At 45.9% G+C, this 249,944-nt stretch overlaps 13 protein-coding genes across 28 annotated transcripts; 3 read left to right on the top strand and 10 right to left on the bottom strand.

Moving 5' to 3' along the window:
• The first annotated feature begins 4,071 nt into the window (after window positions 1-4,071).
• LOC101940416 (histone H2B 8) lies at window positions 4,072-4,819 on the top strand. Its single transcript, XM_042859746.2, has one exon. The coding sequence runs from the start codon at window positions 4,384-4,386 to the stop codon at window positions 4,762-4,764; it is 381 nt and encodes a 126-aa protein (XP_042715680.1). The 5' UTR covers window positions 4,072-4,383; the 3' UTR covers window positions 4,765-4,819.
• A 1,817-nt stretch (window positions 4,820-6,636) lies between these two features.
• Window positions 6,637-7,398, bottom strand: LOC101940697 (histone H1). Its single transcript, XM_005308950.4, has one exon. It carries the CDS (start codon window positions 7,358-7,360, stop codon window positions 6,707-6,709), a length of 654 nt encoding a protein of 217 aa, XP_005309007.1. The 5' UTR covers window positions 7,361-7,398; the 3' UTR covers window positions 6,637-6,706.
• Window positions 7,324-10,253, bottom strand: LOC101940972 (histone H2A.J). The gene is made up of 2 exons (XM_005308951.4): window positions 9,756-10,253; window positions 7,324-7,583 (listed from the first exon to the last, which is right to left on the bottom strand). The coding sequence occupies exon 1, from the start codon at window positions 10,158-10,160 to the stop codon at window positions 9,771-9,773; it is 390 nt and encodes a 129-aa protein (XP_005309008.1). The 5' UTR covers window positions 10,161-10,253; the 3' UTR covers window positions 7,324-7,583; window positions 9,756-9,770.
• A 5,351-nt stretch (window positions 10,254-15,604) lies between these two features.
• Window positions 15,605-27,414, bottom strand: LOC101931431 (butyrophilin subfamily 1 member A1-like). 8 transcript variants are annotated; one of them, XM_065561772.1, is made up of 8 exons: window positions 27,122-27,414; window positions 25,924-26,001; window positions 23,138-23,485; window positions 22,470-22,748; window positions 21,202-21,321; window positions 20,772-20,792; window positions 18,794-18,820; window positions 15,605-17,569 (listed from the first exon to the last, which is right to left on the bottom strand). In XM_065561772.1, the coding sequence occupies exons 1-8, from the start codon at window positions 27,306-27,308 to the stop codon at window positions 16,818-16,820; spliced, it is 1,812 nt and encodes a 603-aa protein (XP_065417844.1). In that variant the 5' UTR covers window positions 27,309-27,414; the 3' UTR covers window positions 15,605-16,817. The 8 variants fall into 8 exon arrangements, with proteins under 8 accessions (XP_065417844.1, XP_065417840.1, XP_065417833.1 ...); XM_065561768.1 differs by having other exon boundaries at window positions 22,422-22,748; window positions 27,122-27,323; XM_065561761.1 differs by having other exon boundaries at window positions 22,422-22,748; window positions 27,074-27,309.
• Window positions 27,415-37,086: 9,672 nt separating this feature from the next.
• WBP11 (WW domain binding protein 11) lies at window positions 37,087-53,851 on the bottom strand. 2 transcript variants are annotated; one of them, XM_005305286.5, is made up of 12 exons: window positions 53,428-53,851; window positions 50,646-50,760; window positions 49,948-49,979; window positions 48,765-48,858; window positions 48,037-48,233; window positions 46,403-46,536; window positions 44,794-44,993; window positions 43,143-43,334; window positions 42,346-42,447; window positions 41,281-41,589; window positions 39,097-39,279; window positions 37,087-38,232 (listed from the first exon to the last, which is right to left on the bottom strand). In XM_005305286.5, the coding sequence occupies exons 2-12, from the start codon at window positions 50,707-50,709 to the stop codon at window positions 37,814-37,816; spliced, it is 1,926 nt and encodes a 641-aa protein (XP_005305343.1). In that variant the 5' UTR covers window positions 50,710-50,760; window positions 53,428-53,851; the 3' UTR covers window positions 37,087-37,813. The 2 variants fall into 2 exon arrangements, with proteins under 2 accessions (XP_005305343.1, XP_065417826.1); XM_065561754.1 differs by having other exon boundaries at window positions 53,353-53,553.
• A 538-nt stretch (window positions 53,852-54,389) lies between these two features.
• Window positions 54,390-62,614, top strand: LOC135974329 (protein NYNRIN-like). Of its 2 annotated transcripts, none has more exons than XR_010591569.1 (2): window positions 54,390-54,774; window positions 60,155-62,614. XR_010591569.1 is itself a non-coding variant. In XM_065561737.1 (2 exons), the coding sequence occupies exon 2, from the start codon at window positions 56,891-56,893 to the stop codon at window positions 60,521-60,523; it is 3,633 nt and encodes a 1,210-aa protein (XP_065417809.1). In that variant the 5' UTR covers window positions 54,405-54,774; window positions 55,620-56,890; the 3' UTR covers window positions 60,524-62,614. The 2 variants fall into 2 exon arrangements, 1 of the variants encoding a protein (XP_065417809.1); XM_065561737.1 differs by having other exon boundaries at window positions 54,405-54,774; window positions 55,620-62,614.
• A 9,275-nt stretch (window positions 62,615-71,889) lies between these two features.
• Window positions 71,890-80,430, bottom strand: SMCO3 (single-pass membrane protein with coiled-coil domains 3). Its single transcript, XM_005305285.4, has 2 exons — window positions 77,467-80,430; window positions 71,890-73,696 (listed from the first exon to the last, which is right to left on the bottom strand). Exon 2 carries the CDS (start codon window positions 73,693-73,695, stop codon window positions 73,018-73,020), a length of 678 nt encoding a protein of 225 aa, XP_005305342.2. The 5' UTR covers window position 73,696; window positions 77,467-80,430; the 3' UTR covers window positions 71,890-73,017.
• Window positions 80,431-82,936: 2,506 nt separating this feature from the next.
• On the bottom strand, window positions 82,937-93,893 carry ART4 (ADP-ribosyltransferase 4 (inactive) (Dombrock blood group)). Of its 2 annotated transcripts, none has more exons than XM_065561717.1 (3): window positions 93,756-93,893; window positions 86,746-87,463; window positions 82,937-85,175 (listed from the first exon to the last, which is right to left on the bottom strand). In XM_065561717.1, exons 2-3 carry the CDS (start codon window positions 87,443-87,445, stop codon window positions 85,084-85,086), a joined length of 792 nt encoding a protein of 263 aa, XP_065417789.1. In that variant the 5' UTR covers window positions 87,446-87,463; window positions 93,756-93,893; the 3' UTR covers window positions 82,937-85,083. The 2 variants fall into 2 exon arrangements, with proteins under 2 accessions (XP_065417789.1, XP_005305355.2); XM_005305298.3 differs by having other exon boundaries at window positions 93,748-93,879.
• Window positions 93,894-96,959: 3,066 nt separating this feature from the next.
• On the bottom strand, window positions 96,960-107,928 carry LOC101954035 (osteocalcin-like). The gene is made up of 6 exons (XM_005305284.4): window positions 107,844-107,928; window positions 106,349-106,445; window positions 105,647-105,986; window positions 102,131-102,166; window positions 99,400-99,472; window positions 96,960-98,283 (listed from the first exon to the last, which is right to left on the bottom strand). Exons 3-6 carry the CDS (start codon window positions 105,711-105,713, stop codon window positions 98,154-98,156), a joined length of 306 nt encoding a protein of 101 aa, XP_005305341.1. The 5' UTR covers window positions 105,714-105,986; window positions 106,349-106,445; window positions 107,844-107,928; the 3' UTR covers window positions 96,960-98,153.
• On the top strand, window positions 107,510-217,564 carry PDE6H (phosphodiesterase 6H). 5 transcript variants are annotated; one of them, XM_008178784.4, is made up of 5 exons: window positions 107,510-108,138; window positions 206,889-207,094; window positions 212,732-212,913; window positions 213,514-213,554; window positions 214,669-217,564. In XM_008178784.4, the coding sequence occupies exons 3-5, from the start codon at window positions 212,780-212,782 to the stop codon at window positions 214,743-214,745; spliced, it is 252 nt and encodes an 83-aa protein (XP_008177006.1). In that variant the 5' UTR covers window positions 107,510-108,138; window positions 206,889-207,094; window positions 212,732-212,779; the 3' UTR covers window positions 214,746-217,564. The 5 variants fall into 5 exon arrangements, with proteins under 5 accessions (XP_008177006.1, XP_008177005.1, XP_005305336.1 ...); XM_008178783.4 differs by lacking the exon at window positions 107,510-108,138 and adding an exon at window positions 192,317-192,431; XM_005305279.4 differs by lacking the exon at window positions 107,510-108,138 and adding an exon at window positions 204,833-205,005 and having other exon boundaries at window positions 206,889-207,058.
• On the bottom strand, window positions 116,870-124,521 carry MGP (matrix Gla protein). Its single transcript, XM_005305275.4, has 5 exons — window positions 124,388-124,521; window positions 121,443-121,587; window positions 120,359-120,394; window positions 118,572-118,647; window positions 116,870-117,250 (listed from the first exon to the last, which is right to left on the bottom strand). The coding sequence occupies exons 2-5, from the start codon at window positions 121,501-121,503 to the stop codon at window positions 117,106-117,108; spliced, it is 318 nt and encodes a 105-aa protein (XP_005305332.2). The 5' UTR covers window positions 121,504-121,587; window positions 124,388-124,521; the 3' UTR covers window positions 116,870-117,105.
• Window positions 160,013-182,823, bottom strand: ERP27 (endoplasmic reticulum protein 27). Its single transcript, XM_005305276.4, has 7 exons — window positions 181,915-182,823; window positions 181,507-181,607; window positions 176,758-176,895; window positions 173,134-173,250; window positions 170,393-170,518; window positions 161,401-161,598; window positions 160,013-160,624 (listed from the first exon to the last, which is right to left on the bottom strand). The coding sequence occupies exons 1-7, from the start codon at window positions 182,030-182,032 to the stop codon at window positions 160,586-160,588; spliced, it is 837 nt and encodes a 278-aa protein (XP_005305333.1). The 5' UTR covers window positions 182,033-182,823; the 3' UTR covers window positions 160,013-160,585.
• On the bottom strand, window positions 182,962-192,351 carry ARHGDIB (Rho GDP dissociation inhibitor beta). Of its 2 annotated transcripts, none has more exons than XM_005305277.3 (6): window positions 192,204-192,351; window positions 187,913-188,101; window positions 187,186-187,269; window positions 186,032-186,108; window positions 184,325-184,388; window positions 182,962-183,742 (listed from the first exon to the last, which is right to left on the bottom strand). In XM_005305277.3, the coding sequence occupies exons 1-6, from the start codon at window positions 192,349-192,351 to the stop codon at window positions 183,543-183,545; spliced, it is 762 nt and encodes a 253-aa protein (XP_005305334.2). In that variant the 3' UTR covers window positions 182,962-183,542. The 2 variants fall into 2 exon arrangements, with proteins under 2 accessions (XP_005305334.2, XP_023955387.1); XM_024099619.3 differs by lacking the exon at window positions 192,204-192,351 and adding an exon at window positions 188,901-191,124.
• Window positions 217,565-249,944: the final 32,380 nt, after the last annotated feature.

Raw genomic sequence — 249,944 nt, 5'->3', positions numbered from 1 at the left:
GGCCTGCAAAGCTGAAGGCTGCACCTTATCATGCTTTGGAGACATGGCTTAGTGTCTCATGAGCACAGAGAGACAGAGGATATCAGGAGCTACCATATTTCCAGCATGACAGAGATGCTAATATAGAGGTGGCTCCTTACTGGAGAGCAAGTCACTTTAGCTCTGTAAGCAAGGAGAAGTCTCTCTGGAGACATTACATCAGAGGACGTAAACTAAAAACCAGAGTTCTGCACAGCCTCACATACAAACCCCTTCCCGCATCTCATACCTGTGTCTGCTTAGTGTACAGTTTTCACAGGGTTTTTTCAAGCACCTTTCACTAGATGATCTATTCATACCCGCATTGTCTTGGCTTTCCTTGGGAAGTATGGAGTTCAGACAGGTGTGGGAATAGTCATTTGCCTTCTAGTAGCAGATTATTGTCTTCCCCTAGCTTGTATTGTACATTAGAATGTAAAAGGCTGCATTGTCATGGACAAAGACTCCTCCCCCTGTGCTCCAGTTAGGGGTTTGCCCTAATATAGCTATAAATGTGCAAACCACTATCTAAAGTTTATAAGGCTGAAGCAGGGCTTCAACCCATTAAACTGCTGTAGGAAAGGACCCTGAGTGAATATTATATTTAGAGGGGGACACTCCTCAATAGATTTCTCATTATATTAGACCACATATCAGAGGGATAAAGTTACCAGCAGCATCAACACTAGACATACCACCTATTGCCAGTGATTGAAGGTTTCCATTTTCACTTCCAAAAATGTCAGTTGCTATATTGTGCATAGTCAGGCTGCAAGAATGTTTAGCTGGACCCTATCCCCTGAGCCCTAAACACACCAAACCTAGCTGAATCCCGCCATGTGAGGGTCACCCCATCCCCATTACCCAGCCCGCTTACTTATACCCATGACTGTCTCCACTTCCCGTATGGGTGTTAGACCCTCACCGCTTATCAACTGTTTCCTGATCCCGCCCACCGGTTACCCACCCCTCATTGGGGACATTGCAGTCTGTATATACTATGTGTGCTGCCCAGCCCCAAAACACCAACATACCCCCATACTCTGTATGTTACCCCCAATGACCAATAACTAACGCTTCAAATTTTCTGTATTGTTTATTTTTTTTAAATATCCCAGAGGAGATGAGGGAGAGATCACAACCATAGGGGAATAGAAGGGGACTCTGTACTAGAAGCAAGAACCAAGCTAAGGAGTGTCAGACCGAGCTCCAGATCAGGGTGATCAGTCCAGCCACCACACTGCCCTGCTGGAGCAATGATGGGCCCAGGGCATGAACCAACTAGTTTGGCACAGCAAGGCAGTCACACAAGGTAAAACCCACCCCACAGGTGAGGGGGGTGGCAAACTGGGCCCACTCCCAGAGTAGCATTTGGCTGCTGATCACCATAAATCACAGATAATGATTTTCTTAAAATCAGTCATGAAATATACAGCACTTTTACTTTTCTTTATCTCTGCTTTTTTGTTGTTGTTGTTGTTGATTCCCCCTCCCCCATTTGTTCTTTTCCAGTTGCAACAATGTGACCTAGAAGAGTAATTTAAAAAAAAGTGGAGTAGAAAGAGTTGGGGAGGGGATTTATTGCCTTATTATTATATAGTATTGGTTATATAAAGAGCCCAGGGACGTTTGTTTGCTTGCTTGCTTGGTTTTCGTGTTGGTTTTCTTTGTTAAATTGCACTTGTCTTTCATCTTTGAAAATAGTGATTTCATTAAAAAATGTATTTAATATTTACAGATCATCAAAATAGTGATGGATTATTTATATAATTCCTAAGAGTTTACAGTATAAACATAGAAGTAAATATAACCAGAGGTGGAGATGGGTGTCCCATAAATTTGTTTTTTAAAATAAAATATATTTGTCATATAATTTGTTAGCATCACATTTTCTTTGTGCATTTTCTAATTTTTAATCTTGTTGTTCCGGTTTTCCTTGCATCAGCAGAAAACTTTCACAGAAGCTTTCTCAGCCCTTAATTTAAGAGGCAGAAGTTATGTTTCTCAGCATTTCTTACAATTTTGGGTGGTATCACCACATAATGCCTTCCTCAGACACATTTATGATATATCTTTAAATTCTCTTTCAAAACAAGGCACTAAACAAAAAGCTTTATGAAGTAAATGGTATTATTTATATGAAAATTAAACACAAATGTTTTCAGGATGAAGTTCTAGAAAATCCTAATAGATGTTGTAAACTATATAAATTTAAAAAAAGAAAGGTGATGGAAATAGTAACCTCAGTTTGTAAATAGATTTTTCACTCCATATTGGTTTGATAACATCACTTAAGGATTTTAGGGTGGGATTTTCCTCAGAAGCACTGAGGTGTGGCCTAACTGCAGTAACTGGTAATAAAAATCCCTTTCTAATCAGTTCAGCTGGAAATGAGTTAGGCTATAGGTGAGTGATTTTGACAAACCCCTGCTTCCTTTAAATGACTGCATCATGAACATGCTTCCCGGCTCTTTGAGCTCTGGTCAAGTGAAAAATGATCTCTAGGCAATGAGCATTTACTGTGGTTAAGGAAAAAACAGTTTTCTAGAAAACTTGGGTGGAAGAAACGAAAATTTGCATAGTCCAGTAATAATGTTAGATCACTGCAGTTTCTGTTTGCTAAATGTAAACAAATGAACCAAACAGCAGTGGGTTTTATTAAGCAATTTAAGCATAATTCATAATGTAGAGAAAGTCGATAAAATAGACTAACCTATTGCTACAGCACTTGACTGAAAATTGGAATAGCTCTAACCTTTGGATTTGAAAGTGTAGGATAACAACACCCAACTAGACCCAACTGGTTTAGAATGACTCATTAAAGAATATATATTTGTATAAAATCAACTCCCCACAATTCCATAATAAAAATATAGATGTCCTCTTTGAAGATACTTTGATTATTGTATTAAATCATTACATTTTCTTATTCATAATAATATTATTATTCAATGTTGAATTTACACGTTATTTTTATTATCACAGCTACCCTGGTTAGATGTCAATAAATACATTTACATTTTGATTAGTAATATATAGAGGTCCTGAAATTAACTTTGTTTTATGTGACACACACAGTTCATGTAAAACAAAAGAAAATACCAAGTGTGAGCTAACTAAGCCAGTATCCTGAAAGCACATGGGATATATTTAATTTCAATCACAAGAAGTCAATAGGAAAGCATATCATTAAGCATTTTGTCTTTGCAGGATGAGAGGTGAAATTCTGGCCCCATTGAAGTCAAAGCCAAAAACTCATTGACTTCAATAGAGCCAGATATTCCCTGGCTTGTTGGTCCTGCAATGAGTTGCACACAGGCAGACCCCTGTGGTCCTCATTATGGTATCATTTTGTAATTTTAACCTTCACCTATTGTTCTTATACAGGATGTCCATATTTATTGCATCTCAAATATTTCCACATCAGATTTGTTCAATTTACAATTTTTTTAAGCCAACTGCCACTACTTTAAATTCATCATTCATTCTGAAAAACTGTTTTTATAGTTTTGTTTTTTCTTCTCAACGATCATCAACAATAATGAATACGGCACAGTCCAAATTATTTCCTTAATTGCTCTTGTGCTACCTCATCTCCAAATTCTGATCACAGTTATAACTGTGTGATTTCATGAGCCTACAAGGGGGATGTGCAGCTACAACTGAAGCCACAGATTTGGCCTGTAAGAACATATAATTACTAATGATGACAAACAAGGAAAGAATCAAGGTGAATTTTGGATCCCACTAGCAAGTATTAAGGATAGAGTGGGGGAGGAGAGATGGAAACATAATTTTAAAAAGTAATCTGTAGACTGCATTAATTTAACCTCGAGAATATTGATAAATATATATGGAACTTTATAATGACTTTTCACTATTTAGGGTGCACTTATATGATTTGTACCTTTAATAGATAAAGATCCTGATATTTTTTTTAGTTTAATTACAATTTAGGAGTAGACTCCAATGATCCTAGGGGCCTGAGAGTAGCGTCTACAGGGATTTGTGTCCCCCCCATAATATAAACAGCTATAAGCCATTACTGAATTCGACTTTGGCTATAGCTTTACAGTTTTAAAAGCTATTTGGGATTGCACCTAGAGTGAAACATTTGCAAGTACTGCTTCCAACTATTGTTGGTAAATTGCTTTTTGATTGGCTGAAAAAAACCCAACAACCAATGGTGACATGGTATCTGAAGCTGACCAATGTGCCGGTGCTGACACCATTTGTTTCTTGTATCAAATAGGAAGTCAGACAGCAAAAGCTACTCATTTGCATACGCTCCCTATAAATACTAGGGCAGCTGTGCTATCAGTATGTTATTGTTCTTGAGTTATACTGCGAACGCAAACTGCTACCATGCCAGAGCCGGCAAAATCTGCCCCTGCCCCTAAAAAGGGGTCTAAGAAAGCTGTGACCAAGACTCAGAAGAAAGGGGATAAGAAAAGGAGAAAGACGAGGAAGGAGAGTTACTCTATCTACGTGTACAAGGTATTGAAGCAAGTTCATCCTGACACCGGTATCTCCTCTAAAGCCATGGGGATCATGAACTCCTTTGTAAACGACATCTTCGAACGTATCGCTGGGGAAGCGTCTCGCCTGGCGCATTACAACAAGCGCTCAACCATCACTTCTCGGGAGATCCAGACCGCTGTGCGCCTGCTTTTGCCGGGGGAGCTGGCCAAACATGCGGTGTCTGAGGGCACCAAGGCTGTCACCAAGTACACTAGTTCCAAGTAAACTTTCAAAACTTTTTTTTCAGCTATAACCCAAAGGCTCTTTTAAGAGCCACCCACCTTCTCAATGAAGGAGCTGTATTACTATTTTATTTCTATCTACACATAATAGCTAGTGTATAGGAAAAATAGGAGTTCCTTTTCAGACAAACCCTAAATAGAACTTCACTACAAACTAAAGCTTTATTTGCTCTACTTCAGTTACTAATTTTCTTTGGTGGTTAAAATAGGATGGTTTAAATGTATTGCTTTAAAGAGTACTCCAACTTCCCTTCTAAAAGTCACCCCCATCCCTCGCCAAGGAGCACGAAGTCTAGCGCTATAGGTTTGTGTTTGATCTGAGTCTCTAGTGTGTATCGTAGTGGAAATACTGTAGAGCAGGTAAGTAAGGATAAGAATAAGGTATTTGAAGTCTAAACTGACTTGACTTACTACATTTCATTTTCCTACAGTTCCTGATATGAGGAACTCCCCAGAGCCTTGTGAGCAGGTTAAAAAAAATCAGGATACTTTTAATCTCTATAGCTTTGATTAGAGCTCCTAATATAGATTTAACTTAGAGAATGTTTCACTTGATACTATGTATGCCCAACAAAACATTCTATTGTCCTCCGTTTCATAACTTTCTGAAAGTTATAGCTAATGCACAGAGACTGTTTTCGCCATCTTTGAGCGTTAGAAAAATTTGGGGGGAGCTGTTCTCACTACTACTGAAAAGAATATCCTTGCAAGGCACGCTAAACAGTTGTAAATCCCGACTGAGGAAACGTGTCTAGAGTATCACAGTGAAAAGCATATGCCGTGCAGTAAATGTGTACTGTTCCCGAAAGGACGCCTGCATTGCACGTATTAGGGATTTCATCATCTGTGTGGTGGATGTGACCTTCGATTGAGTCAGTTGTGCAGTGATACGTAATTTCTGTGTTGAAAACCTTGGTATTCTAAGGTTCTTTACCCGACATGTCCTCTTAATAAATAATTTAAATTAATAAATAGCAGGATGGTTCACTACATCAATATCGGTTTTGATCTTCTAATATTAACTAGACGGGCATAGGTATTGAGCGGGAGAAGGTATAGCTAACGCACTAGGGCGGTTATTGGTAGCGAGAGCGAATAATAAAAGATAAAGGCTAACCACGCTGTATATTAGTCAACGGTGAAAACAGAACTACGGAAGACTCACATGCACCCTCCGCCCATCAAGATACGTGTTCAGATTTTAAACGTGTATGTCAGCGCAGGATGCCCGGCTTTAAATCCGGGCGGGAGACGGACCAATCCTTGCACAGCGCGGGCTTTTCAAACCCTCCACCAATTTAGTTCTGCTTCCCGCAGCCAGTCAGGTAATTGTTTCTAAGCCAAACATTTACTCTTTGTCCCCACACTAGATCTCGTCCCCCTCTGTATGTAGGCAGAACAAAGAATGACCTGAGCACCACTTAAAGCGTACCAGGGGAGGGGGGAAAGTATTCCCAAGAGGAACTATTAGAAACAGTATCCACAAAAACAACAAGGAGGCTGGAGGCACCTTAAACACTAACAGATTTATTTGGGCATAAGCTTTCGTGGGTAAAAAACCTCACTTCAGATGCATAGGAAGTGAGGTTTTTACCCACGAAAGCTTATGCCCAAATAAATCTGTTAGTCTTTAAGGTGCCACCAGACTCCTTGTTGCTTTTGTAGATACAGACTAACACGGCTACCCCCTGATACTTAGTATCCACAAAATATTTCCTCTTAGCTTCCCTCAAAACGACAAAATAACTTTTTAAAAGTTACTTTGTAATCTTTCACCATTTCGTCACAAAGGGGAAAGGATTTGTTACTGCTGTTACGGTGAATGCACGAGTGTTTCAGCTTCTTTTGGAAAAGGTGGGTGGCTCTTAAAAGAGCCGTTGGGTTTGTTTGCACGAGTTAGACTCTATTTTCCTTTTCAAGCCGCTTTACTTCTTTTTGGGCGCTGCCTTCTTAGCCTTTCCTGCTTTAGGTTTGGTTGGTTTGGGCTTGGCAGCCTTGGGCTTCACCGCCTTGGCCTTAGCCGGGCTCTTAGCTGCCTTTTTAGGCTTGGCGGGTTTGGCCTTTTTCGGGCTCTTGGCCGCTTTCTTAGCCGCGGAAGCCGCTGGTTTCTTGGCTTTCTTCGGGCTCTTTTTCACCGCCGCAGCTTTTTTGGGTTTCTTGGCGGCGCTGGCGGGCTTCTTAGCAACTGGTTTCTTAGGCTTTGCCGCTGGCTTTTTCTTAGGTACCTTTTCCTTGATCTCGCCAGGCTTCTTGTTGAGTTTGAAGGAACCAGAAGCACCAGTACCTTTGGTCTGTACCAAGGTGCCTTTGCTCACCAGGCTCTTCAGTCCTAACTTGATGCGGCTGTTGTTCTTCTCCACATCGTACCCTCCGGCGGCCAGAGCCTTCTTAAGAGCGGCCAAGGAGAGCCCTTTGCGCTCCTTGGAAGCGGACACCGCCTTGGTGATCAGCTCGGTCACGCTGGGACCCGAAGCCTTGCGGGCTTTTGAGCCTCCTGCCGCCTTCTTCGGCTTTTTAGCAGAGGTTTTTGCCCCAGGAGCGGACACAGCAGGAGTGGCAACAGGCGCCGTTTCCGACATTCTAGCAGACGTTCCCTACGAATCAGAAGAAAACAATTGGGCTAGAGTAGGTCAGATGCCTGGTATTTATAGAGAACAGCTACTCTGTGATTGGTGCGTTAAAGAGCCCGCCCAGCTGCAAGCCAGAAAGTACTCTTCTTCCCGTTCAGTTTGTGTTTCTTGGAAGTCAAAAAAGTGTGTTTTTTGCAGTATATCCGCCACCAAATCACCCCCACTTTATAGCCTGTGGAAGGGGAAAGAGGGTATTTTCATTCAGTAGAGTTTCCCGTTGGAGAAACAAAAGGTGAGTTTTAAAAGAATCAATAAACCGCGAGTCCTGGACCTGGAGAGACCTCGGGAGAGAGAAACTTTTGTTTTTCCTTCTAAATAAAAACTGCACCGTGTACAATGAAATTTCCAAAGTAATGAAATGTTATTCTTTAAAGGGTCTTCTCCCAATCAAGGCTCAAAGCCAGAAATTTGAATCAATGTTTTCATAGTAAATTGATTTCAAAGAGAAGGAAGTAACACAAACTCGTCCCTGAGCGTTGAATATGGATTAGAAATTAGCTTCTTTGACCAAAATCTTTTACCCTCCTTAAAACATGAAATGTTAAATTAGCAAACCATGGAACAATGCGAGGAGCAGATTGAAGTCCCGTGAGGGACTGTTTGTGCCCCAAAAGTGGATGACTTGTTAAAGCAGAGCAGTTCGTAGTGTGCTGCCCTGTGTACAATACAGAGCTGCTAGTTCTCTTATTCCTGTGTTACAGGAACATTCATTATCCTAATAGACAAGGTCATAGTAACTTCAGGTGGAAGAATTATTGGCGAGGTTTTATTAGATTATGAAGAAAATATTAACATTCATTAACTCAACACTGCGTTTCTGAACTGATCCAGTAACCAATTTTTGAAATCCTAATCCATTGTCTAAAGGGCATGGCTATTGCTAAAGTCTTTTCATTCTTGTACATTACAAACTTGGGCAAATTGTCACTGACCTTTATCTTTGCTCTAGGTCATAGGGGTTCTCAAACTGGGGGTCGGGACCCCTCAGGGGGTCACGAGATTAGTACATGGGGGGTCGTGAGCTGTCAGCCTCCACCCCAAACCCTGCTTTGCCCCCAGCATTTATAATGGTGTTAAATATATTAAAAAGTGTTTTTAATGTATAAGGGGGGGGGGGGTCGCACTCAGAGGCTGTGTGAAAGGGGTCACCAGTACAAAAGTGTAAGAACCACTGCTTTAGGACTAGAACATTGCATATTACACATTATTGTTCAATTAGTGATGGGTTTATATTAATGAGAAACAATTTAAAATAGAAATAATCACACAAATCTCTCTTACAAGATAGAAAGGCTTGATGCAAATTTTGAGAACAAAATTATAGAATAACGCTAACACACACAGGGAAAGAAACAGAAGAAAACATTCCCTTATTATTAAATCAAATGCAGAGCTCTCCCATAATTGGCAAGGGCGCATCCCTTTAATAAATCACAGGTTTTACCTTGTGTTGTTACAAGTGATTCCTAATGGTACTATATATTAGGTTAGAGTTTAAATCAAGAGTAGCCATTTTAAAAAGTATTTTTCCTGTTACTTTTTCCTTCCATTTGTGACATTTTTGAACCGACAGACCAGTTTCATATGCAACATCTAATCATAAATGGGGACGAAATCTCTTTTGTTATATCAAATTAACCAATCAGTACCTGGCAATATCCTCAATCTCCCACAAACCTTAATGTATCCAAACTACAGAGGAAATGGGGTTAGACAGTATGTGTTATATATATTCGAAATTAAACGTGTTAAAAACTGTTCTATGTAACTAAGGAATTTGAAACCCCCTTTTAAAGGAATTAGGGTTTCACTATTATTTTGGGTTCAAATGGACCAATCAGTATTTGGGAGACAGTTCTTTAAATATGAGCATAAAAAAACCAAGGCAGATGAGATAACTTGGATAAAATTGTTATTTGTCACAGCAACATTAAAAAAAATTATATAGTCAAACAGGATGGATTCAACATAGAATTCACCATAATCACTTATTTCTATTGAATTAGTATTTATTTTTCTCGTTGGTTTACTATATAATCTGTTTTGCCCCATCGAGATTTATGGAACCTGGAAAAACAAAGGCTTGATGCCTGGTTTCCCCTCCCCCGAAGGGGCTTCCATTACTCATGAAAAGTAATGGAGGAGAGGGGGAGAAGAGAATCACTAATAAATGTTTTTTTTTTTTTTTTTTTTTTTTTTTTTTTTGACGACCCATACTAAATGGGGAGTTTTCTATTTAACAAACAGGGCTGCTCCTTCTGTTTGAGGACATGCAACTCTTTTCATGAGACAGTAGGTGGCTCTGAAAAGAGCCTTTGGTTAGTACTGAAGTTGAAGTGTTCACCTTTCTTGGTCAGTTTCATTTGCTTTTGGCTTTATGACTTTCGGTTTTCTTGGGCAACAGCACAGCCTGGATATTAGGCAAAACACCCCCTTGAGCGATCGTGACTTTCCCAAGCAGTTTGTTGAGCTCCTCGTCGTTACGGATGGCGAGCTGCAGGTGACGGGGGATGATCCTGGTTTTCTTGTTATCGCGAGCAGCGTTGCCAGCTAGCTCCAGAATTTCAGCGGTCAGATACTCCAGCACCGCGGCCATATAGACCGGGGCTCCGGCACCCACCCGCTCAGCGTAATTGCCTTTGCGGAGCAGGCGGTGCACACGGCCCACCGGGAACTGCAGCCCAGCCCGCGAAGAACGAGACTTTGCCTTAGCTCGCACCTTACCGCCCTGCTTTCCTCGGCCTGACATCGTAATCCGCTCTCTAGTAACAACTACCAAACGCACAATGTTATAAAGCTACCCAGGCCGCGTAATAGCGCCCCAATTTCTGTCCTTTTATCCTGTCCGTATGACTGCTAATGTAATTTGTGATTGGCTAAAAAATTAACATGGTCTGTTCAACCAATGGTGATGCGGATCTGAATCTGACCAATGGCTAGGCAGTAGTGCCTCTAGTTTCACCTTTCCTCCCTCCACGCCCCCTTCCCTTCCTGCATTTCCCAGAGGCTGTCTTGCTCCATCCACATTTCCCTCAGTAGTGACAATTGATTAACCTGTCTTTGTAAACGTGAGGATCTTCTTTTACAGCGTGTACTTTGAATATGTATCTCCTAGAATATTTTAATGCTTTTCTGGCTGCAGAAGTAATAACTGGTCCTTCCACATCGGTGTGGTGGGATATTTAGTTAATTATAAAATTGATTCAAGCATGATTAAAAGAACAGAGTAGAATGTTTTTTCTCCCCTGCATGAATCTTGCCATAAATGAGATACTTGTATTTAGTTTGTTGCTTACACCCACGTGAATAAAAAGGGGATAATTAATGTCTTTTTAACATCTTACCAAAAGATCCAAGTATAATTTCACACTTAGCATGTATTTTATTTTATTGGCTGAAAATATCTCTATCTAAAACTTATACAGTCAAAATACCATTGTTGTGAGGAAAGCTCAGTAGCCATTCTTTGGTAGCAAATTGTACAGCTATTTAGAAGAAGTGTAAACAATTTGTCGTCAATAGCAATCATGTATATCTTTTTAGGAATGTTTTTTTTTTAAATAAATAACCAAATAAGAGTATGTTACTCTGGAAACAAATCATCCAGGTTAAGTTTTACACTGGTCAAGGCTAGACAATATTATCCCTTTGTATGTTCTGGAACCTAATACGGTCTACAGGACCGGCTCTAGCGTTTTTGCCGCCCCAAGCAGGAAGGGAAAAAAAAAAGCCATGATTGTGATCGGCGGCAATTCGGCAGCAGCTCTACCGCCGCTTCGTTCTTCGGCAGCTAGTCCTTTGCTCCGAGAGGGAGTGAGGGACCTGCCGCCGAATTGCTGCGGAAGAGTTGGACGTGCCGCCCCTTGCTGTTGGCCGCCCCAAGCACCTGCTTGCTGCATTGGCCTGGAGCAGGCCCTTATGGTCTATCTGTCTGAGGAACACTTTGTGATACCATTAGACAAAATGAAAAATATCTAACTATACAAGTCCAATTGACTTCAGTAGGACTTGTCCAGGTGTAAGGCTATCAAAATCTGACCCTAAAAGAGAATCATTAAACAGGTGCAGCACCTCAAGTTGGAGCAAACAGAGACCCTAACCTCAGCCCAGTTGTAATGATCTGCCCATGATAAAGATGTCATCACTGTTACCCCCTGTATTCAATATTTCCAGTCCCACCATGAATATTAGCCATCAACCAAATCTGAGTCAGAAACCACCTGGGAGAGGATCTTCATTGTTATGGAAGCTACCATATGTGGTTTAAGAGCAACATATAAAAGTTAGCAGCAGCACAGATAGTGAAATTACTGAGCACAGTAATGGTCTTTGAGAAAGAGACTGTCATTTCTGATATGTTTATCACAATGGGGACATGGCCTGACTGAGGTGTTTAGATGCTACCACACAATGCATTTTAAATAATGATTAATAATTTGCAACTTCCTCGGGCCTGTAAACAACTCAATTAGATTTGATTGAAATCCTGAGGGTCAGAAGGGGATAGTATGTAATTCTTAAATTAAATTTGTCCTGAAACTCTCAAAGTACTCTCAAACACCTCAATGAATCCACCTTCAGAGTGAAACACCCCTAATCCCAAGGTCTAATTCAAATAGTAAAGCCATTCCCCTTCCCTGGCCCTTCAGCAAATTAATTTGAAGTGACTATGCTGTTGGACAGAGCTATGCCAAATCACTATTTGTTTCAGCCAGCCAGATCTCAGTAACACAAACAAGGGTGAGCATCCCATCCTATATTTGAGGTGGAAACTGATGGTTTTATTAGTAACTTTCATGAATTAAACAGTACATTGACGTCACTGCCCATTTCCCTATATGCCCAAGAAAACCATTGTTAGATGTCCAGCCACATTAAGATGACCAAATAGTGGCAGTGGCCAGGAAGTTTTGGTTTGAGGTGATTTTGGCTGGTTGGTTGGCTGTTCTATTTTGTTTTCCTATCTGAATCTAGTCCATGGGTTGTTACTAGAACAGAAAATCCCATTCTCATACAGCTCTAGTTGTGACCTTTTACATGCAGACCTCCCTTCCATAACCCATGCTTTGGGCACCTTTTAGATGGACTTTTCCAATGCACTCTCCATAGGGCTACACCTTAAATCCATTTGTGAACTGAAACTTGTGCAGATTGTGGTAACTCAATTGTTAAGCAGGTTAATTCACAATGCGCACATGACACCAGTGTTCCAGTTTTGCACTGGTGGCCTATACACCTTGACGTGAAGTTTCTGTTTGTTGTAATGAAGCCTTAAAAGGACAGGCACCTCCCTTTATGAGGGATCATTTCTCTCTGATGTCATGTTACTGCAACTGAGAACAGAGGAGGCATTCAAGCTGGAGATCTGTTGGTCTATAAGATAAGGAGTTTGGGAGGACATTCTCCATAAGTACTCCTCAGCTTTGTAATGCATTCCTTCCCCCCTTACATAGCTCTAAAATGCTGACTATTTAGGAAGATAGCAAATACTTTTTTTTTTTTAAACAGGGACTTGGGATACACTAAAGGAGATATGGGGGAGGAGGAAATGTGATGAGTGGGAGATTTTGACTTGTAATATATTAAATAACTGGTAAATAGCATAGCTGGTAGAGAAAGGAGACATGCTACTGAGGAACCTCCTTCACTGCTCCCATACCAAGGAGTGCCTGCACCTCCTGGATAAGGAGTTGCTCGTGAGAGGGGTCCCTGAAGAGGGAGAGTAGGAGCAGAACTGGAAAGAATATCCCACTGCCACCATACGGAGGACCCAGCAGTCCAAAGTTATTTGGGACCAAGCATGGTAGAAGTGGAACAAATGATTCAAAAAGGACGGGGAAGGATGCGGAAGTGAGGCTGGTGCACCGTCCTCGGGCACCCCTTCAAAGGGCCTGTTTGGAACCCGACGATGGTTTAGTTGAGCCCTGGTTCAGACAGGGGGTTAGAAGGGCCAGGCCATTCCTACCCTTTCTCCTATAAAAATCCTGCCTCACCCAAGGAGGATAGGATTGCTGCTGAGGCCTGAAATGTTTGCGTTGGGTTACCGGGCTGTGCATACCCAAGGATTTCATGGTAGCCCTGGAGTCCTTTAGGCTGTGGAGCCTAGTGTCAGTCTTCTCTGCGAACAGACCTGCCCCATCAAAAGGTAGGCCTGCATTGTCTGTTGAACCTCAGGCAGGAGTCCTGAGGCTGCAGCCATGAGCTATGCCTCATGGCGATACTGGAGGACAAGGTGGGCACCACTGAGTCTGCAGCATCCAGTGAGGCCTGTAAAAGGGCCTGTGCCACTGCCTTGTCCTCCTCCACTATAGCTCCAGTTGGAACCAGCACCTTAAATTCGAGCATCGAGTTCCAGGAGTTGAAGCTGTATCTACTCAGAGTTGCCTGCTGGTTGGCAATCCTGAGTTGCACCCCCCCTTAGAGTACACTTTGACCCCAAATAAGTCCAGGCGCTTGGTGTCCTTGGACTTAGGTGCTGGGGCTTGTTGCCCTTCCTTTTCTTCTCGTTCACTGCAGCCACCACCCCCGAGTAAGGCTGTGGGTGTGTGAAGAGGTATCCTTACCGCTTAGATGGGATGAAATACTTCTCTCCACGCCCTTCACAGTGGGAGGGATGGAGGCCAGGGTCTACCAAATGGTCTTAGCATTAGCCTGTATAGTCTTAATGAGGGGTAGAACCACCCTCAATTGGCTTTCCAGAGCCAGGATGTTGACCACTCCACCACCTCCTCGGCCTGCAGGCCCATGTTTTGCACCACCCTGCGAAGGAGATCCTGGGGGTGTGGCTGTCTATGGGGGACAGTCCCGAGACAGAGCTGCTGGCAACCGCCACATCCGGGGAGGAAGACAAGGAGGCCAATGGGGGAATAGGGTCCTCCTGACCCTCTTGCTCTCTAGGGAGCTCCCATCCTGTCTCGCTGACTGGGCCAGGCAAACCTGGATCAGGCTCAGGAACTGGGGTTGGTTCTGTGGGGGGTGAGAAACAGTACCTCCTTGGCACCCCTAGGGATGGGGCGACTAGCTAAAGCCTCCTGCACATGCTGTTCAGAGGTTGCCAAGCGGGAACCTTTAGGGTCCATGGGGTCCAAAATGGCCACTGCACTGGTCTCCGCCACTGCGCCGGCCACAGCCCGGCTCCCACCTCAGGCCTTCCCCGGCCCAACCAGTGCCAGCCCCATTCCGAGTATCTAGACCTTGTTTCCAAGCCTGAAGACAGGGACCAAGACCACGATGGCCAGGGTGGTGCCAAGCAGAGCTGGCCTGGTGAGCGGTGCCGTGAGGGTGGGGAGCGGTGCCACACTCTGGATCTGTGGGGGGTTACTAATCAGTGCCGGGATGACCAGTGTCGGGAGCAGGACCTGCTACCCAATGGGGATCGGAGTCATGAGCGGGAGCACTGGTGCAACCTGGAGCGGTGCTGCAAGTTCAACGGGTGCCGTGATTGTGATCAGCGCCGGGACTCCGAGTGGTGCTGGGACACCATCAGCCGAGGGATGGAGCATCACCAGTTTGCCTTGAGACGGTGCCATGTGATGCGGTAACAGAGGCTTGGCCCAAAGGGTGGGCGACCTCAGCGCTGTCATGGCAATGAGGTCCCTCATGGCCTCAAAGGTGTCTGGAATGGATGGCAATTCCACCTCCTTGATGACCTGGGCCATGGAGTCCAACAGCACCGGACTCAACAGTCCCCCCTGTGAGGCCGAAGTCGACAGTGCCGTCTCCAACCACTTGGACACTGGATGCTCCTCTGTGGGACACGCCCCACTGGCCGGTGGTGTGATGGGTTTGGTCACAGACACCCCCTTGGGACTGCCACCTGATGTGCTGAAACTACCTCTGAGCCTATTTTCTCTGGTGACTTGGGACTCCAGAACCCTGTCTTGTTGAGCCAGACAGGGTAGCCTGCTCCACTACAGACCCAGCGTCTGAACCACCCCCCCAAAGCTGCAGACTTAACTGAAAACAGCTCAGCAAGTACTTGTGTTTCTAGCACCCAAACACCTAGCTCCCAGTGGGCTCCAAACCCCCAATAAATTCATTTTACTCTGTATAAAGCTTATACAGGGTAAACTCAAATTGTCCACCCTCTACATCACTGATAGAAAGATATGCACAGCTGTTTGCTTCCCCAGGTATTAATCACTTACTCTGGGTTAATTAATAAACAAAAGTGATGTTATTAAGTATCAAAAGTAGGATTTAAGTGGTTTAAAGTAGTAACAGATAGAAAAAAGTAAGTTACCAAGCAAAATAAAACAAAGCAGGCAAGTCTAAACCTAATACATTAAGAAACTGAATACACCTAAATCTCACCCTTAGAGATGTTCCAATAAGCTTCTTTCACAGACCAGACTCCTTTCTAGTTTGGGCCTAATCCTTTCCCTTCGTTAGTTCCAGCTCAGGTGGTAACTAGGGGATTTCTCATGACTAGCAGCCCCCTTTGTTCCATTTCACCCCCTTTTCTAGCTTTGGCACAAGGCATGAATCTTTTCATCTCTCTAGATCCCCACCCCTCCTTCTAAATGGAAAAGCACCAGGTTTAAGATCGATTCTGGTTCAGGTGACATGATCACATGTCACTATAAGACCTCCTTCTTCATTACCTAGTAGCTTGAAGATGCACATAGGAAGGCTTGCAGGTAAACAAACCCCTTCACAGTTCATTGATTCTGAAGCACCCTTAATAGCTTCCACTTAACATGTTTACATCAGTAATACAAGTTTATAGTTTATTCTCTTAACTCCAGACATAGACATAATACATCCAAAAAAATAGGATGAACACACCAAGTAGATCGTAAGCTTTGTAATGATACTTACAAGAGACCTTGTGCATAAAGCATATTCCAGTTACATCATATTTACATTCAAGCATATTTCCATAAAACATATGGCATGCAACATCACAGGTGGGTCTCTGGGACAGAGATCCACCCCTCCCTTGCTTCCGGTGCTGCTTCTGGGCCAAGGAGTAGGAGCAGTGCTGGGTCAATCCCGCTGGCTTTGGCACTGGGGAGCGGCGGTGCCGGGGGCCTCTGCCAGCGTCCTTCCACGGTGCTGCTTCCACCACTGCCACCGGGGCACTGTGCACCAATGAGGTCAGTCCCAGGTCTTGCCACGCCGCTGGAGGTTGTGGTCTGAATGCAGCCTCCACAAAGGAGCTGCTTGAGGTGAAAATCTTGCTCCTTTTTTGTTCTGGGGCAAAACCCCTTACAAATCCTGCACTTGTCTGCTTGGTAAGCCTCCCCCCAACACTTTAAACAAGCATCGGGGGTGTCGCCCATTGGCATGGGCTTGTTGCAGGATTTGCAGGGCTTAAACCCCTGGGACTTGGGCATGTAAATTCCCCCAAGGAAATGCAGTCGGGATAAACCCCACAGTCCAAAACTAAGAACTAACTCAGAACCTATCCACATTTGTGCATATTGCCATATAGAGGGGTTGGCTCCTGCTTCTGTACGAAAGGAGCCTGGGGTAGAAATGGAAGGGTGGCAGCAGCATCGTTGTTGAGGCTGGAGTGTTCTGCAGCCACATCCTTTCCATTATTGCCACCCAAGAGCTCCAATGTGGGGGTAGGAGATGAAGGAATGGAAGTTGAAGACATGAGGTCACAGAAGCCATGAGAGGGAAAGCAAAGTTGGAGAGGGTCTTTGTTTTTCCCATTTTTGTTCAGACCAGGACAGAAATAGGGGTATACATCCAGAGAGGAATTCAGGGTAAAAGTGTAGATGTGAGACATTTCTGAAACATCATAGAAATTTAACCTCTGAGCCTTACCATCCAAGAGAACCCCAACTACTTTAGACTGTTTACCAAGTCTTAGTTTAACTGGAGGATCCACTAAGGCTATATAATCAGTATTGTTAAAAAATCGTATCCCCCAGTACCCATTCTCTGGCTTCAAATCTTGCCAGCCTTTCCTATTAGCCTTCCCGTTTGTTACCCCAAGATCCCAGTCTGTCTTATTTCCCACATACACTTCCCAGTAATATTCTCTCTCAGCTCTGAGGGTTTCAGATCCTAGCACGCAGGCCCATCCATCAAATCTCTCCGGAGTATCTGTCACCTCTTGCTTCTGGTCAGTGTGGTTTACACGTAGGCAATCCGATGAAATATGAAGGTTGGGATGGGCTGTTTTAGGATCCAATCTGATTTGCACTGTACAGTTAAATGGAGACACATGGGGGTAAAAAAAAAAAAAACCCACACACACATGGGTGATCTTTCACTTCCTACATCACCCAATTCATAGAAGCATCCCCTACATTCACTACCTGTCTTCCTGATTCCCTGAGGTCCCTCTATAGCCTTAAATAATTTTCAGAGTAGAAACATATTATAGTAAACATTGTTTCTTCTTACTCACCAGAGCTGTGCCCTGAGTGTATCCAAAATTATATCTGCTTACTTTACTGACTAAAATACTGCTTCTTGCTCCTGTGAGTAAAGCTCTGCGCACATACAAAATTTGTATCTGCATCTGTGATCCGCAAACGTGGTTGGCGGATATAAAGCGGATAACTGCAGATTTGCAGAGTTTTACCTGTGAGTGCCACACAGATAACTCTCTTATCTAGATTCCATTCCTTCTTGTAGTTTATTAACAGAAGTCTTCATTAAATCTCAGTTACACCTGGCCAAATGCACTGAATGGGGGTTGCACAGGTGTCAGTGATGGCTTAAATTTGGAGACACTCAGGTTGCAGGAAAGACCCTAGCTGGACTTTCAGAGCCCAGATTGTGTTTTATAACTGGTGGCTGAAAAGGTATCTTTTTATTTGTAAATTAAGCAAATTTCCTGTGGAAATTCTTGACAGACAATAACTATGGAATCCCACTGGACTGTTTTTACAAACACAATTTTCAGGGGGGGAGGGGGCGGGGAAGAAAAAAAAAAAAAAAAAAATCACACTTTGATTGGCCGAGACTCCCTTTAGGTCACTCTGGGAGGTACTGTCCAATTTCACACACAAACTCTGCTCTCAGTGACACCAATGTAAATTAGAGTAACTCCAATGATTTCGCATAACTACTAACTTTCATGTGGATTTATCCCCCTGCAATGAGGTCTAGTCAGGTCCCCAAGAAACCCAATAATAAGAAAAAGGAATTTGACGCAGTGGTGACAGACTATGACTGAGCTACAGCTTTCAGGAAGGCTCACCAGTTCCTCTCCTTTTTATAGTTCCCTCCCACCCATTCTTTGAATAATCATTCCTCTCCAGCAAGAGGGCAAGACACTGGATTTAGCTTGTCCACCTCCATTACTGAGGTAAGTTCTTCAAGTACACGGAGCAGAGGACAGACCTTCAGAATGTGATGCTGGACTAAAAAGGAGGTAATTTCACTGAGATCCTGAAGTAACTTTTTTTGGTTACTCACCAACTGAGTTTCGGGCCTTCAATAGCTCTGAAATGTGAAACAAGGGAAGTTAGGAAAGAATACCAAAGTTAACGGAGTTTGCACTATAAACCAGATTGGGACACTCCTCTTACAATCCACAGAAAAAGAACTAGCAGTCTCAAAACTGGTAAGTTAGGTATGTCACTGAGATAGAATTCTTCTGCCAGATTTGAAATGAACCAGACAAGGAGTTCATTGGTTGTGACACCTTTTAAAAAAAAAAAAAAAAAAAAAAAAAGAGGGCCAACTCCAAAAGTTCATACTTACACTTAGACTCCACCTATATACACACTGAAATACCTAAAATAAATTACCTGACTTTCTAAAGTATCAGAGGGGTAGCCGTGTTAGTCTGGATCTGTAAAAAGCAGAGAGAGTCCTGTGGCACCTTTAAGGCTAACAGAAGTATTGGAGCATAAGCTTTCGTGGGTAAATACCCACTCTGTCAGATGCATGTCTGACGAAGTGGGTATTCACCCACGAAAGCTTATGCTCCAATACTTCTGTTAGTCTTAAAGGTGCCACAGGACTCTGACTTTCTAAAGTGATTTATACCCAGCAGCTTCAGTGAAATCAATGGGAGCTGCTGGGTGGTCAGTACTTTTGAAAAATTGGGCCTCTTAGTTTGCTATTTAAATATGAGCTTAGAAACTTAACTTTAAATACTCACTTAAAAAAAAATGTCCATAGGTGCTTAGAGTTTAATATAGACAGATATCTATACCTGTGTATTATCTAGCAAGAAAACAGAACAAGGCAGGAAGATAAAACATAGTTTACTGAATTCAGTTAGTTGAGATCTAGTGCACAGGACCAAAGATTACTTTAATTTGATATTTTAAATAAGTTCTCCAGAATGGAATGTTCACATCTGTCAAGCTGATAGGAAGTTCTGGAGACCAAACCAGGGAGCAGCAGGAAGCAACCAGAGAAGGAGTCCTTCACTCCCCATGTCTCTTCCATGGAACTCAGGTAGCAGGTTGGAAGAAATGCCTTTTTCAGCATGCTGCCATTTCCCCTGCCGTCAAAGTCCTCCCCCTCCCTTTATCCAGCATGCACTTTGCCCACTATTACCGAGCACTTTGACATATGCCAGAAGGAGGCCCCCCATTTTTGGGGAACTCCTATGGAGGAGTATTTAGGAGCACGAAGAACAGAGAAGTCAAGAAAGCATGGGGAGAAGTACATATCCTCCCCTTGCACATGCACCCCCCTGAGTGGACTTTCTAAGGTCTGATAGAGGTCACTAAAAACTAGAGAATAAGAAATCTGCTGTTTCTAGATCACAGTGAGATACATAAAGTTAGATTTTTCAAAAATTAGAACACCAGTCATCACTCAAATCAAAGTCTCAGATTCCCCAAACTGCCTTCTCAGATTAACCTCAAACTTTCAAAATTATAAATAAAAAACACCTCTTCATGCTATGAGATCACACATGCCAAATTTCAAGAAGAAAGTAAGTTTGGGTTTTGTTTGCTTTAAGGAAATTATAGACAAAGGTCAAAAATTGGCTTATAATGACAACTGTCTTGGAACCTTAACTATGGAGTCACTAAAGCAGGTCCAAAAATCTAACATCAGAAAGACAGGATCATAGAAATCCAGTCACAGCCAGCAATACCCAGGATACCTGTGTGTTCCATGTGTGGTTGGGGCGTGTGCCAGCAGGGCATGTGTAAAACATTAGTGAACTTGAACATGTTATAAGTTATAACAGTTATCCCACACTGAAAAGGAGAATCACCAACTGTCTCACTCAACAACCCAAGAGGGGGGTGCACACCCATCAGTGAAGAGACAGAATTATCCTTCTGAACAAATCCTCAGGCTCCTGAGAGAGAAACACAGACGAACATGATAGAACAGCAGGGACTGGGAGAGACAAACAGTAATGAAAAGAGGAAGATGCAGAGAGAGATCAAAGGAGTCCATTCTAGAAAAACAAATTACATACCTTTTGCAATCTGAAGCTTTCCTGAGGGAAGAAAAGAGAAGAGAGGAATGTGCAAAGAAGAGACCATCAACTGGTATTATACCTACATCAATGTGTCCATCCTGAGCCAACCTACGCAATACCCTCATCCTGAGTTGACGCTACATTCCCATGATCAAAGGGTCTCCTTCCCACAGAGATCTACTTCAGCAAAATAGGATAAAATGTTGGTAAAAATAAGAGCCCGGGAAAGCTAAATGTAACAGAGGAAATTCTCAGGGCCAAGAGGCAGAACCAATCAGTCACAGGAGTTGAAAATAGTAACATTTGTATCTTATTGATGTTTCTGTCCCATCACACATTCCCTACCTATTTATTGCTTTTAATCTCTATCTCAGGATGCATTTCTCTATGGAGAATATTCTACACTGGGAAAGGACCAGGAACGTACCTTTGGATTCTCTCTCTGTTTTGAATATGAAGCCTGTAACCACACCCAATATAACGAGCGATAGACATAATATTACTGTGGTGACTACATATGGATGTTTATCATATGGGAATAAATCACCTGAAATGAAAGGAGTGGGTTGTTAGTTCAGGAAGAAAATAACTTTAAAATTGGAAGGAGTCTCAGGGTGTCTCACTGATATTCTTCATGCCATGTGTCCACATTTAAGACACTCCATTCCAGAGGTGGGCAAACTATGGCCCAGGAGCCACATCTTGCTCACGGGACCGTCCTGCCCGGCCCTTGAGCTCCCAGCCAGGGAGGCTAGCCCCCGGCCCCTCCCCCGCTGTCTCCCCTCACCCGCAGCCACACCGCCGCGCAGGCAGAGCTCTGGGCGAGGGGTTGCACGCTCCTGCTGAGCAGAGCTGCAGCGTGTTTGGCTCCGGCCGGGAGGCGAGGCTGCCAGACATGCTTATCTGAGCGTCATGGTAAGGTGGTCGGGGGGTTGGATAAGGGGCAGGGATCCCAGGGGGCAGTCAGGGGACATGGAGCAGTTGGATGGGGCGAGATTCTGGGGGGGCAGTCAGGGGACGGGGTGTGTGGATAGGGGTCAGGGGATGGGGAACAGTGGGGGTTGGATAGGCGTGCGGTCCCGGGGGGCCTGTCAAGGAGCAGGGGTGTGGATAGGGGTCGGGGCAGTCAGGGGAGAGGTAGCAGGGGGGGCTGGATGGGGTGGGGTCCTGGGTGCGGTTAGGGGACAAGGAGCAGGGTGGGGTTAGGATGGGTCAGGGGTTCTGAGGGGGACAGTCAGGGGGCGGGAAGTGGGAGGCTTCGGATGGGGGCGAGGGCCAGGTTGTTTGGGGGAGGCACAGCCTTTCCTACCCGGCCCTCCATATACTTTTGCAACCCCAATGTGGCCCTCGGGCCAAAAAGTTTGCCCACCCCTGCTCCACAAGCAGCTCTAAAGCCCCCATCCTCCATGAATCCTACTGGGATCCTCCAAACTACAAGCATCTCATCTAGATTCCCTCATCCACCATAAGCCCCAGCTACAACATACGATACTATGCATTTTTAAATGCTATATAGAAAATAAAGAGGAGGAGATGTTCAGAGGGACTAGAAATTCCAAGAAGGCACACTGTAAAGCTCCTGCTTTCTGTGGTTCTGTCCTGCCCTAACCATTTATGTCCAACCATTTATGTCCGGCAAACCATTACCCAGTCTTCTACTGCCCAGACAAACTCTTTGGAACAGGATAGCCTTACTGGAAAGTTGCAGCGCCGACTGTCTTGTCTGGTCCCAGAAGTTGCTTTGGAGCTGACACACCAAGACCTGGTTCTTGTTATCTTTCACATCCACGTGACTGTGAATATTGTGTAGACCTTGAACATCTTTTACAGATGACATAGTTGAGTTCTGTCTTTGACCATGCCTGTCGGTCCAAAGTATTGCTGGTTCCGGATACCACTCTTCTGAACTGCAAGTGAGTGTCACTGCCTGGTCCTGGGAACGGTGCACAGAGATTGTGGGGCCTGTGCCAACAGCTGTGTCAAAGCAAACAAAGCAATATTAGCTTACTCGACATGGAAACACCATTACTTTGTTCCCATTGGGAGGGAAAGGATTCATCATGTTGGTATCATTAACATGTGCATTGATGCTCTATGATAATGTGTATCCATCAGAGGAACATCATGGCCCTCTGTAGCCACAGCCAGTCACCAAGGCCTCTCAGTAACTGCTGCCAGCTGCCATGGCATCTGGGTGACTAGAGGTGGATAATAACTGCTTAGGTATCTGGCAGAGATTTGAAATGAAACAAAAGAATGCCAGAGGAAAATGTGTGTGTGTTTGCGGGGGATACATGTAAGTGAAGGACATGTCACCTGCTAAAACAGAAAAGCAATTCATTGACAACAAGAGCCTACTTTACCTCCAACCTTTAACTCCACAAGGCCTTCCAAATAATTCAATTTGTTGCCAACAAAGCAGACATAGCTGCCTCCATCTGCCACCTGAACCTTCTTTAACAGTAGAGAGACATTGCCATTGGGAAGCTCCTCCTTGAACAGCTCTGTCCTTCCCCGGTAGTGTGAGTTCTGCTTCTGCGGGGCATCCTGCCCATTTACATAATGATGTGTTAGGCCAGGAATCTCACTGCTATGCCATCTCACTTCCATCTGTTTGGCATCGGTCCTAGCTGAAAGTTGGCATGGAAGGATGACATCTGTGCCAACTGTGGCAATCACTGGAGAATCTGATCCTTTCAGGGTAAAGCTTTCTGAAAGGGATATCATGAAAGGTATTAATTACACCAGCACCTTATTGTCTATTCAGTTCCAACATCGCCAAACCCCACCTACACCACATTCTGGATTATAACCATCTGCATTCCCATCACTGTAGTTCTCCTCGCTATTACTACCAACCATCTTCATCACCAAAAACCTAAACTCCAACAGAGTGACAAAGGAGACTATGACCATCAGTACACAGGGGGAAATCATGCAGAGGAGCATCCTGGGCAACCCAAGCATCCAGCAGGTAGAGTGGGAGCTACTCCTTTTAAATCTGATAGCACTGGGAAAGAACATGGCATAATAACCTGAAAATACTAGAATTGCTTACCACCAGCCCTACCCAGCATCACTGTCAACAGCCCATACATCACCACTCACAACTCTCACCATCTGTTACCACTACCATGGTCCAGGCAGATTTCCTGCTCACTAACGTGTCTCTCCAACCCAGCCACATTAACCAGTATGCCCCAATCCTAAAATGGGGAGCCAAGAGCACTGGACAATCCCCCAGCAAGTGCACATAGCACTTCTCAGGATCGAGCCCTGTATCTGCAAACATTTCCTAGAGACTCCATTCAGCACCTGTCTTGATTTAAGAGACTCACAATGACAGGTGAACAGGGAAATGTCCTCTCTGTCCCATTTAGGAGATACATGGAGTAAAATTATTGGGTGATCCTCTGTCAAATTCACTCCCACCTCATCATCCCAATTTGGAACTAATGTCCTAGGAGTAAAAGGCTCCATAGCCCAAATCCAACAATACTATAAGCCATGTGATTCCTGAGCCAGGTGTGTTTATGATCTATGTCCAGGTGCGAGGTGAATGGGCGATTGGTAAAGAATTAAGGTTCTTGATAAAGATGGAGAAATATTGAGAAAATTCATTCACTACTGATTTTCAGGAATAAAAGCACAGAGTTTGGGCCATTTATATTCATGGGGTAAAATTCAGTCAATCACGAGTACTCAAACAAGTGCCAGGCATTTGCGAAAATGTTTGTGAAGCCTGAAGTGTCATGAATTTTAACATAAGTGAGCACTCATCGGAAAATTCACAGTAGAGGTGTGTTACTGGTTATTTACCAGCCATTTATTATTCTCCCATGCAAAGAGTTCATTCGCAACATCAGTAGGCAATAACAATAGCATGTGAGTTAAGCGACCAATCACACAACAAATTGTCAAAAGTTTGTTTGCATGTACGTTATTTGCTTCAACCTTACTACAGAACAGGATTGATGCATGGATCTGATCAGAAAGGGACCTACATTAGGGACAAACAGTTTGATCAGCTTTAGTTCTTGATATCTTACACCACCACTTGATACGCCTAACATAGTACACCTATCCCAATATAACGCTGTCCTCGGGAGCCAAAAAAAAAAAAAAAATCTTACTGCGTTATAGGTGAAACCGCGTTATATTGAACTTGCTTTGATCCGCCGGAGCACGCAGCCCCACCCCCCAGAGCACTGCTTTACTGCATTATATCCAAATTCATGTTATATCGGGTCACGTTATATCAGGGTAGAAGTGTATATTGTTTTATGTTTTTGTGGGTTTTGTTTGCTTGTTTGTTTCACCTAAATAAATATATGCAAGGAAAATTATCCCTTCCACTCCCATTCTGGTAGAAATACATTTAAAAAAAAATCACCTCCCACCCCCCGGATCGCTTGTTTACAACCTCTCTTTCTCCTACAGCTCCTTTCTTCTTTGCTCTCCATAGCCCTAAGAAACCTTCCTTCTATTTCACCAACCAAGAAATAATGGAGATATCCCATCTCCTAGAACTGGAAAGGACCTTGAAAGGTCATCGAGTCCAGCCCCCTGCCTTCACTAGGACGACCAAGTACTGATTTTTGCCCCAGATCCCTAAGTGGCCCCCTCAAAGACTGAACTCACAACCCTGGGTTTAGCAGGCCAATGCTCAAACCACTGAGCTATCCCTACTTCATCTCCTTTTTCCCCTTTGTCTCTAAATTGCCTGAGCAAGTGGCCTTGATTTCCTATCCTCCAGGACTCTTTAATCGCTTCAATCCCACCCCAAAAATTTTACTATTAGCCTCCTCCTTAACCCAAAGGGCCTGTGCTCTATAATTATTCACTTCCATTCTTCTACTGCCCTTCATGATGTGGATCAAATTATTTTCCTCTTTTCCTTTCTTCCCTGGACTTCTGCTCTTATGCAGTGCTGCCATTCAAACCGTACAGCAGTGCAAGAGCCGTCTCATGAACAACCCCTATTTCTATGTGAATTCACTCCTCGTTCCCTCCCACCTGCCTTGGTGGCGCTGTTGTGATTCTGTTCACATGGTTCGTGGGTAGAAGTGGCCCCTTCTCCCACCACGTGGCTAAGGTAAAGATCAGAGAGAAGGTTGTGACTTGGGATTCAGGTCAAGATCCTGCTTACCTGAGGAGACCAGGATTCCTACATGGCAGAAGAAGGCAAAGGCCCAGAGCCCACTCCTGGCAGACAGTTCCATAACCCCTAAAACACAAAACAGAAGAGTTCACACCAATGTTCAGAAAATTCCGGGGGATGGGTCTGGAGAACATTCACAAATCAAACCACACTTTCTGCCAGGTGAAAATAATGAGGTTCAAACTACATTTTTCAGGCTATGGTGGGAGAATTAGGAGTTTATAGTCTAGTCCAGGGATGGGCAAACTTTTTGGCCTGAGGGCCACATTGGGGTTGCAAAACTGTATGGAGGACCGGGTAGGGAAGGCTGTGCCTCCCCAAACAGCCTGGCCCTCACCCCCTATTTGCCCCCTCCCACTTCCCATCCCAGAACCCCTGACCCATCCAACCGCCCCATCCCAGGACCCCCTACCCCTTATCCACCACCCAGGACCTACCCCTTATCCACACCCCCACTCCCAGTCCCCTGACAGTCCCCCAACCCCTATACACACCCTCACCCCCAACAGGTCCTGCAGGACCCCACCCCATCCAACACCCCTGCTCCCAGTCCTGTGACTACCCCCCTGACCTCTATCCACACCACTTGACAGGCTGTGGTGTTCTGTCCCATCTACTGGCACCAAGACCACTTAGAGAAAGATGAAATGAGTTTTCACTACAGCCTTAGCTAAGAGCCACTGGCTGTTAGCTAAGGCTGTAGAGCAAACTCATTCATCTCTCTCCATGTAACTAGATGGGACAGAACACAGCCAGGAGCTGAGCGCGTTACACCAGCACCCCCACTATACAAACTGTCCCAGCACCCCTGGCTCCTGGCCCATGATGGGATTTCTAACAAGTAATAGTCACCTACAAAGGCCAGGTGCTGCCTGCAGTGACGCTGAAGTGCCTTACCACAGGCGCACAGCAGAAGGCCCAGCGGGATGGGAGGGAGCAGGGCACCCCCAGCGCTTACAGACCTGAGCTCACCGCTGCCATGTCCAGGAAGGAGCCACCGGCCCGATGACTCCCGGTCCCGCCCCTCTTCAGCTCACCCCGCAGCGCGCTCCCCATTCCCTCCCACCCTCCGCGCTGCGCTCCCGGGGCTGCAACCCCGCCCTTCTCCGAGCCGGCCCCGCCCCGTCCCCTTCCTTGCTGCGGTGGTGTCCGCTGCAGGGAGCCGCCCCGCGAAGCCCCCTCGCACCTGCAGTTCCTCTTCCAAGCCCAGCCAAGTCTGCGTGGGCCGCGGCTGCAGCGCCCCGCTTCTCCCCTCGCTCCGGGGGCCGAGGCGCCCCACACCATGGAGGAGGGAAGCAGGAGTGAAAGCAAGTCAGGACACTAGGCGGGGCCTCGGGCGGAAGGGGCGGGGTGGGGCTGGAGGGGCTCAGCATCCCACATCCAGCCCTTCCGAGCCGCCCAGGGCTCCCGTGTTGATATAAAGGGCCTGGGGCTCCGGACGCTGCTGCTGCGCTAGCCCTTTTAAATCACAGGTGTAGTGTATTAAACTGCTCCGCGTAGGAATGTGCTACCGATACGTAATGGAGTGTAAGAAACTGCCATTGTAGTAAACTGCTACCCGATGTAGCAAAGGCCTACAGCCAGGTAGCAGTTTCTTGCACTATAATATATGTGGAATTGCTACATGTAGAAATGTGCTATATGTAGCCGTTATTTATACGTATAGATTGTAAGAAACAGCTTTTGTAAAAGGATGCTACTTCCCTCATAGGTCATGTTTTCTAGACCTTACTTTTTTTTTTCTTTTCTCTGGACTCTCTCCAGTTTGTCCACATCTTTCCTGAAATGTGATGCCCATAACTGGACACAATACTCCAGTTGAGGCCTAATCAGCGCAGAGTAGAGCGGATATCCCAGAGTGATGTTCTGTTTTTTTGCATAGATCCCTTTTCAGAGTACTCGTATTCAGCTTGTGGTCCAGATCCCTTTCTGCAGTACTCCTTCCTAGGAAGTCGTTTCCCATTTTGTGTGCATGCAGCTTGTTATCATTCACAAACTTTATAATTGTACTCTGTATGCCATTATCTCAATCATTGATTAAGATTTGGAATAGAAACTTATCCAGAACTGATCCCTGGAGAATCCCACTCATTATGCCCTTTCAACCTGGTGAATCACTGATAACTACTGTTGGAACTGTTTTCCAACTAGTTTTGCACCCATCTTATTTTAGCTCCATCTAGGTTGTATTTCCATAGTTTGTTTATGAGAAAGTCATAGGAGACAGTATCAAAAGCCTTACTAAAGGCAAGATAGACCAGTCCTACAGATAGCATTTTCACACATACACGTGTAAGAAACTGCAATCTGTAGGGATATGCTACCTGTAACTGCCATATATGTGATGAAGCTAATTCCTACAGATAGCAGTTTCTCACACTGTAGGTATGTGAGACTGCTATCTGCTTGAATTAGCTACATCAGATGGCCTTTTTTAGCAAAGTAGGACCTGTCGCTGCTGCAGGTAGCACAGTCCTAAAGATAGCGGTTTCTGACACATACATGTAAGAAACTGCAATTTGTATGGATGTGCTACCTGTAACATTGCTATATATGTGATGAAGCGAATTCCTACAGATAGCATTCTCTCACACTATAGGCATGTGAGACTGCTATCTGTAGCAATTTGCAACCTGTAGCAGATAAGGTGCCACCAGACTCCTTGTTGTTTTTGTGGATACAGATTAACACGGCTACCCTCTGATACTTGACATAGTAACCGTAGTGCCTCTATGCTGACATAACTTGAGTTAACCCACACTTAAAGTGTAGATATGGCCTTAGGTATATTAAATGTTTGGGAGTATGAGGGTAGACTAAGATTCATTCAGGTGTTTAGGCTCAAGGCATTGGAACTGGCCTTACTGCACCTTACAGGCTCAGGAACAAAGAGGCACATAAAACAAAGATATCATTTATTTATTAAAATTTCTTGATTCAAGGGTGTATAACTCATGATTTTAGAATTCTTGTGGTTGTAAAGATATCTTGGGGTTGTAGATGTGTGTTCATTATACACCACTACCTCGATATAACGTGACCCGATATAACACGAATTCAGATACAACGCGGTAAAGCAGTGCTCCAGGGGGGGCGGGGCTGCGCACACCGGTGGATCAAAGCAAGTTTGAACGTGGTTTCACCTATAACACGGTAAGATTTTTTGGCTCCCGAGGACAGCGTTATATTGAGGTAGAGGTGTATTTTGAAAGGCAAAACTATGAAAGGGTTGAACAAAGAATTAGATCAGTCCCTTAGGATAACTACATTGACTATTAGCCAAGATAATCAGGGATGCAGGCCCATGCTCTGCATGTCCCTAAACTGTCCTTTGACTGCCAGATGCTGGGAGTGGACAATGGGATGGTTCGCTCAGTGCCAGTGCAAGGAAGTTTCGCGCCCTAGGCAAAACTTCCACCTTGCGCCCCCCTCAGCCCTGCGGCAGCTCCCCGCCCCCCCGCCTTGAGCCCCCTCCCGCAGCAGCTCCCCCCCCCGCCCTGAGGCGTTTCCCCCCCCCCGCGGCAGCTCCGCCCCCCCGGCTCGGGGAGCCGTGCGGCAGCTCCCCACCCCAGCTCACTTCTGCTACGCCCCCTCCCCAAGCACGCCGTTGCTGCTCCACTTCTCCTGCCTCCCAGGCTTGCGGCACCAATCAGCTGTTTGGCGCCGCAAGCCTGGGAGGGGAGGAGAATTAGAGTGGGGGCGGCGTGCTCGGGGAGGAGGCAGAGCAGAGGTGAGCTGGGGTGGGGAGCTGCCGTGGGGGGGGAATTGGGGGCACTGGTTTTTGGCGCCCCCAAATCTTGGCACCCTAGGCAACCACCTAGTTCGCCTTAATGGTAGCACCGGCCCTGGGTTCACTGAGTCATTGCCTGGTCTGATCATTCCTTTAGAAGCACCTGGCATTGACCACTGTCACAAGACAGGATACTAGATTAGGCAGACTACTGGTCTGACCCATGATAGCAGTTTTTGTCTGGAACACCGAATTAAGACTCAGTGCTTCAATTCAGGTGGTTATTTGTATAGAAATAACCACCTTGCAAATGACCACCTGAATTGAAGCACTGAGTCTTAATTCGGTGTCCCAGACAAAAACTAAGATGTAGTTAAGTTTAAAAATGTTGTCTATTAAAAAAGTATATATGTATCCACACCAGCTGGAAAGCTCAAGGGGATAAGTAGTAGCCCTTTGAATCTGACCCAGCCAGTGTGAGTTTAAGGCCTACCTTGAGCAGAAATCTGGAAAAAATTGGGAGGTATATTTAAAAGAATAGAAAACTTGCCTTATGGTGATACTTAGTTAACTAAGCGAAGCTTAAAGGATGACTTGAACTCCTCCGTAGCCCATCCCAAGCCTGTTTGAAAAAGACAGAAGGATGGTGTCAGGGTAGCAGCTGACCCTAAAACTTTGCCAAAGTCATCCATAACATGAGTCCTGTGAGCTAATTCAATATAGATGGGACGAAGGCAAGGAGGAGGAGAAAGGGTGATTTGATTACAATCTGTAGGTAACTACATGGCAAACAAATATTCAATAATGGACTGTTCAACCTAGCAGAGAAAGGTATAACAGTCCAATAGCTGGAAGTTGAAGTTAGACAAATTCAAACTGGAATGACAAAATTTTAACATTGAAAGTAATTGACCATTAAAACAATTTATGAAGGGTCATGGTGGATTCACCACCACTGAATTTTTAAATCCAGATTGGATTTTTTTTCTAAAAGATCTGCTCTGGGAATTAAGAGGTTAGACTAGATGATCATAATGGTCTCTTCTGGCCTATCAACTATATCATAGTTAACACCAAATACTAGAAAGTCAAGGAAGTCAGAATTAAGTCCCAATCTCAATGCTGCCCAGATCTCTACTCAACCTCCCCCTACTGACTGAAAAAACACCTAGTTGTCAGGTGAAATTTCAGTTTCCCCAACTAAATTATACAATTTAGTATGGATTTTAGTTTTATGATTAGCTCACAACCTTCCTACCTATACCAGAGAGAGGGAGTCTGTCTACAGATGAGGAAAATGTAAGCACAAGTTAAGGGCAGATTTTCGTAACCTCAGGATCAAAGCTCAAAAAGCCTCAGTAGAGGTCCCATGACAGCTGAGTGCTAGTGTCTTATAGATTGTGCAGCATAGAACATAGAGAATGGACTGTTGCGGATTGTGGGGGAGTTAGGGCCCTGCACCCCTCTTCCCGAGATTCACTGCGACTCTCAACCAGCCAGTAAAGCAGAAGGTTTATTTAAGGACAGGAACACAGTCTCAAGCAGAGCGTGTAGGTACGACCAGACCCCCTCAATTAGGTCCCTCTGGGAGGTTCAGGGAGCTTAGACCCCAGCTTGGGGTTCCCTGCGTTGCACCACCCAGCCCAAACCGAAACTAAACTCCCAGCCCCTCCGCTGCTCCTCTCCTTTGTTCAGTCTCCCGGGCAGAAGGTGTTAATTCTCCCCACCCCCGTTCCTGGCTCAGGTTACAGCTCAGGTAGCTTCCTTCAAGGGAAGTCCCACATCCCCACTGCAATCCCCCTGCAACATTCCCAGGTCAAATCTGCCCTGCTCCCAGCTCCGTCACATGGACAAACAGGAAAACACTGCATTTTTCCACCTCTTCTCTTCATATTACTTGACTTGGGTATTGCCCTGAGGGAAGAGGAACAGGCAGTAACCAGCAGGAAGCATAAGGAGGTAGACCCCCAAGCATATATACTAGCTCCCCTTTCCCTCAGTTTGTATGAGAGATACTGGTCTCTACACCAGATACTTAGAAGAGAAGGAGTCTCCAACCTATTGCTAAAGAGCAGGTGTCTGAATAATATCAGGAAGATGAGTGGGTTTAGTACAGTGCGATATCCAATCCATATTAAAAGGGTGGATAAGGTGAACTGGATCCAATGCAATGGTACACTGTCTTTGGACCAAAGGTTGTGGTGGATTCTCTGTCACTGGAAATTTTTAAATCAAGATTGGACTTTTTTGGGGGGGGGGGAACTATAAAATTCACACACACTGCAGTTTGACCACAGGTATTGGATTTGAAATAGGATTTAATTCAGGCAAGTCCAATGGTCTGTATTATGCAGGTCACCCTAGATCACTGATACTCAAACCTGTGTTTCAAGAGCCAAATTAGTGATCGTTACCTAAAAGAGCCACAGTAGTGTGAATTTATTGTTTCATTTACTATTTTTATATATATATTATTCTCACAGTGAAATGACTGACCAAGTATTATTTTATCAACTACAATTGGTTAATAACATAGTAAAAGCATCCTGATTAATAATTACATCACACAGTGTTTTAATATCATGTGCTGCAAAGAGCCACAGGAGACACATTAAAGACACATTAAAGAGCCACTTGCAGCTTATGAGCCTCAGCCTGAGTATCACTGCCCTAGATGATCACAGCTGGTCTTCTGGCCTTAAAATCAATGAGGGTATGTCCACACTACGGGATTAATTAAAGTCGTAGTGTAGACCAGGCCTGAGATACTGTGGGGTTTAGTCCCCATTTGGTCCAGAGAAATTAAGGTACTGTTATCTCTTGAACACGAGCAGGTGGACTAAAGGAGCAGGAGGTTTGTGTTCTACATGTGGTGAGTGTGTAACAATACATATAGTTAGTATGTAGATGTGTGCTAGTGGTAGTCAGTAGTTCACACTGGAAAAGGAGATGGAGGAGTATGGTGAATGGAACTAGCAGGGTTTTATGGCGTATAGCTGGAAGGAGAGTTGGCTTATGAAGAAAGGTTAAATTTAGAATCTCAATTTGTTAAAAAGTGAGGAAACACTAATGTTTAACTAACATTTTTAGTGCAATATTCTCAATTTTTACATAATTTAACAGAATTTTTGCATAGAAGTTTCCTTGTCAGTGAAACTATTATTTATAATCTTAAATTTGTAAGGGTATGTCTACACTACAAAATTAGGTTGATTTTATAGAAGTTGACTTTTAGAAATTGATTTTACACAGTCGATTGTGTATGTCCACACTAAGCGCATTAAGCTGGCGGAGTGTGTCCTCACTACCGTGGCTAGCATCAACTTACGGAGTGGTGCACAGTGGGTAGCTATCCCACAGTTCCCGCAGTCTCCGCCACCCATTTGAATTCTGGGGTAAGCTCCCAATGCCTGATGGGGCAAAAACATTGTTGAGGGTGGTTTTGGGTACATGTTGTCAGTCAACCCTCCGTCTGTGAAAGCAACGCAGACAATCATTTCGCGCCTTTTTCCCATGCAGATGCCATACCACGACAAGCATGGAGCCCGCTCAGCTCAGCTCACAGTCACCGCTGCTGTTGTGTCCTGGGTGCTGCTGTCAGCAGACGGTGCAGTAGGACTGCTAACCGTAATCATCCACAGCTTCCACTGCAACTCTGCTCTTGTAAATGAGCTGAGTCTCAATAGCAAATTTCTACAAGTTGTCAGAAATCTGTGCGGTACTAACCGTTGTCATCCACCGCTTCCGCTGCAAGTCTGCTCTCCTGCAGACGCCATAGCACGGCAAGCATGGAGCCCGCTCAGCTCACAGTCACTGCTGCTGTTGCGAGCATTGTAAACACCTCGCGCATTATCCTTGAGTATATGCAGAACGGGGCTAAGAAACACCAGCACGAGGAAGATTTTGATGAGGACATGGACACAGACATTCCTGAAAGCACTGGCTGTGGCAATTGGGACATCATGGTGGCACTGGGGCTGGTTGGTACAGTGGAATGCCAATTCTGGGTCAGGCAAACAAGCACAGACTGGTGGGACCACATAGTGTTGCAGGTATGGGATGATTCACAGTGGCTGCAAAACTTTCGCATGCGTAAGGCCACTTTCCTGGAACTCTGTGAGTTGCTTTCCCCCACCCTGAAGCGCCAGAATACCAAGGGGAGAGCTGCCCTGACAGTTGGGAAGCGAGTAGCAATAGCTCTGTGGAAGCTTGCAAGGCCTGACTGCTACCGTATCAATTTGGAGTGGCCAAGTCTACTGTGGGGGCTGCTGTGATCCAAGTAGCCAATGCAATCGTTGACGTTCTGTTATCAAGGGTAGTGACTCTGGGAAATGTGCAGGTCATAGTGGATGGCTTTGCTGCAATGGGGTTCCCTAACTGTGGTGAGGCAATAGACGGAACACATATCCCTATCTTGGCACCGGACCACCTGCCAACCAGTACATAAACTGCAAGGGGTACTTCTCAATGGTGCTGCAAGCACTGGTGGATCACAAGGGACGTTTCACCGACATCAACGTGGGATGGCTGGGAAACGTGCATGACGCTCGCATCTTAGGAACTCCAGGCTGTTCGAGCAGCTGCAAGAAGGGACTTACCTCCCAGACCAGAAAATTACCATTGGGGATGTTGAAATGCCAATAGTTATCCTTGGGGACCCAGCCTACCCTTTGCTCCCATGGCTCATGAAACCTTACACAGGCAGCCCGGACAGTAGAGAGGAGCAGTTCAACTATAGGCTGAGCAAGTGCAGAATGGTGGTAGAATGTGCCTTTGAACATTTAAAAGCTCACTGGCGCTGTTTGATGACTAGGTCAGACCTCAGCACAACCAACATTCCCATTGTTATTACTGCTTGCTGTGTGCTCCATAATATCTGAGAGAGTAAGGAGGAGACGTTTATAGCGGGGTGGGAGGTTGAGGCAAATCGCGTGGCATCCGATTATGAGCAGCCAGACACCAGGGAGATTAGAAGAGCACAGCTAGGCGTGCGGTGCATCAGAGAGGCTTTGAAAACCAGTTTCATGACTGGACAGGCTTCAGTGTGACAGTTGTGTGTGTTTCTCCTGTAAGCCAACCACCCTCCCCCCTTCGAAATAAAGTAGCTATTGTTTTGAAACCATGCATTCTTTAATAATTAAAAAAAAAATTAGATAATGGACAAGGTAACCCAGGTGGGGTGGGGGAGGAGAGAAGGGCAAGGCTACATTGTTTATTGCAGCCACACTACAAATCCACCTGCTTGAATGACAGCCTTCTGTTACTTGGGACATCCTCTGGAGTGGAGTGGCTGGGTGCCCGGAGCCTCCCTCCCCGAGTTCTTGGGTATCTGGGTGAGGAGGCTATGGAACATGGAGAGAAGGGTAGGTGGTTATACAGCGGATGCAGCGGGGGTCTGTGCTCTTCTTGGCTTTCCTGCAGCTCCAACAGCCGCTTCAGCATGTCCGTTTGCTCCCTCAACAGCCGCTTCAGCATGTCCGTTTGCTCCCCCATTAGCCTCAGCATTGCGTCCTGCCTCCGCTCTTCGCGCTCCCTCAATTCTTTCCTGGCCTCTGCCACTGAATGCCTCCATGCATTGAGCTGTGTCCTATCAGTGCAGGAGGCCTGCATCAGCTCGAAAAACATGTCATCGCAAGTGCATTTTTTTTGCCTTCTAATCTGCGATAACAGGAGACGGAGATGATAGGAGGAGCATAGAAACATTTGCACCTGTGGGGAGATAAAAAGGGAAAGTAAAATTGGGTTGGCTTCTTATGCCTTCATAACATTTGGGAATGTTTTCAAACTGCAGCGCCCCCCCTTTCCCAGAGCAAGCAATGGGTTGGGTTTCACATTTAGGAGGGGCTGCAGTATTCAGGTAAATGTGCAGCACACACCTACCCCCACCCCACCACGTGGCTATTCTCTGGGATGATCCCTTCCCCCCTCCTCCTGCCACGTGGCTATTCCCCGGGATGATCCCTTTTAGCCAAACGCAAACAGCCCAGCATGAACAGGGTCCTTTTACTGTTCCTTTACAAAAATTCCCCTAATTCAACCAGGTGACCATGAACACTATTGCTTTTAAATTCTGTACTGTAGTTACATATGTGCACTCACCAGAGGTGCCTTTCCCAGGCTTCAGGGTCGGCGATCCTGCCTTGGGAGGGTATTGGCTCCAGGGTGATGAAAAGTTCTTGGCTGCCAGGGAGAACGGATTCACCGCTTGCCTGCTGTGCATTCTCCTCCTCTTCCTCATCCACAAAATCCTCCTCCGTGTTCCGTGAGACTCCCCCATTGCAGGTGTCCACAGACAGTGGTGGGATAGTGGTAGGGTCCCCCTCTAGAATGGCATGCAGCTGTTCATAGAAGCGGCATGTGTGGGGGCTCTGATCCAGAGCGACCATTTGCCTCCTTTGTCTTTTTGTAGGCTTGCCTGAGCTCCTTAACTTTCACGCGGCACCGCTGTGTGTCCCTGGTGTAGCCTCTATCCAACATGCCCTGTGAGATTTTGGCAAATATATTTGCATTTCTTCTTTTGGATTGGAGTTCTGCCTGCACAGATTCTTCTCCCCATACAGCAATCAGATCCAGTGTCTCCCTTTCAGTCCATGCTGGAGCTCGTTTGCGATTCTGGGACTGCATGGTCACCTGTGCTGCTGAGCTCGCCACGCTGACCAAACAGGAAATGAAATTCAAAAGTTCCCGGGGCTTTTCCTGTGTACCTCGCTAGTGCAGCGGAGTTCAAAGTGCTGTCCAGAAAGGTCACAATGGAGCACTCTGGGTCAGCTCCCGAAGGCCAATACCATCAATTTGCATCCGCACTACCCCAAATTCGACCCAGCAAGGTCGATTTTAGCACTACTCCCCTCGACGGGGAGGAGTATATAAGTCAATTTTAAGAGCCCTTTAGGTTGACGGAACAGGGTTGGTTGTGTGGACGCGGTCATTTTTAAAATCGACCTAACACTGCTAAATTCGACCCTAACCCCGTAGTGTAGACCAGGCCTAAGTTGTTTCTACTTCTAACTTGATATGCTTTCTCATCAGTCCAAGGGACATCCAGTGTAATCAAGTATTTTAGGCTTGATGTAAGTTAAAGCTTTGCCTGCATAAACAGAGGAGCTTGTTAACTGTTGCGAGCTCCACATTTCAGGTCTCAAAATGACATGGTCCACCAGCAAAGGTTGGTGGGCAAAGGGGGATTATAAATTACAAGTGAGGGTTATGAATGATGCAGCAAAGTACAGGTGTTCTGACACACAGTTTCAGTAGGTTTGCTCACAACTTCATAAAGCATTTTTTAAAAGATTGTACTTAATTCAAAATCTAGCCAGGTAGTTCTTCCATGAGGTTCAGTGCAATAGTCCCTTCCCAGGAGCTACGCACAGCCTTTCCCCTAACTGCATTAATACAAATACCAGATCACAAAAAGACAGGTGTTTTACTACATCAAACATTTATTGTTTTCATGAGACACATTGAAGTTTTCCCTGTCAGCAGGAACCCAACAAGTTGACTCTGGAGGGGACAGAGTGCAAAACTCCCATAAAGTATATGCAGCAAAATACCTTTTTGATAACCCCTTTGCAGGGAATGATCGATCAATCTCACTGCAACTAAAAACACAGTATTACAAAATATTTACAAAAGACAACCAAAATGGAACATAAAAACTTAATGACCAGGTGTGTGTATGAAATGTTGCCAACGTATTTCCAGTACCTCAGGAGTTTATTCTAGCACCCGACCCAAAGCATTTGGGGGGTGAAAAGGTTCCAGTGGGAGTGCCAGACATACTCGTCTTTCAGTACTAGTGTCCCGCAAAATAGAAGAAAGACCCAAGAAAGGTTCCATCATAGTGTCACTTCTGGATTTTAGTCTCCTCCCGCAAAAGAGACAGAAGTGGCAATTCTGGCTCTGAAAGGAAGGCCCCCACCAGAACCTGTCTGCAATGGTCTCTATTCTGAAGCCTGTTGGTAAGTTAACCTGTGGGTAGGTGGAATATACCATCACGCAACCCCCCCTCCCCACACACACTGAAAATGGGGCACGGGTGGTCTCCTTCAGTGACTGGGTCTATTACAGGAAATACACCTCCCCCCCTCCCCAAAACAGTAGTCTGATTTGATCTGAGCAGGTAGGAGGGTTGACCGGGATGAGGGTACGTCACAGTAGCCCCTCCATTTCCTTCATGAAGGCTTCATACACATCATCCTTAGTCTGCACAGAGACAGGGGCAGAGGAGCCAACCTTAGGAGTTGCTTTGGTTAATTGGAGAGCTGGTTCATCATCATGTTTTCTCTGGGAGACAGCAGAAGCCCCCTTATTCTCACGTCGCACTCGCAGGGCAGTGGGTACAAAGCGGGTGATCTCTGCTTTGGGGTTGGTAATTTGCGGCTTGGCACTGATTGTGGCTGTGGCTTTCTTCTCAATGGTAGCTCCACTGGTGTCATCCGCTTTGGGGCGCTGGATCAGACTGGGTGGGGCACTCAGCACCCCTGGGTTTGGAATGGGAGCCGGCGGGAAAAGGCCTGGTGGAGGTCCCAGAGGTGGACGCAACATGCCCGGACGAGGAGGAGGGATACCTGTGGACAGGGGGACAGAAAGTTTGAGCAAGTGGAAACAGCACTTGGAAACAATCCAGAGAAAGCTCGTAAATTGGAGGCAGGGCCCCCGAGTTAGAGTAGGGCAGTAGGTAATCTTACAAATTGTTTTCAGGCCCCTCAGCATCAGATTGTTCTCCATCAGGAAGAACGTGCACACACATTTAGGAAATTCTAGATATTGGCCTTGTATGGAGGTTAAGGCCCCAGTGTATTCCCCTCCCTTGAATTCCTATACACACACACACACACACACACACACACACACACATATATATATCTCCAGTGCTAGAACACAAGGAACAACCTCCCATCATGTGTATGAGAATTTCAGAACTATCAGCAGCATTGACCAGTGGGGTGTAAATAGTCCCTGCTTCAGGAGTGGACAGCTGCAGGGACTGTCCTTTTGTTCTGTTTGTACAGTGTCTAGCACAATGGCTCCTAGGCCCCAAGAAAATACAAATAATAATGTGAATTCTAACAGGGAAGTCAATGAAGAGGCAATCTGGACCAGTTCTGTGATATAGTACAATAAAAACAAACTTTGACATAACGGGAATTCAGACCTCCAGGTACAAGTCTGCACAGAACAGCAGGGACTTAGCCATTGATATTAAATGGAAAGTAACAACTCCAAGAGACCTGCAATGGAGGGGAACTGGTTACACCACCCAATGCCGTGCTTGTAGTAATGTAGCCTGAATGTAGGCACATAAGTAGCATGGGATTGTCCGAGGCCAGAGCACTGGGAAAGAACGTTTCCCCATACCACATGTACTAACTCAGGCACCAGTGGGAAGGTTTAAAATGAAATACACATAATAAGGAAGTAGAAAGATTTACCTGGTGGTGCTGGAGGTGGCAAACGAGGTGGAGGTCCACGTGGGGGAGGGCCAGGTGGCAGTCCTGGAGGTGGGCCCGGTGGAGGGCCAGGGGGCCGGCCAGGTGGAGGCCCTGGTGGTAAGAGTCGTGGTAAAGGCCCACGCAGACCTGGCAATCCTGGAGGTCTCAGGAATGGAGGAGCCCCTGAAAATATACACACACAAAACAAAAGCTACTGAACTCATGGCCATAAAAACATGGCATCATGTAATATCAAACAGCACCAATATCAGCCAACCCTCTACATAACTGATCTTCTAGTCTTATGGTTTCTTAACCCCTTAGACAAAGGCTATGTCTATGCTGTGTGTACAGATATTCATGCTTGCTCACATTGAGCTAGTGAAAGTATAAACAGTAGTGCAGCCAGGGTAGCATGAGTAGGAGAGGCATGTCTGAGCCATGCTGAGTACATATCTACCAGTTTCAGGCAGGTTTATACTCAGCACAGTTCACCCCTGCCTCCACTGCCACTACCTACCTTTCCATAGGTACGCTATTTTCTACTAGCTCGATGAGCGCTAGCACAAATACATATTCATGAGCAAGAGAATCACACCCCTATCTTGTAGTGTAGGCACAGACCCAGAAAATGTGGTGTCTTGGCTGGTCAAACCAAGTCAGTTCTCTCTCTTCTCACCACAATTGTCCCTTCTGTTATCTTATAGCAGAGGCTCCAGTGTTGAGCTGTATTCCCAAGAACACAACATTCTGATGTGATCCTTCCAGTGGGCAGGTATTTGAAAGAATCACTTTGACAAGCTGGTCCCTGAACTAGAGTCAGAGATTTCCCATTTGAAAAATATGTCAAGATTACATTAAAGCCTATAATCCTGTCATAATGACATTACCAGATTTTACCAATGTTGTATCCATTCTGGTAGTGCCTCTTTGGCAACTGTGAAAGCCAGTTACTTGTGGGGATTTTATGCTTTCTTCTTGATGTAGCTGACTGTGCAGTACATTATGATGGAGGGTATTTTCTTCCTGATCCCAAGTGGTCACCAGCTTTTGGCTTGAAGCATAAGAACTAAACCTGGGCAGCCCCATGAATTTTAGGGACTGTCACTGAAGAGATCACTGCTCATATAAAATAAATAACTTTTGGGAAATTTAATGAGTTAATATACCGCAGTATCAAATTCCACAGTTGCGTAAAAAAAGTGTCCTTTCCTCTATTGTGGCAACATCACAGATTGGCAAAAGGGGAAATCCTATTTCTCCTATACAGACAGCTTTTACAGAGACATTCAAGTGCTCCATATCACACCACATTCCCAAGACATTGTATTCTAGTACCAGCACTTCCGTTTCTTGAGGAATCGGCAGTCCCACCTAGTAGCTGTCTGGGAGACTCTCTCCCCACCATGTACTGCAGTGACTCATTAGCTGTTCTCTCAAATGTCAACAATGCCTGAATTTAAATAACTGAAGATAAGGACTTCAATGTAAGACCTTTCACTCTGGAATCTGCTTCCCCCACTGTCCTGGTAAAGTCAGACTTTGTTGATTTCATGGAAACAGTAAAGGTGGAGGGTTGTTGTGGGTTTGGGGTTTTTTTGTTTTGTTTTAGGGAGGGTGAGAGGAGCAGAACTGAAGGACATGCCTTATGTTTACTTATTAAAATCATGTTTGTTATTCATTGTATGTGTGCACAGGAATAGCACTGGACTCATGTTATATATTGTTCTAGATGTCCTAACTCTATCAAAGCTAATATTCTATTTAATGAAATTAGATGGCTAGAGAACGGGTTACAGAGATTTTCATTTTAGGCTAATTTCTGCAATCTAGTTCAGATAGGTAGTGACCAAATCACTCCCCATTGAGCTATGTGAAATAAGTTGCTGTCTCCCTCCAGTTCCTGGTAAAATAGGTGCTTACATTGCAAAACCACCATCAGAACAGGCACCAATTGGCCATCTGGCTCACTAGGGAGGCCCTCTACTGAATAAGAATGGTATTAAATTTCCATCACCTAAGTATGTTTCCCCTTCCTGGGAAGGGTTGAAAACACATTCACAAGACAGTTTAAGAGAAGCCTGCACTGCTACTATAGCTGGTCGGGGAATAGGACTGGGATTGGAACCTAACGCCTTTCAGCAGCAGCAAGTTAATTTAAACAAAAATAAGCTAAGTGTTCACCTGGTGGAGGTCCAGGAGGAAGACCAGTAGGTGGTCCCGGAGGCCTCAGGGGAGGGGCAGGAGGTGGTCCCAGAGGGGGAGGCCCAGGCATGGGCGGTGCCTGTATCTGAGTTGGAGGAACAGGCTGTGGTGGGGGTTGCTGCTGTTGCTGTGGCTGAGAGGGTGTAGTAGATGACCCAGTCTCTGTACGCGACTCCTCCTTGTGTTGCTGCTGTGGTGTCTCTTCAGACTCAGAATCATCTTCATCCTCCTCTTCCTCCTCTTCTGAATATTCCTCCACTTCTCGCCCCTCCTCAGGGATTTCCTGACCTGAAGACACAGAAGAGAAGATACATTTATAAGCACTACAGAAAAACCTGAGATGGAGGATCATCTCCGCCCCCACAAAATGGTGATGGGGAGGAGAGAAGAAACTGGCCTCAGTTAGCTATTATACAAAATAGGTAACAGGAAAACAGTACAGCTCTCGCTGGTAGCACTACCATGGAGCATGGAAGGCTGTCTCATTATAACCCCATATTTTCAGGAGTTAACAATTCCTTTTGGGCTGAAATGTCTCTTGCATAACTTCACATAGCTACGGTTTGGGGATTTGGGGGGGAAACACGTGGAAAATTGATTTAGCCCTTTGAATTATACAAAAGTAAAAAACTTTCACTTTTTTTTTAAAAAGGTGATTTTATATGAGCAGAGAAGTGAAACAGCTGACACTTCCAAGTGGACACAAGTGCAGTTCTGAATGAGGAAGGAAAAATGAACTAAAGTTTGGAGAAAGACAGTATCGATGAAGTTATGAGGTTGCCTTTATACATCTTTTATGGGCATCTTAATCCTGAAAGGCTTTAGAATATTGAGAACATAGTAAAGTTGCCTCAAGAGATAAATTACTTAAACAGCAACTCAGTTTTAAGTTCTCCCCAGCTCTTTCCTCCTCTTAAAAACAGAAATATTAATGTTTCATTAGTCTAAATTATCTTCATTAGGGTTGAGAAATGAAACAAGCAACAATATTTTTTTTAAAAAGCTAAATATTTTGTTCACCAGCTAGGGAACCTATGTTCTCACCTGCCATTCGCAACATCATGGCCTGAAGTGGAGTCAGTTCCTTCATGTTCTTTTTCTTTTTCCGTGACTTCCCAGGCATGTCAGCAAACCGCACACTAAGCCCTGCAGAGATAAGCACAGGGAAAAGAGAGAGATTAAATATATACAAGTTATCATTTGATGTGGATAGCAAATTAAATATCTCGTGACTCTTTTCAAAATAGTAAGAATGTTAACATCGGTGTTATTTGCCTTATTACATCCTGCTGACCTAAAATTTCCATCAGTTTCAAATAAATACATTGTTCCTGACTATCACTTATATAGTTGAATGGATGGTTGATGCTCTTCTACACTGAGTGAAGTAGTCTCTGTATAGGACTAGCCTGAAATTCAATTATGTATCTTGTACAGTTCTTTTGAAAAGTCTCAAGTCATTAAAGTGTGGTTCTACTCTGACATGGAACTAAAAATTGCATTGTGGAGATCCTTGTTTCTGACTCAATACTCCAGGTCAAGTGTGTATATATTTTAACAAGACAGCTAAATTTGAATACTAATGTTGCAACCTCAGCCTGGGATCTCAAATTTCAGCTGGGTGCTTTCTGACTCATTTATCAGCAGTAATGAAAATTCTGTAATAGGATCTTAGGTAATAATTTAGTTAGTTGAGCCACAACAGAATTCAGTTTGCTCTTCTTTCAGCCTCATGACTACAGAACAAACAGAAATAAGAGTGTCACTTTTCAGGCTATAATGCAGTTCTATTTTCAGTCACTTTTCAGACTATAATGAAGTGGAGTTCCCACCGCACAAACCTGATTTCTTGTCTTCACCCTCCCTTTCATTGTCATTGTCACGATGCAGGAATTCATCGCCTTCACTGTCTGCATCCGATCTGTCACTATCACTGTCATCACTACTGTCATCATGCCTGTCTTGATCCATGTCCTCAGGATACCCTTCATCTTCACTGGTACTGGAGGCATCATCATCATGCCCTCGCTGACCTGAGAATGAGAGAGGAGAATATCAGGAAGCAAAGCACACCAACATGGAAGAATGAGAATATACGTCGTCTTAGGTTTATTTCTATAGTTACAGAACCCCCATCTCAGACAAACTCCATTCCAGTGAGGAAAGGACATACATTGTCTAGCATTTATCCTTTCAGCTCCCTCTCCAAGTGGAGAGTTAATCAGTTCTATTTCTAAAAGAAGACAGTAATTTCATTTCACTATCTAGGAATGGGGAGAGGGGAACAAAAGGGGGGTTAAAAAAACCCTCTAGGATGGGGATCTTATTTGAGGTTGTTTTGTTACTAATCCAATCAGCTATCACCATTGCTTGTTTTTTGGCTACTGAACAATATCTGCACCCTAAAATTCACCAGTTCATTTCTATTTATCCATTTCTACGTTTCTGAATTTCTCTGGTCACTCTACTTTGTGCCTTTTCTAGTCCCCCAAGTCCTAATGTTATGTCTACATAGCACTCCATTATGTGCATAAGCTGATAAACTTAGTTTCACTATGCAATATATGGAGGTCCTGCAGGAATTAAATGAAATAGGAGGGTCTAATTAGTTTCCCTTTTGGTGCTACTAATCCTACAGGTGCTAATGAGAATCGCTTTGGGTGGGAATGAAAGAATATGCACAACTTTTCTGAATGATGCCAGCTGGGGAGATTTTAAAATGCGGGATCCCACAATCTTGTAGCCATGAACCCTGGGGGGAGATTTCTCTCCCATTCAACAACGTACTGGTGTAAAACCAAGTATTTGAAAGTTATAACTTGAAGCTTTGACATTTGATAAGTAAATGTAATTAATATTAAATTAACTGACTTTAAATTACGCAGCATACCAGCACCTCCCAAGCGGTTTAGGAGCGTAACTATTTAAATGAAGGACGCTATCTCCAAAACTAAAGAGGCGTGCAGCTGAGACTTTTGCTCACAGAAGTCTGAAATGGAAAATTATCTGTCTCCCAGTAGGATAGTTTTTCAGATGGTTTTGTTCAATCAAATGATAGGGTTTTCTACCATTTCCCTTAGTTAAATCTCATAGACTAGAGAATAATTTCCTATTAGCAGCAAAGGCTTATTGATATCCAGTCTCGTTTCCCCCCTTTATTCAATTTCATTCCATTCCACTTAACTATAACCATCTAGACAGGTTCTTCATCTCAGAGGATTCAACACCCTTCAAACACTTGCAAATGTATCTTATCTTAGTTATCATTTGACCAAGCTATGTAGTTATTTCAATCTTTCATATAGTAAAAAAATTCTCTGTGAACCTACAGAAACCAGTCTGCACATTCCCTCCCAGTTAAGTCATAATGGCAATGCCAGTGCACACCTCATTCACTGTAGCACAATCAGTGGAAGAGCAGACAGAAGTCAAGGTAAATCTCCAGTACAAGGATAACATGAGGTCTGGGACAAAGGAGGAACAACTTATTACCTATGTCAGGACTGTAAGAAATCTCTTCCTCTCGCCTCCAAGGGGCCATCTCTAAAGTGAAGCCTACTTTACGGCCATACATCTGTAGGACTTGAGGTGGAGGAGGCCCTGGAGGAGGCCCAGGGGGCTTCCGACCTGGGGGTAACCGTGGAACACCAAGTCCAGGAGGTGGAAGTACAGAAATGGGCCGGACTGGAGGGCTGGAAATTAACAAAAAAATCATAAAGGGGATACACACGAAAATCTGTCCCAATTCCTCACAATCACCTTCACAGCAACCATTTAGACAATGATCCAGCTGTCCCTGTACTAAATGTTATGAAAATACATTAGAAATGTACAAAAACAGAGTAAGGCATTATCCTTGCCCAACGAATTTATGAACTGACTCAAAAAAAGAGGTCATCAATTAAACGTGGGAGGGTTTGGAGACACTGCTGATGGATATTAGAGATAAAGCTTTATGGAAGAAACAGGCTTAAAGGAAGACAGAAGGAGAAGAGTAAGGACACATGGGAACTGGTGCAAACATAGGGAGCAAAATGAAGACACCATGAAGCTGACAGAAATAAAAGGATGCTAAGTAATCAGTAAGAGGAAAGGGAGAGCAGGAGGATGTGAGAGAGAGGCCAGATTTAGGCTTGGTCTACACTAAACCCCCAAATCGAACTAAGGTACGCAACTTCAGCTACGTGAATAACGTAGCTGAAGTTCGAAGTACCTTAGTTCGAACTTACCTCGGTCCACACGCGGCAGGCAGGCTCCCCCGTCGACTCAGCGGTACTCCTCTCGCCGAGCTGGAGTACCGCAGTCGACGGCGAGCACTTCCGGGTTCGACTTATCGTGTCCAGACAAGACGCGGTAAGTTGAACCCAGAAGTTCGATTGCCAGCCGCCGAACTAGCGGCTGGGTATAGACGTACCCTAAGGGTATGTCTACACTACGGGATTATTCCGAATTTACAGAATTCAATTTTTGGCAACAGATTGTATAAAGTCAAGTGCATGCGGCCACACTAAGCATATTAATTCGGCGGTGTGCATCCATGTATCCAGGCTAGCTTCGACTTCCTGAGTGTTGCACTCTGGCTAGCTATCCCATAGCTCCCGCAATCTCCCCCGCCCATTGGAATTCTGGGTTGAGATCCCAATGCCTGATGGGGCAAAAAACATTGTCGCTGGTGGTTCTGGGTACAGCCTCCCCCATCCCTCCGTGAAAGCAACGGTAGACAACCGTGAAATAGAAGCTTGAATTTAACACAGCAGCAGACAAGAAGCCTATGAAAGTATTTAAGGCAAAAAATATCACAGTGAGAACAGTGGGAGAAGAACTCTAGCAATGGAGCTTAAGGTGGACTAATGTGCAAAACAAGATATGCAGGAAGACCAGAGACACTTATCAGAGTCAGTATGAGAGATGACCAAGGCACAAAGAAGGATTTTAACTGCAAAAACAGAGGGGAAATACATATAGAACTTAGGATTCATCACTCCGTCAGGACTTCCAATTCCCCTCTCCCAAACATCACTTCTATCAACAACCTCTTACACCCACCTGCAACACATGGGTGTTCAGCATTTATTACCCCTCCATGACACTTCCCTCTTACCCATAGGCTGATGTTTTCTTGAGGATAGAAGGTGGTTGAGCCCCCGGTAGGGGGATGTCCTGTATAAGGATGTTGGAGGGGGCATGAGGCATGTCTGGCAGGGGTATACTCTCCACTTCAACATGTTGTGCATTCTGCAAGAAATACAAAAAGCAAGCAGGTTAATCTCTTAGGAGGCAAAGGGAAGAGGATCATGTGCACACTCCTCACTTTATAGAATACAGAGGGTAGCGAGTCAGTTCTTTCCCTCATAAAAATGGTTATTCAGAAGGTTGCCTGTCCAACTGGTATGTCACTCTCTGTGTTAGACCCCTGAATGAACATTTGGAGAAACAGATCACGAGCATAAAATAATTAAGGCCTCTTTGGTCAACGGTAACACACAGAGCTCAGCTAGCTGAAAACATTTCCCCATTCAAATAATCAAAACCTGATCAGGCTTATATTCCTCTTAAGATACTTAGCCCCGGTCTACACAACAGTTAGGTCAACATAAGGCAGCTTATGTCGACCTATGTCAGTGTACACACTACCATCTTGCTCCCTCCGATGTAAGTGCCCTACTACACAGACAACTCCACCGCCACGAGAAGCATAAGGCTTATACAGGAGCAGTTAGGGCAAGCAGTGTCCTCCTAGATACTGTCTTATTTACATCAGCTGTTGGCTGTCATTCTTGTCAATTTCTGGCGCCATGCTGGAGCCATGAAATTGACAAAATAGTCATCCCTGCTCCCAGCCCAGGAGGGGGCTCCCCGCTTGGAGTTGGGCTGCTGCCAGGGTCCAGGCTCCCCCATCCCAGCTGAGCTGCTACCCAGGCTCCCTGCCAGGCTGCTCCCGGGGTCCTGACTCCCCGCTCGGAGCCCAGGCAGCCACCCCGCTTCCAGCGGGGAGCTGATGGCTGAGAGCCAGGGGTAGCCAGGCTCCCAGCAGGGAACGTAGAGGCAGGGAGGGGAGCCTGTGGGGCAGCCAGGCACCTGGTGGGGAGCCACAAGTGGAGCTCAAAGCCCAGCTCTGCCTTAGGTTGGTGGAAGCGCTCCTGGTGAAGACGCACACCACTGACTGAAGGAGGGGACAGTGGACATGAACCACCACAGTAATTACGACCTTAATAGAGGTCGACTTAAGTTTTTAGTGTAGACATGCCCTTAGTTCCCAAACAAAGATATACTGCAGGCAAGAACACCATGTCCTTCAGAGTATCTGGGAAGCACCCATTATAGGAAGGATTTATAGTTGAGTGGGACAGAGCTTAGGGACTCAGATACTACAGCAGAACAACAGAAACACTTGTAAATAAATGCTGAGACACACTCATTACATGCGTACACACTTAGGAGGGTTTTAAAACAAAATTAGCTTAATTCCCGTTACAAAAGACGTATCTCACAAGCCAGGGTATGCAAGATAGTTAGGGCTTCCATTGTAAAACCATTCCAAAACCATCCTTCCCTGTAACCTTCCAAGAAATAAAATATAGTACATCACAGAAACACTGAGGACATACTGATGGTTCATCATGTTGTCCCTGCTAAAGTACTATGACTGAGGAGGTGGCCAACGTGCACGGTGCACAGCTTGGTGAAAATACTCAATGTGGCAGGGACTGAGGACCAAGTCTGGAACAATGTTACCTTGACAGCATCGAAGTATTGGCTGAGCTGCGATCTCTTCTGCTCATACTCCACTTCCAGCTTGCGCAGTTCTTTGTAGATGTCAGGATTCTCCTTCTCGTACAGCCGCAGAATTCGCTCAAAGGTCTCACGCAGCTTCTTGCGCTTGTCCTTCAGCACCTTCTCATTAAGTTGTGGCTGCTGTACTGGGTTAAACTCTGATCCGGGAGAGTAGGACCAAGGCAACAAACAATTCCAAAAAGAAAATTATAGGGGAGACTTGCAACAGAAGCCATGATTACCCAATTGCATATACTGCACACATGTTCAATATAGCAACCTCCAGAGACAATGACATGACTATCTGGAGACCTGATGGAAAGCTGATTCAGACCCTTAAGGGGGTTGTCTCCTTTTACACAGCCATTAGAGACAATATGCACCACTCCTATCCTTTTGTCTTCCATAGGAACGTCTAGTCATCCAAAATTCTCCAATATCCAATTACCTTGAAAAAGTTCACCATCTATTCCCATTCCACGAACCATTTACCCCCTTTTCTTCTCCAATCCTTCTAACAAGCAAAACCCAGTACTTGGCAAAGTTTCCACAGTACAACCCACATAGTCACTCCATTAACCCCTAAACCCATCTTGTCCCATCTCTCAATTCTCACCTCCCATCTTATCTGATCCTTCCATCTCCCCTCTCACCCTAAATGCAAGTCCCTCCAGATGGTACCCACTCACCCATCTCATCCAATTTTTCCATGTCCCGAATGATCTGTTTGGGATCTTTCATCTTAAGTACAGCTGCTCGGACCATCATCCGCTGCTTCTTGTTCTGAGAAGGTCAGAGAATAAAAAAATCAGGAACAGTGCTGTTGTTCTAGGATAAATAGGGGAACAGATATAATCTATGACATCACATTTCTCTTTGTAATTCAGCTTTCCGGGACTTCTAAATGTGCTCAAAGAACTCCCTCAGGAAAGAGAAATAAATTCATCCATTCTTTTCAAAGTGCTTTACGAATGTTAATCACTCAACACCACCCTGTAAGGTCCATTTTAAAAGTGAGTTAAGCAGTGGCTCTGAACCTTTCCAGACTACTGTATCCCTTTCTGATTTGTCTTGCGTACCCCCAAGTTTCACCTCACTTAAAACTACTTGCTTAGAAAATCAGACATAAAAATACAAGTATCACAGCACACTATTACTGAAAAATTGCTTACTTTCCCATTTTTACCATATAATTATAAATCAATTGGAATATAAATACTGTAATTACGTTTCAATGTATAGTATACAGAGCAATATAAACAAGTCATTGTCTGTTATGAAATTTTAGTTTGTACTGACTTTGCTAGTACTTTTTCTGTAGCCTGTTGTAAAACTAAGCAAATATCTAGATGAGTTGCTGTACCCCCAGAAGACCTCTGTGTACCCCCAGGGGTATGTATACCCCTGGTTGAGAACCACTGAGTTAAAGTACTTTCAGGTATTCCATATACACTGTGTCCCTGAACTGCCAATTGTTGTAATATTAGTCTTTTTCCGCCTCACATTTAAAAATGTTTCTCCCGCCCCAGTTGCTTTGGAAAAGACCCACACAAACAACAGGGGAACACAAAGTGCTATAAAATGAACAAAGTAAACAGAGAAAAAAAATCTCTTTTTTTTTTTTCTTCTATTTTAGGTATTACAAGTAGAAGTTGTAGGTTAATAAAATTCAGACAAATGTGACTTAAGTTGACAACATTCCTTTAAATTACTTGGTCAGACAACATTTTCCACAGAAAGAAAGTGACTCCTGAGAAGCCAACCAGAAAGGCTGGATTCTACCTATTGTCTCAAGCCCATAACAGTTGGGAATGTGATGCATATTAGAAAGGTGCTGGCCAGGTGTTCTTAGGGATGGTAATAGTGTCTTACCTTCTTCAGCTCCCTCTTCCGGGCCTCCTTTCCTGCAGAAGAGAGAAATGACTAATTGAAAAAGAAGCAAATATAGTCGTAACTCTTCCCTTGTGACTACTGAAGTTCTGTTTCTTAACAGCTTGTGATTTAAAAGCCAAATTTTATCCACCCCCACTTTCACAGTCTCAGATATTTTATTAGAAACAATCATATTTCATACCCATTATAGAAGAAGGAAGGCGATAGATGGCCATACTAGCAACCCCACTCCTCCAAAAGCAGAGATATTTCTATATACACCCACCTAATTGATGTAACAAGTTCTGGAGTAAGGAGTCTTTTTGAAACAAGACTATATGAATTTAATGCTAATTAAATGATTAACACCCTAGAAACTGAAATATTCTATGCTTAGAATAGAAAAAACTTTTTTTTAAAATCTACATTTTGGACAAACTTAAAACATTGCTAATCATGACCATCTGAATTATTTGATAGTGAGAGTTGATCTTTGTGCTTGTTTCTAGATGCTTATTTGACCATCAGAATCTTAGCAGTTACACTAATGCAGGAGGAATAGATGTGTGTAGTCTTGTTTCCTCCTCTAACTACACAATGCTTGTGGAATCTCACCTGACTCCCAACCAGCTTTCATTCCCATTTTTATCTCAGATGAATTAACCATTCTTACAACAAGAAATTTAGTGACTACTTACGGGCCTGGTCTGTAGGGTTCATGAACTTCCCACTCTTGGTGGAGGATGTTGATCTCCGCCCCATTTTGACCAATTTTTTTTTACTGCTTCAATAAAATGGGGGAAAAAAAGACACCTGAAAAAGAAAAAGCCACGTCACATGCTGTATGTAGTAGTCAGAATACTCCAGTTCCTCCTCTTTCCCCCGCCCCCCACATTAGTGCTTGTTTTCCCAGAAACTCAAATGTCTGTCACCTCCCTAAATCCCAGCTCTCAAGAATGTGCAGAATGCCACTGCAGACTCAGGCAAACATACAAAGCCGCACAACCACACCATTTCGTCAGCAAATGACTATTGCATCTCATTCATTTCAATAATCAAATGAAAAGTATCATGTTTGTATTTACTAGGGTTTTGCACACTTTGTTGCTTCTGAAATTAGAGTAGAGCCCTGCTACTCAACCTAAGCCCAACTACAAGTGTCGGGCCCGGGTCGGGTGTGAAAACAACCAGACCCTCTTGGGCTCATGTCGGCTTGGCGATGGGGTCAGCACCGCAACGGCTGCATGCTCTGCTCCTGGTGGCCACCACCATCTTGCTGCGCTGCGTGAGCTGCAGAGTGATCATGCTGAAGAGTTCAAGTACCTCTCACTCTACAGTTCACACAGCGCAGCAGGAGTTGCTGGACAGCAGGAGCATGGCCCACAGCTGCTGCAATTCCAACAGCAGGGGCAGGAGGAGAACAGCAGCGCTGATTCAGGTTTGGGGACAAATGTCAGGGTTGGGTTGGAAAATGACTCAATCCTCTAGGGTTGGTCAGCTGGGTTTAGGTCTGGTTCAGGCATTAGGCCTGAGCTGACTTGTAGGGCAGAGCTCCTTGCATTCCTCCCTCTCCCCCTGCAACAACTCCCTGTATGCCATCATCTCATCCCTCTCTCTTTCTGGGACTCCCTGAAACACTCTCAACCTCATGACAGGATTTCTGAGTGCCATCCAATCCTCCCACTGCAGGGTCCTCCATTCTCCCCCTCACCTGGGGTTCAGTGTGATCTCCCATTTCACTCCCATGCCAGGGGTTGTCCCACATTCCCCCTTCCCTCATAACAGGGTTCCCCCTGCTTTCCACACTTCTCCACTAGCATACATGCCATGGCTCTGTGTCCCCCTACTCTCCCCCCTTTATTACTTCTCTTCTTTCTGTCTGGGAGATAAACCATTCAGGATGTGAACATCACACTATTGGGAGGATGGACAGAGAAGAGACAGTATTGCTATGTTGCAAGGTGTTGGCTTCATCAACGAGTTATTTAATCTGTAAACAACTACAGAGGTACTTGAAGATGTGGGCAGCTCTACTAAATCAATGGCAGGAGCTCTGCATGTCCCCCACTTTCCCCTTCTCAACTTCCTCAAAATCAATAGTGTTCTTCTGCCCACTGATATCTAGAACATTCTTTGAAATTTTAGAATTAATCCAATGCAGTGTTCAAAAGTTAGTGTGTTCCATTAAACCACCATCCAAATGGAAACATGACATCCAGTTGAATTTAAGGCTGCACAAGATCTGTGGTCCTGCTGCAGCCTACAATGTATACCTCTCTGTACACTGTTTCCATACATCCCATACCAATCACCTCTCTATCACAGGGATACCAGTTTATCATCTGCCCTCCTTTATGTGAAGAGTCTCAAAAATGTGCATTGTTGAACATCTGGATTTAGAATTTTTCTTCATAAATTGTGTCTCTAGTATAAACTGTGAAGATCTGTCACCACACTAACCTTTCCTCTTTTTATGCAAGTGCTCTAATTTCATTATCTGGAGTTAGAAAGTTTGGATATGAAGACAGGCTAGTTTATGTGTAATTAAACTTTTAATCTTCTGCCACATAATGAGCATTATAATCACATGATTACCTTTAAGATACTGAGCATTGCACTAAGATGGCATTAGGTGCCCTCAGTATGTGAGTAGACTGGGCCCTTACTGAAGAGCTAGAAATGATTGTATTCAATATACGGTTTAATTCAGCATTTGTAAAATGCTTTTATCTGTACTGTCTGGTTATAAAGCATCATAACAGCCATGCGTACAACAAAAGCAGTCTAGCTTTTGAGTTCACTGATAAAATAAGCCATCTCTTATGGATAGTTAAGGCAACACAAGTTTGATTTCTCAGATCATTATTTCTCTAGCCAGGAATACTATGGGGTGGGGAGTTAACAGATTTATACCTCTCACATAAGGGTCCCAAACTCTGCATTTTTCGGGTATGTAATACTGAGGTCACCTCCCGCACCATCCCGCTCCGAACACCCTGAGGACACCAGACCCTCGGGTCATTAACGTGTTCGCAGCCTTAACTTCACCTTGTCTCTGTGCAGGACAGTTAGGTACAAGCCCCCTCCCTGTACAGACTCCAGGCCTGCAGGACACGAGGTCCGAGGCAACAGTGAGCCCGAGACACAGATACGGTTGGGAACAAGCCCTTGCTCTGCTGACCACAACCGGCCTGATACCGATACCTGCCCCCCGTTACCCCGCCCCCTGAGAACTTCCCCGGCATCGCGGCTCCTTCCCCGCAGAGCCGCCGGCCTGGGCGCGCCGGCAGGCGGGGGGAGAAGTGGCCTGGCAGGGGGGAGAACCCCCCTCCCTCTCCTGCAGTTCCGTGATACCCCCCACCCCCGGGGGCCCTGCAGGTCCCTGGGCTGCTCCACTCCCCCTACCGGGGAGGGGGGAGGAGACGCGCAGGAGCACAGCGAGCGGTCGGTCTGTCTCCCAGCCTGCTCTGCTCCTCTCACCCCTCTGAAGGGCGGGAGCCGAGCTCCTCTGTCTCGCTGCGGAGCGGCGGTTTCTACGCTGTCCCCTCGGCTCCTCGCCTCCTCGGCCTCGCCGCCATCTTCAATGGTCGCGGGCGGGACGCGCGCGCCACTTCCGCCCCGGAACCTCCAGTTGGGCCCGAGAGCCTTAGAGGTGCCGGAAATTGGCAGCCAGAGCGTCGCCCGCCTCGGGCCGGTCTGAAACAGACCTCCTCGGGCTCTATGGTGCGGCGGCGGGAGGGAAGCGGGCTCTGCCGACCATTAGCCCAGTCACCCGAGAGGAGGCCACGTGACGCTGCAGCGGGCGGGGCGGTAACAGCGGAGAGGGGGCGTGTCCCGGCTCTGTCGACGCCGCGATGCTGCGCGGGCCGAGAGGGTCCGACGGGCTGGGGGCGGGACTGCCCATGGCCCCTCCCGCTCCCGGGGTCACCAAGCTACGTCACCCTCTCTAAGCTCCCCTCACCCTCAGCCACCTGCCCCGCCCCTCATGACGTCACCCGCCCGGCTCCCAGCCTCGGCTCTCGCGCGGCTTCTGCCCCCGGGCTGTGCTCGGTGCCCCTGGAGCCCTGCTGGGAGCCTTTTCCCTGCACCGCCCCCGTTTTCCCAGCCGGTGATGGAAAAGGCCTAGAGATCTAAATAAAATTAAGGATGTGTATCTAACCATGCATTTAACCATGTCAGCTATTTGCTAATTGGCTCATTTGGCTCACAAGTATATGCAGCTGCTTCTCCATATCTCCCCAAGGTATTTAGTGCAAAGGGTCAAGGGATGTACCTTGTTCTCTCTTCAATATGATAAATGTATCCGCAACAGATGTTTCTTGTATCCCCTTCCCCAAAATAATATATGTATTCTGTGTAACCTATTATCTATAGGTCAGTGTAATGACGCAAAAGAATCAAGGCTAAGTTGTTTGTTACTGGTTATAAAAAAGGGCCTGCTTGGCCCTGTAAGATGTGTCTCTCCTCTGGCATGAGCCAATGGGAGCACCCTCTCAGCTGACTGACAAATAAAGGACCTGGTACCCGTCTTCTTGTCTCTCCGTGCCTCCTTGGTGTAATTAGGTAAGCTCCGGGGGGAAACGGGCCCTATTTGGCCAACAAATTGGCGACTCCGCCGGGACTTCTCTCCCTGTGGAGGGCACTGACCGATGACCGAAGGCGATTCCGAGGAGTGGCCACCTCGAGCTGTTGGTTTGCTCGGGCCTCGGGTCGTCACAATCGGTCGGGGCGGCTGTGTCCTCTCTAAAGAGAACTCCTAACGACACGGAGATAAGACGGTACCAGAAGAGGGGAAGGTCCAACAGCCGGACGCGGCCACTCCGGGCGGTAAGTGCGTTTACCTCTTGGGTTTGAGGGATAACGCCCCCCGCAGTGTAGGTTGGACCCTTTAGGTAACCCCTGTGTGGGAAGGTATTGTAGGTGGATAAATCTTTTGTGGTCATGGTAACTGAACCAGGCAGCGGCTAATGAATAATTTCACTAACTTCACTAGTCCGTGGGCTGTACTGGACAATTATTGGGACGTAGAAAAGTCCCAGGGCCTGCTTTTATTCTTGGCAGGGATATTGTTCTTTTTCATATTAATGATATGTTGGAAGCCAAAATTGTGATAACCAGGTCTAGGACTTAAACCGACTCTAGCCGCACCGAGACTCCTGCGAGGGGAAACCCCGTGACTAGGATATCTTGATCGCAAGGGGGGTCGGTCGAACCCGTGACCAGGTTTAATTGAATACAAGCATAATGGGGTCCGGACAAAGCACATACGCTGGGACACCCTTGGAATGTATGTTAAATAATTGGAAGGCGTTTAGACGCCAGGCTGATTATGTAATGGTATTATGTAAAGATGATCTGATAAAATTCTGTACTGTGGAATGGACGACATTTGGGGTGGAATGGCCCATTGGGGGAACACTTAAATTAAAAACTGTGCAAGCTGTGCATGGCATTGTAACTGGGGATGGACATTGGGACCAGTTTCCCTATATAGATATTTGGCAGGATCTTGCAGCCAATCCCACCCCCCCGGCTGCGAAAATGTAAAGCACAGGCCATTGGGGCCTTAATGGCCCGTGCCCCTGTTAGGCACCCTGGTCGTCCCCCTGTTAAGAAACTCTGTCCACCAGTTGTGATTCCTTCTGCCCCTGATCCTATGCCCCCTCCTCCAGTGTATCCTGGCCCTCCGGTCTTGCCAGAACAGTCTCCTTCCCCTGAAAGTGATACCCCGACGAAAAGATCAGGAGAAAGTATTAGAGAGGATCTCAGTGATCAGGACTCCTCTGCTCCAGAGCCCTCTACGAGCTCCACAGGCTCCGCGGTGTCTGACCGCACTAGGAGCAAAACTGGCTCCGGGACGGCTGAGGGGGAATGGAAATTAACAGATAAGTACAACCCTGGGGACACACGGTTCACTTTTATTAAGAGCCCTGTAACGGCAAAGGTAGCCCCGGTGCACCAACTGCCCCTAAGGGAAACTGTAGCCCCCGGAGGTGCGCTCACTATGATATATGTCCCCTTTACTACAAGTGACCTATATAACTGGAAGCACCAGAACCCCCCGTTTACAGAGGACCCCGCTCCACTAACAGCAGTCTTTGAAACTTTGGTCTCGGCCCATAATCCTACTTGGGGCGATATGAGAATTGCTCTAAATACCCTACTGACTGCGGAGGAGAGGCGCTTGGTCATCTCAAAAGCCCGTGAGGGGCTAGCAGGAGGGGGAGCGAGCGCAGCTGATTTAGCCAACCAGCTCCCTGAGACCGTGCCCAATTGGGCCCATAATACTGAGGAGGGTCGAGACCTCCATCGCAGATATGCTGTAGCTATAGTACAGGGGATGAAACGCTGTATTAGAAAGACTCCAAATTGGGCCAAGTTGTATAATATTCGACAGGAAAGGAATGAGAATCCAGCCGCCTTTTATGAGCGCCTGTGTAACACCTGTAAAAGATACACAGACCTCAATCCGGAGGATGCCAATGGGAAGCGGGTGTTAATTCCCCTCTTTATTGGGCAGTCCTATGAGGATATTAGGAAAAAGTTGCAGAAATTGGACGGGGCATCGGGTAAAAATATAGAGGAGCTCTTAGAGATTGCATTAAAGGTCTATGATCGCAGAGACAATGAGGAACAGAAAAAGGGGGCCCGCATGTTAGCGATGGCCCTGAGGGAGGGAAGTGAGAAAAAGGGGGGCAAGGGGCAAACAGGACCACAGGGGAAGGGAAAGGGCCGCCGTTTGGGACTAAATCAATGTGCTATCTGTAAAGAGGAGGGCCACTGGAAGAACGAATGCCCCCAGCGACACACCATGGGGGAAGGATATAGAAACAAAGTCCCACCCGCGCCCATCTTCTACAACGGCGCGGAAGAGTCGTTTGTATAGGGAGGCCGGGGGACCCAGCGGCCCCTTCTGGCGGCACAGCCCGCCAGCCTGGATCCCATGGTAACAATTAAGGTAGGGGGCCGCCCAATTGAAGCCCTTATTGATACAGGGGCTACCCTTAGTTTGCTTCCCCTCGCAGAGGCTCCTCAAGCAAGGGCTCAAGGGTGTGCTATAGTTCAAGGGATAGAGGGACAAAACATAAAATTGGAAAAAACTCTTCCCCTCTTAGTGAGAGTAGGGGACCATCATATTTCCCACCAATTCGTTTGTAGCCCTTCCTGTCCCATTGCGCTGCTAGGACGAGATGTGCTTACTAAATTACAGGCAGAAATCTCGTTCAATAATAATGGGACTATGGAAGTTAGGCTTCCTAAACAACAAACTTCTAATTATCAAATGGCCCTTCTGAGTGCTGAAAATCCTCCCACGGCGCAGCCGGAGAGTGAGAGGGACCAGCTGCCGGGGGTTAACTCTAAAGTCTGGGCTGAGGAGGGAGGCTTTGCTCGGGCTCGAAACGCTCCACCAGTGCATATTTCCCTTAAGGAAGGAAGCCGCCCAGTCCGAATTCGACAATACCCCCTTAAATTAACCACTCGGATCGGATTGAAGCCTCTAATTCAAAAGTTTTTACAGTACAGCTGGCTAAGGGAAGGCACTTCCCCGTACAATACTCCGATAATGGGAGTGCCTAAGCCTAATGGGCAGTATCGATTGGTCCAGGACCTAAGACAGGTTAATAAGTTAATAGAGGCCCCTTATCCAGTTGTCCCAAACCCTCATACTATCTTGGGCCAAGTCCCCAAGAGCCACAGCTGGTTCTCTGTAATAGATTTAAAAGATGCTTTCTTCTCTATACCCCTTGATCAGGAGTCTCAGAAATTGTTTGCCTTTGAATGGGAGGACCCAGATACTCATTACAAGGCTCAGTATCTCTGGACTGTTGTCCCTCAGGGACTTACCTGTGCACCCGAGATCTTCGGCAGCCAGCTAAAAAGAGATCTTGCCCCGTTCCTGGCTAGACACCCCTCGTGCAACATAGTTCAGTATTGTGATGATCTGCTCTTAAGTGCTGAGAGGGAGACAGCTTGTAAAGAGCAGACTATAGAACTCCTTAATTTTCTTGGAGCTCAGGGGTACAAGGTTTCCAGGGAAAAAGCCCAATTGGTTAAACAGCAGGTCACTTTTCTCGGGTATCATCTTTGTCAGGGACGTCGTAGCTTGGGTAAAGATAGGATCCAAGTTATACTCGAGAGCCCTCGACCCCGAAACCCCAGAGAGTTGAGGGCTTTCCTGGGACTAACCGGTTTTTGCTGGCTTTGGATCCCTGACTACGGAGGGAAGGCCAGACCACTATACGAGTCCCTTACTAAAGAGGGTCTGCTCCACTGGACATGGACCAAGGAAAAAGAAAAAGCATTTCAAGAGCTTAAAAAGGCTTTAGTTCAGCCTCCCGCTTTAGCTCTCCCGGATTCCCGGAAGCCGTTCACCCTATACGTTCACGAGAGGGGAGGGGTGGCATCTGGAGTCCTGTGCCAAAGGTCGGGACCGACCTGGCGACCCATAGGTTATTACTCAAAGGTATTGGACCCGGTTGCCAAAGGCTGGCCGGCTTGTTTACGAGCCGTGGCTGCGACCGCTCTCCTTGTACAGGAGGCTGAAAAATTAACCCTGGGTGGGGACACTGAGGTTGTGGTGCCCCATGGGATACCCCAGATACTGGGAACAGGAGCCGGGGAAAAGCATCTAAATCCTAGTCGGCATACTAGATATGAGGTAGGGCTTTTGTTGGCCCCTAACCTGACTTTCAAGACAGTTAGTTCCCTCAACCCGGCTACCTTGCTGCCTGATCCCCAGGTTCCCTGTAGGGCCCGCCCCACTCATGATTGTATTGAAGTCTTGCAACAAGAGACTAAACCTCGCCCTGATCTCTCAGATTTGCCCTGGCCCAATCCCGATATCGAAGGATATGTTGATGGATCTAGTTATGTAGAAGATGGGAAGCGATTTACAGGAGCAGCCGTCATAGTTAAAAGTGGAGAGGTGTACAAGTTTAAGCTTAGCCCCAATTTATCTGCCCAGGGGGCGGAGCTGGTGGCTCTTATTGAGGCTCTCCGGTTGGGAACTGGGAAAACTATTAATTTATATACCGACAGTCGTTACGCGTATATGGTGGTGCATGCCCACGGAACCATGTGGAAAGAAAGGGGCTTCATTACGGCTTCAGGCCAAAGAATAGCCCATGGGACCCTTATTAAGTCATTACTTGAGGCCCTGATGCTCCCCCTCCGGGTCGCCGTGATACACGTGCGTGCACATGGGAGGGCCCCTGAAACCGAACAGCGTAAATACAATCGATTGGCTGATCAGGCCGCGAAAGAAGCCGCACAAGGAGGAGCCACATGGCTTCTCTGGGCCCAAAATACAGGAGTCAAAACCCCTGCTCCCCACTATACAACAGAGGAAGTGTCTCACGCGCAAGCCACAGGGGCCCAACAAATTCCCTCTGGGTGGTGGAAGTTGCCAGGGGGGGAGATTTTTGTACCTAGACCAGTACTCCAGGAAATTCTCCAATCCTTACATAAGGAGGGACATTTGGGATCAGGAGCTATGGTCGATTTGGCTACCCGGTCCCTTAGGGGATTGGGTATGCATATGGAAGCCCAAAGAATTGTTAATAACTGTTCTATTTGCCAACAAACAAACCAAAAGGGGTGCGGCCCCCCCGCCCCAATGGGAGGCCGGCCCTGGGCTGCCTATCCTTTTCAAAGGTGGCAGGTGGACTTTGCTGAAGTCCCCCCTTGTAGGGGCTATAAGTATTTGCTTGTTTTTATTGACCAACTTACTGGGTGGGTAGAGTGTTACCCTACACGGCATTGTCAAGCACGGGCAGTCACTAAAGCCCTGTTACATGAAATACTTCCCCGCTTCCATCTCCCTGAAGTAATTGAGTCGGACCGGGGAAGCCATTTTATCTCTCAGGTGGTTCAGCAGGTGTTGCGGGCCCTCGGTATCCAATGGAAATTGCATACACCTTGGAGACCGCAGAGCTCGGGCCAAGTGGAGAGAATGAATAGAACTCTCAAAGATACTCTCACTAAACTGTGTATGGAGTCCGGTTTAAAATGGCCTGATGCTCTGCCACTCGCCCTTACCCGCATTCGGAGGGCCCCGTGTAAGGGTCTGAAACTTTCACCCTTTGAACTGGTCTTTGGGTTCCCTCCCCGAGTACTCATCCCGGGGTACCGAGAGGATGTGAACTGGGAAGTAGGGAATGACACCTTGTGGAAACAGGTTTCTGCGCTACAATCTGTTTTGTTACAGCTACATCGATACGCGGCGTCTTTCCAGACCCTTCCCTTGGATCAACCCGTGCATTCCTTCCAGATTGGTGATCAAGTCCTTATCAAAAAGTGGAAGCGCGATCCCCTCACGCCACGGTGGGACGGTCCGCACACTGTATCGCTCATCAGCCAGGCCGCCGTTAAGGTCCTCGGGAGCGACAAGTGGACACATCATACACGAGTAAAGCGGTTTCTGAATCCAAACCCGGAGAGCAACACAACCGAAGAGGACAACAGCCCTCTGTCCACTCCGGCTCTGGAAGCCCGGGATGGCACAGGTGAAGACTCCATCTGGGAGTACCAAGGACTAGAGGGACTAAAGGGACTGTTTAGAAGAAAGGGACAATGAAGCTATCCCTTGTAATTCTGTTATGTATATTCAGTGATTCATATGGTTGGAAAAATAGGTTTTTGCAATTAGGGGAAATAATAGCAGATTCCTTTAACCTTACCAATTGTTGGGTATGTGGCGGTCCAGGAGAATTAAATGAGTGGCCCTGGGTAGCCCAGCCAGTGCAGCCCAAATGGTGGCTAAGCAACTTAAGCATAGTGCATAATGGAATGGGACGGTGGACTGAGGATAGTGACCCTTGGCGGCTCTATTTTACTGGAATGGGTGTCTTTTGCCTTAATCGAACAAAGCGCGAAGGAAAGTATGTGGGAGAAAGTACGTGCAACTGGACTTTATCTCTCGGATTTGATTGCTGGGATCCCTACTGTCGCCCGTATGACTGTTTTAAGTATCAGGGACGCTGGAACCATACCCATGTAAAGCTGACTAATAATAGCTGGGTAAGATGTTCCTACTGGAATCATACGGGTGATGGTTGTAAGGCAGTAGGATTGGATGGGTACTTTGATGCCCTCTTTTTAAGTTGCCAGCGAGATAACACCACTAGTAAGGACCACGTGGTACGATGGTATCAGTGGGCATGGCAGCACCCTAATGGAACCCGAGTGACACATTTTAAACAATTTTGGTCTAGTACCAATAGCCCAAGATTTGGTTGCAACTGTGTCTGGAAGGCGAGGGCTGGGGCATGGAAATGTGATTACTGTAATCCGGACGTAGATAATTTTCTCGGGGGGCCCATAGAATCAGGTAACGCTTTGTATTATGAGGAGCCGGGCCCTGCAGACAACCCCGAGACCTGGGATGGCCCCTTTGCTAATGGAATCTGGGCCTTGAAAGGTCATTATTGGATCTGTGGATCCTATGCTTATCGCAGATTGCCTCCAAACTGGTCAGGAATATGTTATGTAGGATATATTAGGCCTCTATTCTTTTTACTACCTCAAAACCAAGGAAATAGGTTGGGAATTAAAGTTTATGATGATTTAATTAGAGAAAAATGGTTTGTGGACTCCACTTTGACTGCCGGGAGTTCCCAAACTTGGGGAGCTCAGGAATGGCCCCCTGAAAGGATCATCAAACATTATGGACCGGCCACCTGGAACCCTAGTGAGCTAGTAACAGGAGCCAGGGAACCAATCTATAATCTCAACCGAATCATTAGGCTGCAGGCTATCTTGGAAATATTAACCAACCAAACAGCCGCGGTACTGGACCTTTTGGCCGATCAATCAACTCAAATGAGACATGCAATTCTTCAACACCACATAGTTCTTGACTACTTGCTAGCAGAGGAAGGAGGACTCTGTGCAAAACTAAATGAGTCTAACTGCTGCTTACAAATAGATAATGGTCAGGCAGTAAAACAGTTAACAAAGGAAATGAGAAAGATAGCCCATGTCCCAGTACAGACCTGGGGTGGGTGGGACACAGATTGGTTTACCTCCTGGCTGCCACAATTGGGATGGCTACGAAAAGGTTTTCTCCTTTTTATATTCTTTGTAACCACCCTATTAACTCTCGCTTGCTTTACCCCTTGCTTGGTTGCGGTAGTCCGAAGATTGGCTAGTCAGGTTACATATCAACAAATGATGATATTGTACAAACCAGTAGAAACTGAGGAACAAGGGCTATAAGACTCTTAAAATGCTTTTAAGGGGGGAGATCTGATGGAAAAGGCCTAGAGATCTAAATAAAATTAAGGACGTGTATCTAACCATGCATTTAACCATGTCAGCTATTTGCTAATTGGCTCATTTGGCTCACAAGTATATGCAGCTGCTTCTCCATATCTCCCCAAGGTATTTAGTGCAAAGGGTCAAGGGATGTACCTTGTTCTCCCTTCAATATGATAAATGTATCCGCAACAGATGTTTCTTGTATCCCCTTCCCCAAAATAATATATGTATTCTGTGTAACCTATTATCTATAGGTCAGTGTAATGACGCAAAAGAATCAAGGCTAAGTTGTTTGTTACTGGTTATAAAAAAGGGCCTGCTTGGCCCTGTAAGGTGTCTCTCCCCTCTGGCATGAGCCGATGGGAGCACCCTCTCAGCTGACTGACAAATAAAGGACCTGGTACCCGTCTTCTTGTCTCTCCGTGCCTCCTTGGTGTAATTAGGTAAGCTCCGGGGGGAAACGGGCCCTATTTGGCCAACACCGGCGTTCCCGGGCTTAGCTGAGCCACTGGTTCTTGGGCCCTTCGCCCCAGGGGAAGGTGTTTTTGGTTTGATCCATCCAGGCCCGAGGGGCAGCTATGGCAGGGCTTGTGCACACCTGAAAGGCTACAGCACGTCGCTGCACCGTGGCGGTGTAGTCACGGCCTGCGCCGATAGGAGGCGTTCTCCTGCCAGCGTAGTTAATCCACCTCGTGTCCCTAGGCGCCAGGTCTACGGAAGAATTCTTCCATCGGCCTAGCACTGTCTACACTGGGCGGTGGATTTTCACTCCCCCAAGTCACGCAGCTGGGTAAACCTAACTTTTTCGTGCAGACCAGGCCTAAATTGCAGGCACCAAATAGGCCTCCTGCACTTTCAATCTCTCTCTTCTCTGCTCCTACTGCCTAATATGTCCTGCCCATTTCAGACCAGCACTTCCAGCGTCTACATGTGCTGGTTTTCCTCTCTTGTACCTGGTCCAGGCTAAATGTAGCTACATGTAATATTACCAACTCCACACAGTCAAGAATCATGAGTCAGTTCTCCCCCACCCCCAAAAAAATCTTGAGATTGGTTTAAAATATAAAATCTTAGGTTCTTTTTATTTGCATTATAATTTTTTAACTTTATTCTGCACTTAAATAACTTTTTCATCCTTTCCTCCAAAGTCATGAGCACTAGAGCCTTCTTTGTTTTAAAGCTGAAATTCTTACATAATTACACATTTAAGGAGCTGGAACTTTAAGAAAAACACCAAATGTTACAAGTCTTGGCAGTACTGTTATATGGCAGGGTGCTTTAAATACCAGTAGCCACTTGTACCCAGATCTGCACGAGGGTTCTCATCTTTGCTGCCAATAGGGAAGCTGAACTAGTAGCAACGTGGGGAAATTTTTTACCAAAAAATAAAGTTCCTAGTGGTTACAACTGTAATCTCTATCCTTTTTTTTTTTTTTAAGTCCTCCCTCAGGTACTTCTAATCTCTGCCATACGCCCTTTCACTCCTTCATTCTCTCCGAATGACTTTTCATTCCTTCCTTCCTCTCCATCCAGGATTAGGTTGACCTAACTACTGTGATCAGTGCACAAATTTTTTCACAGCCCTGAGCATCATAGCTAAATTAATCTCAATTTTTAAGTGTAGACCAGGCCTAAAAGGTGACTTGATTATGGTGAATTAGAACCTTCATGGGGAGAAAATACCAGGTACCAATGCTCTTTAATCTAGCAGAGAAAAGGATAACAGGAACCAATGGCTGGAAGTTAAAACCAGAGAAATTCAAATTAGAAATAAGATGCATGTTTTAAACAATGAGGCTGATAAATTATTGGAAGAACCTACCAAGGGAACTGGTGGATTCTCCATCTCTTTATGTCTTCTGATCAAGACTGGATGCAAACACAAGTATTAGGACTCTATGCAGGTGAAACTATGTGAAATTCTATAGCCTGTGTTATACAGGAATGCAAATGATGATTTAATTGTCCCTTCTAGCCTTGAAATCTGTGAATACATTAATCAAACTTCTGGTTAAGCATCTACAAGTCTATAAACTTTTTCCAAGCTCTTTGGTCTGGGGTTGTTATGAAAACAGAAATTCTAATTTCAATTAAGTTGGACAATAAGTATAGCATTTTCTCTCAGTTATTTTGATATTTCAGGTCTCTGGAAGTCACTTAAGTGCATAGGTAGGTGACAATTATAGATACACGGAAAATATTAATCAAGATTTCTCCACTTCTTCCCTGAACCTCAGGAAATATTTCGGAGGGATTGCGTTATTTTGGAGTGAAGTTTCAGGTCTTGTACATTATCAGAACCAGTCTGACCTATAACCTAATCAAATATATATTTAGCTAAAATGAAGCTGTGTGGTCAGAAGTGACAAAGTCTGCTGGCTGTTTAGTTGCCTGTGTGAAATGAGGTGGTGATCACTCAGTCACATTCCTGCTGCACAGGTGCCCACGTCACAAAAGTTGCCATACATTTGGGGCACTAACTGACCCTTGGCAGTTTCACCAGGCAAGCTAAGGACTAAATGAGCCCTGTGAACAAACACCTCTATAACCCTTAGAAGTGGTCCTGGTGGTCTTGTGACACTTCCCCTTGGCAGATGATGACCCACTAAGTAGCCAGAAGAACACATAGATTCATAGATTCATAGATTATAGGACTGGAAGGGACCTCGAGAGGTCATCGAGTCCAGTACCCTGCCCGCATGGCAGGACCAAATACTGTCTAGACCATCCCTGATAGACATTTATCTAACCTACTCTTAAATATCTCCAGAGACGGAGATTCCACAACCTCCCTAGGCAATTTGTTCCAGTGTTTAACCACCCTGACAGTTAGGAACTTTTTCCTAATGTCCAACCTAGACCTCCCTTGCTGCAGTTTAAACCCATTGTTTCTGGTTCTATCCTTAGAGGCTAAGGTGAACAAGTTCTCTCCCTCCTCCTTATGACACCCTTTTAGATACCTGAAAACTGCTATCATGTCCCCTCTCAGTCTTCTCTTTTCCAAACTAAACAAACCCAATTCTTTCAGCCTTCCTTCATAGGTCATGTTCTCAAGACCTTTAATCATTCTTGTTGCTCTTCTTTGGACCCTTTCCAATTTCTCCACATCTTTTTTAAAGTGCGGCGCCCAGAACTGGACACAATACTCCAGCTGAGGCCTAACCAGAGCAGAGTAGAGCGGAAGAATGACTTCTCGCGTCTTGCTCACAACACACCTGTTAATACATCCCAGAATCATGTTTGCTTTTTTTGCAACAGCATCACACTGTTGACTCATATTTAGCTTGTGGTCTACTATAACCCCTAGATCCTTTTCTGCCGTACTCCTACCTAGACAGTCTTTTCCCATTCTGTATGTGTGAAATTGATTTTTCCTTCCTAAGTGGAGCACTTTGCATTTGTCTTTGTTAAACTTCATCCTGTTTAACTCAGACCATTTCTCCAATTTGTCCAGGTCATTTTGAATTATGACCCTGTCCTCCAAAGTAGTTGCAATCCCTCCCAGTTTGGTATCATCCGCAAACTTAATAAGCGTACTTTCTATGCCAATATCTAAGTCGTTGATGAAGATATTGAACAGAGCCAGTCCCAAAACAGACCCCTGCGGTACCCCACTCGTTACGCCTTTCCAGCAGGATTGGGAACCATTAATAACAACTCTCTGAGTACAGTTATCCAGCCAGTTATGCACCCACCTTATAGTAGCCCCATCTAAATTGTATTTGCCTAGTTTATCGATAAGAATATCATGCGAGACCGTATCAAATGCCTTACTAAAGTCTAGGTATACCACATCCACCGCTTCACCCTTATCCACAAGGCTCGTTATCCTATCAAAGAAAGCTATTAGATTGGTTTGACATGATTTGTTCTTCACAAATCCATGCTGGCTGTTCCCTATCACCTTACCACCTTCCAAGTGTTTGCAGATGATTTCCTTAATTACTTGCTCCATTATCTTCCCTGGCACAGAAGTTAAACTAACTGGTCTGTAGTTTCCTGGGTTGTTTTTATTTCCCTTTTTATAGATGGGCACTATATTTGCCCTTTTCCAGTCTTCTGGAATCTCTTCCGTCTCCCATGACTTTCCAAAGATAATAGCTAGAGGCTCAGATACCTCCTCTATTAGCTTCTTGAGTATTCTAGGATGCATTTCATCAGGCCCGGGTGACTTGCAGGCATCTAACTTTTCTAAGTGATTTTTAACTTGTTCTTTTTTTATTTTATCCGCTAAACCTACCCCCTTCCCATTAGTATTCACTATGTTAGGCATTCCTTCAGACTTCTCGGTGAAGACCGAAACAAAGAAGTCATTAAGCATCTCTGCCATGTCCAAGTTTCCTGTTACTGTTTCTCCCTCTTCACTAAGCAGTGGGCCTACCCTGTCTTTGGTCTTCCTCTTGCTTCTAATGTATTGATAAAAAGTCTTCTTGTTTCCTTTTATTCCCGTAGCTAGTTTGAGCTCCTTTTGTGCCTTTGCCTTTCTAATCTTGCCCCTGCATTCCTGTGTTGTTTGCCTATATTCATCCTTTGTAATCTGTCCTAGTTTCCATTTTTTATATGACTCCTTTTTATTTTTTAGATCATGCAAGATCTCGTGGTTAAGCCAAGGTGGTCTTTTGCCACATTTTCTATCTTTCCTAACCAGCGGAATAGCTTGCTTTTGGGCCCTTAATAGTGTCCCTTTGAAAAACTGCCAACTCTCCTCAGTTGTTTTTCCCCTCAGTCTTGATTCCCATGGGACCTTACCTATCAGCTCTCTGAGCTTCCCAAAATCTGCCTTCCTGAAATCCATTGTCTCTATTTTGCTGTTCTCCCTTCTACCCTTCCTTAGAATTGCAAACTCTATGATTTAATGATCACTTTCACCCAGGCTGCCTTCTACTTTCACATTCTCAACGAGTTCCTCCCTATTTGTTAAAATCAAGTCTAGAACAGCTTCCCCCCTAGTAGCTTTTTCAACCTTCTGAAATAAAAAGTTGTCTCCAATGCAGTCCAAGAATTTGTTGGATAGTCTGTGCCCCGCTGTGTTATTTTCCCAACATATATCCGGATAGTTGAAGTCCCCCATCACCACCAAATCTTGGGCTTTGGATGATTTTGTTAGTTGCTTGAAAAAAGCCTCATCCACCTCTTCCACCTGGTTAGGTGGCCTGTAGTAGACTCCTAGCATGACATCTCCCTTGTTTTTTGCCCCTTTTAGCCTAACCCAGAGACTCTCAACACTTCCGTCTCCTATGTCCATCTCTACCTCAGTCCAAGTGTGTACATTTTTAATATATAAGGCAACACCTCCTCCCTTTTTCCCCTGTCTATCCTTCCTGAGCAAGCTGTACCCATCCACACCAACATTCCAATCATGTGTATTATCCCACCAAGTTTCAGTGATGCCAACAATGTCATAGTTGTATTTATTTATTAGCACTTCCAGTTCTTCCTGCTTGTTCCCCATACTTCTCGCATTTGTATATAGGCATCTAAGATACTGGTTTGATCTTTTCTCCCAGTTTTGTCCTGACTCTCCTTTCTCTCTGCCAATATAGCCCACACTCCCTCTCGTTTCCGACCCATCTCCCCGGTCTCCATGTTCCCCACTTACCTGTGGGCTTTGCTCACCTGTCCCCATCGAACCTAGTTTAAAGCCCTCCTCATGGTACTGGCAAGAGGACTAGGGAAAGCAGATATTCTTTCCTATTTCAAGAAACATTGTTTCACTTGCAGATGACACTTAGAAGGAGAAACAGCTAGGCTGCTTCTACTCTGCCTTCTCTTTATTGACTCTGATGATTTGCAGTGCATTTTTTTTAAATAAATAAAAACATAACTGTAAATAATATGTAAGTGGGGGATTGGTCCCACTATTGTGAGGAACTTTCCTGGCTTATACATTACCTCAGTGGCATTGGCTAGTGAAAGGCTGAGTCCTCGTTCCCACTCCCTTTACCCAGAGGCCCGCCTGAGCTTGAGGACTCCCCTGCCACTCTCCTGTGTGGCAGAGTCCTTGTAACCGCAATAAGGTTGGGCCCAGGATTCCTGGGGGGCTTAACCCCCAATCTTGTCATAGTCACTTAGGACAGGGGCTAGGGTGTCCCCACTCCAGGGTGCTCTCTCTCCGCTGGATGCTTTCCTGACCCACTGATCATTACATATAGTTCAAGCAAATACAATGTATTAAACAGAAATCAATTTAAAAAATAAGGAAAAATGGGCAGGGTTAAAGGAAAACACATAACCTCGCTCTGTGGCACAGGGACATCACAAACAGCAGTCTCTAGAATATAAGGGAAGTTCACAGTCTGTTCCTCACATGTGCCAGGCCTCCTGGCCAGGCGCTGGCTGTGCTGCAGGGATGCTATGGGTCAGACACTTGCTCTGGCGGTGACCACATGCCCTCAGGCTCTAAATGGCAGGCCCTTTCTTCCCAGCATCGCCCCTCCCCCATGCCTTCGGAGTTATGATCCCCCTCCAAGTCTGGCCTGTCTCCAGCTCCCTGGGCTGCTTTTCTGGCCCCTCTGGTTCTGGTTGCTGCAGCTCTCCTCCCAGCACAGGTTAGGGTTGCCAGGCATCCGGTTTTGGATCGGAACGCCCGGTCGAAAAGGGACCCTGGTGGCTCCAGTCGGCGGTGTTAAAAGTCCAGTAGGCAGCGCAGTGGAGGCCTAGGGCTAAGGGAGGCTCCCTGCCTGCCCTAGCTCCACACAGTTCTCAGAAGTGGCTGCCAGGTCCCTGCAGCCCCTAGACCAGTTGTTCTCACACTTTTTTTTCCGCAGACCACTTGAAAATTGCTTAGAGTCTCGGCAGATCACTTAATGATCTTTCCAAATGTTGTTTGTACTGTTAGCTAACTATTGAAAAGCACTTTGGATAAAAACGCTATATAAAAATAACCTTAATAATAATAAACATTTTTTGTTCTACAAATAAAAGCACACAACTCATATTTTAATATCAATAGTCTTACCTTTCTAATGCGATGGATGTGCCCTCTCTCCTCGACTGCAACAGCCCCCGAGCTGAGGCTGGGAAGGAGGGGACTCTCTCCACAGCAGCCGTAGCCCTAGAGCTGGGAAAAGTTATCTCTTTCTCTGCACCACAGCCCTGCACGTCCCAAATTCCCCCCACACCCTCTTCTAACCCCACTGCCCCCTCCCACCTACTCCCTATTTCCCCAAGACCACCACCTCACCTTACATGTGCATCTTCTCCATGGTCCAGGCACCTAATTAGTGGAGCCACGCTTGCGCGGCTCCACTAATTAGGTAGGTGGCCCTTCATTCTCTCGTGTGCAGCCGCCCAGGCGCGCACCTTAGAACTATCTGCCAACCACAGTTTGAGAACCTCTGCCCTAGACACATGGGCGGCCAGGGAGGCTCCGTGGTGCACTGCCCCCGCCCCAAGGACGGGCTCCACAGCTCCCATTGGCTGGGAACCACAACCATTGGAAGCTGCGGGGGTGGCACCTGTGGCTGCAGAGCCTCCCCGGCCACCCATGCATCTAGGGGCTGCAGGGAACGGGACCCTGCACCTGAACCCCCTCCCGCACCCCAACCCCATCCCAGAGTCCCCTCCTGCACCCCAAACCCTTCATCCTTGGTCCCACCCCAGAGCCCACATCCCCAGCCACCTGCCCCAGCCCGGAGCACCCTCTTGCATCCCAAACCCCTCATCCCTGGCCCCACCCCAGAGCCTGCACCCCCAGCCGGATTCCTCACCTCCCCCCCCCACTCCCTAACCCCCTGCCTCAGCCTGGAGCCCTCTCCCACACCCTGAACCCCTCATTTCTGGCCCTACTTGGAGCCCGCTCCCCCAGCCCAGAGCCCATACTCCCCCCGCACCCCAACCATCTGCCCCAGCCCAGAGCCCTCTCCTGCACCCCAACCTCTCATCCCCAGCCCCATCCCAGAGCCCGCATCCCCAGCTGGAGCCCTCACCCTCTTCCCGCAACCCAACCTCCTGCCCCAGCCTGGTGAAAGTGAGTGAGGGCGGGGGAGAGCAAGTGGGGCCTTGGAGAAGGGGAGGAGATGGGGCAGGCACCTCGGGGGAGGTGTTGGGGCAGGGGTGTTCAGTTTTGTGCCATTAGAAACTTGACAACCCTAGGACAGGTCTTCTCCTTGGACTGCTTTTCTGGTTTTCTTTGGCTCTGGCCAGCACAGCTAGGCTCCCCAGGTCCTGCTCTCTCCTTAGCTCAGCTCCACTGTGGCCCAGGGGCAGTTCCAGCTCACACAGAGGATGGGATCCCCCTGCCTCCTGACTCCCTCATTAGCCTGCCCTTGCTGTCAATCACTCTGATCTGGAGCACTGACCTCTCCCCATTGCCCCTGAGGACTGTCAGTCTCCTGATTTCCCCATTGACCCTTCCCCTTTCTTTTGGTACTGGAAGCTAGTTAATCAAAAAAAAAAAAAAAACCCACTAAGTTTTAGTAAGGAGCCAACAGTCCACTTACAAATAAAAATAACCACCCAAATTATACTTTTAGAAAGAAGAATTTGGTAAATGTCTGGGCTAATTTACAGTTGACTTTAGCCTGTTTCAAGGTAAAGCACAAGGTTCCTCCTGTCTGGTTTATCTGCATATACCTCTCTGTGAGGTAGCTGCCTCCTCTGGATCATGCAGGACTGCTGACCTGCCACAAGCCTCTGTGAGGTCACTGCCCCCATGCTCTGTATTCTGTGGGACAGCTTGCCTCTGATAGGAGCAGTTCACAGAGATGAGCACCCTCTTCTCCCTTCTCTTTCCCCAGTGGATTTGTCTTTCCTTCTTTCCCACCGTTGTCAAGGAAATGTAGAAAGGTGAATGAAAATTTTTTGTCTTTACATGTTAATAATTTTTACTGGGGATTTCCTAATGGTTTATGGTGGTTTGTCCCCTCCGGATATAGATTGCTAGGTGTGTGTCTGTAGGTCCTCCCAATGCCCTTTTGCTGAATGGATCAGACAAACTGAAGTGTACACAACTGCATTGTCTTCTAGTGCTGCAGCCTACAGAGACCTAGGAAAGGGAAGGACAAGGGGGAAAGGGGAAGAGGGATATAAAGAGAAGGAGGGGAGATAGAAGGAGAAGAAAAGATTAAAAAATGGAAAAAGAGAATGGGAAGGGGATGAAAAGAGGAGAAGGAGCTACTCTGTTATCTCCCCAATATAGTAGTTTTTCACAGATATGGGGTAGTTATTACTATTATAGAAAACCACTGCTAAGTATTAATGAATATTTCTGAATTGTTTAGTCACAATATCATATTTGTGGAATATGAAAAGATGGACCTGTGTACAGCCCTGGAATCTTCTTCTTAGCATATGCACAATGTGCCTCAGGTGGCATGTGACCAGATTTCATCACCAAATTTGGTCTGCTGTTTGGATCATTAACTTCCCTGGCCCAAGCCAGGTAATGATGGGGAGCATGAGATGAACACTGATCTATGAATGATAATCTATATATGCAGAGTAATTTATATATGGCATCCTATAATAGAAATTGTAATCTTTCTTTTAGTAAGCACTGTGAATTATATAAATCTGGTTTGATTTTTGAGATGGAAGGAACACATACATACGGACTAAATCAGCCACACACAGGGAGGAGAACTCTCAAAACCTATAATGTATATTTCTAATTCATTTTAAATTACAATTTTTCTGCAAAAAACAAAGCAGAGAATCAAATCACAGCATGTCAGAGAGAGAGAGAGAGAGAGAGAGAGAGAGAGAGAGAGAGAGAGAATACAAATCAATTTTTTTACTCTAGCCTTTTGTTTACAAAGTATGCGAGTTAAGGACATTTAATTTTGTGCTATTCCTATAATGATGTATGAAACTCAGAATTGTATTGAACAAGCCCTCTGTATGCTCACATCTCTAGCACTTTAAAGGAAAATAAAATAAAATAGCATAACAAGTCCTATGATTTATAGGCCAACAATCCTGCAAACACTTTTGCATGTAGTCCCAATGACCCTAATGGGACTACATATGTACACAAGGTTAATTACATGTGTGTTTATAGGAGCAGGGCCATAATGAGGATACAAAAAGTTATTAAGAGATACTGTAAATAAAGCCCCTGAATACTAGAGACAACTTTTCTTAACTATAGTGTTTAGGGAATTTTCCAAACCACAAATCTGTCAGGATTAGAATTTATTTTAAGATGGGCACTGGATGGTTCCACCAATCTGGTACAATAGTTACAGGAAATAGCAGTTAAATATTCCTTGATCTTCCCCTATAAAGGTTACTGAAATAAGATGCATCTACATTAGAAAAGATTTGCCAATATAGTTACAGCAGCAAACCCTCCTACTGTAGATGCATCTTATTTCAGCAAAAACATTTATTTTATTTTATTTTATTTTATTTTATTGCCAGTATAACTACATCTCCACTAGGGTTCTTGTGGTATAGAAATGTCATTTAAAAATCATGTCCCTAACTGACATTACTAATCCAGCAAAAGTGTCTAATGTAAACCTGGCCTTTTTCCAAACTGTAGAAATTATTGATAGTTATGATGGTGATTTTTGTACTTCGAGCATTTGGAAGTGGATTGGAAATAACCAACTTGGTTCACATAAGCTACCAGACCTCTGGAGCAGGTACTGTCATACACTACCTACTTGGAGTGGGCTTGAACCAATTACCTATTGGTATATTTCTGTGCTAATCTCCTGAGCCATCAAGGCCCCCATTTCCATGGCTATCTTATGTGCTGCTAAAAAAGAAGTAAGAGCGCTCACTCTACCATAAAGAATCAGAAAAGTTAGTATAAGCATAATTAGTGTGGTCATTGTGACAGCCAGAGAGAACATTAAAAGCCATTCATTTAATTTTACATTTCACCATAGAAGTTACTTCAGTTATGGCATGCTGATATTTTTCTGAGGCTGCCTTAAATTCGGCCAGATGCTCCTCATAACTTTTAACAATTACCAGAAGTTGATCCCTCTCGACTGCTCCCAGGATGGCCTGGAGGATCACGTCAATACCCAGCCCAAGAATGGCAATGCCAATACCTCCAAGAACAGAAGCACCAATCTGGGCTAGCAGAGTGACCAGCTTGTTAACAGCAACAATTATAACATTTGAGCCGACTAGTTTTACAGCTACCATACCAGCAATGGAAGTAGCTTCTCCTAGAACAATCGAAAAAACTTTGTGTGCTATTGCAATTTTCTCCACCTCTGGCTCTTTGATATCATAAAGCTTTTGGTACAGCATTGGCTCCAGCATTTCCTTCATTTCTTTGTCAATCTTCCATACTTCCCGTTGGATCTCACTCATGGCTTGGATGATAATGTCACAGTTTTCCTTGATGGTGCCACCCTTTTCCATCTTAATCTGGGCAATTGTGCACCCCAAGTGTGCATTCAGTACTGCAATCAGTTCATCTGTGGCATGGAAATTAACCAACATGCAGTCCAGCAGCTCCTGGTGCAAACGGATCACTTCTTGACGTCTCTTCGGGTTATCTGGGTAGAGGAGGTCACTCAGAGCCATTCTTCAGAGAAGAGCAGCAGAGAGAGGAAAAATAAGGTTTGTTACCCATCTTTAAAACCCAGAACACTGAAAGGGGACTGGATTGCATTGGGAACTGGGATACAGAGCCTCTAGGTCAGTGATTCACTTTAGACCCAACAAGTCAAATCCAGAGGTGTGACTCAGTATGTCTTGAAGTAGTCTTAAGACGACATCATTTGCAACTTCTGTATCTGTCCAACATATACATTACACCAGCATAGACTTCCTAAAACTTGTACCTGCTTAGCATTGTGAACTGACATCACCCTTGAATTTAGTCCAATAAATGAATCTGAGTGACTGCAAGGGATTTCGAGTAGGTATAAATCATTCTACCAATGGTCTAGAAGAGAGGGGAGTAGCAAGAAAAGCAGCTCACAGATCAGTGTTGGCACATGTTTAAGGTAAAATAGACTAGTCCCTCCTGTAGCATATACCTTCTTCTGGTTCTTTGGTCCATAAATTAAACTGACTTGACCCCCTTACACTTACTCACATATTAGCAAGTTGGTATAAAATAAGTCTAAGGGAATCTGAGAAAGTCAAAGTCAAAAACATGTTCTACACACAGTTTTTGTAACAATATAATAATTTCACATTACCAAAATATTATGACAGTAAAACCACTAGTGTGGACATAATTATACCAGTATAGTTAGGCTTGGCAGGATTGGATAACAATGAATAGATGGGTGCTAAACATTTATTTCAGCTGACACACTGAAATCAACAAAAAAATAGCCATTGGTAACAGCACAAGTGCAGCCTTCCCTCCCCCCACCCTATGGCCCCAGGGATCAGGTGTGATTGGCTCTGTGGCAGTGAAGAGAGCCCTCTGCAGTCCCACTGTCACGGCCCTGCTGTCACACCAGCTGGAAGTACTGGGTCTGGGGGTCTCTTCTCTGTCCCAACAGGCCTGCAGCCTTTCCTGCACCTAGCCTTTCCAGGATTCGGGTGTCACGGGTCCTGTAGCAGCAAAGGGAGCCCTCTGCAGCCCTGCTATCAGGGTTCCCTGCATGGCTTCGGGGCAGGTGTCAGTAACACCCAATCCATGCAGTCACACAGTGTGAAGAAGACTGCGGTTCTGGCGGGACAGAGCAGAGAGTCCCAGCCAGACCTACAAGGAGGAGGAGGAGGAGTTGCCCCCCAAGTTCCCATCCCATGCAGGAGCCATTCAGCGGCAGGTGGCCTCCCCCACACAGCTGAGAGCTCATCCTCCTCTTTGCGGCCCTGGCCAATGGTCTCTGCTCTGCCCTGCCAGGACTACAGCCTTCCCCGCACTTTGCGCCTACAGCGATCAGGTGTCACCGGCCTCACAGCCGGTCATAGAGGGAGCACTCTGCAGCCCTGCTGTCATGGCCCCACTCACTCACCAGCCAGGAGTGCAGAGGTTATCCGGGCAGGAACTGTCCTGCAGCACCCTGTGGCTTGGGCCTTGTCCTCCTTGCAGGGCCAGGAATCTCTGCTCTGGCTGGCCAGGACCACAGCATCCCCCACACCATATGCACAGGTGTATTGGGCCCCTCAACTGCGCAGGGAGCCCCCTGCTGTCAGCACTGCCCTCATCCCAACCCTATCCCCCCTTAATTCCTGTAACTAAGAATAAACATTTTTTGGAAAAATAAAAGTTATTGTTGAAATTGAAAAAAAAATTGAATTTTGCAGAGCCTAAGTATTCCTGTTCCCATAGGGGAATAAGTAATCCTGGAATAAGCATCTTTATACCAGTATTAGCCACAGTAGGGGGATGTATGGCTTTAACTATACCAGAATATTTAATATGGTGTGTGTAGCCAAGGCCTAACTTATACCACCTTACACATCACCTAATATATCTCACTGTATTTTTGTCCTGATATTTAACCTAAATGTTCACTTTCTTAATTTGATCTCAGTATTCCTGTTTATTTCCCTATCACCACAGAAATTTTCTCCATACATCATATATCTGAAGATGATTATCTTGTCCCAAATTTATAGTTAGCGCATGCCATTTAGGCACTGTCCATATTAAGGGGTGATGCTTAACTGCACTGCCCTAGTTGGAGCACCAGGAGGCATCCTGCCTCAGAGATAAAATCTCTCTCTGAACAACCCTGGGCACACAGAGAGAACACATCCACTTCCACACCCTTTTGTGGTAGTGACCTTGTCCCTATTGTGTGTCAGTCCTGCTCCAGTGCAATTGGTGGGAAGACTATAGCCCCATCTCCTCTCACACTTCTTTTGGGAATGCTGTGTGCCTGGGAAAGTAGGAACTGAGCAGACACTGCTCCCCTGACTGCAAGGTCTGCAATTCTACCTGAGTGCACAGGCTGCTTACATTGGCCTAACCACTGTAAAGGCTAGGCAGAATCTGGCTCTTAGTTATCACTTAACCAAGCTGTAATATATCATTTTAGCTCTTTCAATCTTTCCCTACAGGCTCCCCCCTAATAATTTGTGTTGTTCTTGTCTAAACAGTCTCCGGTTTGTCACTATTTTTCTAGCACTGAAGCATGGAGAAGGGAGTATTATTCCCCTGCTCCAGGACATGTTGCCTTTTTATATGCAGCCTAACATTTCTTGGCCTTTTTTGCTTCTGTGTTACATTAACAAATCATCCCTAGTGTGCTATTCACCTTCATCCCTGGGTGTAGAGGTTTTCTGGTTTGTGTGTTTGTATTATCCTCCTTCTCATTGACAATCTGGGTTTGGGGTTATTTTTGTGTACTAGCCTGCCTTTTTCCAAGATAAGTCTCATTTTGTTATTGGTGCTTAGGTAATACAACGATAGGCACCTCAGAAATATCTAAGATATGGTAGATCAGATAGCTATTTCTACTACTAGGATCCTTCATATCATTTGTCTGTCCTTACTAGTTTTTGCAACACTTGCCAATTTAGAATCAGCTATCACCTACCTGGTGGTAATCCACTAGACACCACTCCCTTCCACAGCAGATGCATTGCTATATATAATTTTTTGAGTCGTCCTTCAACCAGCCTTCAATCCAAGTGACCGTGCTCAGCCACAAGCCAATTGGAATTTATATAATTAGTAACATTGTGTGGAAAATGTACATTGATTTATGAAAATCCAAATATATTACATCTACTGCATTTCCTTCACATGCTTCTTTTGAAGTTCTCAAAAAAAAAAAAAATAGGGCAATCACTTCAACTCATGCTTCTTTTTCCTTTCAGGATGGAGGAGGTATTGTTCATGTACACTAAGAGTTTATGATTTTGATGAAAAGCCGTGAACTGAACTGAAACAAAGCCTTGTGAAAGCAGGTATGATTCCTTATCAATTCTACCTAAGGAAAATAGAGAGCAGGCTTCTTTCTGACTCAGAGTGGTATTTGGGTCCTTTCCCTCTAATGAGTTCTCTGTTAAATGTTGTTGGTTAGTACTGTATTGTGGAAATTTAGAGAGGATGAAATGTGCTAAATGGAGTGCAACTTTTGTGAATGTCATTAGTATAATAGAAATGTAAGAGATGGAAGAGGCCTATTAGTTCATATTCTTTATCGCTGGCCAATCTAGGATTATTTCAGTTTATCCTATTATACCTCTTCTGAACATCATAAGCCTCTCTCTCTTTGGCATTGACACTTTTCAGATGATGTTATATTACTTCTATAGTCAAATAGCCAAGCTGTCCATATATATTTATTTAAATCTTTGTGCATACTGTAAGTCAGCCTCTGCGGCCCAACAGAAATATTTTTAAGGGATTCTACACAGTAAATCATAAAGGCTACCTACCTGCTTTTTAGTCAGAGCTCTGTAATCAGCTGTAGGTGTGCAGGACAGTGAATTCTCTTTTCACTGGATTTCTCTGGCTGTTTCTGATGGAATGTGATGACCTAGGTCTGCAGGGATTGTTGCTTCAGTTGGGTCCTGTTGCCTGCCTGGTTTGTAGATTATTTTAGTGTAACGCTGCTCTCTGGACTCTATACCCAGCCTCAGCTCATTGTTTCTCCATCCCCCTTTCAATTTTAAAATTGTTTAGTTTATTTCATGTTGGTAAAATAATTTGATTCACAACCCTAGAACCTGTAGCCTTCTGTTTATGGAAGGAACAGGTACAGTACAAATCCATATGCGTCTAATACTTGTTCCATCAAAAATATTTCTAAAAATATATACTTCATAAACTTGAGTGCCCGCCAAACATAATCACAAACAGCTAAATGTTGCTATAGCTGTACATTTGTGAATTCCAAAAGAAAAGTCATGGGCAGTCCAACACAAATAGAAGAGTATATACCACAACATATCTGCTTGGTAGTACAAGCTTCTGTCACAGCAGGGCAACACTAATCCCATTTAAACTCCATGCTGGGAGTCACACAAAAAGAAAGACTCAGTCCCGTGCATCACACTTGGGGTAGGGGGACCTCTGGCATGTCAGATGCAATCACCAGGGCCACACCAACTGATAGACCCTTCCTCAAATCAAGATGGATACATTCTGAGAATGACAGGAAAAGCTCTGTTCTACTGCCAGGTGGGGAAAGGTTAATCCATAATTTCCAGTTTGGTTTTCTTCTGAATGATGAGACATTGGTTCAATACAGAATCAGGGCACAAAATTCCTCTTGACTTTAGAGTTTTGGGGGTGCAAGAAATGGGCACAGAGAGAAAATTCTAACAACATAAGCACTAATTTTGTGCAACATTCTGATTTTTGTTTTATTTTAAAATCTCCCCTTCAAGTACTGACCAGGGTCATCTAGTTTAGATTGCAAGACCCTAGTGGATAGGGGTGCAGGAATGTGCTTTTTGTCTCTCACTGATATGGAGCTATCATCACCTAAGCTTTGTTCCCTTTAAGCATTCATTCAGTTTGTGCAGGGCTTTCTGCCAGATTCAACTCCTTGATACTACATCCATAAGGCTTCTGGTCAGTGCTAATCCTTTTGTTCTGGAGTCTTCATGTTCATAGAATCACAGAATATCAGGGTTGGAAGGGACCTCAGGAGGTCATCTAGTCCAACCCTTTGCTCAAAGCAGGATCAATCCCCAGACAGATTTTTGCCCTAGATCCCTAAATGGCCTCCTCAAGGATTGAACTCACAACCCTGCATTTAGCAGGCCAATGCTCAAACCATTGAGCTGTCCTTCCCCCCTGTTATAGGTTAGAATGTGATTGGCAATCATTTAACAAGAAATGAACAGTTATTCCTCCATGTACACTAGGAAATACCATATTTGTAAATATTTTAAAAATTGTTTAATATTTTAAAATATTTTCTTTCTTATAAATCCCACATGCCAGCCACTGATGCAGTGCTTGGAATTCTTCTTGGTTTCCATTTTATTACCATTAGTTCTTTAGTCATTATTAGAACTTATATTATCTTACAGAAGTACATAACACATTTCAGGCCTGATTCTGCTCCTACTGAAGTCAAAGGGAAATTTGCAACTGATTTAAAAGGAAGCAGAGTTGAGCCCTTCTTGAGCAGGAAATACACATCCAACAATCCTTCTGGCCTTTTGAGATAGATCAAAATTAGTGCTGGAGAAACCTCATAAAATTGTCATTTCTTTTCAATTTAGATGCTTATCTGAACTGTATTAGTCTAAAAATCAGACTGGGAATGTGAAGAGAACACAGAGTTTCTTGGGAGATAACTGGTGGTTTCTACTGGGATACAGATCACACAAATTGTCTTTCTCATGGTTTTTCAGAACTTCCACTTACAGCCCAAACCAGGAAATTCAGGGATGCCTGACTTTTTTGTTTAAAGAATGTTAATCACAACTCTTTCAGAGCACTTGAGTTTGGGGGAAAGATTTAGTCTGGCTTGCCCATCACTAATCTTTTTTGTTGACATCTCAGTGCACCAGAGGAGGGGGATCTAGCACTTGAAAAGGAGCTAACAGTGGTAGAGAAACTCTTACTCTTCACCACCCCTGTGCAAGAAGTAGGGCAGAGTTTCTCCCTAGCAGTCAAAAGAATGATAAAATGAAAGCCCAATCAGTGAGTTTGCTTGTGCCTCAACCTACCAAGAGCTGTGGAATGCTGGCTAAGCGATGTGTATATAACCTTAGTTGGATATCAGGATTACAGCATTCAGCAACACGTGCATGCTGAGAAGATGCTCACTGCTCCAGAATAAGGAAGAAATAGTGTACCTGACTCCCAGTCCTGAGTCATTCTGGCCTGTAACTGAAGAATGGCCCTTATGGACCGAGTACCCTTCTGCTTCCTCCACAGAGGACCGTGCTTTAATTTTGTGTGGCACACACAGTATATACATACGGGAAAAAATATTAGATTTAGCCAAAACAATTACATCTAGTAAGGGTGAAGACAGGTATATTAGTTCCCAAAGACTAATAGTAAATCTAACAATAAATAGCTAAGCTGTCCTTCCTCAAGAGGAATGTTCTCATTCCTACTCTTAATTCCACTGTTCTGCTTACACTTAAAGGGTCAGATTCATTCCAAGTGTAAGCACCAAAATCAGTGGCGTTGCACCTGCTTACATCAGTTCTACATTTGACCCAGAAAATAAGACACATGAACTGTAGAGGCTAATGGAGGATACACTATTTAGGAGGAGTTGTACTATAGTTCTGGTTTGAAAAAAAAAACTGTATGGTATTATTACTGGAGATTTACAGCTCAGGATACAAGTACTGTACCTCTTAGATTCCTCACCTGTGTCTTTTGATTTGTTTTTCAGTGTCAAATCTCTTCTCTGGAAATGTTGTCCGTCTTTGGTGCAGAGAGAGATAAACAAAGGGTGCTCGCAGCCAGCCAGACTCTGTATGATTTCATATACATATATGTCTCTTCCACCAATACAATATTTCGAATCCTCAATCAGCACCTTGGCACCAGCTTCCCCATCATTACCGTGAAGGAAAACCTCAGCATTAAGGAGAACCTTCAGCTCCTGATCAGTACTCTGAAAGAGATGCAGGCTGTTGTGGAAATGAAAGACAAAGATGTGCAGCAGAGCATCAGCCAGCGTTTATATGCTAAGATTGCTGGGCCCATCACTTCTCTGCAAGAGAAGATTACTGTTGTGAAGGACCTTTATGAAAATTATAAGGGAATCCTAGGAAGTATCAGTGGTCCAATCGCTGCTGTGCTACTGAAACACAGCAATCTCCCTGAGTCTGTAGAGTCTGCTATTCATCATCTAGTGACTTCCCCTGCCCTGTCCCTCCAAGTGGCTGACCTTCTCATGGGCCACAATGAAATTGTCAAAATATTCCCAACTGTCACTGAGAACAGCCCTTCAGGGAGTAGGATTCAAGAAGCTAGACCTCGCAGTCCATCAATTGCCTTCTCAATTTCCAATTTCTTGCAGGCTGTCCTTTGGGGACAGGCTTCTACAAACACCCTGAAAATAGCTGCAGACTATCTCGAGGAGGCTGTCAGAGTGCTGAGACCATCTTGTGAATCTTTCCAGTGCATTGTTAAACTAGCTGAGGTCTATATCTCACTGATAACAGACAAGTTGCAATGATCAATACGGCAATTGTTCGTGTGTTAGAAATATGCTTCTGTTCCTTCTTTTCTTACAACAAGGGAAGTTGCACAAAGGAACAAGAGAAGGTTGCGGCTAATTGCTGATTCCACAATAACTTCTGCAATCACTTTTAGTGTCTAGATTTGAGCATTGCACTAAGGCGGCAAGGTGAAGTCTTCTCGCTTTGTTAATTTAAAAACTTGATAAATAAAAATCAACAGGAAACTAATGTAAACAGGAAAAAAGTCTAAGAATCAAAATGCTGAAACAGTATCTGTTTTAATAAGTGTGTTTAAACTTTCTGGGCAAGCTTTTTAGATTATTCTGATAGCAACAATTCATTTTGACAGGTCAGGTTATAGTGGCTAGCTAACAGGAATTAGCTTATTCAAAATAAGCTATGATAGTATTGGTCATTGGGAGGTTAACCATCATGGTTGGATTTTCATCTGATTGACCAACTGGGAATAGTAAATCACTGTGATTTGAGATGAGAAGTAACTAGATAATCTGTAGTAGAGTGAAAGATAATCTTGTACTCTGCCAGAGGCTTTGTGTGCAACTTTTGGGCAATTCGCTTAATCTCTCTTTGCTTCAGGTTCTTTGTGAAATTGGCATATTTTCTCCCTATCATAAAGAAGCATTGTGAGGCTACATTCATGAATGAATGTTTACCACTCTGAGATTCTTGCATGGAAGGTGCTGTATAAGTGCAAGTATTATGGGGACTAAACCTTTGTGATGGGGCAAGTAAACCAGAGAAACATAATTGATGAAAGGGGGTTGTGGAAGCTCTTCCATATTTCATGCCTACGTATGACCTCAGCAACTAATTTGTTTTCTGTAACTCTCTTCTAAAGTCAAAATAAAACCTAAAAGAGACTTTGCTGCCTTTGAAGTGTGTAATGCCTGGGCTGGAGGAATAACGTGGTGGCCAGGTTTAGGAAGAGTCTAGTAAAGCAGACCTGATGAGGAGTTAGTTCATTGAGCAAACTGAAGGAGGAACCTGGTGAGGTGATTTGGGGATAGATTCAACAGGGTGAGCTAAAGAAGGGGTACAGCTGATGGTCTGGAGGAAAGGCATATTGAGCAGGTTCCTGGAAGAACACATCACCTGAGATGCACAAGGAAAATTTAAAGGAAGAGAAAAGGTGATGCACAGCTGTTAGAATGGAGGAAGGGTATAGCAAGTGAGCTGAAACAGAAGTGAATCACCTAGACAGTTTGGGGAGAATCCCAGCTGCTGTGCTGGGGAAGATCTGTGATAGGAAAGGACACTGCAGGGTAGACTGGAGGAGGGATTTGAATGCATAGTCTAGGAACAAAAATAATTAGTGGTTCAGTTGAACAGGAGATAGAGTGAGGTAGGCTGGGGGAGGATTTACTTGCTGAACTGCTGAAAGACCCAACATGTTGGGCTAGAAAAGGAGCAAAGTTACTAGACTGGGTATGAGCATAGTGGTGTGGACTGGAGAAGGGCACTAGATGTGGGGGCCTGCATGAAAACTTCTAAGCTTAACTACCAGCTTAGATCTGGTTCACTACCACCACTCCCAATGTGCTAATTCCCTTCCCTTGGTAGCCTTGAGAGACTCTTCACCAATTCCCTGGTGAATACAGATCCAAACCCCTTGGATCTTAAAACAAGGAGAAATTAACCATCCCTGCTCCTTTCTCTCACCAACTCCTGGTGGATCAAGATCCAACCCCCTTGGATCTAAAAACAAGGAAAATCAATCAGGTTCTTAAAAAGAAGGCTTTTAATTAAAGAAAAAGGTAAAAATCATCTCTGTAAAATCAGGATGGAAAATAACTTTACAGGGTAATCAAACTTAAAGAGCCCAGAGGACCCCCCTCTAGCCTTAGGTTCAAAGTTATAGCAAACAGAGGTAAACACCCTAGTAAAAGGTACATTTACAAGTTGAGAAAACAAAGATAAAACTAACACGCCTTGCCTGGCTGTTTACTTAAAAGTTTGAAATATGAGAGACTTGTTCAGAAAGATTTGGAGAGCCTGGATTGATGTCTGGTCCCTCTCAGTCCCAAGAGCGAACTCCCCCCAAAAACAAAGAGCACAAACAAAAGCCTTCCCCCCACCAAGATTTGAAAGTATCTTGTCCCTTTATTGGTCCTTTGGATCAGGTGTCAGCAAGGTTACCTGAGCTTCTTAACTCTTTACAGGTAAAAGGATTTTGGAGTCTCTGGCCAGGAGGGATTTTATAGTATTGTACACAGGAGGGCTGTTACCCTTCCCTTTATAGTTATGACAGCTCTTTTAAGTTCAAGTCTATAATATAGACAACTAGCTCTGTGCATACTGAATAGGTCAGGGGGGATGGCGCATAGAATATGGAACTTCTTGCCTTTTGATCACCAGTTCCATGCCAGCTTAGGTTGATAGTTACTGGCTGAAAATTGTTGCCACCTGATGGCTATTTGTAGCCTATCTAGAATGTGTTAGTGAATCTCAATTCAGTACTTGGTGGTCAGATGTCTACATTACAAAACTAAATTATCATAATTTATCATCTGGTTGGTAGTCTGAGCTCAGTCCAAGGACAAAATGGGACAGAAGCTAAAAAACAATCTCATCTCCAAGATGTGGTCCCTCCAGGCATATTGGAGGGAGGCAGTATGAGAGGAAAATTTGCATTAACATGCTACAGCTGTTGTGGGATTAGAAGATTTCAGAATTATTGCCTTGGTGCCTTGCAGGAATGTTAAATTAACCTTTAAAAGTTATGAAAGAACATAGTTAAACTGGGAAGGAGAATTCAGTATGGGGTGTGAATTCTATCACTGATATTACAAATTAAAAAACAGAGCAATATAAATATATATGTATTTAATAACATCAACCTCTCTTTAAAATGGACACAGCCCAATAGGCTCTACAATTTCTAATTAACCTTCGTAAGAATTTGCTGGTGTTTTCTTATTGGCCACCAGAGGGTGCTATTACTACTAACTCAAGAGAACCTACTGAGACCTGCAAAAAAAATGCTAATACAAATAGTGGTTCAAGAGTTCCTACTGTATGGTTGTATCCAAAGCCTTGCAGACTAGGTACCTAAATTGACTGGAGTCTCTGCCGTGCTCTTCAGTAAGCACACAGACCCATTATCTTCCTACTTTGAATTAGGGATGTAAAAGTTTAACTGGTTAACCGATAAGTACAGTCTTATTGGTTTCAGTTAACGATTAAACTCTTCTGCCCTCCATGCCTAGGTTCCCGGCTCCCGGCAATGTGCCCAGGGTCCTGGGATCCCAGGCACGGAGCCAGCAGCTGGGACCCTGGGCATGGGGAGGCAGCGGAGTATCAGGCATGGGGCAGCAGCTGGGACCCCAGGTGCTGGGCAGGCGGCAACGGCATGCTGGTCCCGAGGCCGGCATGCCGGCAGCCAGGATGCTGGGCCCAGGGAGGCGGCCAGGACCCCAGGCCTGGGGCCAGGACCCTGGGCACGGGGAGGCAGCAGAGCTCCGCGCCCAGGCCTGCAGCCAGGATCCCGGGTGCAGTCGGCAGTGGAGCCCCGCATAAAACGTGGGGGTGCTGCAGCACTCTCAACCCCACCCCTAGTTCCCTGCCTATATGAACTGCTTAATGGTTAACAGTTTAACCAATAGAATTTTAATAGATTAAACTATTACTATTTTTAAACCCTATTTACATCCCTATTTTGAATGTACACCTAGGGGCCTGATTTTGCTAGGGATTAAACACCTCCTTTGAAATTCTGAGCACCCTTAACTCATTGAAGTCAGGGGGAGTTAGAGGTAAAATCACAGGAGGTGTTCAGCACCTCTGTGGCTGGTTAGCTGTAAATCCCTTGCACCCGTCACTCATTCCTTTTTACGCAGCACATGAATCCTTCTGTGATCAGGGAAAGAGTCATTGCCTGGTGGAGTAGAAGAAAGCACTGATCACACAAGAAAGAAAGGCAGTGACTGGAGGACTGTGGATACAGTTCTTGCTGCTTGAAGCTGCAAAAGAATCAAAGAGATGTTCTTTAGAAATTCAGCCTAGAACTTCAATGCACAACTTATTCCTTCCTCAGGTTTGACTGTATTGGTAGTTGGAATAATAGCACAACATAAACCTCAGCTCAGACTTGGCTGTTTCTAAGGTTTCCCTGCAGAGACCTCTCTGTCCAAGACTCTAATTCTGTCCAGAGAATCTCTTCCACCTCCTTTATATCCTGGTGGAATTAAACCTCACCTGACACAATGAGTAAGTAGATTTTACTCATCAGATTTATGCAGGTTTCTAACACAGTTAATAAAAATCTGCCACCTTGTTACAGAGCCATATTAAAGTAAAAAAATCTCAAAACCCACTTAATCCGCATTTCCAGAATATTTTCTAATTGACATTAAGATTTAGCCCTAAAATGTGAAAGATTTTTGGTTTTGTTGGCGTTTCAATGGGAATCAAAATCAGACTTACAATGGCACTGTGAATGCAACTTTAACTACTGAGAAACCTTCGCCTTGCCATTCTACACTACATGTACCTGCTGAGCTGGGACTAAAATTCTGGTCCCATACCTCCAAAAACACAGGCCTTTATCATTGCAGCTAAACAATGACTGGTTTTACATGCCAATTACAGAAGGCAACATACATACAGGGCCCAGAATATATAGAATGGAAGCTGATTGCAACTTGAACTATGAAAAGGTCACTCTCTCTGTGGATTGCTGCCTTTTTTGGTGTCTGTCCTACCACAGTCCTGAAAGGACTTAGCAAGGAATGTTTAGGTCCCTTCTTATTGACTGAGATCTGCACTGGAGCAGCAACTTGCTACTGTGCTGTCAACTTCATGAACAGAATCAGTCCATGCTTCAAGTCTACCTACTATTTTGTCTTAGTACTAGGCAGTTGCTTTCATTTTCTGAATGGCGTTCTGTGCTTAAAGGTTGCATTGACCATTATTGTCCTGGGACAAAAACTAAGAGCCCCGTGTCCGTGATGTGCAACGTACTTATTCCTTCTCTCCAATAAGGTAGGGAACCACAGCCTGCTCCAGCCAGGACTTCTGATCCACATGCAAGTTTTCTGGCTGTTTGTCAATTAAATGTCGTACAGACTGTAATTCTTACAACCCCCCCAAAACCTCTGACTGTTGCTAACTCTGTTTAATCTGCACCACTGTTAGCAACATTTGGGACCCTTGTTGTAGGTGGCTCTGCAGCTCTGGCAGCTATTTCCAGCATCATGCTGGGATTTTGCAAAGGGAATGTAGGTGGGAGTAATGGAAGCATGGAAGGAATGGCACCTGGCTAGACCCAGGTTCCTTTGCCAGCAGTCTGTGTTAGAACTTTAACCTATACACAACAAAATGTCTACTTTCTCCCCTGCCCTCCCCCAACACCTTTCATAGCAGCCAGAAAACACATGACAGTGCACACTCAGTCAAAGGACACTCCTGGCTTCCTCTGCCCCAGGGAAGATATTAGGCCTGAAACATGAGATGCGGTGCAGCAGGGTGAGCTCTCGGGGTGCCTGTCAAGACACCCTGGGTCTCCATTATGAGAGTTCCTATATACAGTACCTTTCAGGAGCTGGCAGTTGTATTGGCTGTAATTTCCCACGGAGAGCAGATACAGCCAGTTACCACTTGGTGTTCGGCTGAAGTTTCTGACCTGAAATATCTCATAGGGTGGGATGAGGACCTCCCTCTCGGAGAGGTAGTGGGAGAAGCGTTGCACAACTGCCCCTAAGCAAGTCTTCAGGGTGAATATTGTTTCATTCCCAAATCTCCGGGCTTCCTTCCGGAGGAGTGAAGTGGAGGTGAAGCGGCCAAACCGCACTTTGGTGCCCAACTCAGCCTCAAAATATAGGCCTTTTACCCCCCGGTGCACCTGGTAGCACTTTTTTCTTGTGGTGCCACTCTTCCATCTCCTCACCAGTTGAATGGCTGTAGTCAGGTAGAAGTGGAGGTATTTGAAGGGGAAGCTGTGTCTGTAGTGCTCTGGGGATGTCCCAGCTCTGGACACAGCCCAGTTCAAATCAGAGTGCAGCGAGGTGTTCATGGTGTAAGCCAGGAGGGCTACAGCGTGATTCTCCTGCATCTCCCTTAGCAGAGCCACTGGCTTTTTTGACCAGACCAGCTTTGCTTTCTCCCAGATGCTGGAATAGTTCTTATTATTACCCAATTCCTTTTGGAAATAGTCTCCTCGGTCCAGTTCTTCCATTACCTGCTCACGGCAACCCTGGTACTGGTCATCAAAGGAATCTGGTGCCATATCCATGAGAATGTGGGACACAGCCTGCAACATAAAGAATGGGACCCTATTAGTTTGTGTGTATGTGTATGTCAATAAATCAGATTGTCTCTACTGTTTTTGTCCTGCTACAGAGATCCTAGAGTGCACGGTGGAGCATTAGAAGCTCACAGCACAGTGTGTGGCAGACAAATATTGCAGTCATTTTGAGCTTGTCAACAGCACATATGTAACCTTGCACATTTTTGTACCAGTTTCCCTGTGAGTTCATATTGACCAGGATTCTACCATTATTTCACTTCATGAAGCTCAGTATTGGAGCCTGAGGAGAGTTATTAGGTAGGCTGGGAATACAATAGCCAGAGGAGATGAGGTTAGGACACATTAACAGGCTGGAGAAAGGAACATTCACTTGGTCTCCTATAGATTTGGGGTCTGGGATGTGGTAGAACACTCCACCTAGGTTCTAGACAGACTCAGAAACTTGAAGTGAGGGGCTAGTCAGCTCAGAGCTATGGCTCTGAGGTTGCCTTTGACATTGTGTTCTCTGCATTGGGTGCAGTGAGGACATTACTTGTGAGGCTTTCTGCATGTTGCCAGTTCAAATGCACAAAGACCCATGTGCAGCAATTCATCTCAGGTCTGACAAGTGGAAGAAGCCCCCTTAATGAATGGACGTAGTATATCTCCAGTGTCTCCACTCCCTTTTAATGAGAAAGTAGGTAGGTGGACCGAGGTGGTCAGGTGGACCATTGGTAGCCTAACTCTGCCTGGCAAGTGCTTCAGCGGCAAGTGAAGGAACCCATAATGCACTATGTTAATTGTGCAATGCTGTGGGAGTGCACTAGAGAACAGGGCCGGCTCCAGGTTTTTTGCCGCCCCAAGCGGAAAAAAAAAAATCCAGAGTGCCGCCGCTGAAGCAAAAAAACAAAAACAAAAAGGGCCGGAGTGCCACCGCTTGAAAAGTGCTGCCCCAAGCACATGCTTGGGACGCTGGTGCCTAGAGCTGGCCCTGCTAGAGAAGTGAATTTCTTCCTGGTGCCCTGCTTACAGCTAGCTACACTTTTTTTTTTTGGTCCAGTTGTCTATTGGAAAATGCCCTTTCACCAAAACTGACATTTTTCAGAAACTCATATTGATTTCAATGACATTTTGTTGAGGGGAAAAACTGGGGGGAAAAGTATTGAAAATATCAAAATGGAACATTTTGACATTTTCAGAATGATACGTTTTGATTTTTCATTTCAAAATTTACTTTATTTTGAATTTTAAATGTTAAAAAGGGTTGAAATTGAACCAAAATGCTTTGATTGAATTGAAATAATTTTTTTTCTTTGTTTTGGAATTGCATGATGCGAAAAATGTTGAAATTTTGCCTTTTTGTCCTGATTCAGGACAAAAAAAAAGTATCAAAATTTCATGATTTTTCATAGCATGGAAAATCAAATTTTCAGCCAGCTCTAGCCCTGTTGAATCAAAGTAGATGTTCTATCTGCAAGGTTTTTTACATAATGTGGGATAAAAACAGTCCCATAGCAAATTATTAACAAAATATCTTCCAGATCTGACAAATCCTAAATCACATGAATAGTCTGTACTCATATCATTCATCCTAATGGAGTCCGTTGGACTAATCATGCAAGCTAACACTTGGCAATGGTTAGGTTGCTGGTGTGCTGAGATCACTGTCTATCATGCTGATCAATATTAGAATCATAGAATCATAGATGATTAGGGTTGGAAAAGACCTCAGGAGGTCATCTAGTCCAACCCCCTGCTCAAAGCAGGACCAACCCCCACTAAATCATTCCAGCCAGGGCTTTGTCAAGCCAGTCCTTAAAAACCTCTAAGGATGGAGATTCCACCACCTCCCTAGGTAACCCATTCCAGTGCTTCACCACCCTCCTAGTGAAATAGTTTTTCCTAATATCCAACCGAGACTTCTTCCACTGCAACTTGAGACCATTGCTCCTTGTTCTGTCATCTGCCACCACTGAGAACAGCCGAGCTCCATCCTCTTTGGAACCCCCCTTCAGGGAGTTGAAGGCTGCTGTCAAATCCCCCCTCACTCTTCTCTTCTGCAGATTCAATAAGCCCAGTTCCCTCAGCCTCTCCTCATAAGTCATGTGCCCCAGCCCCCTAATCATTTTGGTTGCCTTCTGCTGGACTCTCTCCAATTTGTCCACATCCTTTCTGTAGTGGGGGGGCCCAAAACTGGACGCAATACTCCAGATGTGGCCTCATCAGTGTTGAATAAAGAGGAATAATCACTTCCCTCAATCTGCTGGCAATACGCCTACTAATACAGCCCTATATGCCGTTAGCCTTCTTGGCAAGAAGGACACACTGTTGAATCATATCCAGCTTCTTGTCCACTGTAATCCCCAGGTCCTTTTCTGCAGAGCTGCCACTTAGCCAATCGGTCCCCAGCCTGTAGCAGTACATGGGATTCTTCTGTCCTAAGTGCAGGACTCTGCACTTGTCCTTGTTCAACCGCATCTGATTTCTTTTGGCCCAATCCTCCAATTTATCTAGGTCACTCTGTAGCCTATCCTTACCCTCCAGAGTATCTATCTCTCCCCCCAGTTTAGTGTCATCCGTGAACTTGCTGAGGGTGCAATCCATCCCATCATCCAGAACATTAATGAAGAAGTTGAACAAAACAGGCCCCAGGACCAACCCCTGGGGCACAACGCTTGATACCGGCTGTCAACTAGACATTGAGCCGTTGATCACTACCCATTGAGCCCGACGATCTAGCCAGCTTTCTATCCACCTTATAGTCCATTCATCCAGCCCATATTTCTTTAACTTGCTGGCAAGAATACTGTGGGAGACCGTATCAAAAGCTTTGCTAAAGTCAAGGAATAACACGTCCACTGCTTTCCCCTCATCCACAGAGCCAGTTATCTCATCATAGAAGGCAATTGGGTTAGTCAGGCATGACTTGCCCTTGGTGAATCCATGTTGACTGTTCCTATCACCTTCCTCTCCTCCAAATGCTTCAAAATGGTTTCCTTGAGGACCTACTCCATTATTTTTCCAGGGACTGAGGTGAGGCTGACTAGTCTGTAGTTCCCCAGATTCTCCTTCTTCCCTTTTTTAAAGATGGGCACTATATTTGCCTTTTTACAATCATCCAGGACCTCCTCCAATCACCATGAGTTTTCAAAGATAATGGCCAATGGCTCTGCAATCATATCAGCCAAGTCCCTCAGTACCCTTGGATGCATTGTATCTGGCCCCATGGACTTGTGCATGTGCAGCTTTTCTAAATAGTCCTTAAGTCTTTCACCACTGAGGGCTACTCATCTCCTTCCCATACTGTGCTGCCCAGTGCAGCAGTCTGGGAGCTGACCTTGTCTGTGAAGACCGAGGCAAAAAAGCATTGAGTTCTTCAGCTTTTTCCACATCATCTGTCACTAGGTTGCCTCCCCCATTCAGTAAGGCGCCCACACTTTCTCTGACCTTCTTCTTGTTGCTAACATACCTGAAGAAACCCTTCTTGTTACCCTTCACATCCCCTGCTAGCTTCAACTCCAATTGTGCTTTGGCCTTCATGATTACACCCCTGCATGCTCAAGCAATATTTTTATACTCCTCCCTAGTCATCTGTCCAAGTTTCCACTTCTTGTAAGCTTCCTTTTTGTGTTTAAGCTCACTGAAGATTTCTCTGTTAAGCTGGTCACCTGCCATATTTTGCTATTCTTTTTGCACATTGAGATGGTTTGTTCCTGTACCCTCAATAAGGCTGCTTTAAAATACAGCCAGCTCTCCTGGACTCCTTTCCCCCTCATATTAACCTCCCAGGGGATTCTGCCCACCAGTTCCCTGAGGGAGTCAAAGTCTGCTTTTCTGAAGTCCAGGGTCCGTATTCTGCTGCTCTCCTTTCTTTCTTTTGTCAGGATCTGAACTTGACCATCTCATGGTTTCTGCTGCTCAGGTTGCCACCCACTTTTACTTCCCCTACCAATTCTTCCCTGCTTGTGAGCAGCAGGTCAAGAGGAGCATGGCCCCTAGTTGGTTCCTCTAGCACTTGCACTAGGAAGTTGTCCCCAACACTCTCCAAAAACTTCCTGGATTGTCTGTGAACTTCTGTATTGCTCTCCCAGCAGATGTCAGGGTGATTGAAGTCCCCCATGAGAGCCAGGGTCTGTGATCTGGAAACTTCTATTAGTTGTCTGAAGAAAGCCTCATCCACCTCATCCTTCTGGTCTGGTGGTTCATAGCAGACACCCACCACGACATCACCCTTGTTGCTCTCACCTCTAAACTTAACCCAAAGACTCTCAACAGGCTTTTCTGCAGTTTCATACTGGAGCTCTGAGCAATCATGCTGCTCTCTTACATACAGTGCAACTCCTACACGTTTTCTCCCCTGCCTGTCCTTCCTGAACAGTTTATAACCATCCATGACAGTGCTCCAGTCATGTGAGTTACCCCACCGAGTCTCTGTTATTCCAATCACATCATAATTCCTTGACTGTGCCAGGACTTCCAATTCTTCCTGCTTTTTTCCCAGGCTTCTTGCGTTCATGTACAGGCACCTCAGATAACTAGTGGATTGCCCTGCTTTCTCAGTAGGAATCAGGAGGCCTCCCCTGCTGCATCCTTCTCCTTGTGTTTCCTCCTGGTATCCCACTTCCCCAGTTCAGACAGCATCTAGCACAATGGGGTCTTGGTCTGTGGCTGGGGCGCCTAGGCTCTACGATATACAATATACTATATACAATATAACTGGGCCCTATAACAGGAAAATAATATCTAGTGTATTCTGTTTGTGTGGTTGTGCAGCTGATTAACTGTTGATAATGTTTCTTATCCCTGAAAACCTTCTGTAATCAAACATCAATATAATGCATGTGATAATATCATTGATTGCTCTTTTCACTGTTTGGTTTTTAAGTGGGCTTTGGCCAAACACTATATCCAGTTATTTGATATTTGGCTGACTACAAGTAGACATTCAGTTCACCATGAACATTTATCCTCACCCCTCACTTGGAAAAGGGCCCCTAAGTTAATGTACTGACTGGGCCCATGGAATTAATAGCATGGACCTCACTGTTTTGGGACACAACTTCTCTACCAATAGTATCTTAAACATTTTTTGGGAGAATCCCAAACACAGTCACATGGAATGGAGAAATTACCAAGAACATCTCTGTACCATCTAAGAAAGATTGTACTGATTGGTTTCAGAGTGGTAGCCTTGTTAGTCTGTATCAGCAAAAAGAATGAGGAGTACTTTTTGGTACTCATAAGTGGCGCCTTAGAGACTAACAAATTTTATTTGGGCATAAGCTTTCATGGGCTAAAACCCACTTCATCAGATGCATGGAGTAGAAAATACAGTAGGAATATATATATATATATATATATATATAAAGAGAGAGAGAGAGAGAGAGAGAGAGAGAGAGAGAGAGAGAACATGAAAAGATGGGGGTTGCCATACCAACTCTAATGAGACTAATCAATTAAGGTGGGCTATTATCAGCAGGAGAAAAAAAACTTTATTAGTGATAATCAGGATGGCCCATTTCAAACAGTTGACAAGAAGGTGTGAGTAACAGTAGGGGGGGAAATTAGCATGGGGAAATAGTTTTTAGTTTGTGTAATGACCCATCCACTCGCAGTCTTTATTCAAGCCTAATTTAATGGTGTCCAGTTTGCAAATTAATTCCAGTTCTGCAGTTTCTCGTTGGAGTCTGTTTTTGAACTTTTTTTGTTGAAGAATTGCGACTTTTAGGTCTGTTATTGAGTGTCCAGGGAGGTTGAAGTGTTTTCCGACTGTTTTTTTAATGTTATAGTTCTTGACGTCTGATTTGTGTCCATTTATTCTTTTGTGTAGTGACTGATAATAGCCCACCTTAATTGATTAATCTAATTAGAGTTGGTATGGCAATCCCCATCTTTTCATGTTCTCTGTATCTATATAGATATAGATATCTTCCCACTGTATTTTCTACTCCACGCATCTGATGAAGTGGGTTTTAGCCCATGAAAGCTTATGCCCAAATAAATTTGTTAGTCTCTAAGGTGCTGCAAATACTCCTCGTTCTTTGTACTGATTGGGGCATTTCCTTGATGCCCAACCACAAACATTCTCTGGGAAAACATGTGACTTGAAAATGGAGTGCATTTCTAACAATGCAATCAGAAGGGTTAGAGAAGGTGAGAAATGGAACAAAGCAAGTGAAAGCAAAGTAGTTCTCATGCTAAGCTTGATTCAAAGCCCATTGAAGAGAATGGAAATACAGCCATCATCCTCAATGGGCTTTGGAGCAGCCACACTCTGAGCAACTTCAGAGTTTCAAATAAAGCACAACCTTGTCACCTCTCATCAGCCTCAGCAGGGAGAAGAGCAGCAACAGCAGGAAGCTCAGTAGATCAGCTGTCATCCCAGAGTCCACCAGGAGATCTGCTACAGGATGTTGAACTCCCACAGAACCAGAAGATGGGGCTACCCTCTCTTTCTTATGGATGTTTTGCTCTTTTCTCTTTTAGTGTCATAAATTGAATTCCAACAAATCTGCTGTGTGAAATTTACACTCGGATATGAGTCAGTTGGGATCACTCATCGGACACAGGCTGCAGTTTGGAGGACAGTAATTTAGAACCAAGGCGAGGACATATCGGAAGTAATAGCTCCGATGTCCAAAAGATGTCCAAAAGAAATGGTCTGGGTCCTTTAAATGACAGTTTCTCCTCCACTCCAGTCCCAGTTGCTATGCATTCACCTGGTCTTTATCAGTTCACTTAATGTTGAGATTTCCTATGGTCTTTTCTCTTTTCTTTCTGGGTCATGAAGGTTCCTTATGCCAGGCCCTGTTCAAATCCTGTTGTCAGTCTCAAGTGAGAGGAGACTCAGACCTTTGAGGCACCCAAGACAGCTCTCTTCTGTGGATTTACATGACAAGATGAGGTTGAGTGAAGCAAACTATCTCCAGCCAAAAGTTTAATGAACAACATTAAAGGAATGTAGGGTTCTGATAAAGGCAGAACTGAGATGCCTCTCTGGTTCAGAACCCATCTGGCACGACAGATAACACAGCTGCCTATTCCCTTCTTGCCCCACCCTGTCCTAGCCTCTCAAACAACACTGCTGCCCATCCCACTCTAGTCCTTTTTTATATATTTTTAAATGAATATATTGCTTGTGAAATGTGCCTGACTCAGCCACGCAACCAAGTTCGGCTTGCCAGCTGCTCCTCACCAAACAAAAGACCACCATTCTTGACCTCCCTGGATGAGACTGCCAACAAAGGAGCCAAACAGTGGCCAAAGTTGCAGGTGATATGGGCATTTGTCTCATAAATGCACTACACTGAGACCCACCAGCTAGTTTTACACATCACAGAACAGGGACAGAAGGTAGCAACTTTCAGTCCCTACTGACTGGCTGTATTCCAATTAGTGCCTTGCTTGTGAGAGGCTATATGTCCTGTTCCTATTTAGGGCTTCCACATGAGCTCATTTTGAGGCGCAGTCCTGGTTTGGGGGAGAGAGGCTGCCCCATGCCCTGTAAGAAGCAGCTTGCATAACACTGAAACAGACCTGAACAGGGATGGCCCTAAGTTTTTGAGAGCCCTTTGCAAAGTTGCATATGCTGGGCCCCATTCAGCAATCTACACTAATCCTCCCCATCAGCAGCTTCCCACCTCTTTGTGACCTCCCACCCATTAGGCTGTGGTGAGCTCTCCCATTCGGTTACCATGCTTTGTGGGCTTTCATGATTGCTCTACATAGAACAAGAGCCAAAGAACAGTTCTCTCTGTGTGTTGCAGGGGAAGGGAGACAGGAGACTCAATCACTAGTACAGTTTGATAGCACTGGGGTCAGATGGGAAAGTCAAGGATGATGCTCTGACTAGCAGGTCAGGTTTGTGGTTTGGTTCATCTGAAAGAACAGGTCCCTATGCCACCATGTAGATGACATAGGCATCATTGATGCTGAAATATAATCAGGGGCTGGCATAAAATCCTTATAGCCTCAGAATGTTATAACACTGGGTCATGACATGTCAGTGATGTAAAGGCATTTGCACCCTTGTGCTGATGTCACTTTGTGCCATGGGGGCAAGGTAATAAAGGCAGCCAACCTCCTTCTAATTCTTTGAACCGTCCAGTCTCAGCCTTCGGATCATGTCCCCTTTGGAGGGATCACAAGCATATGTCAAGGCCCTGGCCCTTCCCAAATTGCTAATTAGATTAGATTAACTAATCCTGACTAGATCCCAGCTAGAATGAAAAGAGTCCTGGTATAAAAACGGTTGAGAACCACTGTTGTCGGGTATTTGAATTTTGGCAGAGCTAGCCCATTTGGGGGATGTAAGCAGGAATATTTTTGCCCCCTCCCATACACAACGCATACAGTTCACAAATCTGACTGTGCATATCATGCCCACTAGCCATTTATCCCTTCCCACTGAACCCTTAGGCCTTTGCTTCTATGTATATTTTAGTGTGACGATAATGGGAGATTAGCCTGCGTTTGGAATGCAGGGTTCATGCAGAGCTCTGAAAATGTAAAATGCTTTAGTGGTGCCACATGCTCTTTCACTGAGTGAAATGAAATGTCCGTTAGGTGGCAGCAGAGGATATGGAATGATGAGACAGGGCTGCAAAACTATACGCAGCTTGTGCCACTGTGAGTCCCCTCTGTGCAGACTTTACCCTCCACACTCAACAATGCATTCCTGCCCTAAACAAAGCCCATCCCAAACCATACAAGCGCCACAAGGTTCACACTGTCTCTATGAGCCCGCTAGGATGCCCATATCAGCAGTACGTCATTATTTCAGTTTGTTACAGGTGTATCCCACAAACACCCGCTGTCCCAAAGTGGGGTGGGGCTCCACTTGTAGAGGGAACAATTGGCCTGTGTCTTTGAAGGAGCTCCAGTCACCCAGCTCAGATATATACCTATACTGTGCAGACTGAAAGGCCTAGTACCTTCTGACCCACATGGTATGGTACAAGGTAGTTATCTGGGCCTAGAAATTCCTGTAGCCCTTCTCTCCACTGCAGAGCCAAGAGGGGCAGGCATTTCATTCAGACCCACATCTCTTTCTCTTTACAGCTGGAGTGAGACTCTCGTAGAAGGAAAAACGTTCCTTTCTCGGCCCAAAAGAGGACATTCCTCCAGGGGCTCCAGAGTTGGGATTCCCATTCGAGTCAGTGGGAACTAAGTCTATTTCTACATGACCATGGAGACTGGGTTCACCTCTTATCCCAGTACGAAGAAGGTCTCTCCAGGGGAAGGAAGAATTCAACTGATGGTGGAGTAGGATCCACCTCTCACTTACACAGTCTTATGCAGGTATCACTTCATTGATTTCAATGTAATTACTCCTGATTAACACTGGGATAAGGGAGAGGAAAATCAGGCCAATGTTGTCGTTTCCTGTTCAGTATCCATCTTAGCGACTGGGAGAGAGAGCTTTATCGTCCAGACCTCTCTTTCCCCCAGTTGAATCTCACCACCTCTCACTCCCCACTAGATGCTGGACACATGAACAGAGAGAAGCAAAACACACACCTGCTTTACATAACCAGCATTTATTATAGCCAACAGCTGGGGATGATTTCACCAGCCAACATGCAAATTTTGCTGCTGAGCAGACACCTGCCCCTCTGGAGAACCTGACATCTCCCTTACAGAACAGAATATATGATGGCACAGGTGAAATTTCAGAAAGTTGCTAATGCATAACACTCATAAAAAGATACCTGCATGAATTTGCAAAGAGGGAAGATACATATTGAGGATAGGCAAACCAATTTGGATAAACCTGGCATTGACCCAACTTCAACCCAACCCAATCCTGAACTGACCACCCTCTTTTTTTTTTTGAAGATTCATAAAAGTTCAATTAACTTTTTGTTTTATTTTACAGTTGCCTCTGCATTTTTTGTTTGTTTGTTTCAGCCAGGACCAGAAACATAAGTGCCAAAATAATTATGAGGAAGAGCTTTTTGTTCAGGTATTTTCAGCCTGACCAGAAACAGGGTGTATCAGAAGCATCAGAGATTTCCACCCCAATTTTGCAGGTCCAAGAAGCTCAGTGAAGTATATGAAATCAAGGTGCTTAGTTGAATGGACCCACCAAACCTTTAGGGGCTCATGCATTGTCACTAACATACACTTGGGCTGATCACCCCACACTGGAACCTGGTGGTGGCAATTTGCTGAACCTTCCCCAACAGGAAGCAACAGGACCCCTCCCTTTCCAGTGCATGCATGAGGATCACTGCTCTCCACAGCACACACACACACACACACACACACTGTTGCATTTCTCATATTAGTCACCCCTCACCTAGTACTTTTTTGGGAGGGGAGGGAGCACAAAAGATCTTGCTGCCTCCCTTTGTCATATTTTGAGTTTCTTCAGAAGAATCTCTTCTTCCTATACTTGCTCTGGAACTTCCATGGCAAGCAGATAAGACGGATTCTCCTCACCTTCCTTTCTCTGAAGAAACTCAAAATACTATGGGAGGCCACAGGTGGGAATGCCTCTGGTAGAAGGATCACAACTAGTGTTCAGCTGTCTTGGACTGGAAAATGGATACATGGGGTAAATTTTGCCATTGTGCTCTCATCAGTGCTGAGCAGAATTGAAGTGGGCCCAATCTACCTCTCCCTTTTCCTTCCTTCCCTTCCTCACACTACTCCAGTCTTTATGGAGGACAGACTGGACCCTAGCCAGGTGAGGGAAGGGACAGTCTCTTCCTCAGAACCTCCCAAAGTAACGCTGATATGCAGCATGAAACCCCACGTGATCGGACAGGTAGTCACAGGGGGCGTAGTTTTCACACTGTTCCTTCCTCAGCTCCATTGGGGACTTGTACATTTCATAGTACCTGCAGTAGACAAAGAGAAAGATGCCACTCATGACTCATCAGGCTCCTATGCCACCTGCTGAACTCAGGGAGAGTGATTACCAGCATTCCCTAGAGATGGACTCCCTTATAGTGAATACAATATTTACCTACAAAGGGTTAGAACCTAGCCCCTTTGATTAATGTCCAGGGGTGGGAGGGAGCTCTATCAGTTAGGGATTGAAGCCAGTTCCCCATCTCATTCACAAGGCTCTAACAGCTAAAGATAGAACCCAGGCTCCCTGGTTATTGTTCCTGGGGAGTGGGTCAGGTCTATCAGCTGGGACTTTACCCAGGAACCTTAGTTATCCTTTCAGAAGCTTTACTAACTGGGGATTAAACCCAGGCCTTTAACTACTGTCCAAGGATGCTCAACTAGAAATGTCTTATCCCTCAGGGCCTCTGTGAGATGCAGCTTGGTGACCTCTCCCAGGAGGTATGTGAAGCATGTTCTTGTGTCAATCTGTCAGCTGAAGTTCTCTGAGTCCCTGTCTCCAGGAGTGTTGTAAAAAAAGTTCTGCTTGCTGTAAGTGTCTGGGCATAGTCAGAATGAAGAGCCTGTCTGATCTGACCTCATCCCTGCTGCAGAGCTGAGCTCAGTGCAGGAACTGAAGGCAAAGATGAAACCTCCTCACTGTACCCTGTGCAGCGGGTTGCTTCGGTCCCTGGTGCAGGCTAGCGCAGCCTCTAACTTGCACCCCACTCTCCCTGGCCCCTAAGGGCAGTTCAAGTAGCCAGAAGTACCAGCAACCTAGGAATGCTGGCCAAGTACCCCCCTTCCTGAAATACTCCCAGCAATGCATCTGGCATGCCCCTGTGCTGGGGGCTCTTACAGGAGGTGATGTAAAGCTGACTATGGTCACTCTATGTCTATCAAAGACTCCTCAGGGGATATTTATGGCCCTTTAAGGAAGAACAGGCCACTTGTCTCCAGTAAGTATCTCCGGCATCCTCTTTTATCTACTTCTGTGTGTGAGGATGTTATCCCAGACATTAATCAAATTCCTTGCCACATCCCACTGCCTTCCTATCCCCCTCTGAAATAATCAGTACAGAGTTCAGTCCTGAGCCCAACTGGTGAAGCAGGGAAGATTTTACCTTTCATAATAGGGGTAGGACCTCTTCTGCCTCCTCACAAAGGCATTGGCCGTTTCTCTTTTTACCTTAACACCTGCCATGGGAGAATAGAAGAGTAGGTTAGAGCTTTGGGGCTGGCCTCCTATAGTCCAAATACTGGAGTGTCCTCTGGAGATGGAACATCTGCTATCCCTTATCACAGTCCCTCCCCACCTTACTTCCCAATGCATATCTACCCACCCCAGCCTCCACAGTTCTGCCTCCTTATCTCCCACAGCTTCAGGGACCTATCTCCCCGTCCACTCCAACCTGCTTGGTCTCAGGGGCCAAGTACCCCCTTGGTCATGAACTCCAGGAGCATGATTCTCTTGTCACTTATCCTGATGTAAATCTGGAACAAAGCTACTGCAGTTAGTGGAGTCACAGCAGTAGGAGAAGAGACTCAAGCCTCAAATCTGCAGGGACATGGTTCCCTCTCTCTCCAGTCCTGATGACCTTAGAGTCTTGCCTTCTGACCCAACCTAATATGGACTGTCGCACTGGCCATTGCACAGTGAAGCCTTGGTACCAATGTCCGCAGAACACCCCAAGGTGACTGAAGGAAATGGAGGTTGGGTCATTGACTGTTGCCTGCTGAGACACTGGTGTCCATACAGCCAGAATACCTTTAAGGGACCGTAAGAAGGCTGTGCTTAAGAATATTGGTGCCCATGTGTGCAGAGTGCTAGGAAAGATTTAAAAGGGGTAGTCGTGTTAGTCTGTATCAGCAAAAACAACGAGGAGTCTTTATGGCACCTTAGAGACTAACACATTTATTTGGGCATAAACTTTCATGGGCTATAACTCACTTCATCAGATGCATGGAATGAAAAAAAGTAGGCAGGTATAAATATACAGCACATGAAAAGATGGGAGTTGCCTTACCAAGTGGGGGGGTCAGTGCTAACGAAGCTAATTCAATTAAGGTGAATGTGGCCCATTCCCAACAGTTGACAAGAAGGTGTGAGTATCAACAGAGGGAAAATTATTTTTTGTAGAGACCCAGCCACTCCCAGTCTTTATTCAGACCTAATTTGATGGTGTCAAGTTTGCAAATTAATTCCAGTTCTGCAGTTTCTCATTGAAGTCTGTTTTTGAAGGTTTTTTGGTGAAGAATGACCACTTTTAAGTCTGTTATTGAGTGTCCAGGGAGATTGAAGTGCTCTCCTACTGGTTTTTGAATGTTACAATTCTTGATGTCTGATTTGTGTGCATTTATTCTTTTGCGTAGAGACTATCCGGTTTGGTCAATGTACATGGCAGAGGGGCATTGCTGGCACACGATGGCATATATTACATTGAGAGTATTGCCAATGGGGAAATACACCAGTAATCTCTTCACAGAGAGATCCTGGTGCTCATGTGTGGAGAGTCTTGAGAGGGCAGAGGACCCTGCACCCCTTGCCCCAGCACACTGAGCACTGCATGGAGAGTTTTGGATACCTGTGTTTGTGGAATGCTATGAGAGGGCTGCCAAGCTCTTCCCGCATAGAGGTTGTACCATTCCCAGTTCATCTCATCTCCCTAACCCAGACTTTCAACTGCCAGCAAAATGTTCTTTCCAATGCCAGATTAGTTGGCCAGTGAGAGAGCCCAGCTGTTTATCTCACGGGGAGGGAAGGTGTTATCTCTGGGGACCAACTGGCAAGCTGAGCTCAGGTCATGTCTGAAATACCACCTACAAATAAACCTTCACTGTAAGAAGTGCCAGCAATTACAACCTCCCTTGTAAAGATGTTTCTCTCTCTCTCTCTCTCTCTCTCCACAACCCCCTGTGTTTTGATTGGTTCTCTGGGAAATTCCAGCTTTAATGATCCCCAGCGGCAATTTATCCCTTGACCTATGGGACAAGAGAGGGGATAGAGGGGTCCAAGAGAGCCAGGGGATAGTTTTCCTAATGGATTTCTGTGAGCCAGGCTGCAGAGCCGAGTGAGAGACAGGGGAACATTTCAGACCCTAAACTCAGGTCCCACCCCAAACTGAACAGAATATGCACAGTCAGTACATAGTCTAAACTTACCCTTTCCTGCTAGTTGAAATTGCAGTAATGCAACATAAAGCTCAGCCTAAACTTTTTCCCAACACTTGGCTGTTCTTAGGTTTTCCCTGAAGGGACCTCTCTGTCCCAAACCCTAGCTCTCTTTGTCACTCCACCTCCCTTATATCCTAGTGGAGCTAATAAGCCTCTCTTGCCCCAGCAAGTCAGCAGAACTACCAACTGAGCAGCTCGGTGCAGGTTTCTAACTCCTGCTGTGATGAGCCAATAGAGGAGCCCTGACGTTCTGTGACACCCATTATGGGTATCTGTCCGTTCTGCTACTACTTCAGCTAGCTCACACCCTAATCCCCATGTAGCTCCCAGAGCAACTCTATTGTTGACTGGGCCTGCCTCATGTCCTGGTTTATCTAACAATTGAAAACCTCAGCCTGCTCATGTCACTGCTGCCTGTTTCCTACTGTTTGCAGGGTTCCACCGGTTCCACCAGGTCATGTGAAAATTGGACCTTTAGTTGTCACGGGTGCTCTGCTGAGACGAGAGGACTCATGATGACACCTGCTGTAGATCTCAGTGTTGGTCAAGGAAGGAGAAACAAATTAGAGGATTCTGTAAGCATCTCACTCATTCCCTAATCCTGATAAAGGGAAAGATGGAGGCAGATGCAGGACTTGAGACATGTGCAGAGATGTGGGAAAGTCATAGCAAGATACTCACCTTCAACACCGTGTGATTCCAAGGTGTCCTTTGAATCTGGAAAACAAAGAATAGGAGTCAGGGGATACCACACAGGAACCAAGCATGTGACTCCAGTCCTTGGCCCCCGTTGGATGACTGTATCTCCTTCCCTTATTGGGCAACACCATTTCCCTTCCTGCATCAGGAATTTTTATCTCTCTGCCCCCACTAGGGCCTTGTCTGCATTAGAAGTTTGGGGCAAAAATTTCCCACCATTGCTAATAGTGGTTCAGTTCTATCAATGTCACCAGAGTCTATAGGATATCTCTACATTGGAGCTGGAAGGTGCAAATTCCAGCTCACAAAGATATACTTGAACTAACTCTGATTGAGCCAGTGCACTAAAAACAGAAGTATGGCTGCAGCAGTGTGAGCAGCTGGAGGGGCTATACATCCAAGTATGAGCCTATCCAAGACCATAGGTACATACTCAGGATGGCTAGCCACTCCTGCCAATCAGTGTTAGCACAGGTATGTCCACCGGTACTGGAATCATATCTCCAGCTCTAGTGTAGACATACACATAGTGTCATTTCAGCTTGCTTGGAGCAAGATGACATAGTGATAAAAATACCAAGATGGGAAGCCTGTCTACATTAGGGCTACTATCAAAAGCGATGCAGTGGTGGTAGAAATAATGGGAAATTTTGCTCAAAATGCCTAGTGTAGACACAGCCTGGATGGCACCATCTCTCCTCCTTCTCCACTGGAAAGATGTGTTCTAACCTTCGATGGTCCCTGCAATCACCCCAGGGGAATTCCCTCTGATTTTACTGGGGGCTCATGGGACCCATACTCTGCTTGCCACTCCAAACCACCCAGGCTCTTCTCTAGTTCTTCACCTATCGCTTTTTCACCCATGGCAAATCCCATCTGCTATTGTCTTAGAAGTGTATTTAAGGGGACAAAGAAGATTTAGGAAAATAAATGTGTTGATTAATTGCTAGATTGTAAACTCTTTGAGGGAAGGGTTGTGGTTTTTTGTTGTTGTTTTTTCCAAAGCACCGTGTGAATTTACATCAGCAAGACACATTTGTTGTCTGATCAGACCCTGCAGACTATTTGTGGGGAAAGGTGCTATTCAGCATGAGTCTGGGTATCCGAGTTTGACCCTAAGTCACTTAGGTTCAGCTTGTGACTCTCAGGCTCATGTTAAATACACCTTACTTAAGTAGTACCATTGACTTCAATGGGTCTGATTTGCAGAGTAAGGTCTTACTCAGCTTGAGCAAGGGCATCAGAATCTGGCCTTTACCTAGCAGCTTCTGAGAGCTAAACGGCCGTTTTGCTGTGTCACATTCACCACAGTGAAGAGAAAGGGGAAACTGATAGATGTCTCATTCACTATGTTCCAAGTGAACTCTACCCCCAAGCAGGCCCCAGTTCCTGTTCTCGGCTATGCAAACAACCTGCCACCAGAGGCAGGAGGGGGAAGCTAGCATGGCCGATTTTCTTCTGCCCCATCCCCTTCCCTCTGCCCCTAGAGAAGATGAGCAGTCTTCACATCCACCCCGTGAACCACCACCCCAATCTTTAATCAGAGATCCCCAGGCAGCCTCTTCACTGTCATCCTGCCCCAGTACTCCCCATTCACCTGTCCCCCAGTGCTGCTGCTCATTTGAAGTTCATGTCCTCTAGAGCGCTGTCTGCCACACTGCATTGAATCCCCCAGCTCTTAGCCATAGAGAACCCAGCAGAGCAGCAACCCTCATCAGAGTCTTAGTAATAATGTGATTAATAATAGTTCCAGTGTTTTTCATCTGAGGATCTCCAGGTGATCTCCAAACACTAACTAGTTAATTCTCCCCATGACCTTGTGACTTAGGAAAGCACTATAATCCCCATATTACAGCTGGAAAAACTGAGGCACAGAGCAGTAAGTGATTTGCTTAAGGTAACACAGCAGAAAATAGACACTAGGACATTTGACCCCCAGCCTCCTGTCCTGGACACTGCCAGCAGATGAGGCAGGCAGATTAAGGATTGTAGTAAGGGAGGTAAAAAGTAGCGACCAAGTTGATACCCCCTTCACCTTCTCCTCTGAGGAGAAGGCTGCAGATGAGAGGGAATGGGGAGTCTTTAACTTAATGCTTTTTAACCTTAGAAAGATTCAGTGTGCTTTGGCAAAGGCACTGGCCAGTTCCTGTTTTATCCAAACTGTGCCACCTATGCCAGGAGACAATGGCTCCTTACGAAATGTCAGAGGGCAACATGCTGTCTGCTGTAGAATGGAGCCTTCTGGAAATCTCTAGGCTTGAGGAGCCAATCTGCATTTTGCACTCCACATGGAAACTGATAAAGGATTAGACCAAGACTAATGAACAGACTGGAATACAATAGCTTTTAGAGCAGACTGACCAGGAATGAAGGAGAGAAGCTCTCTGAGGGGAAAACAATCAAAGATTAAAAACTGTATTGCAAAATATTAACTGATTTCTCACCAATCTGATGCCCGTGAGAGTGTATTTAATTTACAGGGTCATCTTTAACACTAAGGAATTTAACGCTGACAAGAACTGGCGTAGTACAGGCAAGTACAGGGCAAGCTTTCTACCCTTCCTGTCTCAGCATCCCTGTCCATTCTGCCAAAGCAGAGAGAGGTTGAACACCTGCTATTTCAGATCTAGATCTCCCACCCCTTTCCAGCTGTGCAGCTCACTCCTCTATGGCTATTTCTTATTTAAGAGGGCTCTGGAGCTGGCCTCCCAGCTGCAGTTTATATCCTATGACCATATTTTTTTAACAGTATCACTGCCATTTTTTTCATTGTGCCTTCAAAAACTCTCCCAGTCCAACATATTTCAATGGAATTAAAAGGTGTAGCATTATTTTTCTCCTCAGATGTCTCCGGGTACTGTACAACTTTCCAGTGTTGGCAGATATAACATAGCCTTCCCCACAGTCCATGTAGTTTAGTTAATTCCCCTCAATTCTGACCTGCAGCGCAGTCCATTTGTCCAAAACTGGGCTTTGCTAATTCACCTAAATCCTAAACTGGATTCCTGAGATTGCCAGTCATGCCCATTTGTGCAATAGTTTGTGTCCTAGTGGAGGCAAATGTCTATTAGGGATTAGGCTGGAGACCCCCAAACCCATTCTTATTTGTGACCTATATAATATAACACCTTGCCAGTGCAATAGCCCATACAGGGCCGGTTCCAGGCACCTGCCTGGCAAGCAGGTGCTTGGGACGGCCGCTCCGGACAGGGGAGGCACATCCAGCTATTCGGCGGCAATTCGGCGGATGGTCCCTCACTCCCGCTCGGAGCGAAGGACCTCCCGCCGAATTGCCACCGCAGATCACGATCGCGGCTTTTTTTTTTTTTTTTTTGGCTGCTTGGGGCGGCCAAAATCCTGGAGCCAGCCCCGAGCCCATAGTATACTGCCTAGCCTCAAAGCAGGTCTTCTCCTGAGCAAGCAGTCTTCTCAGGTTTTAAGTGTTCAATAATACACTCAGTGAACACTCCAGGTGAGATTAATGCTGTGTCCCCTTACCTCTTTCACAATAGCAGAAGGCTGCCAGGGCCAGGGTCAGGAGTAGCAGCACCAGAAGTTTCCTCATCTCCTCCTTTTTGTCTAATGCAATTTTGCAGCCTCAGAGCTTCTCTAGGAGGGTTCTGGGGCTTGCCTCCCAGCTGCACTTTATATCCTGTGACCATCTGGAGAGATCAGGACTCTGGCCAGAGTCTCTCAAACTTTGACATTCCTGTGTCCCGGCTCCAACACAAAGCTTCGCATTTAGGCCAATAGATATCCGGTCCTGGCAGCCATGTGCACATCCATCTCAGTCCAAAGGCTCATGGCACTTCCAGATGACTTCATGGAGCTCCAAATGCTACTTTTAAAGGGGGGAAAAAAAAAAAAAAAAAGCTTAATTACAAACATAGTTTAGTGTTGAGTGAGAAAGTGATTCCAGCTGCATGGAGGAGAGACAATGGGAGAGAACCATCATGTCATGATGTGGTGCAGCCAATGAAGGCGGTTTCATATGACCCATTTTTGCTAATGAAACAATCTTACACCTCTGACAATCTGAGTTTAATCAAATCCTGCCTCGGCTCAAATAAGATGATCTCAGTCTAGTATCTGGCATGCTGAGGTGCCCACAGAGGCAGTTTTCTTTCTTCGAGAGAAGTGAAAAATGGTAAAACTGGATATGGCAAGCTCAGCACATTGGCTTGCGTGGAAGGAACTCACCACATCACTCTTCACCTAGTCCTCTGACCCGCTCAGGAACTCCTTCCGGACCAAATCATATGGAAGGATCCACTGTGCAATGCTGGGCAAGGGGGAGCTAAGCAGAGAAGACAGAAGGGGGAAATGAAGGTTAGTAATCTGAGCTGTTCCAATCTCAAAACTAAGCAGCACTGTGCCCAGTTGTTTCAGGATATGGTCTTGGTGACACATTAGGGGATTGCTTTCATCCAAATCAAGATTGATTTGAACTAATGCTCCAGAATGAAGCTAGGGGCACATTGCTGCAGGAGGTGGCATCATTCAGATAAGGTATAAAACCAAAGCTAAATTTCTGGGGTCAGACAGTGCAGCTAGGCCTATATATACCACTTGAATATCCCACAATGCTTTTTGAAAGAGAATTAGCCCCAGTATCCTTGCCAAATTGCAATTTGGGCAGTTACATTCTGTCTGCCTAAATTCCCCCTGTAGTGTCAAGTAGATACGAAATTTGATAGTTCCTGTCCCAAGATGTTGTTTGTACACTATTAAATGCCTGCCAAAGAGACCGCTGCATGGCAAGGGGAAGAGGAAGTGATCCCTCCAGAGCCCAGTTTTCAAAAATGGGCACTTCACTCTGTGTTTGGTGATTTTAGACGCCCCAAAGCATGCGTATGCATAGAAAATGGGGAGGATGTGGCAGCAACAGGGGGCAGAAGGAACAGTGAGTTGAAGATTAGGAAGAAGGAACAAGGGGCAACTACATAGGTTTGGGCTGAAACCCAGTAGGATAAAAAAAGAGATGCACAGCATTGAAGGATGAAAGGGAAATGCACAAACGATGAGGTAATATCTTTTATTAGACCAACAGAATCCGGTATCCTGGGTTATCTAATATCCTGGGACTGACACAGCTACAACAATACTTCATATGAAAGATGACCCTGTAAGACAAGGCGGTGAGGTAATTGGACCAACTTCCAGGAAAAGATATTACCTCACCCACCTTGTCTCTCTAACGTCCTGGGGCTGACATGGCTACAACACTGCAAATGACCCTGTAAGAGTCAGAAGAGTATCTAAGATGGAGTCCTGCCCCTCTAGGGAGTCTAGGTGAAACAAAAATGCTTTAAAGAGGGGTCTGGAGCTCTGGGTAGAATGACAGTTGGGTGGTCAGCTGAGCTTGGGCTGAGGTAGAGAAAGGTACTGAATGTAAGGGAGGGAAAGAAGGAGAAGGAGAAACAAAGAGAGATGAAGAAAAACAGAAGAAAGACTGAGAAACAGGTGAAGGACAGAAGCAGAAGTGATTTCACTGGAGTAGAGGAAGGCATAAGACAGGAAATAGAGTGCACAGATTTAGTTTAAGGATAGTAGTTAAATAAAACACAGAGGAGGAGAGAAGATGGAAATCTGCCTATAGGATAAACCCTGTGATTTATTGAGGTTAAATTAAGATTAAAGTTAAGTAAGGAGAATTCTAGGCCGTACAGTAATACAAATAAATAATAATAATAACCATTATTTCCTGGAAACACAGCAGCAGCCACCCATCAGCAATGAAAACTGCCATCTGGTTTCATCAGGCAGCACTGGATATGTTCAGTTTGCTTTGGGAGGTTTTTAACATTCATTCCCCTGAACTTTTGGATTTTGGACCCTCTTGTGGTAGAGAACGGCACTGTATATTATCTTGGCAGCCAGAAGGTGTGTTCAGGACCAGAGGCAAAAAAGAACAAACCAGTTTTGAATTCCTCTGGGCATAAGCTGCATGGCGACATCAAATCCCAGGGCTCCCTGCAGCAAATCTAGAGGTAAGAGGATATTAACTAGTTCCTAGAAACTGACTCTGTTAGTGCTGTCAGTTGTAAATAATGGTTGTTAAGCTTTATGGAGATGGAGTCTTGTCTGGTCCTGGCCTCTCCCACCCTTAGTTAATTTTTCCGTGTGTGTTAATGGTGGGATTGGCATACATCTCTATCATTCCCCTAGCTCTTACTGCACTATCCAAGGGTCCATTATATATCTGTGTGTGTTTGTGTGCTATACAGCTAGCTCTCTGTGTATGGGTATGAGAAAGTACAGTGCATATGTGTGGAAAACATTTATTAAATCTTAACTCTGCCAAATCAAATGTGATTTTCACAAGACCAATCAAAGACACATCTGCAACGTAGGGGCCATGTTTCTGCCAAATGTTAAGATTCCATCAGCTCTGAAGCTGTTCAAAGAAAGGGCATAACATTTTTCTTAGCAGAATAACTGCAGTTTTCACCCTTTCATACTTGAAAATGGCTCACTTGATTTGGAAGGACTGTTAGAAAAAATGCATTCCTTGACTGAGAGCAAACATATCAAATTTCAGCTGAAAATAAAAAAGCATTGAAAAAACAACGGAAAAATGTCCTTTAAAATGGAAACCCTTAGGCAGCCTTAAGTATAGATCTTGCTATGATTCCTATCTATAATATCTATGTGTGTAAGTGTTTAATAATAGATTTACTTGGAGAGCATTATTCAGCCACTAGATTCCTCTGGGCTCTGTACAGATTTTCAGAAAGCATATGCTTCCTGGTAAATAAAGGAGACATAGTTGAAACTCAAGCTGTGTGGAAGTCTGCTTATTTGTGTCTATATTTATTTAGTTTAATAAGTGCTTCCAGCTTAAGATGGAATGCGATCCCATGTATCGTGGCAATGTTTATGTATGGAATACATGAAGATGAGGGGTGCTATAAAGGATTTAAAACATGAGTTTTAGATGGCTGCATTGCTCATAATTGGTGCAGCCATGAGTAAATTATGCAGGTGCTCTCAAATGAGCACTGCTAAAACCTTTATATCATACCACATTATGCTTTATTCTCTACATGCCATGTATTGTACATGGGAAAAAAGATTTTACAAACATATCAGAACTCTTTTTTTATTGCATTGTGACTGTTTCTTATATCTCTACACATGTAACTCTATGTGCCTTAATTGGCATTTGTTCATCTGTTCAGAGCTCAAACATAAAAATGTTACAACTTTAAGATCTGATATCTTGGGATTTTCACGATCTATAAGTAAATTCTGCTTTGAGCCCCATTGGAAAGTTGGGAATTTCTCCTTTCAAGTTGTGAAGCGAACCCATTTCTAAGCTTGCTGCATAATGAGATCAGACCAAATATTGCCTGTCCTACAGTCTCAAACTTGGGTAAATTTGTGATCAGGGTGTTTTTAAGCATCTGTTTAGAATGTTAGAATCAGTCTCAGAGGACATGGACTATCTGGCAGAATTCAGATGAGGGTCAATAAAACCTCAGCAACGTGCACTCCCCCTTCCCTCCCACAGATGTTACCAGAACTCCCTATGGGCTCATTTCAATGCTTCCCATTTAAAAAAAATAAAAATCTACTATTAAATTTTTTTCAACTTCTAAAAACCTGTTTCACCTTTTGAAAATAGCTCACTTTCCCCAGGCTGCACTGCTGACTTGGCTGGAAGTCCTCCTGAGTAATGTAAATGAGAGAAGAACTAACCCAAGAAGATTAAACTAAACTGGGCCAGATTCTCAACTGATATAAATCAATTTTAGCTGATAAAGTTTGGCTGTGCCACTTCCCACCAGCTGGGAATCTGGCTGTCTCTAGGATGTTTGCTTTCTGTATGATTTTGTATGTACTTGTGGTTGATAGATGTGGTTTATATTTCTTTTGTTTGTTTCCCTGACTGCTTGAACCAGATAGTGAGAAGATTTGTTCCTTCCTTCTCTGCACATTTTCCCCTATATTATTTCCATGCTTTTGTGTGAGTTAGTAAGTTTAAGGAAACAATAGACCATTGATTAAGGCACAAAAGGCTCCTGAATTCTCAAAACAACTTTCTGCAGCTTTAAAATAACCACTCTTTGTCAGGGCCAGTGATCATCTGTTGTTTACAACACACAATTCAGCATTTCTGATGCTAAGTATATAGTGATGTGCTCCCTGCAGTTTAGTGAGGCAGATTCTGCTTGCCCAGGGTTAAGTCTTTATTTTGGAGCTGTGGTAGAGTCTCCAAAGATAAGATTGAAGCCTGATTATGAACTTGACACTGTCCTGCTGAAATAAACCAACCAACCCATCTGAAATGCTTCCTGTGTGAAGTGATTGCAGAACAGACTTTTGTTGGTGAAAGTGTAAGGCAATTTATACAAGGCACTGTGGAGTGATGAATGTTTTAAAGAAATTAGATATTTTTTTGCTTCCTGGGAAGTTTCCTAATTTTTATTTATTTATTTATTTTGCTTGTCATATCTCAAAAAGACTTGAACTATAGATTCTACATTCATTTCATCCTGTTGGGCTCAATAACTATTAGTTCCTTTGGCTAGTTTAGAAGAGTTAAGAATTTAGGGTCAGTTGGTGACTGAGCAGAGGTGAAAATAAGCCAGTACACCCCAGTATGCCTCTTGGCCACTGCTGCCACCCAGGGCCCTTTAAACTGCTGCCGGAGCCCTCAGCTACTGCTGCTACCCCAGGGCTCTGGCAGCAGGGCTCTGGGGGTTATTTAAAGGGTCCGGGGCTCTCCTGCCTCTACCCCCCCGGGCCCTTTAAATAGCCGCTGGAGCCTGCCAGAGCGGCGGCGGGGCTCCGGCGGCTATTTAAAGGGCCGGGGCCGTAGAGGCAGCGGGAGCCCCGGGCCCTTTAAACTGCTGCCGGAGCCCCCAGCTGCCGCTGCTACCTTGGCAGGGGAGGGGGAGGGCACTTACCGGTACAGGGCGGGCCAGGGCTGGCTCTGACCCCCCCATCCCCTGCCCTTCTGCCCGAGGCCCCGCCCCTTCCAGGGGCCAGAGCCGGCCCCGACCCAGCCCCGTACTGGTAAGTCCCTATTTCTACTTTCACCCCTGTGGCTGAGCCATATACATGTGCCGAGGGAGGGAGGGAGGGAGGGAGGGATGAAAGGAGCTATATCCCCTCTTATACAGGCCACAAGAGGCCCAGGTACAATTACAGTCTCTGTGCTCCCTTTGCGTTCCCTAAAGAGAGTGGCAGGGAGCTGGGGCCAGGCACGTGGAGGAGAGTAGGCCTCACTCCTAGTAGAGGCGCTCTCTGTCTGCACTCCCCCAGGCAGGGGGCAGATCCACAGCACCCCCAACACTGGGCTGTTACAACTGGTTGAAAAAAACAGTTTAAAAATACAACGCTTTCTGTAAGATTTTTGAAATGTTTTCCAAGTTCAAGGAAATGTTTAGAAAGTCTAACCATCTCGGTCAGCCTCGAAAGGCACAATTGAGCCCTCAGTTATTCCATGCAGTTTTGATAATGTTTGAGCTTCCTGCGATTGCATGTCGGACACTGTAACCCTCGCCTGATGCAATGCAGATACTCCAGTGCCTGCATGGTCTTTTGTTGGCAGATCATGGTCCTCTTGATCTGCAGGCTTCATGTTTCCTAAAGCTCAGATCAGAACAGCTTCTCCATATACTAGGGGAGGTTGGAGGGCACAGGCGTCCGAGAGCCACTTGTGGGAAGGAGGGGGAATCTGAGGGCAGTGGGGAGAGAAACAATTTAGGATGGAGGAAGTGGGCGCATGTGACCATTGCTGTAGAGCCTCAAAGACCTGTAAGGACCAGGAAACAGTGCACAGGAAGTGTCTGTGTAGTAGGGGCAGCAGAATTTCCATGCGGACTTTCTATGCCTCATATAGAGGCTTGATGTGGGAATATTCACTGCCCAGGGTTTCTGTCACAGATCCATTCTTAGAAACATTGACTTTTAATTTAAGAAAATAAAAATAAAAAGTCATTGAGCAAAGATTGAAAACGCATATAACTTCAGGGAAAAGTGCCGTTAAAGAACAATGATAAATAAGAAAAGATTGAAAGCATATAAACGCAAAATTCAGGGCACCCGAACAACCTGAAATCAGTTCCACCCTTTGCCACCCTTTGTGATTATCATATAATCTAAGAAATAAATACTGATGTCATGTGCAGTGAGCTAAATCCAGAGTAACTCCACTGAAGTCTATGCAGCTACTCTGGATTTACACCTGTGAAACTGAGATTGGCATTTGACCAGGAGGATGCTAAATCATGCATAGCTGCACTGTGGCATAGCTGGCTAGTAATCTTGGGCTACTTCTGCACTGCAATAAAAAACCCACAGCACCAAATCTCAGAGCCCATGTCAACTGACTTGGGCTTGGGCTGCAGGGCTAAAAATTATGGTATAGGCCAGGGATCGGCAACCTCTGGCATGCGGCTCACCAGGGTAAGCCCCCTGGCAGGCCGGGCCGTTTTTTTTACCTGCCGTGTCCGCAGGTTCAGCTGATCGCGGCTCCCACTGGCCGCGGTTCGCCGCTCCAGGCCAATGGAGGTGGCGGGAGGTAGCAGCCAGCACATCCCTCGGCCCGCGCCGCTTCCCGCAGCCCCCATTGGCCTGGAGCGGCGAACCGCGGCCAGTGGGAGCTGCGATCAGCCAAACCTGCAGATGCAGCACGTAAACAAACCAGCCTGGCCCGCCAGGGGGCTTACCCTGGCAAGCTGCATGCCAAAGGTTGCAGATTCCTGGTGTAGGCATTCAGGAAGCCTGGACTCTGACTCCCTCCCCACTCTCAGGACCTCAGATCCTGGGTTCCAGCCTGAGCCCAAATATCTACACTGCAATTTTTAGCCCTGCAGCCCAAGCCCCACGAGTCCAAGTCAGCTGAGTCGGACCAGCTGCAGCCATGCCACAGGTCTTTTATTGCAACATGCACGTGCCCTTAGAAATGTTTTGATTAGGGTTTCATATATAGAAGAATTTTAAATGTTTCTGTGGTGTGTATGTCCCAAGTTTGCCTGTTAATTTGACAAAGGCTGAAGTTTGTTTATGGGAAGATCTGTGTTTATAATATGTAAAGTAGATGAGGGTCTATGCTTAATTTCACAGTATATCAACAAATTGGCATCTTATACCTCATAGCGCTTGGTGGTTTTCCACTTCTATATTTGGGTATTTGCATATGAATCTGAGGAAGCCTGGAGCCTTGAATACTGAAGCAAGGTATATTTAGCAGATAGAGAAGACTTTATGTGTTTTAAGATCCCCATAGCTGCAGATATCCAAACAGCTCTGGTTGCTAATGGACTGGGGGTATTTACATGCTTGTGTATGGCAGCACTGGGGTCTATTGACAATGTCAGAAGGGCTTTGCCCACCTCTTTGGTGTTGATATAAGTTACAGTGTCTCAGATGTTTGTGTTCTTCTCTTGTGACTGAGACGTGACTCCTTGGGTGGTCTGGGCATGGTGTTCAGAGATCAAGCTGCATCTTGATTTCCGATGAGGTGTGGGCAGAGATGGGGACAAAGTTAAATCTGTTTGGGTGAATTTAGCTGTGCACTTCCAAACATTGGTGGTTTTAAGTATAACCTTAACTTTGAATTTCCAGGCTTTCTAAAGATTGGGGTTATTTATTTATTTTTAGCTGCCATGCTCTTTTAAGACATTCTCCCCAGCAGTCACCAACTTTCAATCTTAACACATTATTTTAACTTAAAATTAATATACAAGCTCCTTGTCAGACTATATAATGGATTTTCAGCCAAAGATACACATAGACTCCGTGACACAAGGTGTACCAGGTACATATCTACCGTTGAAATAATTTCTGAGGACACACAGATTACAGAAAGCCCTTCCCTGCTGTCCTGTGTTCCCTCTAAGCTGTGCAGCCGCATGGCCACCCAAGAGCTAATCAAATGCCGTGCACTTGATTAGCAGATCAGCGCATATCCCGCAACATGTGTTCAGGTGCTTCTCCCCATGGGTGGCAGGTGAACAAGTTGTTGGGGGAAGCTAGCCCCCAACTCCTCCCCCTCTGCCCGAGGCCCCGCCCCTTCCTTTCCCCATCGGAGCCCGGAGCGCACACACACCCCACAGCCCCACCATGCACCCGCAACCCCAGAGCACTGGGTGGGCGGCGTGGTCCTAGCACCAGGCAGGCGGATGGATGGGCAGCACGACGTGGCCCCAGCACCACCAGCCCTGGGCCTTGTGTGCACCAGCCCCAGCCTGCCTGCCCCAGCCTCTTGGTCACAGAAGAGCAGGAAGGGAACTGGAAGCAGGCAGGTCGGGGTGTGGGGGCAGAGTGTGGGCAGGGCCATGCAAGGCTGTTTGGGGAGGTACAGCCTTCCCCTGCCTATGCTACCTGCTGCCCATGCTCCTCCCCCTGCTGCTCTGCAGCTGCATTGCTCCTGCCCTCTGCCTTGGAGCCCCTGGCCAGCTGCTCCTGGGACCCTCCTGCTTGCTATGCAGAGCAGGGGGAAGGGGGGAAGTTGATGTCAGGGTGTCCCCCTCCCCCCGCCTCCCCCCGCCCATGTACCCATCTCTGCAGAGCAGGGGAGGGAGGACAGAGCTCAGGAGCAAGATGGAGATGCTGGTGGCTGCTGCTGTCTGAATGAGCCTACTGGTGAATGCCGCTGTGCTTAAAGAGACAGTGCACGGTCTCTCATAGACTTCCCCAGCAGTCAGCACACACACACACACACTCTGTGTCTGTCTCTCTCACACAAACATATACACACACTCTGTCTGTTTCACACACATATATACAAACACTGTCCCTGTGTGTGTGTGTGTCTCTCTCTCTCTCACTCACACACACACACACACACACACTCTGTCTCTTTCACACTCACCTCCCAATACATACCTGTGTTGTTATTGTTCTTGGTAGTTCTTGGTACTTCTTGCAATGCACATATAGCCTCTGTAATTTTATTCTTTCAAAGTGCGGTTGTTTCAGTTTTTTGACTGGTCTATGCCTTTCATAATTTTATTTCTCACTTATGCTTAAATTTAATTCTTTGTGTAGTGAGTTCTAAAAAGCCTAACCTGTCCTGGCTGGAGTAATTATCCCTATGGTAACTTTTAAAAAATACAGTATACATTATATCTAGGTTTTTTGTTTCTACTGGTGGCACACATCTGCACATTACCTCGATATTGGTGCACATAACAAAATTCATTCTGCACATGGATGGAAATAATTAGAGGGACATTGCTGCTGTCCCCTAAAACAGTGGCTCTCAACCTTTCCAGACTACTGTATCCCTTTCAGGAGTCTGATTGGTTTTGCATACCCCAAATTTCACCTCATTTAAAAACTACTTGCTTACAAAATCAGATATAATAATACAAAAGTATCTCAGCACATTATTACTGGAAAATTGCTGACTTTCTCATTTTTATCATATAGTTATTATTATTTATAATTATAAAATAAACCGACTGGAATATAAATATTGTACTTACATTTCAGTGTATAGTGTAGACCGCAGTATAAACAACTCATTGTCTGTATGAAATTTTAGTTTGTACTAGCTTCGCTAGTGCTTTTTATGTAGCCTGTTGTCAAACTAGGCAAATATCTAGATGAGTCAATGTACCCCATGGAAGACCTCTGAGTACCCCCAGGGGTATGCGTACCTCTGATTGAGAACCACTTCCCTAAAAGGTACAGTGAAGAATACAGTATGTTTACTCCTAAGCATCTACCACAATATACCTGCACATATATGCAAAATGTGTACACTGTGCCCTGATGCTCAGGTCTTTTTCTATCTCCTGGGGCCTACAGATTCCAGAGGAGGCAACAAGAGAAAGGAGGGATATATTATATGGGTGGTATTTTGCCCTGTGAGCTCTGTCTGATTTCCCAGCACAGCAAGAAAGAGGAGCAGAGCAAGAAAGAACAGGGTCTGTTTCATACAATAGTGTCTCATTTTATCATTTCAGAGAAAAGGTGAGATGATTAAGTACAATGGAAGTGGTGGAAGTTCCATCACTTGAGAATAAACTTTGGGCTGTAGATCGCTTCTCGGCTCTCTGTGAGCTGAGGGGTGAAAACATTATTCTGTAGCATACAGAACAGACCTTCATCATCACAAATGGGGAAGTTGTATGGACATGGTGTTATTCAGCAGGTCTTTTTCATCATTAACTTCTCTGCCTACATTTTCACAAGTGATTAGTAACTTTGGGTCCCACTTGAGACACCTTGAAGGGGCTTGATTTTCAGAAAGTATTGAGAACCCATTCACTGAAAATCAGGCCTCTTAAAGATGTCTCAAGTTAGGCACCCAAAATCACTAGTCACTTGTGAAAATTTAAGCCGATTTCAGATCCCAGAGCAGTGGTGGACAACCTGTGGCCCGTGGGCTGCACATAGCCCTTCAGGGTAATCCGCTGGCGGGCTGCCAGACAGTTTGTTTACATTTGCATGACTGCCTGCAGCTCCCCGTGGTCGCGGTTCGCCATTCCCAGCCAATGTTCGTTGCGGGCAGCCATGCAAATGTAAACAAACTGTCTGGCGGCCCACCAGCGGATTACCCTGACGGGCCACAGGTTGCCCACCACTGCCCCAGAGAATAGAGGTCAGAGTCCTGATTGTGTTACAGCCTTTAAAACACATCTGATTCATAGATGTTCAAATTTACCACAATACTGTTGTTGAGTATAGAGAGAAAAACTAACCCTCCCCTGTAGAAGATCCCCAAAGAAAAACACAAGGAAATACAGAGTCATAAAGAAATAGTATCAAACCAGCAGTTTATTTTCTAATAAACACCCACATCCTGGCTCCTGTCCAACCTCCTCTATAGCGGCATTGGGCTAATTAACACAAAATCTAGGAATCCCTGGTTACCGGGGAGTGAAGCAGAGGGCAGGCAGGATAACATACAGTTAACAAGCAACTTAGTAGATTTCAGAGACGTCGCTCTTTCTAGGTACAGAACCCAGGCTCCAGGCACCGGGGATGAGAACTTGTTACTCGAACTTGCCCCTCTGCTGCCCAAAGTAGCGCTTATAGGCAGCGATGTAGCCATGGCGCATGGCATAGCGCTCACAGGGGTTGTAGTCCTCGCAGATCTCTCGCTGGCGTTCCTGGGGGGTCTTATTGCGTTCTCTGATCCTGCATATGCAAGGGAGGGGAAGGGGAGGAGAGAGCAAGTTGTCATTTTAAACTTTGCTGTTTGTGGCCAGGTCCTCCTGCCCCACTTTCCCACACATGCCTCTACAGTTTTTTCAGCTCTCCTTGGCTCTGCCAATGCAACAACCCTGCACTGAGCCCTTTCCCAAGTGCCATTCACAGCAGATGGGGCCTGTAGAGGCTTATGTTGGCGGAGGAGTGGGTCTCACTTCCCCAGTAGCTCAAACCTGCTGCCATAAGCTCTTCAGATCTTTCCTGTTGCCAGGGATAGGGAAGGGAGCTGGAACATCCCATGAAGGGACCATCTAGCCCTCTCATAGGGGGTCATGTGAACTCATCGCCTTCTTTAGAAGAGTACGTTCACAGGGCTAACCTAATTACAGTGAACTTTTTCTCTTATTCATTTGACATAGCCACATGGAAATCTCATAACAAGGGCGCCTTCTTCCTGTCCGATACAGGGGCAGATACACCCAGAGTCAGGGAGGCCATTCCCTTTCTGGTGCCAACACAAACTATTAGAGAAGAGTTTTGTCTTGGGAAAATGCTGTACGTACAACCTGGACCTGATTCTGATCTCTGTTCACCTCTGTGTTCCAGAGTAGCTACACTGAAATCAGTGGAGTTATTCTAGGTTGACAGCAGTGTAAGAGATCAGCAGTGTAAGAGATCGGAGCTGCCTTTGAGTCCCTCTTACAAAGAACTGTTCATTTCAGCTCTGGTTCCTCTCTTCTTCTCTTTCAGGCCTCATCCCCAATCCCTGTTTCTGTCTATTTTAGGGATTCGTATGGCCCCCAGCACAGCACTGTAGTATCTGAACACCTCCTAATCTGTAAAGTGTTTATCCTCTCCACGCTCCTGAGAGGTAGGGCAGTTCTGTTATGGGGAACTGAAGCACACAGAGACTAATTGACTTGACCCAAAGGAAGTCTGTGGTAGAGCAGGGAACTAACTCGGGTCTCCCCAAGGCCTAGACTGGTGTCTAACTGTTGGACCATCCTTCCTCTCAGGATTTATACCAGTGATTTCCCCACCCTCCTCTAGCGCTTTCTTCAGACTGATTAGTTAATGCCCTATGGGCACTGAGAAGAGTTCTCATACTCAATAACACTCCAAGTTAATCTCCCTCTATCTTCAATTAGTTTTGGGTTCCCCAGTGGGACCCCCAGGCTGAGTGGGAAATTCTGTCTCCAAGCTAATAGCACTGACCTTCCTCAATGGCAACAACTTAAACTTGCTTAGGAGAGATCTTCATCTCCCCAAGCCCCCTCTATCCATGTCCTAAGACCCTATGAAAACATACCTCTCCTGCACTATGAAGTTTCGTCTTGGCTGAGCTCTCATGAAGTCATTGGCATTTCGTCTGTTAATGAAGGGATCTGATGAGGTGAGAGAATATTTATTTTTAATCAATGTATAGTTGAAGTGAAGATCATCAGCTACTTACAACAAATCCTGCTCCGACAACGTCCCATTCTCACCTGTCCTCCCATTCACAATGGATTCCTGGACCCCATCAACCTTCTATTTTCATTAGCCTCTGGTACTCCAAAGTCCTGTAAACTACCAGCCTCTCATTGTCATGGGCACCCCATGTTCCTCTAGCCTGCCATTCTCACCAGCCTCCTATTCTTCATGACTTCATGTTCGCTACCAACCTGCTACTCTTATTCCATAAATTAATGATGGAAAGAGTCCACTGGATCACCCTGTTCATCCAGCCTCAGCTGCTTGTTTCTTAGAGTGCATTCTCCAGATCAGTTTTAAATACCCAATCAATGGGTCTTCCCTCATTTCTCTAGGGAGATTATTCCACACTCTAATAGATCACATAACTTGATCTTTTTCCTTAAAATTCAGCCTAAATTGTCTATTGTCTAGTATCATCTCTTTGAACCACACTAAACAGGTTCTTCTCATCTCCCTTTATGGGGTTTACATTTGTCAAATACTTATCCATGATTATCCTGTTTCCCTTGGCTGTCATTTGGCCAAGGTACCCAGATCTAGTTCTGGTAGGGAACTCACCGTCCACTGCCTTCCCCTTGTCACTACAAGGAGCAGCTAAGATTGGCAGGCATGAGAGCATGGAGCTATTACTCATCTGGAAAAAGGAGTAAGCAGCATGTTGATTCAATTTGAAGAGGATAATAAATTTGGGGAAGGACCAATAATAGAGAGCAACCTAAGCAAGTTTAGAATATAGATGGGTTGATGCCTTTATAGATACAGCCCAAAGTCATAGTGGCGCGCTCTTTTTTTTGCTGCCACTTCATATTACAGGATTATGCCCAGTTTTTTGATCACTGTGGACCTAAGATCTCCTTTGTAATTTACTGCTTTCCACGCATCCCCCTGCCACTGAAGATCTATAATTTGAATTATTTTCCCCTAAATGTACTAACTTGCATTTGTCCAAGTTAAATCCCTTACAAAAATAAAAAATAAAAATTCTACTCATCTATAGTCTAAACTTGCTTAGGTTGCTCTCTATTATTGGTCCTTCCCCAAATTTATCATCCTCTTCAAATTGAATCAACATGCTGCTTACTCCTTTTTCCAGATGAGTAATAGCTCCATGCTCTCATGCCTGCCAATCTTAGCTGTTCCTTGTAGTGACAAGGGGAAGGCAGTGAGGGGTGAGTTCTCTTACCGCATCTAATTAATGGTTTAATATCAGATGTGGCATTGATCTCTGCTGCACCTCTTAGGCAGCTCTTCCCAAACTCAGTACATTGCTATTTAGCAATAGCATTTTTTAAGACCCTTTTCAGGGAATATGTCAGTGGTCAAAGCTAATTCCAGTTCGTTTTCAGGTAAGATTTTGTAAGACATTATGTCACATGCTTTCCTGGATTCAACATGTATTTTATCTTTTTTGTTCCCCCTTCCATTCATCCGGAAATTCTGTCACCAAAGAAATCCAATTTGTCTGGAGTGATTTATTCTCCCCTTTCTAATTTCCACCAGTCCCCCACTCTCATGCCTGCCAGGCTCAGCTGAACTTCTAGCAGAGTGGTGAAGACAGTGGAGTACGGGAGTCCCTTAGTTCCCCCCTAATTTAAACAAAGTAGTAAAATTGTCTCTTACTGACAAACTCATGGGATTCCATACTCTCGTGGGACTCTGGAGAAAGAAGAGAAAAACATTCAGTGAGGCACTGTAGTTATGGAACACAGAATTTTTCACTCACCATTAATAAACCGAAGGGAAGAGAGACTGAGAAGTCTCATTCACTGATTAAAAGGAAAAGCAAGGAAAGGAATAAGGCAACCTAGTGGTCAGAACAGAGGACTGAACCACTGGGTTCTATCCATGGCTGTGCCACTGATTTACTATGTTATCCTTGGGAGCATCACTGACCCTCTGTTCCTTTATGTATCCCTCTATATAACAGGTATGACACCTATTTACTTCACAGTGGGGGCAGGCTGCTTAATTAATGAATTCATATTTGTAAAGCCCTTTGAGATCTTTAGATGGAAAATGCTATAGAAATACAAATCACCACTAAATATGCATATTTCAGTGCAAGGTCAGATCGGTCCATTAATATGCAAGTGTATGCATTTTAGAGAAAATGGGAAAGACATTCAAAAGGAGAAAGGGAAGGTGGGTGGAAAAATCTCGCTCGCCATTAACAAAGGAAAGGCAAGCAGCTGAGGATGCAACAGAATGGCAAACCAGGGACAGTTCAGAGAGTCACCTTCTTATAGGAAATAGGGCCTGGGATCTATATAAGGAATTTCCCTTAGCAGACCCTGCATCACTTTGATATGTAAACAGCACCTGGGATCTCCCCTCCAGTGCATCCACAAGTTGTGTTGACTAAGGAAGGACTAATTTAGGTTTCTTCCATCTCCTCTTTCTATGATCCACACAGATTGGGATTGTCGAGGATGTGGGGATAGTTTGCAGTGGTGACAGAATGGTCTGTGGTAAAGAGGAAGGGTCTGAAGGGCAGGCGGCTCTAGACTGGAGGCAAAAGTATCTAGGTGATTGAGCTCTGGAGTAGAGGCAGAGTGGTCTGACACAGTGGTAAAGGGGGTGGATGGGCAAGAGGACAGCAACAGATAAGGGGAGATAAACATCAAAGCAAAATATCTGAACAGACCAAGAGGTGCCTGTGACTGGCTGCCACTCCAAACAAGCTCTAATAAAAGAGGTCACCTACCATAGCAGAAAGCTGCCACCATCAAAACAGCCAGGAGCGTGAGGAGGATGAGGGTCCGCATTGTGTGGGAGTCACTCTCTCTTGCACTCTGTCGCTCTCTGTCTTGCTCTCTTTCCACTGAGGGCAGCGGGAAATTCTGGACAGGCTGCAAAGTTAGCAGTGGAGTGTTTATTATGAAAGCAGCAGCTGGGAGGGGAGGAATCAGATGAAGGAGCCAGGGGAAGGTAGGGCCTGGCTGGCACTCACCTTCTATGGGACTGTTACAAAATACCCTCTATAAACAGGTCTAATCAGGCTTTGGTGGTGGGGTAGGCACACTCCCTTCCCTGCCCTTGCTGCAGGGGGAGGTTGCCAGAGTTCAAAAGGAGGTGAGCTGTTAACACTGCATGTCCAGAAATGTTGAACTATATGAGTGTAATTCCAGAAACCGAGGAGGACCACATGCTTGCTTCCCTAATTCCTTCTCTGATCTCCCCTCCTTGCCGTTACCACCCTTGGTCCAGACACACAGAGCCCGCACTGTCTGTCAGCTCCACGGCTGGAAGGAATGGGACCAACCCCCTGCTTCCTGGAGAGATGGGGAAATTTGATCTCAAATGTTCCATCCTTGGTTTCCCCTCAGACTGGTCCCTAATGTACCCCAGTACTGCTCTGGTTGAACTCCATCTACCAGGGGAAAGATAGAAGTTCAATCCTGTTGTTTTCCCCCATACACACCCTACTGTGCCCTTCATGGTACTCAAATCCTGATAGGATCCCCGTCGTCTGCTGGGATTATTGTTAGTTCACATGTATATTGCAGTAGCCCCTAGAAACCTATCTCTACATTTATTCTCTGGGGTCCCACACAAACACTGCTCCCTAAGTAGAATGGGGCCACCTCTTCTTTGGGTGAAGGATGGATCCTTCGCTCTGAGCTGCTGACTCCTGGAACATGATTTGGTGCTAACACCCTTCCCTGCCATACAGGGGACCCAAGTTCAAACCAAATCTATTGCTCTGCAGGCTAGCAGGAGCCAGAAGTACTTCATAGTCTGCTCCAGTGGTTCAGCAAACGACCTCTGACTTGCTATGTGGGAAACTCTAGTCCAGTTTCCAGCACCAGGCTAGCTGGCCCTGAAGGGGAATGTGCGCTGCCATCTGTAGCCTCATGGCTGCCAACTCAAAGAGAAGAGAGATGGGATCAGTGGTTTCACTTAAACCACATGTGAAGCCACGGCCAGAGCAGCGTGTGTGAGGACAGGGTGCACTGGGCAATGGCTGCAGCTGAGCTGGGCAGTGGTAAGAGGCCACTGCAACTAAATGGAGCTCACTGAGGAGCTCTGACGTAGCTCCCCTTGCACCAGGCCAGCCTGTGGGATTGCATGCAGTTTTCCAGGAGTCTGGAGCTGTCACACAGCCTGGGCAGTGGGCACAAATCCAGCTCAGTTCATTCCCCGAGGCCACTGAGACAGTTGCTCAGTTGTCGCTGTTACTCCTTGCCATTGGGGTTACATGTGTCCAGTCCTCTCCTGGAGGATTCACACTCTGCATGTGCCTGCATGGAACAGGGACCCTATAATGCACCAGAATTTTGCCAGGAACCAAATGATTCCCTACTGGGCTGAGCCTTGGACCTGTGAAAGGACCGGATTACTCTGGGCTTTGCCAATCACCCTACCAATGCCAAGAAACAGTTAACTCCAAACTCACAACTCTTGTCCAGATCCTCTGATCCTCAGTGGGAGAAAAGGACTTGAAATCAGTAGCGCTTGTAACCAGGGGCCCCCAGTGAGAATAAGGTGCTTTTCTTCCTCCTTTTGCCCAACACAGGAGAGGATGACCACACATTGCGCCTTCCCCCTTTCTACCACCAGCCCCATTCCACTCACACCCATGCACCGATTCCTCATATACAGTGTTCAACCTGAGATGATGAGGAGCCCCCAGTTACTCTGTGGTAAAGAGCAGAAATGGGGTCTGATATGCCCTGCTCCTGTTTCCCTCTGATCCCTTTTCCCCAGCTCCCTTTCCTCTCCCTGCACCCCAGCACCTCCTGGATTTGAGAGCAGTGGTCGCTCCTTTTTAAGGGAGCCTCTGGGCCTGGGTAAGGATTTGTTGCATTCCATGCGGTTCAGGGTTTTTTACAGAGTGTGGGCTTAAATCATGGCCAATCCTGCAGCCTGTGGGAAGGCTGAAGTGAAAGGGATAAGGAGTGAGCCTGGAGAGACAGTGACTGGCACACAGAGAGGGAGATGCTGGAAGGACATGCAGAGAGAGGTGATGGTGATGAGGTCGCACAGTGATAAATGCCATAACCAACCTCACCCCATGTACCTGTCCTGTCCTTCAGTGCTGAGTCCTCAGGGTCACTGCCCCAGCCTCTGCTTTCTTCCCGAGTCACTCAGCGCTCCCAGAATGCCTGTGGCATCACACACACCGCCACCACAGAAGTGAGGGCATGTCATAAACGGGCGTTAGCCCAAACACTTTGCTTTTATCCACAAACAGACTTTATTGGAAGTCAAATTAACCACCCTTCGGCGCTGTCCCAGGGTGAGCACCTCCGTTGTTGCTGTGGGAACTGCATTCACTTGGCTCCTTACACACACAGATCCCTCCCCAGGGGCTACACCTCCTACCTCACCAGGTGAAGCCACAAATGCTCACACCCCATGGTGGAACACACCCAGCCCAACATCCGACTCCTAGCCCTTGCTATCTAACAGCATCCTCTGGTGTGCAGTAGTCACAGAACAGAAGCTAATATTAACTGCCTGCAAACTTTGTGGAAATTTCTGCAGTCCCTTGGTAAGGGGTAGCGCTGCAAAGGCAGCCCTGGAGCCCTTGTCATGGTGGATGAGATAATAATACATTCCATAGCATTTCTCTAACATTTTCCTGCTGCAAAGCACTGCACAGACATTAATAACTAACTAACTACAGGGAGGTCTCTGTATACTCACTCTGGACTTGCTTCCTCTTCAGTCTGCAGCTCTTGTCTAAGGGGGAGTTCTCCCAGCGTCCTGTAGCATTAACTGGATAAGAGGGGGCCTTTTTATTTATTATCAGTGATCAGTGACTCCTCCTCTTCTGTCTCCCCCGCTGGATCCACCCTCCACCCCCAGGCTCCCACCTTCTCTGCCAAAAACACCTTCTGCCCTCACTCAGGAAACCAGAAACCTCAGGAAATTGAGCCAGGAGAGAGGGGGGAGTCAGAGCGGATGCCAGTGGCTAATGGGGTCGAGGCCGCGTCTAGAGCAAGCTATCTGGGTCCAAGCCATTAACCAGCAGTGTGGGCAGAGGCTCCCTAAATGGAGGTCTAGTCTCTTTCCTTGATGACTGAATTTACCTCCTCCTCACTAACTCTTCCAATAATCATGCACTGAGTCAGAACCACTCTAGGCAGAGCTGGTCAGCAGGAACACCTGCAATACACTGTGGGATAAGGTCAGAGGCTGCCCCCTCCCTCATCCCGTCCCCTCACACCTCCCTCACTGTTGGTTGGAGTCCCTTCTTAATGGCACAGTAAAGTAGGAGAGAAAAGCTCAGGTGATGTGAGCTCTCTGCCTTGGAGGGGCCTCCAACAATGATTTTCTTTTCCCTCCATTAACAAATAGATGCCTCAGATGAAGTGAGAAGTACCACACTGACAGAGTGAGTTCAGAGAAGTTGGAACGGGGTGGGAGCTTGTCAGGGTGGCAGCTTCTAAATGAGCTGTTAGTGAGATTAAAGTAAAGAAAATCTATTACACGCACTAAGCAAACAACTAAAAATCTTAGCTTCCCATTTACAAAGAAAGATCAAACTTAGTCCAATTTAGTCACAGAATAAAAACTGCAGGGTAACTATTGACTTAGAGGACCAGCAATAGATTAATTTATATGGGGGCGCCCCAGTTTATTGTAGAACCTATGACTACTTGCTGGCTAGCCAAGTGGCATGACCCACTGCTCAGTGTGTGTTCCATGTCTCCCCTGCCCAGTACACAGAGGAGGTGAGACAGTTACAACCCGTTACAAAGACTGGCTCGTTAGCTCAAGGTGTAGTGAATGACTCGTGCTTTTAGCTTGGGAGGCCTCCGGTGTGTTGGCCAAGATAGCAGCTCTCGCACATGTTCCTGGTGCAAGCACCTTCATGGCCCTCACAGCCCAGGCACAGCATCTTGAGGCCAGAATTTCCAAGCTGGAGAATGAGGGGATGATGCAGTTATTCACAGAGCCAGCTTGGGGCTGGAGCAAGGACCCAGGATCTGGCCCACTTATTCTTCTAGGGCTGTTCCTTGCATAAAAGAGCTGAATGATGTGCTCCCCTCCCCCCACCCCAGTGCACTGTGACTGGCCCCATTCCACAGGCCAACGCAGAAGGAAGGAGGGCATGGCCTCACCTGCTCCCTGGGGTCGGGATCGAGGGGCAGAGCCTCACCTTCTCCAATGCCATTTATCAGATAGTAATTTTCTGTGTTATTCTGAGGCTTTAGAACAGGGCGCAGTTCATAGACTCCACTTTTTGTGCTAGTGGATGGTGGAGGACTTCCTCCTGTCCATAGACAAGAAAAACACATCCATAGTCATCCTGCTGGGTGCCTCTTTGGGGCATAGATCGCGAAACACGCCTGTTCCAACTCCAAGAAGCTGCGAAGGTGAAATGAAACATCCTGAGATGGCTCAACTTTTCCTCTTTGACCAAACCTAATGGATGGTTATGGGCAACTGTTCCTCCAGATGCAGAGTCTCCTGCCATGTTCGGTCCACTCCCCATGTTAGTCAACATCAAAAGGAAACGAGGAACAGCTAGTGGGATGACCGAACTACCCGGACAGCTCCCAGCTCAGCATCTCCTCTACATGAAACATAAACAGCGCCATCTCCCTTGAAGTCAAACTGAAATCAGCACCTGGGTGAAGACCAACTGGCTAAAGCTGAAACCAGGGTAAGACCAAGTGATGCTGGTAGGATGAGGAAAGTGCTCTGAGGAACTGCCTTCAGTTCATTAAGTTGTTCTGCAGCCATGGGATTCGTTTGGACTACTCCCTGCTGTTGGATGCCCAAATAGCATGTGGTTGGTACCAAACACAGCAGTCATCTTGTTTAGTAATACAGGTCATCAGGAACACATTACCCCATTGTTTCGTTCCTGCACCATCTCTCCATTGAATACAGAGGCCAGTTTATGCTTTTTATCTTAATATTAAAAGCTCTCCATGAGATTGGCCCTAGCTACATGATAGATGAACTCTCTGTCTATTACCATGACTTCCCACAACAGCTTCGTTAAATTGAAACAATAAAGCTGTTACCAATGGCGGGGGGAGGGGGGAGAGGGTCGTGAGCAGAGGAAACAGACCTTTCACAAGAGCTGGACCTAGGTTGGGGAGCTCACTCCATAAACTGATATGAATGCCCATGGGCCTCAACATATTCAGAACTAAGTGCAAACTTCATCTCTGTACTTGGCTTTCCCTCAATGAGCTCTTCACCACACACACCCAGGCAAACTGATCAAGCTATTTCTCCTTCAGCTTGGGAAGGAAGGAAGGAAGAGAAGATTGCTAATGTTATTTTTGTTTTACTAATTGGCTGGAGCTCACACACTATGGCATAGGCATCCCTATGAGTAACTGGACTGAACTTGTACATCAAGCAACACATAAAAATTAAGTTAAAAAAAACAAAATCAAGACTCTCACTGTAAAAACACAGGATGCTGCTGAGCTGAGCTCCTGTGGGATGGCAAAACAGAATTCCTCCCTCCTCTGCACTTTCCTTCCCACCTCCTGCCCCTCAAGTTGCGCAATGTCATGATCTGACGCATTCTCTGGAGCCAGATGAGTTTAATCCAGCCTAGTTTCCTGTCCAGACTTGCAGAGAGATAAGAAAGTGATTGTGACCTCACTCTGTTCAAAGCCAGCATCTTTCATTCATCTGCTGGATAAAGAGAATCATACTGGTTGTTTTGGACCAAAGAACCTAGATAGGTTTTTAGATCCAAAATCTGCAGTTGTTTTGAGATGCAAAATTGGATTGAATCTATTATTATAAGAAACACCCTATTTTGTCCATCTGGAATGGAAATACCAGAGCCTATACATGCTTTTTACCCTCAAGGTCTGAGGTGCAGGACCGACTCAGGTCTATGCTACCTCTGAAAAGCCCTCACCCTAGATTTCCTCTTTCATAAGGAAATGAAATTTGCTGTATCAGATCAGACCAAGTCTGTTTTTTATCTGTTTGCAGCCAGTGCCTTCAGGGGAAGCTGTGGGCGAAGAGGGGAGGCATAATATACCCATCCTATTGTGCAATGCTCTGGGGGGAGTAGGAAAAAAAATCGCTATGTCCTGAAGCATGAGATTGGATTACTCTTATCTTCATATGCATAACTAGACATGGTATTAATGCCCATAACATCAAGTTCCAGCAAAAGTATTTGACCTGATGACCTCCGATGATAGTGAATTCCACAGGCTAACTACATGCTCTTTGAAGAAGTATTTTCATCATTATTATTATTATTATTATTTGTAGTAAATTTACCAGCTGTTAATTTTTATCAAGAGATTCCTTGTTCTCGTAAAATGGGAGAGGATGAAAAAAGATGAGGGTCTGATCAGTTTTCCCTATACTGCTATGAACTATTTCTCCCTCCTGCCTTGGGACTGGGGCCCAGCGCTAAATATGCCACAGTCCTGATTTTGTTTGAATAGGAAACAGAAAGGCTGCCAATGGTTTAATTTTACTCCAAGCCCCTGGTGTATAATAATCCTCATCCCAAAACTAGCTCACACAGTTCTGCAGAGTTTGTAGTTGCTCATGTAGTGGGAAAATTCTTTAATCTTGGAGACCAAGCTCTGTCCGGCTTTAGCTTGGAGTCCATTGGTAGGACATGGAGAGAAAACCCATGAGAGAATAAGCATGGAGAGTGGAGGAATGGGTGCTGCTTTATGTGCAGAGATTGGTGACACTCTCAGGACTCTCTGGTTTTGGGGTACATGGATGACTGGTAGGGTTGCCATACGTCCAGATTTTCCTGGACATGTCCGGCTTTTTGGTCCTCAAATCCCCGTCCGGGAGGAATTTCCAAAAAGCAGGACATGTCCAGGAAAATAGGGAGACATGCTAAGGGGACCGCCTCCTCCCTGGGCTCCAACTTTCCCGGCTCCCACTGCTCTCCACTGCGGCGGGGGCCGAAGCAACTTCCCCGCAGGGGCCAGGCGGTGACTGTTTGTTCTCCCCACCTGGGCAGCCGGACTCGGGAGCAGCTGCTGCTGCAGCTCCCACTGCCGCGGGGGGAAGCGGCCAAGCATGTGGCGCTCGGAGGCTGCGGTTCTGGCGCCCGGGGCGTGAACCCCCTGAGCCCGGGCCTGCTGCGGGGACCCAGCTGGTGCAATCCTGCGGGCGGCCCCGGAGTGGGGGCAGCAGGCCCCAGCCCCCCCCATCCCACTCGGGTCCCGCAGGGGAACAAACGGGGCTGCCGAGTCCTCCGCCCCGGGGCCGCCCGCGGGATTTCACCAGCTGGGCAGCGAGCCCAGACCCGACTGGCCAGGGGCGAGGCGCAGTGTGTGCACTGCTGGGTCCCCGCAGAAGGCCCAGGCTCGGAGGGTTCGGGCCCAGGCACCAGAGCCGCAGCCGCCAAGCGCCACGTGCTTGGCCGCTTCCTCCCCCCGCGGCAGTGGGAGCTGCAGCAACGGCTGCTCCCGAGTCCAGCTGCCCAGGTGGAGAGAACAGCCGCCGCCTGGCCCCGCGGGCTGCCCCCTACTCTCCCTCCAGGTACCGCGCCCAAGTCCTGCCTGCACTTGAGGCCAGGCCGGACTTACTCACCCTGGCCCCGCGCTCCCCCTGTGACTCCTGGGCCTCCCTCCAGCGCTTGCGGAGGGAGGAGGAATAGGGAGGGGGGGGATTGTTGGTTTTTTTGGGCTCTGACACCGTTTTTTTTTTTTTTTGCTCTGCCCCCCTGTGTCCCGATATTTGACCTGGGTGATCTGGTCACCCTAGGGGGCGGAGTTGGGGCGGGGACTGTGGGGAAGGGGTGGAGTTGGGGTGGGGCCGGGCCGGAAGGGGCGGGGCTGGGGCCCCGTGGAGTGTCCTCTTTTTGCAGTATTGAAATATGGTAACCCTACTGTCTGGAATCCATAAGGCTGCAATACTTATCTTCTCATTCTCATATATACTTATCAACCACCTAAGGCCATGTCTACACTGGGAAAGTGTGCTGGGTTAGAAAAATGTGTTAGCTAACTCGCTGCTAAACAGGATTATATTTATAGCATTTTACTACTCTTTTTAAAGCACATCTATACCCCCCAGAGTCTTTTATCTTCTGCTTGTTGCCTGGTGTATTTTCTGTCTCACTTAGGCTAGGTCTACACTACCCGCCTGAATCGGCGGGTAGAAATCAACCTCTCGGGGATCGATTTATCGCGTCCCGTCGGGACGCGACAATCGATCCCCAAATCGACGCTCTTACTCCACCAGCGGAGGTGGGAGTAAGCGCCGTCGACAGAAAGCCGCAGAAGTCGATTTTGCCGCCGTCCTCACAGCGGGGTAAGTCGGCTGCGATACGTCGAATTCAGCTACGCTATTCACGTAGCTGTATTTGCATATCTTAAATCGACTCCCCCCTGTAGTGTAGATGTACCAGACTGTAAACTCCTTGAGACAGCTGTCATTTGAGGCATTCTGTGTGGTGTTCATTGTTGAACCTGCTCAAGGCATTCCGTAAATAATAAATAAGTCATATTTATTAGATTTTTACAAGGCACCCATCAGGCAGTCACTGAGCATGTCTGCCTTGGATACAGTGCCTATAGATCCCACACTTACCCTGCTCATGGGAAGAGCTGCCTAAAACATCCACAGACTCTGTTGGTCCAACAGGAGAACATGTTCCAGAGTCAAGGGACCTCCAATGAGGTATCTGAGTTGTATACGTAATGATGTCTGAACTCTATGAATCTTTAGGATGGAGTCTGTGGATCTTTAGGGCTAGAGTCTGTGACTGACACTGTCTGGAAGCCTAGAGGCTCTGGGTTCAAGTTATTGTATAGGTGACACTTGAAATCTCTGAGACCTTTTCAAAGCACTGACACTATTCTGAGTTAAGGCCCCAAGCCTAGTGAAGGCTTTGTTTTGGTGGCTCCTGGGATGGGAGAACAGGACAGGCCCAGTCCTATGAAATTTCCAGACCCCACAGGACCGACTTCCGTGGTAGGCTTGAGGTCTCACAAGATTTGGCCTGTAATTTGGAGCTATAAGACCCATGTGCTCAGAGCCACTTCCTGTTTGTTGGTTTCCAGTAGTCAACCTCCCCCACCCCTCCCTTATCTTGGTCGCTGCGGGCTGTGCTAGTTGCTACTTTGGGGCTGGGAAGGAATTTTTTCCTATGCCACCAAATTGGCCAAGGCTAGTTGGTTTTTTTCACCCTCTTCATGGTGAAACATAGGGGTTGGATTTTGGGCGACCAGAGGACTGGAATTCTCCCCCTCCCAGAGGTGACAGTTTGGACCTACATGAGAGTCATTTAGTTGCCACAACTTTTGGCTGGTGCCCAGATCCAAAAAGGTAACATAATAGGCAACCCAAGGGCATCTCCTTACAAGGCGGGGGCATCGTGTCTAACCCCCTAGGGACAAATGCAAAGCTGGGGCTGGGGCACTACCCCAGAGGGACCACCAGACTAATGCGCTTGATGGCAGTGCTGGCTGGGGGTCAAGGTCCCCTCTCATCTCAACCCCCAAAAGGGTGAGGGATGCTAGTGTGTGAGTGGAGGAGCCCAGAGACTCTCCTAATGTCATGACTGGATTCCTCTGCAGTGGGAGCCCCTAAGAATTGGCAAAGAATCCACAGGCACCAACTTTTCAAACAGCCTCAGTAAATAGTCTGCACTAGTGTTGCACCCACTGGGAGCTGCACCCATACTATAGTAACAATGGGAGATTTTACAAAAGGCTCAGAGAAGACACAGCAAAATTAGAAGAGAGAAGGGAGTGACTCACACAGACAGAGAAACAGCTAGGAGGTCTACTTCAGCTCCTTCTCACCTAACTGAAAATAAACACCAGTGTTTGCGTTATTGCCTTTATCACTCTTCTGTCTCCTCCTTGGCACATTCAACCCTGGGGTATGAAATTGACTTTAAACCACTCCTGACATACATGTCCCAGCCGGCCTTGGGATTGATGCCATTTCCCATCTCGTACTGCCTGGCTGATTGCACACCCTCATTCCTGGATCCCCCTGTGATTGTTGGTGCCTCTGAGAATGCCCCAGGGCTGAGCCAGCATTCCTCCTGTACTGCCTAATAGAGGCGTTGGCTGCTTCTCTTGAGACATGCAACAACAACATATGGGGCTGTTCTCATTGATCCCAGCAGAGATAAGAGGCTTTATGCTGCTCAGGACTAGGAGGGAAGAGAATTCAACAGGCTCTCAAGACAGGCTGGCAGCTTGGGGCAATCAAAACAAGAGATCTAATTTCCTAGGTAGCTAAGAAAAGGGATCCATTCCAGCTAGCTTCAAACCCCTACAGGGCCACCCAGAGGACTCAGGGGGCCTGGGGCAAAGCAGGGGAGCTGCGGCGCTTGTACTCACCCGGCAGCGGTCCGGGTCTTCGGCAGCATTTTGGCGGTGGGGGGCCCTTCAGTCGCTCCGCATCTTCGGCAGCACTGAAGGACCCGCCGCCAAAGACCCGGAGCGACTGAAGGGCCCCCCCGCCACCGAAATGCCGCCGAAGACCCGGACTGCCACCAGGCCAGGGCTCGCAGGGCCCCTGCGGGGCCCGGGGCAAATTGCCCCACTTGCCCCCCCATCTGGGCGACCCTGAACCCTATATTAAAGGTCCCAACTAAGGCTGTGTCTACACTGCCACTTTCAGCGCTAAAACTTCATTCATTCACCCCTCCCCCCCGAGCAACAAAAGTTTTAGCGCTGAAAAGCGTCAGTATAGACAGCGCTTTATCGCCGGGAACCGCGCTCCCAGCGATAAAGCTTACCACCCCTCGTTCAGGGTGTGTTTTTTTTAATCGCTGGGAGAGCTCTTCACTGCCCATGTCTATACTGCCCATGTCACAGCGCTGCCGCAGCCACGCTGTAAGGTGGGCAGTGTAGACATACCCTAAGGCTATGTCTACACAACAGCTTATGTCGACAAAACTGATATCACTCAGGCGGGTAAATAAACCACCCCCTGAGGGCGAGTCTACACTACCCGCCTGGATCGGCGGGTAGAAATCGATCTCTCGGGGATCGATTTATCGCATCTCATCTAGATGGATAAATCGATCCCCGAATTGACGCGCGTACTCCCACCTCGTCAGGAGGAGTAAGCACCGTCGATGGGGGAGCCGTGGCGGTCGATTTGCCGCCGTCCTCACAGCGGGGTAAGTCGAACAGGGTACGTCAAATTCAGCTACGCTATTCACGTAGCTGAATTTGCGTATCTTAAATCAATTCCCCCCCCCCCCCCCCAGTGTAGACCTAGCCTGAGTGACATATGTTACACTGACATAAGCACCAGGGTGGACAGCACTCTGTTGGTGGGAAACCTTCTCCCTCTCACATAGCTACCGCGTCTGGTGGAGGTGGTTTTATGATGCCGGCAGGAGAGCTCTCTCCCGTTGGCATAGACTGAACGTCTTCACCACACGCGCTGCATCGGTGCAGCTGTGCTGCTGTATGTGTAGACAAGCCCTTAGGGGGAAAGACACTGAAGTAAAAGTCCTGTTGCTGTGCGTCTGCTCTGCTATATGACTATCCCAGGCAGAGGTGTCGACTCCTGTTTCCTATTCAAATGTTGCCATTAATCCTTATTTTGTCTCATTGCTATTGTTTGAACATTCCCGACAGGGCTGGTGCTACCATTTAGGCAAACTAGGCGGTTGCCTAGGGCACCAAGATTTGGGAGCGCCAAAAAGCAGTGCCCCCAATTTTTTTTTTACAGCGTTCCTACGCCCCCTCCCTGACAATGCAGTCACCACTCCACTTCTCCCACCTCCCAGGCTTGCAGTGCCAATCAGCTGTTTGGTGCCGCAAACTTGGGAGGGGAGGAGAATTAGACCGGGGGGGGCGTGCTCGGGGAGGAGGCAGAGCAGAGGTGAGCTGGGGTGGGGAGCTGCCGCACGGCTCCCTGGGCCGGGGGGGGGTGGGGAGCTGCCGCGGGGGTGCCTCAGGGCGGGGTGGGGGGAAGCTGCCGCAGGGCTCCCCACCCCAGATCACCTCTGCTACGTCCCCTCCCCAAGCACGCCGTTGCTGTTCCACTTTTCCCACCTCCCAGGCTTGCGGCGCCAATCAGCTGCTTGGCGCCGCAAGCCTGGGAGGGGAGGAGAATTAGAGCAGGGGCAGCGTGCTCGGGGAGAAGGCGGAGCAGAAGTGAGCTGGGGTGGGGAGCTGCTGCACGGCTCCCGGGGGGGGAGCTGCTGCAGGGTGGGGGGGCGCCTCAGGGCGGGGTGGGGGTGGGGGGAAGCTGCCACAGGGCTGGGGGAGAGGGACGCAAGGTGGAAATTCGCCTAGGGCGTGAAACTTCCTTGCAGCGGCCCTGATTCCCGATCGACTAAATGTTAGAGTCTTTCATTACTGCATGTCCCATTCATCAACGACTCACTGCCTCTTGTGAGCTGGGCAGGGGGTTGAGTGGGACTCCCTCCCTCCTAAGCAGCTAAGAGCAGGGGAATGAGGGATGTATACCTGGAAGCAACTGGGGCCCATTCTCCATGATAATGTTAATCTGGCTGTGTACTCTTTGGAGGGAGGCGAAGGCTGGCAGCCAGTTCATGTTTACATGGAATAAAAAACAAGTTGAATGTCTGGTTTGGCAGCACCCTGGACGACAGCAGGAACACTAATATCAGTCACGGGGAGAAGTGGCTCAAAAACCCAATCTGTCCCATCTGACATGTGTATTTTGGATGGCAGGTCTTGGCTTGCCGTCAGACAGAAGAGAGACAAGGACCCTTCCCCTCCTCATTGCTTTCCCTGCCTCCTCCACCTCTTTCCACTCACAAACGCAGTCTGTTTTGGTACACAGCTAAACAAATCTTTCCAGCTTGCCTTAGTGACTATATTTTATTTTGATGGTTAGTTTCCTTTAGCCACTGTGCCCCTCCCCCTTACCCCCTGCCACATCCCTCTTAACACACCACTCCCTTCTTCCTGCCAGTCTGGGGTTAGATTGAGTGGCTACTTGGTGATAGGCCATACCAGCACTCTTCTGGAGCCCTCATCCATTTCTGCAGACTGAACATTTCACTTGACAAAGCTGGCATATCTCAACATAACCCCACTGAAGTCAAGGCAGCTATGCTGATTTACACTAGCTGAGGATCTAGCCCAGGGATCGGCAACCTTTGACACGCGGCTCGCCAGGGTAAGCACCCTGGTGGGCTGGGCTGGTTTGCTTACCTGCCGTGTCTGCAGATTTGGTCAATGCGGCTCCCATTGGCCTGGAGCAGCGAATCGCGGCCAGTGGGAGCCGTGTTGGCCGAACCTGCGGACGCGGCGGGTAAACAAACGGGCCCGGCCCGCCAGGGGGCTTACCCTGGCGAGCCGCATGCCAAAGGTTGCCAATCTCTGCTCTAGCCTCAAGTTCCTAGCCCTTTCAGTTGTGGAGAAGCCCTGCTGAATTTGACTCGATGCAGCAATGTCTGCAAACAGCCTGAAACAATAGCTCTATAAGCGGTATGAATCTCTCAGGTGTTGACGCTGAGCCCCAACGATGACCATTCACATGTCAATAACAGTTTCACCACTGATCATTTTAGCAAAATCATCTAATTTAGGATTGGTGTCTGTTCTTGAGCAAAGTACCATCGTGTTTGCCTCTTAATCTGACCTTTCCTAACTCATCCCTCCCTTCCAATCCCCTCAAACTGCCCTGCAGACACTAAAGCAGCCAGATTAGGGCTCCTTTGCCCACAACAGGAGTGGATTAAAGGTTAAATGTGTTCTAGATCAATCAAAAATGCAGGATCCAATGTTCTCTGGACAGCAGGGAGCAAAACAAAATTCACAAGCAGGGAAGAGGGATCACCTAGAAGAAATAGTTTGTAGATGGCAGCTCCCTGCAGCAAGGAAAGGTTGGAGCATGAGAGAGGCGGCAGGACACTACATTGTCAAAAATAACAGTGCAGACGTGGGAAGCACTGCCTGGGCATGTAGAGAGCCATGTGGGGCACATTCCCATAGGTTCTGGAATGTCTTTACTCGCCTAAGCAGTGCCTCACCATCTACACCACTATTTATACCCGTGCTGGAGGTGGGGGTGGGGTGCATAGTATATATACTTGACACCTGGATGAAAGTGTAGACATAGCCCCAGAGTCTTTCCCCACTGCAGGGAAAGACTCCAGCAGCAGAGAAAGGTTCTGGTGGGGGGAGGCAATGGGGAAAGGCTCCGGCAGCACCTTTCCCCACTGCCTCTCCCTGCCAGAGCCTTTCGCTGCTGCATGTAGCTGCACACCACAGCGTGGACACAGCCTGCTTTTCATTGTGGAGTATAGCTACATCTATCCTACATGCCACTGCAAGTGTATGCAAAGCCTTAGCGTGAGAGTCCTGAATGTGATCAGTCATCAGTCCACTGCTGCTCCTCCCCCGGCTGGTTCACTGGGAAGAGTTTCCATATTATGTCATCCCCTTGTTTTCTGCATCTAACTACCAAAAAATACCCACTTTGTAAAAAACCCCATGTTAGTTTCTTCCTGTCCCTTAATCTGCTGTGGTTTCCTCTTCCATCCCAGCCTCCCTTGGCTTCCTCACATTCCCTATGTCCCTTGTTTTCAAGACTGCCAACTCTCACGATTTCATCACGAGAAACATGATTCTGGCGCCTGCTGGAGCCAGTCTCACAATGCTGCGGGGAGCTTCAGCTGGCAGGCATGTAATTTCTAAGCCCAGCCTTCACGCCTCCTGGGAAAGATTCAGCCAAGCAGGGCTGCAGCAGAAGCCAGGCAGAGAATTGAGATGAGGGCTTGGGGGCGCATAATTAATTACTAAGGTGGGGTACGGGCCCATGTGGGGCAGAGAAGGGCACAGAATTAATTAATTAGAATTTAGGGAAAGCTGGAAGCTCCATGCTATCAGGCAGCCAGCGAGAGCTCCAGCAGTGGGGCCAGAATCACCTTCTTCTTCAAGAGATGTCCCTGTGGGTGCTCCACTCCAGGTGTTGGTGCGTCCCTGCACCTTCGCTCGGAGATTTTTGTAGCAGTACTCGTACTGGCCACGCATGCGCAGAGGCTGCCCCCCTCCACTCCCCCCCGCTGTGAGTCTAGCTTAATAGTACGCATGCGTGGCTGGACTCCTCAGTTCCTTCTCTACCGTCCCCGGCCTGAGACGGCGCTCAGCAGACTCGTTAGGAAATTCCTTTCTCTTGTTACAATTACCCTTCTAGTTAGTTAGTTTGTTGTTAGTTATAGTTAATTACCATTTTTATCTAAAAGAAAAAAAAATAAAAGATCCTGTCAGCTGCAGCCTCTTCAGACATGCCTGGCTCCACAGGCTTTAAACGCTGCTCAAACTGCAAGGAAGCCATCCCGCTGTCAGATGGCCACTCACACTGTATAAAATGTCTGGGGGAGACCCACATTCCTCAAAAATGTGCCCACTGCAGAAAACTCAGTTCCAGGGCACGGAAGGACAGGGAGCTTAGATTGAAACTGCTCCTCCTCCAGAAATCCCCAGGAGCGGCTTCAGACCCAGGTGCTGATTCCGGCTCCACTGCCCACCACAGCCCCCCCGCCTCAAACAAACACAAGAAAGCGGCTAAGAAAGGGCACCATTTGTCGTCTTCAAAGGAAACCCTGAGACACAAGCCCTCCCCGGGCAGATCTACCACTTCCCTGCCTGTGCTCCCCCGCTTGAGCACATTTGACAAGCCGGGCTCCTCCGGCACTGCGCGAAAACCGCCTGAGGCTGCGGCGGCGGCACGAAGCTCCGGTGCCGAGGCTTCAGGCTTTCAGCTGCCTGCCTCTCTTCTGGCACCATTCGGCACCGCGACGGACGCGGTGCCGACATTCCGCACCCTGCAGGCTGATGCTGCCCTCCCGGCACCAACCACGGCACTGGCACCCGTGGAACTGATTGGCAGTGAGCCAAGAAACAAAACCCCGGCTCAGAGGCATGTTCCCTCATTGCAACTCCCTCCTGCACAGCCTTCACCTCATGCAGGAGCCTCACCACTTCAATTTACTCAGGCAAGAGATCTGCTGGTGTCACCTATCCTGCAGTCTCCCCTGCTGAATGCCTGTTTCTCTTCCATGGCAGAGTCAGGGTCTGAACAGCCTTCCTCCAGTGAGGACGAAACTGGAACACAGGAGGGTTCCTCCCATCCCCAGAGCCCTGTCAACAGAGGTTTTAGGAAAATTACCTCAGCCTATTCTCAGGATCCTGCCCCCTGGGGGGTGAACCCCTGGATGGCACCACCTATGCCCTACCCACCACCATGGCAATATTGGGCACCGTGGGCATCGTACCCTCGAGAACACACGCGCTACGCCGCCTCAACCAGGCGCAACACCGGTCTAGCACCACCACCTGACGAATCTGCCAATGACACCAGACACCAGGCAGCACCATCACACTTGCAGGATCCACCAAGTCCTGATCCTATTCCAGTAGAGCCGGAAGTAACGCCTGAAGAAGCCTTACTTCCCCCTACTCCAACACCGTCAGATGACTACGCAAAATTCCAAGACCTTTTTAAAAGAGTTGCCAGTGATTTGAGAATTAACTTGGAGGAAGTCTCTGAACAACAACATGAGTTAACGGACATCCTACAGCCCTCTTCTTCCTCTAGGGTTGCATTACCAATCAACGTAGCCCTTTTAGAACCTGCTAAGTCCATCTGGCAGACTCCAGCTACATGCCTACCGACCTGTAAACAAGCGGACCGGAAGTACTTTATCCCTTCTAAAGGCTCTGAATTTCTTTTTACCCATCCGGCACCAAACTCCTTAGTAGTAGACGCAGCGAACCAAAGGGCCAAACAACAGTATTCCCGCTCCATCCCAGCCATCAAGGAAAGTAAACGCTTGGACCTCTTTGGTCGTAAAGTATATGCATCCTCCACGCTACAATTTCGTATAGCTAATTATACTGCAGTTCTTGCAAAATATGACCACAGAAACTACAATAAGTTCATGGACTTTATTGATGACATCCCAGAACAGAAAAAACAACAATTCACAGTTCTGGTTTCCGAGGGACAAATCATATCACGTACCGCTCTTCAAGCGGCCCTTGATGTAGCCAACACTGCAGCACGATTGACCGTCACAGCAGTGGTCATGCGTCGAGGTTCATGGTTCTCATCCTCTTTATTTTCTCGAGAGGTCCAGAGCACCATTGAAGATCTTCCCTTTGATGGTGAAAAACTTTTTGCTTCCGCCACGAACGACGTGCTTCACTCAATGAAGGGCTCAAGGGCAACCCTCCAGTCCTTAGGTCTCCAGACACCTATGACCAGAAGACGGCAATATAGATACCAACCTTACCAACGTCAATGCTATCCCACATTTACACAACACTCCCATAGACCACAGGAGCAACAACAACAACGCCAGAGACCAAGATTCCAGCGTCGCCGTCCCAACTCTGCGGGGGCGCCTCAACCCCCTCCAACTAATAGGCAGATTTGAAGCCTTGGTCGAGGGTTTCGAAAACAGCATTCCCACTTCAGTCAGCACACATATCTTTGGACACCGCCTACGACCATTCTCCCACCAATGGCAGAACATTACCTCCGACAAGTGGGTTATAGAGGTGGTTACAATTGGATATGCCATCCCCTTCCTCTCCTTGCCTCTCACCCACCCACCCTCCCCGTCCCTCTTCAGGGACCCTTCTCACAAGCGACTACTCCTCCAAGAAGTGCAACATCTCCTTCAACCGGGAGCAATAGAAATTGTGCCAGAACAACACAAAGGGAAGGGTTTTTACTCCCATTATTTCTTAACAGAAAAGAAAACTGGGGGATAGCGATCAATCCTCGACCTCAGGCGGCTCAACAAATTTGTCAAAAAGCAAAAGTTCAAGATGGTTACTCTCACCACCATAATCCCAGTCCTGGAGCAGGGCGATTGGTTTTAAGCCATCGACCTACAGGACGCCTATTTTCATGTGATTATACACCCAGCCCACAGACGCTTCCTACGTTTTACTCTTGGCTCAACACATTTTCAATACAGGGTTCTTCCCTTTGGACTGTCCCCGGCCCCCCATGTTTTTTCCAAGATTCTAACCATAGTTACTGCCTACCTCAGAAAACAAGGGGTCGTAATATTTCCTTACCTCGACGATTGCCTCCTCAAAGCCTCAACGTTCGACGAAGCTCTCCGATCCACGTGGCTTACCGTTGATTGTTTCCTATCTCTAGGCCTGCAAATAAACAAAAACAAATCCACATTATGCCCCACCCAACATCTGGAGTTCATAGGGGCATACCTCGACTCCCGGACGGGATTGGCATCTCTTCCACTCGACCGCTTCAACTCCATAAGCCGACTGGTCACAAAAATTCACAACAGTCCCCAGGTGACTGTCCGAGACTGTCTACAAATTCTAGGTCACATGGCCTCGTGCACTTTCATCATCCGAAATGCACGCCTCTACATGAGGTGTTTCCAAGCGTGGTTGGCCACGGTTTACAGACCAAATGTGCACTCTCTAAACAAGACTCTTTCCATACCTTTCCAAGTCAAAGATTCTCTACTGTGGTGGACAGTTCACTCCAACCTCTGTTCTGGGGTCCCCTTTCTTCAGGAGGCTCCATCCCTCATACTGACTACCGATGCATCTCTGACAGGCTGGGGTGCACACATGTCTCACCACACAGTCCAGGGGCTATGGTCTTCAACCAAGACCTCTCTGCACATAAATGTCCTAGAACTTCGAGTCATTCGCAATGCGTGCCGTCACTTTCTGCCATAATCAGGAATTACCATGTATGCATAATGACAGATAACATTGCATGCATGTTCTATGTAAACAGGCAGGGAGGAGCTCGATCCCACTCGCTTTGCACAGAGGCTATGAAGCTCTGGAATTGGTGCATTGCGAACAACATCCAGGTATCAGTTGCCTATCTTCCTGGAGTGATGAACACCACAGCGGACGAACTAAGCAGACGCTTTCCCTGGGATCATGAATGGGAGATAGACGAGAAAACCATTCACAACATATTCCGCATTTGGGGTCACCCAACCATAGACCTTTTTGCAACTGCAAAAAAACAAAAAATGTTCCGACTTTTGCTCCAGAGTGGGCCTGGGCAAACATTCCCTGGGAGACGCATTCATGATCCCATGGCACCGAAACTTACTCTATGCATTTCCTCCGATACCGGTTCTCAACAGGGTCCTGATAAAAATACGAACAGACTGTGCCAAGGTGATCCTAATTGCCCCGTTGTGGCCCAGACAACCATGGTTTCTGTTCCTCACCAGAATGTCGATTCGACCACCAATCTCGTTGCCTCTCCTCCCGAACCTCCTATCACAACAACACGGCCGATTTCTTCACCCCAACCTGTCCATGCTTCACCTCAAAGCCTGGTTCCTACATGGTTCTCCCAAAGCGAACTAGATTGCTCTGAACAAGTTCAAAGAGTGCTCCTACATAGCAGAACACAATCTACTCGCACCACCTATCTACGAAAGTGGAAACGATTCACACATTGGTGTTCAGCTAAACAACTTTGTCCCACGTCGGTATCTCTCTCGCTCATACTTGATTATCTATTGGACCTTAAGCGATCTGGCCTTTCTTTCAGCTCCATCAGAGTCCACTTAGCTGCTATTACAACTTTTCATGACAAAATTGATGATACCTCTGTTTTTGCTCATCCAATCACCAAGCATTTCCTCAAGGGACTCCAAGCCCTATACCCAGACATTAAACCACCTACCACCCCGTGGGACCTTCATTTAGTACTATCTTGCCTAACTCAACAACCATTTGAACCCCTAGCCACGTGCTCCCTTTTACACCTTTCGATGAAAACATCATTTTTAGTGGAAATTACTTCCGCCAGACGGGCAGGAGAAATAGCAGCTCTTATGGCAGACCCACCATATACGCTATTTTTCAAAGACAAGGTTACCCTCAGATTACACCCCAAATTTCTTCCTAAGGTGCATTCGCCATTCCACATTAATGAGCCGATACACCTACCAACCTTTTTTCTGAAACCACATGCGAACTCGTTCGAAGCTACAATGCATACCTTAGATGTACGCAGGGCCCTGTCCTTCTATTTGGATAGAACCAAACCTTTTAGAAACTCTTCTAGACTTTTTGTCTCCATGGCGGAACGTTCCAAAGGTTCTCCTATTTCTGCCCAGAGACTTTCAAACTGGATTTCTCAGTGCATCCGGTTGTGCTATCAGATGAAGAAGGTTACACCTCCAGACGGCATCAGAACGCACTCCACTAGATCTCTGGCTGCCTCTGTAGCATTCTTACGCAAAGTTCTCCTGGCTGATATCTGTAAAGCAGCCACTTGGTCCTCTGAACACACATTTGTTAAACACTATGCCCTTACTCAAGGCCCCCTTTCTGATATACGTTTGGGCAGGGCTGTACTATCTAGGGCATTCCTATCAGATCCGAAGTCCCTACCTCCTTGAGACACACTGCTTTTAAGTCACCTGGAGTGGAGCACCCACAGGAACATCTCTCTCGAAGAAGAGGAGGTTACTCACCCTGTGCAGTAACTGATGTTCTTCGAGATGAGTGTCCCTGTGGGTGCTCCACTACCCACCCTCCTCCCCTCTACTTCGGAGTTGGGGTAGCCTCCGTTGTAGAGAAGGAACTGAGGAGACTGGCCACACGCATGCGTACTATTAAGCTAGACTCACAGCGGGGGGAAGAGGGGGGCAGCCTCTGCGCATGCGTGGCTGGTACGAGTACTGCTACAAAAATCTCCGAGCGAAGGCGCAGGTACGCACCAACACCTGGAGTGGAGCACCCACAGGGACACTCATCTTGAAGAACGTCAGTTACTGCACAGGGTGAGTAACCTCCTCTTCCTCTCTCCATCTGGGAGAGTTGGCAATACTGTAAACTGCCCCCCTCCCCCCTCCCCCATGCACTGCAAATGGGTTCCAAAATCAAAAGGCAGACTAAAAACACAATCTAATCTTTTTAAAAAATCATGATTTGAGGATCAATTTCATGATTTTGGGAGAGGGTCTGATTTGTGATTTTTTGGGGGTTGGCAATGCTGTGGTTTCTCTTCTTACCTCCTCCCCCAACCCCCTTTGCTGCTTCAAAGCGACTGCTTGCACCTTGTGTCAGTAACGAGGCTCCTTTGGGGGTTTTTAGGAAGGGAGTGGGGGTGGGTGTTTATCATGAAATAAAGCCTCTTCCCCCCCACACACACCTTCCCAAACATAATATAAATGGTCTGGAACTTGTTTGCCAGTTGCAGACAAATTCTTACAGACAAATTTAATTTATTAAACAAAAATAAACTGGAGGCTGAGTCAACTAGAAATAGAACGAGCCACTTCAGGGGTTGGATTTTGGATGCCCTGATTTGTCATGCAGGGATGGACTGAAGCCAAGTTAAGTTAAACACCCACTCATATATGTCCAGGGAAGAGTTGCAAAAGAGGGGGACTCCTTCAGTGCACAGGTCTTGAAACAACTGGTTCATTTGCTCTGGGTTTTATTTTCTTTCAAAGTTTGCCTTAGAGTATTTTCTGGGTAAAGGGTTCTAATGAGGAGTAGTGAGTGTACTGAACAGGAACACAGTATCCATGGCAATAGACCATCCAGACATCATGTGCAACTGCTCACCCTGTATAGATCCAACCTCTGAAACAGCCCCAGATGTCTGTCTAGTCTTTCTTTTTATGCCTCAGTTTCCCCCGCTGCTGAATGAGAATAATACTTCACTACAACAAAGGTTGTGTCATGTGTCTTTAGTTAATGTTGGCAAAGTGATCTTTAAGTGCCAATTAGTATGATTATTTTTTATTATTAAAAGAGTAGTCAAGCATCTAGGTTTCTCTGCTTCCTGGGGCTCACAGGACAGGGCCCACTGACAATAGCCCTACTCAAATATCAGAGCCACGTGTCAGTAGATTTTGCAGATTTTGCTTAAATCTATTTACCTTCCTGTTCTTCCTTTGGTGACCCCTAGTGAGAATGTTTGGCCCTTGTCCTCTCTATAACATCCCTTCCTATAGACACACAGAATTATCATGCCTCCCCCAACTCTCTGCCACAGTTGACTCAACATACCCAGTTCTTTCAAGTTTTCTTTTTTGGTCCTATTCTCCAGAACTTTTCTGCTTTTCATTGCCCTCCTCTCAACTCTTTCCCTGTCTTTTCTGAAATGTGATCTCCAGAACTAAACTCAATCCTGCAGAACCAAGTAGAATGGAATAGTTACCTCATTTGTTTTGAAGATGATACATAAAATTATAGAAGTGCAGGACTGGAAGGGGCCTCAATAGGTCATCTAGTCCAGACCCCGGCACTCAAGGCAGGACTAAATAATAAGTAGACTATTCCTGACAGGTGTTTGTCTAACGTTCTCTTAAAACCTCCAGTGATGGAGTTTCGACAACCTCCCTAGACAATTTGTATCAGTGCTTTACGACCCTGACAGTTAGGAAGTTTTTCCTAATGTCCAACCTAAACCTCCCTTGCTGCAATTTAAGCCCATTACTTCTTGTCCTATAATAGGTTAACGAGAACAATTTTTTATCCTCCTCTTTATAACAACCTTTTATGTACTTGAAAATTGTTATCACGTCCCTGCTCAGTCTCTTATTCTCCAGACTAAACAAACCCAGTTTTTCCAGTCTTTCCTCTTATGTCATGTTTTCTAAACATTTAATCCTTTTTGTTTCTCCTGTGGACTTTCTCCAATTTGTTCACATCTTTCCTGAAATGCAGGGCCCAGAATGGAACACAATACTCCAGCTGAAACCTATCAGAACAATTACTTCTCGTGTCTTGCTTACAACACTGCTAATACATCCCAGAATGATAGTTGCTTTTTTGCAACAGTGTTACACTGTTCACTCATCTTTAACTTGTGATCCACTATAACTCCCAATCACTTTGAACAGTACTCCTTCCTAGGCAGTCATTTCCCATGTTGTATGTGTGCCATTGACTCTTCCTCCTAAGTGCAGTACTTTGCATTTGTCCATGTTTACTTTCATCCAATTTACTTCTGACCATTTCTCCAGTTTGTCCAGATCATTTTGAATTTTAATCCTATCCTCCAAAGGACTTGCAACCCCCTACCACCAGCTGGGTATTGTCCACAAACTTTATAAGAATACTCCCTATGCCATTATCTAAATTGTTTTTTGAAAATATTGAACAGAACTGGACCAAGAATTGATCCCCGTGGCACCCCGCTCAATATACCCTTCCAGCTTGTGAACTACTACTTGCTGGGAATAGTTTTCCAACCAAGTTATGCAACTACCATATAGTAGCTTCATATAGGCCAGTGGTTCTCAAACTTTTTGTATTGGTGACACCTTTCACACAGCAAGCCTCTGAGTGCAACCCCTCTATAATTTACAAACATTTTAAAATATTTAACACTATTTTAAATGCTGGAGGCAAAGTGGGGTTGAGAGAGGAGCTGGGCTGTCAGCCCAAGCCCCAGCCGCTCAGAGCTCACAGCCCAAGCCCTGCCATGCACGGGGCTGGCAGCTCACAACTCCCATGTAATAACCTCACAACCCCCAGTTTGAGAAGACCTGATCTAGGCTATATTTCCCTAGTTTGTTTATGAGAAAGTCATGCAAGACAGTATCAAAAGCCTTACTAAAGTCAAGATATACCACATCTACCCCTTGCCCCCTATCCACAAGGCTTGTTACCTTTCAAAGAAAGATATGGGGTTGGTTTGACATGATTTGTTCTTGACAAATCCATGTTGACTGTTACTTATCACCTTATTATCTTCTAGGTGTTTGCAAATTGATTGCTTGATTATTTGCTCCATTATTTTTCTGGGTTCTGAAGTTAAGCTGACTGGTCTGTAATTCTCAGGGTTGACCTTATTTCCCTTTTTATAGATTGGCACTATATTTGGCCTCTTCCCGTCCTCTGGAATCTCTCCCTCTTCCGTGAGTTTTCAAAGATAATTGCTAATGGCTCAGATATCTTCTCAGTCGGCTCCTTGAGTATTCCAGAATGTATTTCATCTGGTCCTGCTGTATTGAAAACATCTAACTTGTCTAAATATTTTGTAATTTGATCTTTCTCTATTTTAGCTTCAGATCCTGCCTCATTTTTCACTGGTGTTCGCTATGTCAGACATGTGATCGCTACTAACCTTTTTGGTAAAAACTGAAACAAAAAAGTCATTTAGCACTTCTGCCATTTCCACATTTTCTGTCATTGTCTCTCCTTCCTCACTGAGTAATGGGTCTACCCTGTCCTTGGTCTTCCTCTTGCTTCTAATGTATTTGTGGAATATTTTCTTTTTACCCTTTTTGTTTCTCGCTAGTTTAATCTCATTTTGTGAATTGGCCTTTCTAATTTTGTCCCTACTTCCTTGTGCTGTTTGTTTATATTAATCCTTCATAATTTGACCTAGTTTCCACTTTTTGTAGGACTCTTTTTTGAGTTTCAGATAATTGAAGATCTCCGGGTTAAGCCAGGGTGGTCTCTTGCCATACTCCCTATCTTTCTTATGCAGTGGGATAGTTTGCTCTTGTGCCCTTAATATGTCTCCTTGCCAACTCTTAAACTGTTTTTCCCCTTAGACTTGCTTCCCATGGGATCTTACCTACCAACTTCCTGAGTTTGCTAAAGTCTGCCTTCTTGAAATCTATTGTCTTTGTTCTGCTGTTTTCCCTCGACCTCTCCTTAGAATCATGAGCTCTACCATTTCATGATCACTTTCACCCAAGCTGCCTTCCACTTTCAAATTCTCAAACAGTTCCTCCTTATTTGTCAAAATCAAATCTGGAACAGCCTTTCCCCTAGTTGCTTTCTCCACCTTTTGAAATAAAAAATAGTCTCCAAAGCATTCCAAGAACTTGATGGATAATTTGTGCCTTGCGGTACTAACATCTGTTAGTACAACCCAACATGTCATTGACATGGCTTTTTTGCAACAGCATTGCATTGTTGATTCAATTGGGCAGGGCCAGCTTTTATATTCTGAGGGCATCCCTGACAAGGTTAGTCTTAGGGAGTCCAGATCCAGACAACAGCTATATGGGATGTTTGTGTCTTTGCACCATGCCCTTGCATCACTGCATGACCAGGTTGCACCATCACATTGTGATTAACTCAGCTTGAACACGTTAGTTCAGTACCACCATACCTCAAGGCCTGAAATGAATTTGAGACTCGTCAGATGTGATATTACCAAGGATTACAAACGACAGGATGCACCTGTGAAAATAAGATTGTCACATTCATTTCAAAATGGTCGAATCACTGTCCTATTAAATCACTCTCTCTGTCATTGCCCTAAAACTTTAAACCCAAAATTTTGGTCCATCTAGCTATATTGTTCAGTGGTGAAAAATTCACACTCCGGACAGATGTAGTTAAGCCAAGCTGAGGACCAGTATAGATACTGCTAGGTCGATGGAAGAATTCTTCTGTCAACCTAGCTACTGCCTCTCCAGGGAGTAGGTTTAGTACAGCGAGGGGAAAAAGCCCTGCCGCTGCTGTAACAAATGTGTACACTACAGCGATGTCGCTGCAGTGCCACAGCTGTGCCGCTGTAGTGTGGACATACCTTTTGTATATTTATCAACCACTTTGGTGCTCTCCAAATTTCTTTGCTGTACTGCTTCCTCAACAAAGGCTTTACTGTATCAAGCCATGGCTGATTTATGTGTTCCTTTGACTTCTCATAGATTTTATCTCCTAACTTGCAATCGAAATATTTTCTCTCCTGCCAAAATCTCTGATTAGAGAAGGATTGAGTAATTGCCACAAGGCAGGTTGGAAATCCGAGCTTCCCAGAAACCCGGGAGAGCACTAGAGTTATTACCTGAGAAACCCTAAATGGGAAAGTAATATGATGGAGGCATATGTTCCCCTCCAGGACTCAAGAGAACAAAATTGTTACTTGTAAAGGAATGTTCCCGTTGGCAGGGGAGCAGCGAAGTCCAGTGAGGCTAGCCTGGTTAACTTGATTGTCTCCAAACCCAATCTATTAGGCAGGCATCCCTTTTGCAGATTTGATCCAGGGTGAAATTTTGCAAATGGCTTGTGGCAGCACAATGAAGGGCAGAGATTTTGCAGGTTAAAGAGGAAGGATGGTCATGTGGCTAAGGTCCTGACCTAGCACTCAGGAGATCTGGCTTCCATTCACAGCTTTGCCCCAGACTTCCTGTGTAGCCTGGGACAAATCAATTAACCTCTCTATGCCTCATGCCACCAGCTGTAAAATGATGGCTGAGCAGAGCACGGTCCTACACTCAACTTGATGGTGTTTCTGTGTTTGGATGTAATGCAATAATATTTGAATGCCACACCCAAGCAATTCCAAAATTTCAGGGAATGTTCTAGGCTTCAGTGGACAGGAAACCCTTTTGATCTTGGTGAAAATTGGAAAAGCTGGAAGGGATAAATGGGGGACACATGGAGCTCCTGGAATCTGGCTATATCTGTAATTGGCTATAGATCAAAGAACTGGTTGATGACAGCCATTTACACCTTCCAGTATAACAATACCCCACCCCCCATCTCAGCTCTGTCCAATAAAGTTTAACATGTTGACACCCTGAAAGACTTATATCCCAAACAAAAAGAAAAGAAATAATGGTGGGGAGAATGGGGGGGCACATAGAACCCCTGGCAAAGGGAACAACATACAGAGGTACTGGCATGGCAAGGAAGGGTGGGGGGTGACACATAGAGCTTCTGGCATGGGGAGAGAAAATGGGGGACAGTGATATGGGAGTAGTGAGACATGAGGGGAGAATAGCGGACCCTGGTATGGGGGGAGGGCAAATGAGGGCACATAGAATCCCTAGGATGGGAAGAAGGCGGAATGGGGCAACCAGAGCCCCTGGCATGGGACAAAGGGGAAATATCGGTCAAAAAGTATCTCTGGCATGGGGGAAAGAATGAGAGACCCTAGTTTGGGGGTAGGGAGACATGGGGGACACACAGACCTTGCTATGTGGGGGACAATGAAGGATCCTAGTATGGGGGATGGAGGAATGGGGGCCACACAGACTCTGGCATGCAGGTAAAAATAGGGGGGCATAGAAGGAAGGGAGGAATGGGGAGGCAAACAGACCCCTCTGGCATGGGGGGCGGGGGAGATTGTGAGCCACTGGTATAGGGGAAATGGGGGACACACAGAACTCTGGCATAAGGGTGTGGGTGAGGGAGTTGCAAAAAGAGGGGGATGGGAGGGTGGTATACAGGTAGCTTCTGGGGGGGAGAATAGAAGAATGCAAGGAACCCCTGGTGAGAGCAGCATTCAGAAGCAACAAAGTGAGCACTCCTCCAGTGTTACTTCCTGTCTCCAGTGAGTCCTTTCTTGTCTTGGCTGGTTAGATTGTAAGCCCATCAGGATAGGGATTGCCATTTACTATGAGCTAAGTACTGCACAAGAAGAACTGATCTCTGTTGGGGCCTTTAGGTGCTATTACAATATTAGTTCTGGTGCCCACATTCCAGAAGGATGTTGATAAATTTGAGAGGGTTCAGAGAAGACCCCATGAGAATGATTAAAGGGTTAGAAAACCTGTACCATGGTGATCAGCTCAAGGAACTCAATTTATTTAGGTTAACAAAGAAAAGGTTATGGGGTGACTTGATTACAGTCTGTATGGGGTGAGCAAATATTTGGTAATATGACCTTCAGTCTAGCAGAGAAAAAGTAAAACATGATCCAATGGCCAGAAGCTGAGGCTAGGCAAATTCAGACTGGAAATAAGGGGTACATTTTTAACAGTGAGAGTTATTAACAATTGGGTGGCGGGAGGGATGGGGGCGGGAAGCAAGGGATCACTGTTCACGTTGCATTCCCAGTCAGTACCCACCCTGGGCCAGGGAAGCTAATGATCCAACCAGAGGACCAAATTTGGCAATGAATCCTGGTCACATGCCATCTGACTGTGACTCTAATGTATTGCCATCCTTCTACTTTTGAGCCATTGGACCGGCATTTTGAATTCTTCAGCTTAATGTTGAGGGTCTGTCAGCAGCCAAGCACGGTGTCATTGTGCCTTAGCCACTCGTCACAGTATCCAGTGGTGAGCTGGAGCCGGTTCGCGCTGGTTCGCACCGGTTTGCGGGAACTGGGTGTTAAATTTAGAAGCTGGTTTAGAACCGGTTGTAAAGGGTGAGCAAACTGTGGCCTGCGGGACCGTCCTGTGCGGCCCGCCTGAGCTCCCGGCTGGGGAGGCTCCCCTGGCCCCTCCCCCGCCTTCCCCCATCTCGCAGAGCCTCAGCCTGCCTCCTGCCACTTTGAGTGGCATGGTAAGGGGGTGGGGCTGCGAGCTCCAGTGGGCCGCGCGGCATCTATACACGCTGCCCTGAGCAGCATGGTAAGGGGGCCGGGCCGGGGCTGGGAGGAGGGGTTGGATAAGGGGCAGGGAGCGGTTGGAGGGGGCAGAGGTTCGGGGGGGGGCGTTCAGGGGATGGGGAACGGGGGGGGTTGGGTAGGTGTGGGAGTTCCGGGGGTCTGTCGGGGTGGTGGTGGATGGGGTCGGGGCAGTCAGGGGACAGGGAGCAGGGCAAGTTGGGTAGGGGTTGGGGCAGTCAGGGGCAGGACATGGGTGGGGGTCAGATGCGGGGGGAGAGGCATGTGGGGCTTGTACTCACCGGACGGTTCCCTACCGGGTCTTTCAGTGGCAGGTCCTTCACTCTGGGTCTGAAGGACCTGCTGCCGAAGTGCCGCTGAAAACCCGGAGCGAAGACACACACACACACCCCGCCGCCGCCGAAGTGCCGCTGCGGACCCGGTAGGGAACTGGCTATTAGGATTTGGGGAGCTCATCACTGATAGTATCAACGTAATCTATGTGCAAGAAACTCATGTTGCTATCACCGTAGCAGGACATTATGGTATTGATGGCTTTGACCTCATCTCACACTCCCCAGATGTTAAACATGGCCCTGCCACATACATGCATTCCAACATATCTGATGCTATTCCACTCTCTTCCTCCAGTTTTTACAATGTGATCCAGGTTGGCGGCTTTAGGATTTCCAATGTATATAAGCCGGCAAGTGTGCACTGGGATCAGAATATCCTCCCAACACTTGATCATCCAGCAATCTTTGTTGGAGATTCCAACAGCCATCACTTTGAGTGGGGGATTCGGATGATGATGGTGAGTGGTTGATGGACTGGGCAATTAAAAACAACTTTGTGTTGATTCACAATGCAAAACAACGTGGCACATTTCTCTCAGCTAGATGATCGAAAGAGTATTCACCCGATCTGTGTTGGGTGAGTTCACTAAATGGCCATCCACAACCAGTGAGTTGTAGAGTACTACTTAACTTCTCTCAAAGACAACATAGACCATTACTCATCCACATTGGGCTCCAGCTATCCATCATTCAAAGTTCAATCAAGCGTCAGTGGAATTTTCATAAGGCAGATTGGGAAAAGTTCTGCAATGCTCTGGAACATAGTGTCGTTACCATCCTGTCTCATTGTATCCCAGTCAATGAAGCCTACTGCTGATTTCTAGGAGCCACTTACAAAGCTGCATGTTCAGCTATACCACAGGGATGTCGACCAGTTTACACTCCCTGCCTGAGTGCTGATTACCAAGTCTTGCTCCAGACATTTGAATTATCTGGCGACTCGGACATTTCAGACCATCTGATTGAGTCTCTGGATGCTGCTAGATTCACTCAGTGAAAGGAATTTATGGAGAAACTTGACTTCATTTATTCCAGCCAGAAATGCAGGAATCTGATCCGCCGGCTGTTGCTGCCCAACGACCTCAAGGCCAAAATCTCCCACTGGTTAAGCCCAGTGAGGTTGCACGCCATCAACTGAGGGTAGCCAAGGTTCAGCTGGAGAAGCAATGTAAAGCAAAGTATATGATGAATGGTGTCATCTTCAACATCAGAATGTGGGCAGGAGTCAACCAGAGTCATTCACGGTCAGTGAGCTAGATAAGGCCTTTACCTCCATCAAAACAGGCACAGCAGCAGGGTATGATAACATCTTGCCAGAATTCCTTAAGCACCTTTGACCAAAGGTGTCACAGTGCCTCACTAATTTCTACATACAGGTCATTAATGAGAAGCTACCATATTTTTGACGTCAAGCAAAGATTATTGCCATTCTAAAGCTGGGCAAGGACACCCGCAACATGGTTACTGTCCAATATTCTTGTTGTCAGTGTGTTTTAAGGTGTTTGAGTGCTTGATCCTCCAGTGAATCTCTCCAGAGGTGGATGATATCTTGCAGGTTGAACAGGCAGGATTCAGGAAAGGACGTAGCACCTGTGATCAAGTCTTGGCCTTGACCACCTTTATTGTAAATGGTTTTCAACAAAATCTAAAGACAGAAGCCAACTTCCTGGATGTGACAGCTGCTTATGACACAGTTTGGCACAGAGACCTTCTGTGTAAACTCTCTCGAGTTGCTGTGCATTGGGTGGTCGACGTAATAGAGTTCTTCCTCCAAAATAAGTGGTTCAGAGTACACATGAGTGACCGTTGCAGTTCCTGGATGTGTCAGATTAACGGTCTTCCTCAAGGTTCTGTTCTTTCACCAATACAGTTCAATGTGTACATCAACGACTTGCCAGCAACACTCTTGTACAAGTTTATTTACGCCGATGACATCTGCTGCAGCTATCAATCTCAGTCCTTCTCAGAAATTGACACGGTCCTGTATGATATGAAGCTTATGGCAGACTACTGTAGTCAATGGCGCTTGCAATGAGCTTTTCCAAGACAGTTTCTAGTGTATTTCATCTGCATAAGGCAAGCACAAGCCACAAGTTAAATATTTTCTTAAATGGCCAATGCCTGCAGAATGACCCAAAGCTGGTTTACCTTCTTGTGACATTGGATAGGTGATTGACATACCGCAACCACTTGAAGAAGACAGCAGCCAAAGTTAGCACTATTTCATTTACCCAGATTATTGATATTGTGCCAAGTACCATAGTATCTAGGCTCCATATACAGGTTTTTTTAAAGCTTCCATATTGTCCTGGTTGGGCCTATGTCTCTGCTCCACCTTTGGGGGTTGTAGATTCATTATAGGTGCGGCAGGTAACACTCCCTATTATTAAGATTGTCCAGAAGCTTAGTACTGTTAAGCTAGCGAACAGGAGCAGCAAATAGGGGAGTTTTGTGGGAGAGTTCTCCAGTTACTCATACAAAATGATGGGGGTCTAAATTAGCTGTTACCACTTAAGACATAGATCTTGGGAGTCAGGGGATGGATCATTCAATAATTGCCCTGTTCTGTTTATTCCCTCTGAAGCATCTGGCACCAGCCACTGTCAGAAGACAGGATACTGGGCTAGATGGACCATTGGTCTGATACAGTATGGATGTTCTTATGTTCTTAACATTTCCCATTATAATAAGGGATTTTTTATGTTTGTACGTGTGTCCGTCCAATTCTACTGAGAAAAAGAGTAATCCAGAGGCAACGCTTACTTTATATTTTTGAACAGAGCTAGAAATCCAGCCTTGAAAGTCCAATTGTTTATATGCAGTATTTATGAGGACCTGACATGGCTTATCCAAGACCTCACGTGACACTGAAAATATGGGCATGAAGAAGGCACAAGCTTTTGCTTAGTGCTCCCGCTGCAGCTACATGAATCAAACCCAGATCTCTTGACTCCCAGGCCAGTGCCTTAATCACAAGACCTTCCTTCCTCTCTAGTACACACTCTGGTATATGTACAGTGGGACTCTTCACATCTTCCAATTGGTCTGAGGAACAATTGTCAATGATTTGAAGTGTTCTATCACTTTGTTTACTGATTTACAGCCTATAGTCTATCTATTTAGATTGCAGGATCCTGGGGGAAGGGACTGTGACTTCCTTTCTGTCTGTACAGGACTGAGAATACAGTTGGCACTTATAATATATAATAAATAATAATGATATTCCCACGGTGAATTCTTTATGCACTCCCAGATGAGTTTCCTCTGCCTTGGCTACCTGAACTAAGAAGTGAATTGAGGCTGGTTGGGTCCTTATTCAGCAAGGTACTGTAACACTTGGCTAACTTTAAGAACAGGAATAGTCCTTCTGAAGTCAGTGGTTCTACTCAGTTACTTAAAGTTAGGTATGTGCTTACGTGTTTTGCTGACTCAGGCACAATGCTCCAGAAATGTCCTACTGCCCATTCTCTTCTGTATTTCAACTCTCATAATGGTACTTACCCTCTCAACTGCCCATCACCTTCCACTACTGTTCCAATGTTACTGACTGATTGAGCCCAAACCCTCTAGCTACAGCCCAGAGATTGGGAGCAGGGTATTAAACGCTAACTGAAGTTATTGTTCAGGTATTATAGCTCCTGAGAAGTGAGTCTGCCTCTCTCCTGTTCATGTCTATGAGGTCACAATCACAGTAGCTAGAAGCCTTGGGCCCATACCTCAAAGCTGCATGTCAGAGGCTTTTGAGGAAAAGGATCGAAGACAGACCCCTTCGTTCAGCAGCACCACCACAACCCAATGCCCCTAGTCCAGGGTCTGTTGCGGGCAGCACACTGTGGCTTTCTGTATTGTCACAGTATTGGACTAGGGCAAGGTCGGGGAGGAATGGGAAGCAGCCTTGCCTGCATTGTGGTTCAAGGATTTGTAAGTTTACATTTAGCCCTCCGGAAGACACAGAAGGAATTAAACTCACCAGTGTACATAACAAGGCTCTTTAAAAATTGTCCCTATAATTAGCTGTGTACACTGATGGGACAGTCACTGGGGAGGCTTCTTCTGCTCAGGAACATGTTTCCATAAACACAGCTCCATCTCACTTCCTGTTTTGTTTTTCTCCAGCCAGTGTGGCTGAGGAGTAGTCACGTTACACTGTGAAAGGCACAGCAGTGCAGCTGCTCTCCCCCCACTAACAGCAGTGGTCTAGCCTCCTCTGCAGTGTTCTTGCTGGGCCACTTCCCCATTTATTATTATTTATGCAGTACCACAGGTGTGTGTGACATTTATAGCATATACCAAGACAAGGCCCCTGCCATGAAGAGTTTACAATCTAAGGCCCTGATCTTGCCATGAGCTCTGCCCTGCAATGAGCCCCTGCAATGAACAGAACCTTGCACCCATGTGGAGCTCAATCGAAGTAAACGAGTCCCCGCACATGGGACAAGCTGCAGAATCAGAGTCTAGAGTGTTAGATAGCACATAATTAAAATAGCACCTCATGTAAAGAGAGGGAATAGAGAGAAGAGAGGTGCAGTGGATCTCTCTGCTTGCTGTGAGTTACTCTGCCTTTCCTTGCACCATGACTTTCACAGTGTTCTTACAAGATGCTGGCTTCGGTCTCTGAGCTGGGGAACTGTGTTTACCGCACGAAGGAGAACAAACCATGCTTTCTATTCCAGTTCTTCCCTCTGGGCCAATCTCTGAGGAGGGTCTGTGGTTTCTCAGCTCTGCAGTACTTAGGCACTTCTCTTCAAAGCCACGTCCCATCTTGAGAAATAATGTAGCGACTGTTTGATGGGAGCAGGAGCATTTCAGGCCAAGAATGCTGAGCCAATTGCAAGGCAAGCTTGCTGCGTAGATGTGAAGGAGCAAAGCAATGAGAAGGATTATAGAATCACAGAAATGTAGGGCTAGAACGGATCTCAAAAGGTCATCAAGTCCAGTCCTGTGCAGAGGCAGGACCAAGTAAACCTAGACCATTCCTGACGGGTGTTTGTCCAACTTGTTCTTAAAAACCTCCAGTGATGGTAATTCCACAGCCTCCCTTGGAAGCCTATTCCAGAGCTTAACTACCCTTATAGTCAGAAAGCTTTTCCTAATACCTACCCTCAATTTCCCTTGCTGCAGACTAAGTCCATTACTTCTAGACTTACCTTTATTGGACATGGAGAAGAATCGATCACAGTCCTCTTTATAACAGCTCTTAATTGGATTTGAAGGCTGTTGTTAGGGCCCCCGATCACCCTTCTTTTCTCAAGACTAAAGATGCCCATTTTTTTTAACCTGACCTTATAGGTCATCGATTTCACCTGCAGAATCCCCTACTATTCTAGTCTTGGGACTCAGCACACTTTAAGAACATAAGAATGGCCATACCTGGTCAGACCAATGGTCCATCTAGCCCAGTATCCTGTCCTCCCACAGTGGCCAGTGCCAGATTCTTCAAAGGCAATTAACAGAACAGGGCAATTATTGAATGATCCATCTCCTATCCTCCAGTCCCAGCTCCTGGCAATCAGTGGTTCAGAGACACCCAGAGCGTAGGGTTGCATCCCTGACCATCTTGGCTAATAGCCATTGATGACCTATCTTCACAAAGTTATCTAATTCTTTTTTGAACCCAGTTATACTTTTAGCCTTCACAACATCCCCTGGCAACAAGTTCCACAGGTTGACTGGGCATAATGTGAAGAAGTACTTCCTTATGCTAGTATTAAATCTACTGCCTATTAATTTAATGGGGTGACCCCTGGCTCCTGTGTCAAATGAAGGGGTAAATAACACTTCCTTATTCACTTTCTCGAAATCACTCATGATTTTATAGACCTCTATCAGATCTCCCCCCCCCCCCCAGTCATCTCTTTTCTAAGCTGAACAGTCCCAGTCTTTAAACTCGTCTCATATGGAAGCTGTTCCATGCCTTTAATCATTTTTGTTACCCTTCTCTGTACCTTTTCCAATTCTAATATAACTTTTTTGAGATGGGGCAACCAGAACTGTATGTGGGCATACCATGTATTTATATGGTGGCATTATATTTTCTGTCTTATTATGTATCCCTTTCTTAATGGTTCCTAACATTCTGTTAGCTTTTTTGACTACTGCTACATATTGAGCAGATATTTTCAGAGAACTACCCATGATGACTAACTTTTTGTCTACATTGCCATTAAAAACCTGCAGCTGGCCCATGCCAGCTGACTTGAGCTTGCAGGGCTCAGACTAAAGGGCTGTTTAATTGTGGTGCAGACATTCAGGCTCGGGCTGGAGTCTGGGCTCTAGGCTTGTGAGGATCCCAGAAGTGGGGCTTCATCCCAAGCCTGAACATCTAAACCACAATTAAACAGAACTGCAATAGGTGGCTTAGAGGGCTGGGCTGCCTAGTGGTTAGAGCACATGGCTCTCAGCCCCCCCGCTCCCCCTCCCTCTTCATCTGGCCCCAGCCCAGGGCCATTTGTACGTCAACCCCTGAACGGGGCAGGGGGTCTCCCAGCAAGGAGTCAAAATCTAGTGCCCCTGGCTACTTCCCACCAATCTGTTCAGTTTGGGATGTGGCCCCTTTAGTCCAATTTGCTGGGCAATTTGCCTCCTGTAGGGTCCTCTCTTGGGTGGCATCTTGACAGGGTCCTAGGCTCCTTCAGGTGAGGCAGCTGCAATTTAGTGAGTGCGAATCCCACAATTTTTCTGCAATTCGCTCACTCAGTTACCTAAGGTGCTAGAGGCTCCTAGGTCCCCTTTGCAGTCTCCCCAAGCTGGGAAGACAGTGCTTCCTCCCTGTTGGCTGCCGTGGCTGGCAGGCTAGCGCTCCTTCCCCTCAGGGAGGGAGACAGCTAGCTCCTGCCTCTTTTCCAGTCAGCCCCAAACTGAGCCAGGCTCTCTCCTTTTCTCCCCCCTCCAGGCCTGGCATTGGCTGCAGGTATAAGGAGGCTGGGCTAGCTGGGCCCAAAGGCTCCCTTTACCCTCTGCCATGCTGGCTAGCAGTTCCTCTGCTTCATCATAAAAAAAACTTAGCCCAAGCTCTGAGAACCTGAGTCAGCTGGCAAGGACAAGCCATGCTTGTCTAATCTGCAGTGTAGGCATACCCTGTGATCTCTTTCTTGAGTGGTAACAGCTAATTCAGACCCTATCATTGTGTATGTATAGTTTGGATCATGTTTTCCACTGTGCCTTACTTCGCATTTATCAACATTTAATTTCACCTGCCATTTTGTTGCCCAGCCACCCAACTTGGAGTGATCCCTTTGTAAATTTTTGCAGTAAGCTTTGGACTTAACTATATCGAGTACCGTAATTTTGTATCACCTGCAAATTTTACCACCTCATTGTTCACCTCCTTTTCCAGATCATTTATGAATATGTTGAACAGCACTGGTCCCAGTACAGATTCCTGGGGAAAGAATTATTCCTGTTCTTAAAGTTAGCTGTGTGCTTCAGTACCTTGCTGAATCAGGACTCAACCAGACTCAATTCATTTCTTAGTTCAGGTAGCCAGGGCAGAGGAAACTCATCTGGGAGTGCATAAAGAATTCACCGTGGGAACATCATTATTATTTATTATATATTATAAGTGCCAACTGTATTCTCAGTCCTGTACAGACAGAAAGGAAGTCACAGTCCCTTCCCCCAGGATCCTGCAATCTAAATAGATAGACAACGGGCTGTAAATCAGTAAGCAGAGCAATAGAACACTTCAAATCATTAACAATTCTGTGACACATCTCCTTCATATAGGTGCACATAAAAAATTCATGTGGTGGGGGTGGAGCCAAGGGGTTCGGAGTGTGGGGCTCAGGGCTGGGGCAGAGGGTTGAGGTGTATAGGTGTGAGGGCTCTGGCTGGGGGTGGAAGCTCTGGGGTAGGGCTAGGGATGAGGGGCTTAGGGTTGGGGCATGGGGTGGGAAAGGGTTGTGGCTGGGGGTGCAGGCTCTGGGGTGGGGCAAGGATGAGGGGTTTGCAGTGCAGGAGGGTGCTCCGGGTATACGGCGGAGAGAGAAGACTCCCCCCAGCTCTCTCTCCCTGCATCAGCACCTGGGCTGGTGGGGAGAGGCACCTCTCCCCACCGCTGTAGGTCCGGGGCTGGGTTCGAGCCGGGGGAGGAGCACCCCAGCCACAGCAAGTCTGGCCCGGGGGAAGGGCACCCCAGCCACGGCAGGTTCGGGGCTGAGTTGGGGCTGGAGGAGGGGCACCCCCACCACGGCCACAGCAGATCCAGGCCAGGGCTGGGTCTGGGCCACCCCTCCCCCAGCTGCGGCAGGTCCGGGCTGGGTTTGGGCCACCTCTCCCCAAGCCATGGCTGGTCCGGGCCTGGGTTCAGGCTGGGGAAGGAGGGCCTTGGCCACGGCAGGTCCGGGGTTGAGTTGGGGCCGGAGGAGGGGAGCCCCTCTCCCGGTTCCAACTCAACCCCGGACCTGCCGTGGCCGAGGCGCCCCTCACTGTTAGAACCCCGCTATTTACCTCTCTCTACTGTGAAAACTGAGCATTTATTCCTACCCTTTGTTTCCTGTCAGTTCCTGTCAAGTTTTGATCCATGAGAAATTTCTCTTTTCCCACGGCTGCTTATTTTGCTTAAGAGTCTTTGGTGAGGGTCCTTGTCAAAGGTTTCTGAAAGCCCAAATACACAAAATCCTTGTTGACTTTTCCCCAACATATCGTGTTCATCTATGTGTCTGATAATTTTGTTCTTTACTATAATTTTAATTGGTTTGCCAGATACTGAAGTTAGGCTTGCTGGCCTATAATTGCCAAGTTTGCCTCTGGAGCCTTTTTAAAAAATCAGCGTTACATAAGCTATCCTCCAGTCATCTAGTACAGAGGATGATTTAAGCAATAGGTTACATATGGCACAGTTAGTAGTTCTGGAATTTCATATTTGATTTCCTTCAGAACTCTTGGGTGAATACCCATCTGGTCCTGGTGACTTGTTACTGTTTAATTTGCCAATTTGTTCCGAAACCTCCTCTACTGACAACTCAGTCTTCTCAGTCCTGACTAGAGGTAGGAAGGAAATGATTTTCCATCCTTTGGAAATATTTGGGATATCAAAACAATCTTCTGTCCCAAACTAGGATGAAGTTTAAAAATGGTTCCGCTCAATTTAGACCATTTTAATTTTTTTCATTTTCAGTTTAAATTTCAAAACCAAAAGTCATTTCAAACCAGAGAAACAAAACTTTTCATTTAAAAAATTGTCAAAACAAAACATTTTGCCAGTTTTTTCCCCAACATTTTTTCAAGTAAAAAATGTAGCTAAAGCTGACCCTTGCCCAGAAAAAGTTTAGGTTTTGATAATTCAGCATTTCCCAGTGATAAGAAGTTTCACTCAGAAATTTCCAACTAGTTGTATACCTGACCCACTGCACTTCTTACTATTCCATTCCTCAGAAACCCACCACCCGGCAGCACTTCATTCCATTATAGTCTTTGGTTCCCACACAGTTCTGCCTATGTACCTTAATCCAAACTAGCAGCACTTCTTGCTTTTCCAATTCTGCACCCCCTGGCAGCTGTGCCAACATACATCAATCCCACCGCTGTAGTACCAAGTGCAATTCCAGCCCTAGACCTCCATATAGAAGCCCTCAGTCTAACAGTAAAACAGAAATATCTAAGTCAAACATAGGGCACTCCCAATATAGGTTGTGGAACATTATTTACTGAGTAATCTGACTAGTTAGATGCAGCAAGATTATTTAAATTCAGCCAAAAGAGACTTGGACCTACTCTTTTAGAGATATTTAGGCTTATTACTTAAATTAAGAAAAAATAGTCACACAAATTCAGGGAATTCACTTTCTGCTTTATTTATTAAAACGTAATGTTATAGGTCATGTGACCTCAGGCAACAAATAAGCTCCTAGACCCAGAGAGATGTGTAAGGGAATCCCAACACAGTACCGGTGCCAGATGGGGGGTGGGAGGGAACCACGTATTAAGGGGGCAGAGACAGAGTCATCAGGGAAACAGACCTGCCAATCTCTGCATAAACTTTCTGCAAGGCACGTTTTTGACACTGCAGTTTCATCATATTGCCTCTTGCTCTCATATATGGCAACAGGCAGTGGGAGCCCCGAAGGACCAGTGCAGTACAGGGCCATGGCTCCTGGAGCATTAAGATGAGAGGGGGATGGAACTGGCAAGTGAGAAGGAGAGAGAGAGATACCTAGAGAGGAGAAAGAACATATATGTATATGTATGTGGAATGGAGAAGGGTTGATCATGGTTGACTTGGCCTCATATTTCTATTGTCTCAGGGTCTCCAGAGATGTTGGGCACAGTGAACTCTTCTTATACAGAGTGCAGGTGGCACTGGGCAGAGCCACAGTGTTTTATCTGGTGATTGAGATGGGAGTCAAAGCTCTGTCTTCTCCTCTGGGCTGGGATCTTCTTTCTAAAATACAGCAGGGGCAGGAAATCTGGGTTGATACCATCATGGTTTTCATGGTTTTCCGCACGGAGATTAAGGGGGAAGAATATTTAAATTCCGGCTTCAACAGCCCGTGTTGCCTAATTTCCCCATCCCATTTCAGTAGCCCCTGAGTTACTTTCAGGGGGCATCACAGGCCATGGGGCCTCTGGCACACAAGGGCTCTTAGTACAGCAAGCTAAGCCATTATAAAAGCAATAGAAGCTCAGGACTGAATGAAAATGGAGGTTAATTTTCCCCTCCCTCTGCAAAGGGGTGGTGATTAATCTCAGGTAGATTTGGCCCAACTTTGAGTCCTCTGAGCTGAAAGGTTCTTGGTGAATTTTCATTCTAAAACCACCCTCTGTCTCCCTGATCCCCTTATAGCTATATTCAGCGTCCAAACACATTCACCTCTGCTCCTAATCCCTGCATCTTGATGCAGCCATCTCCCCAGGCACTGCTCTGAGGAAGGGAAATGGCTTCCTTAAATGAGACTCTCACACCAGTCCTGAAGTCAGGGTCTGACTTCAGGACTGGTGTGAGAGTCTCATTTAAGGACAGGACACCTTATTGCTCTAGGCGAAAAGGTAAAAGTTGGGTCAGACAGGGGCTCTTCAAACCCAGTCAGCTGTACTATCGCTGAGATCTGATGCCCAAGAGCAGTGGAAGAAATTACACAGGTGAGGTTGCAGAGAGCTAAGATTGTCCTGCTCAGAAGTATGTAAGCAGCAATGCTCTCCCACGTACTGTATACTCACCCTTTGCTTTCTCTCTAAGAAGCCATTGCAGAAGTCTTGCACACGCTCCACTGTGACCTCACCCAGGGGCAGCACATCCTTCTCCTCATCTGGCGTGTGGAATATAGCTAGAGATGGCAACTGGGACTTCTTCAGGTTGAAGAATGACATCACACGTTCATTGCCCTTCACATTGCTGTCCACCAGGACAAAAAGAATCTGCATTGGAGAGAGAGCAAACTAGAGACCCTGAGGGACAGCAGACACACATGATCACACAAAGACTTAGTAGGATACCATTGTAATGAACTGTAGATGCTAGACCTCTACAGCCACACTCCTGCCCCTCCAGGGCTTGAGAGTGCTACTACAATCCTGCCTGTGTCTCAGAGAATGTAGCTTTTCCTCCAGTTGCCACAGAAACAACAACCATCTTGCCTCTTTATACAGCCCTGCATGGAGCGGACTGATGGCAGCACTACAACTTCAAGACAAACCTGGAGCTAGCGTCAGGGCCAGCTCCAGGCACCAGCCCACCAAGCTTGTGCTTGGGGCGGCACCTGGAGTGGGGCGGCGCGGCGTGGCGCTCCGCCCCCCGGGGAGAGCGGGGCCACGGCCGGGCTCGCCGCCCTCCCCCCTGGCGCCCTCCCCCTGGCCGCCGGGGGGAGAGCGGAGCCCCCGCCGGGGCTCACCGCCCTCCTCCCAGGGCTCCGGCCGCCCTCCCCCCGGCTGCCGCGGGGGGGGGGGGGGGGAACGTCAGGGCCAGCTCCAGGCACCAGCCCACCAAGCTTGTGCTTGGGGCAGCACCTGGAGTGGGGCGGCGCGGCGTGGCGCTCCGCCCCCCGGGGAGAGCGGGGCCACGGCCGGGCTCGCCGCCCTCCCCCCTGGCGCCCTCCCCCTGGCCGCCGGGGGGAGAGCGGAGCCCCCGCCGGGGCTCACCGCCCTCCTCCCAGGGCTCCGGCCGCCCTCCCCCCGGCTCCCCGCAGGGGGGGGGGGGGGGGGACGGCCGGCGGCTTTTTTGCCTGGGGCAGCAAAAAAGCCAGAGCTGGCCCTGGCTAGCGTAGTCTGTTCTCTACACCAGATTTATGGCACTTAGACCCGTCACAATGTCTATTATACTGCATGTAATAAATCCTCTTTGTCCTTGGTATTTTCATATTTGCTTTCTGTAAACGTTTGAGCATTCAAGCTTTACTAGCCTGACTACTCTTGAAAAGTGCGTTTTTAGCTCAAATAGGCACTCAAAAGCTAATTTCAAATTGTGGGCCAAACCTTCAGCTGATATAAATTAGCACAGCTCCATTGAAATCAATACCAGTTTATACCAGCTGTATAGTCAATTATAAAACTCCAAAATAATGCTCTGCTGGTTAGTTAGAGTATATAACTCGTGTATTGTTATGCTTCCATTCCCTGAACACCTCTCAACTTTCAAACCTGCCTATGTGTGAGACAAGATATCACTATTGACACAAATGGCCAAAATATATAATGGCTGTGTTTTGTTGAGTGCTGCAACAGAGCTGACACATCATATTTATTATTAATTATTATTATTATCATAAAATGTGTTTTTAAGATTGTTTTCTCACTGTGTGAATCAAAGGAAGCAGTTTTGCAATCGCGTCCAGTATGTTTCCACACACCAGACATGCCAAACCCGCGAAAAAATGCAGAAATTGGGCTTGTTTTTGGCTTAATTGGCTTGTGAGTTGCTTATTGGCTAGTTTTTGGCTTGTAACTTGTTGCTTGTTGTAGATTTTTGCTTCTTTTTTTTTGATCGGCTCCAGACAACTAGGGGCAAGGGGCGGGGGAGAGAGTCAGGGATGCAAAGTGGGCCCACCACAGTCCCAGACTGCACGCTGGGGGGATCTAGTCTCATAGCGTGTTGGGGCTCTTAGGGATTGGCTTGTTTTGACCTTGTTTTGAAATGGGATTAGCTTGATTTTTGCCTTATTGTGAAAGTCGGGGTGCTTATTTACCATGCGAAAATTGGCAACTGTGCCACCCTCTTGTGCAATAACTACAGAAATATGTGTTCAAATGAGACCAACTTATGTTGCATGGGAAGAACTTGTCTTTTACACTTAACTACTTACACCTCGATCTTTGTGGAATGGCAAAGCTGAGTTTTCACTATTCTAACCATACTGAAACCGCTTTCAGGGTCAGCATTTGAATGGAGGAGGCAAAGTAAAATGATGAGATGTCTTTTGAAATGAGGCAGTCTTTCAGATGCACATAGCTACTTCAGCAGTTCCCTCCAGTATTTTGACATACAGGAAAATGATCCACTCACTGGTCCAGTGAATTTGTCAATAACCTCAAACTGATATGCTGTTAAATCATCCAATAATTGGTCACAACCTTTTCAGAAATTACAGACACCCAGGCATCAAGCCAAATCTGTTACCAGGGCCCCTAGATCTGAAACTGCCCTTGCATTTTTCAACAAGTGATCCTCAGGGAAAACATTCCTCAGCATCTGCACAAGGCAGCCATTTAAAACATCAGTCTGTGTCCATAAAAATCCATCTCCTCACTCTCTTTCAAGTGCTTTTTCACATGATGTCCAACTTTGAAGTCACTGCTGGGAAAATATGTTGTTAGAGTCATCCAAAACTGAAAGATCATTCTCCTATAGAGCATTATGCTGTCGAGTAGCAGCATGTTTCAGTTTCCCAGCATACTGCTGAAGAAGCCTGTGGATATCCCCATGCAGTGTCACCAGTTAGGTTGGGTATCTGTACTTGGAGGTCTGGTATTAAATGCAGAGGTGGATCCAGTGCATAGTTGAGGAAGATGAAAATTAGTTGTATATGGTCCTGTAAGGGTAGAAATCAACTCCACTTTTGCTGGTCTTTTCTCTAAGGAAAGAAAATAGGAAAAGAGGGCAAGCCTTTTATGCAGTGTTTGACTGATTACTTTGTGGAATTTCAGCTCCCTGATGGGAACATGTTTTATGATTCTGAGTGGGATTTCATTGGCAAAGAGGGCAAATTCTTTCAGCTTGTGTTGGCTCTGGTAATTTGGAGCAAAATGACAAGACCAAAATCAGTCATCAGCTCTTCAACAAACAGTGAAAAAGCTTTGCTGCAGCTATCTGCCAAGTGAAGTATCTGCAGCCCATATTTACAATATTTGGGTTTGCTTCTTTTAGCCATGAATAACACAGAGTTGTGTTTCCCAGTCATAGAGCCATAGATTCTGATGAGAAAGATAAAGGGGTTATAGATGGGTATGCTAAACTTCTGAAGTGTTCCCATTAGATAGTCAGATGTTCCTGTTCATGTTCCTGACTTACAGTGTATCATGTCTAGGAAATAAAGGACATTGAAGCCTTTGTTTTCATACAAGACTCCCACAAGGATAACCAGCAGGGTCTCATGTCCCAGGTCTGTATTCTGATCCATACACACACCAAAAGAGACATTGTGACCAACAGCCACCACATCACTTTGGTACCACACTCCAATCTTATCCCTTGCAGTGGGGATATCCTTTGTTGCTCCATGTGTCATCTTCTTGAGAACATCTACATCCACTCAGTATTTCTTTATGAACTTCACCAGTCGTTCTCCAGCTGTAAATGGCATATTCTATTCACCTAACATGGAAACAAAACCATTCTGCCTCCAAGACATTTATGTTCACTTGGTTTGGTGATGAAAAATCTGACACTGTCACCTGCTTGACATTTTGACAGTGCTTCTCCGAATTGACATGGGGTTGACACCTAATGGCTTTCTCCATGATTAATGGTAAAATCACCATTAAATCTCATATAGAAAGTATATCCTTGCCATGTCTGCTCTCTGTCACCACTCAAAAGTGCATTTCCAGGTTTGTGGATAAGTAACACACCTCCTCTCTTTTCTCTGGTGACTTATCACTGGTTGAAAATCTGGGCTTCCTCTTCCAGCATTTTACAATCTTCAGATTCCACTCTAAAGCAAAAAGAAATATGTACTGGAACAATAACCCAGCAGCTGTATCAGGTATCCGCCCAAAGCAATTCAAGGTACTGCCTCAGACTGTCTCCATTGGGTGGGGGGCACTTCAGGCCCTCTCCACTGGGGGATCCCAGCCAACCCCCAAATGGGTTCCCCAGATGAGACTTGAGTTTCCTCTCAATTGAACAAGAAAGGAGCTCACATTGGAGATGACAGGAATGTTTCTCACATGCTAGCAGTGATGGCTGAGTGGATCCTTCTCTTCCAGTCAATGGTGTCCTCTTCAGCCTCTGGTAGGTCCAGTCAGCACCAGGGTCTTGTTCTCTTCCTTCTCCAGCCGTTCTGGCTGATGGCAGGATCTTCTTCCTGGACTGTCTGGACATCAGCAATGGAATGCAGGATCTCCTTTCTTCCTTAGCTGGCAGGCTCAGTCGGCAGTGGTGGATGACAACAGGTGTTGATGCAGTGCTATAGAGGGACTGAAATCTGATACTCTTAACAGCAATGGTTCTCTGACTGAATTACTAATGTGACTAACCACCACAGTGCAAAATATGAATATTTACAACAAATGCTTTGCCACCAATCACAGACCAAGATTTATTCACTAATAATTGTGAATAAAAAATAAATCCAAGAATTTTGCAATCTAGTCACAGACCATTTATGAGGTGAATAAAATACAACATTCATTTAACATATTCCTAGTTGTAAGAGGAAGGAGGGTCCAGTTGTTAGGGTACTGACTTAGGACTTTGAACACCCACGTTCACTTCCCTGCTCTGACACAGGTGTCCTCTGTGCTCTTGGCCAAGTCACCAGATCCTCAAAGATAGTAGAAGTTAGGTGCCGATGTACTTTTGAGGATTTGGGCTTTAGCCTCTTTGTGCCTCATCTCCCCATCTGTAAAATGGGGATAGTAGCACTGTTGTACCTCACTTGATCTCATATTTGTACATTACAAACATTTGTACGCTGTCATCATGAATGTGTATTCCTCCCCTACCTTTGTTGTCTCTGAGCTGACTTATACATGGTTAGCCCTCTTAATCTTTCCTCATTGATAATTTCCTCTGGATCCCTGATTTTTGTTACTCATCTCTGAATTCCCTTCAGTGTCTCTCTCCTTCTGGTAATGTGGCGCCCAGAAATAAACATCAAATTCCAGGTATGGTGGCACCAGTCATATAAAGCCCAGTTCTGCCACCCTTATAGTCAGAAGAACCTTACTCCACAAAGGGTCCCATTGGCTTCAATGGGCAGAGAGACTATGGCTTCCCTGCTTCATTATATGATGTCTTTGCATGTGCAGCAAGGTTTCTATTGGCCATTTTGGAAAATCATGTCCAATTTGCTGTCAGCTAGCACCTCTACTTCTCATTCAGCGTTATTGCTTTCCAGAATTCTCCCTCCCGTTGTCCACAAATGCTACTATGGATTACTTTTCTCCAGATGCGCTAGGATCAAATCCTTTATTATTTTCTGCCCATGTTTCCTGCCCATCTGTCCTGACTAGTGTTTGCAACTTCTTCCAATTTAGTATCCTTCAGAAACCTCATTATATGTTGTTTATTTCTGCTTTCAGATCATGAATGAAGATGCTAATCTGGCCAGAGTTAACACAGTATCCCACTAGAAATCTCCACTCCCACCGTGGCGTTGTATATCTTCACACTTCCAAATATTCCATTACCTGTTCTCTATCAAAAGTTATTTTTACTGGGTCTTCTTTCCATATTCATTGTTCAAACTTCTAGCTATATGATTTTCATTTAAGACAGATTTTCAAAAGAAAGTTCAGTATCTCAGCAATTTCTGAGTCATGATTAACTTCATCCCTCTCTTCAGGAAGGTTGCTCAGTTCAGTAAAGCTCTTAAATGCAGGCTGAACTTTAAGCGTGTGTTTAAGTCACACAAAAGTCAATAGAATTTAAGCAGGCGATTAAAGGTAAACATTTGCTTAAGTGCTTTGCTGAATAAGGATGCTTGGTCAAATTAGGGCCTAATGAGCCTACTTTCTCCCTAGTACTTTTCCCTAATACATTTGTAGAACCCGTTCCTTCTTACTCTTAACCCTTCTGACTAGCATTAACTCCTTTTGATTTTTTGCTGCCCTTTCCTCCCCAGTACCCTTACATGACTGTGTATTCTTTTTGGATTTGCTCCCTCTTTTTCCATTTCCAGCCAAACTAATCTAACCCCAGGCTTTTGAGCAGTCATTCATGAAGCCACATTGGCCACTACTTATCTATCATACTCTGACATTGCACAGGCATAAATAACTACACCAGGTGCAAGGTAACGGAGATCATCTGTCCTCCCTCACAAGCTTTCTCTTCCATCTCTCTTCTTTAATACTGTTGACATCAGCAGCAGCCTTCCCATTATCAAGGCTCACAGCCTTGGAGTCATCTTCATTCCCCATCAGCAGTCCAGTATCATAGTGATGGGACATGTTAGAAAGTGGTAGATAAATGAGATCAGATAGACTGGACAGACTCTTCTCTCTCCTCTGAGCCAGGATCTCATCAAAACCTGCCATGACTTCTTGTGCACCCAGCTAAAATTCCTCCCTTCCTCTTTCCCAAACTGATAAGACAATCACCTATGCCCTAGTTAGTGCTCTCATGGATTACTGCAACCTCCTTCTGTCTGACCTCCCATCTCTTCCTGCTTTAATCCATTCAAAATGCTGCCAGCGGAACAAGTTTTTTCAGCCATTTTTTATCATATCTCTCTTCTTGATACCCTTTCTTGGGTTCATGTTTACTTCCACATCAAAGTTATGCTTTTCCTCTTCCCCTTCAGCCCCTGCCTATATTACCCCCACCCCTTCTTCCTCCCTCTCTTCCTCCTGAGCTTCATTTAAAATTGTTAGAAGGTTCCCATTTCCTGCCATTTTTTGTCCCACCCATATGTCTGGAACAGCTTCCCAGCTAACATAGCCAAAGCTCCCACACCCTTGAGGGAGCCAGTCACTGCTCTGCTTAAATTGGGTTTGGTCTGTGTTCTGCTGAGGTCTGTTTTATTTCTCTGGGATTGTTCTGTTTGTTTTGTTTTGTTCCAGTTTGCGTTCTTAGGGGTCCATTGTGACTTCAGATACCCCTCCAAGTCACAGTTCTTTCCCTACTCCCTGCTTGCGACTCAGGGCTTGTAATTTACTGCTGGCCTGTAGCAATAATAAATAACTCCCCCCACCACCACCCAATGCTGGCTCAGCTTCTCTGGCAAACAAGTAAGGGGTGGAACCTAGGCTCCACTCATGCTCCCATCCAATCCACCACCACTGCTTGTTCATCTGCTCTCTTTACTCCTTCGTGCCCAGACCCAAAGCCCAGGTAGCCCCAGTAGGGATGTAAGCAGCGGTTCTTACTCGCTCTCAGGCCTTTTTGTGGGCATGTCAGCCAAGTCACCATCTAGCCTTTTGGGGCAGGGAACTTGGTATTGGTCTGGCACAGTTCTAGTGTTATGCAGAATTACGTACATCTCTGGCGCTACATACATAAAATAAAATAACAATAACAACAATAAATAATGGGTCAGCTCCTGAAATCTTCCCTCTCTTTTCACTCAGGTAAACTCCCATTGAGTCCTGCTTGAGTCAAAACTAACTAAAAACTGAGTGAGGATGTCAGGACTTGGCTGGCTAATAATTTATAAACTATCTGGATCTCAGACCACCATTTGGAAAAGTGCCTTGTGAAGTCTTGCTTGGAAAGTGAATTCATATTAGCTTGGAGCTGGGCATGTCATATGAATGGAAAACTGGCTGTGGGACCCTATTCCAAGGCTAATGATGGTAAAGAGCAGTGCACTGAATTAGAAGAGATGTGCTGCAGGGATCAGTGTTAGGGCCATGCAGTTTGGAGCTGCATATAAAGAGACATCATATAATTGAGGAAAGAGGTAACAGTCTCTCGTTATACAGGACACTGGTGAGACCACACCTACTGCACAGTAGTATTCACTGAGTGTCTCACTGCTAAACAAATATAGACATACAGGAGGGGATTCAATGGAAAACAAGTTGGGGAAGGGGGTTGTTTGAGATCTATGTAAAGTAACTTTATGACTAGAGCTTAACCTTTAAAACATTGAGGATTAGTATATTTGCTCTTCAACCCACCCTCTCCCCCACTAATAGGTGCTTCAGCCCTCTGCCAGCAGCTGATCCATCCCTGTGCTCTAACGCAACAGCCCCAATTCTTTCCAGCTTCCAGACCCTCCCACAAAAACGCCTTCCAAAGGGCTTCAGCTCAACCCCCCTCCCTACTGCTGGTTTCTTCCCGCAACTTGTGTGCCACGCCCAGGACTCCCTACTGCTGCCAAGTCTGCCTCCCAACTAGTTCCGTCCCCATGCGCTCGTGTCCAGCCCAACTGCAAGCTGAGAACCAACCCTGGGAGGGTGGGTATTTGAGGAGTGCTTGTCTGCAGTCAGGGAGGGCAGTTGGCAGTGGGGCAGCAGGGAAAATCTGTCGGTGGAGTCCCCACCATGGGAAATCTGTTCTGCACCCCCAGGGGACCCACCTGTAAATCCCTTCAAACAGCAAATTCACAGGTCTTTTTTACCTGGGAACTAATGAGGGCTAAAGAATCGTGGCATTCATGCTATCTGGCCATTTCAATAGCACTTTTCAGCATCCAAAAGGGAGCTCCAGCTTTATAGCCAGAGATCACTTGGCCACCAGTGGAATGTAACCATTGCTGGGATGAAAGGCAACAGCTGTTTGTCGTCTCACAACAAAACATGCCAGCTATTTAGGACAAGTCACAAAGAAGAGCACAATATCCAGCTGAAACCACAGGGCAGATTTTAGAGAGGCAGTGTGTATTGGGCACCTTCCCTGTTAGATCATGAACCGGAGAGGGGTGAGCAGATCAGCTCCTTTTCTCTTGGACTATCACCTATCTTCACTTGCTTCTCCTCTTCCCCACTCACCTGGCTTCTGTTCTACCTGGGCATGTGGAGTGTCTTCCTCCCTCCCCCTGGGGGAAGTCACTGTTCTTCCCTCTCAAATAATCCTCTCTTATGGCTTCTCCTCCCCTCCTTTTGGCCTCACCTTTCCTCGGAAGAGTTCCGCTGCTTCCCGGTACCTGTGCACTCGCTCCGTATGCTCCTTGGAGGTCTTGTCTGTGAAGAGGAGGAGGTGGGTCTGGACTGTACTGTTGAACAGACCTATTGCTGTCTGCCAAAGACAAACATGACACCAACAAACAGACACGGCGATTAGGAATAGTAAATCTGCTGCATTATTGGAGTCCTAAATCCCAATGGCACAGCTGAATTCTCTACAAATCACAGCTCAGGCCATGTTCTCAGATTGAAGTCAAACTCTGGAGGAACTGAAGCTGGGTCCCTGAAGGCTCCTAAAGTCATGGTTTGGGGGACACCCGAGCCAGGGGGTCTGAAGGCCCTGGGGCTGAGGCTTGGAGGGAAGACAGGATGTTCAGGGAGAAGGCAGGGAGACAGAGTCTGGGATCAGCAAGCTGAAGCCCAGAGGGGCAAGACTCTGGAATTGGGAGCTCTTGAGGTGCCTGGGTAACAGGGACCACAGGGAACTAACGGTTGCAGGGGACTCGGGACTGGGATCTGGAGGGGATGGGAGCAAGGAACTTGGGGATAGGGTGACCAGACAGCAAGGGTGAAAAATCGGGACGGGGGTGGGGGGTAATAGGAGCCTATATAAGAAAAAGACCCAAAAATCAGGACTGTCCCTATAAAATCGGGACATCTGGTCACCCTACTTGGGGAGTTCATGGAGTTAACCAGGAAGGCTTCTCCGGCACCTCGTTTCCTTTCTTTAACATTAGCTGTGAGTGGTGGGGATGCGTCTTAAAATAGAAACTGTTGACTAAGCAACGTATGAGCTGGGCAGGTGGGAGTGCAGAGGGTTAAGTCTCCATCTGCAGCTCTTCAGGAAGAAATGGGTTGGACACAACCCACCCCCCAGGGAAGGGGGAAACCAGGCAGCATACACTGGCCCTCTGTGAAGACACTCTGGGCTGGCACTGCCAATGGTGTTTTTGCACAGTCTCTGGTTGGTGGGCAAATTGTCATCTGACTTTTCCCCCCACCCACTTCCTGAAGTGCCGCAGCCGCTCCCTCAAACCAAACAGAAGTCTGGCCAGGCTGCCTCTGACCCGCTGCCTCCCCATGTGCCACTCCAGACCACAGAGGCAGCCTGTGGAAATGCCTGCCAGCATTTCTATGAAGGAGAGGAAAGAGTGAGCCAACTAACAGGGATGGGGTCAGGGAGTGCATTTCTGTAACAGCCTTCCATCAGGGAGCACCAGCCCTCAGGTAGTGTGGGAGGGCCTAAGTACCAGGAGTTTCACCTTAGCCTAATTGCTAGTGGACTTTCATCCACCCCTGTAACACCCCTGCATAATGTGGCTTGGGGGTGGGAGCAGTCAGGACTGGAATGGCAGGGGGCTGTAAGTCAAGAGTGAGGAGTGCTGGAAGACCCTGTGGGAATGGACAGGCCTGGAGAAGCAGGAGGTGAGGTGAATCAGGACTGAGGTGCATTGGAAGTGCTGCTTGAGAGGGCACAGGCCTGGGAAAGCAGGAGGTGTTGCAGCAAGCCAGGGTTCAGGCATCTGGGGGAAGCTGTGAGGGTCCAAAGAATGGAAGGTAGGGAGTTCTGCAGGGCTTGCTTTGACCCACGTGGCCTAATATTGCTGGGGCCTATAATATATTTAAAAGAAACTAGTTTATTTAAACATTTGTGAGCCTTTCTTTATTAAACTAAAGAAAGGCAGGTATATTAGCAGAGCTGGGTGGGTCCCAGGACTGGGCCAGCAGGAGGCTGGCCAGGTCAGGACTGTGGTGCACAGCTAGAGCTGTGCTGTGGCCTAATGAATGAAACAACATGGGTGCTCCAAGTCAGACTTGAGATGGGTGAGCTAAGTAGTTTGAGAGGGGAAGGCAGGAAGAGGGGCTGGGGATTGAATTGAAGGAATAATGCTGCCAGTCAGGACTGAAGTGCTTTTGCAGAGCTGTGAGATGGAGGGCAGGACTCAAATAATAGATAACTAGCTGGCAGAACTCACCGCCACAGGATACCTCTGAGGCCAAGAGCTTAGTAGGATTCAAAAAAGGGCTCGACATTTATATGGATAATGAGAATATCCACAGCTACATTAGATTGTATGTGGAAGTTTGACAAGGGATAAAAGCCTTCATGCTTCAGGGCTTAAGCCAGTGGTTCTCAGACTTTTGTACTGCTGACCTCTTTCACATAGCAAGTCTCTGAGTGCGACCCCCCTGATACATTAAAAACACTTTTCTATATATTTAACACCATTATAAATGCTGGAGGTAAAGCGGGGTTTGGGGTGGAGGTTGACAGCTCGCAACCCCCCATGTAATAACCTCACAACCCCCTGAGGGGTCCCGACCCCCAGTTTGAGAAACCCTGGCTTAAGCCAACTACTAATAGATCAGGGTTAGGAAGAAATTTCCCCCATGGGAAATCCTCTGCTAGGTTTCTTGAGACTTCTCTGAAGCAACTGTTACTGTCCACTTTTGGAGACAGCATACTGGTTTAGATGGACCACAGGTCTGATTCAGTCTGGTGATCCCTTTGCTCCTGTGAACAGAAGGGGGCATTGCCCATCAGGAATGAGAGGCAGTGGTAGAGGTGTGTGCACAGACACCTGCATGGCTTCTTGCTGCTCTTTGCCCACCAACAGTCGCTGCCAGGCAGAATCCTATCATCCCCCAAAATGAAAAACCAGCCAACTAGACAGAGCCTAAGAGATGGCAGGGGTGGGGGAGGGGGTTATGGGGATCCTTAGTTACCACAGGGTTGTACTCTGTCACCATTCGCAGCTCATTGATCTGAATGAAACGGCTCATCTTGGTGGCATCAATTTTTTTGCCATCGGTGAGTTCCAAATCTTGACGTTTGTTGTCCACCTACGATATTGCAAAGAAGCCTTAAATCACTGCTGTTCTCCATTCAGTACCCCTTCCCTGCCCTCTGTCCAGAGACATGGGCAGACACACACAAATGGTCCAGTGCACATAGACACCTGTGGATGCCTTCACACACACACCTTTCACCACCTGAAACTCTCTTGGGGACCATTGGGCCTATAAATCTGCCATCTTGCTCTTTCTCCCAGTCTCTTCCTCAAGATCCCTACGACAGGACAAACTCATGAAATAGCAGAAAACACTAAGGGTGCCAGACATCCCTGTATTGTCAACTCAAACTCCACTGGAGCCAGGGGGGATTAGCTGACAATCCTGGGCCTTCTGGGGAGACAGCATTAAACAAACCCAACTCCCTCCACCGCTCTCGCCCTCTCCTTTAAAAAAAGTTCATCTGCTTATTTCAGTCTTTCTAAAAGTAATAAACACTGGCACAGGCCTGTGTGGATTTCCTGGAAACATTGTGCAAGCAGGAAATCTCTCCAATAAAGAGAGGAATTTTTCCAATGCAGCTGAGATAAAATCAGGCCTTGCAAGGACCATCTTTAGGGAACAATCCCATCCCATCCCTCCTTTCCTCCCCCTCATCAGTGTCTGGAAGCGGTTTTATAGAGAGTCTCTTCTGCTCTCTTCCCCATAAACAGGGAGAAAGGGAAAACATCAAACAACAGCTAACCCCCAAAGTATAACAGCTACACGTGCAGTTACATTACAGGAGACGGCTAGATCAAGGGATTGGGCTGTTGAGCTATAGAACAGTAAAGTACAGCTGATTCCTTTGGGATTTAATTGCCTTTTCCAAACATGCTGTGCTAGGCTCATGGAACTTGTGTCCACATAGATGTCCCATATTTTATTAAATATGTCTGCTCACCCTCTGAATGTATGTTAGCTTTTCCAGAGGTGCGCAGGCATGCAACCCTTTTTTCCATCCCAGGGTCACTGTCACTGTGTCTTTGATCCAATGTGTCCCTACGCTGCTTTAAGCCACTGAACTAGTTGCTCCTGAAATCATAGGGGATGATTCTTCTCTCACTTACACTGATGTAAATCAAGGGTAATGCCACTGAAATCAGTGGAGTCCTACTAGTGCAATGCAAAACCAGTGCAAGTAAAATCAAACAGGCCCTTGGGGCTGATCCAAGGTCTATCAACACCAAAGGCAAAGGCTCCCATTTACTTCAATGGGCTTTGGATTGCAACCCATTGATTCCCATTCCTGAGAAATCATATTCAGATATACTCTTGGATTATGCAAAGGCTGCATCTCTAAAAAAAAAAAAAGGTTGCATTTAACAGTTTAGCTCAGACCCAAATGGCTCTGTCACGCCCTACCTCGATTAATTATGTCCTTTTTCCGTTGATCAAGCCAGATCCTCAGCTGGCAAAGATCAGCATAGCTCTACTGACTTCAACAAAGCAACACCAATTTATACCAGCTGAAGATCTGGCCCAGGAGTATAGTCACTGTGGTTTAAGTTTGGTACCCTTTATGGTGTTTCCATGCTATGCAAAAATAAAGGAACATTATTTTATGTCTTTGATTAATTGCTGTCCTTTTGATTTGTCTGCCTGCCTTTCCATTCCTTCCTCCCATGAATATTTTATTCCAAGTTCCTGTTCCAATTGCTTTTTTAGGAAAGATCTGATCCTACTGCTACACACTTATTCAGGAAAAAAAATCTAATTTAAACTTATTTTTGTGAGGGGAAATTTTACAAGCAAATTGCCAGTCAAAATTAATTCTGGCTTGGGGATTCGATCTGTTGGGGTTTTTCTTCTTCTTCCATTAAATGATGTTTCAGTTGCAAAAGTGGAAGAAGCATGAATTGGGAAGATTGTATTTAATGTGAATTGTTTCAAATGTCATGCAATTTCCTCTATCCTCCCACCTTAATTATCCTTAATCTCTCCCACATTGCAAAAACAAAAGATCCTTAAATATCTTTGGAAGAAAATGATTATGACTAAGAGCCCATAGTAGAAATAAGTGTTGTTTCAGTTGGTAGCACCTGCTGACAGTAAATCTAGTGTCAACTGCTACGTCTTATGTGATATTAACTCATTCTCTTTTACACAGAAGGGAGAGAGATCTAGCTAGATTATATGAACTAGACTATCCATAAAATGCCTGAGCTTAGCTCAGGAAGTGATTAGAGCAGGCAGAGAAGACAAAGGTGGCTTACATCATCTTTGCACCTCCTGAATTCTGAGGCCAGATGGGGACAGGAATAGTCCCTGGGGCATCTCTAATTTATGCTCTTCTTAAAGACCCCTCTGTGGGCCATTAAAGCAGCCCAGATTAGCCAGAGCAAACTGTACTCTGGCCACTCTCCTGCCTGCCCCAAATATACCTTGCTTTTCCCCCCAGCCACTTCGCTGTCATGCCCCTACATCAGGGACTTCAAGGGGATGGGCACCACAGGGAACTCCCATATGCCACAGGCATTCCTGAGCGAGAAAATCTGCCAGCCCTGAGGCCCCTATATACTGGCAGAGCTAGTGTACAGGGACAGCAGGGAACCCCAGAATCAGGGCCTTTCTAAAGATGCCTCAGATCAGGACATTCTTTACTAGTGAACATGAACAATGTTTATACAATAACACTATCCATCTTAGATATTTATAGGACACCAAGGCAACATCTAGGCACAACACTAATAAACTTATATGTTCAAAGCACTGTACAAACATTCACTAATTTATCATCACAGCATACCTGGCCTTGTCTCCACTAGCCTTTTCTCCTAATTTTTTCCACCACTGCTAACCCCGGTGGAGCTCCACCAGTGGTAGAAACAGCGGGAGCTCTAGGGAACAGAAGGCACCAGTGGCTGCCACTGTTGCATTTTTACTACCATGTCATCTACTAGACTTGTTCTGACCAGGGCTAGATAATACAATAGTAAAAATGCTGGTGCCATATCCTTACTGGATCTCCTACCATTGCTACCTCCAATGAAACTGCATCGGAATTAGTAATAGTGGGAAATAGGCAAGTGTAGACACAGTCCATTGTGAGGCAGGTAGCTAGATAACTCTTATTATCTCCACTTTATACATAGGGAAACAGCAGCACAGAGAGGTGTGTGATTTGCCCACTACCTCACAGTGAGTTAGGGAAGGAGCTGGGATTCAAACCCAAATTTCCCGGCTGTGTCTACAGTCCAACTGTTCCCCAACTAAAGTGACTCAACACTACCACTAACCTTTGAAGGTTTTTCCACCACTGTTTTAATTCATCCCTTGAATAGTTAGGATCCTACTCAACATGCAAAAATGAATTGTTCTCCAGGAGCCCCCATCCCTCCTCCTTTGGTCTGGCCTTCTCCATGCTAACAGAAACCTTCGTCCATATCGCCCTAAACATGTTCTCTGATACCCAGGCAGGGATGAAGGGGGAACAGTTCTAGATCTCACCATTACAGGACTATTTTCAGTGCCCTGAGCAACGCGGGAAGAAGGGGCAGAAGCATGAGGCAGACATACCATGCGAAAGATGGAGATGGTATTGCTCGTGATGTTATAATGAGACAGGACCTCAGGGTTGGTACTGAGTCCAAACGGCACCTCCTGGATTTTTCCTACAACAATGTGGAAGTTCGAAACTTCTGGCCTCTCTAATTCCTGAAGGAGTGGGAGAGAGAGTGGAAAAGGAGAAGGAAGACGGAGACATGGAGGGAAGAAGAAATGGACAAGAAGAGAGAGAAAGGGCATGGTAAAAGGAGAGAGAAGGAGAAAGAGAAGAGAGGCAGTAGGTGGGGGGAAAGGAGGAGAGGTAAAGAAAGAGAAAATAATATTAGAAGCAGCTGAAGTTACTCACCCAGGTTTTCTTCTCCCTCTTGACATTGGCCAGACAGCTGCTTTGGCAGCAGCTGAGATTTGGAGGGGCTAACAGTGACATCTGGTGGCTGCTCAGAGTAGAGCGGGTGTAAGCACTCTTTTCAGAGTAGCAGCCGTGTTAGTCTGTATCCGCAAAAAGAACAGGAGTACTTGTGGCACCCCAGACTAACAAATTTATTAGAGCATAAGCTTTCGTGGACTACAGCCCACTTCTTTGGATGCATACCACTTCGGATGCATCCGAAGAAGTGGGCTGTAGTCCACGAAAGCTTATGCTCTAATAAATTTGTTAGTCTCTAAGGTGCCACAAGTACTCCTGTTCTTTTTGTAAGCACTCTGCCACTCTAACCTCCAAGTCTAAGGCGAAGAGGGGCTTCCTTACCAGGCATAGCTCAAGTCTCCCCACCAGAACATGTGTTCCCAATCCACTTCCCCGCATCCCACTCACATCCTGCCTGGGTATTTCCAGGTGTGTGCACATCAGTGTGGGGAAGGCAAAAGCTTGAGGGTTAAGAAGTGACTGAGGGTCAGGGGCAGGGAATTGGGGAGAAGTCAGGGAACCTGTACTGAACGTCAGGGAGGGGCAGGTGAGCTGATGTGGTTCAGGGAGAGGGAAGTGGGAGTCAGGGAGACTGTTGGGTATCAGAGGGAGCTGAAGGGTGAAGGGACTGCAGAGGGCTTGAAAGTGTGTTGTATCTGAATCTAAAATCTGACTGTCTGAGGAGTGGGCACTGGGAGAAAGTTGGCGGGGGCTGGATCTTTTAGCACCATCCATTTCCTCCTCCTTAGTAATCAGCATAATCATTCTCCTTCATGTTTATTCTCTGTTCACCCCCACACACCATCCCCTGCACAGCTATATGACTGTGTGTGTATGAGTGTAAAAACAGGTCCTGCAACCTAATCCCCTTTACCCCATACTCTTCCTCCTCATCAGCTTCTTCCTTCCCTTGTTTCCACGACATTGTAGGGAAAGTCTCCCTCTTTCCCTACCTCAAGCTTCCTGGGCAACAACTCAAAAGGATTGGAAGGAAACAAATCACAGAGTCTGTGTGGCCAACTCTCGCAGTTTTTTCACAAGTCTAGCAATATTTGGTGTTTTTCTCAAAACACCAGCTCCTGGAGTCCTGTGATGATATGAGAATCTCAGCTTCCTTTAAAAAAAAAAAAAACATTTCTAGCCCTCATGGTTGCAAAGAAAATCTTGAAACGTGAACCCTAAAGGCTCAAAGACTGCAAAGTAGATTAAAAGAACCTTAATGTATTTTTTTAATTTTGTGATTTTTAAGCTGATCTTATGATTTTTGAGGCCTGACTCATGATTTTTGAATACTTGGGGGTGGCAATACTTAATATCTTTATTTTTTCCCCTAATGGAAATATTTCACATACTTCCACTAAAAAGTGACCAATAAGTGTGGGTTAAAATACCCAAACTTTGAAGAAGTCCGGACATGTGCAACTTCTGAGCAATGTTGGATTAATCAAATTTCCGTTTCTTCTTCTTACAGCTGAGCAGTAGGGACAGTCATAGCCTCAACTTAAGCTTGTACAGCCATTTCCATTCCAACCCTGCCTTTTGAGTGCCTGACATCTAATACCTTTCACTGATGATTGGACAGAAATTCTCAAGGCCTGGTCTCTGCCTGAAGGTGATTCTGTTCTGTCTTTAATTAAGAAAAATTTTGAGCAAAGTTGGTTCATTTGTTTGGGATTCTGAGGAGAACAGGAAAAAAAATCCTTCCCACATTTAAAGAAAAACTATTCTTATGACCTGTTTTGGAACAGATATAGTCAGAACCATCCCTTGGGTAGGGCGAATCGGGGCAACTGCCCTGGACCCTGTGCTTTGGGGGCCCCATGCTTCGATAAAATTGTCCTGATATTTAGCCCTTTGTCCTGCGTCCCAACAGATGTACGAGTGGGACACCATTTGTCCTGATATTCAGGTGAGGAGGCAGGGGGGAGGTGAGGCGGGAGGTGGGCGGGTGAGAGGGGTGAGGAGGCGAACGGGAAGGCAAGAGGCAGTCAGGTGAACGGGAGGACGCCGGGCGGAAGGTGAGGAGACTAGCGGGGAGGTGAGCGGTGGGGCAGGTGGGCGGACAGTTAGGAGGAGAGCGGCAGCCATGCACGCTGGGCAGACGGTGAGGAGACTAGCGGGGAGGCTGATTTGTCTGAGGCCCCGCAGTCCCCTAGGGACGGCCCTGGATATAGGATTGAAATGGCTAGCTAAAACAAGGCATGGAACTAGCCTCACTGAGAGAGAGTTTGGGAGGATTCCGGTGAAAAATTGGGTTTGATTTGGGTCTGTGGCCATCACATTTCTCACACCTCCTGGGCATGTGCAGTGATAGTACTCTTTTCCCCAAGGACAGCATAATGTTCTGAGAGAAGGCAGGGTGTGTGCTGCATTTGTGTGATGCTAGTTCAGCTGCAAGCTCAAAACCAGACTGAAGGTTTGTAGAGAAGAAATATGTCTTACTGTGTGCAGTGAAGCCCAGCCTCACTCAGGGTGAAATTAACCTCTGTGTGCAGCTGGTCAATGCAAGCCCTAGGCCCCACTTAAGAACTAGTCTGAGAGCTGAGCCAGGACGTAAGTGGTGCTTAGGCCTCCCGCTGGCCCTCCGTACAGGAATCACTTTCACCGTGTGTGCACCCCTTGTACTAGGAGTGCCGAAAGAGAAGACCCCAAGAAAATTCTGCGACACTATAGTCTGAGAAGGTAGCGCTTGTGTGGTAGACACTCAAACAGCAGAAATCATCAGTTCCGTTTACACACCCAACCGTAACTCTGCCCCCTTGTGAATCACCTTTCGTTACATGGGCATGTATTATTTCTGAAATTAGTGAGTCTTCCCAATGAACCGGTCATGGGGAGTCCTTTCTAGCCCCCCACCTCCTCCAACCAGAGGAACATGTGGGCTAGAGGGCTAGTCTCCTCCCTCACTGTCATAGAATCGTAGATATGTAGGGCTGAAAGGAACTTCGAGAAGTCATCAAGTCCAGCCTCCTGCATTGTGGCAGGACCAAGTAAACCTAGACCATCCCTGACAGGTGTTTGTCCAACTTGTTTTTAAACACTCCAGTGATGGGGACTCCATGACCTCCCTTGGAAGCCTATTTCAGAGCTTAACTATCCTTATAGTTAGAAAGTTTTTCCTAATATCAAACCTAAATCTCCCCTGCTGCAGATTAAGCCTATTACTTCTTCTCCTACCGCCTGTGGGCATGGAGAACAATTGATCACCATCCTCTTTATAACAGCTCTTAACATATTGGAAGACTGTTATCAGGTTAAAAGAAGAACAGGAGTACTTGTGGCACCTTAGAGACAAATAAATTTATTAAAGCATAAGCTTTCGTGGACTACAGCATCCGAAGAAGTGGAGAAGAACTCCTGTTCTTCTTTTTGCGGATACAGACTAACACGGCTGCTACTCTGAAACCTGTTATCAGGTTGGCACTCGGTCTTCTTTTCTCAAAACTATACAAGCCCAGTTTTTTCACCCTTTCCTCATAGGTCAGGTTTTCTAAACCTTTGATCATTTTTGTTGCTCTCCTCGGGACTCTTTCCAATTTTTCCACATCCTTCCGAAATTGTGGTGCCCAGAACTAGACACAGAACTCCAGCTGGGGTCTCACCAGTGCCAAGTAGAGCGGGACAATTACCTCCTGTGTCTTACATACAACACTCCTGTTAATACACCCAAGAATCATATTAGCCTTTTTTGCAGCTGCATCACATCGATGACTCATATTCATTTTGTGGTCCACTATAACCCCGAGCTCCTTCTCAGCGGTACTACCACCTAGACAGTTAGTCCCCATTTTATAGTCATGCATTTGACTTTTTCTTCTTAAGTGAAGTACTTTCCACTTGTCTTTATTGAATTTCATCAGTGCAGTGAGGGTCCTGCAGAGGGTCCCTCCACTGCAGTCTTGATCCCCCTGCCTGCCATTCTCCATTATTCTCCTGCCTTCCATTCTCCATTATTCCCCTGCCTTCCATTCTCCATTAAGGTCCTTTCTGGTCTTAAATTCTGTGACCTATGCTCCCCTCCATCCTTCCCTCCATTCCACCTCAATATTTCCCTTCTTCCACTTCATACTCCTGTACTCCTTAGCTCACCCCTCCATGTCCCCCCCTTACTGCATCCCCCACTATGAAGTTCACAGGATGTTTACCCCTTCGCCCTGATCACTCTCCTTGTTTGTTATATCCCCTCCCCTTCTGCCCAGGTCTGTCTTTTCTATTTAGATTGTAAGCAGTTTGAGTTGAGGACTATCTTTACTCTGTGTTTGTACAGCACCCAGCACAACGGGGCACCAACCCCGGTGGAATACAAGTAATCAATAGCAACGTAACCAGGGAATTGAGAGATTATCTGAACAGACCTGGAAGAATCCAATGACGGCCACCTCAGCAGCACTGATGAAGGCTGTTGTGGCTGCAATATCTCTCAAAAGCACAGGTTTCTTTGCGTCTCCAGTGACGTCTGGAGAGAGCGTGAGGAGGAAATGTCAGAATCATATCAGGCATGGAGAGCAGCCCAGAGCTAAGAACCCCACCACCATCACTACCACACACATGCACACCCCACCTTCCTTCCTCTGTGCATGCTGATCTTGGCAGATCTCTTCCCCCTCTGGATACTGACAGACCTCTGTGAGAGGATTTGCAGCTCTCATCCCTTCATCCACTGTACACGCTGACCCCAGTGGCTCTCTCACCCTTAGAGAGCCTTGGATTTCTCTCACCCACCCCATTCGTTTTCTGGCCTGACCACAGTGTCATTTTCTTACCATGGGGCGCAGGGCTCTCCTCAGCACATCCTGATGGGCAGCCCCAAGTGAGGAGGGAAAAAAAGAGACACCACAGGGCAGAGATAGCCATTGACCTGACGTCTCCTCTCCTTGCCATGGGCTCTGCGTTGGACTCTGCCTGGAAAGGTGACACGTCAGTGGTTTCTTGGTCAGGTGTGGTTCTCCCAACAGTGTGGGAACTGAACACCTGGCACTGGTGAAACCTTCAACTTCGGCGATAAAAGTCTGGCAGAAAGACAGAGTCCCAGTGCCTCACTGTTCTGCACAGGTCATGGGGCTGATACCGAACAATCTGTCCCTGACACCTTGGCACTGAGAGACCACCTGGAGACAGCAGCGACCCCTGCTCGTCCCACAGAGACATTTCCATGCTACACACTCTGGAGGGGCACAGGCTGGTGAGAGTACCCCAGGCTGGCACCAGGGAGCAGCTCCAGATGCCCCTTTCCTTTCTTTTCCTCCTGGGCACTCCTCCTCAGTACTCTGCACCTCAACCTAATGAGACTGCCCCCTGCTTATACCAGGGAAGCTGTTTCCCTTTTCTGTGCACTAAGTCCCAGGGGGGTCTCCTCCTCCCACTGCACCATGGGTGGCATGAGAGACCCATGTCTCTGCTATGGGAGATGAGGAGCTGATGCCTAAAAATTCCATGGAGGCCACATTAAAACAGACTAGCCACATAACATAGGAACACACAAATTCTAGACTGGATCAGACCAGTGAGCCACCTAGTCTGGTATCTTCTCTAATAGTGGCCAATACAAGAGGCTTTGAAGGAAGCTGCATAAGGGAGCTATGATATAATTTGCCCACAGGAAAAATTTCTCCCTAAACCCCATTAGGGTGAGGCTGGTTTATGCACTGAAGTATGAGCGTTATAGCCCTTATGAGACACTTGGGATTTTTTCAGTCCTTTCTCTAACCCTGGATACTGTTTAGCCACATACGATATTGCAATACTATACGTGTGTGAAAGGCGGAGTGAGGAGACATGTTCCACAAAAGAATGAGAGCCTCACTCAGAAGGGAAGAAAGAAACTGACTTTATTCTTGGGACACTGACGTCTTTACATGTCATGGCAGCTAATTGAATCTCCTTGACTGGTTTTGCCTTTAAAGGCAGGACTATGATTTGGGCACCAGACAAGGATAAGAGGACCATAATGGGATCAGCCTTTTACAGTGAGCACAAGGCAGAAATAACACGGTGGAGGACCATTTAGGGGGGCAATTCGTCCTGCCATGAGAGTTGTAGAGCTGGCAAGATGATTGCGTTCCCTCAAAAAGGCACTTCAGAGACCTGATTTGGAGCAAAAGAGGGACCAGCAGGGAGAGGGATTTTTCCCAATTTAACCCCTCATGTGTCACGACAGCTCTGGGTGGGTTATTTTCAGTGTAGCAGCGGGAAATGCAGAGGCTGTCCGTGGGCCTGTGCAAAGACCTGCTTTTAACAGAATCTCCTGTGGCAGGAAGGAACAAGGGTTAGGAGGGTTCTGGAATCCCTTTGTGGCAGTAGGGGGCAGCATGGTGTGCGGGTCCAGGGCGTGGCACTCCTGGTGACTAGTGCGGTAGGCAGGGGAAGGAGGGAGAAGGCAGCTTGCGTGACCTCACTCTGTCCACTCCTTCTTAATGGACAGATTCCACTCCCAGGTGAGATGGTCATGCTTGTCATCATCAGTGAAGAAGGACTTGTTGTGATAGGTGCCCCGAGCCAGCATGCCCTTGGGTGCTTCCTCAATAGGTGTCAGGAATTCGTACTCCTCCGGCCGTGGCCCATAGCTGCCAACCATGAACGTAGCTTTATCCACTAGGAGTAAACAATCCACAGGGGAAGACCCCATGAGGAGGGAAGTACACAAGAAGAGGAAAAGCTGGGTTCATGAGTACGGATCACACAAGAACTGAGGCAGGCATGAAGGGGAGAGGGCAGAGGCAGGGAGCAGACAGACTCACTGAATGAAACGATGCGAGATTTTGTGCAGAGGTCTATATATAGAATCTATGTGTGGAATGAGGATCTCCCCCGGGACAGCCTGAGCAGGGCTGTGTGTGTACAAAAGAAAGAGGGCTCTTTATACGATTGGAAGCTCTGTGGGGTAGCGCAGAAAAAGGCTGGTTTTGCCTGTGTCCGTTGAATGCTCTGTATAGAATGGGAAATTCTGAGAGGGTGGGGAGGGCAGGCTATGTATATAATGGAAACCTGTGTGATGAGTGGTGTACCCATGACTGTTTCTGTGTCTGTGGAAGGCTCAGTGTGGGATGAGAGCCTTTGGAAGGGGCTCTTTGATCTGGGGGATCTCTCTATAGGATGGGAGAATCTGTGTGCAGGGTTGGGAGTGCATGTGAGGGATGGTGTGTTTGGGAGGAGAGGGGGTTCTCTCTTACTCACCCTTCACCCCTGTCCGGTAGGTATGCTGCACATATTTCAATCCAGACACAATGTCCCTATTTACCTGCAAGAGGAAGTGATCATGGATGAGTCTAATGAGGAGGGTCTCAGTGCAATCTCTGCTGCTCTCCTCCCCTCAACCACACACAGACATTCTTGTCCCAGCTCCTCCATGCCACTACTCTCCTCCTTCCCTGTGCTGGACAGGGTGGGACAGGCCTCAGGGCCCAACATGGAGCAGACATTGCTGAGGGAAGCCCTGGCATTTCTCAATAGCCAGAGATGAGTTTTCACGCAACCTGGATACTTCTGTTTCTCTAATGTGCATCAGAGCTCCTCTTCTCCTTGCCCAAGCCCCACAGGTTAATCAGTCTCTCAGGAGGCACTGCAGAGAGGATTGGGGGAAGGCTGAATGCGGGAGAAGTGCAAGGTTCACAGTTGAGCATTCCCATGTTAAACCCCAGAGCCAGCTGACTGGAGTCATGCATTCTGCACAAAGAGATGGGGAAAGTCTAGGGTAAGACTAACTGAGCTCACTCCTTCACCTCTAGGGCTGAAGGAGACTGGGATCACTGAAGGGGTGGCAAGCTCATGGATATGGAGGGAGATGTTGGACTAGTTAGTTAGCTAGTGTAGACACAGCCTCAGTAATCTCAATATTCCCCAGGAGAGTCACAGCCTGGCTCCATCCCTTGCTTCTCACAGTCTGGACACACTGTGCATTATTAAATCTGAAAACAACACAGCATGCTCCTTCACATCCCAGGGTTCAGTTTGCTGTGCCTACAGTGATCCCAATCCTGGCCAGCCCTGGGAGCCGGAGAGAGAGTTAAGATAACTAGTCTGGCCCTATCCCATCAGCAAGGGTGGGAAATTTAAGGAAACATTTCCTAGCATAAAGAAGGCTTGGGTGTCACTCTGGGGGTGCCTTTATCTCTAGGCCTGTGTGCAATAAAGCTGCGTGAAAATGGTGGAAAATTTGTCCACATTAACATTTTCACTCTTTCAGTTCAGGTGATTGAACATCTCTCAAATTTTGCTTTTCTGCAAAATGCAGCTAATTTTGTAACAAAAACTTGTAAAGATTAATGTGTCTGCTTTGCATGCCACCTTGCTCTTTGAACGCACCCCACTTTCAACAGGAAACAGGTGAAAATGGCATGAAACGCTGTTGACATTTTTGGCAATGTGAAGCCATTTGGGAGGGCATAACACAATGCAGAAAATCTCAGATTCTGTGTAGTTTTGTCTTTTGCTGCAACTATTTTACCCACCGCTAGGTGTTTGGGAAGCCCAGCAACACTCAGCAGATCAGCTTCACAGGGCTTCATGGGAAGCTTTTTTTTCCAGCTTTGGTTTGTGTGGAATCAAATTTTGCTTTGAGTCCCAAAAACTGAAAGCAAAACTCAGTCACGGCTACTGAGTTTCACATAATGACATGTATGAACCATTTCCAAGCATGAATTTTGACTGGTTTCCATGCAACCTCCAGTTCACCACCTGCTTCATAGGTTCACACAACAGGCTTACAAAGGTTAGTAAACCTTTAGGTGGTTTGTAACAATACCCAAAAACAGTTAAGTTTTACATGGTTCAGAGCATCATTTCCAACATTTTGCTCAGCTCTAGTTATCTGTGATGACTGGCTGGTAACTGGAGTGAGCACTGAGCAACCTATGGGAAGCGACCAGAGGGAAAGTGACTCACTTTGAAGTGGATCTTAACTCTGTATTCAACTCCTTCCTTTAGTACAAATGTCTCTTTCTTCAGCGCCGCAACGTCCCCTGTAGAGAGAGAATCAGACAGATAGTACTGCCACAAAGAGAAGAAACCAGACTCTCTTCCAGGAAATGGATGTGCCCTCCCATCATCTTTTTCTATAGCACACCTATGAAATGTGTATGCAGGTGTGTATATGCAAGCTTCTTTATGAGTGTGCATAATACATACAGGTGCGTGCATATCCGTGTGTGTACGCAGGTATGTGCATGCATACACATACATGCTCCTCTTCTTACACAAAAACAGAGCATGCTTGTGTATATACATTCATGTGCACGCTTGTGTGTGTGTGCACACGCATTCTCAAGAGGCATGTGTGTGTGTGCAGATACACTAATGAGAGGCACACATGTGTGTGCAGTTGTGTTTTGCCCTTCTGTTACTCCAGTGAACCAGGTGCATAGCATGGCCCCCTATGCACGTTAGCTGTTTCACTCATGTGGAGTCCCTGGTTCCAGTGAGAGGGAGTGGAGGCTGGGCATGTCTCGGCTGGAAACTCAGTTGGGCTGCACAGTGTGTGAAGATGAATGGCTTTGCAATGCTGTACGTGCGTGCTGGGGATTTCAGTTGAACAGGAAGTATCAATGCCTTGCCAGTCCTGACTTCCTCTCTCTGATAAGAAGCCCATATAAGGTGAAGCATGACTCTCTCACCATGTCCCCTGAAGCCGGAAGAGCAAGGTTGCTTGACACTGCAGTTTCAACATGGCCTGTTACTCTAACATGTACCTATATCTTGTGCTGGTAGGAGCTAGCTAGGTAGAAATCAGAGCATGTGCCTTTCCCTTTGTACAGGGAACTCTAAGACCTGCAATTCTTAGAGATTTCCAAGATCTTCTGCAGAGGAGTTGAAGATGGAGACCACAGACATATGTTTTTATTACTTCTAACCTTCTTTTTACTATAATTGTACTTTAAATAAGAAACTAGGCCCAAGATCTCCATAGCGAATATTCCCCTAGGGTTTACCTCACTTTACACAGCACCAACTTCAAATAGGAAACAGGGCTCTGGAATTATCCCTAGACTTGAAATTTGGGCTGGACCACTGATGTGACAAAGGAAGGAGTCTTCACCTACCAGTAAGGTCCATGGTGATTGGTCCTGGAGCAGTATCACATACCAGGGTGAGCCGTGTGACTACCACGTTGGGAGCTGTTGGGTCTGTAGGATTGGAAAGAGGAGGCCAATTGGCTTGCAAAATCAAAGTGGAGGGAGGGAGAGGCATCTCCCTCCTCATCTCCCTGTTTAAAGATTGCTCTGTCATCTAACGTGGAATAATGACTGGGTCCTCTTAGGAAGACAGAACCATGCACCTCGCCCAATGGGAAACATTCCATAAGCCACATCCCACTACCCCTCTAGAAGAGACCATCAGGAACATACCTTCCACCACATGACGCTGCCCTAGCAAGAACTAACCCAGGCATAGCTGCCACCTTGGGTCCCTCCAAGCAGGATTCCCGCTTGGGCACATACCTGAGACCACAAACCTCTTTCTCAGTAGGAACTCTCTCAGGCATGCATGCATGCCTCCCCAAGCCTTGGCCCCATCCCAGACACCCCTAGCCACAGACCTGACACTATAGACCCTATCTCCATTTGAGTCCACCCACCCCAGTCAGGCATATATCTGGTAGCTTGCTCCTATACTGCAGCAAGACCAATGCATATATCTACTGGACCCTCCCCATTGGGGACAACTTCAATCCTTCCCCACAATGCATGCCACCATAGTGTCCTCCCACAACCAGGATTGGACACACACTGTATTTCTCTATAAGCCTTTTCCATCAGAGATCCATACCTGCCACCACAGGCCCATCCCCCAGCAGGGATTTCTTGTACTTAGCAAGACTTTCATCATCCTTGTCCAGCTCCTGCAACTCCTGAAGCGATTTCTGGGGTGGGGGCTTGTAGTTGAGTTTGCCATCCACTTCATCGTCCTCTTCCTCTACATGTAGGTCTGGGGTTTTCTCAGTCATGGTCTCTTGGCCTGAAGAGGGCAATACAGCCAGTCAGTGGCAGGACAAAGCAGGTGAGTACAGCCTGGCTGGTATTTGTTCTCTGGAGAAAGCAACTTAGTCTCCAGGTTTGTCAGTCAGACACCTGGCACCATAGGTGCTGGAACTAGGGGTGCTCACGGTGCTGCAGCTCCCACTGGCTTGCAGTGGTTTCTATCTTATACAGGGTTTACAGTTTGATTCCATGGCTCTCAGCACCCCCACTATACAAATTGTCCCAGCACTGCTGCCTTGCACCTAGGGTGACCAGACCGCAAGTGTGAAAAATCAGGACAGGGGGTGGGGGGTAAGAGGAGCCTATATAAGAAAAAGACCCAAAAATCGGGACTGCCCCTATAAAATCGGAATATCTGGTCACCCTACTTGCACCAGCACCACATTCAATGTAGTAACCTAATGCCAAAGCAAAATGCTCAGAAATCTGTTGTTTGAGGGTTGAATTAGTCTGTTGCTGTGTTTCTGTATTTTCAGTTAGATATGCTTCCCCCCTTGTCTTTCTTTCTTGTCCCCAACTTTTTGTGGGGCCTCCGGGAGTGAGAAAACAACTTAGACGGAAACTATGACATTTTGCAATAAGCCAACTTGTGCAATCCCAGTAGAGCCCTACAATAACTAGGGCAAGCAGCCCCAGCACTGATCAATGACTTCACATTAAAAGCCACTGTCACATATAGAAGCATGGAGGGAAATAAGGAAAAGGGTTAATTTTCCTGCTTCTAATGGGTTATAAATAACACTTAGAAACACAGAATGTACAAGGAGATAAAATACCTGATAATGACTCTCTTAACTGAACAGATTAAATAAACCTTCTTTCCTCAAGAAAATGAATCCTACTAAATCCAGCCGCACATGCCCCAGGCTTTCTCTGCTGCACACCCTTGAAAATAGCTCACTTCATGCAATGACGGGGTCTACTTCCTGTGCAGGAAGGAAATGTGTGGTCTGTTCCTATGACAACACTTGTCCCAGCTGCAGATCTGCTCTGAGCAGTAGCATTTCAACCATAAGACATCGCAGAGGCAAGAGGAAGTGAGAACTAAAGTCAATGAGCAGTTGTCTCAGCACGGGCTTAGACAGGAGCTGCTCACTGGATTTCCTCTTCCATGAGGACAATGGCAGGTTCTTTTCCCATGGAATCCTGGGATTATCACAGATTTCCAGAGCCACTTCTTCAGTTGGTATAAATCAGTGCAGCTGCACTGAAGTCACCTGTTGGAAGAATGAACCTGCTCTGGTGGCTGCACAGAAAGAAGTAAAGAGAGAGAGAAAAAGTGGATGGAGGATGAGGAGATAGGTGGATGGATGGAGAATGGATGGCCAAAACGAGAGAATGAGGTAGAGAAGGGGATGAATGGCCGGAATAAGGAAGGAAAGGTTGAACGGTTAAGTAGATAGGACTGTAGGTTCTGCCTTAATGAATCAGATGACTGGTCCATCTAGTCTGGTATATGGTAGTGGTCAATTTTTGATGCTTCTGAGAAAGGTTTAAAAAAACCCAGCCACAATCCCATTGGCAATGGTGGATACTGCACATCGACCCAATCATTCTTTGCTGTGTGACGATTTTGTTTGATTTGTTCTATGTATAGTGGTCATTCATTTTAGTGACTGACCATTCATTCTTGTGTCATGGGATAATATGAAAGGCGGAATTGATACACTTCCACTTTACCCTTAGTTATTTTAAATTTCTCTATCAATTTCCCTCTAATTCTTCTCTCTAGGTAGGTAACCCTAGTGTTTGCCCACTCACTCAATGGGTATGTTGATGATAATAACATATTTCACTCATTAAATTAAAATGACTCTCCCGGGATGAGTTTGTGAGTAGAACTGCGCAAGGCTGAATCACACCCAGCTTGGCAGCTTCAGACATTATCCCAGTCCTGGTGAGACTGATGGAAAAACTCCAGGAGGAGCTTCTTGGCAGATGCCTTTGGTGGCATAAAGGTGATAGATACATAGACTGACTAAAGAGCCAAGGAACAGACAGATTTGGTCATGCCTTCCAATGGATAATACATATTCTATGATACTGCATTACAATTAAACCTTTGCGTGAGTCTGGAGCTAATGTGGAGAAGCCAGTAGGGAGAAAAGGAAATCTGAGACAGCTCTACAGATGAGGAGAGAGGTCAAATCTTCCCATTGGTGCCTTCATTGCAACTGTCCTGATTTACACCAACTGAAAAATTGGTTCTGGGAGTCTGCATTCCATGGCGAAAGAACCTGAGATTGTCCTCATAGAAGAGGAAAACCAGGCCTGTTCCAGGATCCTATGGGAAAAAATCTGATTGATCCCCCAGCTTCAGCATGAAGAATGCATGATGAAGCCCTGAAACTTTTGATCATTCCCCCACCATCTTGTCCGCCTGACCTCTCCACTCCTCACTCCCTCCATGAGGGTCTTTATGATCTATCAGAGAGGGAGAAGGAGAAGAAGACACTGATATAGGGAAAGGGAGGGAGGTGGAGAACAGAGATTTTGTCCTGGAATGTCTGGTTACTTCCCTGGTTACTCCCTCAGATCTTCCTCCTGCTTTGCCCAGGACTGAGGCACTTTCCATCAGAACTAGTGCAGAGGGCTCCCCTTCTCAGGAATTCCTCTGGGTGCCCTAAACCTCTCAGAGATCTTAGCAACCCATTGGGCAAGCTGGAATGGCAGACTACCCAATTACCTAGTGAACCAAAGGGATAGGGCTCTGGCTAGTCCCCCCTGGTATGGATACCGTCCTGGCTCATTCGTATGCCTACGCTGCTGCTCCCTACTATGTGGCGTAGGTTAGACCCATGCCTGAGTTTTACTTCTAGGGTTCTGGGTCCCAGTCCTGCTCTCTGCAAAACTCCCATTAATTTCAGTAGGAAAGGAAGGGCCTTCTATGCACGTGCGTGCTCACTCACTACAGTCATCTACAAAATGGAATACATCAGAGCTTCTCCTGGACACCTCAGCTTCCTCCACCTTGTTTGTTAGTGCATACGGATGTGGTTTGCCTCACTGGCCCAGCAGGAAGGGTAATGCTCCTGTGGCTCTTCAAATATATTGTCTATACACTGAATGGCCACTTTTACAATGAAAAAATAAAATTAACCCTTAAAACACTTTTGGAAAGAAATTAAAGATTTGTTTCCTACCATGAATGCTTTCTCTGGCCCTACCCACTCGCATAGATTCTTAGGCCCTCCCTGTGCCCCTGCCCTGCCCCTTGACACCTCCCTCTTCTCACGCACTAGATTTCAAATTGTGTCTTTGAGGACCGGGGTCTTGTCTCTGGCCATGGGGGAGAAACAACGAGCCAGGGAGCCCCTGCCAGAAAGTGAAAACTTCAAAAGGCAAAGAGCAAAAACACCATAATCATTGGTACCAGCCACCCACTTTGGCAGAGTCCCAGGGCTGAACGGGCAGGGGAGGTTGAAGCTTCAGAAGCGCTCGCTGTAGGTCAGAGGGAGCCATGCTGACAGGAGGCAGCAGGCAGAGAAAGACCTTACTGCCGCTCCCTGTGCTGTATGGTATCTGCCCTGGGCATAAATAGGGGGCATCAGCCATTTAACAAGTGCTTCTTAAGAGCATCAAACTCACATAAAACGTAACCCCCAAATATAGGGCTTATCTACGCAAGAACGAGGATTTGGCAGAGGGAATGCATTGGAATTTTCCATGATGCAGGGTAAACTACTTCCTCTCCCAGCCCCACCCCCTAGGGATGAAAGGTAAAATACCCCATTGCCTGAGCAGGCCTCTTGGGAAAGCAAAGCAAAGCATTATTTACCAAGGAGCCTGGGCAGGAGACAACTCCCACCCCCCACCCCCCTCCAATCCTTCACAAGCATTTCCCAGTCTCACTGACAGCGCAGTGCGCAGCCATCTCCCCTTTCTCCTCCTCACAGCTGTCTAACTTCCCATTCTGGTGCAGCCAGGACCATCCTCTTTGCATTTCAGACCCTTTCCTATTGTAAAGCTGTGCAAATCAATCCCCCCTCCGCCGCAGGGAACAGCTCAAATTGTGGTCGCACAGTGAGAAGGCTCTTTTCCATCTCCCCCTCCCCCGAGTTATCTGCATTTATACTCACTGGCTGGCGTCTGCGTCCGGGGTCCCTCTCTGCTCTCTGCGCTCAGTTTTGAGTTTTGGCAGTTAGAGCAGGAAGGAAGTTGAAGAAAAAAAAAAAGCGCCCACACTTCAAGAGGAAGCCCTGAGCTAGCTGCAGAGTCACTGCTCATGCTGCAGTGCTCACTTTATCTGGATCCTCCTACATCTTGATCAACTGGGTCTGAGCAGCATCCTTTCCCACAAACAGCCTGTATGTGTGTGTGTGTGCGCGCGTGCATGTCACTGTGTGCTTGTATGTGTTCGAAGATGGGTGTTTTGTATATTACTGTGTACCTCCCGGTAAATCTGTTGGATATGGGAATATATTTTTGCATGCATTTGTGTTCATATGTGGGAGCATGTACTCCAGTCCTGATTTTTATCTCACATTAGTTTTCCGCCGGTGTACCTCCATTGATTTCAACAGGGTTATTCCTGGTGTGTGTGGGGGGGGTGTAGATATGGGTGTGCATTACAGAAGCACCCCCATCTTCCCCAAACTTAAGGATGTGTTTAGTTTTCCACTTAAAGCAGGGTGTGAATCCCTAAATTAAGCATGGTCACTCACAGGAATCAATTATCCTCAAACAGGAACAACCTCAAGAAGGAGAAACTGATTTTCTAGGTGCTTTTCACACTCTTTAGAGCCTGCTTTTCAGACATGTAGCAGTTTTTAAACCATTTCCTCTTTGAAATGTCAATAGAGATTCTGTCTTTCTATTCCAACCCAGAACATCCTCACCAAGTGCACATCTAATGACTCACACGTAAAACTTCCCTCTGACCTCATACTTTTCCAGATACAAATACAGTAACACATTAAAGACTTAACCCCTCCAGGTATATTTCCAGGTACACACCTTAGAATGCTCAAGAACCGATGGGGGAGGGGTGGGTGTGTGGGCACCGCTAGGTAGGTTTTATAGTCCATTAAGATAAGATTAGAGTTATTGTTTCTGTCTGAGTGTGATTGTGAAGAATTGGATGTGTGCGTTGGGTGATTCTGTGTGTTGGAACTGAAAGCATGTTTTTGTATAACCACAATCTGAGGGCCAAATTCTTCTCTCAGTTACACTGGTGCAAATCTGGAGTAAATCCTCTGATGTTGATGGATTTACTCCAGATTGACATGGGAGCAGCAAAACAGAATTAGGACTTGTGAGTAAGCAGATCATGCAAAAACATGTGAGTTGAGGCTGTTGTGAAAACAAATGTCACAGGTGGAGATTTCCTTGATTTTTAATGATTGTGTGGATAGGAGATGTACCTGAGCAACTTTAAGTGAATGAAGTTTTGTTGTTGCTTTTGGAGGCATACAAATCTGTGTGTATATGCATGTTTGTGTATTTAAGTATGTGAATGTGTGCAGATATCAAGATGTACATATGTGTGTGTATATAGCTATAGAAGTGTGCACGGGTGCATGTAGGAAGGGATGCATGTAGCTATGTGTTTTATAGGTATGTGTGTATAATGTAGGTATGATATTGTATGTGAAATAATGTGTTTGTGTGTAGCCATAGATGTAGGAGTATGTATGATGTGGCCTATTGGATAGAATACTGAAATGGGATTCAGACGACCTGTAGAGGCACAGAGAGGTGAAGTGACCTGTGACTTCGGGACAGTCACTTCACCTCTCTGTGCCTCAGTTTCCCCAAATGTAAAATGGGAGATGATAAATCTTAGCTCCTTTGTAGATCCTTTAAGACGCAGCAGCCATGTGCAGCTCAGACAATGGAACCTACCTAGCAGTGCCCACACACCCACCCTTCCCCCATCTGTTCTTGAACATTCTAGAGTGTGCCACACCCAGATCACCTCAGTTCTGACAGAAACTGTGATGGGGATGGTCATGCCTAGTGGTCAGAGTCAGAATCAAGAGTCCAGGGTAGAGTTAGAGTGAGAGCATGGTTGGAGCAAGAGCAGGCTAAGGCTTGCGGAGTCTTGCCACTGTCAGTCAAGAATGAGTTCCAAGCCCTACCGTGACATTGAGCAGACAGAGTGGCTATTTCTCTTTGTGAGGCTTATATACCTGGTCTGGGAATCACATGGCCAGTTCCTAGCTTGTGGATTGGCTGGAGCCTAGCACAGGAGTGACTCATCACTTTATAAGTTCCTTCCAACCGCCAGCTGCGACAGACCAGGAACAGATCTGGACAGAAGATCCCGAAGCTCTTTAGACAGAGCCTCTAGTTGTTGGTTTAGTAGTTTAGCTAGTCAGTTTAGGTATCGTAATTTAGGTTTGATACTTGACTTAAAAAGTTAAAGGTTTTCATGCTAGTTAGCTTTGGCCCAGGGCCAAGAGCCAAGAGACCAGGTTTGAAAAGAGGCGTGTCATGTCTGACGGTATTCCCGGCATTTAATGCACACAATCACTGCCTCACTTGTCTTGACTATAAAGAAGCACTGAAATATTAAGCACATCAACAGGAGGGGGTGGTCAAACTTCAACATGTCAGCATCTGAGTTTGGTTCAGAGAAGTATCCAGAAGTTTGACGGTTTCTTACTAGTTTAGCCAAATCTTTAAAGGCACCTCCCTAAACCACACGACCTTTGCCCCCTAAGGCCAGCCTCAAGTCTTCTAAAATCATGAGTCAAGCAGCAAAAATCATGAGATTGGGCTAAAAATCATAAGAGGTTTTTTTTTTAAATCATAAATGTGGGGTTCTTTCTAGTTGCCATCTGGTACTGGAGCCTTTAGAGTTCATATTTTCAAACTAGAAACTTAGCAATTAAGAAAAATGCTGAGGTTCTCACATCGTCACAGGAATCCAGGAGCTTTAAGGGTGGGGAATAAAACCCTAATATTGTGATAAAAGCAGGAGAGTCAGCAACGCTGCTCTTCCAAACCTCCTACAGTCCTGGGCTTCCCCCTCTTTGAGGGGTTTTTTCAAGAGGGTCAGGGTGAACTTCTGAGCATTTCACACACTTTTAACATCTTCAGGAGGCTCTCATGATGTTTGGAAGAGCTGGGAAGTAAACGCATGCACTCCTTCTAACATCATCCTGCTTTATCTTTCTGGGGGAGGCAGCCTTCCTACCCACCCCTTTAGTTAGCTGCAGGATTGGAAACTCATTTGAATCTCACTGAAGTTGCACATTAGCCTTTCAGTGCATGCAAAGCTGTCTCATCCCCAAAGTACACACAGGATGCAACAATCCCTGTTCTCTAAAATTGTGGAGGAGGGCAGGAGGGGTAAAAGGTCAATCAAACTCTCCCCAGTACACCACTCATCATATTAAGAGAGAACCTAGAACATAATTAAGGATTGACTAGCCCTCTTTGGAGGAAGAGATTTCTGTGACTGTAATGGAGGGTGTAGGGTCCTATGATGGTTAGATCTACCAGCGACCACTGGGTTATTTCTCCCACTGCAACCAGGAAGGCTAAACCCTTATCAATACATTTCAGAATCTCACAAGGAAAAAAAAAAAAAGAGAGAGAGAGAGAGAGAGAGAGAATCCAGGTGGTGTGGTGGTTTATATTCAGGGTTTGTCTCTGGAGTTCTTAATTTTCTGAATCAATGTATTCACTTCTAATCAACAGGCAATTGACAACATATTGTAGGTAACTACATTCTGCTGTCCTGAGTTCAGTTGGATATAGTCTCTTCATTTTGTGTCTCAAATTTTGCAGAATGTTGCTGTATGCTGTTTAATGCCTTTGGTATGTTCCACCCCAGAGGTAGCTGGCATTACAGCAAGGGCTGAAGTGATCTTTATATTCTGCCAGTTGCATCTAGTGACCATCAGAAGTAGTTGACACTGCAAACCAATTTCTGTCATAACCTTTTGTTTTCACATGCTCGTAAGTTTCCAAAACATTCATCTTTGAGGCTGAAATTTTCCAGTTATGGGCTCTGACACAAGGTGATTGAAGTTTGAGCAGAGATTCCAGCATTTTTTAATGATGAGAAGATATAAAGCCTATGTTTTTCCTAGTGCAAACAATGGTTCATGTAGAGATGTTTTGGTGAGGGGTATAAATGTGCACTTGATAGAACTTTATAAGTATTATTATTTTTATTAGACTTCACACTACTCTGTATAATTTCCTCTGGTCCTGCACCTATATCATTAGCTGTGCCAGCCGTACAAGTTACTGATCTTTTCTGGGAGGAATTCACAGTTGTGTTGCAGCAACCTTACGCCAGTAGAGCTGATGCAAAGTGGTTGTAAGTCTCACCCCGAGGCTTCCCCAGAAAGATAAGACAGTTGTCATTTATTCATACAAATCTATACAAACTTAATTTCAATGGTGTCACGCTCTGCAGTGTGGCGGGGGGGACTCACTGCCTCCCTCCCCAGGCACCCAGCTCAAGGTCCTCTGGTTGGTGGAAATTTTGATAATACAGTGTCGTCAAAAATGGGCATCATTCAAAGGCCCTTTCTCCCACAAACGCAATGGTACCAAACATGACAAACCTAGAACACTTACATAGAGAACTATTCAAGAAAATGTTGAAAAATCAACTTTTTAAAATTATACTTTAACACAGGCATGTCAAACATGCAGCCCTCACCAAGTTACATTGTAGCCCTCAGTTGACAGTGCTGTGTTACTGGCTAATGCTCAGAACATGATACCTGGTTACATAGGCACCGACTCCGTGGTTGCTCATCTCCTGGTCATGCCCCGATCTCAGCATGATGTTGATCTACATGAGACTTTGGGAAAGTCCTAGTTCTCCAAGGTATCATGATTGATGTTCGACTGCTATGGAATGGTATGACTCAGATACAAGTTCTCGGCAAACCAGAACCTGTTAACACCTGCCGAGATTGGGCCGAATACTTCATTATGAGGTCACAGAGAAAATACTGGACCTATGATGAAGTCCACCTAGTGTTTGACATGTATGCAGAAAAATCAATTAAAAATATTACCAGAAAGAAGAGCCTCCATGCTATTGCACCTGTCTAATACAAATTCATTGACTCCATCAACATCTCCAGTGTCACAATGAAGTAGCTACTATCTCATACTCACACAAAGGATGAGTTAAATGCATACCTTGCAGGAAAAATACTCCAGCATGTGAAGAATTGCTTGAAGAATTTAGTTGTCACATGGCATAATCAAGCTGCTGTCTCACACTATTCAGGGGAGGTTTTTTTGTAGTTCCTATGAGGAGGCTGACTCTAATATTATTTTGCATGCCATCAATTCCACAAATGCTACTAAACTTTGGATATTTGCACAAGACGCAGATGTTCTAGTGCTCTCTGTGAGACGCTACGCAAGACTTCAGCAAGATTTTGTTTTTGTACCTCCTGCTGGGGAACAGAATTGCTCTATATCCATCAGAGATGTGTTCCTATCATTTGAACCATTAAAAGACGCCATCCTGAAAGATTTCCATGCCGTTTCCGAATGTGACACTACTGGACAGTTGGCTGGAAACATCAAATTATCTTACCGGAAGGCATTTGATTCAGTCACCAAAGACTCCTTCCTCGCTCTGAAGATGCTCGGAACAGCTGGAGGCATTCATATGCCAAGTTTAGTTATTTGAAGACCATAATTGGGACACTTGCTGAGCTACATTGGTGGATGTTTTCCAAGAAGCAGACAAAAATTGCCACTGGCAAAGGATGCATTTACATCTGCTATCATGAAGGCAAATTACCAGGCAATGGAATGGCCTCAGATTGATTAAGTGCATCCAAAACTACTCTCCCCTATTGGGCATAGATGGATCTTGGAGGATGGACTGATCACACCAGTTATGTTTGAAATACCATGCGCTCTGGAATCAATCCTTCAGCTAATCGAATGGTTATGTACAAAGACCAGATGCTCACCGCCCTGCAAATGTTTGGCCAGCAGCCTGCCATGTATGGAGATGTGTGAGTGTGGAACAGATGAGGATTAGTGTGACAATGCATCTAGCCGTGGTGCCCTAGACAGAGACAACACTGATGACTTGGATGAATTAATGTTTTAAGTCTTTTTTTATGTAAGCAATGCATCCCGGTGTTAAAGTGTAATTACCACAACATTGACTTTTAAACATTTTCTCTAATATATATCTACATAATTGTTCTAGGTTTGCCATGTTTGGTACCACTGAGTTTGGGGGGTGGGGGGAAGGGCTTTCGAATGATACCCAACTCGCCCCATTTCCAATGACATTATATTATCAAAATTTCCACCAACCAGAGGCGCGGGAGTTGGGAGCCAAGGACAGTGAGTCCCTCCTGTGATGCTACCAAGGGTGACACCACTGAAACGATGATTCTGTAGATTTTTATGAATCAGATGACACCTCCCTGACTTTTCCATCACTGACTTGCCCTCACAATGATATTTGACTATATTAGGCTCCCAGGCTAGAGTAGGAAGCCTCCCTTCTAAATGCAGAAATCCCCCCTGCCCCAATGAAATATACTGTATCTCTTGGACAGTGTTTCTATGGTAAGCCTCTATATGCATCCGAAGAAGTGGGCTGTAGTCCACGAAAGCTTATGCTCTAATAAATTTGTTAGTCTCTAAGGTGCCACAAGTACTCCTGTTCTTTTTGCGGATACAGACTAACACGGCTGCTACTCTGAAACCTATGGTAAGCTAGTGATATATTTTGGAATTCTGTGGGAAGAAAGTTGCAAAATAAATGTAGAGCAACTTCAGTGGGATTGAAAGGAGAATTTGGCCCAGTAAGTGAAATTATATAAATGCATATATGCTCTACAAGTACAAGTCCCCAGCCTGTCTGAGGAATCATTTTAGAAGTATAAATCCTGTTGAAGTTATTGCTACTCACAGGAACTTACCATATATTTTCCCCATTGTAACAATACTTCATTCTACTAGTACACTAGTTTATGTGGCAAGTGAAAGTGACAGAGATGTGAATACATACCTTGATATGGGCGCAGATGTGCACAGTGTGAGGACCTTGTGTATAGATAGGAATGGGTGTGTGTTTAACATGCCTCAGCACTGCATGTGGTAGGCTGAAGTTCACACAGAGCATGTGTTTAGCAAAGATGGGAGGGGACACACATGGAATGGTTCAGACACACAGCACACAGCAGGGGCTGTAATTCCTGACCCATATTACTGTAGAAGGTTTCCTGTGGAAGTAGGTTCCTGAAATTCATTCAGAGGGCTGAGGCTGCTGGTGTTTTCCAGGTTGGGTGCCACGGTGTCGGTCGGGTGGGAACCTGAACCCAGGGGAACGGAATGTGATGAAGTGCTCCATCTCTCCTTCATGTTCCCAGGCATTTCAAGGAGAGATTTGCCGGAGGCACGGGGAGAAGATTGGAGACTTAACGCCTAATTAAGCAGCTTTTAGGCCAGCTAAAGCGCTAATCGCATAACTCCAGTCCCCAGCTCAAAGGTGAGGAAGGAAGACACAGGAACCCTGGGCAACTGCTGCTGCCTCTCCCACCCATCAAACACACAGAGGGGGCCAAGCTGGGGGAGAGGGTGTTGGTGAAATGAGAGTGTGGTTCAGGCAAGGAGAAAGAGACTGGAAGGTAGAAAGTCGGGGGAGGGGGCAGCTGGAAGAAAGGGAAAAATAGGGAGCTGGGTGGGGACCCAGAGAGGGGGCAGAGTGGAGTGAGCCAGAAGGAGAGAAAGACGGTCTGGTAAAGGAAAGAGGGGTCAAAGACTGCAGGTATATTTACACTGCAAAAAGGGTGTGCTCTTAATGCAGGTTAGCTAACTCAGGTTCAAATGGCAGTGAAGACACAGCAGCTCAGCTTTTAGTGCAGGTTAGCAGCTGGAGCTCAAGCCTATAAGGGTACAGCTGAGAGCAAACCCCCCAGTCCAGAGAGATAGACTTGTGCTAGTGGGCTGGAGCTAGAAATAGCCAGGGCCGGCTCCAGGCACCAGCCCACCAAGCTTGTGCTTGGGGCGGCACCTGGAGGGGGGCTGCGCGGTGCGGTGCTCCGGTTCCGGCCACCGGGGAGAGCGGAGCCCCGGCCGGGGCTCGCCGCCCTCCCCCCGGCGCTCTGGCCGCCGGGGAGAGCGGAGCCCTGGCCGGGCACTCCGCCCTTCCCCCAGGGCTCCGGCCGCCCTCCCCTGCCACGCTGGGGGAGAGGTGGGCGGCCGGAGGCTTTTTTGCCCGGGGCGGCAAAAAAGCCAGAGCCGGACCTGGAAATAGCAGTATGGATGTTCCAGCACAGGCAGAAGGTCAGGCTCTCAAACCGACCCAACCCCCTATACTTCCAGCCCGAGCCTGGACATCTACACTGCTGTTGTTAGCATGCAGGCACAAGCCCCACAAGACACGTCTGTCTACCTGGGCTGAGAGGCTCACTCCCAGCTGCAGTGTAGACATACTTTAGGGGAGCCTGGGCTTGTCATGAGCTGCTAACCTGAGTTATGCCGACTTGGCATGTCGTCACTACTACTTTAACCTGAGTTTGCTAACGTGGGTTAGCTGACCAGAGTTAAGAACGCACCTCTTTTTGCAATGTAGACATACCCTGAAAGAGAGATCCAGGAAGGGAGAGGGCACTCGAACTCGCAGATGGGGCTAGGAAAGTAGGGTTGCCACCGGTCTGGTTTTCACCTGGACAGTCCGGGTTTTGGCTCGTGTGTCCGGGTGCCATTTGGCAAGCTCTGATGTCCGTTTTTTTTTATCTGGGGGGAAGAGGCAGAGCAGGCACAGGGCCTGTGGAAGAGGTGGAGAACGGGGAATGGCCTCAAGAGAAGAGGTGGAGCAGGGGCAGGGCCTTCTGGGTCCAGTTACCAGCCATTAGAAAGGTGGCAACCCTAAGGAAGAGAGTGAATACAGGAAAGGAGATAGGTTTCTGGATAGGGAGAGAAGGATTCTACAGGTACCCCTAGGTGCAAAGTAGAGAACAGCAAGTGAATGTCTCAGGCCTGGTCTACACTAGAGTTAGATCAATGCAAGGCAGCTTACGTCGAACTAACTCTGTAAGTGTCTACACTAAAATGTTGCTCTTGCTGATGTAACTCACCTGCTATGCTGACTTAATAACGCCACCTCCATGAGAGGCGTAGCACTTAGCTCAATGTAGTTAGGTCAACGCAGTGTCAGTGTAGACACTGCATTACTTACATCAACTTTAGTGGCCGTAAATGCCCCAGCATGACTGCTTTGGTCACCATTTTGAACTCCACTGCCTGGTGGCCAGGTACACAGGTACACGCCTCTCCCCTGACTCCATTTCCTGTTTGCTCCGTGTGTAGAGCTCACCCAGCGACTGCCTAGCTAACCATGCCAACTCCACGCTGCAGACACACTCCTGCCTGGAGCACACAGGAGGTGGAGGATCTCCTGCGTTTGTGGGGAGAAGTGGCTACAAAAGGGACCCGGAGCAGTGCCATGTGAAAGCTGTACCAGAAGGCAAGGGAGGCTAACAGCTACTCTGGTGCAGAGCTGCAGACATGCTGCTATTAAAAAGAGCTGCATGCCATCGTCAGCAGAGACCTCTCCCCACCAAAAGCCCCCTGGATACTTCGGAGGAGCTGGAGTCATAGGCCCCCAGAGTGAACTCTGAGGAGGAGGTGTTGGGCGAAGAAGAGGAGGAGGCGGAGTATGGGAGGAGTGTTGTACATTAGACACAGGAGGTAACTGTCCCACTCTACTGGGCACTGGTGAGGCCTCAGCTGGAGTACTGTGTCCAATTCCAGGTGTCACACTTTAGGAAAGATGTGGACAAACTGGAGAGAGTCCTGAGCAACAAAAATGATAAAAGGTTTAGAAAACCTGACCTATGAGGAAAGGTTGACACAACTGGGCATCTTTAGTCTTGAGAAGAGAAGATTGTGAGGAGACCTGACAAAATCTTCAAATCTGTTAAGGACTGTTATAAAGAGGACAGTGATCGACTGTTGTCCATGTCCCCTGAAGGGAGAACAAGAAGTAATGGGCTTAATCTGCTGCAAGAGACATTCAGGTTAGATATTAGGAAAAACTTTCTAACTCTAAGGGTCGTTAAATACTGGAATAGATTACCAAGGGAGATTGTGGAATCCCCATCACTGGAGGTTTTAAAGAACAGATTAGACAAACATCTGTCAGGGATGGTCTAGGTTTACTTTGACTTGATAACTTTTTGAGGAGTCCCTTCCAGCCCTGCATTTCTATGTCTCTAGAATATAAGTGAGATCAGAATCAGGGTGTAAGTATTTTTATTATTTGTTGCAGTTCATTTCTGGCCTAGGTGGGATTTAGAAGGACAGAGGGTTTTGTGGAAAGGACAGTGACAAGTTAGTCCAAATAACAAATACTGTACATGTTTTATATCAGCTGTTTTAGATCCTAGCTGGTGTAAATTAATAAGTACAGATCCATTGATTCCAGTAGAACCACCAATCAAGGATTCGGCCCACTATATTTCAGCCTCAGGTCAGATATATTTTCACAGCAAGACAAACTCATCCATGGAATTGTGAGTGTATTTTAAATTGTGTATTTCCTGTATCATTAAAGTTTGCCAAATTAGTTGTTATTTCTGGTATAGTTATGGTTACCATAGTTACCATAGGGTTTGAGATCTTGTGGGAGGGGTTGCAAAAGATTTCTTAGAATGGAAGTGGGGAAAAATCTGGCCTACAGCAGCATTGAGAGTGTTGGTTCTCCCTTCCTGGGCCATAGAGACAGGATTACTGTTATTGTTTGACCCCAGTTTCTGGCCCTGTTCTGGTCTAAATTGTGTCACACGGGAGCTGAAAAAAAGCAGGAAACTCAATTTCTCACTGTGTTAGTCAATCACAAGAGGGGATGGAAGCCAGAGCGTGAAGCAGCAATGTGGGAGGCCATAGCCATGGACACACAGGGGGAACTGATCACACTTGACTCCTGGTCAAGACCCAGCAAATCCCATCATCCAGCTGGGATGCACCTTAAAATTACAACAGAGTCACTCCTGCATGTCTGTTAGTGCCATGCAAAGGGAGCATCTAAGTGCATGCTTGCGCGCGTGTGTGCTCACACGCACACGCACACGCACACACACACACACACTGCAAAGCAGAGTCCAGCACCTTCAGGAGGGAAAGAGAAGCGAAAGGGCAGGGTGAGAGAATAGATGGAATGAGAGAGGTAGAAAAAGGGAAGGCAACAGTGGGAAAGAGTGAGAAAGGGATGAAAAAGAGCCAAGAGAAGAACATAAATGGAGCTGATTGAGTATTTTCTGTCAAAATGTCTTTTTCACTGGAAAATGGCTTTCTAAAGAAAATGGAAATGTTCATAAAAATGTCAAATTTTGTCAAACATTTTCAGGTTTTTCTCGGGGGAAAAAATTGACTTTTTTTAAACTGCAAAACAGGGAATTTTGTTTGCTGAAAACCTACATAATTTAGTTTTTCATAACAAAAGCCTGAAAAAGTTTCAAAGAAAAATTTCGACAAAAAAAAAAAAGTTTCATTTTCATCAACATTTTTCACAGGGGAAGACAAAACAGTTGTTTCCCAGCACGCTCTCAATATAAGAGAAAGGAACAAGGAGAGAAAACAGATGTCTGGGCCAGTTGGAGGCAGACAGAGAACTGGGAATGAGCAGTGGGTGTGGGAGGAGAGTCTGGTGCCAACATACTGCAGCTGCTTATAACCCCCCAAGCCTGCAGGAAGCTGCTGACCATGTTTAACCTCAGAGCGCTTGTGTGCAGGAGCCAGTCCCTGCAGGGAGGAGGAGTTGCCAACCCAAATATTCAAAAATCATTAGTCCAGCCTCAAAAAAATCATGAGATTGTCTTAAAAATCATGAGGATATTAAAAAAATATATTTCAGCTTCTTTTTCTTTGTCTTCTGGTTTCAGACCCTTTAGGTTACACCCAGGTCACATTTTCAAGCTTTTCTCCACAACCGTGAGAGTAGGGACTTCCTGACATTTTTTAAAGTATGCTGAGATTCTCACATAGGGTATGTCTACACTGCAATTAGACACCTGCAGCTGGCTCGTGCTGACTGACACAGGTTCACAGGGCTCAGACCAAGGTAGCGTGACCAGACAGCAAGTGTGAAAAATCGGGACGGGGGTGGGGGGTAATAGGAGCCTATATAAGAAAAAGACCCAAAAATCAGGATAGTACCTATAAAATCAGGACATCTGGTCACCGTAGGCCAAGGGGCAGTTTAATTGCAGTGTAAATATTCTGGTTTGGGCTGCAGCTTGAGCTCTGGGACCCTCCCAACTTGCAGGGTCCTAGAGCCCAGACTGCAGCCCGATCCCAGACATCTACCCAGCAGCCCCTTAGCCCGAGCCCCACAAGCTCAAGTCAGCTGTTGCAGGCTTTTTAATTGCAGTGTAGACATGCCCGTAATGGCCAACCTGCAAAATGTGATGTTTCAAGGAAAACACCGAGGCACAGATCTTCCGAGTATTTAAGTCAATCTTTGTGAATCTGGGCTTAGTTATGGTGAGACCTGTGACACTTGCTAGATTTGGCAATACTGCAATATTTGATGCACCTCTGACATTGCATTCAGGCCAGGCAGAGGGGGTCTCAGCACAGCACCGCACTCCTTGTATGGTATTTGACATAATGCAGTATGACCGAGCAATGCAGTCGTACATGAGGTGGCCACAGGCCTGAACTAAGTGGGTAGTTGCCTAGGCTGCCACACTTAATAGGGCACTGGAATCGCACTGTGCTACTATGGTAACTCATCAACAGTCCAGCCTTGAACTGTTCTTCTGCACCAGGAGTTTCTGCTCAGTTGCTCTATCCTCTCAGAGAGGTCCCTGTTCTTGTTCAGCCGGCCGCCATTTAGGTCCCAGATGTGCCCCAGAATCCTTTCTATCAACAGCTGCAGCATCACCTTTTAAACACCACTGTAGCTACTTCAAAGGATACTGGGTAAGTTTGGAAGGTAGAGATACCTGCTACAGAAATGCGACATCCTCTCTTCCACTCTTCTCTCTCTAATGTTGTGTTTGTGTCCTTCTCCTCTTGCAATTTCTGTGTCTCTTTTCATCCCACTCCCAGGTCTCAGAACAGTATCCCCCTTCCTCTGCGCCTTGACCTCATTCCCTGGGCCAGATCCTTAGGTGGTGTAACTAAGCATAGTCCCACTGAAGTCAATGGAGTTACATCAGCTGAAGATCTGGCCTTCTTCAAAATCATCTTCAGAATCACTGCTTTCATCTAGGTCTCTGTCACTGCTCTCCTCTCAGGCTCCTGCACCTGATCATTAAAAGACATCCCAAATAAAAAACAAAGGTCTTTAAAACAAAAGTGTGTTACAATCAGTGGAGTTATTCCAGAGATTAATTTGGACCAATGTATGTTGTACTTAAAGTACTGCACAGGATCTTTTCAGGGGGAATAAGGCAAAGCGCCACATTTATTGGTAATACATGTATCAATCAACGCTGTATCATATGCATATGATATATATTACACTCATGCACTCACATACAAACCCACAAGCACACTCCGTCTTGTTGTTACCAATTAGTTTCTCCCCTTAACTTCACTGGCCAGGGGAGTTAAATGGGGGAGGGGTGGAGCCGGGCTTCTGCCGATCTGGATCGATGCTCCCATGTTGACAAGACGAGACCCAGGATCCTTTGCAAGACACCTCACCTTTATAGCAGCTTCCCTCTCATGCAAATTTATACGAGATGCAAAATCTGTGTCTGTGGGCTGGTCTACACTGGGGGGGGGGGATCGATCCAAGATACACAACTTCAGCTACGTGAGTAGCGTAGCTGAAGTCAAAGTATCTTGGATCGAATTACCTGGGCTCCACACGGTGCGGGATCGACGGCTGCGGCTCCCCCGTCGACTGCGCTACCGCCGCTCACTCTGGTGGAGTTCCGGAGTCGACGGTGAGCACGTTCGGGGATCAATATATCATGTCTTAACGAGACGCGATATATCGATCCCAGATAAATCGATTGCTACCCGCCGATACAGCGGGTAGTGAAGACGTACCCTGTGTCCGTTGGTCCTTTGTGCTGCTTCTTTCTGGGTGTTGTCCCAATGCTGTTCAAAGAGGGTGTCTTCAAAAGAAGGTGCTCTCTTCTAACCCCCAAGGCTGTCAATATGTCTGCTCTTCTTTAGTGAGCCCACTTGACAAGTTTTATTGTTCTTGGGTCTGGCTTCCATCCCCTCTCCAACTGTTGCAGCTGTCTTGAGATGCTTGCCTTCCACACCTGACTCATTCACACCTCGCTCATTCAACAGGGCAATTGATTAAAAAGCAGGGGGCAGGGTGGTAGGAGGGGGAGAGATCTTATTCTACTTCTAGCAAAAATACATTTTTTTTAACATTATACCAAGGCTCAGTACAAAGTTTTCTATATAAGTATCTGATACAAAGTTGTATGAAAATACAGGCATAATACAAAGTCATATGAAAGTTATGTGAAGATGCTTAATACAGAGATTTATCTACATGTATGATCTGCTTCCCTTGTAAAATGTCCTCACAAAATGTTGTATTCCCCTTGTCTTCTCTATCACACCCCTACCTGCCACTTCTGTCACTCCATTCATCCACAGGCCTAACCTCTCTACTCCAGTGCAGGGGCACCTAGAAGACCTAGCTGTTACCTTAGCCCATGGGCTGTAATAGTGGCAGTGAGCTACTCAACTACTTTGCCCCAAGCTGCTAGATTGTTGGAGATGGGGGAGGCGTCCTTTTCCCCACCTCCCCTTCCCAACTCAGAAAATGGACTTGGGCCTTCTCTTAGGAGCATGTCATGCTTATGACATTTCTTTAATCCTTCCCCTAGATGCACCCTCAGTAAAGCCAGGATCAGAGGTCTTGGAGACACGGTTGCCCTCCTCCAAGGACGAATGCCTCATGATTGGTGCCTTGAGTCTGTGACATCACCTGCGGGCAGACTATTTCTGGACAATGAGTTGCGTCTTTGAGAGATTTTTCTAATCAGGCTGGAGGAAGGTAATTTAATGATTTCCAAGAGGAGCTCTCAGCACTGTAAGTATTCCCTACAATTTCTGTGTATCCCAGACTGATACTGGGGAGAGAGAGTGGGAAGAAAGAGAGAAACTGAGCTGAGAAAAGTCTAATGAAAACCCTGGGGAATTGTTTGGCGTTTGTGTCTGGAAGAGACAGATTTTCATTTCTTAGGTAACGTTTTGCTCTGTCTCTTACCTTAGTGTAGGGATCCATTGACTGAAGTAAATGGGAATCTTTCATGAATAGTCAGCCTACCTATAAGAGGCTGGTTAGTTTGGAAGCAGCTTCTTCCTTAGTGTTTTTCTTGGTGGCCGTTTGATTTGGACCGTTGCTTGGCTGTTGTGGAATTCATCTGAGTCTTTGTATGGCTGGCACTGGCAGGGCATTGCTGTAAAATGTGTACAGGGCACTGTGGTAAAGACACTACTGGAGTCCAGGACTCAGCTGCTGTTTACAAGGTACTGCTGAAACCCCAGGAGGTATTTGAAGGGTTCTGCTCACACAGCTAGATACCCCCTTCCCCAGTCTGATAATAAACCCTTTCTCTCTGTAACAGTCTGTCTTCCAAGCTCACCATTTCACCTTTGCAGAATGGGATGGAATTTCCTAGGATTCCCATCAAGGAGTGGGCTGCAGGACTTCAGTTCTACTTAGAACTAGCTTAAAAGCTGACTCTCTTTTTAAGTGCATCCTTTTTTGTTTCTGTTTGGTCTTGAAACCATTGCTAGAGAAAAGAGTCTGAGAGCTCAGAGCAGTAGGATACAGGCATCAGCAGTGGCCGAGGCTAGAAATATTCATTACATCCCCAGTTCAAACAGCTGGCCCTGGAGCTATGGGACTTCTTTCCATTCAGCCGCAGTTATGTCTGATACTGGATACAAAGTTCTCTAGCTAGAGCACTGCTGCAAGGAAGATCACTGCTACAGCACACAAGGCCCATAGCTGAGATGGTGAGGATATCACCACGTGGAATAAAATAGCTGAGAGCATTTCTACCTGGAGACAATATGTATTTTCAGAGCATTGTTGCGAGGAAGATCCCAACCCACCTGGGCCTTGTGTCTCAGATTTTTGGGGCTGCACTGCAGATCCCAGCACACATGCAGTAGTGCGTGTCTGACCTTCCCAGGGCACGGACCCAAGGAAGGTCACAGCCCACGTGGGGAATCTGATGCTGCTATAAAGAAGATCATGTCAGATGTCTATTTCGCTTGTCAGGGAAATTTTCCATAGAGGATCAGAGACTAAAGCTGTGAAGGGGGTGGATTAAAGAGCAGCTCTTTGTCACTAGTACTCAAGCCTCCTTAAGTGCATTGGAATCAGAAGGTAGCGGGGAAGGAGATTAACCTGGAAGCCAACCCAGAGGTGGGATGTCATCTGCCAGCACTGGGATAAGAACATCACTGTGGACAGATTGTATTAGGTAAAATTAGTGTTCAGACGCAAGCAAGGCCATTACGCAAATGGATTAAATCCTGGGCCAAGTAAAGAGCCTGTCAGAGCCAATTAGATAACACTGTGTGAGTGAGAGCAGAGGATGTGAAGGAACATTCAGTTGTCCAGCAACCTTCATTGGGAAAGGACAAGAATCCACAGCTACTGGCTCTGTCAGTTCTCTCACCCTGGGACTATCTTTCACTGTCTTCCAGTGACATTAGTGGCAGGGGAGCTGTGGCAAAGACTCTGGAACGTATTCAGAGGTAAGGCGCCAGAGAACTCAAAGAGGTGCCATAGAAAAAGATCAAATCTAGGTGAAGTAGGAGATTGTCAGGCACCTAAGTATTGGGGTGACAGGGACCATCCGAGTACCTAGATAAATGGATAGACAGGGTTGCAGAACACAAATGGAAGGCTGTGCTGTGTGTTTCTCCTACTTCTGTGAGTCCTGGGCTGCAGCCCCACTCAGTGGTCCTGCATGGTTCCGGAGGAACTGATCACAGAGACACAAGAATTGGTGCAGCTCTTGTGTCAATGAGAATTGGTCTCCACTGCAAGAACAAAGACATCTTTGCCTGTGTGTGGATGGAAATTAACTCTCACTGGCATGTCAGTGTAATAGCAGCACAGTGACTTTGTGCTGTCTGGTGCTGAGCTTGAGATGAAGGAAGGATGAACTCTCCCAGCGCTTCCTACCCAAAAGCTCTGTGCTCTTTCCCAAGGTGCCGTCAAGCTGTGGAGATGGGTAGGGAGAACAGGAGTAATGAAGGTGCTGCGGGGAAGAGAGAACTGTAATTCCTTAACCCTTTGATTCCCATTTCTTTCCCTCTCTCTTACATTAGTGCAGATGAGAAATAGGATGTAGTATGGTTTGGTCTGAAGCTTTCTCCCACCATATACCAGGTGAAGGTGGCTGAAACCTCACATAGTGGTGGGGTGGAGGAAAGGCTCTGAATCCCAAAGACGGAGCCCTCCTATTATCTGCTTCTCTTCCTGAGTAAAGCTCGGAGCCAAGGGGGCTTTGAGGGATGGGAGGCAGCTGCCTCTCAAAGGCATTATGATCTGGATGGAGTGTTGTGCTAGCACCAGCCTGGTGTCTGCTAAAACAGGGAGCGAGCTCACTGACAGATGTTAGCCCAGCTGCCTCTCCGGTTTCTTGATGTCAGTATCCAGGGTTAAAAATCTCAGTCAGCCATTTTTACTATTATGTCACATTTCATTCTCTCATGGGTGGCCAGGATAATATCTGGGTCTGTCCAAGTGGATCAAAGCTGGTTAGAGATGTTCTTTGGATACTGATTACACATTTCTATCACCCTGTGCCTCTAGTACTCCAGGAGGGTGTCTACATCATTGTAACTGTGTACCCCATTGATTATTATTGTTCTTGAGACTAGTGCACAATGCTTTAACCACAAGTGTAGGCAGGTATAGCCCACGCACACCACGATGCTTAATTGTTATGCTTAAAGCTCTACATTTCTTAGAGCAAAGCAGCAGGGTTTTACATTTTTTTGTCAATTCTTTAAATAACACATTCTCAGGAAGGAAAGATGGTCTTGTGGCTAAGAAAATAGGGACCAAACTCCCTGCTAGTGTAAATTAGCACAATTCCATTTACTTTATCAGAGAATTTGGCCCTAAACTGAGATTCAGGAGATCTAGGTATAATTCTTGGCTCTGACACAGATTTACTCTGTGACCTTGGACAAATCACTTAATCTCTATATTGTAGCTTCTCTTCTATAAAATATAGTTTCCCCACTCTGCAAGGTTGTTGTGAGGATAAATCCATAAAATCCTGGGAGATGCTGAGATACTATGGTGACAGGGACCATATAGGTAACAAGACAGATACATAATTGGGGGAGGGATAGCTCAGTGGTTTGAGCATTGGCCTCCTAAACCCAGGGTTGTGAGTTCAATCCTTGAGGGAGCCACTTAGGAATCTGGGGCAAAATCAGTACTTGGTCCTGCTACTGAAGGCAGGGGGCTGGACTCAATGACCTTTCAAGGTCCCTTCCAGTTCTAGGAAATAGGATATCTCCATTAATTTAATTTATATAACTAGATTTACTATGACTAGGTTTGTGATCAAATTGAGTGTATAGCAAGTGTGCCTTGGAAGATTGTGGATATACTGTGAGCAGCAGGGCTAGTGTATATACATTTCAAACTATTCCTGGCTGTCACTGCAAACTCTACTGTTTGTTATTTTACTTAGGATGGCTTTAACCATCCAGTCTCTAGTGTATTAGATATGAAAAGATGCAGCTATTGAGGTATTTATAGAGTGTTGATCACTTTGGTATCTGAGCACCTTGTATGGAACACCCTTATTTCAAAGTATGTGGCCTATCAACACGCATGCACATGTTAAAATGGAATTGCTAAGAATATATTCTTTGCTCTTCAGGCTGTCCCTCCGACCTTTCTAGATTTTGTTTAAAGGAAAGAATTACAGCAATTGCAGGCACTGATGGGGGGCAAGAAGCCCTCTCATTCCGTGGTTGTCAATTATCTAAAAATACTCTCAGCTCTTTGGTGGCTTTTATAGGCTTGTGATTAGAAAGATCTCATCTCTGCAGTCTGTAGCGTCGTAACAGAGGGGTGGGGGAGGGAAAGAGGATATTTGGAGGATTATATTAAAGTTACTGTGGTGACATAAAGGGATTTGACGTCAGTACTGAGATTGTGAAGCTAATTCCAACACTTGTTAGCATGAACATTCAGTAAGTGACCCACCGGAAATGCTTTAGGACAGGACTTACATGATGAATGCAGAGAAGGGAAGCATGTGACTTCAGGAAGGGAGAAAGATGGAAACCCCCCCTTTCCATAGGTGCACACAGGAGTGGAGTTGAGGGTAAAATGAGTAAACAAATTTTACTCACGTCTCCTTTGGAGAATATGGAATGTATTGTAGGCTAGTTTATCCACTTTTTTTTTTTTTACCACTATACCACTGGGTGCTCTTGAACAGTGTGCACTGAGCTGCATCTGACTTAATGAAGGGATGGATGACCCCATGGGACACAGGTGTCAGGGATCCATGTCCTGTGGGGTGTAGAACCACAGGACCCTCAGATACCAATGCAGCAGCTCTACCACCTGAGACAAAAGAAAATGTATGTCCTCTATGTGCCAGCAATTGAATTTATGTCCACTAGGGGATGACAGTGACCAAATGGTTCCTTGGCCACTTTTACAATCTGCTGAGCAGATGTACAGATTTGGGAACCACACAGTATTAATTAGTTAGCCTTGTTCCTGGATTTCCTTTTTACAATGGAATTATGGCCTGATCCATATGCAGCAATGGAGTATGCAAAGCTATTGTTCATGACACTTAAAATCGTCAAAAATGGAGATGGACAATGTCTATTGGGTCATCTCACCCATTCACACTCTCCCACATCCTAGTCAATGAAGGATTGTTTCCTAAAATATATTCTCCACTGTTTTGCCTTGGTCCAGTTTAAAACATCTTGGGGAAAACTATTTCCGTAGGAGGCTAATATTCCGTATTGCCCAGATATTCTGTAATGATTATAAACATTTTCTTATGGTGATGTGGCACCAAGTAGGTATATACTAAATCTGCAAATAAAAATATAGGCCTTACCAGACTAGAACAAACTAGTTATCTAGCTCCATTGGTACTAGTCCTCCTGCTCCACCAGAACAGATTACTGGGCCATCTGGTCTAGCAACCTGTCTCCAACATTAACCTTCAGAAGCAGGTGTAACCATCTGTCTGCAGCTCGCTGTGCAATATCCTGCTAAGGGGATAAAAGTCTCCCTGCCCCCAGCTGGTGTCCCCATGGCTTGGAGACTGAGAACTTGCCTTTTTTATCCTAGCAAGTGTGACTGCAGATGCTGTTCTGATTCTTATACTGTACATAAGAACAACCATACTGGCTCAGTCTAAAGGTCCATCTAACCCAGTATCCTGTCTTCTGACAGTGACCAATGCCAGGTGCCCCAGAGGGAATGAACAGAACAGGTAATCATCAAGTGATCCATCTCCTGTCGTCCATTCCCAGCTTCTGGTAAACAGGGGGTAGGGACACCATCCCTGCCCATCCTGGCTGTTGAATCCCCATCCCTAGGCGCTGGTCAAAGTTATAGTCCTTTCTCCCTCCTCTGGCTGATGGCATCTAGAAGTCATAAGTTCAGCACCCTCCTTCCTTTTCATTATCTGCATTTGTCTTACAGACAGGAAGATTTGAAAGAGGAGTACCTCGTGTATACAGCAATTCAAGAATGAGCGACGCCAATACCCTCAACACCACAGAAGTGGCAGCTGGTCCCACCACACCACGCAAGGGACCTCCCAAGTTCAAGCAAAGGCAGACAAGACAGTTCAAAAGCAAGCCCCCAAAGAAAGGAGTAAAAGGGTAAGAGCACTAATGAGAGCTCCAGGGAGCGGTACTTCCCTTTACATACATTAGGTGAGGCAGTGAGGTGATCTGATACACCTTCTCATATCTGGGATCTTTCAGATGATCTCTGCATGAATAGAACATGAGAAGGCAGGATATGTTCTCATAGGGAGGATATCATGCCAGAAGTAACACTTCCCCCTTATGAGTCCAACAAGAGAGTTGCACCAAATTCTCCATGGAACCCATTAGGCCAAACCAGGAAACACTTGTATTATACTCTTGTGTCACTCCCTTTTAGGGTTGCCAATCCAGTAATTAAAGATTAATCTTTAATTAAAGATTATATCATGTGATGAAATCTACAGGAATTCATCCAACCAAAACTGGCAACCCTACGTCCCCTTGGCAGTGAGGAACTCCTTGTGAACTGTTCCCCTCCTCTGCTGCTGATCTTATGTCCTTTGTCCCTGTAATTTAGCAAAATCCTTGAACTATTCCCTTTTCTCAGGTGCTGATCCAATCTCCCTTCAGTTAGGAAAGACCCTGTGTGAGGTAATCCTTCTCTTTTGGTTCTGTTCCAGTCTCACCTTCCTCTGTTGTCCTTTCTCACAGGTTTGGAGATGACATTCCAGGTATGGAGGGACTTGGAACAGGTAAGTCATATGTAATATTGCTCTTCAGATGCCTTTAAAGTATTTCTGTTACAAAAACATAGAATCATGGGGCTAGAAGGGACAGCAAGGGTCATCTAGTCTAACCCCCTGCCAAGATGCAGGATTTGTTGTGTCTAAACCATACAAGACCAATGGACAATCAGCCTTCATGCTTCAGGGCTTAAGATGATTGCCTGCTATGGTCAGGTATAAATTTCGTTTTTGCCCCTCCATAATGTAGCACTGCACAAGTGGCCAAGGTACCTTGTGGGTGCTCTAACCTCCCTTCCGTGTAATCTTCTATCAGATGTGGAATTAGGCAAATACTATGAAAAATTCATGTCTGTTTGAATTTTTAAATGGATTCACTTGGCTGTGAATGGGCTCACTTGTGTTTGCTTTCTGCAAATATTCTAGCAAATGACTTCATCAGCAGGAAAGTTCACAGAAACGGTTACTTTAACACCAATAATGCAAGAAAAATCACAGAAAGTGAATTTTAAATTGCTAATTGTCAGCATTCTCACCAGAATCCTGATTCCAAGTGTTACACTCGTCCAACCAGTGACCAGAAATGTGTGATCTGTGTCCAATCAAAAGAGCTCAGATTTCAAACATCAGAGACACCCCAATAATCTACACACTAAAGAACTTTGTGCCAAGATTATTCAGCAAATAATGTCAGATAACAAAAGTGTTCAAGAAAATCACAATCTGGTTATAAAAACAAACTAATGGGGAAGCAAAATTAATCAAAAGATTTTAAGTGAGCTGTTCACATCGCTCTAGATATCAGTTGCTGGAGATGAGGTACAAGACTACATGGACTATGTTTTTTTTTCTAGTGCAGCAAGTGGTGAGATGCCACATGAGAACCATTGATCTAGTTCAGTGTAGCAGGAGGCAGGAGGCTGCCCACTCTTACACTGATGGGGTGGGGAAATATTGTCCCTCATCTCTGCCTAGTCTTTGAATAGAGGCCCATTTTCCTTTCTCTTTCACCCTAGCACTATTTCTTTAATAAATCAGCTTGCCCATCTCTCTAGGATAGAAGAAACAATGGGGAATACTGAGCTTGTACTGAACTTATCCAGTTTCTCTCTCTATCTTGCAGATATTACTGTGATCTGTCCCTGGGAGGCTTTCAGCCATCTGGAACTGCATGAGCTGGCACAGTTTGGTATCATCTAAGTCACCAGAATCACTGCTGGTGTCTTCCAAGGTTCCAGAATGGTCTTCTTCACCATTGACACTTATTTTCGGCCCTTCCATCCACCTGCTGACATTCTATTGAGCACATGCAGGGTGGCTTCATGAGATTCACCTAGTTCTAAACAATTCCTTCTCAGATTAACTTGGCAAGAAGTTATCAGGGACCCTGAATATTCACCAGGCCTCATCTGATGAAACTATTGGAAATGTTTAAACATCTCTGTAAAATATCCTGTCGTCCCCCTGGAGTGTTCATGTGTGTGAAGTCTCACCTGTATCCCCTGACTCCTGGGATGCTGTATGTATGAATTTTCACCATATATCCCCCGCTCTGAGTTACATGAGATACTGTCTGTATGTGCCTATTTGAAGTCTTATCCTATATTCCCACCCTTGACCCTATAAAATTTAACTCTGAATTAAACCCATCGCCCACTCTCAGGCTTTCCATGTATATGTGAAGTCCAACCGATGTGGATGAGATTCCCATGATATCTGAGCCAGCAATCAATTGCTCGGTGTATATTCATAGGGAACAGAGTCCTGAGAGTCACCTATCCACCTTTCATTAGGAAGGAGAACTTGGAGTCTCTCACATGAGCTCTCTGTAGCGGATCTGCCACTAAAATTCACCTCTCAGCCATAGAACAGAAGGGCTTGGGAATACTACATCTTCCCTATATTATCCACAGGTTAGTGGAGTAGTTATTAGATTTCTATTGCTGCAATAAGGACAGCTGACAGCCTGAATGTTCAAGATCACTAGCTAAATCTATCACAGCACTCACCCCTTTGCTATCCTGAGGGTTTGCCAGACTAATCAAGTGACTCTCAGGGTGATATAAACTTTCATATCCTATAAGTAGAAATCCCTTCCTGTTCCTGGTACCATATTTACATGAGGAATAGCTTGTATCTGCCAGTTGTTGGTTAAGAAAATGGAGAAGCATTGCAATTGTCACTTGACAGTGACATATAGCACATTAAGGGTATGTCTACACTGTAACGTAGGCCTGTGTGTGAGCCTTGGCTCAAGCCTAACCCCCCCTTGCATGTACACTGCAATTGCGCTAACCTAGGGCTCGGACCCAGGGTTACAGGACCCTGCAGGGCTGGAGGAGTTAAGCTGGCACCCCAGGTGCGAGCCCTATTGCTTTGCATTGTAGACGGAGCCCCGCTTGACTCGGGTCCTGGGAGTCAGCTGGAAGTATCCCACAATTCCATGGGACAACTTCCTTGGTCTTCTCTATCCCAAGAATCTGCAATCTACTCTAGTGAAAATGGCAAATAGCAGCAGCTCAGGTCAGTGTTAACCCATTCTCTTCTGATCACTGATCTGCAAGCACCCTGTCAGAGACCCTCCTGGCTTGCAATGGAAAACAAACTGATCAAGCCTTTTGCAAAGTGACCGGCTTCCTGGTAACATGCAGGGTAGACAGTAAAGTTCTCCCAAAGTGCACCATGGTCCTAGGGCTAGAGCAGCCACATTTCAGAGGGTGGAGGTGCTAGGGATTCTGGGATATGGTTACTAAGACTTCGGTCTGCGCACTGCAGTGTGGACGCCAGAGCCCTACACTCGAGCCTGGGTTAGAAAAGTCTTAATATAAGGTAAAAATACAATGTAGCCGCTCAAGCCCAGGGTTCCCTAGCACAGGCAACTGACTCAAGTCCCACTAACGGTGGGCTTACATTGCAGTGTAGACATATCCTATAGCATGGGCTGCGTACCAGCCAGATTTAGATGAGTTCTTCTAGCACACTGTGGGTTTAGCACAAGCTGGAGTCCTACCTACCTTCTTCTCCCTCACATTTAGCATACAGTAGCCCTCCCCCCCCGCCCACATCACTCCTCATCCCTATCAACCATGGAATGTGAAGCATTTTCCTTTCATGCCATTCCCCAGTTCCAGATTTGCAGATTGCATGTGTTGAAGTTGAACACCTGACCTCAGAGGTTGGTGCAGCAAGGTGGGATATAGGTGAAAGAGAACAACTGTGAGTAGGCAGAAGGAGAATAGTTCCACTTAACCTTATGGATCCATCTCTTGGTCTCTGGCAGCCTTAGTCCTTGTTGGGCTGGTGAATGGTGATTCATTTAGCAACACTCGAAATTGTGCAGAGAAGGGGCAAGAGTATTCCCTTCCTCTCTTGCATTAAGAAAGGATTTTAATTTTGTTCAGAGTCAAGGGGCAAATGGTTTTTATTATCTGATACTCATAGAAGAGGATGTCATTCTTCTAATCATTGTGGTGAGCTTCATTCAAATTTACCTTTCCCTGGTTTACACTGCATGTGTCAAACTAATGATATATATATATATATATATATATATATATATCCATTTTTACTTGAAAATTTTTAGCAAATATGTGTAAGCCAAAAGTTTAAAATCAGTTTACGCTAAGAATTGTTACAAATACATGGCTGCATCATGATCACCACCTATTCCAGTGTGAGAGCCTTTAATCCAAAAAAACAAGACTCACCACTTAAAGATAAAGGGATATGCTCATTAGCTGTCAGTAATACTGCTTTTATTTTCAATAGGCCAGTCACTAGAAGGCAGTAGTACACAAACAAGAAACACATTACAGCAATGTAACCATTACAAGTACAAATTGTGCGTCAACTGGCGAACTACATCACAGGACTACTTCATAGTGGGTTCTGGGAAGTCGGCGGATGCAAGCCTGCCCACTGCTAAAGCACCCTCCCGCAGCCTGTGGGGAGGATCCACTGGGCCCGGGACTCAAATAATTACATGGGACAACAGAAAAATAACAGGGATAAGTGTGAGGGTCAAAGGGTCAAACATAGGAAACCTGTAGGGTACACCGAGCAGAGAACCCTGGACAGCGCCCACTGCTCCTCAAAGGTGTCAAGAGAGCCAGTGGACGCCACCCGAGGAACTCTGCCCGGATGTGTGAATGGAGGGAAGATTGGAAGTAGGCCCCACAGTCACAGGAAACCCCCTCAGCCAATCACAGGACTACTTGTTAGGCAGATACCATCTATAACCTTTGTTTTTCATGCATTGTTGCTTCTCGTTTCTTGCACCCTTCTCTCATTTTACAGCTCTTCCTCTTCCTCAACATCTTCTCTGTGCAAGTGTGATTTTTATTTAGTTTTTAAATATGAGTGACTTATTTCATTTATCTTCAGTTTTACTTAATAGCCTTTGGTTTTTTGATTAAATAAGGATGTCAGTTTTCTTGTGCTTTCTCTCACCTTAAATTGCTCTATTTATATGACCCTTATCTCTGCCCCTCAGATTCTGACCCTCTTATAATTTGTCTGGAAAAAGGCTTATTGGTTCCAGTTTTTGGAAGAAACAAAGAAGTGTGGTCATTGCCTCTCTCATTAGTGTGCTTAATTAGGAACATAACATGAGGACTGAGCATTAGAGTAGCCCTTGAACTCCCATTTTTGTCCCAGGTTGAGACATGGCCTTCTGGCATTGGGACTGTTCTCTGCCACAAAGTTCCCTCTTTCTAAAGGCGTCCAGAGATTGGGACATTCTAGTGAACATCAAGGTATTGATAAAGTTTCTCCTCTGAACCCTGTGTTAGTACATTCCCTTCCACCACAAGAGTATTGCTAGGTTTCCCCTTCAAAGGAGTCCAAAATCAATACATTCCCTGCCAGCTCCCATACCTGGCTGAAGACCTGTTTTGCAGGGGTTTGGGGGCAGCTGCTGTTGGTCTTAGGTTTTGGGGGATTCTTTTAAGATGATAGTTATTTCTTTCATTTTAAGGAGTTTTAAGATTTATGAAAGGAATTTTAAAACAAGTTCTCTTTTGGTCTTTAAAAAAAGAGAGAATGAGAGAGCCCCTGGAATCTTAATTTTCATAGGAAGCTGTGAGAGTTGGCAATGTTGCAAGGAAAAAAAATATATTTAAAAAAACCTTATGAAATACTGCAGCATGTTCACATTGTAACAGGTTATTCTTTGTTCTTTTACTATTAAAAATTGTTTTTAAAATCCTGAAGAGATGGTCTGAAATTACTTTTAACACATAATGTGTTCACTCAAAGCATTTCATGCTATTTCCTTCACCTCTGGCCAGAGTGGACTGGGACAGAAGGAGCCTTTAGAACCACTCCATCATCGTCCCGCCTTGAAAGAAGGCTAGTTATTTTCTGAGCTATTGCTGCCATGTGGCCAATAAGCGACAGAGTTCAGTTATGACATCATTTGAGAAGCAAATCTACATTTCTCCTCTGTTCGTGCTGCTACCAGGGAGATAATACTTACTCACTGATTCCTGTGACAGGCCACAGTCAGTGGAATGGATAACAAGCAGGGGCGGAATTTGGCCCACATTTTCTGGAACTTCATAGCCTACATTTTCTGTAACTTATGGGCCAGGACCTCAGGTGGAGTAGCTCCAGCATAACTCCATGGATACAGCCTTGAAGCTGTTCACAAACTCTTTATGTTTCCCAACTCACTAACCCCAAATGTATTTAAATAGCCCTTTTACTTCTAAATTCAAGAACTCTAGAAGCTCAACACTAAACAGCCCTATGATAACAAATCAACGTGTGAACAACCTAGTGCATAAGAGTCACCCTATAAGAACAACCCAGTCTGGATAGGCCATCTCTCATGAATCACCCTATAATAATACATTAGGGTATATACATGTGATGGGGGAGAACATGTTGAATAAATGAGCAGATTTCCATATTATCAACACAAGTATTCATAAATCATGAGCCAGACCCTCCCCCCCAAAAAAATCATGAGATGGGCTTAAAAATCCAAATATTTTTTAAAATAATAAATGTTGGGCTCTTTTTCTTTGCCTTCTGCTTTCTGAGGTGCCTTTGCTAAAACACTTTACACTTTTTTGCCCCAACCTTCAAGCCTGGAAACCTACACACACACACACACACACACACACACACACACACACACACACACATTAAATGAAACTGAGATTCTCTAGTAATCACCTGACTCCAGAAGCTGGGACTTTAAGAAAATCACCAAATGTCACAAGAGTTGGCAACACTAACAAACTTTCAATCATTCATCTTATGTAACAGTAAAAAAAAAAAAAGGTTTAGAAAATATGAACTGTAATACCCTCTTTCTGAAGACTGCCTCCTTTCCCAGCTTCTTACCTGCAAGTAGGTTCCTGATACACTGATTACATGCACTGCCTTCTCGCAACATGGTCCCCTCTCCCGACTGTGCCCCTGATCTAAGCAGTAATAGAAGCTTTCCTTTCTAATGGTTCTGATCACAGAGTTGAGGTACTTATTGCCAAGCTTCCCCCTTCAGGGTAAATTAGGTGTTTGGTTCTTTGTGTAGATTATGTGATAAGGCCTACAGTGAATCCCAGGTAAACCAGAATAAATCAATTAAGTTATATCTCAAAGGGTCATACACATCTCACTATAATCTCTCTCAATAGCAAAGGTGTGTTCACAGGAAACAATTAGAAGAAATATGGAAAATGAAGTGAGAGGATTTAGTAATAAGTCTGAAGCATTACTCCCTTGGTTAAAAATACACACTTGTATAGCTTTTTTGGTATTATTTTATTATGGTAGCAGCTGTGCTGTAGTTGGGCAGGATCATGCCTGAACAGCATACTGGCACTTTTGCTGAATGGAGGGATGCCATTTTGTTCTCAAAATGGCGTCTCTGCATAGCATGACCTTGCATGCACTGTACGTGGGTGAGATCACACCACATGGAGGACACTATTTTATACAGAAACAAAATGGTGTCCTCATGCAACTGCATGGAGGCATCCATTGTAAAGAACAAAACAGCATACTCCACACAGCGTGAGCTCACACACCCTGTACATGCCTTGCCATGCTGGCAGGGGCAGAGTATCTATAATTTAAATAGCAGGATTGCACCACTGAGTAGCAGCTAGTGGTCCCAACTGAGATGGGGATCTATTGAATGGCTAGGTGCTGTACGAACACATAGTGAGACAGACAAAAGGTAAGAGGGGAAACAGAAGCACAGAGAGATGAAACTACTTGCCCGAGGTCACACAGAAAATCAGTGGCAGAGGCAAGCTTAGAATCCTGGTCTCCTAATTCTTAATCCAGTGTGAGACACGTCTGGCTTTGCTGATGTCCTCTTCAAAGTACCCAGGGCTAAAAATCTTAAACATTCTGCTCTTGAAGAATTTTCTTTTAACTAATTAAATACTACATTCAAATGTACCTCCAACTAGAGGCCAGATCCTCAGTTGGTGTAAACATGCATAGCTCCCTTGAAGTCAACTAACTTGTGCTGATTTATACCAGCCAGGGATTTGGCCCCTGTCCTTTAAGAATAGATTCAGTAACTTGGAAATTAACCTCATTCCAAAACCAATTCTCCTCTTGTTGTGTGAAAGGATCTCTTCTTTCAGAAAGAATGGGAAATATTACTAAAGATAGGCAGGCTCCATATAGTAAGAGGAAGTAGAGATTAAGAGATGTATAGACAAAGAGATTAAGAGATGTATAGACAAAGATATTTTCAGACAAGATTTAAAGGAAGTGGAAAGTGAACAAAGCCAAAAGATACCCGAAGCCTGCTTCATTGGCAGCAACTGCAGAGGAGAAGGCTCCTGGATTACCTGTGGGAGGAATGTTATGAGAAGGGACACAGAAAAGACTTCTGATAGGCACCAAGCAAGTGAAAAGTTCAGCATACCACCACTTTACTTTTATAGCCTCTTTCTTTTAAACTGTACCCCAAAATGCTTCAGAGAGTCAAGCAATACAGCGACCAGGTTATAGAAAGGAAGGAATAATAGCAGAAATGAAAGAACCTAAAGTCAAAGAGATGGAAATAATAGGAAGGCAGTTCTGCCTGGGCAATGTGCCACAGGAGAAGGCCCTCATACCAACAGCTACTATATTGTGTGAAGGACGAAGAGGAGGCCTCTGCTAGATATGCAAAGAGAGTTGGGGGGTGGGAGGAGCAGAGAGAGGATATGTCTATGAGAATATTTCATTTGTGGCAAGCTGGGGTGCTCTAATGCCTCACACTAATAATTATCTGTGTGGACCCCACTGCTGAGCACTAAAAGTTCCCTAGTGCATGCTGATGTACTGCAATTTGAAACAGAGATACAAGGATTCTGAGGTATGAGGAGGAGATTTTCAGTGGACATTCACTGTCCTCATTTACTTGGAGTCACATTTTTCTCACAGTATTTTTCTCACTGCTCCTTTCTCCTCCACGTTCCTGAGGCTGTAAATGAGCATGAGTGTCACTGCCATATACATCACAGACACCAGCCTGTCCAGTCTGCTAGACAAGCTGGAGGTGGGGCGCGTGTATATGAAGCTCACCCTCCCATAGAAGATAGCAATCACAGTCAGATGGGAGGAGTAGGTGGAGAAGGCCTTTACTCTCCTGTGGCACACAGAGTGCTTTGTCAAGATGATGGGGAGGATGTAAACATAGGAGATGCAAGTCAGGATGAAAGCGCTCACCAGACTCACCCTGCTCCGACGGCAAAGATCAGGACATCATTCAGGAAGGTGTCAGCACAAGGCAGCTCCAAGAGCGTCTGGATGTCACAGTGAAAATGGTGAATGACAATGGAGCCACAGAAAGGAAACCAGGACATTGGGAGAATGTGTAACAAGGATGTTGTGAAGCCACCTGTCCATGAGCTGGCCATGAAGGCAACGCACACTGCTCTGCTCATGACAGTGTAGTGTGGGGGTGGCAGATTGTCACCTAACAGTCATATGCCATGGCAGAGCTCAGTGCCCACCATGGTGATGAAAAATAACCACAGCTGCATAATCCAGCCACTGAAGGAAATGCACTTCTTCTCCAACAAGAGATTTACCAGCAGCTTGGGGGTGGTGATGAAGGAAAAACAGCTGTCTAAAAAGGAAAGGTGGCTGAACAAGAAGTACATGGGGTGTGGAGGTGATGGTCCAACCAGATCACCATCATTATGATCACATTCCCCAAAGGGGTGACAACTGGGAAGATAATTAGGAATATCCCAAACAGTAACATCTGTGGCTCACAGAGGCCAGAAAAGCCCAAAAAGTGGAACTCAGGGACCTGAGTTTGGTTTCCATTCCTCAAGACATTGAAAATAGCAAAGGATCAAGCTGGAAATCCCCATGTTTGTTAATACAAGATCAAACACATGCAGTTATTACAAGCATTCATACAACACTGTTATTTATAGAGCACCCTGGAGATGCTAATGGCTTACAGACAGCAGAGAGACACAGGGCCACTACAGCTGCTTTGCAGACCTCCTGCATAATATGTTACCAAATACCGTATTATTCAAAACTGATTCAAATTGCTTTGATAGCTTCACATTTTGAGAATTGTTAACAAAGGAGAATGATTAACATCAAGGTATCAGGATGGAACAAGGTGACTAGTGGGGTCCCCCAAGGATCAGTATCAGGTCTGGGCTTATTTAACAAGTATCCCTGGAGGCCCTGGGCACGACTGGGGCCCTATTGTGCTAAGCACTGTGTCTATAGAAAGGTAAACAGCAGTGGCCCGATTTTCAGAAGTGCTCATCACCCACCAACTCCCATTTTTCTCACTGGGAGGTGTTGAGCTAGGAACACTTATGAAAATCAGGCCATTTGTTAATTAAATTTTTGGGTGATATTAAACCAGGAAGTTGTGTGAAAACCACTGAAAACAGTGATGTAACACGCTGGGGTCTGGAGATGTCAGATAGATGGACAGGATATCCACTGATATTCAGCATGGAAAAAAATGCAAGCTAAAATACCCAAGAATGCCCCACTGGGAACAATTTTGAATGGGTCGGAGAAGAGAGGAGAGGAGAGGAAACTAGATGACCATGCTAAGTCTTTTCCATCTCTACTTTTCTATGTATCTATGAAATAGTAAAGTACATAAAATGAAAAGCTTGTAAAATTCAGAATCACTCATTACAACAGCAACTTTAAACACAGAAATCAATTCAGTTCTTTGGGCGTCTGCAAATTTTAAATTCAATAGCAAGACAGAAAAGGTGGTAAAAAATGAAGACATTTTAAGCAATAGAAACAGCAGCCTGTGAAATGATAACTCTTCATTTGCCATCCTTTTCATAACTGAAGCAAAACCTTTTAAGTCAAGATTTCATTCATCTCCCTCCCTGTTATCTGCCAGGATCAGTTATCTCTCAAGATTTCCAAAAAAGCAAGCGTAGAGAATGAGTGTGGACACAGCTGATGAGGGATTGTTCCTTGTGGGCTTCTAATATCACATGGATAGTTGCTAAGTACCTTTAATTCCTAGACCTAGAGCATTGCCTGGTGCCCTAAGGAAGGTGTTGGATAAGGGTTAGCTAGCAGGAAGGTACCAGCAACTAGGAAGCAGGTTAGTTCCCATGGAGTTTTTTGGAGAATGGGGGCAAGTTAGGCAGCTGCATCATTTACACTTTCTCAGCCAGCTCGTTAGCTTTATTCCTTCCCTTGTTCCCTCCATTCTCACTCCCACTCTCTTCCTCCTTTTTGCCCTCCTTTCCCTCCCTTTCTATCATCTGTTCTGTACATAAGAACATAAGAACGGCCATACTGGGTGTAACCGTGCCTCTGTGGGTCACAAATGAGAATACCAAATTCAGGACAAACTGCTGAGAAATAAGGCAGATACACCCCAAAACTGGAGGTTATTCTCCCATGAGATATATCAAACCAGCAACAAAAATAAACTTCTGTTTCACCACACTGGCTAACAAGAAGTCGGAACAGCAGTTTCCTTAGGCATTCCAGTCCTTGTATCGCCACCAAAAACACTAGACTTAGAGATGAGTGGTTCTTTAAAACCAATCTCCTCAAATAAAAGGTTCTTCTGATCCCAAAGGACCAGCCATACACCCAGGTCAATATACAACTCAGATCTTACCCAAAAATCACGCTGTTGCCAATCCTTTAGTATCTAAAATCTAAAGGTTTATTCTAAAAAGAAAGAAAGAAAGGTGAGAGTTAAAATTGGTTAAAGGAATCAAATACATACAGTAATTGCAAAGTTCTTGGTTCAGGTTTGTAGCAGTGATGGAATAAACTGCTGGCTTGATAAGTCTCTGGTTGCACCCAAATCATTCGAAGGACCTCAGACTCTTGGTTAGAATGCTCCCATTAGTATAAGTCCATAGTCCAGAGTCTGGAACAGAAAAGAGGCAAAATGGAGGTGTTTCCAGCGCCTTTTATAGCTTCTGTCATGTGGAGGGAAAACCATTGTCTCAAACAAAGCCCTCAGCACAGCTAGTGGAAAATCACAGGTGACAAGATAGTGTTTGGAGTCACATGGGCGAGTCACATGTCCATGCATGATTCCGCTTTGACATAGTAGGAAATCATTACCTATACCTCAAACAGCACATTTACAGGAAAGTCCCTTCAGGGTAGGTAGGCGTCTCCCATTGTGAGTTAAATGTTCTTTTGATGGGCCACTCAATTTGAATAGTTCCTCCAAGATGTGCTGGCTAGCTACCTTGTGGGCGTTACCCCAGAAGCAGCTATAGAAATCCAGCTACAGAGCCAATACTTATAACTTCATTTACAAAAATGATACAAGCATACAAATAGCAGAATTATATTCAGCGAGTCATAAACTTTCCATAGACACCTTACTTGACAACCTTTGTACAAGATTTGTTGCAAATATATAACAGTGGTTGCAACAATGATCTATATAGTCATATTTTAATCAGATAACATCACACTGGGTCAGACCAACGGTCCATCTAACCCAATATCCTGTCTTCCAACAGTGGCCAGTGCCAGATGCTTCAGAGGGAATGAACAGAACAGGTAATCATCAAGTGATCCATCCCCTGTCACCCATTCCCAGCTTCCGGCAAACAGAGGCTAGGGACAATGTACCTCTTTCTATCCTCCCATCTAAGCTCCGCTTTTTGCTTCTTCTTCTTCTTTTTTTTTTTTTAACCATCTCCCCATTTTCAACTCATCTCTGCTTCCTCCTGGCACTAACAACTGTCCTAGTCCTGGCACACCCCATCTACCCACCTCTTTTCCTCTCTCTCCTTTCCCAGAGTGTTTTCCACTCATTTTGCACAAGTATAAGTAACTACACAAGACAGTGGACAATCAGGACCAAAATTTCTACCAAAACAAGCTTCAAAGGAAACAGTCCTGGGAAAGGTGAAATATTTCCAATTTTCTGACCAATAAGAACATTTTCTTAGCAACATAAGAATTGGAGTAAATTAATGATCCTTCTAGCGCAGTGTCCTCTCTCCAATGAGAGCCAGTGCCAGATTTTTCAGCTTCAGAGGAATACATACTGCACCTGATTGTGCAATGCTATGCTATGGGAGGCAATTTCTTCCTCACCTCCAGCCTGTGATCAATTTATGCCTGAAACATTCATTCATATTAAAGTCTAATCCCATTTTTAATCTTACTGAGCGATTTAGGTCAATAATATGATGTGGCAGCCAAGGTCTAAAGTTCAATTATAAGGGACCTGATCCAACAGCAGCTGAAGTTCATAGGAACCCTTCCTTCAACTCCGGTGGGCTTTGGAACAGGCCCATGCTGCATAAGAACTACTTCCTTTTATCCACTTTAAATGATCTGCCTTTCAAATTCAAGATACCCTTGTCCTTAGATTACTAACAGGCACACTCAAAAGGCCTTCTCAATGCCATCCCTTCTTTTATATACCTTGATATTTCCTCTTGCTCCTCTCTGCCCTGAAGCTCTGAACTGCCTGAAGAATGAGGTGCTTTGACATTACATCCTTCTGACATAGACTTTGTCTGCTGTTCCTATATATTCAAAAACATTTATAGCTATTTCATGCAGTGTTTAGCTTGAATAACTCTGGCTGCACTAAACCCCAACATGGTCTAACTTACCTTTGCAACAAGCAATAATTTCCTTGTGATATTATGCCGCCCACTGATTAAGGTGCTGGTCCAACATAAGTGTTTAAGTTAAGTTCTTCTTGGAGCTGGTCCATGAAGAACCTTATCTCACAGTCACTGATTAAAAATAAGACTTCTAACATTGTACACCAGGATATAATGGAGCCGAAGTGTAATTTATAGCACTGGCAATTTTGTTCATGTTGCTGCCAGACACAGAAGTTTATTTTCATAATATTTTTTCCTTCTTTCAAAGAAGTGTGAGTGAACTGAGCACTGGTGAAACATTTCAGACAGTTGCTAGAGAATGAAATCTTCTATTTTTCTACCAAACTGATACAGCAACTAGTGATTACAGTGCAAACATCACCATACTGCCCCCTCATTGATGTGTCTTAACCTTGACCTCATCTAGAGAGGAGAAAGGGAGGTCAATCTCCATGGCCCATTCAGTCCTTTACCTCTCTGATGAGACTGCCAGATGTGTTTTTGTGATGTGTTTAGCTGTTCACTACTGTGCAGGACCCCAGACCAGATATTACTATGACCATTACTGGAATTATATGTTTAGTTCTGGTGTCCACTCCTTAACAAAAGATGTTGACAAATTGGAAAGGGTTCAGAAGAGAGCTACAAGAATGATTCAAGGTCTGGACAGAGACTCAGTGAACTCAGTCTATTTATCTTATCAAAGAAAAGGCTAAGTGATTTAATCATGGACTAAAGTACCTACATGGGGATAGATTTCTAATAGTAGAGTGTTCTTTAATCTAGCAAACAAAGGCAAAACAAGGTCCAATCGTTGGAAGCTAAAGCTAGATAAATTCAGGTTTTTAATGGTGAGGGATAATTAACCACTGGAACAACTTATCTAGGATTGTGGTGGATTCTCTGTCACCTGAAATCAAGATTGGAACATCTGCATAGGTGGTGGATATAATAGTCCAGGGGAGGCTAAGCCGCCACTGAGGAAACAATGTCACTTATTTCTGACAGAGGTGCAGTTAGGTATATTCAGAAGACAGCTTCATGGACGAATGGGCAAAATCACAGCTTTTGAAACCAGAAGGCATCCTCTACTACTGGTCATGTATCTGGTACCATGAAGGCACATTCCATGGCACCATTTGTATGAGGCCCCACTTGTTTATGCTGTGCAGACTCCAAGCATTACTTACCCTTGTTGAAAGCCTGAGCTGGAGGGGGCCTTTTGGAGGCTCCATTACAACATTAACTCTCTTAAAGTATTGACTCCGAGATCTCTACAATTATAAACAAACAACAGGGTGATGCACGGGGTACATTTTGGTCCTGTTCAGGTCAGTGACATCTCAGTAATGGGTTTGTTTACAGCCCACACACAGCGCAGAGATACAAATAGCTTCTTTTTCGTTATTTTGCTTTATAATCTATATAAAAAGCGCCTATCCAAGGCTCTTGGTGCCTTTGCCAAAAGTTAAAAATGCAGTCAAATCAAAAGTAGAGCCAGGAGCTGCTCCTAACCTCAAATCAAAAAATAACCAACCACAATAGAAAAAACCCAACCAGCATGTTCCCCCACCTGCCCTAAACAAGAACCCTTATACTGACGCTTATGCTTCTCTTCACCCCACACCAACCTCCTGAAAAAGAATGTCTCAAATACCAAAGAATATTTCCATGCCATAGCTTCCTAGTGTTATTCATTATATTTGTTCTATAACATGTTCTTCCATGCGCGCTTTCCCAATATCTTGACCTCCCAAATGTTTCTTGTAAACTTTGCTTCATATAATGTGCAATTGTTTAATTGGATGTGCAATCAGTCCACACAGACACCACCACTGAATTATATTCAGTGTCACTGTAGCTGGCAGATGCCAGGAAAAAAGCAGCTATTAAGTTCATAGGTTGGAGGTGGGCCATGGAAACCCTGTACCTATGCAAAGAGCAGCAGCCTGCTTCAAACATCTCATAGAATCATAGAACTGGACAGGACCTCGAGAGGTCACCTAGTCCAGTCCCCTGCATTTAAGGCATGATTAAGTATTATCTAGACCAGGGGTGGGCAAACTTTTTGGCCTGAGGGCCACATCTGGGTATGGAAATTGTATGACGGGCCATGAATGCTCCTGAAATTGGGGGGTTGGGTGCGGGAGGGTCTGAGGGCTCTGGCTGGGGGTGCAGGCTCTGGGGTGGGGCTGGGGATGCAGGGTGGAGGTGCAGGAGGGTGCTCTGGGCTGGGACCAAGGGATTCAGAGGGCGGAAGGGGGATCAGGGCATGGGCAGGGGGTTGGGGCACGGGAGGGGGTTAGGGTTACAGTCTCCAAGTGGCGCTTACCTCAAGCAGTTCCCGGAAGCAGCGGCATGTCCCCCCTCCGGCTCCTACACAGAGGCGCAACCAGGCAGCTTGGCGCTGCCCCGTATGCAGGCGCCACCCCTGCAGCTCCCATTGGCCATGGTTCGCAACCAATGGAAACTGCGGAGCCCCTTGGCTGACCCCATGCATAGGAGCCAGAGGGAGGACATGCCACTGCTTCCGGGAGCTGCGCAGAGCCACAGCATGCACGGAGCGGGGCAAGCCCCCAGCTGGAGTGCCAGCGCGGGGCAAGCCCCAGACCCCACTCACCAGCAGGAGCTTGAGGGCTGGATTAAAACGTCTGAAGGGCCGGATGTGGCCCCTGGGCCGTAGTTTGTCCACCCCAATCTAGACCATCCCTGACAGGTGTTTGTCCAACCTGCTCTTAAAAATCCCCAATGATGGAGATTCCACAATCTCCCCTCATAGAATACAAATGCTCTATATGTAGGGTACATTCAGGCACTGGGTAGCTGGGGCAGAATATCTCTTCTGCTGTTTGTGATAGCTGTGTGCAGCAGGAAATGCTATGGTCACATGTTTTAGAGAAGATAGTGAATGCAAATGAAAAAATGCTGGGTATTTAGTCATTGCCACCTTTGTTTCATGGGCTCAGTGGTTGTCATTTCCAAGTAGCAGACACAGAACTTCTCTCATTTAACCACTTATTTTAAAATTTTCTGCAACACAGATTTGTTTTGTAGAGGAACTGGGTATCAGTTCGTAATATTCACTTTCTCTTTAGGCATCACATTATCCATTCTGTAGCATTCCAAGCTAGATGCAGGTCCCTTCGAACTGGAAAAAAATGAGGGGACAGCTCAGTTGCCTGATATCATTTTTGTTTACAAGTATCTTAAAGCGCTGCTCCAAAAACTAGCAAACAAAGTACAGCAAGTATGTTATACAAACCACATCACTTCTACAATGTTTGCTCATCGAAATAAGATACCTTACTGCACATATTCCATATGCTATAGTGCCATAGCACAACTCAGTCCATGTTAAGAGGGGTTTTAGACATGTAATAGACACAGTAAAGAGTATCAAGAGAGATTTGTTGCTGTTCCTTACAGGAATTACTGGGTGGAATTCTATGGCCTGTGTTATGCAGGATTTTGTGCTGGTCTTACCATCAATGAATTATTAGGCTATCACATGAAGCTATGGAGATTTGAAATCTAGCTTTATTCCTCTGTCAAATTAGAAGGTTTAGTGTAGCTATGCTCCCCAACCCTGAGTAAAACTATGAAAGTTGCACTTCGTTGAAGCATTGCTGTGGAACAGGACTAGCATTTAACACCGCTTTTTTTTTTTTTTAAATGATTCCCCATATTGACAAAGTAGGACTCCAGTCACCGTCCTTCCCATTTCTGCATGTTCTCCACATCAAGAGTTTTTCGCCTTCTCCAGGACACTTCTTTCCTTGTCAGCCTCCCCACTGTCTTTCCCTTATCTTTTTGTAAGGTCAGGGAACATGTCTTCTGGCCAGCCTGTCTTCCATAGCCTGTGCTTTGGGGGTGGGTTCAGAGAGCCCAGGGACTCTTCTGGACTGATTACTTCCTACAGACAAATGCCTCCGAAAGTCATGGGGCCCTTATTCCCTCAGAATGTGGTACCCTAGGCAACCATTTATCAAACCTGTACCTGTACCCCTGTACAAATTACAACATTGGAGAAAGCAGTGGCACGAATTCAGAAATTTCTTGGGGGGGGAGAAAAGAGGGGACAAATTCTGGTGTATCCCCTCACCCCTGCACAGACCTCGCTCTAGTCCCCATTCATGTCCCCCTCCCCTCCCGCAGGGACCCCGGGTCTCCCTCAGCCAGGGAATTTCCAGTCTATCTTACCCACATAGGGCATGTGCTGGTGCTGCCAGAACTCCCATGCACCCAGCTGTACAGGAACAGACTCTTCGTGCACAGGTCGCAACACCATTTGGCCTGGTTGCCCCTCTGTCTGACAAATATCCATGGTGTTGTGACCACACAGCAGAAACTGTATTTATTTAGTATGGGACCACAAATGATGGCAAGTGGTCAGGGCATACCTCCTGGTTCCATGGCCTATGGAACTTTGAGCAAGTACAAAAACCTGGGAGGAGGCACGTTCACTCCCATGCTCCCCAGTCCTCTTTATTGCTTCTATGGGGGCAAAGGTTTTATTTAAAAAACAAAATCCACTAAAGGCAAGGCAATCTAGTTGGATCTTGTAAGTAACCGTCACTGTTCATTAAAATTGTCTTGAATGTGTGCATGGGATGGCCAGCAATAACCATTCAGAAGATATGTGAGAGGGAAGGTGGGGAAACACCTATTTCATATTGCGGGCCTGTTCGCGTAGTCATCAGTGGCAGCTCCAGGCACCAGCGCTCCAAGCGTGTGCCTGGGGCGGCAAGCTGCGGGGGGCGCTCTGCCAGTCCCTGCGAGGGCGGCAGTCAGGCAGCCTTCGGCGGCATGCCTGCGGGAGGTCCGCCGGTCCCGCGGATTTGGCAGCAATTCGGCAGCGGGTACGCCAAAGCCACGGGACTGGCGGTCCTCCCGCAGGCATGCCGCCAAAGGCAGCCTGCCTGCCGTGCTTGGGGCGGCAAAAAAGCTAGAGCCGCCCCTGGTAGTCATATGCCGTTCTTGAACTGATTGAAATTTTTTAAAATGCTGCCTGGGGTCTGGGAAAGGAATTTTTCCTAATACTGATGTCAATACAATTGGAAAGAAGATAGTAAAGAATGACAGAAGTGACAGACTGTGTTTCAAAAGATTTGCTGGTTAGCTGTCAAGCTATTTGCAGAGGCAGCTGAGGAAATGCTTGCATGAACAAAAAAACCCCAAAAAACCAACTCACGCGCCCCGCCCAGACACAAAGGAAATTAGATAAAGGAGACAGAGAGATCACAGTTTGCTCTGAAATTGGTTCTTCAACCCTGTCTATATTACAGCTGTGATTGAGTAGGTTACAACAGGTTTGTGGTGTAGTGTAGTGTCCCTATAATCGGGCTCAAGCCTTGGGCTGTTGGTCCAGGGTTCTAACTCTTTTATGAAGGCATGGTTAGGCTTCAATAACATTGCAACTTTTAACCCCTGATTTGATTATCGCTATAGCATCGAGTTTTAAAAAATGAGCTAATTGCAGAAATCAGTTCACAGCAATATTGTCATGGCAATGACAAGGATAACCAGCAGGACCGGCTCCAGGGTTTTTGCTGCCCCAAGCTGCGGGGGAGGGGGGGGGAAAGAGAAGCAGCGATCGCGACCTGCTTTCTTCTTTGGCGGCAGGTCCTTCCCTCTGAGAGGGACCGAGGGACCCACCGCTGAATTGCCACCGAAGAGCCAGACATGCCGCCCCTTCCCCTTGGCCGCCCCAAGAACCTGCTTGCTGTGCTGGTGCCTGGAGCCGGCCCTGATAACCACTGATAGAAGCTGAGTATGAAAGCAAACTTTGTGGATACATATCACATTTCAAGAAGAGTTATAGCAGCCATTGGTTAAATAACACAATTATTATTTGTATTCCAGCAGCTCTCAGGGGCACCAATCAGGGATCAAAGCCCCATTGTGCTAGGTGCTGTACAAACACAGAACAAAAAGATGGTCTCTGCCCCCAGTTAATTTATAAACCAAATGGCAATGGAATCAGCTAGAGCTGTACAAAACTGTAAGTTTGCATAGATTTCTTCCTTCCATTTCATTTCACGTTGGTCCACTCCACCTCTCATTCCCCCTCCTAGTTTTGTGCTGGAACAAATCCAACATCATGGGTTTGGAAAGAAACCATGAAACGCCAGGGGTCAGCTCAAAACTGGAACAATATTTATGAACCTTTTGACAAACCAGGGCCAAGTTTATAATACTAAAAAACAATTTCCCCTTTATGTCATTTCAAGTTGTTGCTAAAATGTCACAAAGCTGTAGCCAAGACTTTAAAATGGAAGGAGACAGATAAGAAAGAAGCCAAGAATACGGAAAATTCCTCGAGGTGCTGGGGGAGATATTTTTTTTTTTGTACAAAAGTCAAAGAGTTAGTCGGAAAATATGAACAAAGTACATTCCCATCCCACTAATGATAATATTTATAGAATTCCTTATCCCACAATAAATATGGGAAGGGGTTTAGACATTTAGACGATTTCCGAAAGAATGATTTTTTAATGACGGTAGAGATCTTTAAACATTCACTTATTTTGTTCCAGGGCTATAAAAATTATCTCAGGCCTTTCTAGGCACTCATCACCATACAGTCTGAGAATCTCATTGTTAAACCCTTAAAATAAAACTGAAAAATGTCTCACTAAATTCTTGATCCAAATAGTAACATAAAATACAAATATTTTTCCTTTAGACTTACCTTTCAAATAAAGATCAAGAGACTTAATAAAACTGCACAAGGACAAGAAAAACAAATGTAGAAACACAATTAATACTGGTTGTTAGGGATGTGAATCTTGCTAGACTAGCTGAGGAAAGAAAAGTGGCTGAAAAGATCAGGAGTGGCAAACAAAGAAGAAATATTTCAAAGAATATGCTTGATCAAGAACTTCACAAATACTGTAACGATCCAAAGAAATCTGCAGAACTCTTTCAGTGAGATGGTCCTAACAGCATCTGGGAAAATCACTGATTTTAAGGGCAAGGTTAATAAATTAGTGAAAAATGATTAGCTGGAATATATATGTTTAAACAGTTAATTAGTAGGTTAAGTGAAATAATGTATCTTTGAAAGGTTTGCGGTAAGAGGATAAGTTTTATATTTTGATATCTGTTTTATAATATATATAAATTAAGTCTCATGGGACTAGAAAAAAATTATTGGGAGATGAGCATAGGGCATAATATCTAGACAGCTGTCTTCATTTTGGTGTCTTACCTCCAAGAGATATCGGATTATCCCCAAATCTTTAATGGGAGGAGAGGGAGTAGGAGTAAAGAGATTTAAGTTAATTTGGGGCATGCTGAAGTGATCTTTTAATTTAGGTCCACATCCTGAAAACATTTGTACTCATGCTTAGCTTTACTACTGTCAGTTCTGTTGAAATCAATGGTAAAGATAAGCATGTGCTAAAGTGTTTGCAGGTTTGGAGACTTAATGAGCAACGAACGAGTTTAAAATAATTCAATATTAAAGGAAGAATTATATATGAGAAATAAAAATGGACTAGATGAAGGGAGCAAGAGTGGAACTAGTTTATGGACCCAAATCAGCAAAGCACTTAACCACATGTGTAGATCCTACTGAATTCAGGTACTTAATGCTTTGCTGAACTGGGGCCTATATTAGTGCCAAACCTCCTTGTTTGCTTTACAGAGGTTTAAGATAGAGAGGCATTTCTTAAGTTGTATGAGCATGGTGTGAAATAACCCAATAAAACGTTGCTGCTGTTCCCAAGAGGGTTAGCACCTGCAGCTACAAAGCGGCAAGATTGCCTTCTGGCAGCCTAGAGCTTGTCTTCACTGCAAAGTAAACTCCAGTTATAACTCAGATTGCCCCTAACTTTAGTCTCATCCACACACAAAAAGGCTTATAGTGAGTGCAGTGGTGCTTTTACCTCTAGTTAGCTGGCCCATCAAGTGAAACAGGCAAAAGCCCAAAGGCTGCTAACACTCAATGCTAACATGACCTCTCTTTAGCATGGATGCAGGCTAGCGCCACTCAAGTACCACCATTACTCAAATACCTTCCCACGGTTCCCCCCATGTGCCCAGAAAGAATAGATCCATTCTCTCAAATTCACTGGGAAAGAATTTAGAGAGCAGCTCAACTTATGACAGTGCTAAGAACCTCGGAATGTGCCCCCAGAAGTCTGACTGTGACACAAAGTGAGTGCAGTGCCAGCGTGGAGGCAGTGTTCCTTTGCAGCGTGGGTCCCCTCACTCAAGCTAACTCAGGAGGAGTAACTCAAGTGTAGTTAACTCTGCAGTGAAGACATACCTATAGACAGCTTGAATACTGCATAGTTTCCCCATGTGCTCCTATACTGTGTAATCCAAAGCCTGTATCTGACTCCATGGCTTAGTGAAAAGCAAAGCTCTGAGCCGTTACTCTACATTCCTTATCAGCTACCACCATCATGTGGCCATGCTGCTTCAAAATTTATAACGACCAATACTTTGGTTGCAACCATGTTCTATATGGTCCCAGATTATGTCAATAACATCACAGGTGCCCCAGAATGAAGCCACAGAACGGCTCTTAAATGTTACGGAGCGCCAAGCGGACATGCCTCAGGCGCTACTAGCACTGCAAACCGAGCAGCTCTGTGCCTGCCCTCCCCTGAACGCTGTCGCAAAACTCTTTCTCATGCTCCCCCCCCCCCCCGACACCGCCAACACACCCTTATCAACCTCCTGGCTCCAGTCTGTACCCGCTGCAGTCCACTCCTGCCCCGTCACAGTCCAGCCCTGCAGACTCCCAGTACCCACTGCACTCAACACCCGTCCCTCTGCAGTTTAACCCTGCTGAAGAACAGTACCCGCTGCACTGTACTCCAAAGGACAAGGCTGCATATGGTACCTGGACATACACAAATCTTTAACCATCCTGGGACCCCACCTCCTCCTTGGACCCTCCCTTCCCCCACAGTGCTGATGTGTTTTTTTGTTTGTCTCTCTCCTCCGGTTGTGGTTTTTTAATAAAATAATTGTTTTGGTTTGAAAGCGATCTTTATTCCATTAATTGAAAGCAAACAGAGCCCTGCAAAGCAACAGGCAATTTCCTTAAACCTTCACAGTGCATTGTCTGCACCAATCACAATCACCTCCTAGCATTACAAGCACTGCACTCCTGAGCATAGCAACAAATATTAGTGGCTTTCAGCTTCAAATTGCTGCCTCAAGGCATCCTTGATCCTTATGGCCCCGCACTGCGCCCCTCTAATAGCCCTGGTCTCTGGCTGTTCCAATTCAGCCTCCAGGCACTGAGCCTCAGCAGTCCAGCCCTGAGGCCCTGGCTACACTTGCAGCTGTACAGCGCTGTGAGGTAAACCTGTCTTTGTACAGCTGAGTAGGGAAAAGCGCTGCAGTCTGTCCACACTGACAGCTGACAGCGCAGTGGTGTGGCCACACTTGCAACATTTGCAGATGTGTTGGGAGCGGTGCATTATGGGCCGCTATCCCAGCATTCATGTGGCTGCAACGTGCTTTTCAAAACGGGGGGGGGTTGGATTGTGACAGGTAGTGTGGGGGGAGAGAGAGTGCTTTTTGGAGCATGTCAGCTCTCTATTTTGCAAGTTCCGAACTCCCGGCCCCCTGCTCATTCATTTACTCACTCAAAGCCAGCTGCAAACTGTTTGCTTTTCTCTGTGGTACGAGCTTTGAAACCGGCACTTCCGCATTCCTGCAGCTGGTCACAACAATGGAGAGGATTGGCCACTTGACAAGGTGATTAGTACAGCGCTACAAGCGTTTACACTAACACCCGTGAGTTGTAGCCACTCCACTGCAGCTGTTATTCCTCTCGGAGATGTGGAGTACCTGCAGCGGTGTACCCAGGGAGATACAGTGCTATAAGTGCCCTGTCAGTGTGGACGGGGAGTGAGTTACAGCGCTGGGGGAGGCTTTACAGCGCTGTAACTTGCAAGTGTAGCCAAGGCCTGAATGAAGCTTCCACCCTTCCCTTCACAAATATTATGGAGCATACAGCACGTGGCTATAAGCATAGGAATATTGTCATCGGCCAGGTCCAGCCTCCCATATAGGCAGCACCAGCGGGCCTTTAAACGGTCAAAACCACACTCAACAGTCATACTGCACTTGCTCAGCCTGTTGTTGAACTGCTCCTTGCTGATGTCAAGGTGCCCTGTGTATGGCTTCATAAGCCATGGCATTAAGGGGTAGGCAGGGTCCCCCAGGATCACAATGGGCATTTCGACTTCCCCTATGGTGATCTTCTGGTCCAATCATAGAATATCAGGGTTGGAAGGGACCTCAGGAGGTCATCTAGTCCAACCCCCTGCTCAAGCCAGGACCAATCCCCAGACAGATTTTTTTTTTTGCTACAGATCCCTAAATGGGCCCCCCTCATGGATTGAATTTATAACCCTGGGTTTAGCAGGCCCATGCGCAAACCACTGAGCTATCCCTCCCCCCTAGGAAGAAAGTCCCTGCTTGCAGCTTCCTGAACAGGCCAGTGCTCCAAAAGATGCATGCATCTTTCGGGACCAGCCTGCGTTAATGTCTATTAAATGCCCATGGTGATCCACAAGCACCTGGAGAACCACAGAGAAATACCCCATCTGATTAATGTACTTGGTGGCTAGGTAGTCTGGTGCCAGAATTGGAATATGCGTGCCATCTATCGCCACTCCGCAGTCAGGAAAGCCCATTTCAGCAGAGCCACCCACAATGTCATGCACGTTGCCCAGAGTCATGGTCTTTCAGAGCAGAATGCGATTAATGGCCCCGCACACTTCTGTCAACACGAGTCCAACGGTCAACTTTCCTACTCCAAACTGGTTAGTGACCGATCAGTAGCAGTCTGGAGTAGCCAGCTTCCACAGTGCAATCGCCATGTGCTTCTCCAACGACTGGGCAGCTCTCATTCTCATGTCCTTGCGCCGCAGGGCTAGGGCGAGCTCATCACACAGTCCCATGAATGTGGCTTTCCTCATGCGAAAGTTCTGCAGCCACTGCTCATCATCCCAGACGTGCATGACGATGTGATTCCACCACTCAGTGCTTGTTTCTGGAGCCCAAAAGTGGCATAACACTGTGGTCAGCACCCCCGGGAATGCCACAAGCAATCTTGTGGCGTAGCTAGTATGTGTGGCGAGATCAATGTCGCACTCCTCTTGCCTTTGTAGATTAAGGAATAACTCCACTGCCAATCGTGATGTGGTGGTCAGAGCGAGCAGCATACTTGTCAATAGTTCGGGATCTATTCCTGCACCCCAAATAGGCAGAGTGTGCAGTACACAAACCATTGAAAGATGGCGCCAAATGTGGACAGAAGCACAGGGATTGCTGGGATGTGAAGCAATGCATCACAGGGCATTAGGACAGGACCCAGGATGCCCCACAACCCTCTCTGTCTTCCCACAACTCTTAGCAGCAGAAGTGGAAGAGATGTTCTATGGGATAGCTGCCCAGAGTGCACCACTCTGAATACCAATGCAAGTGTCACAAGTGTGAACACACTACTGTGCAGGCAGCTGACAGTGTGAACACACAAGAGCAGTTTCCCTTCAGCACTCTCTGAACAGTGCTGTAACTGCCTGCAATGTAACTCTGCCAGTGTAGACATACCCTTAGGGTAAGCTGTCTCCTTTAGTAACAGAAGAAACAGCCTTAGAGCATTCTGAGTTACTTATACCAAGCTAGAAGAATTAACAAAAGAGAAAATACATCAGAAGCATTTTTCTCAAAGTTTATACAAGAGTCTTGATCAAGTAACATAATATTCACAACTCCTTTACACACACACCAGTAACAAATATACTGTTCAAAACAGAGAACTAAAAGCCAGCACTCTTGTCACTATTAATACTGAACAGGTTCCCCTGGAGAAGACCTAATTGGACAGAGGTGTAGCTGATTACCCGTCCAGACTCCAGATTGGTGCTAGTGAGCCAATTAGCCCATTAACAGGGAAGCTGTATAAAAGGACATGGGAGGGCTTTAATAGAGATAAATAGAGGGTTAAGGGAGTATGCTGAAGGAAGGTCTCTGAGTAGAGACCTTATTGCCTCTTCCCTTTCTGGAGACAGGCCTAGAAAGTTGTAAAGAGGGGGAGACACACCTATGCATTGATAGAGGGATTAAAACACTGTAAATAAACTACCGTGGGTGTTTACAAACAAGAAAGTCTCAATGGTGTGAGTCTGTAGAAAAGGCAGGGGAGTGGCATACCACCCAGTCACCAGTGGGGGCTTGTCTGGGACTTGCTTGTAGCTGTGTGAATGGAGGAGCTGCTGAAGAGGTCTGGCAGGCGAGGTATTGACAGAAACACTGTAATGGGTGGTAGAGCAGTAAAGAGAAATGCAGAAAACCCTCTACCTTCTAAGAATCCCACCATGCAGAAAAACAGTTCTTGCTTGCCCTTGCAGACAGAGCAACAAAAAAGCCTGCAGGAATTTATAAGGGAGCAAGCCCAGCTACCACAACAATTCCCACAAAGTCTGGTGAGTCCTGCAGTGAGGGGCAAAAAGCAGGCACTGAGCCCTCTCCTAGCCTTCTATCAGTGCTTAATTTATGCCAAGGCTGGGCCCCACCACCTCTGGGCTTGCAGTGTCTTATGAAAGTAAGAAAGTTGCTTGAGCCCTGGCACCTCTTTCATTACAAATTAAGCACTGCTTTCCAAATGTCTCCTTCTCTTCACCCCTGAATTCTCCTTCCCCTGCCTTTCTGTCCAGCTTTCATATTAATGGGCTAATTGGCTCATTGATTCTCTTGCATCAATCTGGCCTGGTAATCAGGCACACCTCTGTCCACTTAGGCCTTCTCTAGGGAAGCTAATTAGTACTACTCATGACCAGACAGCTGGCTCAAGCACTACCTCTGAGCGCACTCACTGGTTTTAAAAGAATAGTTTCAAACATTTCAAAAACACACACAAATTCTAGCTTAGAATATCAAACAGTAATCTTAAAATACTTACTCTGAAATCCATAGTTAATTTGGACTTAGCATACAGTGTGATAATGTTTCTTAATCAAAGCAAAAAGAAAACGTTGTAGAGATGGTGAATACCACTGCCAAAACATTTTTTTTTCCAAGTAAAATAACAATTTACCACACAACATCTCACTAAAATCAATCAGTAGGGCCAGTGCTGTCCAGTGCTAGGGCAGTGAACTGGAATCAAGGAGACATGGTTTCTAGCCACAGCTCTGCTACTGTGATTTTGGGAAAGACACTTCACCCCTGTATTTCTCCTCCCATCTTTTGTCTCTTATTAGTTTTCTTAGGCAGCATCTGTATCTTGCTAAATGTTTTACTCCTGGGGGAATTCTGTGCCAAAAAATTAACAATTCTGCGCACAATATTTTAAAATTCTGCAAAATTCTGCATATTTTATTTGTCAAAATAACAATATAATCACACCAGTTTCAATTATTTGGGTAATTTATTTCAAAATACTTGTCAGCAAGTATGTAACAATACAGACAACAAAAAAGGATCCAGGAAATGTTTTTTGACAAATAGATTTCTTACTAGGCATATTAATACAGAACTGTGAGTAATAATTCATTTAAACTACAGTACAGAACCATATTTCTTGAACCCCTCTGAAGCAGTGCAAAGGCTTGGGGGAGTCAGGGGTAACAGAGGAACTGAGAGAGAGGGAAGTAATTGCTGAGAAGGAGCCTGGGTATAAACTTGAAGGGTTGTTGGGTATTGGTGGGGAAAGTATGGAACAGGTTGGGGGGGGGGGGGCTGGGAAGGGATTTTTAGGGAGCAACTCCATGCAGACCCTACCTGACCCTAGCCTCTCCCATTCAGTCAGGCACATCTTCCCCTGTCCCCATGTCTCTGTGCCCCTACTCAGCCACCACCCTGTAGCTCTGCACTACTCCCCCTCTGCTCATGTGTCCCTGCACCCCCTCAGCCAGCCCCATCCCCTCTTCTCCCTGTGTCCCTGCACCCCATCCCCATGTGTCTCCATGACCCCACTCAGCCATACCCCTTCCCCCCATAGCTCTGCATCCCCCCCTTGCCCATGTGGCCCAGTGCCTCCACTCCCTTTCACCCCTTGCCTCAATCTGTCCTCCCCCACCAGCCCTTATGAGCCCCTGTCTGACCCCTCCAGAAACCCTATGCTGTCTGTCTCCCCATAGCCCCTGTCTCCTGACCTAGCCCAACAGGTGCTATGAAGAAGGTACCCTCTTTCTCTTCCCTACCCTGGCTGGGGCTTACCAGGAGTGGCTGCTGTGGTCTAGTGCCACAGCGCCCTCTGGTGGGCAAAAGGCAGAACTGCAGAAGTTATTTTCTGCTGGGAGCTGCTGCTCTATTCTAGCACCACAATGCCCTCCAGTGGGTAAAAGGCAGAACTGCAGCAACTTTTCAGCAGAAACTATTTTCTGCACGCACACAAAAATGTGTGGCACATGAAATATGCGCACACATAGTGGTGCAGAATTCCCCCAGGACTGGAGTAGTTTGTACAGCACCCATCACAATGGGGTCCTGACCTTGATTATGCCATCTTTTATGCCATTATTAATATTAATAACCATTAGAGCAGTGGTTCTCAACCAGGGGTATGTGTACCCCAGAGGTACACAGAGGTTTTCCACGGGGTACATCAACTCATCCAGATATTTGCCTAGTTTTACAACAGGCTACATAAAAAAGCACTAGCAAAGTCAGTACAAACTAAAATTTCATACAGACAATGATTTGTTTATATTGCTCTATACTATACACTGGAATGTAAGTACAATATTTATATTCCAATTGATTTATTTTATAATTATATGGTAAAAATGAGAAAGCAATTTTTCAGTATTAGTGTGCTGTGACACTTCTGTATTTTTATGTCTTATTTTGTAAGCAATTAGTTTTAACGTGAGGTGAAACTTGGGGGTACGCAACTCAAATCAGACTCCTGAAAGGGGTACAGTAGTCTGGAAAGGTTGAGAGCCACTACATTAGAGTATATGATTATTTTCTAACCTTTTGCTCTAGGATTAGTTCCCAGTGTATATATCTTAAGCAACTCACGCAATTTTTAATATTAAGAGCTATCTTCTTATAGATTGCTTTCATTAGTAGATCTCAAAACACTTTACATAGGACGGTCAGTATGATTATCCCCATTTTACAGATGGGGAAACTGAGGCACGGAGAGGGCTGTGACTTACCCAATGTCTCACAGCAAACCAGGAATAAAAAGCAGGTCTCCTGAACCCCAGTCCAGGGTACATTCCACTAGGCCACATAGCTGCTATCCTGAGCCCTCACTTGGCAATTGGGGGAGAAAAGAGTATAAAGCAAGAAATTGTTAAATCTTCAGTAAATTAAACAATCAGTGTTATTTTTAAGCATAAGCATCAGGATCCTTTCTGAAACCTATTTGAGTAGAATTCTGACTGTCTGGTGGTGTTGGAAAGCCTCTGTTGTAAAGTAGTGGTGCTTTAGATGTTATTTTAAACAATATTTTTGCTTATGTGAGGCAGCAAAACGCTGTGGTAGGAAAGTGCTGTCTGAAAGAGACATGTCTAATTTCAAGCAATTTCTTGAGTGGGGCAGATATTCCACATCTGAATTCACATCTCAGGAGTGGCTTTCCTACAGAGAAATAGAAACATTCCCTTCTGTACGTGACACTATAGGGTGTTATATAACTGTTTATGGGAAATGGTTCGCAGAGGAAAGTAGTTCTCCCCCATATGTGTGTGTCAAATTGTGATGATCCTGGTTTTGCCTATGGAATAAACCACTTTAAGGCTTGCACAATCACAAAACCTATTACTATTATATAGGTAAAGGTCCCAGTGTTTCTCCCTGTGAAGAAAACAGCAAAACTCCCATCAATTTTTGGAGAACACCTCAGTGTATTTTCATTACAGCAAATAGCTTTTCAACAGTTATAGCATCTAGTATCATATTTTCCCAAGCCATTACTGCGGGAGACAAGTTCAAACATAACTAATTAGGACCTCCTGGGGAGGGCAGTGTGACGGGTTGGATCACAGAAACCCCCTTGGGAGCTGCCACCTGATGTGCCAAGTCTACTTCTACCCCTGCTTTTCCCTGCCAGCTCAGCACCCTGTCTCGCTGAGCCAGACACTCCCATCTGCTCCAACACAGACCCAGGGTCTGAATTACTTGCCCCAAAGCTGCAGGTTTACCTGAAAGCAGGTAACAGAAGTGTTCCTATCTTTAACACTCAGATGCCCAACTCCCAATGGGGTCTAAACCCAAATAAATCCGTTTTACCCTGTATAAAGCTTATACAGGGTAAACTCATAAATTGTTCGCCCTCTATAACACTGATAGAGAGATATGCACAGCTGTTTGCTCCCCCAGGTATTAATACATACTCTGAGTTAATTAATAAGTAAAGAGTGATTTTATTAAATACAGAAAGTAGGATTTAAGTGGTTCCAAGTAGTAACAGACAGAACAAAGTAAGTCACCAAGCAAAATAAAATAAAATGCGCAAATCTATGTCTAATCAAACTGAATACAGACAATCTCACTCTTAGAGATGCTTCAGTAAGTTTTTTCCTTAGACTGGACACCTTCCAGGCAGGACCGGCTTTAGCAGGTGCGGGGCCCCACGCTGGGACGTGAATTGTCTCGCGCCCCAACTCCGCCCCGGCCCGACTCCGCCCCCTCCCTACTCCATTGGATCCCTCCCCAAATCCCCGCCCTGGCTCCGCGTCTTCCCCAAGCATGCCGCATTCCTCCTCCTCACTCCTCCCTCCCAGGCTTGCGCTGATCAGCTGTATGGTGGCGCAAGCGCTGGAAGGAGGGGGGAGAAGCAGGATGCGGCTTTTTTTTTTTTTCCCCACTCCGCCGGGAATTTTCCGATTCCCCGGACGTTGCGGGGCCCTCTTAGGTGCGGGACCCCATTCTGGGGAATCGGCCAAATCGGCTTAAAGCCGGCCCTGCTTCCAGGCCTGAGCACAATTCTTTCCCCTGATTCACCTCTTGTTCCAGCTCAGGTGGTAGCTAGGGGATTCTTCATGATGGCTCCTCTCTCCCCTTTGTTCTGTTCCACCCCTTTATATGTCTTTTGCATAAGGCGGGAATCCTTTGTCCCTCTCTGGGTTTCCACTCCCTCCTTCTCAATGGAAAGACACCAGGTTAAAGATGGATTCCAGTTCAGGTGACATGATCACATCACTGCAAGACTTCATTGCCCACTTGCCAGCACACACATATACAGGAAGACTTACAGGTAAAACAGAGCCATCTGCAGACAATTGTCCTGGTTAATGGGAGTCATCAAGATTCCAAACCACCATTAATGGCCCACACTTTGCATAATTACAATAGGCCCTCAGAGTTATATTTCATATTTCTAGTTTCAGATACAAGAGTGATACATTTATACAACTAGGATGACCACACTCAGTAGATTATAAGCTTTGTAATGATACCTTACAAGAGACCTTTTGCATGAAGCATATTCCAGTTACATTATATTCACTCATTAGCATATTTTTATAAAATTATATAGACTGCAACGTCACAGGCAGTTTGCCCTGGGGCCCCAATTTGAGAAGACCCCCAAACCAAGTGACTTTGTGATCGTCCGCACGGGATGGCAACACCAGGGTTATGACCCTGTGCTCCAGATCACAACACCCAGAGCGGGGAGTCTGGCCCTAGCCCAGCAGGACAGGAGCTGTGGCTGAGCAACAGTGTGCGTGCAAGGCGAGCTTGCTCTTCAACCCCCAACCTAGGGCCTCGCATTTGTGTTTTTGTAACTGGCCTCTGTTTTTGCACCCCCTTGTGGTGTGTGTGTGTGTGTTTTTGTAAGGGTAGGGCCTCAGTTTCAGATTTTGTCCCAGGCTTTCAAGAACCTTTGTGTGCCCCTGCTGGGAGTCATGGTCCAGAGGAAAGCGACTGCTTAACCCACACAATCCCCTTTAGGACTGTAGATAGTCCTTGGGAAGTCCTTTGGGCAAGACTCTGTATTTAATCCTTTGCAGGGAGTGACATATCAGTAACATGCATTTCATTACAACTTACGCCATTACAGTAATTTGCTATGTCCAATCTAAATTTTCTTTTACAGATTTAAAAATGTTATTAAAGCGAATGTTAAAAAATTATATAGTACACAGGTTAAGAAAAAGGTGTCTGTACATCTGGGCATAGTGCTTAGGTTATCCACACATACAAGGTTTGTTTTTAAAGTCAGAAGATATATATAGTGCATAATCAGCAATAACCCAAATTTAGGTGAATACATTTAAGAATACAGTTTAGATATTAATATCCAAGTATTCAGGTACATCACTCATGAAAAGTTTTACAGAGAGTTGGTTGTGGAAAGCAAATATAGCAATGAGTGAGGATTGTCCCTCAGTAATTGAGAATACAGGGTAGGTTGTCCATTTAGAAAATACAATCTACTTTTCTACAACACTACTTCTTTGTATCCCTCTCTTTAACCGCCACTACCGTTACCCCTGCAATCTCAATGCCATCTATCCGCCCCCTTAAATTCTGATCCCCTAGACAATTCAGTCCCAGTAATTAGTTAGCTAGAATGCTGAGTTAGAGAGCGATAAAAATTAAATTTGCAAAACTGCACACCTTTGTGGACATGATGTCACTATTCTCACTAGTCACTGTATAGGCTCCATGCAAGGATGAGTACTTCATGATCCCCGAGTGCCTCTATTGCTGTTCTTTGTATGCAATTTGATCTGACATCAGGCAAGTACAGAAAAATCATAAGCTAGAGATTTCTGTTCTTATGGTGCATCATTTATAGGCTCCCCTTTTCTGAATTCTCTGTCCTAAGAAAGGAAGAGGCCTGACATATTTTCTGTGTCTAATTTGCCATGTACTGCCACTCAGCAAGTCAACAGTTATATGAAGCCTCTCTGCTGTAATGACTCAGCAGTGAGAAACAGGATCCTTTCAAAGTCACAAGATAAACATATTATGCTAATAAGAGGAACCTAAATTTCCACTCTGTGGTAATTTACATAGCAAGTGCTGGGTTAGACAAATCCTACAGGAATAAAAATTAATATCCAAATGCAAGCCATGCTCAGCCTCTTTCTGTTTCTCTATAATTTCATCACTTAGTCTGTTCCATTTCATTAACCCAAAAGAACGATTGCTTCATAATACAGCACATTTCTCCTATATGTTCAATATACTTTTGCGGAGGGAGGGGGCCTAGGTGGACTTTCACTCTTGATTTCTTTGTTTATATCATTCCTTGCCCTTCTTCACTGCCACTCTTAGATCCCTGACAGTTGCCTGCAACAATAGACTGGGGATGTCTTTCATGATGCTGCCTTCTCATTAGCAAGGCAAGAAAGTCAACAGAATCTATTATTTATCTAGGGCTCAAAAGTTTACAAAGCACGCAGCATAAAAGGAAGGCTAAGAAAGTGACTTCTCAGTCTTCCACATACCCAAACTCACTTGTATTTACTAATCCATAATTATTAACCCTTCAATAACATCAACATTTCAATGGCATTATGTAAAACAACTGAAGTTTAAAGGAATAAACCTGAGGGACCCACAAGAAAAATCAGCATTTAAGGTAAATTACTTTTAAGCCTATTTAATAGCATGTGGAGCTAAGAGGAGGAGATGGTGAATTAATATTTATTTGCAGGATTTAGGGGCAAGGTTTACTTGATTATATTTACTTTGATAGCAATGTATGTTACTCCTTTTATTGTACTTTGAACTTGAGCTCTTGTGAAGTGTTGGATTTACGGCCCTTGGAAACTGCTGTCTTCCATACACAATACAGAAGCAGCAAAGGCAGTATAAATAAGGACATGAAAGAAAATGGTGGGCCGCAATTTTGTTGGGGAAACTGCAACTTTCCACACACTCTGCAATTTTTCTGCATTGCCATTTGCTCCAATTTGTCCCAGACATCCCTCTGTTATGCGGAGGGGCATCTGGGCCATATCTGAGTAAGTGGCATTGTGTGACCTGGCACTTGTGGTGGGAGTGGGGGTGGAGGCAGACAAGGAGAGGGCCCGGGAGCTGTGCAGGTCAGGGCCAGGCTCTCCCACCTCTCACTGGGCCACCTGGCTACCCAGGAGCAGGATGATCAGAGAGAGACCCCAGAGCCCAGCAGTAAGTGGGGAGGCGCGTCGGCAAGGTCCCAGCATGGTGCCGCAGGCAGAGTCTGTCCCAAGCACTGCAAGCACCCAGCAAGCCAGCCCCAACCCTGGGGCAGCACTGGTGAGTTTGTCCTTCATTGGTACTTTGCCAGAGGGGAGGAAAGGGGATGCAGAGGAGAGAGCCAGACACAGAATTGGGGGGGAGGGGTATCCAGCCCCATAGGAGGGTAAAGGACCCTGCTGCCAACTCAACATCTAGTCAGTTACAAAACAATAGGGTTACCATATTTCAACAATCAAAAAAGAGGACACAGGGTGCTGCCCTAGCCCCGCCCCCTCCCACTTCCCACCCCCCTCAGAATCCCCCTACCTGTCCCCCCCCACCCTAACTGCCCCCAGGACCCCACCCCCTATCTAAGTCTCCCTGCTCCCTGTCCCCTGACTGCCCCAACCGCTCTCTACACCCCCTTCTCCCAACAGCCCCCCCAGAACCCCCGACCAATCTAACCCCCCCGTTCCCTGTCCCCCGTTCCCTGTCCCTTACCTGTCCCAACTGCTCTCTACACCCCCCTCTCCTGACAGCTCCCCCCAGAACCCCCGACCAATCTAACCCCCCCATTCCTGTCCCTTGCCTGCTCCCCCCCCCCCACCCGGCCGAGGGAGAGCTGTGGGCTCCACGTGCAGACAAACAAATAAGGCACTGCTCTGCAGGGGAGGAGGGAACGGGGGAGGGGGAGGGACTCTGGTTGCTAGAGGCCCCAGTGGCTGCGAGCGGCTTTCAATCAGGCCAGGCATCCAATCAGCCACACCGCACTCTGCATGAGGGGAACGGGGAAATCCTGGACATTTCTACCTTATTAGAAATCCCCCCGGACGGCCATTTAAAGCTAAAAAAGCCAGACATGTCCAGGGAAACCCGAATGGATGGTAACCCTACAAAACAAGAGTTTAGGTCCTATCTCCCCACAGCTGCGTACACACACCTGCTCCCCCGCACACAGGAGCGCCGCCAGCTTTTCTGCCGCCCTAGGCAGTGGAAGGTCCCACCCCGAAATGCCGCCCCCCACAGAGACGGCAAAAGGTCCCGCCACCGAAATACCGCCGCGGTCGCCGCCTCCCAAATTGTAGTGCCCTAGGCAACTGCCTAGGTCGCCTAATGGGTTGCACCGGCCCTGCCCGCACACCACCTTTTGTGGTACTTGAGCTGACCGCTCCAAAACTGCAGCTTTAACAAACTGTGGCTGCAACTTCTGAACCAAAAAAAATCACAACTTTCTTACAGCCTTAGCACTAGCTCTTATACAGCTCTCTTCTTCAGTAGATTTCAAAGCATTTTGTCTGTTGTATAGGCAGGCCATGCGTCTGGTTTTAAACTAGACCCGGTATGCCCAACCTACAGCCCATGGGTCATAAAGGGCTCACCAGAGCATTTCATAAGGCCTGGGGCCTACTTCAACACAATATACTAACAGGCAATTCATTAGTTTTTTGTCATCATGTTTACATCATTTTAGATCACACAAGTGTGTAAAGAATACCATACATAGGTTATTTCTATCTAATTACATACAAAACAAGCCGAACTTAAAATATAAATCAATACAGGTGACTTTAAATCTTATTAAACTATGTAGAATCTGTTTGGCCCACACAAGGTTGTTCTTAATTTTATGTGGCTCTCCTGTGTAACAAGGTTGGGCACCACTGAACTAGGCAGTCCTGCTTTTTCAGGCTTGTCCCATCTGGCACCGAGACAAAATTGGATGTGGTTTTGTCTGGTATAAGGGGGGATGACATTCTGAAGAGTGTGTCACTCCTAGGGTGACCAGATGCCCCGATTTTATAGGGACAGTCCTGATTTTGGGGTCTTTTTCTTATATAGGCTCTTATTACCCCCCACCCTCGTCCCGATTTTTCACATTTGCTGTCTGGTCACCTTAGTCACTCCACCGGCATGACCTTGCACACACCACATCAGTACAGGAGGAGCAGCGCACTCTTCAAAAGTGCATCCCCCATGTGGTCTGAAATTACATGCACAATGCAGGCAAGGTCACACCAGTGAGGGCAAGCCCACACCATTCCCAGCCGTACTACAATGTCCTATATTCTAGGAATGCACAAGTGGCTATCTTTGGTCCATATCATTATCCCCACTTCACAGATCAGAACACTGAGGCCGAGAGAGGTCAAGTGACTTGTTCAAAGTCACCCAGCAGGCTAGTGGCCAAGCCAGAAATAGAACTCAAGTCTCCTGAATTCTAGTCCAACACTCTAGCCATTAGGTCATGCTGCTTTGTGCACTGCCTCACCTAAATAATCTCAATTCCTCATGACCCTGAGACCTCAGCTCTAGAGAAATGAGGACAGTCTCTGATCGCCCAAATGGAATCCTTAGTTGAAACATTTTAGTTGGTTCTTCTGGGTTATATTTCAATACTAGTTTTTTAAATGCTTACTAACCAACTGGAACCACATGGAAATTTTGATCTAGGGTGATCAGCCCTCTGAGGTTGTGTCTGCAGCATTTCAACTATCAATTTACAGGAAAATCTCTCACTATTTGCAACTCTGCTTTTTCCACTGGAGAGCTATCTGCACTAAAAAAAAGAAAAACAGGAGTAGTTGTGGCACCTTAGGCTTGGTCTACACTACCCCCCTAATTCGAACTAAGGTACGCAACTTCAGCTACGTGAATAACGTAGCTGAAGTCGAAGTACCTTAGTTCGAACTTACCTTGGTCCACACTCGGCAGGCAGGCTCCCCCGTCGACTCCGCGGTACTCCTCTCGCCGAGCTGGAGTACCGCAGGCGACGGCGAGCACTTCCTGGTTCGACTTATCGCGTCCAGACTAGACGCGATAAGTCGAACCCAGAAGTTCGATTTCCAGCCGTCGAACTAGCAGGTAAGTGTAGCCAAGGCCTTAGAGACTAACAAATTTATTAGAGCATAAGCTTTCGTGGACTACAGCCCACTTCTTCGGATGCATAAGTGGGCTGTAGTCCACGAAAGCTTATGCTCTAATAAATTTGTTAGTCTCTAAGGTGCCACAAGTACTCCTGTTCTTCTTTTTGCGGATACAGACTAACACGGCTGCTACTCTGAAACCTATCTGCACTAATACTCCCCCTCCCACCATCAGTACCCATCAGGGGAGCAGTGCAGTATTGGGAGATTTCCCAAGAATCCCAGCCTAGACTAGTGTCAGAGTTGCCAACTCTTGCAGCATAAAGCCCCATCTTCTGGAGTCCCAGGGATTACATGAGACT

The sequence above is a fragment of the Chrysemys picta genome, chromosome 1 (genome assembly GCF_011386835.1).
Source record: "Chrysemys picta bellii isolate R12L10 chromosome 1, ASM1138683v2, whole genome shotgun sequence".
NCBI lineage: Eukaryota > Metazoa > Chordata > Testudines > Emydidae > Chrysemys > Chrysemys picta.
Note: the sequence above shows the minus strand (reverse complement) of the source record. Positions and strands in the feature narration are given on the sequence as shown.

Bases quoted from the DNA above. Each gene is read 5' to 3' on its own strand.
- PDE6H (XM_008178784.4), top strand. From the start codon at position 212,780: ATGAGCGACGCCAATACCCTCAACACCACAGAAGTGGCAGCTGGTCCC. The intron at 212,914-213,513 runs GTAAGAGCACTA...CCTTTCTCACAG, and splicing joins CCAAAGAAAGGAGTAAAAGG to GTTTGGAGATGACATTCCAG. The intron at 213,555-214,668 runs GTAAGTCATATG...TCTATCTTGCAG, and splicing joins TATGGAGGGACTTGGAACAG to ATATTACTGTGATCTGTCCC.
- MGP (XM_005305275.4), bottom strand. From the start codon at position 121,503: ATGCGGACCCTCATCCTCCTCACGCTCCTGGCTGTTTTGATGGTGGCA. The intron at 120,395-121,442 runs GTAGGTGACCTC...TTCTTTCTCCAG, and splicing joins GGTGGCAGCTTTCTGCTATG to AGTCCCACGAGAGTATGGAA. The intron at 117,251-118,571 runs GTATGTTTTCAT...TTGCATATGCAG, and splicing joins AACTTCATAGTGCAGGAGAG to GATCAGAGAACGCAATAAGA.
- SMCO3 (XM_005305285.4), bottom strand. From the start codon at position 73,695: ATGGCTCTGAGTGACCTCCTCTACCCAGATAACCCGAAGAGACGTCAA.
- LOC101931431 (XM_065561761.1), bottom strand. From the start codon at position 27,308: ATGCTGAGCCCCTCCAGCCCCACCCCGCCCCTTCCGCCCGAGGCCCCG. The intron at 23,486-25,923 runs GTAAGCAGGATC...TATCCCTTTCAG, and splicing joins AGGAATCCTGGTCTCCTCAG to AAAGCTTTACCCTGAAAGGA. The intron at 18,821-20,771 runs GTATGTAATTTG...TTCACATTTCAG, and splicing joins AAAGCTTCAGATTGCAAAAG to AGCTATTGAAGGCCCGAAAC.
- LOC101954035 (XM_005305284.4), bottom strand. From the start codon at position 105,713: ATGAGGAAACTTCTGGTGCTGCTACTCCTGACCCTGGCCCTGGCAGCC. The intron at 102,167-105,646 runs GTAAGGGGACAC...TTTGTTTTCCAG, and splicing joins CTTCTGCTATTGTGAAAGAG to ATTCAAAGGACACCTTGGAA. The intron at 98,284-99,399 runs GTAAAATCTTCC...TGTCTACTGCAG, and splicing joins TCCTACCCCTATTATGAAAG to GTACTATGAAATGTACAAGT.
- LOC101940697 (XM_005308950.4), bottom strand. From the start codon at position 7,360: ATGTCGGAAACGGCGCCTGTTGCCACTCCTGCTGTGTCCGCTCCTGGG.
- ERP27 (XM_005305276.4), bottom strand. From the start codon at position 182,032: ATGGCAAGGAGAGGAGACGTCAGGTCAATGGCTATCTCTGCCCTGTGG. The intron at 181,608-181,914 runs GTAAGAAAATGA...CGCTCTCTCCAG, and splicing joins GGAGAGCCCTGCGCCCCATG to ACGTCACTGGAGACGCAAAG. The intron at 161,599-170,392 runs GTGAGGCCAAAA...TCTCCAATGCAG, and splicing joins CGGAACTCTTCCGAGGAAAG to ATTCTTTTTGTCCTGGTGGA.
- LOC135974329 (XM_065561737.1), top strand. From the start codon at position 56,891: ATGGTAACAATTAAGGTAGGGGGCCGCCCAATTGAAGCCCTTATTGAT.
- LOC101940416 (XM_042859746.2), top strand. From the start codon at position 4,384: ATGCCAGAGCCGGCAAAATCTGCCCCTGCCCCTAAAAAGGGGTCTAAG.
- ART4 (XM_005305298.3), bottom strand. From the start codon at position 93,819: ATGACAGCTGATCTACTGAGCTTCCTGCTGTTGCTGCTCTTCTCCCTG. The intron at 87,464-93,747 runs GTTGTGCTTTAT...TTTATGTTGCAG, and splicing joins GGCTGATGAGAGGTGACAAG to GCTGTGTCCCACATTCTCAT. The intron at 85,176-86,745 runs GTACTGTATATA...ATTCTTTTGCAG, and splicing joins CAACTGCCAGCTCCTGAAAG to CTTCAAGCAGCAAGAACTGT.
- ARHGDIB (XM_005305277.3), bottom strand. From the start codon at position 192,351: ATGAGCAGTGACTCTGCAGCTAGCTCAGGGCTTCCTCTTGAAGTGTGG. The intron at 186,109-187,185 runs GTAGGTGAAGAC...CTCTCTCTACAG, and splicing joins AATCACCATGGACCTTACTG to GGGACGTTGCGGCGCTGAAG. The intron at 184,389-186,031 runs GTGAGTCACTTT...TTCCTCTTGCAG, and splicing joins GAGTTAAGATCCACTTCAAA to GTAAATAGGGACATTGTGTC.
- LOC101940972 (XM_005308951.4), bottom strand. From the start codon at position 10,160: ATGTCAGGCCGAGGAAAGCAGGGCGGTAAGGTGCGAGCTAAGGCAAAG.
- WBP11 (XM_005305286.5), bottom strand. From the start codon at position 50,709: ATGGGGCGGAGATCAACATCCTCCACCAAGAGTGGGAAGTTCATGAAC. The intron at 49,980-50,645 runs GTAAGTAGTCAC...TCTCTTCTGCAG, and splicing joins GAACCCTACAGACCAGGCCC to GAAAGGAGGCCCGGAAGAGG. The intron at 48,859-49,947 runs GTAAGACACTAT...TGACCTTCTCAG, and splicing joins GGAAGAGGGAGCTGAAGAAG to AACAAGAAGCAGCGGATGAT.